Source organism: Anomaloglossus baeobatrachus, chromosome 3 (genome assembly GCF_048569485.1).
Source record: "Anomaloglossus baeobatrachus isolate aAnoBae1 chromosome 3, aAnoBae1.hap1, whole genome shotgun sequence".
Lineage (NCBI taxonomy): Eukaryota > Metazoa > Chordata > Amphibia > Anura > Aromobatidae > Anomaloglossus > Anomaloglossus baeobatrachus.
This window is the reverse complement of record NC_134355.1, coordinates 244,495,105-244,783,462: the sequence shown is the minus strand read 5'-3', so window position 1 is coordinate 244,783,462 and position 288,358 is coordinate 244,495,105.

Here is a 288,358-nt window from a genome sequence, read left to right as displayed (position 1 = left end):
AATCACAGCCGCCGGTGGGCGGTTCTATATTGTGCAGTACAATAAATAAATAATTTAAAAAAACGGCGTGTGGTCCCCCTCAATTTTGATACCAGCCAAGGTAAAGCCACACGGCTGAAGTCTGATATTCTCAGGATGGGGAGCCCAACTTTATGGGGAGCACCACAGCCTAAAAATATCAGTCAGCAGCCGCCCGGAATTGCCACATCCATTAGATGTGACAGTCCCGGGACTCTACCCAGCTCATCCCAAATTGTCCTGGTGTGGTGGTAATCGGGGTAATAAGGAGTTAATCATGGCAGGCGTCTCCATGATTAACCTGTAAGTGAAAGTAAATAAACACATAAACCGAAAAAATCCTTTATTTGGAATAAAAGACAAAAGAAACACCCTCTTTCACCACTTTATTAAAATCCCCAAATACTCCTCCAGGTCCGGCGTAATCCAGGAGGTCCCACGATGCATCCAGCTCTGCTACATGAAGCAGACAGGATCGGCAGTAGAACACCGCCGCTCCTGTGAGCTCCACGCAGCAACTGAAGTGAATCGTGCTGTCATTCTGAGGTAATGCCGGTGTGTATGCGGTGATGATGGGTGCGGTAGTGCCAGGGTGTGTGTGCGGTCATGATGAGGGCTGTAGTGTCGGGATGTGTGCGGGAATGATGAGGGCTGTAGTGTCGGGGTGTGTGCGGTGAAGATGAGGGCTGTAGTGTCTGGATGTGTGCAGTGAAGATGAGGGCTGTAGTGTCAGGATGTGTGCGAGGAAGATGAGGGCTGTAGTGTCGGGATGTGTGCGGTGAAGATGAGGGCTGTAGTGTCGGGATGTGTGCGGTGATGTCGGGGTGTGTGCGGTGATGTCGGGATGTGTGCGGTGAAGATGAGGGCGGTAATGTCGGGATGTGTGCGGGAATGATGAGGGCTGTAGTGTCGGGATGTGTGCGGTGAAGATGAGGGCGGTAATGTTGGGATGTGTGCGGTGATGTCGGAATGTGTGCGGTGATGTCGGGATGTGTGCGGTGATGTCAGGATGTGTGCGGGGATGTCGGGGTGTGTGCGGGGATGTCGGGGTGTGTGCGGTGATGTCGGGATATGTGCGGTGATGTCGGGATGTGTGCGGGGATATCGGGATGTGTGCGGTGATGTCGGGATGTGTGCGGTGAAGATGAGGGCTCTTTCTTTCGGCTAAAGAAAACTTAATGCAACGCGTTATTTCACTGGAATCCGTGGCCTTTATTATCCCACTTTTTGCAAGGCATCCGTCACATGCGTTACACAATGCATTGTGACGGATGCCGTTCAACGCAAGTGTGAAACTAGCCTTAGTCAAATAGCCCTTACACAGCCTGGAGGTGTTTGGGGTCATTGTCCTGTTGAAAAATAAATGATGGTCCAACTAAATGCAAACCGGATGGAATAGCATGCCGCTGCAAGATGCTGTGGTAGCCATGCTGGTTCAGTAGTTCAGTATGCCTTCAATTTTGAATAAATCCCCAACAGTGTCACAAGCAAAGCACCCCCACACCATCACACCTCCTCCTCCATCCTTCACGGTGGCAACCAGGCATGTAGAGTCCATCCGTTCACCTTTTCTGCATTGCACAAAGACACGGTGTTTGGATCCAAAGATCTCAAATTTGGACTCATCAGACCAAAGCACAGATTTCCACTGGTCTAATGTCCATTCCTTGTGTTCTGTAGCCCAAACAAGTCTCTTCTGCTTGTTGCCTGTCCTTAGCAGTGGTTTCCTGGCAGCTATGTTACCATGAAGGCCTACTGCACAAAGTCTCCTCTTAGCAGTTGTTCTAGAGATGTGTCTGCTGCTAGAACTGTGTGTGGCATTGACCTGGTCTCTAATCTGAGCTGCTGTTAGCCTTTTATTTCTGAGGCTGGTGACTCGGATAAACTTATCCTCCACAGCAGAGGTGACTCTTGGTCTTCCTTTCTCGGGGCGGTCCTCATGTGAGCCAGTTTCTTTGTAGCGTTTGATAGTTTTTGCCACTGCACTTGGAGACACTCAAAGTTTTCCCAATTTTTCGGACTGCCTGACTTTCATTTCTTAAAGTAATGATGGCCACTCGTTTTTCTTTACTTAGCTGCTTTTTTCTTGCGATAATACAAATTCAAACAGTCTATTCAGTAGGACTATCAGCTGTGTATCCACCAGACTTCTGCACAACACAACTGATGGTCCCAACCCCATTTAAAAGGCAAGAAATCCCACTTATTAAACCTGACAAGGCACACCTGTGAAGTGAAAACCATTTCCAGTGACTACCTCTTGAAGCTCATCAAGAGAATGCCAAGAGTGTGCAAAGCAGTAATCAAAGCAAAAGGTGGCTACTATGAAGAACCTAGAATATAAGACATATTTTCAGTTGTTTCACACTTTTTTGTTAAGTATTTCATTCCACGTGTGTTAATTCATAGTTTTGATGCCTTCAGTGTGAATCTACAATTTTCAGAGTCATGAAAATAAAGAAAACTCTTTGAATGAGGTGTGTCCAAACTTTTCGTCTGTACTGTATATGTCCCTCATTCTGGTATAGCCCCCATGCTGCTATATACTGCCATCCTGGAATGTGCTCCCATCCTGCTATATACCCCCATCCTGGCATATGGCCGCATCCTGCTATATACCACATCCTGGTGTATGGCCGCATCCTGCTAAATACCCCATCCTGCTCATATACCCCCATCCTGCTATATACTCCATCCTGGTATATGGCCGCATCCTGCTATATATCCTATCCTGGAATATGGCCGCATCCTGCTATATACCCCAGCCTGGTGTATGGCCTCATCCTGCTATATACCCCATCCTGGTGTATGGCCCCATCCCGTGGCACACAAAAAAAATAAACGTTCATACTCACCTTTCCTCGCTCCACGCAGCATCGCTCCTCCTCCTGTCTGTGCCAGCTGCACTGCTGACCTGTATGAAGCCGGCCACGATCCCTGCAGCATCACGATGTGCTGTCTGCCGGCCGCAGCTGTGTGTGGACACGTACGCACAGCGATGACGTCATCGCTGTGTGCACCGCTGGTCTCCACACACAGCCGCGGCTGGCAGACAGGAGGACGAACGATGCTTCAGGGATCGTGGCCAGTGAATATACCGATTCACTGCCCCTCGCGCTGATGATGATGCGTGTGGGGCAGTGAATACAGACGCACATGATCACTCCAGGCTGTTGTTGCCAGGGGTGATCATGGGGGCCGGCTGTTTAGTATGCGCGCATCCCCCGCCCATCATCCCGCCCACCGGTCAACGCCGGCTTCAGTGCGGAGAGATGGTGGGCGGGATGATGGGTGTGCATATGAAATTAGCGGGTCCATGTGGCCATGGCAGGCGCTTCCGCAGCCTGCTCATGCCCCCGATGACCCGCGCCACTGCAGCACCCTCATTCCCCGCAGCCATGCCCTACATTAAGACTATAAGACGCATCCCCCACTTTCCCCAAACATTTGGGGGAAAAAAGTGCGTCTTATAGTCTGAAAAATACGGTAGGTTCAAAAGTGAGCACGAACACTGATCAGTGTTCAGCGACTGCAGGACGCATGCAAAGATGTGGTGCAAAACATTTAAACAATAAGAATATAGCAATCAAGTACTAATCAGCGCTCATCAGCAGAAGGGGAGTTCAGAAATGATTAGGTAAGATTGGGAGAGTGGGGAAAAGGGAGCAGAATGATTGAGGTTGACTGGAAAAAAGAAGAGAACAGGAACAGCACAGGAAATAAAGATCTTCTTTCTTCTGCCTTCAATCAGCTTGACCAGCAACAGCAGCAGAAGGTGGCACATGCTAATTATGTTTGTAGCTCTACAAGGCTGAGCAGACAGAACAGCGGAGTGACTGCTCTCCTCTTGTCTTTAAGCAGGAATGAGGCAGAGTGGTCACTGTAAGGTTAAACCGCATCTCTGCTCACTGATTGGTGTGATTGGTGTCATCATTCAATTGCTCCAATCAACATTGGGGCTTATGACGCCACTGTTTCCTGGCTCTTACCTATGATCAATGCTGTTCTAGCACCGATCATAGCTGGACTTCAATGTTTCAGTCAATTTCATGAGCCTGAAATATTCAAATCAGAGTGATCGGCTATTCAGAATTGAACAGCCAATCACAGATGAGTTGCAAGGGGTGGTGTGCCCCCCATCTGGCGATAAGCACAAGTGCCCTGCTGTCAAAAATTACAGGTACCTTACCGTGATCACTGTGTCTAAAGACACAGTGACCGGAGATTCCCATGACATACATTGACGTCATTCTGTGGGAATACCTTCCCGACCATGACATAATTGTACGTCAAACATTGTGAAGGAGTTAAAGATTCATAATATAACAAACGGGAGAAATATCAACAAATTTCATGTTCTATAAGTAGCTACTTTTAATATTCACTGTGCAATTTGTTTATTTTTATTTTAGAATGCAGTAATATAGATTAGTCCTATATTGAATTTTTAAATGTATTTTTGCAAGTAAAATACTTGCATATTAAATATTGCAAATCATGAGATTAATTAAGATCTGGACATTTATCCTCAGTGAAATAAAAACTGATAATAATCAGAAGGAACAGACGACCTCCCTCTTTTAATGGCCTCTTTTATCATTGCTGTTTATACGTGCTGCTGTCTGCTATTGCCACCACCTTCCAGCATTGGGAATTAATGTATACAACATCTCCTAATTCTCTCTCATTATGTTTCTCTGTTTTCTTAGGAACAGCCAAATTCATCAAAGTTCATTTTAATGAATGTGAATCATTTCACGCAGCGAGCAGCTCAGAATAGGATAAGAAAAAAACAATCAAGACAATTCAGGACAGTGTTACAAGATAATGGAACAGTAAAGCTGTTTCTCTTGCTAATAATAACCCGATAAATTCTGATTGATGTCAGATTTTGGTTTCACAAAATTACAGGTAATGATAATCTTCTACCATTACTGCTACCTTAGGCATTGTTTATATAATACCTCATTCAGCCGGAGTTATACTCTTTGTGATTGTGTTTCTCTATCATTTACGTGTATGCTATTTTCATTTTTAGCAAATTTAGCCACTGGCAAATGATAACAACACCTGCTCAAAATTACATTAAGTTTATTTAAAAAAAATAATAATTGTATGTGTGGATGCCATATACCTACTTGTGTAACCCCTTAATGACTTGTGACGGACTATGCCCGTCATAAGTCAGATGCCTGCCTTTTATGCAGACTTGAATGCCAAGACTGCATCTTTCCCAACAGATGGTAGCTGTGATTTTCAGCAATCACCTGCCTCTAACAGATGTGGTTTAAGCAATAGCTGTTAATCTGCTAAATTCCGTTATTAATCTTTGACAATGGCATTTCATTTGCACCGAAAAAGAGGTACATCTTTCTATCCACTCATTGGCACTCCTGCAACACAATTGCGGGATGCTGATGTGTTGCCATGATTGCCAGCTGTCTAGCAAAGACCCATGTTTCTGTAAGTACAGGTGTGACGCCCCTGGACTAGTCAGGTCGTCACAGGGTACCGCACGCTCTTTATCTCTAGTGCAGGACTAAACCCCTCTTGGTTCTGGGTTCCCAACCTATAGTACTGCCTCCATCAGCATCCAAAATCCCAATGACACCTTGCATCACACCCTGTCAGACAAACCAGTGGTTTGCTGAGCTGGAATAGGGCCGCCACCTAGGGGGTCAATCAGACTGGTGGTAGTTAACAGAGTAGTCGGCTCCAGGGGAGCAAAGGGAGAGGTAGTAAAGAGAACAGAGTAGCCCTCGAGCAGTGAGGAGCTAGGGGGAGTGTGTGGCTCCAGGGGAGTTAAAGGTTGGGTCGCAGACGGTGGTCTGGGCCGGAGGAGTCAGAGACCCGGTCACGGGATATTGGGACTCGGTGCCTAGACCTAGTCTTGGAGGACGGTAAGCAGCTCAAGTTCAATGGCTGGTCAGGGACCAAAAGCACGGCAGGGTACTGAACCCTAGGTCGGGGAGTAGCTTCAAGCAACCCGGCAATTAACCTGCCGAGGATATTGACTTTATGGACTGTCCCCATGAAGCTCAGAGATCAGGGGCACTAGCGCAACGAGGAGGATAGGGCTTTCCAACCCAAGCAGCCCACTGAAATCCCAAGATTGAGCCCTTGAGAGCAAAGCTCCTCAACCAATTGTAGGGAGCGAGGCCCGGACAGCTTTATGCCTACGGGCCAACTGATCACTTCTAAATTTGTGCACAGAGGTAGGCTCCAGACCATCAAGCAGTACTGTAGGGGACGGATACCCAGACGGGCACCCCTCAAGAGGGCAGCGGTATCCAGAGACTTGGTTTATCTTGTTGTCAGAGTCTGCTTTTCATCACCAACACTGTCTGAGTGAATACATGGTCATCCCCTGCTACCACCTAGCCCTGCACTCCCCTGCATGCCACCATCCAGAGTCCCGGGGTTTCCCCTACCCGTGGAGGGAAACGTCATCTGGCTGCCCCCACTCCATCTCCCCCGGGTACTCTCATCGGCAGCGGCGGTACTCCCCTTACCACACACCACGGGTGGCATCATAAACTATTATCCCCTAGAAATAGCCCCCCTTTTACATTTGAGAGTGTCCACAAGCCCCCGGGTCCGGAGACCTTCGAGCCACAGTGGCAGCAACCCCCATATCCGAGCTATTCGACCGCTGCAGGGGCGGCACACAGGGATCCACTGAAAACCAACCTGTAGCTGGCGATCATAGGTGACCATGCTATCTGTTACATAAAGTGTTATATACAGTAATGCTGTGGTATTGCTATGTATAGAAAAAGCCATCAAATGATTGCAGGTTAAAGTTTTCCAAGGAAGCCAATAAATACAGTAAAAAGAAAATATTTTGGAAAAAAATAAATAAAAAATTCAAATCACATTATTTTCCCCATTAAAAATTAAGAAGTAAAAAAATATACATATTGTGTATCGCTGCTTTCATAAAAGACTGGTTTATTCCCAAGGGTAAATGGTGTAAGGAGAAAATAAAATGAAAACTGCAGAATACGAATTTTTCAGCCACTGCAACAACAGAAAAAAATGTAATAACATGCGATCAAAACAATGTATGTATAGCAAAACAATATCAATAAAATTGTCAGCTTAGGGCACAAATGAAGCCCTCTCAGAGCTTCATTTCCCAAAAATTGAAAATGTTATGGTTCTCACAAAGTGGCAACACCAGCATTTTTTTTTTTTTTACAAAATTCAGAATTTCTGATTTTTTTTTTGCCAGTTAAATAAAACTTAAACTATGCATATTTAGTATCTGTGTAATTGTATTGAATACACAGATCATTCTTACTGTAAAATCAACTCTGTAAATACATTTAAAAAAGCTATTGCAGTATTGCACTTTTTTCTAATATTTTGCCACACTTTAATTTTTTTACCACTTTCCAGTAGATCATATGTGTAGCACCCCTGAGGTATCAGGTGCCACAAAATGTGAACATGGAAACCCAAAACCCCAGAATATCTGTGCCAGTCAACACAGCAGCACCCTCAGGCCACATACAGAACCCCAATTCCAGACTGGGAGACTGTCTAGCAACAGGTAAAAGGGATGGGCACATATTGGCTAATTGCCACCCAATCTGTAGGGAGAGACCCAGCAAGGGGAGGGGCCAGTGGTCAGTTGGGAGGTTGGCGGGAGGAAGTGAGTATTGTAGTAGGAGAGTTGCTGGAAGTGAAGGAGTTGTGAGGAGAGTTGAGAGAGTGAAGTAAAGAAAGGAAAAGTGTAAAGACCTGAAGTAAAAACGGAATGCTGTAACTTGAGTGAGGGACTGTGGAGTAAGGAACCAAGACTCCAGGGACCGTGGGTTATCTGTGGAAGTGTAATACTCCAGGGACCGTGGGGTGCCTGCGGAAATCTGGAACCAAAGCTCACAGGACTCAGCACAAGGCGGGGTGCAGACCCTAAGACAGCAAGACACTTTATGGTCAACTGTTAGATCTTTCAGGTGAGGGGATCTCCATGGTCCCTCACCAACCAAAGAGTCTGAAGCATCAGCAGCAAAAAGGGGACCTGGGACAAGGGACAGAAGTCCACCCATTAAATAGTACAGGCTGCCTTCAATAGTACCAAGACTGAAACGGAGGGGTTCCCAAGAAGCTCTAAGCCAGGGAGCCCAATACAAACAAGTGTGCACAGAGGTTACAGCTGGCACGGAGAACAAGGGGAGTGGGAACACCTGAAACCGGCACCAGCGGGTCCAAGTAACAAGCCACAAGTAAAAAGGCAAGTTGAAACTGCAATACCGGTGTAGACTGTTTCCTTCTCACCTTCGTACATATACATTGACTGTCCCCTATTGTTTCCCCCTCATCATCCACTGCTGGGGCCTAGCCCTGCTTGCGGAGGGTGCAAAACACCTAAGCTGCATTACTCCACCAGCCCCAGCAGGACCCTGCAGTGACGGCTTCAATAACCTGGCCGCACACCGCAAGTTGCGTAGTTGAAAAACTCTTTTATTTTATTTTATTTTCTTCCATTTTTCACCCCCTTTTTATCAGACTGACCCCCAGGGTCACGGAATCGGGCATCGGCCGTGACCATGACTGTTCACTCTTGCACACCACACGCCCGAGACCGAGTACCCCACAACCCTGGGGCGTCACATATGTTAAAATGTATGATGTCATTCAAAAGTAAAACTTCACGCAAAAAACAAGCCCTCATGCAGCTATATCATTGGGGAAGAAAACATTCTGACTCTTGGAAATAGAGCTGAGTGAACTAGTTTGAAAAAGGTTTGCGAATCTCAAATTTGGCATGAGCCTTGCCTATTCCGATTCGTGTTCGGGAACTAGCACTTTTCTCTACAATCAGCAATGTTTGGCAACTGTCTGTGGTTGCTGTAATGCTTTTCTTCTACGTTATAATAATAATAATAATTTTATTCATTTATATTGCGCTATTAATTCCACAGCGCTTTACATACAATGGCAGTTCTGTCCCCATTGGGGCTCACAATCTAGAGTCCCTATCTGTATGTTTTTGGAGTGTGGGAGGAAACTGTAGACCCCAGAGGAAACCCACACAAACACAGGGAGAACATACAAACTCCTTGCAGATGGTGTCATGGGGGGATTTGAACCCAGGACCCCAGCGCTGCAAGACTGCAGTGCTAACCACTGAGCCACCGTGCTACATTATAATGGCTTTGGCTAAAATAGTGGTGCTGTATGATGAGCCTGGAAGGAGTTTGATGAGAAGAGGGTATGGGGAGAGGTCAGAAAAGCTGAGCACTGTTCATTTTCCCTTAACTTTAGGTGTGGATGCTCCGGCAGCCAATCAAGACACCGAAACCATCCACAACGTGCAAACAAAAGGGATTGCATAATTGGCTGCCTAAGTAACATATCACTCTGCATATAAGAAGCGGACATGTGGAGTTGGCACCATTTTGAGACTTCTACAGATTGGGAATGGTGCTGCTGCTGAAAACAAATGCAGATAAATACAAATTTATAATAACTCTTTGCTCCTGGCACCAATCAACATTTCAGCATTTAAATCCTGATTGCTAATTCTGTGGTCCTGCCAGCAATTTAAATTTCAGCCTCTAAATTCTGATAGCTAAATCTGTGGTCCTGTGGCCTGCCTCAAATTGCCATTTCAGCATCTAAATTCTGATTGCTAACTCTATGGTCCTGACACCAATATACATTTCAGCATCCAAATTCTGCTAGCTAAATCTAAATCTAAAAGCCTGCACAAAAATAGATATTTCAGGATATAAATCCTGAATGCTAATTTTGTGGTGCTGCCACAAATAGATATTTCAGCATATGTGGAGGAAAGCTGAAGGGAAAAGAGCGTCAATAGGGTCTTACCAAATATTATAGGGAAATGTACATAAAGAGACACTCACCTTAAGAGGTTGTGTAAGTCACAACCAGTATGCAAGCCTAAGGTAATGGCGGCTGCCGCAGCCTTACATGGGTTAACTTCAATGCTAGAGAGGAGAAACAGTGTTAATGCCGTGCTACTACCGAAGTAATAGACTGTTGATTTAATCAATTCTTCTTTATTTTACAGGTCTACGCGTTTCAGAGGTCAGAGCCTCCTTCATCAGAACAAAGGAAAATTCAACAATGTCAATGACCTCTGGAATGCGTAGACCTGTAAAATAAAGAAGAATTGATTAAATCAACAGTCTATTACTTCGGCAGCAGTGCGGCATTAACCCCGTTTCTCCTATTCAGCTTTGAAGCATAAGTAGAGGAGGAGGAAGAAGAGGAAGTTACTTTGCATTTCCACCTTAAACATTAATCATTAAGAGGTGCATGAGGGAGAGATTTAGGTATGGTGCTCTGAGAGCCCTGTCAAATTCAGGCAACAAAAAAAAAGGAGACTCGGCTTGGATGAACCACATCTCAAAAAATTTGGGACGGACATTGGTACAATGGCATTAATTACCCCAGAGTACAAATAGTATAATGGTGCAGGGTGCATCCATGGGATTTGGCCTCAGACAGGGCGTGACACAGCATCTCTACCTTAAACATTATCAGTAAGAGGCGGATGAGTGCCAGGTGTAGGCCTAATGCAGTGAGACCCCTGCCATTACAGGCAACACACCGCAAGAAGACTAAAGTTGGAGTCTCCATATTTCAAAAATGTAGGGGCCAACATCAAAGAAAACTGGCATCAATTGTCCCAGAGTACAAATAGTATGATGGCACAGCATGGATGCATGGGACAGGGAATGGAACAAGGGCTGCATTTCTAGAATAAACATTGACCGGTATAAGCCTAGTGCTCTGAGACCCCTGCCACTACAGATATTCCAGCATCTAAATTCTGATTGGTAATTCTTTGGTTTTGCCAGCGATTTAAATTTCAGCATCTAATTACTGATAATTAAATCTGTGTTCCAAGGAGACCCAAATAAGAGCCTCCATATACAAAAAATGTAGCTTGTTGTGAGTCAGGAGGAAGCAAAAGGAGGAGGAATAGGAGGAATATTAGGTTTTTCATACATGCAAAAAAGCCAAATTGTAAAAGTAACAACAATGAACATGACTCGCCCACCCCAGGGCTATGGGACACCCGGTGCTGGGCCGGGCTAGTCCGGGGGTCATCAGTGGTGGCTGGGCCCGACTCCGTGGCCCTGGTGGGGTCAATTAAGGAGGCTTCAGTTGGGGTGATTGTTAAAGTTTATAATTTTCATGACGCCACCTGTGGTTTGCGGCTATTAAGCCGCCGCTGCTGTATGAGGCCTCCGGGGTGATGGAACAGCAGCAATGGTGGTACTGCTCCCCACAGGTGGAGCGGTGCCCCGGGGCAACAGTTGGTGCTTGTGCGTGTCTATGGTGATGTTGGTGTGAATGATACGGTGCAGGGCCGAAAGGCAGTGAAAGAAACAGTCACAAATAGTAGTCTCTTTACCTTCTCCTCTTTTACTTTGAGAACAGTCCAGTCCTGGGAGACCGTTACAGGTGGTCGAGGGCTCCGGCCGGCCTGGAAGTAACTGAGGTATCTTTTTGGCCAGATGAGTATGAGGCCTACTCCTGTTCTTTCTTTGCTGTTATAGGACCCTGTACTCTGGATTAGCAATGGCCCTCTTGCTGCTGGGACCGATGACACGTCCCTCTCCCTGTGTGGTAGGCTGCGCAGGCCCTCTCTGGTGCTTCTCTGCTGGAGTCCACACCGGGCCCTGGTGATGCAGCTGTACCTTCAGGTTGTTTATGGGCCAGGTGCTTGCAGCTCTCCTGCTCTTCGGATTCAGCTACCAGGGAATATTTTAGGCCCTGGTGGCCACAGACTCCGATGTCCAAGTCTACTTCTTTGCCTCTCTGCAGCTCTGGCCTCCCTGGACTGAGCTAACCAGCTCCAGCCCCAGTTCACCAGACTGCACACTCTACGTCTGCTCTCTCTGCTCTCTCCTCACAGACTGAACACTAACCCCTCCTTCAGGTCAGACTTGAGGAATGCTCCCTGGAACTCCAGGTTCAGAGCTCCCCCTGCTGGCCTGAGGGAGAAACTGCGTTGGATGTTGAACTTACTGGCCAATGATTCCCCCAATTACCTCCAGGCTCAGCCTTAACCCTTTGGAGGGGCAATGCTGTTGTGGCGACCAGGTCCTGGGGCACCTCAAACACACATTTTGATTATTGAGCCACCAAGGCATTTGTTAGTAATATCAGCAGCAATAGCAACAAAAGCCACGACAAAGGTGTCACAGACTGTAATAATGCAATATCAATACAGCACACTGAAAATTAAACAATTGCCTCATCTGCACATTGTGCAAAGTCATTGAAGATCCACGACATTTTATTCTTGGTGAAAGTTAGGCAGTCTATACTTTCTGGGGACAGCTTGATATACTTATCCATCAGCATATCACCCCCAGCGCTAAAGACACGTTCCGAGCTGAGGCGTAGCTAGGGATTCAGCTCAGGGGGGGGGGGGGCAAAAAAATCTGAGTGGGCCCCTAACCAGTAATCCTATTAACAACTGCGGTGTCACATCCTAATTATGGGTATAGGGGACCCTCAGGAGATGACTGCACTGTTACTGACAATAAATCTCGACACAGAGGCCAACACTGATGTTATACACCATGTGCAGAATTATTAGGCAAGTTGTATTTTAGAGGATTTTTTTTATTATTGATCAACAACTATGTTCTCAATCAACCTAAAAGACTCATAAATATCAAAGCTTAATATTTTTGGAAGTTGGAGTGGTTTTTTTTAGATTTGGCTATCTTAGGAGGATATCTGTTTGTGCAGGTAACTATTACTGTGCAGAATTATTAGGCAACTTAAGAAAAAAAAACAAATATATTCCCATCTCACTTGTTTATTTTCACCAGGTAAACCAATATAACTGTACAAAATTTAGAAATAAACATTTGACATGCAAAAACAAAACCCCCAAAAATTAGTGACCAATATAGCCACCTTTCTTTATGATGAAACTCAACAGCCTACCATCCATAGATTCTGTCAGTTGCTGGATCTGTTTACGATCGACAATTCGTGCAGCAGCCACCACAGCCTCCCAGATACTGTTCCAAGAGATGTACTGTTTTCCCTCCCTGTAGATCTCACATTTTATGAGGGACCACAGGTTCTCTATGGGGTTCAGATCAGGTAAACAAGGGGGCCATGTCATTATTTTTTCATCTTCTAGATCTTTACTGGCCAGCCACACTATGGAGTAGTTGGATGCATGTGATGGAGCATTGTCCTGCATGAAAATCAAGTTTTTCTTGAACGATATCTACTCCTTCCTTTACCACTGCTTGAAGAAGTTGTCTTCCAGAAACTGGTAGAAGGTCTGTGTTACGAGGGGGACCCGGGGAAGCGTGCCAAGATGGTATAGGACAGCTTCCGCCAGTCAAGGTCCACTGTGCGGTGTAGGGAACCGCTGCTATGGTTGATGAAGAGTGAGCGGGTTGCTGCTGGTGATCGTCTGTTACGTCACAGACGATCTGCGTACACCGGCCCGCCCTAACCCTTGAGGGTTGTATGGCACGGGGCTCACGGCTCGGTGTACCTGTTGCGCGAGGAAGCACAGTGGTGCCCGCGCACGTGTGCCAGAGTAAAGTCAGGGAATTGTGGCATGAGGGTAGCACAGTGGTGCCCACGCACGTGTGCTTCAATAACCAGGTGAGTCCAAAGGAGTCTCGAGGAGCTCACCCAGAGCAGCGACACGGCCTGCAAACAAGATACTGCCGGAACAGAAAGGGCAGGAAAATGGCCTGCAAACAAGGCACTGCTGGGGCAGCAAGGGCAAAGCCCACAAGTATACAAAATGATTGCACAGCGGTGTAGCAGCACGCTGCCAGTCATCCAACAATAGAGGACGGTCGCCCGCCGCCATAGCGCCTGGTCCCACCAGACCCCGTGGGGGGGCGCGCTCCCTCACATGTGCCCAGTCCCAGCATGGCACCCACTAGCACTCCCAGTCATAGCCCCAGGCAGCGACGGCCTTCCTCTTACCGGTCCCATGGCTCTGCAGGCGCTGCTCCTGCTTCCAGGCATGCTGAAGCCTCTTCCTGCCTCCCTTCCTTACACAGAGCTGCAGTAAGTGACTCTAGGCTGCGCGCGAGGCCATGCCCCCTTTCTTAAAGCGGTATGCTCCATTTTCTGGAAGTGACCTCAGAGGTCACCTGTTACCTAATGGGTATTTAGGTTCACCTCCAACCAGCAGCAGGCGCCCGAGCAATGCTTCCATTAGAGCCTTGCCAGTGTCCAGACCCCTTGTGCTATTATCTGTTTTCTGTGCATTTATACCTAGTTCTAATCCCTTGTCTCACCGTAGTGCCATCCGTACCATTCCGGCTGGGGACGTCACCGCTCATACCGACAGTGGACGTCACCTTGCCCTACCTACCGTGGACATTATCTGTGCCATACCTGCTGTGGACGTCACCGCTCATACCGACAGTGGACGTCACCGTGCCCTACCTGCCGTGGACATTATCCGTGCCGTACCTGCGGTGGACGTCACCTGCTGTGAACATCTCCGGTGCAGTTTTCGTGTCCTGCCGGCTGTGGACGTCACAACCTTCTACACCTGGCCCTACAGAGACTCCTACTAACGGTTCCTGGCTGCCGTGCATTTAGGCCTTCTGGGGAGGCACCACACAGTCCCTGTATAGGGGTTCGCTGCTGGTCGCCTTCTCAGGGGAGTCCGGTGCACGGTCCAGTGGGTCCACCTCCGGATGCTCGCCTCTCCTCGGTGAGCGTAACAGTTTGCTCGGGCCATGGACTCCACCGGGATCAAGGTTAACCCGCTGACTGACCTGCAACAGCAGCTCTCCCGCCAATGCGAGACCCAAGCAAGATTAGTGGCTCACATGAACTCTGTGGAATCCCGTCTGGCATCCATGCAAACCTCCGGATCCTCCGACGGCTCCCAGTTAAGTGAACTACAGAAGGAACTGTCCCGCCAGCATGAGGCCCAGAGACGCATGGCCGAATATATGGCGTCCGTGGATTCCCGTCTATACACCCTGCAGAATCCGGCCTCCTCAACAACCCCCGACTCTGCGGGATTATCGACATGCATGTCTCCTTCCTGCCTGGCCTCCCCACCCATGTATGGAGGGGATCCCCGTCTGTGTCGCGGTTTCTTAAATCAGTGCTCCCTGCACTTTGAGCTGTCGCCGCTGCAGCGAGCGACTGATCGCTCGAAAATCGCATTTATCATGTCTCATCTGACTGGTCAGGCTCTGGCTTGGATGAATCCACTCTAAGAGAGGAATGACCCGACCGTTCAAGTCCTGGCCGTCTTTCTGACCACCTTCCGTAAGATGTTCGATGAGCCAGGCTGGCTCTCGTCTACTGCCTCTTCGCTCATGAGAATCCACCAGGGGAATCTCACCGTGGGACAGTATGCAATCGAATTCCACACTCTGTCCTCCGAACTCAAGTGGAACAATGACGCCTTGGTAGCTGCCTTCTGAGAAGGGTTATCCGGTAAAATCAAGAATGAACTGGCCGGCCGGGATGTACCTACCACCCTGGAAGAGCTGATCTCTCTGGCTACCCGTATTGATCTCCGTTTCCAAGAGCGTGCCAGAGAAGTCACCCGGGCGAGAAGAACCCCGCGCCTTGCACCCACCTTCCAAAGGCCGATGTCACCTCCCTCCACCCAGCCTACTGCTCCGCACGAGCCCATGGAGGTCAATCGCGTCAGGGAGTCCAGACTGCAACAGAGGAATCGGAGAATGGCAGGAGAGTGCTTCTACTGTGGAAGTGCTAAACATCTGATTCAGGACTGTCCAGTAATGCCGGGAAACTACAGAGCCTAGGGTCCATCGGAGAGGCCCTAGGTCATGCCAAGTCCTCTCCTTTTCTCCATGTACCTGTATCCCTGTCCTGTGGTTCCATCCAGTTGTCAGAGCATGCATTCCTGGATTCAGGCTCTGCCGGGAACTTTATCCAACAAGCCGTGGTGGACCTACACCAGATTCCCGTCCGATGTCTTGCCACCCCCATCAGTCTTTCTTCCGTGGATGGAAAACCGCTATCCGATCCCATCCGGTACATCACGGAGAACTGTACTATGCAAGTGGGGTTGCTACACTCTGAGACCATCGCCTTCCACGTACTCCCTGGCATGACGCATGCCCTACTACTGGGAATACCCTGGCTTCGGTCGCACAAGCCAGTACTGGACTGGGATTCTGGAGACATCCTGCAATGGGGTGCGTCTTGCCACAGCAACTGCCTGAAACCAGTGCATCCTCCGCACCGATCCGTTGAACCGGTCACCCTTCCCGGGTTACCCCCTGCCTATTGGGCCTATGCCGATGTCTTTGACAAGAAGGAGGCTGAGATGTTGCCGCCACACAGACCCTACGATTGTCCCATCGACCTGCTCCCCGGGGCAACCCCTCCGCGTGGGCGCATCTACCCTCTGTCCCGAGAAGAGACCCAAGCCATGTCTGACTATATAAAGGAGAATCTAGCATGAGGCTTCATCCAAAAATCCTCCTCTCCTGCCGGAGCGGGCTTCTTCTCTGTGGGGAAAAAGGGCGGGGGTCTACGGGCTTGCATTGACTACCGCGGATTGAATAAGATCACGGTGAAGAACAGATACCCGCTACCCCTGATACCGGAACTGTTTGACCGCTTTCAAGGTACCAAGATCTTCTCCAAATTAGATCTCCGGGGTGCGTACAATCTGGTCCGCATTCGGTCGGGAGACAAATGGAAGACTGCTTTCAACACTCGGGATGGGCATTATGAATATCGAGTGATGCCCTTTGGGCTCAGTAACGCTCCAGCTGTCTTCCAGGAGGTCATGAACGACGTCTTCCGTGACCTTCTATACACCTGTGTGGTTGTGTATTTAGACGACATCCTTATCTTCTCTCCGGACTTGCATACCCACCGAAGACATGTCCGTCTTGTCCTGCGGAGATTGAGAGAGAATCGCCTTTACGCCAAACTCGAGAAATGCCTGTTTGAGCAGACCTCGCTACCCTTCCTTGGCCACATAGTCTTTGATACTGGCCTGAAGATGGACCCCGATAAGGTATCAGCCGTACTGAATTGGTCCCGTCCGGAAGGGTTGAAGGCTATCCAGCGATTCCTGGGATTCGCCAACTATTACGGCAATTCATTCCACACTTCTCGTCTCTGGTGCATCCCATATCCTCTCTCACTCACAAAGGGGAGAACCCTAAGAAATGGACCCTGGAAGCTGAAGAATCGTTCATGTCCCTTAACCCCTTCACCCCCGGCCACTAAAACACCCTAATGACCGGGCCATTTTTTGCAATTCTGACCAGTGTCACTTTGACAAGTTATAACTCTGGAACGCTTCAACGGATTCTGGCGATTCTGAGATTGTTTTTTCATGACATATTGTACTTCATGTCAGTGGTAAATTTAGGCCGATATTTTTTGCGTTTATTTGTGAAAATTTAAGAAATTTTGCGAAAATTATGAAAATTTCGCAATTTTCAAACTTTGAAAATTTATGCCCAGAAATCTGAGAGATATGTCACACAAAATAGTTAATAAATAAACTTTCCCACTTGTCTACTTTCCATCAACGCAATTTTCGAAACAAATTTTTTTTTCGTTAGGAAGTTAGAAGGGGTCAAAGGTCATCAGCAATTTCTCATTTTTCCAACACAATTTACAAAAGAATTTTTTTTAGGGACCACGTCACATTTGAAGGGACTTTGAGAGGCCGAGGTGACAGAAAATACCCAAAAGTGACCCCATTCTTAAAACTGCACCCCTCACACTGCTCAAAACCACATCCAAGAAGTTTATTAACCCTTTAGGTGCTTCACAGGAACCAAAGCAATGTGGAAGGAAAAAATGAAAATTTTACTTTTTAACACAAAAATGTTACTTTAGCCATAAAATTTTCATTTTTGCAAGGGAGTAAAGAGAAAGTGCACATTATTGTGCATTTTCTCCTAAATACGCTGATACCCCATATGTGGTAAAAATAAATTGTTTGGGAGCATGGCAGAGGTCGAAAGGGAAGGAGCGCCATTTGAATTTTTGAACGCAAAATTAGCTGCACTCATTAGTGGACGCCATGTCGGGTTTGAAGACCCCCTGAGGTGCCTAAACAATGGAGCTCCCCTACAAGTGACCCCATTTTGGAAACTAGAGCCCTCAAATAATTTTTCTAGATGTTTGATGTGCACTTTGAACCCCTGGGGGCTTCACAGAAGTTTATAACGTTGAGCCGTGAAAAGAAAAACATTTTTTTTTACCACAAAACGGTTGCTTCAACTAGGTAGCTTTTTTTTCACAAGGGTATCAGGAAAAAAATCACCATGAAGCAGGGGACATCATTTGAAAGCTGTTGCTATGGCCACGGCAATCAAATGAAGTTTAGGCAGTAAAATTACGTCCCTGGTCGTTAAGTCACGTTAAAATAGGACGTAATTTTACTGCCCGCGGTCGTGAAGGGGTTAAACGAGCCTTCACTTCTGCTCCAGCCTTACACAGACCCAACACTAACAAGCCGTTTATCCTTGAGGTAGATGCCTCCTCATCCGGAGCCGGTGCGGTTCTTACACAGAAAACGTCAGAGGGTAAGACAGTAACCTGTGGCTTCTTTTCTAAGGCTTTCTCCCCAGCAGAACGAAACTACTCAATCGGAGACCGTGAGTTGCTGGCAATCAAGCTGGCCCTGGAAGAGTGGCGATACCTGCTGGAAGGGTCATTACATCCAGTTACCATCTATACTGACCACAAGAATCTGGCATATCTCCAGACAGCCCACAGGCTAAACCCCCGACAGGCCCGATGGTCATTATTCTTCGCCCGCTTTGATTTTGTTCTGCATTTCCGTCCAGCCGAGAAGAACCTGAAGGCCGATGCGCTGTCTCGATCATTCCTGTTAGAGGATCAGGAAGATGAACCTCGGCACATCATTGAACCTTCCAAGCTAATGGCGGCACCAGTTGACATGCACCACCTTCCTCCCGGTAAGACGTTTGTTGCTGAGGTCGATAGGGAATGTGTACTCCGGTGGGGACACTCTTCCCGAATAGCAGGTCATGTGGGTCAAAAGAAATCTCTGCAATTGATATCCCGATATTATTGGTGGCCAGGGCTACGTCAAGACGTCCAGGACTTTGTTTCATCCTGTTCCTCCTGTGCCCGGAACAAGATCCCGAAGACTCTTCCGGCGGGCCCTTTGCTTCCTTTACCCGTACCATCCGCTCCATGGCAACATATCGGCATGGATTTCATCACGGACCTGCCAAAATCATCTGGCTGCACAGTCATCTGGGTGGTGGTGGACCGGTTCTCCAAGATGGCCCACTTCACACCACTCTCCGGGCTACCGTCCGCTCCGGTTCTTGCTGACTTATTCATTCAACATATCTTCCGGCTTCATGGCTTGCCTCTCCATATCGTGTCCGATAGAGGAGTCCAGTTCACCGCTCGGTTTTGGAGAGCAGTCTGCAAAATGATGGAGGTACAATTGGACTTTTCTTCTGCCTACCACCCTCAGTCCAATGGGCAAGTGGAGCGCATTAACCACGTCTTGACTAACTATCTCCGCCACTTCGTGGACGAACACCATAGCAACTGGGTCAACCTGCTTCCATGGGCCGAGTTCTCCTACAACAATCATGACAGTGAGTCCTCTGCTAAATCCCCGTTCCAGGTGGTGTATGGAAAGCGACCCAAAGTGCCGTGCTCTATGACATGTTCTTCCGGCAACCCTGCAGCTGATGACCTTGTGAGGTCCTTCTCCGCCGTCTGGGCTGAGACCAAGTCGGCTCTGGAACATTCCTCTGTCCACATGAAGAAACACGCTGACAAGAAACGTCTGGATGTTCCTTTCTTTCAACCAGGAGATAAAGTCTGGCTCTCATCCAAGTATGTCCGCCTGAAGATGCCATCCTACAAACTGGGTCCCCGCTTTATTGGTCCCTTTGAAGTGCTCCGACGGATCAATGAGGTGTCCTACAAGTTGAAGCTGCCGTCTACACTTCGCATCCCAAACTCCTTCCATGTGTCCCTCCTCAAGCCGGTGGTCCTGAGCCGTTTCCACAGTGATCCTGGTAATACGCCTCCTCCTGTTGGTGATGACGACGTCTATGAGGTAAAATCCATCCTTGTGGCTAAGGAGGTCTGAGGTAGAACCTACTATCTGGTAGACTGGAAGGGGTTCGGTCCTGAGGAGAGGACGTGGGTACCTGCGGAGGACGTGGATGCTCCTCGTCTCCTCCGGAGCTTCCTGGGGAGGGGGGGTGTTCAGGGGGGGGTACTGTAGCGCCTGGTCCCACCAGACCCCGTGGGGGGCGCGCTCCCTCACATGTGCCCAGTCCCAGCATGGCACCCACTAGCACTCCCAGTCATAGCTCCAGGCAGCGACGGCCTTCCTCTTACCGGTCCCATAGCTCTGCAGGCGCTGCTCCTGCTTCCAGACATGCTGCAGCCTCTTCCTGTCTCCCTTCCTTACATAGAGCTGCAGTAAGTGACTCTAGGCTGCGCGCGAGGCCACGTCCCCTTTCTTAAAGCGATACGCCCCGTTTTCTGGAAGTGAACTCAGAGGTCACCTGTTACCTAATGGGTATTTAGGTTCACCTCCCCCAGCAGCAGGCGCCCGAGCAACGCTTCCATTAGAGCCTTGCCAGTGTCCAGATCCCTTGTGCTATTATCTGTTTTCTGTGCATTGATACCTGGTTCTAATCCCTTGTCTCACCGTAGTGCCATCCGTACCATTCCGGCTGGGGACGTCACCGCTCATACTGACAGTGGACGTCACCGTACCCTACCTACCTACCATGGACATTATCTGTGCCATACCTGCTGTGGACGTCACCGCTCATACCGACAGTGGACGTCACCGTGCCCTACCTGCCGTGGACATTATCCGTGCCGTTCCTGCGGCGGACGTCACCTGCTGTGAACATCTCCGGTGCAGTTTCCGTGTCCTGTGCAGTTTCCGTGTCCTGTGCAGTTTCTGTGTCCTGCCGGCTGTGGACGTCACAACCTTGCTACACCTGGCCCTACAGAGACTCCTACTACCGGTTCCTGGCTGCCGTGCATTTAGGCCTTCTGGGGAGGCGCCACACAGTCCCTGTATAGGGGTTCGCTGCTGGTCGCCTTCTCAGGGGAGTCCGGTGCACGGTCCAGTGGGTCCACCTCGGGACGCTCGCCGCTTCTCGGTGAGCGTAACAACATCACATAATTTTGGACTTTTCAGAGCCTGTTAAATCTCTCTTCTGATCCATTTTGCCAAAGGAAATGAAGATGCCTAATAATTAAGCACACCTTATATAGGGTGTTGATGTCATTACACCCCACCCCTCCTCATTACAGAGATGCATATCACCTGGTTAACTTAATCAGTAGTTAGCTCTCAAGCCTATACAGCTTGGAGTAGGACAACATGGATAAAAATTATCATGTGATTAAAATACTCATTTGCCTAATAATTCTGCACACAGTGTAATCTACAAGATCATCTAAAGAGTTGCAGTGAGTGCATGCCATATGGATGCTCTGTATGGGCTCCACTTTTTCTACACAGCCTTAGGGCTCATGTGCTGCCCTCGTGCCAGCAGCCGGGCTGCTCGGATCTGGATCCGCTGTGGCTCGAGGGGTCTCCGGACCCGGAGGTCGTGCGGCCACTCAGTGAAAAGGGGGATATTTACAGGGGGGGGATTGAAAAGTTTGTGACGCCACCCACGGTGCGTGGTAATGTGAGGGACCACCGCAGCCGTTGGGGAGCCCGGTGACGGTGGTATGGCAGCCTGATGTTTAACCCCTCCGCAGGTTGGGGGTTTGTGTCCCGGGGCCCGTCGGATGCTTGGTGATTGGGTGCCGTTGGAGTAGGTACATGGGGTTTCAGTGTACTCACTCAGTCCAGGAATAACAACACTGACAGCTTGTAAACCAGAATTCTGAGCACCACTGCAGCTTGTAGGGAGCACGCTTGGGTCCGTGTCCTTGGTGTTGCTATTAGCCTGTGGCCCTGTCCTTGGCACCTCTGTCCCTGTTAGAGCTGTGAGTATAAAACTCTTCGGGTCCCGCTCACCTGTATGGCGAATGGAGTGAGCCTGCTCTCAGGGTTCCCGCGTAGGATTTCTTTGGACTGTATTGGGAAAGTCCTATCCCATCGGTGCGCTAGTACCCCGATTTTGGAGCGGGTTGGGGATGACACTTGAAGTCTTCACCCCCGTCAGGTAAATTACCGGAACGCGTGAAGCTACTTTCCGGCCTGAGGTCCACGTACCCTGTAGTGCCCTGGCCCCTGCCCAGTGATAGCTCAAGGCCGCCAGCCGCCCTCCTCGGCAGTCCGTGCCCCCTGACACTGTCCCCTGTGACTGGGGTTCCAGCTCCTACCAGGCCCAGACCGTCTGCCACCTAGTACACAGGAGTTCTGCTCCGTGACCTCTCCTCACGAGGGTCACCAGTCCACCTTTCTCCTCTAGCTCAACTTCAGCTCAACTCCAAACTCAACCGTCACTTTCGTCACTTTCCTCTTACCAACCCCCCATGTGGGCGGCCCTATTCCCTTCAGGCCCCCAATGGTGGGTCTGGTAGGTTCAGTGTGAGGTGTTTCTAGGATTTTGATTGGCTAAGCTGTTAGCAACACCAAAGGACCAGGATCCGTAACCAAGGGGGGTGGATACTGTGCAGAAGGGCAGATTGCACAATACCCTGTGATGACCTGATAGGCCAGGGCGTCACACTCGCTTACATTAGAGTTTAAATCAGATGAAAGCAAAAATAAAATCTCGCATTGCACCAGGCCTGATGTTAGTCAGTGTTACAGGTCTCATCTGCGAGTTTTACCCCAGCTCTAAACAGAGTGAAGAAAATAATGGCAGCATACAGCAGAGCTTGAGCCGAGTGTCATCAGCATATCACATCTCATGCTATATGCTCGTGTGACCCCGGATTTAGACTTGCATGGGTGAGTCTGACCTGACATACAAAAGAAACAAGTGCATGCTGGGATTTTTTTTTTACACGCAAATTCGCTCAGTGAAAAAAAATTGCTTCTCTGCAGGGCTCCGTGTGCGGTCAGTGTGAGGTCGGCTTTTTCACATATAGCACTCAGCCAAAAATACACAGGTGTGAACTTGGCCTTAATGAAGGGCTTATTCACACATCACTGGTCAGTGACAATATTTGTTATCAGAGTTATGTCAGAGTTTCATCAGTTTTTGTTAGATGAAAAAAAAAAATGTAAGGAGGTGTCTCCTATCAAATACTCATTAAAAAAAAAATGGATAGCAGACAGCTGGCATCTGAGTGCTTCCAATTTCATCAGGTGTTCATAGACTTGCATTATTTGGATCAAAATCTGAAAAGCCTCTGTTATTTTGTGCGAACCACTAAAAGCCCCGTTACACGCAATGACATCGCTAACGAGATGTCGCTGGGGTCACGGAATACGTGACTAGAGATGAGCCACCCCCCTAGTGTTCGAGTTCGGTTCGACGAACGTTCGACGAACACCTTCGAACCCCATTGAAAACACTGGCAGGCAAACACAAACACATACAATCACATAGAAAACACCTTTTAAGGTGTCCAAAAGACAACAACTCAGAAGACACCACAAACACATGGAAAAGTGACAAGTACATATACTCAAGCTGAAACAAAAGAGCTGGACGAGTAAAAGGAGGAGAAGACATGTTATGTCCTTCTAAAATCATGTAAAACACAGCAAGGAGACTCCAACCAGAGTCTCCAATTTTTCCAAAAATTTGGCCGCAGACATCACTTAAGTGGCATCAATTGTCCCCCAGTTGCAAACTTAACATGTTGATTTGCATGAAGCACAATCAAAAATCCACAAGCCTTTACTCTCCACAGGATGACACAGGGGTAGAAAAGTCCTTGCAGATCCATGACTTATTCATCTTGATGAACGTTAGTCTGTCCACATTGTCACTGGACAGACGCGTGCGCTTATCTGTCAGCACACACCCAGCAGCCCTGAAGACACGTTCCGAGAGAACGCTGGCTGCGGGACACGACAAGATCTCCAAGGCGTAAGTGGAGAGCTCAGGCCATTTTTCCAGATTGGAAGCCAAAAATGAGCAAGGCTCCAGTTGCAGAGTCATGGCATCGATATTCACTTGGAGATACTCCTGTATCATCCTCTCCAGTCATTGACTATGTGTCAGACTTCTTGTGTCATGTGGCCTTGAAAAGGATGGTCTAAAATATTCATGAAATGATTCCATAAAATTTCTGTTACCACCAGATACGGTGTTAGGGGTACGATTGGAGTGATGATGACTCGACAGTCCCATTGTTGTCAAGTTAGAACTGTGAGATTCACTCTGTGCACCACTGGTATGTAGTGGAAAAGCCGAGCTAAGATTGCGTAACAGCTTCTGCTGATACTCCTGCATACGTGCGTCCCTTTCTATGGCAAGAATTATTTCGCCAAATTTTGACTTGTACCGGGGATCTAACAGTGTGTCAACCCAGTAGTCAGCATTACTTCTAATTCTGACAATCCAAGGGTCATGTTGTAGGTAGTGCAGCAAGAAAGCGCTCATGTGTCTTAGGCATCCAGGAGGACCAAGTCCTTGCTGTGTTGGTGGCGGCGAGGTGAGAATCAGGCTTCCTTCCTCTTCCCTCTTCCCCAAACCTCGCACAACAGAAATGTGGTCAAGGTCTCCCTCATCTGCTGAGTCTTCCATGCCCATCGCCAATTTGTCCTCCATTTCTTTCTGGGCTCCTGCACCTTCCTCAACAGTTTGGCTGCTACCATGCACCCTTGTTAATCCTTCTCCCCCACCGTCCCATGCCTGCTGCCTTGGTACTGCTTACTGTCTGGACCTTGTAGATCTTGCTATCTCTTCCGCATATGAATCCTACTGTACTTCCTCCAGTTCCTCTTGTCCCACCAACTGACTCCAAATACTGTTTAGAGTGTGCTCCAGCATGGAAATGACTGGAATTGTCATGCTGATAATGGCATTGTCAGCGCTATAAATCTTTGTTGCCATGTCGAAACTGTGCAGAAGGTTGCAAAGGTCCTTGATCTGAGACCACTCCAGCAGCATGATCTTCCCCACCTCTGGATCTCGTTGGCCCAGGCTATACGTCATAACATATTGCAGCAGGGCTCGGCTGTGCTGCCATAGTCGCTGCAAAATTTGGAGAGTCGAATTTCAGTGTGTCGGCACATCGCATTTCAGCCAGTGAACCGGCAGGCTGAAAGACTTCTGGAGCGATGCAAGTCTCTCAGCTACGGCGTGTGAATGGCGGAAGTGAGCACATAGTGACCGTGCCCTGTGCAGAAGCCCATCTGGGCCGGGATAGTAGATTAAAATTTGCTGAACAACAAGGTTCAACACGTGAGCCATACAAGGCACGTGTGTCACATTGCCCCGGCAAAGGGCAGCACCCAGGTTTTCAGCAATGTCGCACACGGCCTTCCCTGGCTGCAGGTTGAGTGGAGACAGCCATTGACAAAACTCGGTCTCCAGAGCTGACCACAACTGGTCAGCTGTGTGACTCACATTTCCCAGACATTTCAACTTAAAGACCGCCTGATGCCGTTGAGCTCTGCTGCCAGCATGGTAAGGAGGTGTGCGGGATTCCTACAACGCGGGTGGCCTGACCAGACGTGGAGGACCCAGACGAGGTGGAAGAGGCAAAAGCAGTTGAGGAACTTCTATATACAGAGGATTGACGCCCAACTCGTGGGGACGGCAAGACTTGTACAGCAGACCCTTCTCCATCTCTCACCATAGTTAGCCAGTGCCCAGTCAGCGACATGTAATGCCCCTGTCCATGCTTACTGGTCCAAGTATCTGTGGTGAAATGCACCCTGTCACAAACAGAGTTTCTCATGGAAGCGGTGATGTTGTGTGCGACATGCTGGTGTAGCGTAGGCACACCTTTCTTGGAGAAATAGTGGCGACTGGGCAGCTTGTACTGGAGCACTGTGACGGACATAAAGTCTCCATAATCCTGTGTGTCCACCAGGCAAAAAGGCAGCATTTCTGTAGCCAACAGCTTACAGATGATGAAAGTCAACTTCTTAGTTTTGTCATGGCTAGGAGGAAATGGTCTTTTATTTGTCCACATCTGAGGGACCGAGGGCTGGCTGCTGTGCTGAGACGGCGTTGAGTAGGGTGTGCCTGGAAAACTGCTGGTCTGTGAGGAAAGTGCAGGCAGAGACATAATGTTGCCTTCATCCAAAGTTGGTGCTCTCGATGTCTGAGAGAGCTCAACACCAGCAGCTGTTTCCACTTCCAAAACAACTGACGACGTGCCAATCACACTGCCTGTTGCGGGTAAAGAGTAGAGTTGAGCGCGGTTCGTGGTTCGTGGTTCTCTAACTCGTGGTTCGAGTGATTTTGGGGGCTGTTCTAGATCGAACTAGAACTTGAGCTTTTTGCTAAAGCTCGATAGTTCTAATTGCGTTCGAGAACTGTTCTAGCGACAAAAAGTCAAGCTAATTACTAGCTGGCTTTCCGCTGTAATAGTGTAAGTCACTCTGTGACTCACATTATTATGAAATTTCAGCGTATAGTGTGCGGGAACAGCGCGTTCAGATCACTGCTGCTGGGATAATGGCGATGGACATTTTTTTTTCTGTTCTTCCTTCCCACCCTTAGCGCGCGTGTAGTGGGGCGGGCCAGAATGTCAGCCAATCCCAGACAAACACACAGCTAAGTGGACTTTTAGCCAGAGAAGCAACGGCATGTGTGATAGGATGTCCATGTCACATGACCCTGCATTATAAAAATGGGTATCTGCCCATCCGGACGCCATTATCTCTTCTGCCTCTGGGTGTCAGTCACCGCTGGCGTAGCTCCTGTCTCCGATACTGCTGTGTACGCTCTACACACAGCGCTATACAGAATAGGGATAGAAGTTTCTATTAGCCCTTGTAAGGGCTAATAACAGCAGGCTCAGAGCCATAGGTGACAGTCAGGTCCGTGGAAACAGATTTTAACAGCTACAGAAGATAACAGCGTCTGTGTAGCTAAGGTCAGGGACTTCCTCGCTGCATTTCCCCATTAGGAGGGATAGAAAGTGAGGCTTACTTTCCTGTACACTGACCCTCAACCCTGCCACTGTACCCTCCTGCCCTTTGCACACTCAAGCTCATTGTTACTAAGCCATTATACTAGCAAACACTGAGTGAACTTAGTGGCATCCTAAAAGTGGCTGTTGGACTTCCATTAGTGTCCCACTGGTGCAAAGCTATTTGCAGCACCACTGCATTGCACACTCAAGCTCATTGTTACTTAGCCATTATACTAGCAAACACTGAGTTAACTTAGTGGCATCCTAAAAGTGGCTGTTGGACTTCCATTAGTGTCCCACTGGTGCAAAGCTATTTGCAGCACCTCTGCATTGCACACTCAAGCTCATTGTTACTAAGCCATTATACTAGCAAACACTGAGTAAACTTAGTGGCATACTAAAAGTGGCTGTTGGACATTCATTAGTGTCCCACTAGTGCAAATCTATTTGCAGCACCTCTGCATTGCACACTCAAGCTCATTGTTACGAAGCCATTATACTAGCAAACACTGAGTAAACTTAGTGGCATCCTAAAAGGGGCTGTTGGACTTCCATTAGTGTCCCACTGGTGCAAATCTATTTGCAGCACCTCTGCATTGCACAATCAAGCTCATTGTTACTAAGCCATTATACTAGCAAACACTGAGTAAACTTAGTGGCATCCTAAAAGTGGCTGTTGGACTTCCATTAGTGTCCCACTAGTGCAAATCTATTTGCAGCACCTCTGCATTGCACACTCAAGCTCATTGTTACGAAGCCATTATACTAGCAAACACTGAGTAAACTTAGTGGCATCCTAAAAGTGGCTGTTGGATTTCCATTAGTGTCCCACTAGTGCAAATCTACAGTGCCTACAAGTAGTATTCAACCCCCTGCAGATTTAGCAGGTTTACACATTCGGAATTAACTTGGCATTGTGACATTTGGACTGTAGATCAGCCTGGAAGTGTGAAATGCACTGCAGCAAAAAAGAATGTTATTTCTTTTTTTTTTTTTTTTTTAAATTGTGAAAAGTTTTATTCAGAGGGTCATTTATTATTCAACCCCCTCAAACCACCAGAATTCTGTTTGGTTTCCCTAAAGTATTAAGAAGTATTTCAGGCACAAAGAACAATGAGCTTCACATGTTTGGAATAATTATCTTTTTCCAGCCTTTTCTGACTAATTAAGACCCTCCCCAAACTTTTGAACAGCACTCATACTTGGTCAACATGGGAAAGACAAAGGTGCATTCCAAGGCCATCAGAGACAAGATCGTGGAGGGTCACAAGGCTGGCAAGGGGTACAAAAGCCTTTGCAAGGAGTTGAGCCTACCTGTTTCCACTGTTGGGAGCATCATCCGGAAGTGGAAGGCTTATGGAACTACTGTTAGCCTTCCACGGCCTGGACAGCCTTTGAAAGTTTCCACCCGTGCCGAGGCCAGGCTTGTCCGAAGAGTCAAGGCTAACCCAAGGACAACAAGGAAGGAGCTCCGGGAAGATCTCATGGCAGTGGGGACATTGGTTTCAGTCAATACCATAAGTAACGTACTCCACCGCAATGGTCTCCGTTCCAGACGAGCCCGTAAGGTACCTTTACTTTCAAAGCGTCATGTCAAGGCTCGTCTACAGTTTGCTCATGATCACTTGGAGGACTCTGAGACAGACTGGTTCAAGGTTCTCTGGTCTGATGAGACCAAGATCGAGATCTTTGGTGCCAACCACGCACGTGACGTTTGGAGACTGGATGGCACTGCATACGACCCCAAGAATACCATCTCTACAGTCAAGCATGGTGGTGGCAGCATCATGCTGTGGGGCTGTTTCTCAGCCAAGGGGCCTGGCCATCTGGTCCGCATCCATGGGAAGATGGATAGCACGGCCTACCTGGAGATTTTGGCCAAGAACCTCCGCTCCTCCATCAAGGATCTTAAGATGGGTCGTCATTTCATCTTCCAACAAGACAACGACCCAAAGCACACAGCCAAGAAAACCAAGGCCTGGTTCAAGAAGGAAAAAATCAAGGTGTTGCAGTGGCCTAGTCAGTCTCCTGACCTTAACCCAATTGAAAACTTGTGGAAGGAGCTCAAGATTAAAGTCCACATGAGACACCCCAAGAACCTAGATAACTTGGAGAAGATCTGCATGGAGGAGTGGGCCAAGATAACTCCAGAAACCTGTGCCGGCCTGATCAGGTCTTATAAAAGACGATTATTAGCTGTAATTGCAAACAAGGGTTATTCCACAAAATATTAAACCTAGGGGTTGAATAATAATTGACCCACACTTTTATGTTGAAAATTTATTAAAATTTAACTGAGCAACATAATTTGTTGGTTTGTAAGATTTATGCATCTGTTAATAAATCCTGCTCTTGTTTGAAGTTTGCAGGCTCTAAAGCTGGGTTCACACATAACGACAGCGACAACGTCACCATTTTCTGTGATGTAGCAACGACCTTGTAAGTCGCTGTTATGATCGCTGCTTAGCTGTCAAACACAGCAGAAGCAGCGATCATACCGTCGCTGTGCTACATGTGCAGGGAGCAGGGAGCCGTGCTTAGCGCTGGCTCCTTGCTCTCCTAGGTACAGTACACATCGGGTTAATTAACCCGATGTGTGCTGCAGCTACATGTCACAGTGCAGAGAGCAGGGAGCCGCGCACACTGCTTAGCGCTGGCTCCTTGCTCTCCTTGCTACAGTATACATCGGGTTAATTACCCGATGTGTACTGCAGCCACATGTGCACAGAGCAGGAGCCGGCACTGGCAGTGAGAGTGGCGGAGGCTGGTAACAAAGGTAAATATCGGGTAACCAGGGAAAGGTCTTCCCTTGGTTACCCGATGTTTACGCTGGTTACAGCTTACCGCAGCTGCCAGACACCGGCTCCGGCTCATGCTCGCTTCATTTTGTCGCTCTCTCGCTGTCACACACAGCGATGTGTGTGTCACAGCAGGAGAGTGACGACCAAAAAATGAAGCTGGACATTCAGCAACGACCGGCGACCTCACAGCAGGGGCCAGGTCGTTGCTGGATGTCACACACAGCGACAGCGACGGGACGTCGCTGCAACGTCACAGAAAATGGGGACGTAGCAGCGACGTCGTTGTCGTTGTCGCTGTGTGTGACACCAGCTTAACTTATTTGCATCTTATCAAACCTGCTAAATCTGCAGGGGGTTGAATACTACTTGTAGGCACTGTTTTTTCAGAACGTCTGCATTGCACACTCAAGCTCATTGTTACTAAGCCATTTTACTAGCAAACACTGAGTAAACTTAGTGGCATCCTAAAAGTGGCTGTTGGACTCCCATTACTATGCCACTGGTGCAAAGCTATTTGCAGCACCACTGCATTGCACACTCAAGCTCATTTTTACTAAGCCATTATACTAGCAAACTATGCTGCCAGTTTAAGGGCCGTAGTTGCATTGTCAGGGATAGTTATTGTTGTTTATTCTGCTGTTAATAACGATAGAACACCGCTGCAATCTACACCACCTCTCAATTTTTACTAATACATTTTAAGTGCACAATCTTGTCGCAATCAAAATGAGTGGCAAAATGACAGATGCTGGTGGAAAGGGGAAGAGGCGTGTTGGAAAAGGAAAAAAAGGGTTTGTCCGTGGGGAAGGTGGCAAAGCTCCATTAACATCTGCTGAAGATAGACCATCTTCCAGCAAAAGTAAGATGTCTACTACTTACCGTGGACAATCCGATGTGCTCCCTTTTTTACGGACACGAACAACTGGAACAAATGTAGATGATGGACAAAAAAGAAAATGCTTGAATGGATCTCAAGTGGTCCAACAATTGCCCTCTCCGCCACCTCAAAACTACCGCATCCAAAAAACACCAGTCCTCTGAGTTGTCATCCCAATCACACTTGCTTTCTGCCAGCTCTGAAGTCTCCATCCGCCCTGCACAATATGGTGGAACTGAGGTGGCTGAGTCTGCAGAGCTTTTCAGTCACACTATAGCCTGGGAATCAGAAGTGTGCTCCCTTGTTACAGTGAGTACAGACCAGGAAATGGTCTGCAGTGATGGCCAGAACCTTTGTGACTCTGATTGAAGCCGTGAGGACCAAGTTTCTGAGCATAATGTTGACCTTTATTCACAAACTGTAACACCTGTTGTTATAGACAATGAGGAGCATACTGATGACGATGGGACGCAGATACCAGATTGGGATGACAACTTAAATATTTGGTCAGGGCAAGAAGTGGCTCGGTCTGAGGGAAAGGGGAGTGCAAACTCAACAATCGATGAGGAAGTTCTAGATCCCACCTACTGTCAACCAACAGTCAGGCACTCGAGGAGGTCAACAAAGGCGGTGGAGGAGGATGCTATTGACGACGAAGTTACCTTTCTGTCTTCCTGGACAGAGGAGTAGTACTGGTAGCACGTCTACAACTGCATCCTCAGCCACCACTCTGCCTCTAAGCACTAGTCGGGAGGGCTCAGCCGGTCGCATGCCCTCTAAGCCTTGCCTAGCCTCGACCTTTTTTGACATAGAAAAAGATCGCCCATATCATGTGATATGTAAAATTTGTCGTGATTCTGTTAGTAGAGGGCAAAACCTCAGGAGTTTGACAACTTCTTCCATGAATCGTCACATGAATAAATATCATATGTCCCAGTGGGAAGCTCACCGTGCTGCAATGCAGTCTAGCGGAGCTACCCATCCACCGCCTGCCCCTTCAAGTGCATCTTCATCTTCTAGGACTGTGGGGACAGCTGTCACACCTGGTTTTCCACGCACAACTTCCACCACTGTAACCGCAACAGGCAGTTTGCTTGGTAGGTCGTCATTTGGTTTGGAAGGGGACACAAGTGCGTGTGACTTTATCCCTCTATAAGGTCTTGGCTACCGAAATGCTGCCTTTCCGCCTGGTGGGCACACAGGATTTTAGAGACCTTATGTCTGTCGCTGTGCCCCAGTACCAGATGCCCAGTTGCCACTACTTCTCTAAGAAAGGTGTGCCTGCGCTACACCAGCATGTCGCACACAACATCACCGCTTCCTTGAGAAACTCTGTGTGTGAACGGGTGCATTTCACCACCGATACTTGGACCAGTAAGCATGGACAGGGACGTTACATGTCGCTGACTGGGCACTGGGTAACTATGGTGATAGATGGTAAAGGGTCTGCTGCACAAGTCTTGCCGTTCCCACGACTTGTGTGTCAATCCTCTGTCTGTCCAAGTTTTGTCACTGCTTCTGCCTCCTCCACCTCATCTGGGTCCTCCACCTCCGCCCCAAGCCTGCCTGGTCTGGCCACCAGCGTTCTAACTGCGCAGAAGGAGTCACGCACCCCTCATTACTATGCTGGCAGCAGAGCGCAATGGCATCAGGCGGTCTATATCTTGAAATGTCTTGGAAATAAGAGTCACACAGCGGCTGAGTTGTGGGCAGCTCTGGAGACTGAGTTTAATAAATGGTTGTCTCCACTCAACCTGCAGCCTGGTAAGGCCGTGTGCGACAATGCTGCAAACCTGGGTGCGGCCCTTCGACTGGGCAAGGTGACACACGTGCCTTGTATGGCTCACGTGTTGAACCTTGTTGTCCAGCAATTTTAACACACTATCCTGGCCTAGATGGCCTTCTGAACAGGGCACGAAAACTGTCTGCTCACTTCCGCCGTTCAACCACCGCTGCTGAGCGACTTGCATCGCTGCAGAAGTCTTTCGTCCTGCCGGTTCATCGCCTGAAATGTGATGTGCCGACACGCTGGAATTCGACTCTCCACATGTTACAGCGACTGTGGCAGCACCGTCGAGCCCTGGTGCAATACGTCATGATGTATAGCCTGGCCCAACGAGATGCAGAGGTGGGGTGTGTCGCCCTGGGCAAGCCAGGGGACACAGGTCACAACACCACCACACCCCACACTCCAGGTAGGCACACCTGCTAACCAGAAATCCTTGTTGCCTTCCTCCAGAGGTTGATGATGCACACCAGGGGGTGGGCCAGGCGGTTGGCTCCGCCCACCAAGGAGCTCACAACTCTGGAGGCAGGAAGTAACCAGGCAGTTAGAGTCGAGTGAGAGAACAGTCAGGGAGGAGGAAGTGGAAGGAGTGAGGAGTAGCCCAGGCAGGGGCTAGAGTAAACAGAGAAGTGAAAGTGGTGAAAGTAAAGAAGCAAGCAAAGTGACAGAAGGAAAGACAGCCTGAGAGCCCAGCTTGGTGTAGGGCCAGAACAGCAAGGTCAGCGACGGCGGTGACTGTTTGGAGGGGGACCGTTTGGAAGTTCCTGGAAGGACCCCGTTGGCTGTGTGCCCGGTGGTCTGGAGCAGTGTTCCGAAGGACAGTCAGCACCAGGGCAGGGGCCTCTCGGACCCCGGCAAGGCTAGGAGTCGCCAAATTTGCCAAATCCGTCAGTGACGGGGACGCAGATCCCCCAGCAACCAAGTCCCGATTGACGGCAACAGCCCGACCATTACCGGGGAGACACCGCCACCGCCAGGGCACCAGTTTCCCCAGGGCCAGCGCCTGCGGGCAAAGTGTAGAGCTCCTCCGGCCCAGATTGCAGTCGGGGAGCGGGTAACCGGAGGGAATCCACCACTACCATCAGACAACATAGGTGCAAGGAAGAGAAACGTCACCGTCACCTACCGGGAGTGCAGGTGCAGCCGTCTGTGGGACCGTCCTACCAGCCGTTGGTTTACCGTACAGACTGTGTCCGTGTGTCAGGCTGAGTGAGTACCATAGTGCCGCAAGGCACAGCGCTGCCCCCGCGTCCCTGCGCCCTCCAGGCCCTACACTTCACATCTCATCACCGGGCCCCGGGATCACCAACCCCTACCCACGGAGGGGCAACACAACACCTGGCTGCTCCGCATCACCATCCCCGGGACCCCCACACTGAGCAGCGGTGGTGCAATCACCACAACCGTGGGTGGCGTCACGAACTATAACAATCCCCACATCAAACACCCCCCTTTCACTCACGGGCGAGGAGTGTCGCTCGAGAAACCCCGGGATCCGGCCCACAGCTCGAGCCACCAGGAGCAGCTGCCGGACCCGAGCAGAAGGGGTGAGCGCGGTGTGCTGACACCCTCCTCCCCGCCCGCGACAACTTGGCGTCACGAACAGGATCTTACCGCTCTGCCGTCAGGTGGAGGTGCGCCTTGTTACCGCCGGAGGCATCCGGCAGAAAAATTTCAGAAGCCGCCATCTTTGGCGCGAAAAGTTCCCGCTCGAGCGTCTTCTCGAGCAGTAGAAGCGCGAAGGCCAAAACCCCGCCCCGAGAGAGGAGGGGCCGGAAAGAGCTAAGAGGGACGCGATGGCGGCTGGCGGCATGTAGTCGCCGCTATAAAAGCAAGGACGCCAGGACCTTGCCAGAAAACCGTTCCTGGAAGCAAACAGCAAAGACACCATGTGGATGCCGTCCCGAAACACCGTGGCCCCCGCGCCGGGAACCGCAGCGTGGGTGGAGATCCGGACCGCGCAGCTCCATCTAAGGCTGCAGGTCAAAATGCAGCTCCTCCTGGAGGAGTGGGAGACCGACATGGCGGACGTTTTGGCAGCCGTGCGGAGACGCGAGGAGGAAGCGGAGGAAGGGAGGGTGAGTGACCCACGCCCCTATGTCCCGGAGGGACCGGTCGCTGCGGCTGAGGGACCCGGTCCAAGCCCTCTCCCCCCGTTGCCTCCCTCGCCACCCGTCTCGGAGGCCGTGACCCCGCCACTAGGCCCGCTACCACCGCAACCGGTAGCGATACCCAGCCCGTCCGCCCCAGCGGACCGACCTGTAGCCGGAGCCCGTAGCAAATCGGAGGCATTGCCTTGGAAGGCCCGAAGATTCTGCCAGAGACAGTCCCCGAGCAGCTTCCCGAGCCGGAGCCGATGACCCGCTCCGAGCCGAGGGCCCAGCTGCGGAAAGCCCCTGTGCCCATCCCCCACACCTCGGCTGAGGTGGCGCCGGGTTGTCGCTGCAAGGCGGCGCCCAAGGCCATGACACCGCGGGATACGCTACCCACCTTCCTGACAGTGGGTAACGTGCTGGATGTCCCGCGGGGCTCAACCCGTGCGCCGGAGCCATACTGGGACAGGGAGCCGACCAAGCTGGGCCTGGAGATCGCGGAGAGGGAGCGAAGGAAAGCCGAGCTGGTGGCCCGAGCCATAAGGGAGAAGGAAAACCTGCGGCAAGCGACCTTCCGTGTCCGGGGCCCGTTCTACGAGGGGCAGGTGAGGCGATTCGATATCCGCCGGGGCTACGGGTTCATATACGAACCGGGCCTGGAGGCCGAGGTGTTTGTAGCCCGACGGGATGTACATGCTCACCTGCCCGAAGAGCATCCTGGCCGCAATTTGATACCGGGAGACATGGTGCGGTATACTCGGCACTGCGGAGAGAGGGGGTGGTTTGCCCTGGATGTGAAGCTGAGGGGCAGCCCGGAGAGCAAGGTGAGCTCTGCACCCCCTCCCTCGGAAGAAGCCGCAGACGGACCGGAGTAGGGCAGCGGATGCCCGTTGCACCGTCCCCGTGGAGACCACCAGAAGTTTGCTGTGTGTTTGTTTGAAAAAGTTTGAAAGTTTGAGATGATGAAAATGAAAATGACCGAGTACTTCACCTGATTCACCGTGTGATTTGCAACCGGCTGGAGCCGGCACCGTTGTCCCCGTGGGGACCGTTTAAAATGCATGGGAACTATCGATGGACAAGCCCGTGAACTCTGCAGGGCAACCACAAACGTTAAGTGGCTTGTAAATATGTTGGGTACCGTTACCGTTTCCGCAATGCCGCCTCCGGAGAGGCAGGTTGGAGGGAGGGCCCTGAGCAGAGCAGGCCAGGGCCCAGCCACCAAAGGAACCGGTGGCTACCCTCTGGAGGGGAAGGACAGATCCCGCTCGGGTAACTTGTGCTGGACTGTGGGTCAAGGGGTGCTGCCTGGGTTTTAGGGGCAGCATCAGGGCCAGGTTGCTTGGGTGGGAGAGAGCGGAAACCGTGACCGTACACCGTTGCAACGTTTAAGAAAATGTGCCTCCCGTTTTGGGAAGAGTTATGATTAAAAATGTATTTATGTTTTGCTTAACCCTTGTTATCCCCTTTTACAGAAAAATAAAACCGGTGTAGGACGGCAGCCCGCGGACGGTCTGCATTTTGCTAAGGGGGAATGTGTCGCCCTGGGCAAGCCAGGGGACACAGGTCACAACACCACCACACCCCACACTCCAGGTAGGCACACCTGCTAACCAGAAATCCTTGTTGCCTTCCTCCAGAGGTTGATGATGCACACCAGGGGGTGGGCCAGGCGGTTGGCTCCGCCCACCAAGGAGCTCACAACTCTGGAGGCAGGAAGTAACCAGGCAGTTAGAGTCGAGTGAGAGAACAGTCAGGGAGGAGGAAGTGGAAGGAGTGAGGAGTAGCCCAGGCAGGGGCTAGAGTAAACAGAGAAGTGAAAGTGGTGAAAGTAAAGAAGCAAGCAAAGTGACAGAAGGAAAGACAGCCTGAGAGCCCAGCTTGGTGTAGGGCCAGAACAGCAAGGTCAGCGACGGCGGTGACTGTTTGGAGGGGGACCGTTTGGAAGTTCCTGGAAGGACCCCGTTGGCTGTGTGCCCGGTGGTCTGGAGCAGTGTTCCGAAGGACAGTCAGCACCAGGGCAGGGGCCTCTCGGACCCCGGCAAGGCTAGGAGTCGCCAAATTTGCCAAATCCGTCAGTGACGGGGACGCAGATCCCCCAGCAACCAAGTCCCGATTGACGGCAACAGCCCGACCATTACCGGGGAGACACCGCCACCGCCAGGGCACCAGTTTCCCCAGGGCCAGCGCCTGCGGGCAAAGTGTAGAGCTCCTCCGGCCCAGATTGCAGTCGGGGAGCGGGTAACCGGAGGGAATCCACCGCTACCATCAGACAACATAGGTGCAAGGAAGAGAAACGTCACCGTCACCTACCGGGAGTGCAGGTGCAGCCGTCTGTGGGACCCTCCTACCAGCCGTTGGTTTACCGTACAGACTGTGTCCGTGTGTCAGGCTGAGTGAGTACCATAGTGCCGCAAGGCACAGCGCTGCCCCCGCGTCCCTGCGCCCTCCAGGCCCTACACTTCACATCTCATCACCGGGCCCCGGGATCACCAACCCCTACCCACGGAGGGGCAACACAACACCTGGCTGCTCCGCATCACCATCCCCGGGACCCCCACACTGAGCAGCGGTGGTGCAATCACCACAACCGTGGGTGGCGTCACGAACTATAACAATCCCCACATCAAACACCCCCCTTTCACTCACGGGCGAGGAGTGTCGCTCGAGAAACCCCGGGATCCGGCCCACAGCTCGAGCCACCAGGAGCAGCTGCCGGACCCGAGCAGAAGGGGTGAGCGCGGTGTGCTGACACCCTCCTCCCCGCCCGCGACAGGGGCAGATCACCCTGATGGAGTGGTCTCAGATCAAGGACCTATGCACCCTTCTGCACAGTTTCGACATGGCGACGAATATGTTTAGCGCTGACAATGCCATTATCAGCATGACAATTCCAGTCATTTACATGCTGGAGCACACGCTAAACACTATTTGGAGTCAGGGGGTGGGGCAACAGGAAGGGGAGGAACTACAGGAGGATTCATATGCGCAAGACACAACAACATCACCAAGGTCCAGACGTTCATCAGATTCATCACCAACGCGGCAGGCATGGGACCAAGGGGGACACGGATCAACAAGGGCGCATAGTAGCAGGCGAAATGTTGAGGAAGGTGCAGGAGAACATGAAGAAATGGAAGACGAACTGTCCATGGACATGGAAGACTCAGCGGATGAGGGAGACCTTGGTCAAATTTCTGTTGAAAGAGGTTGGGGGGAGATGTCAGAGGAAGAAAGAATGGTTAGCACCTCTATGCCACAAACACAGCGTGGACTTGGTCCGCATGGCTGCGCAAGACCCATGAGCGCCTTCTTGCTGCACTACCTCCAACATGACCCTCGTATTGTCAAAATTAGAAGTGATGATGACTACTGGCTTGCCACACTATTAGATCCCCGGGACAAGTCCAAATTTTGTGACATAATTCCAGCCATAGAAAGGGACGCACGTATGCAGGAGTATCAGCAGAAGCTGTTACTGGATCTTAGCTCGGCTTTTCCACCAAACAACCGTGGTGCAGGGAGTGAATCTCCCAGTTGTAACTTGACAAACATGGGACGGTCTCGTCATCTTCAACAGTCTATCCATACCAGTAGCACCGTATCTGGTGCTGGTAACAGCAATTTTATTGAATCTTTTCATAATTTTTTTAGACCATCCTTTGCAAGGCCACCAGAGACAACAAGCCTGACACATAGTCAACGACTGGAGAGGATGATACAGGAGTATCTCCAAATGAACATCGATGCCATGACTTTGCAAATGGAGCCTTGCTCTATTTGGGCTTCAAATCTTGAAAAATGGCCAGAGCTCTCCACTTACGCCTTAGAGATTTTGTCGTGTCCAGCTGCCAGCGTTGTCTCTGAACGTGTCTTCAGTGCTGCTGAGTGTGTGCTGACAGATAAGCGCACGCGTCTGTCCAGTGACAATGTGGACAGAATAACGTTCATCAAAATGAACAAGTCATGCATCCACAAGGAATTTACTACCCCTGTGTCATCCTGGGGAGAGTAAATGCTTGTGGATTTTGAATGTGCTTTATGCAAATCTAGCTGTGAAGTGTACAACTGGGGCACAAGTGCTGCCACTGAAGGGGTGGGTGTGTGTGGGGCCCAATTTTTGAAAAAAAGGGAGACTCCACTTGGAGTAACCCTTGCTTGCAGTATTTCTAAAAATGATCCAAGATGAACAGATCTGGGATCAGCAAAGTCTTAGCTACCTACCCCGGTGTCATCCTGGGGACGGTTAAGGATGGCGTATTTTTAAATGTGCTTGATGCAAATCTACCTGTGAAGTGTTCAACTGGGGCACAAGTGCTGCCACTGAAGGGGTGGGTGTGTGTGGGGCCCAATTTTTGGAAAAAAGGGTGACTCCGCTTGGAGTAACCCTTGCTTACATTGTTTTTAAAAATGATACAAGATGAACCGAGCTGGGATCAGGAAAGACTTAGCTACCTACCCCGGCGTCATCCTGGGGACGGTTAAGGATGGCGTATTTTTGAATGTGCTTGATGCAAATCTACCTGTGAAGTGTACAACTCGGGCACAAGTGCTGCCACTGAAGGGGTGGGTGTGTGTGGGGCCCAATTTTTGGAAAAAAGGGAGACTTCACTTGGAGTAACCCTTGCTTACATTGTTTTTAAAAATGATCCAAGATGAACAGAGCTGGGATCAGCAAAGACTTAGCTACCTACCCCGGTGTCATCCTGAGGGCGGTTAGGGATGGCGTATTTTTGAATGTGCTTTATGCAAATCTACCTGTGAAGTGTACAACTGGGGCACAAGTGCTGCCACTGAAGGGGTGGGTGAGTGTGGGGCCCAATTTTTATAAAAAAGGGAGACTCCACTTGGAGTAACCCTTGCTTACATTGTTTTTAAAAATGATCCAAGATGAACAGAGCTGGGATCAGCAAAGACTTAGCTACCTACCCCGGTGTCATCCTGGGGACGGTTAAGGATGGCGTATTTTTGAATGTGCTTGATGCAAATCTACCTGTGAAGTGTAGAACTGGGGCACAAGTGCTGCCACTGAAGGGGTGGGTGTGTGTGGCCCAGTTTTTGGAAAAAAGGGAGACTCCGCTTGGAGTAACCTTGCGGTGTTTTACATGATTTTAGAAGGGCATGCCATGCCTATATCTGTGTTTCCTCCTCTTTTTCCTTGTCGAGCTCTTTTGTTTTCGCATGAGTATATGTCCTTGTCACTTTCCCATGTGTTTGTGTTGTGTTGTGAGTTGTTTGTCATTTTTTGGACACCTTTGAGGGTGTTTTCTTGGTGTTTTTATGTGTTTTTGATTGCCTCCTATTGTTTCCTATGCGGTTCGAGTGGTTCGCCGAACCGAACTCGAACAAGACCTCCGTTCGGCGAACCGAACTCGAGCCGAACCACGATCGCTTTGCTCCTCTCTAGTAAAGAGGCGGAAGGTTTGCTTTCAAATGCATATGTGACTGCTTTCCCCACAGTCAAAGAGGATGAAGAGCACACGGATGCACTTGAAGAGGCAGACGGTGGTTGGCCTGCTCCGCTAGGCCATATTGTAGCACAGCGAGCTTCCCACTGTGACTTATGCTTCATATCCATGTGACGGTTCATGGACGAAGTACTCAAACTACTGAGTTTTTGGCCTCTACTTCGACATTGGTGACAAATCTTACAGGTGACATGAGTTGGGTGATCCTTTGCGATGTCAAAAAAGGACCAGGTAGGCAAGGCTTAGAGCCCATGCAACCTGCAGAGCCTCCACGACTTGTGCTCAGAGGCAGAGTTGTGGCTGAGGATGCAGTTGTTGACGTGCTTCCAGTACTTCGTCTCTGTCCAGGAAGGCGCAACCTAACCTCATCGTCAGTAGCATCCTCCTCCACCTCCTCTGCTGACCTCATCGACTGCCTGACTGTGGGTTGACAGTAGAGTTGAGCACTGTTCGATTCAAACTGTTCGCCAATTTCAAATTCGAGTGATTTTGGGCGGTGTTCAAGTCGTTCGACGAACTCGAACGATTTGCTTCAAGTTCGGCTGTTCGAGTTACTGTTTGATAACGGTTCGATCACCAAAAGTGTAGCTAGTTACTAGCTGGCTTTTCACTGTAATAGTGTCAGTCACTGTTAATAATGCAATTATCAAAATTCAGCGTATAGTGTGCGGGGGGGACGAGGTTTAGATCAGTGCTGCTGAGTGCTGAAAGAATGGCGATCGCCATTTTTTTTTTCCTAACAACGTATACAGTGGGGCGGGCCAGGCTGTCAGCCAATCACAAAGACATACACAGCAAAGTTGATTTTTGACCAGACAAGCAAGGGCATGTGTCATAGGCTGTGCATGTCACATGTCCTTTCCCAATAAGACCCGGACATTTTTCCCTTCGCCGCCATTATCTGTCTGCTGCAGGTGTGTGACAGTCACAGCTCCCGCTGCTGCTGCTGCTGATGTGTGCGCTATAGATTTATACAGTGCAATCTACACATCGGTTCAGGGATTTGCTCTACCACCTGTGCATTGTACCCCACCTGTCCATTTTTGCCACGCAATTTTAATTGCAAAAGTGCTGCCAGTTTTAGGGCCATAAGAGTGCTTTACACGCTGCGACATCGCTAATGGTATATCGTCGGGGTCACGGTGTTTTTGACGCATATCCGGCGTTGTTAGCAACATCGCACCATGTAGCACCTCTGAGCGACCTAAAACAATCGCAAAAGAGGTAAAAATCATTGGTATTGGAGAGGTCGCTCCAATATCAAAAATCGTTGACAGGTCAGTAGCGAGGTTGTTTCTCGTTCCTGCAGAAGCACACATCGCTATGTGTGACACCGCAGGAACGAGGAAACTCACCGTACCTGCGTCCCACCAGCAATGAGGAAGGTGGGCAAGGTGTTTGGTCCGCTTATCTCTACCCCTCCTCTGCTATTGGGCGGCCACTTAGTGACATCGCTATGACGCCAAACGAACCGCCCCCCTAGAAAAGAGGCTGTTCGCCGGTCACAGCGACATCGCTAGGCAGGTAAGTAGTGTGACGGGTGTAACAGACGTTGTGCACCACGGGCAGCGATTTGCTCGTGGCGCACAACCGACGGGGCGGGTATGCTCGCTAGCAATATCGGTACTGATATCGCAGCGTGTAAAGTACCCTATAATTTCATTGTCAGGGATATTACTTGAGGGTTCCTCTGATAACAGTTTTGCTATACCACCTGTGCATTGTACCCCACCTGTCCATTTTTGCTAAGCAATTTTATTTGCAAAAAGTGCTGCCAGTTTTAGGGCCTTAAGGGTGCTTTACACGCTGCAACATCGCTAACGATATATCGTCGGGGTCACGGTGTTTGTGACGCACATCCGGCGTCGTTAGCAATATCGCAGCATGTAGCACCTCTGAGCGACCTAAAACGATCGCAAAAGAGGTAAAAATCGTTGGTATTGGAGAGGTGGCTCCAACACCAAAAATCGTTGACAGGTCAGTAGCAAGGTTGTTTCTCGTTCCTGCAGAAGCACACATCGCTATGTGTGATACCGCAGGAACGAGGAAACTCACCGTACCTGCGTCCCACCGGCAATGAGGAAGGTGGGCAGGGTGTTTGGCCAACTTATCCCCACCCCTCCTCTGCTATTGGGCGGCCACTTAGTGACGTCACTATGACGCCGAACGAATCGCCCCCCCTGGAAAGGAGGCTGTTCGCCGGTCACAGCGACATCGCTAGGCAGGTAAGTAGTGTGACAGGTGTATCCGACGTTGTGCGCCACGGGCAGCGATTGCCCGTGTCGCACAACCGACAGGGGCGGGTACACTCGCTAGCAATATCAATACTGATATTGCAGCGTGTAAAGTACCCTATAGTTTCATTGTCAGGGATATTACGTGAGGGTTCCTATGCTGCAATTTTGCTATACCACCTCTGCATTGTACCCCACCTGTCCATTTTTGCTACGCAATTTTAATTGCAAAAAGTGCTGCCAGTTTTAGGGCCATAGTTTCATTGTCAGGGATATTACAGGAGGGTTTCCCTGCAGACAATTTTGCTATGCCACCTTTGCATTGTACCCCACCTGTTTATTTTTGCTACACAATTTTAATTGCAAAAAATGCTTCCAGTTTTAGGGCCACAGTTTCATTGTCTGTGATAGTCAGTGTTGGTCCCTCAGCAGTCAATAAAGCTAGACCACCACTGCAATCTACACCACCTCTCCATTTTTGCTACGACATTTTAAGTGTACAATTTGTTCACAAACAAAATGAGTGGCAAAAGGACAGATGCTGGTGGAAAAGGGAACAGGCATGTTGGAAAGGAAAAAAAGTTAGTGTTCGTGGGGTAGGTGGTAAAGCAACGGTAACATCTGCTGAAGAAAGGCCATCTTCCAGCAAAAGTAAGATGTCTACTACTTTCCGTGGACAATCTGATGTGATCCCTTTTTTACGGAACCGATCAACTTGACCAAAGGTAGATGATGCACAAAAAAAGCACATGTTTGAATGGATCTCAAGTGCTCCATCAAGTGGCCTCTCCTCCACCTCAACTTCAACATCCCAAAGACTCCTGTCCTCTGAGTTGTCACCCCAATCGCACATGCTTTCTACCAGTTCTCAAGTCTCCACCCGCCCTGCAGAGTATGGGGTAAAAGAGATGGTTGAGTCTGCAGAGCTGTTTAGTCACACTATAGCCTGGGAGTCAGAGGTTTGCTCCAAAGCTACAGTGAGTCCAGACCAGGAAATGATCACAGTGATGGCCAGAAGCTTTGTGAGTCAGATTCAGGCCCTCAGTTTCTGAGCATAATGTAGACCCTCATTCCCAAACTGTAACTCCTCTTGGTGGAGACAATGAGGAACATGATGATGACGATGAGACTCAGATACCTGATTGGAATGACAACTTAACTATTTGATCAGGGCAAAAAGAGGTTAACTCTGAGGACAAGGGAAGTGCAAACACACAGGCTGATGATGAGATTGTAGATCCCACTTACTGTCAACCCACAGTCAGGCACTCCATGAGGTCAGCAGAGGCGGTGGAGGAGGATGTGACTGACGACGAGTTTAGGTTGCGCCTTCCTGGACATAACAGAGTACTGGAAGCACGTCAACAACTGCATCCTCAGCCACAACTCTGCCTCTGAGCACAAGTCGGGGTGGCTCTGATGGTCACATTGGCTCTAAGCCTTGCCTAGCCTGGTCCTTTTTTGACATCGCAAAGGATCTCCCAACTCATGTCATCTGTAAGATTTGTCAACAATCTCTAAGTAGAGGCCAAAAACTCCCTAGTTTGACTACTTCGTCCATGAACCGTCACATGTATATGAAGCATAAGTCCCAGTGGGGGGCTCAATGTGCTACAATGCGGCCTAGCGGAGCGGGCCAACCACCGTCTGCCCCTTCAAGTGCATCCGCGTGCTCTTCATCCTCTATGACTGTGGGGACAGCTGTCACACATGCTTTGCGACGCCGACCTTCCACCTATTTAACCGCAACAGGCAGTGTGATTGGCATGTCGTCAGTTGTTTTGGAAGTGGAAACAGCTGCTGGTGTTGAGCTCCCTCAGACATCGAGAGCACCAACTTTGGATGAAAGTAACATTATGTCTCCGCCTGCACTTTCCTCACAGATCAGCAGTTTTACAGGGACACTCTACTGTAAAAACATTAAAATTAATACATCTAGTTATCAAACATTTTATAGTAGGACATATTATATATGTTCACAGTTCTGTTTATGTTGGAGGGCATAGCTTATCGATAAAGTTCTTATAAGGAATAAATATTAAGATATCCATATTGAATATACATAAATGCTGACATAGTATGGTATATTTATCCATCTGGAAGCTTCTAGAGATTACACCATGTGACATGCGTCCAGCAATAATTTCCCTATATGGTTTGGACAGTTGTCATATAACATGACACGAGGGAGAGGGTCGTTCTCTCCTGCACATCGCCAACTGACCCAGGATCCTTCCAGCCCTTCCACCCGAGACAAAGCAAGATGAACACCTGCTGTAAAGCCTACAGTATATCACCTCTGAAATGATTTTCATAGACAAAAGGGGATATATATCACTGTAATTAAACATATTGAGCACATATCATCTGACCATAATAGTCCCCATAGTAGGATTTAAATACAATAGGAAAACTCCAGTTTAAACTCTAAAAAATGTGATACCACACAATGGAGTAGATGCTATCCAAAAAATTTTATTATTAAACAGTCACAAACATTTTTAAAAGGGGGTGCACAAAGTACACTCCTAATCCTGGTAACAGAAAGTAAGAGGACATAGAAAACCTCACAAACGTGGGGACCAAGACCAGACAATAAATATAGGGGTCTGTGTCTGGAGAATCATAAGGCAAATCGCCAATCTAGTAACACATAATATCTGTGTACCCAGATACAGAAGGTAAACTCCCTTCACCTAGCCTCACCAGCGAATGTGCATAGTATAGTCACCCAGAGTGCTTGAATGAGCAGAGCCGGAGACACCATTATCTCAAATACATACCGGAGGTTGAGGTAGGAAGGGAACCAGTCCAAGGTCCACGCCCGACGCGCGATTCGGGTACCTTTTTCAGGGGCACCACACGCTGTTATGGACCCCTTTCCCTCACCTTTAAATACCCAGTGGCCTCCAGCTGTTGTCCATCTGCCCGCCCATCACGCGCACGCGTACATCGCGTCTCGGGGATGTCAGTATACAAGCCGGCGGTAAGCGGCGACAAACTGCGCCTGCGTCGGAGCAAATTCTCCAATGACGTCTTTAGCGCATGCGCACAGTCACCTTAGATACCGCCGGGTGTATACACCCGAGACTCGCGTCTGGACGGCGCGCTTGGAAGGTCAGAGATGGACAAAAGCAAACGGGCCACTAAGGATATCATCTACATCACATGTTTATATCATGTTAGTGAATTCATGTACTAAAATGCCCCATCCATATAGATGGATGCAGCCTCCACCACACAGTAAAGGACACGTTAATTTAATATGAGTATATTACATCCATCTACATAGGCACAGGCTTCAGGAAGCAATGATAGTATGGTTGCACATTCAAATTGAGTATCTGGTCTGTGTCCAAAGATTGGACAGATGTATCCATTATCTCACATATAATATGACAACCCATCTCAATAAATTTGAATGTCCCACTCATACACCAAACACGTCCATATGGCTACAGCATAGCAGATCACAAACTTTACTATATGGACACATACGGTCTCAAATCAGGACATAAATACACATTAAAGAAAACAGTTATATCCAGTGATGCTTCATGAATCAGCCATCAGATCTTTCCTAGCATCCCTATGTTCAGCCCCGAATTCATATCCCATCGCTGGAAGGGCACACGGGAGAGGGGAGGGAAAACAGGAAATCCAAATACTCCTCAGATGGAAAAAGTTACTGGAATAAAACAACATGCAATTACAAAGCAGCACGATAACAGGAAAATATTGCAATATGGTCGTCCATAGGACAAAAAAACAGAAAACAACCCTTCTAACAGGTTAGAGATTAGAAACCCCCTCTTTAGAATATTTAGGTGTTAAGGAATGGGGAAAAGCTTAATTGTTCTTTCAGTCCTGCAGGAGCCAGGGTCCCTAAAGAGAAAATCCACCTACATTCAAGTCTAGAGAGGGCCGTTTTCAGATTACCCCCACGGATCCCACCGCTGATAAGGTCGTTCCCCATCACCTTCAGTCCAGTGGGGTTGCAATTATGATGGACTTTAAAGTGCCTGGGGAGAGTCCTCAACAGCGATAGGTCCGTCACGGTAGGTGCCTTCAAAATGTCGCGAACATGCTCGCGTATACGAACACGTAATTGTCTCGGGGTCAGTCCTACATAAACCAAATCACAGGGGCATCTGGCGTGATATATTACGTATGTGCTACTGCACGAGATATACTTCTTAATGCAGAAGCGTCGTTTACCATCAGCCGAAAAAAACTCCTTGCCCCTAATGATATTGCCTGATTTACACGTAACACATTCGCCACATGTAAAGCATCCTGTCCTGGGGGTACTGTGTCCAAAGAGGCCTCCAGGTGTCCTAGCCACATAGTGGCTGTCCACCAGGAGGTCTCGTAGACTTCTGCCTCTTCTTGATGTTAGTAACGGAGCATCTGGTAAATCACTGGCCAAAACTGCGTCCGTCTGTAAGACGGGCCAGTGCCTGGACAGTGCATCCCTGATCCGTCTCCACTGTCCATTGTACGTGGAGATGAACCGAGTGTGACTACCACCACCATCCGATGCCCTCACACTAGACCCATATAAGAGGTGTTCTCTGGATGTGTATTTAGCTCTCATATATCCTTGTTTGATCCCACGGGCGCCGTATCCCCTATCCCTGAATCTCATGCGGAGGTCATCAGCCTGATGTTCAAATTTCTGAGGGGTAGAGCATATCCTTTTTGCCCTCAGAAATTGGCCAGTAGGAATAGCTCGGATGGTTGATCTCTGGTGAGCTGATGAGGCATGTAATAATGCATTTACGGAGGTGATCTTTCTAAATAGATCCGTCTCGATCATGCCTCCTTCCCCAACCTCCACCATAATGTCCAAAAACTCAATTTTGTGCTGATCTGCCTTATATGTGAGTTTTACATTACAAGTATTCCGGTTTAGCTCGTCCATAAATACATCCAGCAGAGACCGTGTCCCCTGCCACAGGAGCAGCACGTGATCGATGTACCTGTACCAGCAGACTATATTCTGGGCAAGTGGCAGTTTATGTAAAACAGTCTGCTCCCACCTACCCAGAAACAGCCCCGCATACGATGGTGCACATGCCGCTCCCATGGTGGTACCACGTCTCTGCAGGAAGTACCGGTCTTTGAATGTAAAAACGTTATGGTGGAGGATGAAGTCCAGGAGAGCTAAGATAAATTCACACATAGATCTGTCCCACGAGCTACAAGATAAAAAATATCTAGATGCCTTTACACCCTGTTCGTGCGAGATACAAGTATATAGGGACTCGATGTCCGCCCTGACCAACCACATGTTGTCCTCCATGTGTACACCATCCAGCTTCTTCAATAAATCGTTTGTATCCCGTAAATATGATGGTAGATTCTGCACCAACGGTTTCAGATACAAATCCACATAGGTGCAGATTGGTTCACAAAGGCCACCAATCCCCGAGACGATGGGACGTCCCGGAGGGTTGGCGGCATCTTTGTGAACCTTCAATAACAGGTAAAAGGTCGGTAGTCGGGGATTTTTTACCAGGAGTCCATCTCTAATTTTGGACGTAATAATCCCCTCAAGTAGGGCCTCATCCAATATAGACATTAGTTCAATTTTATAGCCAGGGGTTGGGTTGGTGGTGAGTCTCAGATATGTCTCCTGGTTATTCAACTGCTTGAACGCCTCGCGTTCATATTTGGCTACAGGCCAGAGCACCACATTTCCCCCTTTATCCGCATTTTTTATTACAACATCAGTCATACTGCGAAGTTCTTGTATGGCAGTACGCTCATGTTGAGTCAAGTTGTCACCAGAGCTATATCTCAGGATCCTCTCAAGCTACTTGGTGACTAACCTGACAAAGATCTCAATTTGCGGGCAAATAGACAACGGGGGAAATGTGGTTGATCTTGGCAGGATTTCCCATGGGAAAATCGTAGACACACCACCATCACCCTCTCTCTCCAACTCTTCCAAGGTGGCAATGGCCTCCTTCTCCCTCTCTGTCAATGATTCCTCACCTTTATCAACCTTATGGTGGAGTTTATGCAGTACTAATTTCCGAGCAAACAGGTGGAGGTCCTTTACAGCGGTGAAGAGATCAAAGGTGCCAGTAGGCACAAATAACAAACCCAGCTGAAGGACCTGCACCTGAGCTTTAGTCAAGAAGTGAGTAGACAGATGAATTACCTCCAGTTGACTTTTTTTATTTTTCTGTTGTTCCTGTAGTGTTGTAGGAGAGACACCCTTTCTTTTCCCCTGAGTTGTTCCCCGGGTCTGTCTAGGGCCTCCATTGAATTTTTTATTATTAGTACTCAGGGACATGTGATTCTCCTCTTTCTCCTCCACTTCCGTGCTATCTCCCGAAGTACGGGATGATATGGAGACAAATCTCAGTCTGTTATAATTAGGTTGATTCACTCGACCTTTTCTACATCTATACATTTGTTTATTAGCACGGTCGTTCATGTCTCTTTGGAGTTTCTTAGTTTTGGTGGTCCTGATTTCATTCTCCCACTTCACAAATTCCCCGTCTACTTCTGTGTTAAATTTAGTTAGTTGTTCCTCTGTCAATTCTTTTTTGAGTTTTTCTTGAATTGACTCAATCTCAACCTCCAACTCTCCTACATTAGCCTCATTCAGTTTAATTAGTAGCTCCATAAACTGTTTGGAGCAAGTATCTGCACAACTCTCCCATGCGTTGACGAACCACTCTTCCTGAATGGGGAAGGAGGGGAACACCTGAATGCGCAGGCCGCGCGGTATCAGTCCCCTGGCAACATATTGCTCCAAAAAACCTTTATTCCACCAGAGTTTGGTTCTCTTATGTAATAGTTGTTTCAATCTTTGCATATCCGCCTGATTATCGGGCTTGCTACTAAAACCACAAGTGAGGTCCTCTTTGAATGCCTCATTAATGTGGGAACGCCAGGTATTATCGCGTGCCCTGAAATCCATTGATCCAGAAAACAAAACTGTGAATAACACAGAGATATTCAAATTGTCTCTCCAGTAAAGGAGACAAACTCTAGCACAGCGCCACCTATTGGAAGTAGCGATCCTAAAAGTCACAAGTGGATTTTCAACAATCCTTTGCAATATGACTCAGGATATATAAGCCAGATCAGAATCCCAATTTGCAGACACGGTGTTTCGGGGTGCTTGCCCCTCGTCAGTGCAAAGTATGGGGGTGTCTGATCTGGCTCATGAGAAAGCTATGTGGGGACCACGGGGGAACACTATTCTCCTTAAGGAGACTTTGCAAGCCAGTCTGGCTGCCAGGTAAGGGGACTTATAGCTGCAATGCCCCTCTGGGAAATATTCAAATTGTCTCTCCAGTAAAGGAGACAAACTCTAGCACAGCGCCACCTATTGGAAGTAGCGATCCTAAAAGTCACAAGTGGATTTTCAACAATCCTTTGCAATATGACTCAGGATATATAAGCCAGATCAGAATCCCAATTTGCAGACACGGTGTTTCGGGGTGCTTGCCCCTCGTCAGTGCAAAGTATAATAATTGAAATGATTTTCATAGACAAAAGGGGATATATATCACTGTAATTAAACATATTGAGCAGATATCATCTGACCATAATAGTCCCCATAGTAGGATTTAAATACAATAGGAAAACTCCAGTTTAAACTCTAAAAAATGTGATACCACACAATGGAGTAGATGCTATCCAAAATATTTTATTATTTTACAGTTTACAGTCTGTTTACAGTCACAAACATTTTTAAAAGGGGGTGCACAAAGTACACGCCTAATCCTGGTAACAGAAAGTAAGAGGACATAGAAAACCTCACAAATGTGGGGACCAAGACCAGACAATAAATATTTCTGAGGGCAAAATGGATATGCTCTACCCCTCAGAAATTTGAACATCAGGCTGATGACCTCCGCATGAGATTCAGGGATAGGGGATACGGCACCCGTGGGATCAAACAAGGATATATGAGAGCTAAATACACATCCAGAGAAAACCTCTTATATGGGTCTAGTGTGAGGGCATCGGATGGTGGTGGTAGTCACACTCGGTTCATCTCCACATACAATGGACAGTGGAGACGGATCAGGGATGCACTGTCCAGGCACTGGCCCGTCTTACAGACGGACGCAGTTTTGGCCAGTGATTTACCAGATGCTCCGTTACTAACCTCTAGAAGAGGCAGAAGTCTACGAGACCTCCTGGTGGACAGCCACTATGTGGCTAGGACACCTGGAGGCCTCTTTGGACACAGTACCCCCAGGACAGGATGCTTTACATGTGGCGAATGTGTTACGTGTAAATCAGGCAATATCATTAGGGGCAAGGAGTTTTTTTCGGCTGATGGTAAACGACGCTTCTGCATTAAGAAGTATATCTCGTGCAGTAGCACATACGTAATATATCACGCCAAATGCCCCTGTGATTCGGTTTATGTAGGCCTGACCACGAGACAATTACGTGTTCTTATACGCGAGCATGTTCGCGACATTTTGAAGGTACCTACCGTGACGGACCTATCGCTGTTGAGGACTCTCCCCAGGCACTTTAAAGTCCATCATAATTGCGACCCCACTGGACTGAAGGTGATGGGGATCGACCTTGTCAGCGGTGGGATCCATGGGGGTAATCTGAAAACGGGCCTCTCTAGACTTGAATGTAGGTGGATTTTCTCTTTAGGGACCCTGGCTCCTGCAGGACTGAACAAACATTTAAGCTTTGCCCCATTCCTTAACACCTAAATATTCTAAAGAGGGGGTTTCTAATCTCTAACCTGTTAGAAGGGTTGTTTTCTGTTTTTCTGTCCTATGGACGACCATATTGCAATATTTTCCTGTTATCGTGCTGCTTTGTAATTGCATGTTGTTTTATTCCAGTAACTTTTTCCATCTGAGGAATATTTGGATTTCCTGTTTTCCCTCCTCTCTCCCGTGTGCCCTTCCAGCGATGAGATATGAATTCGGGGCTGAACATAGGGATGCTATGAAAGATCTGATGGCTGATTCATGAAGCATCACTGGATATAACTGTTTTCTTTAATGTGTATTTATGTCCTGATTTGAGACCGTATGTGTCCATATAGTAAGGTTTGTGATCTGCTATGCTGTAGCCATATGGACGTGTTTGGTGTATGAGTGGGACATTCAAATTTATTGAGATGGGTTGTCATATTATATGTGAGATAATGGATACATCTGTCCAATCTTTGGACACAGACCAGATACTCAATTTGAATGTACAACCATACTACCATCACTTCTTGTAACCTGTGTCTATGTATATGGATGTAATATACTTATATTAAATTAACGTGTCCTTTACTGTTTGGTGGAGGCTGCATCCATCTATATGGACGGGGCATTTTGGTACATGAATTCACTAACATGATGGGTTCTATTTGATGGCTGATTCATGAAGCATCACTGGATATAACGGGTCTCTTTAATGTGTATTTATGTCCTAATTTGAGATCGTCTGTGTCCATATAGTAAAGTTTGTGATCTGCTATGTTGTAGGCAAATGGACGTGTCTGGTGTATGAGTGGGACATTCAAATTTATCGAGATGGGTTGTTATATTATATGTGAGTTAATGGATACATCTGTCCAATTATGGACACAGACCAGATACTCAATTTGAATGTGCAACCATACTATCATTGCTTCCTGTAGCCTGTGCCTATGTAGATGGATGTAATATACTCATATTAAATTAACGTGTCCTTTACTGTGTGGTGGAGGCTGCATCCATCTATATGGACGGGGCATTTTAGTACATGAATTCACTAACATGATATAAACATGTGATGTAGATGATATCCTTAGTGGCCCATTTGCTTTTGTCCATCTCTGACCTTCCCAGCGTGCCGTCCAGACGCGAGTCTCGGGTGTATACACCCGGCGGCATCTAAGGTGACTGTGCGCATGCGCTAAAGACGTCATTGGAGAATTTGCTCCGACGCATGCGCAGTTTGTCGCCGCTTACCGCCGGCTTGTATACTGACATCCCCGAGATGCGATGTACGCGTGCGCATGATGGGCGGGCAGATGGACAACAGCTGGAGGCCACTGGTTATTTAAAGGTGAGGGAAAGGGGTCCATAACAGCGTGTGGTGCCCCTGAAAAAGGTACCCGAAACGCGCGTCGGGCGTGGACCTTGGACCGGCTCCCTTCCTACCTCAACCTCCGGTATGTATTTCAGATAATGGTGTCTCCGACTCTGCTCATTCAAGCACTCTGGGTGACTATACTATGCACATTCACTGGTGAGGCTGTGTGAAGGGAGTTTACCTTCTGTATCTGGGTACACAGATATTATGTGTTGATAGATTGGCGATTTGCCTTATGATTCCCCAGACACAGACCCCTATATTTATTGTCTGGTCTTGGTCCCCACATTTGTGAGGTTTTCTATGTCCTCTTTCTGTTACCAGGATTAGGAGTGTACTTTGTGCACCCCCTTTTAAAAATGTTTATGACTGTTTAATAATAAAATATTTTGGATAGCATCTACTCCATTGTGTGGTATCACATTTTTTAGAGTATATCACCTCTGCCTTACCATTCAGGATCCAAGGAAAGATGGATGAAGGTTTTCTATTGATCAGTATGGACTGTGAGGTAGCACGGTCGGCTGCGCAGCAGAAGACACGGGATCCAGGCATTAAGGTTCACAGCACACGGTTTTAATGTCCAAACAAAAGTCCATAACAAAATACATGTGCCTCTCCAGCAGAGAGCTCAAGGAGTTCTGTTCACTCCCTCACACCTGGCACACCTGCCCTTGTTCCTGATTCTATTTAACCCTTCCTTCAGCCTGTAGGGAAACAGCATTAACCCTAGAGTAGATTTACTTTCTATCATGGAGTGAGCACAACCGGGGCGAGACATACCGGCCGTCATAGATAACCCCGGTCACAGTCTCACAGGACTCATTAAACTCTTTTACGTAAGCTAATGCAATATATTTTTTTCCTTTTCTGTAACTGAACTGCAACTTTATAATTTAACAATAATTTTTATCAGATATAAACATTTATTTTTTAGACATTTTGTAGTCCATTTTTCATGCATCTTATCGCGTATTTGAAGAAAAATATATTTAAGAGTATATTTTTAACATTTGGAGAGCCAGCCATTTGTGTTTTTTTAATTTTTTTTGTTGTTCCTTTACTTTTCACACCGGGGGAAAGCAGTAATAAACATCTCCTGCAAAGTGACAGGGAATTGACAATTTATAAAAATCACGCAGAACCTAGGAAATACGGATAAGTTCAAGTCGCATGAATGTTTTCTAAATGAACTTTAAAGAGTTTATAAAGCCACAGAAGTTAACTTTTGACGTGTGTTTGAGCAAGAAAGAATAAGTCAGTCCATAAGAAGTATTGGACGTGCTGAACAAGGTGAATCAAGTCTCAGAGGATCATCCATCAGATCATCTGATCATTTCAGGTAAGAAAATGGATTTTATGTCTTCTTTTTCTAAGCAAAGTAAACTTCAGTTCAAGTACTCAGATATTTCTAATGTAGAGGAACTTTGGGAATGCCTTTATGGTGAGTATGAACTTGAGAATTCACGTGTAGAAAGTGCAATGTCTTTTAATAGAGAGAAACAGTGCTGCCACTGAAGGGGTGGGTGTGTGTGGCCCAGTTTTTGGAAAAAAGGGAGACTCCGCTTGGAGTAACCTTGCGGTGTTTTACATGATTTTAGAAGGGCATGCCATGCCTATATCTGTGTCTCCTCCTCTTTTTCCTTGTCGAGCTCTTTTGTTTTCGCATGAGTATATGTCCTTGTCACTTTCCCATGTGTTTGTGTTGTGTTGTGAGTTGTTTGTCACCTTTTGGACACCTTTGATGGTGTTTTCTAGGTGTTTTATGTGTTTTTGATTGCCTCCCATTGTTTTCTATGCGGTTCGAGTGGTTCGCCGAACCGAACTCGAACGAGACCCCCGTTCGGCGAACCGAACTCGAGCTGAACCACGATCGCTTTGCTCCTCTCTAGTAAAGAGGCGGAAGGTTTGCGTCCAAATGCATATGTGACTGCTGTCCCCACAGTCAAAGAGGATGAAGAGCACACGGATGCACTTGAAGGGGCAGACGATGGTTGGCCTGCTCCGCTAGGCCATATTGTAGCACAGCGAGCTTCCCACTGCGACTTATGCTTCATATCCATGTGACGGTTCATGGACGAAGTACTCAAACTACTGAGTTTTTGGCCTCTACTTCGACATTGGTGACAAATCTTACAGGTGACATGAGTTGGGTGATCCTTTGCGATGTCAAAAAAGGACCAGGCTAGGCAAGGCTTAGAGCCCATGCGACCTGCAGAGCCTCCACGACTTGTGCTCAGAGGCAGAGTTGTGGCTGAGGATGCAGTTGATGACGTGCTTCCAGTTCTTCGTCTCTGTCCAGGAAGGCGCAACCTAACCTCATCGTCAGTAGCATCCTCCTCCACCTCCTTTGCTGACCTCATCGACTGCCTGACTGTGGGTTGACAGTAGCGTTGAGCAATGTTCGATTCAAACTGTTCGCCAATTTCAAATTCGAGTGATTTTGGGCGGTGTTCAAGTCGTTCGACGAACTCGAACGATTTGCTTCAAGTTCGGCTGTTCGAGTTACTGTTTGATAACGGTTCGATCACCAAAAGTGTAGCTAGTTACTAGCTGGCTTTTCACTGTAATAGTGTCAGTCACTGTTAATAATGCAATTATCAAAATTCAGCGTATAGTGTGCGGGGGGGACGGGGTTTAGATCAGTGCTGCTGAGTGCTGAAAAAATGGCGATCGCCATTTTTTTTTTCCTAACCACGCATACAGTGGGGCGGGCCAGGCTGTCAGCCAATCACAGAGACATACACATCAAAGTTGATTTTTGACCAGACAAGCAAGGGCATGTGTCATAGGCTGTGCATGTCACATGTCCTTTCCCAATAAGACCCGGACATTTTTCCCTTCGCCGCCATTATCTGTCTGCTGCGGGTGTGTGACAGTCACAGCTGCTGCTGCTGCTGCTGATGTGTGCGCTATAGATTTATACAGTGCAATCTACACATCGGTTTAGGGATTTGCTCTACCACCTGTGCATTGTACCCCACCTGTCCATTTTTGCCACGCAATTTTAATTGCAAAAGTGCTGCCAGTTTTAGGGCCATAAGAGTGCTTCAAATGCTGCAACATCGCTAATGGTATATCGTCGGGGTCACGGTGTTTTTGACGCATATCCGGCGTCGTTAGCAACATCGCAGCATGTAGCACCTCTGAGCGACCTAAAACGATCGCAAAAGAGGTAAAAATCTTTGGTATTGGAGAGGTCGCTCCAATACCAAAAATCGTTGACAGGTCAGTAGCGAGGTTGTTTCTCGTTCCTGCAGAAGCACACATCGCTATATGTGACACCGCAGGAACGAGGAAACTCACCGTACCTGCGTCCCACCAGCAATGAGGAAGATGGGCAGGGTGTTTGGTCCGCTTATCTCTACCCCTCCTCTGCTATTGGGCGGCCACTTAGTGATGACGCTATGTCGCCAAACGAACCGCCCCCCCTAGAAAGGAGGCTGTTCGCCGGTCACAGCGACATCGCTAGGCAGGTAAGTAGTGTGACGGGTGTAACGGACGTTGTGCGCCACGGGCAGCGATTTGCTCGTGGCGCACAACCGACGGGGCGGGTACGCTCGCTAGCAATATCGGTACTGATATCGCAGCGTGTAAAGTACCCTATAGTTTCATTGTCAGGGATATTACGTGAGGGTTCCTCTGATAACAGTTTTGCTATACCACCTGTGCATTGTACCCCACCTGTCCATTTTTGCTATGCAATTTTAATTGCAAAAAGTGCTGCCAGTTTTTGGGCCATAGTTTCATTGTCAGGGATATTATGTGAGGTTTCCTCTGCTGACAGTTTTGCTCTACCACCTGTGCATTGTATCCCACCTGCCCATTTTGCTAAGCAATTTTATTTGCAAAAAGTGCTGCCAGTTTTAGGGCCTTAAGGGTGCTTTACACGCTGCAACATCGCTAACGATATATTGTCGGGGTCACGGTGTTTGTGACGCACATCCGGCGTCATTAGCAACATCGCAGCATGTAGCACCTCTGAGCGACCTAAAACGATCGCCAAAGAGGTAAAAATCGTTGGTATTAAAGAGGTCGCTCCAACACCAAAAATCGTTGACAGGTCAGTAGCAAGGTTGTTTCTCGTTCCTGCAGAAGCACACATCGCTATGTGTGATACCGCAGGAACGAGGAAACTCACCGTACCTGCGTCCCACCGGCAATGAGGAAGGTGGGCAGGGTGTTTGGCCCGCTTATCCCCACCCCTCCTCTGCTATTGGGCGGCCACTTAGTGACGTCGCTATGACGCCGAACGAACCGCCCCTCCTAGAAAGGAGGCTGTTCGCCGGTCACAGCGACATCGTTAGGCAGGTAAGTAGTGTGACAGGTGTAACCGACGTTGCGCGCCACGGGCAGCGATTGCCCGTGTCGCACAACCGACAGGGGCGGGTACGCTCACTAGCAATATCAATACTGATATTGCAGCGTGTAAAGTACCCTATAGTTTCATTGTCAGGGATATTACAGGAGGGTTTCCCTGCAGACAATTTTGCTATACCACCTGTGCATTTTACCCCACCTGTTTATTTTTGCTATGCAATTTTAATTGCAAAAAATGCTTCCAGTTTTAGGGCCACAGTTTCATTGTCTGTGATAGTCAGTGTTGGTCCCTCAGCTGTCAATAAAGCTAGACCACCACTGCAATCTACACCACCTCTCCATTTTTGCTACGACATTTTAAGTGTCCAATTTGTTCACAAACAAAATGAGTGGCAAAAGGACAGATGCTGGTGGAAAGGGGAACAGGCATGTTGGAAAGGAAAAAAACGTTAGTGTTCGTGGGGTAGGTGGTAAAGCAACGGTAACATCTGCTGAAGAAAGGCCATCTTCCAGCAAAAGTAAGATGTCTACTACTTTCCGTGGACAATCTGATGTGATCCCTTTTTTACGGAAACAATCAACTCGACCAAAGGTAGATGATGCACAAAAAAAGCACATGTTTGAATGGATCTCAAGTGCTCCATCAAGTGGCCTCTCCTCCACCTCAACTTCAACATCCCAAAGACTCCTGTCCTCTGAGTTGTCACCCCAATCGCACATGCTTTCTACCAGTTCTCAAGTCTCCACCCGCCCTGCAGAGTATGGGGTAACAGAGATGGTTGAATCTGCAGAGCTGTTTAGTCACACTATAGCCTGGGAATCAGAGGTTTGCTCTAAAGCTACAGTGAGTCCAGACCAGGAAATGATCTGCAGTGATGGCCAGAAGCTTTGTGAGTCAGATTCAGGCCCTCAGTTTCTGAGCATAATGTAGACCCTCATTCCCAAACTGTAACTCCTCTTGGTGGAGACAATGAGGAACATGATGATGACGATGAGACTCAGATACCTGATTGGAATGACAACTTAACTATTCGGTCAGGGCAAAAAGAGGTTAACTCTGAGGACGAGGGAAGTGCAAACACACAGGCTGATGATGAGATTGTAGATCCCACTTACTGTCAACCCACAGTCAGGCACTCCATGAGGTCAGCAGAGGCAGTGGAGGAGGATGCGACTGACGACGAGGTTAGGTTGCGCCTTCCTGGACATAGACGGAGTACTGGAAGCACGTCAAAAACTGCATCCTCAACCACAACTCTGCCTCTGAGGACAAGTCTGGGTTACTCTGCAGGTCGCATTGGCCCTAAGCCTTGCCTAGCCTGGTCCTTTTTTGACATCGCAAAGGATCTCCCAACTCATGTCATCTGTAAGATTTGTCAACAATCTCTAAGTAGAGGCCAAAAACTCCCTAGTTTGACTACTTCGTCCATGAACCGTCACATGTATATGAAGCATAAGTCTCAGTGGGAGGCTCAATGTGCTACAATGCAGCCTAGCGGAGCGGGCCAACCACCGTCTGCCCCTTCAAGTGCATCCGCGTGCTCTTCATCCTCTATGACTGTGGGGACAGCAGTCACACATGCTTTGCGACGTCGACCTTCCACATATTTAACCGCAACAGGCAGTGTGATTGGCATGACGTCAGTTGTTTTGGAAGTGGAAACAGCTGCTGGTGTTGAGCTCCCTCAGACATCGAGAGCACCAACTTTGGATGAAAGTAACATTATGTCTCCGCCTGCACTTTCCTCACAGATCAGCAGTTTTACAGGGACACTCTACTGTAAAAACATTAAAATTAATACATCTAGTTATCAAACATTTTATAGTAGGACATATTATATATGTTCACAGTTCTGTTTATGTTGGAGGGCATAGCTTATCGATAAAGTTCTTATAAGGAATAAATATTAAGATATCCATATTGAATATATATAAGTGCTGACATAGTATGGTATATTTATCCATCTGGAAGCTTCTAGAGATTACACCATGTGACATGTGTCCAGCAGTAATTTCCCTATATGGTTTGGACAGTTGTCATATAACATGACACGAGGGAGGGGGTCGTTCTCTCCTGCACGTCACCAACTGACCCAGGATCCTTCCAGCCCTTCCACCCGAGACGAAGCAAGATGAACACATGCTGTAAAGCCTACAGTATATCACCTCTGCCTTACCATTCAGGATCCAAGGAGAGATGGATGAAGGTTTTCTATTGATCAGTATGGACTCATTGAACTCTTTTACGTAAGCTAATGCAGTATATTTTTTTTCCTTTTCTGTAACTGAACTGCAACTTTATAATTTAGCAATCATTTTTATCAGATATAAACATTTATTTTTTACACATTTTGTAGTCCATTTTTCATGCGTCTTATCGCCTATTTGAAGAAAAATATATTTAAGAGTATATTTTTAACATCTACTCAACGCCGTGTCAGCACAGCAGCCAGCCCTCGGTTCCTCAGATGTGGACAAATAAAAGACCATTTCTTCTTAGCTAATAGGTTGACTTTCACCCTCTGCAAGCTGTTGGCTACAAAAATGCTGCCTTTCCGACTGGTGGAGACAGAGTATTTTCGAGACCTTATGTCCGTCGCAGTGCCCCAGTACCAGATGCCCAGTCGCTACTACTTTTCCAAGAAAGGTGTGCCTGCGCTACACCAGCATGTCGCAAACAACATCACCGCTTCCTTGAGAAACTCTGTGTGCATTTCACCACCATACTTGGACCAGTAAGCATGGACAGGGGCAATACATGTCGCTGACTGGGCACTGGGTAACTATGGTGAGAGATGGAGAAGGGTCTGCTGTACAAGTCTTGCCATCCCCAAGAGTTGTGCGTCAATCCTCTGTATGTAGAAGTTCCTCCACTGCTTCTGCCTCCTCAACCTCATCTGGGTCTCCACCTCTGCCCAAAGCCTGTCTGGTCAGGCCACCTGCATTGTAACTGCACACAAGGAATCCCGCACACCTCCTTACTATACTGGCAGCAGATCTCAATGGCATCAGGCGGTCTTTACGTTGAAATGTCTGGGAAATAAGAGTCACACAGCTTACCAGTTGTGGTCAGCTCTGGAGAGCGAGTTTCGTAAATGGTTGTCTCCACTCAACCTGCAGCCAGAGAAGGCCATGTGCGACAATGCTGCAAACCTGGGTGTGGCCCTTCGCCGGGGCAAGGTGACACACGTGACTTGTATGGCTCACGTATTTAACCTTGTTGTCCAGCAATTTTAACCCACTATCCCGGCCTAGATGGGCTTCTGCACAGGGCACGGTCACTATCTGCTCACTTCCGCCGTTCAAACGGCACAGCTGACCGACTTGCATCGCTACAGAAGTCTTTTGGTCTGCTGGTTCATCGCCTAAAATGCGATGTGCCGACATGCTAGAATTCGACTCTCCACATGTTGCAGCAACTGGGGCAGCACCGCAGAGCCCTGGTGCAATACGTTATGACGTATAGCCTGGGCCAACGAGATGCAGAGGTGGGGCAGATCACGCTGATGGAGTGGTCTCAGATCAAGGACCTTTGCACCCTTCTGCACAGTTTCGACATGGTGACGAAGATGTTTAGCGCTGACAATGCCATTATTAGCATGACAATTCCAGTCATTTACATGCTGGAGCACACTCTAAACAGTATTCGGAGTCAGGTGGTGTGACAAGAGGAAGGGAGGAAGTACAAAAGGATTCATATGCGGAAGGGATACCAAGATCTGCAAGATCCAGACGTTCAGCATCACCAAGGCGGAAGGCATGGGATGGTGGGGGAGAGGGATTAACAAGGGTGCATAGTAGCAGCCAAACTTTTGAGGAAGGTGCAGGAGCCCAGGAAGAAATGGAGGACGAACTGGCGATGGGCATGGAAGACTCAGTACATGAGGGAGACCTTGATCAAATTTCGGTTCTTCGAGGTTGGGGGGAGATGTCAGAGGAAGGAAGCACGGTTTTTACCTCGCCGACACAAACACAGCAAGGACTTGGTCCGCATGGATGCGCAAGACACATGAGGGCCGTCTTGCTGCACTACCTACAACATGACCCCCGGATTGTCAAAATTAGAAGTAATGATGACTACTGGGTTGCCACATCCCTGGTACAAGTCAAAAGTTGGCGAAATACTTTAAGCCATAGAAAGGGACTCACGTATGCAGGAGTATCAGCAGAATCTGTTATGCAATCTTAGCTCGGCTTTTCCACTAAACACCAGTGGTGCACAGAGTGAATCTCACAGTAGTAACTTGCTAACCATGGGACTGTCGAGCCATCATCAGTGAAACCGCACCAGCAACACCGTATCTGGTGGTAACAGCAATTTTATGGAATTGTGGTGCCCTGGCCTAGCCAGGTCGTCACAGATAACATACAAACACCCCCCACCCCCATTAGTCAGGGACACCAGCCAAACAAAAATCCTTGTTGCCTCCCTCCAGTGTCTGATGTCCACACCAGGTGGGGCGGAGCCAAGCAGTTGGCCCCACCCACCGAGGAGTTCACAGGCCTGGAGGCGGGAAAAGTGACAGTTTAGTGTTGGAGTTTGAGGAGTGAGGAGCAAACACTTGGGTGTCTGGGTTTGTGGCCCAGGCACTAACAGCAAGGTTGGCCGACGGTGGTGGCCGTCTGCAGGAGTGGTGGAGCAACGCGGAACCGTAGGACCGTGGTCGGGCGACGGCCCGCCGGTACCGACCGGGGAGCGAAGTGAAGCCAGCACACACAGGCAGAGCCATCTGACCCCGACCAGGCTTGGAGCCACCGTCAATAGTCAGATCCGAATGTGACTGGAACCCTAGGGGTTTCCCAACAGCAAAAGTCCCGATTGAAGGCCACAGCCCACACCGTGAGGGTATACAGCTACCGCCTAAGGCTAGAGACCCAAGCAAACGGGCTCCTTCACAACCCATACACCGGGGAGCGGACTACCGTTGGGAATCCATAGTAGTCAGAAGGAGAACATCAAGGTGCAGGGAAAGACAGCCGCCATCACCTGTCCGGGGAGAAACACTGCAGCCGGCTGCGGGACCCGTCCATCCAGCCGTTTGGTTTACCGAGGACTTTGTACCTTTCTTGCTGAGTGAGTACACCCGTGCCATCTGGCACCGCGCCGCGCTGTCCCTGCAACCCTGCACCTCGCCAACCCTGCCTCCCCACAACATCACCGGGCCCCGGGACCACCGACTCCTACCCACGGAGGGTGAAAACAACATCCCAGCTGCTCCTTACCATCGCTCCCGGGATCCCCGTCATCATCAGCGGTGGTGCCTATCTTCACCACAACCCGTGGGTGGCGTTACGGACTAAATTCCCCAAACCAACCACCCCTTTCACTCACGGTCGAGGAGCGCCGCTCGAGTCCCCAGAACCGGCCCACCGCTCGAGCCACCGAGCAGCCATCGCAGCAGCGCCAGATCCGAGCGTTAGCGAGAGCGCAGCAGCGACGGCGTCCTCCCCGCCCGCGACAACTTGGTGCTGTGAGCAGGATTGAACCCCTCTACTTACCAGTAGAAGTGCGCCTTGTGATCTCCGCCGGTGGCGTCCCGGACGAAAATTTTGAAGCGCCGCCATCTTGGCGCGAAAATCTCCCGCTCGAGCGTCTTCTCCGAGCAGGGAAGGCGCGAAAGCGAAGCCCCGCCCCCAACAAACGGAAGTGCTGAAGAGTACCAAGGGGGGATGGGAAAAAGATGTCTGCACCAGACGGAGCTGTTGAAGGAGCAGCGGTCGCAGCCGCGGCGGCATGTAACTAGCGCTGCAGCGTGCAGGGACGCCAAGACTCTGCTGAAACACATTCCTGGATCCAGCCGCAAGATGTGCCAGGAGCTCCAGGCCCAAGTCCACTTCAGGCTGGTGAAGTGGACGTCGGAGATGAAGGGCCTAGCCGCAACCGTTTGGGCATCCGAAGTGGAGGTGGTCTCAGAGGAGCGGGTAAGCGACCCACGCCCCTATGTCCCCGAAGGATCGGTCGATACGGCTGAGGGGCCCGGCCTGCTGCCGTCCACCACGCTACCTCCCTTACTGCCCATGCCCGCGGCCAACGCCCCGACCGACCCGTTACCCCTGTCACCGGTAGCGGAGCCCGCAGCGTCTGAGAGAGAGGGCCCGGACCTGCGACCCCTGGGCCTTACCTTTGTCACCGCCCTGGCACCCGTCCTGGCTTCCATCCCAACTGCGACGGAGATGACGACGGCCCCGGCAGTCCGCCCGGCCGCAGCGGAGGTGATCCTCAACCAGAGGCCAGCACCGCAAGTCCCGTCAACCGCTCCCAGACTCCGGGCCTCAGCTGAGGCACGGCGGGGATGAAGCTGCCAGGAGGCAGAGCAGACCACGTCACAGCGGGGTCCCTCATTATCGAAGGTACAGGTCGTAGCCGACACGGAGGGACTCTGTCTGGGCCCATCCCCCACACCGCCTGAACCGGAGCAAGCAGAAGGTGCTCTACAACGGGAGCGACAGCTATGCCGCGGGATTGCTGTTTAAAGATGAGGAAAAGAGCAGTTGTCCCCGTTGGGACCCTCAGCAGTTTGAATGACAAAAATCAACCGAGTTTTTCATCTGATTATCTGTGTGATTATTCTGGCCGTTGCCAGCAAGTTTTCCCCGGAGGGACCCTGTGTGCTTTTACCCCCCCCCCCCCCCCACCTACTTGAGAGACTACTCATGGACATGGCCGAGAACTGGCAGGCCACCTACGAACTTGTGGGCTTGTAAATAAGTTACATAGTTACATAGTTACTTAGGTTGAAAAAAGACCTAGGTCCATCTAGTTCAACCTTCCTCCACCAGTTCTACATTTTGTCACAAAGTCATTTATAACCAACAATGTTTTGTGTACTGAGGAAATCATCCAGCCTTTTTTTAAAAGCTGTTATAGTATCTGCCATTACTACCTCTTGTGGTAGGGCATTCCACAGTCTGACTGCTCTAACTGTAAAGAACCCTTTAGTATTTAGCTGTCGGAATCGCTTTTCTCCCACTTGCAGTGAATGCTCTCTGGTCCTTAGTATTGTCTTCGGAAGAAATAAGTCATGTGCCAGTCCTTTATATTGACCACACATGTATTTATACATATAAATGAGATCTCCTCTGAGACGTCTTTTTTCTAGGCTAAACATAACTAACTTTTTCAACCTGTTATCATATGGGAGGTCTTCCATTCCTTGTCGTAGTCTAGTTGCCTGCCTTTGAACTGACTCTAACTTCTGAATGTCCTTTTTAAAATGTGGAGCCCAAAACTGAATCCCATATTCCAGATGTGGCCTTACAAGTGATTTATAGAGGGGTACCAATACGTAGGGATCACTGGATCTAATCTCTCTTTTTATACACCCTAAAATCTTGTTTGCTTTTGCAGATGCTGCTTGACATTGAGTGCTGCTGCTCAGCCTATTTGTAATGAGAATACCCAAGTCCTTCTCCTGTTCTGTAGTCCCGAGTTTACTTCCATTTAATGTATACGCAGTTATAGGATTACTCCATCCTAGGTGCATTACTTTACATTTATCAACATTAAATCTCATTTGCCAAGTATCTGCCCATTCTGACATCTTATCCAGATCTTTTTGTAATATTGTACTATCAAAGTCAGTTTTTAATATCCTACATAGTTTGGTGTCATCAGCAAAGACTGACACTTTACTATCAATCCCATCCACAAGGTCATTAATAAAGAGATTAAAAAGAATTGGTCCTAGCACAGATCCCTGTGGCACCCCACTGCTGACTATGGCCCATTTAGAGAATGTTCCATTTATGACTACTCTTTGTTTCCTATCTTTTAGCCAATTCCTTACCCAGTTGCATATAGTTTCCCCTAGTCCTTGCTTCTGGATCTTTAGTATAAGGCTATTATGTGGTACAGTATCAAATGCCTTTGCAAAGTCCAAATAAATCACATCAGCCGCCTCTGGAGAGGCAGATTGGAGGAAGGGCCTGCAGCAGAGCAGGCTGGGGCCCGGCCACCACCAGGACCGGTGGCCATCCTCCGGGGGGTCAGGGGTCCCCCAAGGATGTGGGGCCCCCTGAAATGACAGCTGGGTGCGAGTAACCGTACCCGTTCCCGCTCAGGCAGCCTGAACCTGGACTGGGGTCAAGGGGTGCTGCCCACTTCTTAGGGGCAGCATAAGGGCTAGGTTGCTTGGGTGGGAGAGCGGAAGACATCCGTCCGTCCGTTATTATTAAAAATGTTCTTGTTTTATATATGTGCAACGTTCAAGTGTCCTAACAAAAATGCATATGTTTGAAAATGTTTATATGTTATTTATATTTTACAGCTTTTGAAAAAAAAAAATAAAACCGGTGATGGACGGGCAGCCTGCGGACGGTTTGCATTTCACCAAGGGGGAATGTGGTGCCCTGGCCTAGCCAGGTCGTCACAGATAACATACAAACACCCCCCACCCCCATTAGACAGGGACACCAGCCAAACAAAAATCCTTGTTGCCTCCCTCTAGTGTCTGATGTCCACACCAGGTGGGGCGGAGCCAAGCGGTTGGCACCACCCACCAAGGAGTTCACAGGCCTGGAGGCGGGAAAAGTGACAGTTTAGTGTTGGAGTTTGAGGAGGGAGGAGCAAACACTTGGGTGTCTGGGTTTGTGGCCCAGGCACTAACAGCAAGGTTAGCAGACGGTAGTGGCCGTCTGCAGGAGTGGTGGAGTAACGCGGAACCATAGGACCGGGGTCAGGCGACGGCCCGCCGGTACCGACCGGGGAGTGAAGTGAAGCCAGCACACACAGGCAGAGCCATCTGACCCCGACCAGGCTTGGAGCCACCATCAATAGTCAGATCCGAATGTGACTGGAACCCCAGGGGTTTCCCAACAGCAAAAGTCCCGATTGAAGGCCACAGCCCACACCGTGAGGGTATACAGCTACCGCCTAAGGCTAGAGACCCAAGCAAATGGGCTCCTTCACAACCCATACACCGGGGAGCGGACTACCGTTGGGAATCCATAGTAGTCAGAAGGAGAACATCAAGGTGCAGGGAAAGACAGCCGCCATCACCTGTCCGGGGAGAAACACTGCAGCCGGCTGCGGGACCCATCCATCTAGCCGTTTGGTTTACCGAGGACTTTGTACCTTTCTTTCTGAGTGAGTACACCCGTGCCATCCGGCACCGTGCCGCGCTGTCCCTGCAACCCTGCACCTCGCCAACCCTGCCTCCCACAACATCACCGGGCCCCGGGACCACCGACTCCTACCCACGGAGGGTGAAAACAACATCCCAGCTGCTCCTTACCATCGCTCCCGGGATCCCCGTCATCAGCAGCGGTGGTGCCTATCTTCACCACGACCCATGGGTGTCGTCACGGACTAAATTCCCCAAACCAACCACCCCTTTCACTCACGGTCGAGGAGCGCCGCTCGAGTCCCCGGATCCGGCCCACCGCTCGAGCCACCGAGCAGCCATCGCAGCAGCGCCAGACCCGAGCGTTAGCAAGAGCGCAGCAGCAACGGCGTCCTCCCCGCCCACGACAGAATCGTTTCATGATTTTTTTAGACCATCCTTTGCAAGGCCACAAGAGACAAGAAGTCTGACACGTAGTCAACGGCTGGAGAGGATTATACAGGAGTATAGCGGGCTTTCTACGCTACGACATCGCTAGCATCGGCTAGCGATGTCGAGCGCGATAGCACACGCCCCCCTCGTACGTTCGATATTGTGTGATCTCTGCCGTAGCGAAGATTATCGCTACGGCAGCGTCACACACACATACCTGGTCAGCGACGTCGCTTTGGCCGCTGATCCGCCTCCTTTCCAAGGTGGAGGGTCGTGCGACGTCACAGCGACGTCACACGGCAGCCGTCCAATAGCAGAGGAGGGGTGGAGATGAGCGGCCGTAACATGCCGCCCACCTCCTTCCTTCCTCATTGCCGGTGGACGGAGATAAGGAGATGTTCGTCGCTCCTGCGGTTTCACACACAGCGATGTGTGATGCCGCAGGAATGAGGAACAACATCGCTAATAAACAGGCAACGATATTTGGTTTTAGGATGACCTCTCCAAAACTTACGATTTTTGCCTGTTTTGCAATCGTTTAAGATCGCTCGTACGTGTCACACGCTGCAATGTCACTAAGGACGCCAGATGTGCGTTACTAACGACGTGACCCTGACGATAAATCATTAGCGATATCGCAGTGTGTAAAGCCCCCTTTTCTCCAAGTGAATATAGATGCCATGACTCTGCAATTGGAGCCTTGCTTATTTTGGGCTTCCAATCTGGAAGAGAAGAGATCTTGTCGTGTTCTGCAGCCAGCGTTCTCTCGGAACGTGTCTTCAGTGCTGCTGGGTGTGTGCTGACAGATAAGCGCACGCGTCTGTCCAGTGACAATGTGGACAGACTAACGTTCATCAAGATGAATAAGTCATGGATCCGCAAGGACTTTTCTACCCCTGTGTCATCCTGGGGAGAGTAAAGGCTTGTGGATTTGGATTGTGCTTCATGCAAATCAACATGTCAAGTTTGCAACTGGGGGACAATTGATGCCACTTAAGTGGTGTCTGTGGCCCAATTTCTGGAAAAAAGGGAGACTCTGGTTGGAGTCCCCTTTTTGTTTTTTTAAAAATGTTCCAAGATGAACAAGTCATTGATCAGCAAGGACTTTTCTACCCCTGTGTCATCCTGGGTAGAGTAAATGCTTGTGGATTTTTGGGTGTGCTTCATGCAAATGAACCTGTCAAGTTTGCAACTGGGGGACAACTGATGCCACTTAAGTGGTGTCTGTGGCCCAATTTTTGTAAAAAAGGGAGACTCTGGTTGGAGTCCAATTTTTTTTTTTTTAAATGTTCCAAGATGAACAAGTCATGGATCAGCAAGGAATTTTCTACCCCTGTGTCATCCTGAGAGGGGAGGGGGGGTAAATGCTAGTGGATTTTTGAATGTGCTTCATGCAAATCAACCTGTCAAGTTTGCAACTGGGGGACAACTGACGCCACTTAAGTGGTGTCTGTGGCCCAATTTTTGGAAAAAAGGGAGACTCTGGTTGGAGTCCTCTTGCTGTTTTGTTAAAAATGTTCCAAGATGAACAAGTCATGGATCAGCAAGGACTTTTCTATCCCTGTGTCATCCTGAGGAGGGGGTAAATGCTTGTGGATTTTTGAATGTGCTTCATGCAAATCAACCTGTCAAGTTTACAACTGGGGGACAAGTGATACCACTTAAGTGGTGTCTTTGGCCCAATTTTTGGATGGTGTCTTTGGCCCAATTTTTGGAAAAATTGGAGACTCTGGTTGGAGTCCCCTTACTGTTTTTTTTAAAAATGTTCCAAGATGAACAAGTCATGGATCAGCAAGGTCTTTTCTACCCCAGTATCATCCTGGGGAGAGTAAATGCTTGTGGATTTTTGAATGTGCTTCATGCAAATCAACCTGTCAAGTTTGCAACTGGAGGACAACTGAAGCCACTTAAGTGGTGTCTGTGGCCCAATTTTTGGAAAAAGGGAGACTCTGCTTGGAGTCCGCTTGCGGTGTTTTACATGATTTTAGAAGGGCATGACATGCCTATATCTGTGTCTCCTCCTCCTTTTACTCATCCAGCTCTTTTGTTTTCGCATGAAAATATGTACTTGTCACTTTTCCATGTGTTTGTGGTGTCTTGTGAGTTGTTTGTCACCTTTTGGATACCTTAGAAGGTGTTTTCCATGTGTTTGTATGTGTTTGTGTTTGCCTCCCATTGTTTTCAATGGGGTTAGAAGGTGTTCGTCGAACGTTCGCCGAACTAAGCCGCCGTTCGCCGAACCGAACTCGAAGACTAGGGGGGGTGGCTTATCTCTAGTAATTAGTGATGAATCTAACCACCTCTTGTGGCTTGGACTCTTTGGGAGCATACAGTAAGGAATGACGGCAGGAATGTTTTGCCCTATTGTATAATTTTTTCACAATGCTTACTGTTCAGGTCAATAGCCCATGTTCGATTGCAATTCTTTCTTCCCTGGTTCACATTTGACTATACAGTACTGTTTGGCTGCACCCCAGCGCTCAGGAGGGAAGGAGTGGCATTTATTTATGTAACACAGATTTTCCTAGAATAGTTTTCAGACTCCATTTGCAGAGTCCCTAAATGCCAGAACAACAGAAACCCCCTCAAGCGACAACATTTTGGAAATTACACCTTTCTGGGAGCTCATCTACGGGTATAGTGACAATTTATTCTCTAAAAAACATCCATGGTGTCAAATGCAGTGAATGTTGCAAAATTAAAAATTGCAGATAAGCCCTTATAGTGTCCAGTACATTGTAGTGCATGTACATTGTCACTGGCTTGTGTAAGTTTAAACCTGCACCTCATAAATTAAGCGGGCTCTTCTCACTACAGTAATATCAAACATAACTGTGGTTTATGCACATTATGAGTCTCAGAAGGGAGGGGGACTTGGGTTTGGGAGTGCAGATTCCCATAACGTTTTTAGGTTGCCAGTAACGTGGAAGCCCCCTATATTTCCATTAACAGGTTACGTACAGTGCCTACAAGTAGTATTCAACCCCCTGCAGATTTAGCAGGTTTACACATTCGGAATTAACTTGGCATTGTGACATTTGGACTGTAGATCAGCCTGGAAGTGTGAAATGCACTGCAGCAAAAAAGAATGTTATTTCTTTTTTTTTTTTTTTTTTTTTTTAAATTATGAAAAGTTTATTCAGAGGGTCATTTATTATTCAACCCCTCAAACCACCAGAATTCTGTTTGGTTCCCCTAAACTATTAAGAAGTATTTCAGGCACAAAGAACAATGAGCTTCACATGTTTGGATTAATTATCTCTTTTTCCAGCCTTTTCTGACTAATTAAGACCCTCCCCAAACTTGTGAACAGCACTCATACTTGGTCAACATGGGAAAGACAAAGGAGCATTCAAAGGCCATCAGAGACAAGATCGTGGAGGGTCACAAGGCTGGCAAGGGGTACAAAACCCTTTCCAAGGAGTTGGGCCTACCTGTCTCCACTGTTGGGAGCATCATCCGGAAGTGGAAGGCATATGGAACTACTGTTAGCCTTCCACGGCCTGGCCAGCCTTTGAAAGTTTCCACCCATGCCGAGGCCAGGCTTGTCCGAAGAGTCAAGGCTAACCCAAGGACAACAAGTAAGGAGCTCCGGGAAGATCTCATGGCAGTGGGGACATTGGTTTCAGTCAATACCATAAGTAATGTACTCCACCGCAATGGTCTCCGTTCCAGACGAGCGTCATGCAAAGGCTCGTCTACAGTTTGCTCATGATCACTTGGAGGATTCTGAGACAGACTGGTTCAAGGTTCTCTGGTCTGATGAGACCAAGATCGAGATCTTTGGTGCCAACCACACACGTGACGTTTGGAGACTGGATGGCACTGCATACGAACCCAAGAATACCATCCCTACAGTCAAGCATGGTGGTGGCAGCATCATGCTGTGGGGCTGTTTCTCAGCCAAGGGGCCTGGCCATCTGGTCCGCATCCATGGGAAGATGAATAGCACGGCCTACCTGGAGATTTTGGCCAAGAACCTCCGCTCCTCCATCAAGGATCTTAAGATGGGTCATCATTTCATCTTCCAACAAGACAACGACCCAAAGCACACAGCCAAGAAAACCAAGGCCTGGTTCAAGAGGGAAAAAATCAAGGTGTTGCAGTGGCCTAGTCAGTCTCCTGACCTTAACCCAATTGAAAACTTGTGGAAGGAGCTCAAGATTAAAGTCCACATGAGACACCCAAAGAACCTAGATAACTTGGAGAAGATCTGCATGGAGGAGTGGGCCAAGATAACTCCAGAGACCTGTGCCGGCCTGATCAGGTCTTATAAAAGACGATTATTAGCTGTAATTGCAAACAAGGGTTATTCCACAAAATATTAAACCTAGGGGTTGAATAATAATTGACCCACACTTTTATGTTGAAAATTTATTAAAATTTAACTGAGCAACATAACTTGTTGGTTTGTAAGATTTATGCATCTGTTAATAAATCCTGCTCTTGTTTGAAGTTTGCAGGCTCTAACTTATTTGCATCTTATCAAACCTGCTAAATCTGCAGGGGGTTGAATACTACTTGTAGGCACTGTATCTCAGTGGGGCCTTGTAGTTTTGTGGGCTGAATTGAAAGCTATTTGATAGCGATTTGGGTTATGCATAATTGTGTTGTATAATAGAAGCAAGGGATATACTGTATTTTAAATGGCAGTTTAACACAGACACCTAAAAACCGAAATAAAACTAAAGTAGCATTTGCTCAGTATAAATTGCAACTCCATCAATGTTGACACAATTTAAAATCATGAAAATTGGCTTTTTGAACATATATAAACTCACTTTAAGAGGGAATTTTGTACAAAAATGGATGAATTGGGTTTCTCTGTATTTCGAAATATTCTCAAAAAATATAATTAATCAATTGTATATGTATATAAAATGATATTTAATTTGAGAATATTTAATCTTGGTTCCAATTTTATAAAATATAATAGAAATAGAAATGAAAAATAGAAATGAAAATCTATTAAAAAATATATATATATATTAACTTATTGTAACCAATATTATTGAATATACATTTAAACCCGGTCCAGCAATTTAAAGAAATTGACTATTTATCTGTATTACAAAAAATAATTTTTATGAAAGCAATACCATGTATGTCTGGTGCTCAAGTAATTTAAACACCTGTGATTTCAATCAGTCACTGTATATAAATCTTGTAGTGCCGGCTTCCCAACAACATGATTAACGGTGATTGTTTCACCTGAAACACGTAGTGCTCATCATGCTATCCGTTGTTTCTGCCTGCTAAAATAAAGACCATGGCTTTCCTCGCCTGAAGAGCTGGATTTTTCCTCTTTCTTCTCTTGCAAGTTTTTGCTACTACGAGTCCAGTAGCATGGTGGTCCTTTTTTTTAAAAAAAATATCAACACTTATCAAAACCAGGTTAAATCAACATTTTACATTACTATTTACAGCTTATATACATCAGGATACCTTTTTCTTTTCAACACTTACTCTCTGTACCTGAGTGGGGGCTGACCAAAGTTGCTACGATTTGACCTACATAACTCAAGTGTCTCATCTTGTCCCTGTTATACTCTGGTGTCTGTACCCTGTGTAGACCAATGTGTGCTAGGTAGACTGGGTAATTGTCTGTGACTCCTTAGTCTCTCTGCAGGATTAACAGGTTCACTGATTGCAGGTTCTTCTGGTTTTGCTACAATAGGTGGTTCTTCTGGAACTTGAACTGGTTCTTCTATTCTTTCCTGCTCTTCTGCTGATTGTGGGAAAGTAAATACTGGTACTATGAAAGCTCCATTCTACTGAGGCCAATTTTCAGGAAAGTCTCCAAGTACTGTATGTATCGCCTTTTATTTCTTTTCTGGTACTTGAGGTGTACAGGGAACTTCTTCTTTAGATTTCAACTGTTCTGGACATTTCTTTAGATGATCTCTTGAGACTGTTGCTGATGTTTTTCCTTCATCTTTACTGATCAAGCAAATCTTATTAGCAAAATTGGAGGATAGTACAGTGTGAGGTTCCCACTGATCATCAAGTTTATGAAATCTTCTTTTCCATTTTAGAATTTTTTCACCAGGTGTCAAAGAATCAGCCTGTGCATTCTTGTAGTCCTTTTCTTGTTTTTCTCTTCTTTTGCTTAGACTTTTTTCATTCTTGTACTTTTCTGTATTGTTCTTGGCGATTAGAGTCCCAACCAGCATCTTGTAAATTGACATCAGGAACTACAATTCCCATTTCTAAGTCCACTGGCAATCTTCCAGGTCTTGCTCACTTGAGATATGCTGGTGTACAGTTGGTGGAACTCACAGAAATGTTGTTGTACATGTCCACTAAGTCAGGTAACTTTTCTGGCCACATGTTTATTTCTTCCAATGGCAAGGCTTTTTTCAGGTCAATGACTTCCTGGTTCATTTTCTCACACATGCCGTTGGTCTGTGGATGATAAGGCGTGGTACGAATTTTCTTACATCCATACAAGTTACAAAACTCTTGGAAAATTTCAGCTTCAAATGCAGGACCTTGATCTGCTAATACCTGTTCTGGGTAGCCATGTGGTCTGCAAAAGTAGGTCTGGAAAGTTCTTGCTGCTATTTGAGCTGTCAAGTCCTTTACTGGAACTACCACTAGGAATCTGGAATAGTGGTCCACCACTATAAGAGCATATGTGTCGCCTTTCCTACTGGGTGTCAATTTTACATGATCCAGAGCTACGAGTTCTAATGGCTGTTTGGTGACAATTTATTGCAATGATGCCCTTTGGCTGTCACGGTCTTTTTTTCTTAGGTTGCAGAGACCACAATTTCTACACCATTTCTCTGTGGCGGTTCTCATGCCAACCCAATAGAATCTCTCACGTAACAGTACCTCCAGCTTCTTCCATTCAAAGTGTCCTTCTCTGTCATGATATACCTCCAGCCCCATCTGGACATCTCTCTTGGGCACAGCCACTTGCCACACCTTCTCATGGGTTTTAGGGTTGATAACACTTCTACACAGCTTGTCTTGATAGATGAACAGCCTACTCCTCTCTTTCCATAGATGTTGCGCTTCGAGTGGAGCATCTGGGCTCAGGTATGAGCCGGGTTGGGTTATCAGTTCTTTAATCAGTCTGACCGCTGGGTCATCATCTTGTGTTACCTTCCACTCATGGTGAGGTAATGGGTTCAGCACTGCTTCCTTATGGTTGGGGCAAGACTGTTGATATTGGGATGCACCGTGGTGGTGAAAAACTGGTAGCTCAATTTCTTCTAGCTCATCCACATCTTCTCCCGCATCTGGTAGGTGAGGCATCCTTGACAACGCATACGCAGTGGCATTCTTGCGACCAGCCCGATAATTGATGGTGAAGTCATAGTTTGACAATCGGGTCATCCAGCGTTGCTCTAAGGCACCCAGCTTCGCAGTATCCAGGTGGGTCAGAGGGTTATTGTTTGTGAAGATCATGAACTTGACAGCTGGTAGATAATGCTTAAACCATTCAGTGATAGCCAAGACCAAGGCCAGGAACTCTAGCTTGAATGAGCTGTAGTTTTATGGGTTCCTTTCAGTAGGACGGAGCTTCCTGCTTGCATAGGCAATCACCCGTTCTTTGCCCTTCTGCACTTGATATAGCACAGCTCCCAATCCCACATTGCAGTGTATAACACGAACGGTAAGTTGTAGTCAGGATAGGCCAGAATTTCTTCACTGGTCACGGCCCACTTCATCTGTCTAAAAGAGTTCTCTTCTCTTTCACCCCATTCAAATGGAGGACCAGAAGTCTTGCCCTTCTTTGCCTGGCCTACCAGGAGTTCTTGCAAAGGTGCTGCAATCTTTGTATAGCCCTTTTTGATTCTCCTGTAGTATCCTACCAGACCTAGGAACTGACATACCTCTTTGATGGTGGTTGGTCTGGGCCAGTTCTTGATGACGGTGTTTTTTTCTGGATCTGGTGCCACTACCTCTGTACTGACCACATGCCCGAGATACTGTACCTTTGGTTTCAGCAAATGGCATTTAGATTGTTTCAGCTTCATTCCATATTTGAACAATGCTTCAATAACCTCTGCCAGATGTTTCAGGTGCTCTTCATAGGTTTTTGAATACACGATGACATCATCTAAGCAGCACGGTCTCAAGGTTGCGGTGTCCTAAGCAGCACTCCATCAGTCTCTGGAATGTTCAAGGTAAATTGCAGAGTCCAAATGGTATGCTGTTGAACTCACACAGACCCGTAGGTGTTGCAAATGCAGTCTTCTCCCGGTCTTCTGCTACGGAGACCTGCCAATACCCACTAGTGAGATCCAGAGTAGAAAAGTAGTTAGCATATTTTAGTGCAGGTACTGAGTCCTCTATACGGGGTAATGGGTAAGCATCTTTATGTGTTGTGCGATTTATCTGCCTATAATTTACACACATACTCATGGTGCCATCCTTCTTTATGACTAGGACCAGTGGAGCTGCCCAGGGGCTACAACTGTCTCTTATAACCCCAGCCTCCTTCATGTTCCTCAACATTTCTTTGGCACACTGATAGTGACCTGGTGGTATAGGTCGATATCTCTCTTTAATGGTGGGATGATCTCCTGTGCGCATATGTCGTTGTACCCCTTTTATCCTCCTAAAATCTAATGGATGCTTACTGAAAACCTGCTCATACTCCTGTGCTACCCGATAAACTCCTTGTTTCTGGTGAGGAGGAGTGGAATCAGTACCTACATGGAGTTTCTGACACCAATCCTCTAACTGTTCTTGGGAATTGCCATCCTCTGCTGGTTCTGGTGAGATCGAAGGTTCCACTGCCTGGATGGAGTCATTGTTGACAGTAAACAATTTGGCAATGGTAGCGTACCTGGGCAATTTAGTTTCCTCCTCCCCACAATTTAGCACTCGTACGGGTACTCATCCCTTGCGTACATCAACCAACCCTGAGCTGTCAGGACTGTAGACCAGTTTTCTGAGTACATAGGCTCCACCACTGCCTGGTAATCTCACCCTTTGAGGCCTATTGCTGCACGACACCATATCACCATCTCACTTCTGGGTGGTATTACAATGGGACCGGAGTCTATTACCCGTACTTTAACAATTTCCCCACCAGATAGGTTTACCTGTTGCCTCTTCAGGAGAGCTCTGATTTCTTTCTGCAGGACCCTCTGCTGCCCGACGCCGGCAGTTTCAGTAATCTGTTGGAGTAAGAACAACACTTCTCTCAGGCAATTTTCAATTAGATTTGTACCCAAAATCATCTGTGGATTTTTCTCACTGGCATCAATTTCAACTACAATCAATCCTCGGCCCTTTAGCTCTACCCTCCGCACTTTTATGGTTACTTCTTTGAACCCTATCTGAGTCACTGGTAATCTATTAACAGCATAAATGGTGAGGTCTGAGTCAGGACGGGTGAGCTCCGCATCAGACCAGAACCGTTTGTAAAGTACATACGGGATGGTTGTTACCTGCAAACCGGTGTCCAATAAGGCAGATGTGGGAATTCCGTCCAGAGTGATGGACAGAACTAGTCGTCCTCCCACATACCTGTCACGCCAGTCAGATAGGTCTTCTTGTCTTATTCCTGGGGGTTGGCCCTTGGCCCCAGGGATTGCTGGTTTAAAGGACACACTCTTGCAATATGGACTACCTTGTTGCAATGACGGCAGATGGGTTGTCCAGATAAGTCGGAACGGTCGGTGGTCCGTCCTCGAGATGATGGAATCCTCCTTTCTTGCATCAATGGGACATCCTCAGGGCAGTCAGCTAGCTGGATCTTCTCCAATGACTTGGGTTCTGGCTTGGGCTGCATCACTTTTAGGATCCAGGCCACGTCCTTGCTTAGCTGTTGCACTTGGGAACACAGGTCATCATAAGCATCAGGTGTCGCAGCCTGCCTATTAGTCTATACAATGGTTAAGGAAGAGGGTTCCACTCTCAGAGGTGAGGTATTAGCTTGCCACGACTAAGGAACAGGATCTGTGGTTGCCAGGAACTGCAGTGCCTTTATTGCCCAGTCCTTTAAGACATCAAAGTCCACATCTGGATGTTCCAGGGCCCACAGGCGCAGCTGCTTATGGTCCTCAAGGGATTGCAACCCCTGTAAGAAATGTTCAATCATCATTTTATTACCTTCTTGGGTATTGATGAGATCTACATGCTTCAAGGTCCGCAGTGCTGCTTGTAATCTCAGAGTATAGTCTCTTATACTGTTATGCGGCATCTGCCTGCAATTGTAAAATCCCATTCTCAGCTCTGCCTCGGTATGGGTTTCAAAAGCAATTTTCAACTTTTCAAAGATGGTGTTCACTGATTCACGGTCGATATCTGACCAGGTCCCTACTTCCAGCTCTGCTGCACTCCTTAACTGTCCCAGCACCACAGACGCTCTTTGTTTGCCAGTCATTACATACATGTTTAATATGGTGCATACTTTCTTTTTGAACCCGATTAAGGCATCTGGTTTGCCATCATACTGAGGCAGTCACTCCGCTCTCGGAACATATGGCAGGGTAATTGACTTAATCGGTGCCACCGCTCCAGGCGCTGCCGCTTCCACACCAGGACCAGGCCCCACGGCATCCCCATTGCCTTACACCTCCTTTTTCTTCCCCCTTGGTTTTCTCTTACCACTCTCTCATGGGACTGGAGAACTTAAGGAGCTTCCAGGTTGGGCTACTACCCCTTACGCCTGGTCTGGACAGGGTCATAAGCGGAGCTTCTTTTTGCACCCTTTTCACCACCGTCCTTTGTGTGACACAGCTATTTTCTGTCACACAAAATGGCAGGCAAATGCACAAGTACAATCACAAACACAGTCCATAAGGCGCACATCACTCGGTGTTACCGGGTCTAGTCCAATCCTGTTCATGGTGCCAAAAGGGAAGTATATTTACTGGGACAGTTCACTGGATGGGTGTTGCCCGGTTCTGTAACCCAGGGGGTCGCTTAAAATGGGAACTTGTACAAGGGAAAAATAAAATAAATAGTTTTTCGTGACGCCACTTGCGGTGTGCGGTTATATGGAGAAAACCGCAGCTGCAAAGTCTCTCTCTACTGGGGCTGATGGTACTGGGCAGTTTAGGTGTGATGGCTCACCGTAAGTAGAGCTAGACCCGAGATGAGGATGATTGTGGTTGTAGTCTATGGGTGCGGACGTGTAGGAAGAACTCAGACAACACAGGTGCTGCAGGTTAACTTGTGCTTTACTCACTGTTTTGGAGTTGCTGCCACCCGGTTTGTGCTGGTCTTTACCAATCCGGTATTCCCTTTGTTCCAGTGCCAGTGTAGTGAACTGGTGAGCTTTACCTCCATGCTCCCTGTATTAGTAGTCGGTGGGTCCCCATAGCTTGGAGCATTTTTGGGGTCCCCTCCTGTTGTCTCCATCGTGGCCCGTACGGCAGGCAGCTTGAACCTCTTGTAGGTTGGACCTCTGTCCCCATTCCCAGGTTCCCTCTCTGCTGTTGATCCCCTGACACTAACGTCGGTGAGGTCCTTGATGGTCCCCTCCTCGGGCAGATTGTTATCAGGCGACCCTAAAGCGTCCTCCTGAACTAGGGTTCTGTACCCCGTCGGTGCTCAGTTGAGTGAGTACTTCACCGTACTCTCCCTGGCAACCATACTCTTTTTTTTCTCAGTAGGTCACTACACTCTTTCCCGTCAGCTCGTCAACTTCTGACTGACTTGGTGTCTGGTTACTTTCTCTCTCACTAACTGACAAGATACGTGTCGTCCGTCCACTTCACTAACTAGCCCCTCCTTTCCCCAGGTCTCTGAGTAGTGGATTGGATGCATCCCAGCCTATAGGTGACCACTCGTCAAGTCCATTTCTAGCCTGTTACCCAGTCTGAGGGCAAACAAGTGTGGTTTTGTATGTGTGTTGTGGTGTTTTACCAGCACTGCTCTTCCAGGAATCCGGGGTTGGATGTAGTACCCTGTGGCACCTGACAGTCAGGGGCGCCAAATCTCCACCACAGGCCAGAGGGGAATTCAAAGTGACTCTCTGTGCCTCATTACAGTGAATTTTCCATTGTGACTTTTGTTTGAATGACATTTTTCATAGATTGGGGTATGGGCTATGCGTAGAGCACAAAATAAAAATGAGCTGCAATCTTTTAGAGATAGAATGAGCAAACCTTCCATTTGACTTTATTTATTTTTTACGCCGTTCACCATGCGGTATAAGTGATTAGGCATCTTTATTCATTCTGTCAGTATGATTACAGTTATACCAGATTTATATAGTTTTTTTAGGTTTTGCTGCTATCACGCTAAAAACGCTTTTTTACAAAATAAAGTTTACTACTAGACATGAGCGAATGTATTCTCCACTATTCAGTATCTGACGGATAATGCGGTATTCGAGGTATTCACTATCCGACGGCTAATATGGTATTCGCTCCGATACTTTCATTTTCATTTCTGGACTTCCTGGCGCCTTTTTCCAAGAAATGAACACATCTGACGTTGCTTGCCCTCACAGTAACGCCGCAGCCATCTTTGTTGTAGTGTTACTGTGATTGGCTTTGCGGCACAACATCATAGGGGCTATATAATAGAGAATGTGGGCAAGATGTGACGTAAAATATTGCATTAGATGCAGACTACAACCTAATAGTCAGTATATAAATTGGAGAACAGAGGGAGTGGTAGTCAAAGGTCATACGCAAGACCACCTATTCATGAATAACGTCAATCACTACTTTTTTGCAAAAATATAACAAATATTTATTAAATTGAATAAATAGCAAAAAAGTGACATAAAGAAGTAAACAAGTACATTACACAAAGATCAGGCTCAAAAGGAGATGTCACTGAAGTACAATAAACCAGGGGTCCACTACCCATCAGGGGAGCAGTGTCGCAAAATAGTAAAGGGGGGCATGGTCTGATAAAGACTCCGGACAGTAGGTTAAATATAACTCCAATGTCCCACAACGTGCACACATATTCCAGTAAGCACTCAAGGAGACAAAATCCATAAGGAGTCTAGTGACCGGAGAATCAGACCATGAACCATATGTTAATCATATCGCAAAACAGGTAACAATCATTATATGCACAAAGTAAAATTAGTCCCTGTACTGCACTCACCCATGATGATGGAAGTGGAACCCGAGCAAAACGTGCCCCGACGCGCACGTGTCGATGTCTTCTTCGGGGGGCCGTGGTGTAATATGACATAATATAACCGCGTTTAAATATACCGCTACCATGCCTAGCCGGGCCGCGATTGGTCGCGTGCGGGGTGGGACTCCGGCAGTGGGCCGCGCCATAGGGCATTCCCGGAACCGACGCGAGCACTTCCTGTGTCGTCACTCAGGGTGCGCGCGTCACTCCTTACGGAAGTCGGCTGGCGCGAGCATGCCTGAATCGCTGGGAAAGATCCCTAGCCTGTGTATCAAAGGACTGATTGGATGAGCATATCCTCTTAATCCTTAAAAACTGTCCCACAGGAATCGCCCTGATGGTTGAGGGGAGGTGGGAAGATGATGCGTGTAGTAGACTATTCACTGACGTCTCCTTCCGGAATACGTCAGTATGAACAGACCTATCAGGTTGGCTAGAGATATTGATATCCAAAAAGTCCATGGTCTCCGAGTTACTCCTGAAGGTCATCCTGACATTTCGATCTTTGGAATTTAAGGCAGAAATAAAATGAGACACTGGTACACCCATTATCATAAGAGATACCATCTTCAGGGTGCACGGAATATATTTACATCTATGGATCCGGGTTATGGGCTGGCGACACATCCTGTCTCCAATTAATCTGTGGTGGGAGGATTGCAATGAGAGAGATGAAGGAGTTAAAAGGAAAAAAGAAAAAGGCATTGAAGAAGGAATTGTGCATGTTCCCATATACCCCCTTTTTTTGCATAGAATGGGTAGATGTACTTGGACTTTATCTACACCATTATGCAGTGATTATGCCCATAGTCACCTGACTGGGACGGCTACTTATTGGGCATTTGTATGGAGATGATAATATAAAATATTAAATATATACATGTCTTTTTTCAGCTTCCTTCTATTATATTATATATATTTGCTCCCACTGAGATTGTTTCCATATCTATGTGTAGGCTTATAATTGTAACCGGTATTATTAATGGATGTTATTTCCGGTGTCCCGGATTTATGCTTTGCTCACTTTGGGCAATATTAGATGGGATGATTCCCTTATATGCAGTCTTCTAAGATTCAATATTGGGCTGCATGAATTTTTACATATTTGCCCTGTTTTCCACTTGCTTTTTACTTGCCCTCTTTTCTGCCCATTTCTCTAATGGCCGTGGCTGTGGAGCGCGTGCGCGCTGGGACTCCAGGCATGCTCGCGCCAGCCGGCTTCCATACGGAGTGACGCGCGCACCCTGTGTGACGACACAGGAAGTGCTCGCGTCGGTTCCGGGAATGCCCTATGGCGCGGCCCACTGCCGGAGTCCCACCCCGCACGCGACCAATCGCGGCCCGGCTAGGCATGGTAGCGGTATATTTAAACGCGGTTATATTATGTCATATTACACCACAGCCCCCCGAAGAAGACATCGAAACGTGCGCGTCGGGGCACGTTTTGCTCGGGTTCCACTTCCATCATCATGGGTGAGTGCAGTACAGGGACTAATTTTACTTTGTGCATATAATGATTGTTACCTGTTTTGCGATATGATTAACATATGGTTCATGGTCTGATTCTCCGGTCACTAGACTCCTTATGGATTTTGTCTCCTTGAGTGCTTACTGGAATATGTGTGCACGTTGTGGGACATTGGAGTTATATTTAACCTACTGTCCGGAGTCTTTATCAGACCATGCCCCCCTTTACTATTTTGCGACACTGCTCCCCTGATGGGTAGTGGACCCCTGGTTTATTGTACTTCAGTGACATCTCCTTTTGAGCCTGATCTTTGTGTAATGTACTTGTTTACTTCTTTATGTCACTTTTTTGCTATTTATTCAATTTAATAAATATTTGTTATATTTTTGCAAAAAAGTAGTGATTGACGTTATTCATGAATAGCTGGTCTTGCGTATGACCTTTGACTACCACTTCCTCTGTTCTCCCATTTATATACTGACTATTAGGGTGTAGTCTGCATCTAATGCAATATTTTACGTCACATCTTGCCCACATTCTCTATTATATGTCTCTTATCTGTGTTCTTTCACAGCCGCCTCTAGTGGGCAGATGGACTTAGGAGCACATGAACTTGCATGGCTCCAAAAAATTGACCAGGTTTTCAAGGAGAGTCCTGTTGTTGGTTTTAAATCAGACACTGAGGCAACTATTTCACTAACGAGCAAATTGAAATCTTTATTGAACCAAAAGACTAGGGTCTGGTGGAACAAAACCTTTATGGAGCGCTATGTGGAGAAAGGCCTTATCCCTCGGGGATTACGTATCCAACTTTGCCCCTCTTTTGTGGTTGAGGAGACAACCTTCAAAGAAAGATGGGAAGCGGCCTCTAATGTATGCTCCGTTACATACATGAATTTACTCATCGAGCATAATACGAATACTCTGAGTGAGTTAGAGACCGAGATCAATCAAATTTATGAGAAACTCACTTCGGCTCTATCTAGCGAGGGACTCTCCTCGTTAAATATGGATTTGGAGAGAGATTTCGCCAAGTGGGAAAAAGAGATAATTGGTGTTAAGACGAAAAAATATCAGAGAGATGCGTCTGATTACAGCAACGGCTATGTGTATAGGTGGAGACACAATCGTTCCTCCAAGAAACAAGGCACACGCTCCCGCTCCGGCTCTTTTTCCTCAATTTCCTCAACAGAAGATGTGCAGCCGGTGGGAAACAAGGCTAACAAATTCCTTGAAAGATTTCACTTACCAGTAAGAACGGAAAATTCGGGGGGAAGAGGCCCCAATCAGAAACGGAAATTGACCCCTCCACAATCACTTGACAAGAAAAGTAAAAATGATCTTCAGGTGATTAATTTATCCAATATTTCTTTGAGTGAAGATCAGGTGGAGGTTCTTAAATTGGGGCTTACCTTCTCTCCCGATTCTAATTTTGATTCTTTCACAGTGATCAAAGATCTTCACTTGTTTTCAAGGAAGCTAGTTCTCCACAAGCTGCACTCTCGAGGCAATACTGATTCCCAACAGTTTTCATCTAGAGAATTGGAGGCAATTGCTACTTTGGAGGAATTGGAGGAAGAGTCTATGGGTACTCCCACAGGTAAATTTCCACCCAAGGTGCACCCGAAATCAACCACGTTCCCTCCTGTGGCCCTTTGCCCGCAGGTAGAGATTTTTAACAAACTAGTGATGGAAGATCTGAAAAAACTTGATAGATCAAGTCACCATCACAACCTCTCCATTAAACAGAGAAATGCCTTGAGCGAACTGAGATCAATGGAGAGGATTGTAATCAAACCAGCGGACAAAGGTGGGAACGTGGTCATCTGGCCAGTCCAGATGTACTAGCGTGAAGCCTTTAAACAGCTTAGAGTTCAGGAGGCATATACTCCATTATCTTACAACCCCACTGGTGAATTTATGGTTGAATTGGTTGGTGTTCTGGACATGGCTTTGTCCCAGGGAATCATCACTAAGAAAGTTTATGAGGGTCTCCATACCAAATTTCCGGTTACTCCGACCTTCTATCTGCTGCCCAAGATACATAAGAACCCACGTTGTCCCCCAGGGCGTCCCATTGTCTCTGGCATAGGAGGGCTATGCGACCCAATTTGTAAATTTATAGAATACTATCTACATCCATTGGTTGAAACGCTCCCCTCCTATGTCAGAGATACTTCAGACGTCCTGAGGCGGATTGATGGACTGTATTTGGATCATGGTTCTATCTTGGTGGCAGCAGATGTGGAGTCCCTCTATTCCTGTATCCAGCATAAGGATGGGCTGTTGGCAGCCAAGTTCTTTTTGCGAATGAGTCGCTGGGAGACATCGATGCAGGATTTGGTCCTTGAACTCCTGGAGTTCATCCTGACACGGAATTTTTTTATTTTCAAGGATCGGTTCTTCCTCCAGAAGCGTGGCACTGCAATGGGCGCGGCATGCGCGCCGTCGTACGCAAATCTCTTTCTCGGCTTTTGGGAGAGGGAGATTTTCGGCGACGGCGCCTGCGCCGCTTCCCATTTGCAGTGCTGGCTAAGATACATCGATGACGTGTTCATCATCTGGGGGGGAACCGACCTTGAATTATCATCTTTTATTTCTGCCTTAAATTCCAATGATCGAAATGTCAGGATGACCTTCAGGAGTAACTCGGAGACCATGGACTTTTTGGATATCAATATCTCTATCCAACCTGATAGGTCTGTTCATACTGACGTATTCCGGAAGGAGACGTCAGTGAATAGTCTACTACACGCATCATCTTCCCACCTACCCTCAACCATCAGGGCGATTCCTGTGGGACAGTTTTTAAGGATTAAGAGGATATGCTCATCCAATCAGTCCTTTGATACACAGGCTAGGGATCTTTCCCAGCGATTCAGAAATAGAGGATACAGTGCACGGAATATTAAACGAGCCCATTCCAGGGCCATGGCCACCTCCAGACACCAACTGTTATCTATACCCAATAAAACCGAGTCTGCCATTGGACCAATACGGTTTATATCTACCTTTAACAACCAGTGGGGGGAGATAAGACGTATTCTTGACAAACATTGGCCTGTGCTAAAAACGGAACCTACATTGGCGAGTGCTCTCTCTGACCATCCCCTTATGACAGCAAGGAGGGGTAAGAATTTGCGAGACATCTTGGTGCACAGCCACTATGTACATCGAGATGTCCTCCCCTTTAACATCGGGAAACCAAGATGGGGATGTTTCCCCTGTGGTTCGTGTGTGGCCTGTAAGAACATTGATAGGGCCTCCTCGTTTACATCAGTGGATGGTGCAAGAGAGTTCGTAATCAGGCAGTACATCTCTTGCAGTACAGACCACATAATTTATTTGGCAAAATGCGGATGTAATCTGCTGTATCTCGGTCTGACAATTCGACAGTTTCGTGTGCGTACACGCGAACATGTCAGAGACATTATAGCGGCGAGAGATGTTGAGGATTTGAGCTCCCTTCGAACCATCCCCCGACATTATAGGATGCACCATGACTGTAATCCTGCATCTTTCAGAGTGAAGGCCATTGACAAATTACATCTGGGTTCGAGGGGCGGCAATTACCAGCAGGCATTGTCGCGTCTCGAATGCAGATGGATTGTCATTTTGGGCACCATGACACCTGGGGGACTTAACGAGAAGTTGTCCTTCGCTCCATTTTTATGATGTTTTGCTCCAACTTTGTGATTTCCACCTGACTCAGTTCTGGTTGATTCAGGTCAATTTGTAATTCTTTTAGTCACTTGCCTCATTGTCCTGTTTTTAAAACTTTTTACTAATGTTGGTGTGTTTGCTATTGTTTTGGTTTGTCCTTATTTATAGGCTCTACCTGCTGCGTTTGAATTCTCACCGCTTCATTATTCTCTTCCGATGAGACACTGGTACACCCATTATCATAAGAGATACCATCTTCAGGGTGCACGGAATATATTTACATCTATGTATTCCAGGTTATGGGCTGGCGACACATCCTGTCTCCAATTAATCTGTGGTGGGAGGATTGCAATGAGAGAGATGAAGGAGTTAAAAGGAAAAAAGAAAAAGGCATTGAAGAAGGAATTGTGCATGTTCCCATATACCCCCTTTTTTTGCATAGAATGGGTAGATGTACTTGGACTTTATCTACACCATTATGCAGTGATTATGCCCATAGTCACCTGACTGGGACGGCAACTTATTGGGCATTTGTATGGAGATGATAATATAAAATATAAAATATATACATGTCTTTTTTCAGCTTCCTTCTATTATATTATATATATATTTGCTCCCACTGAGATTGTTTCCATATCTGTGTGTAGGCTTATAATTGTAACCGGTATTATTGATGGATGTTATTTCCGGTGTCCCGGATTTATGCTTTGCTTACTTTGGGCAATATTAGATGGGATGATTCCCTTATATGCAGTCTTCTAAGATTCAATATTGGGCTGCATGAATTTTTACATATTTGCCCTGTTTTCCACTTGCTTTTTACTTGCCCTCTTTTCTGCCCATTTCTCTAATGGCCGTGGCTGTGGAGCGCGTGCGCGCTGGGACTCCAGGCATGCTCGCGCCAGCCGGCTTCCGTACGGAGTGACGCGCGCACCCTGTGTGACGACACAGGAAGTGCTCGCGTCGGTTCCGGGAATGCCCTATGGCGCGGCCCACTGCCGGAGTCCCACCCCGCACGCGACCAATTGTGGCCCGGCTAGGCATGGTAGCGGTATATTTAAACGCGGTTATATTATGTCATATTACACCACGGCCCCCCGAAGAAGACATCGACACGTGCGCGTCGGGGCACGTTTTGCTCGGGTTCCACTTCCATCATCATGGGTGAGTGCAGTACAGGGACTAATTTTACTTTGTGCATATAATGATTGTTACCTGTTTTGCGATATGATTAACATATGGTTCATGGTGTGATTCTCCGGTCACTAGACTCCTTATGGATTTTGTCTCCTTGAGTGCTTACTGGAATATGTGTGTACGTTGTGGGACATTGGAGTTATATTTAACCTACTGTCCGGAGTCTTTATCAGACCATGCCCCCCTTTATTATTTTGCGACACTGCTCCCCTGATGGGTAGTGGACCCCTGGTTTATTGTACTTCAGTGACATCTCCTTTTGAGCCTGATCTTTGTGTAATGTACTTGTTTACTTCTTTATGTCACTTTTTTGCTATTTATTCAATTTAATAAATATTTGTTATATTTTTGCAAAAAAGTAGTGATTGACGTTATTCATGAATAGCTGGTCTTGCGTATGACCTTTGACTACCACTCCCTCTGTTCTCCCATTTATATAGGGGCTATATAAGGCTGCCGCCATTTTGTGAACAGGCATTAATTCCTGAGCTGCCGGTTTAGCTAGACTGTACTTTGTGCAGGACAACGTTTATACAGCGAACTAATAATAGTCCTTGTAAGGGCTGAACTCAGTGTCCACTAGCTGCTACCAGCTGTGTAAATTGTAGAACCAGGTATAGGGACAGTGTTAGTGCATTGCTTAGTTAAGTGAGAGCCGTTCCTTTTTTAAACCGCCCCCAAAAAAAAAAATCCTCTTATTAGTGGTGCATAGGGTCTGTTACTGCAGTGTGTGATATAGGGAGAGCTTATTCAGAGGCAGGGAGAGATTTAAAGCTATCCTAACATCTACAACTAATAATCAACAATCCTAGGACTCCTACATCCCTTGTGTCTGTTATACTAGCAATAAGTATTATGCACCGCCCCGCGGCCTCGGCTGCGACTGCTGAGCCGCTCGGGTCCGGGCTCGTGTGTCGGTGGCTCGAGCGCCTCCGGACCCGGGGGTCACGTCGCTCTGTAAGGGTGTAGTGGCGGTACACGCAGGTTGGTAGTGGGGTAGTTGTGTTGTAAAGTTCGTGACGTCACCCACGGGTTGTGGTGATGGTGGACCCCACCGCTGCGGTGAAGGTACGGGGACTCCCAGGAACGGTGTAGGGGCGCAGCTAGGTGTTGACCCCTCCGTGGGTAGGGGATGTTGGTCCCGGGGCCCGGTTGGCGAGGGGCCGGGGTTCAGGGCGCAAGGTGGCGGTGCAGCGCGGTGCAGTGCCTGAGGGCACTGGTGTACTCACTCTAATACAAGACACTGGAGGCCTGGTAAACCAAACGGGGTGACAAATAGGGCCCGCAGTCGGCTGCAGTTTCTCCAGATAGGTTGGTAATGTCCGCCTTTCTCCTGCACCTTTATGTAATCTTGGCTACTGTGCCTGGGCACTGGTAGCCCGCTCCCCGGCGTATATGTGTCGTAGGAGCCCGTTTGCCCGCAAACGCTGTCCCCTTGGATCTCTGGCCTCTGGCGGTGGCTCCTATCCGGACGGGTTGCGCTGTTGCCTTCAATCGGGACTTAGGTGGGAATGAACCCCTGAGGTCCAGACCCCAATCAGTTGATTTGACTATGGTGGTAGCTTATAGCCTAGTTCGGGGTCTTACGGTTCCACCGGTCGTATTCCCAGTCTCCTGCAGGCTGTCACGCTGCCCGGTCCCCGTGCTGCGATCCCCGGTCCCCGTGCTGCAATCCCCGGTCCCTGTGCTGCGCCCCCCAGTCCCCGTGCTGCGATCCCCGGTTCCTGTGGCACGCTCCCCAGTTCCCGACTCCCGCTCCCAGTCCTCCTGCTCCCTCTCTCCCGCCGGTATCCTCCAGGCGTCCCCGCTCTAGGCGTCCCTCCGCATCGCAGGACACCCTGTCCGGCACTCCTGCTTCCTCGGCGCCGCTTCCTTCCCTGGTCTCAGGCACTCAGGCCTCGCGCATGCGCGTTATGGTGCGCGCGCGGTCATTGACCCTTTCTTAAAGGGCCAGTGTCCAGAAACAGGATATTGGCTTGCAGGTACAGGGTATAAGAGGAGTCTTCTTCCAGGTGGGCGGGGCCTGTTCTATGTGTTTAGTGAGCTAAGAGTTCAGGTCCCTCTTTGCCTTGTCCGGTATTGACCCTTTTCTGTCTCGCAGAGCCCGTCCTGCCACGCCATCCGGTCCTAACCACGACTGCTGCGTAATTCCTGTCGGGGGCTGTCGGCTGAGGTGACCACCATCTTCTTCAGTCCGGACCCAGCTCCGATCCCCAATGCCACGTGGTGACCTCCGTCCTCTCGTCCAGCTGAATCCGGTTCCACCTGTCATCTCCACCTGGCACCGGAACCAGAGCTTTGTTATTGGGACTACCATCTGGACCCTTGTGACATCAGGGACATCTTCCTTCCTCCTTCTGGAACAGACTGTGACCACACAGCTAGTGCTTCGGCTACCGTGCATCAAGGCCCTCTGACGGGGTGACCGGACAGTCTCTGTATAGGGGTTAGCTCCGAGTTGCTCCGCTGGAGGAGTCCGGTGCACGGCCCAGCGTTTTCACCACCAGGACCTTACACAGGTGGCCACTACCGTCTGCCTGCCTGACTGATCTGGGGTCCTAGGCTCCAACCCAGGCCCCAAGCAGAACTGTGCTCCTCTCACTCCTCTCTCCTAACTCAATCTCGATCTATCTCTGCTTGTGTTTTCCTGCCTCAGGCCAGCAGACTCCTTGGAGGGCGTGTCTATCCGCCTGACTCCGCCCACCTGGTGTGCCTGGCTGACTCTGAAGGAGGCAATCAGGTCTTTTGGTTGACTGGTGGTACCTTACTGAGATGGGGGTGTATGTGGTGTGTGTAATGACCTGTGACCTCTGGGGTGTCCAGGGCATCACATTCCCCGTTGGTTTAATGCAGACCGTCCGCGGGCTGCCCGTCCATCACCGGTTTTATTTTCTGTAAAGATATAAACAATTGAAAACATTCAAAAAGCATTTTTTTTTTCATTTCTTCCCTTACGGGATTCACATTGCTTGAACTGTTGCAAACGGGAACATTTTTATTAAACATATGGGAATGGGTCCATGTCCTTCCGCTTTCCCACCCAAGCAACCTAGACCTTGATGCTGCCCCTAAGAAATGGGCAGCACCCTTTTTTACCCAGTCCGGAAACAGGAACCTGGCCAGGCTACCCAAGCGGGAACGGGTATGGTATTTCGCACCCGGCAGTCATTCAGAGGCCCCACGTCCAAGGGGACCCCTGACCCGGAGGATGGTCACCGGTTCTGATGGTGACCGGACCACAGCCTGCTCTGCTGCGGGTCCCTCCTCCAACCAGCCTCTCCGGAGACTGGCAGTTGCGGGAAGGGCAGTTGGGCAATATTTACAAGCCCAATAGTTATTGGGTGGCTTGCTAGTTCTCAGCCTTGTCTTAAGGGAAAAGGGGAGAACATCAGTCCCAACCGGGACGGGCACTTCAGTAGCCAACGGGCTACCACAAAACACTGTTGGTCCCAACGGGGACTGTCCTTTTTCAACTTTCTCCATCAGGGTAAAACTTCGCTGCCAGCACAGCCTCTGTGAAGGCCTAGGCTATGAATCGTTTGTCCAGTATGATATTATATTATAATAAGATTAATCTGTATTTTCTATGTTTTATGTATTGCTTTTTACATATACCTGAATGAAATGTTGCAAGGATTGTAAACGTAAACCAACTATGCTTAGGGCTAAGTAATGAGTTTGCAGTCTCATAAATAAGTAAAGTGACATTCTTCAATGTCTTCTTCCAGTCTTGGAAAACCGGTTAGACTCATGATTAAGCAATATTCTTGAATAGACTTTCCTCTCTTCCCAAACACACCTGAATGCCTTAAAGGAATGTTGTTTTACAGGACTGTCCAAAAAGCTGTATAAAATGTTATGCTTTTGAATACACGGGCAGAAGACCCTCACTTCTCCCAAATAGAGACACGTTTCTCTGTGTGGTCATTTTCCTGATTCATATACATCTGCGCAGTTCTGATTTGAAATCCAAATCCGTGACCCTGAGAGACCCGGAGGTCTCCCCCAACAGTTTGGCGCCCAACGTGGGGCCCCCATAAGGACACCCCGATACCTGGACACCCCGATACCTTGGACGTCACGGACCAGGACCTCCCTCCGCTCCAACAGGCCTGATCAACCTACAACCCCGGTGAGTGTTTGCATATTGTGTATTCACTGCCGATACGGTTGTTCTTGGAGAGGAGGGGGTGACAGGCCTTGTGTCCCCATCGGAGTTAAAGGTACCCGATAGTGACTCGGCGGTGGTGCCCGCTGGGGGCCCAGTAGCTCGAATCCTACCCTGTGGTGTGGATTTCAATTGTCACAAGGGATCCGGAGGATGGATTGTAGGGAGTAAGAGGGCAGCAGTTGGATATAGCTGGATAGACTGACCCGATCCGTAGTTTGAGGATACGGGGGGGATACCCGTGATCGAAGATAGGGATTAGGACAATAAATTGGTACAGCTGACCAAGTCCGGAGGGCGGGACATTCTTGTATGTGACATTTTTGTACGTCCTCCTCCTTTCACGGGACACCTTTGTTTTTACTTAGCTGAGGGAGCTAGAGTAAGGGTGGAACGCCCAGTGCCGGCCGGACTGTAGCGTGCACCATATAGTCTTGAATTAGTGTAATCCAACTGCCGCCAAGACAGCAACAATGTTTAGGTGGAGAAAGAAGAAAGTTGAGAAGCCGGAAGGATCACAGAATGTTATAGAATTAGTGACAGACAGAGAGGGAAAGAAAGTTGTGCGCCATGCCTTAGAGATTTTTAAGGTGTTAGGTTTGCCTAGGAGCGGACGGCTACAGCCGTCACAATGGAATGCGGCGCTGAAGGGAAAGAAAGGAAAGTTGAAAGATAAAGGATTATGGGAGGATGCACAGGTGTTTGGTAAAGTAGCGCAGATGTTGCAGTCAGAAGGATATGTTGAAATAGAAGAAGAAGGTGAAGGAGGAGAAGCTGTGTTTTATTATATGTTACCTAAATCCGAGAGCAGGGTAAATGAACATGTGGGGTGTTTTGTTGCCACTGCTGCCCCGCTACGCCAGTCAACCTTAGGGTTGTTATTGGACATGGCTGTGCCCCAAGCAGGTCAAGACCCCATGAAACCTGCCACATCGACACCCCATATCCCAGCTCCTATATCTCCAGTAGCGCCCTCCATAGCTGGCCATGCCTCCCAGTTAGAGTCACTGCCCCATGCCTCCCCACCGGTAAACCCTCCCCCTGTTCTACCTCCCATAATAACCCCAACACCAGCCCCCACATATCCGTCAGTCCCGGTCGGAAAACCGCCCCCATATGACCCGGCTGGTTGGACATGTTTTCAATGTGGCTGTCAGAACCCAGGTTGGAGAGACCTTTGTTATAGTTGTGGGGCACACCGTCCACACCCTGGCCACAAACAGGTTCCTACATTCCCAGTTTTAACAGCAGAAGGCGGATATTATGTGCCCCCCCCACAACAGAGGATGGTCGAGCAGACTCAGGAGTTGCGGCCCCTACCTCTGCCCTCGGCCCCTCCCGTCCCTGTAATGCCGTCACTCCCCCCACCAGCCAGTCTCACGCCACGCACCCCGCCCCCGGCTCCTTCCTCCTCAGCCACCATATACCTTCCCCCAGGTGCCCCTTCTTCCCCCGGGACACATAGTGAACACTACTCCGAGCGATCCCGGACCCGTCTAGAGGTCTTCAATTCACGATATGCCCAGATACTCACTACGCCCTCGGGGGCTCAGGTTTTGTTCAGGATAGGCACAGGAGATTTGTTGTCACAGGAGACAGGAGTGTATGTTAACCCAGCTAATTCAAATTTGCATCATGTTGAGGGACTGGCCCGGCAAATGGTTTTACAGGGTGGTCAGACTATTCAGGAAGAATCAGAGGATTATGTCGGACAATATGGTCGTGTTGAGCCTGGTCACATTGGGGTAACTCGAGGAGGTGCCCTCCCGGCAGATTATATTATTCATGCTGTAGGCTCCCGATTTGATCCTTTGCACCCCCAGAATTCTGACAATATTCTCAGGGATTGTATATACCGTTCAATTGTGTATGCCTCTGAGTTAAGTCCGACTATCTTGTTCAGACGAAGTGTCTCCTTCCCTTTGATATCTGATGGTTTGTTTGGGTTTCCTGTGGAAAGAGCTGTGAGGACTATTGTTGACAGTATAATGTTCACGGTCAAAAGCTCAAATGTACACCTTGAAGAAATAAGGTTGGTTTTGGATGGTGAACTTGCGGCACATCATGCAGTGGCAGCTGCCCAGCGTGAGGGCCCTGTATTCTTGCCTGCTGCTCCACAACTCCCGCTTACAACAGAATCAGAAGCTCACTCTGAGTTTGATTCCGATCATGAATCAGATGATGAGCAGCCCTCCCCACCTCCTAAGTATGTTCCCTTCAACCCCACCCAGTCAGCAGCATTGGTCCATCGTCTGCCCGACCCAGAGACTAATCCAATGCATTTCTATAGGGAAATGCTCCAAATCTTCCAACTATACTCTGCGGCCCAGAAAGATCTAGTCAATCTTACTAAAGTTAAGGCGGGAGACAGCTTCTGGCCATTGATGGAACCCCACCTAGTGTTGCCCACGGGAACTGATGATACTACATACCAGAGCGGCCAGCAGTACTGCGCCGTGCTTAAAAGGTGGGCCCAGGACCAACTTGCAGATCAGGCCACCAGTTTGAAAGATGTAGTGCAAGAAACAGGTGAATCTGCAGAAAAATATTATGCTAGACTACAGCGTGTCTTTCAAGACCTGGGATTCACGGCCACTAATAAGTCCCAGGCGTCCCTTCTCACTAATGCATTTATAGAAGGTCTCCAGTTAGATCTCAGAGACACTGTTATGACCACTAGACCAGAGATAGTGAACCTTCCAGCAAAAGATGCTATATTGGTGGTAAAAAGTTTCCAAAAACGTCTGGCCAAACAGGCCCCTGCCCCAAAGTCAAAACGGAATGCCCCGGTTTTAGTGTAAGCGGAGAAAAAGAGGTAGGCAAAAAGCACTCAGCTCACTGGATAATATACAAATATAACAAGAGTTTTTATTAATAAATCAATCAGTGCAAAAAATTTTTAAAAACATTTAAAAGCATGACACTCACTCCAGGGACCTAATGTGATAACGCTGGAATAAATGCAAGGCCGGCTCATCAATACAAAAGACAAATCACAAATACTGAATACAGCAATATAAGTCTATACAAAGCCCAGGAATGTCAGCCTGAGTGAAACCAGCAACCTGTAGGAAACCAAATAATGTGGCATCAATACAGTATAAATCACAGAGCTGGTCACCACGGCAGGAGCAAAGCATAAAGACAATGTCTAGCACTGTGCATCCGCCCAAGACCCAAAGTGATAGGCCTAAGCAGAACAGAAGGATACACACATACCAGCAAGGGACTAATAATCCAAAAAGGTCCGAGGAAAAAAATCACCTAAATAAAGGCAAAGTTAAAGGCCATATAGGAGTGTCAGAGAAAAGGCACCACCCGACGCGTGTCGCTCAAGGGAGCTTCATCAGGGGAGGGTAGTAAAACAGGAGAATAGCACACATATATATACAAGCACATGTGATCATAAATCAAATACCGGTGTGGCAGTGATCGGAACTGTGTGTTCGGCGTCCGGAAGTGGAAGGTGACAGGAAGTAAGCCGTGGTGCAATCACAAGATTCTTCCCCACCATCTACGAATTTACAGACGCAAATGCGCGTGCGCGGACATCCAGGCAGAGCGCAACCATCTAAAAAGTCCTCCTGGGACTCAAGAACATAGGACGCAAATGCGCATGCGCGGCGGCCGCCATGTACTCGGCGAAATATCACAATGCGCATGCGTCCCAATCACACAGCGCGATCTGCTTAAGGAGGACGTCCAAGTGTTAGCATACAGGGTTGCTGGAGGCATTTATAGTAAAGTGCATAGGCAGTCATGGCTAGTTACTCGCAACCATTTGGAAGGCTAAAAATAGTCATATCAAATTTCAGTTCAATATAAATAGAAAGTGTAGAAGTATATATTGATGAAGCACTAATAGACATAAGGAACAAAGACCAGGGATAAGCACAAGGTTGCATCATATACCAAAAGGGGTCAATAGAGAATGGAGGCATCAGAAGATCAGAGGACAATTGGTCAAACATAACAAATCACATATTTTTTCTCAGAGGGCAGATACTTATACATTAAGCGCAACATGATAGTGGCTAAGGTTAGTCACTACCCTCCCCTAAATGCATAGGCAAGCAGAGAGACGCATGAAGAAGGACCAATAATACAGCTGTCATAACAAAGAGTATAGATGTAAATATAAAATCCTCTAATAAATATTCAAGGAGAATGATAAACAGATGATATGCCAAGTAAACTCAGAAGGGCAAAAAAGAAAAAGTCATATGGTTAGTATGACTAAAAAAGTCATAAAGGCCAAAAACAAGTCCCTAGTGTCCAGCAGTAATCCAGATGTAGAAGGACCAACACTTGTCAATAATCAGCAATCCGAGTGTTCAGTTGAAGCCAGAGAACGGAGGCGGCAAAGGGTACTTCGTTTCATATTCACATGGGGGACGCCAAGGAACTCAGGCAAAGGATAGTACAAGTCCAAAGACCTGGGGACAAACATGTAAGATATAAAAAACAATGCACAAACCAAAGGATGGCCATCGGGGTGAATAGGAAAAACCATATTCACCCAAGGAACCCAGTAAAGAGCAACTCTTCATTTAGGCCTGCTGGGGAGACCGAGTTTAGACACCAAATCCACCGTGATTCCAGTTGTAAGAGCCGTTTGGTAAGATCACCACCCCTGATGTTAGGTTTAAGGCGTTCCAAGCCCGCCACCCGCAGGCCTCTAGGGTTACCCCCATGATGAGATAAAAAGTGAGATGCCACCGAGGTGAGCTTCTTACCTTTTCGTTGGTCGCCAGCAGCCAAGTTGATAGTTGATACATGCTTCTGTATCCTTTTCCTGAGCTCCTGGGTAGTTTCCCCTACGTAGAGCCTGTTGCAGGGGCAAATGATTACATAAATGACACAGGAGGTTTTACAGTTGATAAACCCCTTCAATCTATGCTGACTACCCTCCGTGGGGTGTGCAAAACTGTCACGTATCGGCCGCATAAAAGGGCAAATGTTGCAGTCCCCACAGGGGTAGGAGCCATTACCAATGGAGCCATGTCCCAGGCGGTACGTAGGCCTAACAAAATGGCTACTCACCAATTTGTCACTGAGACTTGGCGCCCTTTTGGCTGTAATAAGGGGTTTGTCACCAATCAAATCGGAGATCCTTGGATCCATTTTTAGAATCTTCCAATGGCCCGATATGATCCTGCCGAATCCCTCCCACTGATTGTGGAAATTGGTAGTCAACCGAATCTGATGATCCTCAGAACGCGTTTTCCGTGCCAGCAGGGAGTCTTGAGTCTGCAAACTGGCTCGCTTAAATGCTTTAGATAAGGGTTTTTTTGGGTACCCCCTTTGTGTAAACCGCCTAGTGAGATCCTCGGCCTGTGTCTGGAAGTCAACATCATCCGTACAGTTTCTTCTGACCCTAAGATACTGACCAACAGGTATTCCAAGTTTAAGGTGATGAGGATGAAAACTGGAAAATTGTAAAAGCCCATTGATGGCAGTGGGCTTACGGTAAAGGTTGGTATGCAGGTGATGATCTACCACAGATAAGGACAAATCCAAGAAGACACCGCCTGTGCTGGAAATACAAGAGGTCAAAAAGATATTCAAAGAGTTATCATTCAGAAAGGCAATGAAGTTCTTGCAATCCAATTCAGATCCTTTCCAAAGAAACATAATATCATCAATGAACCTGAACCAGCCAAGGACATTGGTGTTAAAGAAGTCAGACGGATAGACAATCCTCTCCTCCCACCACCCAAGAAAGAGATTCGCCACCGAAGGTGCACAACGGGCACCCATGGCCACACCAGAGACTTGCCGAAAAAAAGCCCCATCAAAGGTGAAGTAGTTGTGTGAGAGCACAAATTTCAAAAGGTCAATAAGAAAAGAATCATGAAACCTATCCGTGACATCCCTTTTGCATAGAAAATACCCCACTGCCTCAAGACAGTCTTGATGAGAAATATTAGAATAAAGGGATTCCACATCACAAGTGACAATTAAAGTACCCTCAGGGAGGAAAATGTCCCTGATGTTAGTAATGAAGTGAGTGGAATCCCTTATGTAAGAAGACACAGACTGAACTAGGGGTTGCAAAAAGAATTCAAGATAAGAACACGCCTTCTCACACAAACTACCCATACCTGCGACAATTGGGCGACCCGGTGGCTGGTGCAGATTCTTATGAACCTTGGGCAATAGATAGAATGTTGCCACAATAGGTTTCGGCACCCAAATGAAATTCTTCTCCTTTTTCGTAATGATGTTCAGGTCCAGGGCCGATCCAAGTAGATTGTCCAATTTGTTCAGAAAGATGGACGTGGGATCCGAAGGCAGCCCTCCCCACCTCCTAAGTATGTTCCCTTCAACCCCACCCAGTCAGCAGCATTGGTCCATCGTCTGCCCGACCCAGAGACTAATCCAATGCATTTCTATAGGGAAATGCTCCAAATCTTCCAACTATACTCTGCGGCCCAGAAAGATCTAGTCAATCTTACTAAAGTTAAGGCGGGAGACAGCTTCTGGCCATTGATGGAACCCCACCTAGTGTTGCCCACGGGAACTGATGATACTACATACCAGAGCGGCCAGCAGTACTGCGCCGTGCTTAAAAGGTGGGCCCAGGACCAACTTGCAGATCAGGCCACCAGTTTGAAAGATGTAGTGCAAGAAACAGGTGAATCTGCAGAAAAATATTATGCTAGACTACAGCGTGTCTTTCAAGACCTGGGATTCACGGCCACTAATAAGTCCCAGGCGTCCCTTCTCACTAATGCATTTATAGAAGGTCTCCAGTTAGATCTCAGAGACACTGTTATGACCACTAGACCAGAGATAGTGAACCTTCCAGCAAAAGATGCTATATTGGTGGTAAAAAGTTTCCAAAAACGTCTGGCCAAACAGGCCCCTGCCCCAAAGTCAAAACGGAATGCCCCGGTTTTAGTGTACACGAACCCACCGGCCCAGACCATGCCACCCCATCAATCTCAATACCTTAATCAGCCCTACCCAAATTTTGGGTGGCAACCCGAATATTGTCCGCCAGCTCAGTATCCACACCGACAGCCCTACCTTCAAAACAGCCAGACCCAGTATAATCATAGACCAAATCCACGCCAGAACAGAGGCCAGCAGCGACAGGCCAACCAACAGTTGATCTGCTGGCGTTGTGGTCAGACCGGTCACTTCCAACGGGAATGTCATACCCCGCAGCCACAATGTCCCACGAGACACCCCCAGAATCAGCGCCAACATCCCGGAAATCCCCAATGAAGGCATGGTCAACCAGAGTCCACAGCAATGGTCAATGCAAACCAGGGATACTCTACATCTGTAATTTTAGAAGTAGCAGGGAACCCGGTCAAATTTATGGTGGACACTGGGGCGGCCAACTCTATTGTCAAAATCTCTGATATCCCTGCAGACCATGCCCTACCACTTTCAGGAGACATCCTCACCCTGGTAGGGGTAGATGGGGCTCCCACCGCCCATACCCTCACAATTCCCCTTCCAGTGGGCCCTTTTCCAGAAATATATAATCAGTTTGTCCTTTCAAACACTTGTCCGGTTAATCTCCTGGGGTCAGATCTTCTCAATAAGATGAGAGCTGCCATTAACTATGATGGGGAAGGAGGTATTACCCTTACCCTGAATAAACCAAATTCTCCCGAAGGTTGTGAAGAAGTATGTTTATTACGGGCACTACCCACACTAATGCTTTCAGCTCCTTGTAACGTTGAAACTGAATACCCTGAACTCTCATCAGTCCCTGACATACTATGGTCAAAACGACCGGATGATGTGGGCAAACTCCCGGTTGATCCAGTTATGGTTTATTTAAAGCCAGGAGTCCCCCTCCCCGGAGTCCCACAATATCCCCTTAAATCAGCCCAAGAAGCTGGACTACAGGACCAGATTGACAGTTTATTACAGAGTGGGGCTCTTAAACAGTGTGTCTCCCCTTGTAATTCACCCCTCTACCCGGTTAAAAAGAAAGCGGTCCCAGGTGAACCCCAAAAATATCGGTTAGTACAGGACCTTAGAGCAGTCAATGCGGCCACGGAGCTGGAAACTCCTATTGTTCCAAACCCTCACACTTTGTTGTCAAATATCCCCAGTGATTCTGAATGGTTTACTGTGATTGATCTAGCAAATGCCTTTTTCAGTGTTCCCTTGCACCCAGATTGTCAGTATCTATTTGCTTTCACGTTCAGGGGTATGCAGTATGTCTGGACTGTTATGCCCCAAGGTGCCCAGAATAGCCCCAATCAGTTTACTCGTTGTTTGACGCAATGTTTGTTACCTTGGATTGTTGCAAATCCTGAAATTGCTCTGCTTCAATATGTTGATGACTTGTTGTTATGTGCCCCTACTCAGGATTTGTGCCATTCCCACTCCGTGTCGCTCCTCAAGCATCTTGCAGAATTGGACTGCAGAGTTTCACGCTCTAAATTACAATTCTGCCAGTCTCAGGTCATATTTCTTGGCCACTGTATCTCTAAGGGTGCCAAACATCTCACAGAAGACAGGAAGACCACAATACAGCGATTACCGTTCCCCCAGACGTTCACGGATCTCCAGAAGTTTCTTGGATTAATCACTTACTGCAGACAGTGGATTCCAGATGCTTCAAGAACAATGCAGCCTCTTTACGATGGACTCAAGAGTGGTACTTCTTTCAATCATTGTGACAACCCTGACCAGTATAAAACTATGAGACTTTCTTTCCAGATGTTGAAGGATCAGATTGCCTCCGCCCCAGCTCTCGGATTACCAGATTACCAATTACCATTTCATCTATATGTCTCTGAAAACGTCGGACATGCAGCAGGTGTTCTTACTCAACGTCATGGCACCAGACAACGCCCGGTTGGCTATTACTCTGCAAAGCTGGATCCTGTTGCCCGAGCCTCACCCACATGCCTCAGAGCCGTGCATGCCACCCAACTTCTTCTTGACAAGACAGCAGATATTGTCCTGGGACATGAAACCAAGGTCTATGCTCCTCATGATATAGCAGCTATTCTCAAGCTTACCCAACCAAAACACCTGTCACATCAACGTCATCTTCGTCTACAGTGCTCCCTATTGATGCCTGACAATGTATCTCTTCATCGCTGCACTACCCTCAATCCAGCCACGCTTCTTCCACTTTCAAGGGGGGATAGTAGTGAGGAAAATGAAGCTGAACCACATGATTGCTTCCAGGAGATGGAGAAGGAAACTGTCACGCCCGACAACGTCTCTGAACATCCAGTTGAAAATCCAGACTACATCCTGTTTACAGACGGCTCAAGATTTGCTGATGAAAAGGGCACCTTTCATACAGGCTATGCTGTAACCACCTCAGTGACAGTGATCAAAGTTGCAGCACTCCCAGCCCGAATGTCCGCCCAGGAAGCAGAACTTGTGGCCCTGGCTGAAGCCTGCACCTATGCTGAGGATGCTACTGCCAATATTTATACAGACTCTCGATATGCTTTCGGCATAGCACATGATTTTGGTGTCATATGGGCAAATAGAGGGTTCATCACCGCAGCAGGAACTCCAGTCAAAAATGCAGAATGTGTCCGTAGACTGATGTTTGCCCTGTCCAGGCCAAGACAAGTTGCCATCTTGAAGGTCCAAGCCCATGGACCCCAAACCACAGAAGTTGCCAGAGGAAATGCCTACGCTGACAAGAAAGCTAAAGAAGCTGCTTTAATGAAAGTGGAAGAATCTGAATGCTATATGGCCATGGTTACGACCAGAGCACAAAAGAAGAGGATTCTACAAGACCTATCTTTAGCTGAACCAGAAGATCCCAGAGACCGCATAAATGTTGGTAGAACACCAATGGATCGGCTCAAGGCAGAACAAAGACTAGTCACAAGAGAAGAACTGCAGACATGGAAGAAAGAAGGAGCCAAGCTAGAAGGTGACATCTGGAAGGTCAACAGTCTACCCTGCCTTCCTAGAAGAATGTATGCTGCCATAGCTGCCTGGGGACATGGTCCCAGCCACAGAGGGAAAAACCAGAGCTTAGAAGTGATACGCAAGTTCTTCTATGCCCCTGGGATATCTACCATGCTTGCTGCCTATAATAAGAGCTGCCATGTTTGTCAAACTTGTAACACCGGAAAGACAGAAGAAGTCCCACCCAAACACCTAGCAAAGCCTATGTACCCGTTCCAGAGGATCCAAGTCGACCACATCCAGTTGCCCAAGTGTGGGAGATATGAATACTGCCTAGTAGTAGTGGATGTTTTCTCCAGTTGGCCTGAAGCCTTCCCAGTGACCAATATGACAGCCAGAACAACAGTAAAGAAATTAATCAGTGAAGTTGTATGCAGATATGGAGTACCTGAAGTAATTGAAAGCGACCAAGGACCTGCCTTTGTAGCAACCGTCTATCAAGAACTATTGACCATGGTTGGATCACACGTTGCCCTGCATACTCCATATCATCCTCAATCCAATGCGAAGGTGGAAAGAATGAATGGCACCCTTAAGAGAAAACTGACTAAAATGATGCAGGAGTCGGCCGAGGGATGGCCGGATCTACTCCCGGTTGCTCTGTATCATGTGAGAACGACACCATTGGCTAGACACAGGTTGTCCCCTTATGAGATTTTGTTTGGGTCAAATCCCCTGATTGCAGGGTTCAGCCCCCAGGAATTGTCAGAATCAAATGATAAGGTTGTGCAGTTTGTGGTTAATCTTGCTAAAGAACTAACTAACACACATGCTATAGTTTCTTCCTCTCTCCCAGACTCAACAGGAGATGACATTTGCCACCGTTTGAAGCCAGGAGACTCAGTGTTGGTCAAGAGACACGTCAAGAGACATTGCCTTGAACCATTGTATGACGGTCCATACCAAGTGCTGTTGGTGACCCCCACATCTGTAAAGCTTGAAGGAAGAAACTCTTGGATCCACGCTTCCCATTGCAAACTTGATCCAGCCCAAGGATGAAGGCCCTTATTTTCATCATGAACTGTGTCCTGCTAACCGAAGGACTGGAGATCAAAAACCCCAGTGGTAAACTCAAGGACGCAGCCACCAAACCTAAAAAGCCTCCAACCAACCCCCTAATTCCTGGAAAACTCTTGGGAGAACCCATCCCGGCAGGAGCAGCCGTCCAATTATCCACCAGTGAATCCTTTGTTGTAAAAACTGGATTCACAGACACAAATATATGGCTTCAATGGACTCAGTATACTGCAAAGTCCAGTAATATGTCTGATTGCTATGTGTGTGCTTCTGCCCGCCCCCATCTTGGATCAGTGCCTCTCCATATTGAAGATGAGGTACTAAATTGTTTCCTCAGTTTGTATTCTAATACCACTGAGGGGGGAGATGAATGCCAGGCATGGAAAAATAAATATCCCATTGTAACTAAAGCCCCCCAGCCCGGACAAGGAATCACTGTTTATCTTGGTAATTACACTTGTATAACCATAGAGAATAACAGAGCCCAGAGAAAATATGGGTACTTTCCCCCTGGTTATTGTTCCCAAAATATAACCGAAGCTAGTGATGCTAATATAACCATGCTTGTTCAAAATCATACTCAGTCTGTAGCAGATGTTTTTTGGTTGTGTGCTGACCTCAAGATAAGATCTAGACTTGAACTTCCTTGGTCAGGACAATGTGCCCTAATGAAGGCGATAATGCCAATCCTGATAGCCCCTGTAAATCATGGAGTTACCCTTGAGCAGATAAGAACAAGTACTCAAGGTAGAGCCAGAACCCGTAGAGCTGTGTCAAATAATGACCTATTGGAAGACCCCCATGTATATATTGATGTAATTGGAGTCCCAAGGGGGGTCCCAGATGAGTATAAGGCCAGGGAAGAAGTAGCAGCAGGATTTGAGTCCTTACTTCCCATTATTACTGTGAATAAGAATGTTGCATGGATCAATTATCTCTATTATAATCAACAGAGATTTGTTAATTACTCCAGGAACGCCTTAACTGGGTTAGCTACTCAGTTGGGTCAGACTACTCTGCTGGCCAACGAGAACCGGATGGCTTTGGATATGTTATTAGCAGAAAAAGGAGGTGTTTGTGCAATGATAGGAGAGGCCTGTTGTACTTATGTGCCAGATGAAACAGGCCCAAATGGTAAGGTCACCCAGGCCCTGAAACAATTAAATTCCCTATCCAAAGAATTGAAAGAAAATTCAGGGGTAACCAATCCTTGGGGTGACTGGTTTAGTTGGATGACTTCTCTGAAAGGGATACTAATTCAGATAGGGATTATAACCCTTCTAGTGTTGGTTTTTGCTATAATTATTGTTTACTGTATTTTGCCTTGCTGTAAGAAGATTTGTAATAAGGCGACAAACGAGGCTATAGCCATGGCAATCTTCCCTTCAGTATTATATACAACAGCAGCCCCCTCCAAAACTGACACAATACTTACCATCAAAGTTCAACGACCCAAAGTCAAACTTAGGAGGTTGTTATAGAAGGGCACCACGGGGCTTGGATCCCCTCTGTGGGAACTGAGGTGAAGATGTTAGGAAAGACCCGAGGGCGTGATTAGCACGCACCTATATATTATAGCTGTGGGATACTGTAGTCTCTGGGTAGCCCTCACGGAGTAAGTAGACAGATAATCTTATTAAGGGGGGACTGTGAAGGCCTAGGCTATGAATCGTTTGTCCAGTATGATATTATATTATAATAAGATTAATCTGTATTTTCTATGTTTTATGTATTGCTTTTTACATATACCTGAATGAAATGTTGCAAGGATTGTAAACGTAAACCAACTATGCTTAGGGCTAAGTAATGAGTTTGCAGTCTCATAAATAAGTAAAGTGACATTCTTCAATGTCTTCTTCCAGTCTTGGAAAACCGGTTAGACTCATGATTAAGCAATATTCTTGAATAGACTTTCCTCTCTTCCCAGACACACCTGAATGCCTTAAAGGAATGTTGTTTTACAGGACTGTCCAAAAAGCTGTATAAAATGTTATGCTTTTGAATACACGGGCAGAAGACCCTCACTTCTCCCAAATAGAGACACGTTTCTCTGTGTGGTCATTTTCCTGATTCATATACATCTGCGCAGTTCTGATTTGAAATCCAAATCCGTGACCCTGAGAGACCCGGAGGTCTCCCCCAACACCTCCTCCTGCAGCTTTCCCACAGTCCACCACCGGGCAGCACGAGCCCCCAATGCCACCTGCACTCATGGGCGACACTGTCCCACAGGACTCAATTTTCAGCCGCCGGCGGTGCGGGTACGACTGTTCCTCCGACTGGATTCCTTAACTTTGGTGGTTAACGGGAACATCAACAGGGTCCCAACGGGGACTTTAACATGGTAGCCGGGAACCGCTACCTTTCACCACTCTTCTCTTTAAACAGCGATCTCGTGGCGCGGCTTCCATAGCTGCCGCTCCCAGTATGGAGCATCTTCAACCTGCTCCGGGTCAGCTTGTGTGGGGGACGGGCCCAGCTGGAATCCCTCCGTGCCGGCTACAACCGGCACCTTCGGTAACAAGGGACCATGCTGTGACGTGGCCTGTTCTGCTGCTTGGCAGCCACATCCCCGCCATGCCTCAGCCGAGGCCGGGTGTCTGGGAGCGGTCATCGGGACTTGCGGTGCTGGCTTCGGGTCGAAGATTGCCTCCGTTGAGGCCGGGCGGACTGCCGGGGCTGTCGTCATCTCCGTCGCAGCCGGGATAGAAGCCGGGACGGGTGCCAGGACGGTGACAAAGGTAAGGCCTGGGGGCCCCAGGTCTGGGCCCTCTCCTACAGACACTGCGGGCTCCATTACCAGTGACAGGGGTAACGGGTCGGTCGGGGCGGTGGCCGCGAGCATGGGCAGTGAGGAAGGTGATTTACCACAAAAAGAACTGGAGATTTTAATTGGCTGGAGTAAAAATGTGTATATTTTATTAATCAATTATTATACAAAATATAGAAAGAATTGTAAAGACAAAGAATACCACACAGTTAAAAACAAGGTGCCATTGATGTTAGCAAGGGAAGAAAGGGGGGAGAGGGAAAAAGTCCCACTCAATCCTGATCCCACAAGAGGCCGGAACACCAATGTGTATTAAGGGGTGTATCAGGGGAGTACAAGATATAACCATAAAGTTATGATGGTATCCAAAGGGTAATGAATAATATATAAAGGGGACAGGGTTATTGCACTTGCCAATGTATTTAATTTGCTATATTTAAAATGTATAGAATCCAATCATATTCACTATGTTCAGATGATGGACAGTACAATAAGAATGGACCTGCAACAATCATAAAGGGCAGAAGGAGAAGATTTTGTTTAGAAACAATGAATTTAACATATGAAAACATTTATCAGCACCATATAAATATATTGAGAATAAAAAACACATTAAAAACTGATGGTAGCTATAGAATGAATATATTACATAATGGAATTAGATTACAGAAAACAGGAGAAGCTCAGAGACTCATTAAGCCCTTTAGGGGACACAGTATCCAACACAGTAATCCACCTCGCCTCCCTTTGGGCCAGACGTTTCTTAACGTCACCACCCCGTATGCCCATGTGGACCACATCAATCCCCCTGACACTGAAAGATTTAGGATTACACTCATAAAAAAGGCCTTAAAGTGTCTGGGGATGGTCTTAAGTTCTGCCTCATTTGTCGTCATTCTAGCTGCGCCAATATCCCTCACATGTTCCCGTACTCTCACCCTTAATTCTCTAGAGGTGAGACCTACATAAATTTTCCCACATCCACACGTGGCATAATAAATAACATTAGTAGTGCCACAAGTAATGTACTCTCTAATGTCAAAACACCTCTGACCATCACTTGTTTTGAAGGTGGAGCTGCGAGGGATATTGGCACATGAGACACAACGGCCACAAGAGAAACAACCTTTAGTTGGACCTCTAGAGCCAAACGGGTTAATGGGTTTTGGCGGGATGTAATGACTCTTAACCAGGTAGTCTTTCAAATTCTTGCCCCTTTTGGCTACCATCAAAGGATTCACAGGAAGGAGAGATTTCAGGGAGGGGTCCGATTGTAATACTGGCCAATGTTTCGAGAGTATGCCTCTCATTTCATCCCACCTCTCATTGTAGGTTGAGATAAACCTTAACTGTCCAAGATTATCATCTTCAACATTATTCTTTTTATATAAAAAAAATTGTTTAAAAGAACTGACTCCTCGGAGGGCGTATCTATCTGCCTGACCTGGTGTGCCTGTCTAACTCTGAAGGAGGCAATCAGGTCTTTTGGTTGACTGGTGGTATGGGGGTGTATGTGGTGTGTGTAATGACCTGTGACCCCTGGGGTGTCCAGGGTGTCACAATTACAACTTGCAATAAAAGGTCCCAAAATTGTCAAAACAACGGGTTCAGGTGTAGTGTAGTGCCTGTCAGAACATAAACTCCATAGTACACTACTTCTAAAAAAAACAGTGTAAGTTTTTTTAAAAAAAAAAATAAATAAATAAAATTGCTGTCACAGCCTGTAGTTCTGTCTGAAGCCAAGTACCATAATATATAGAATCCTGGTGGTAGCTTACACAACTTACACAACTTAGATAGTTGCCTGCTGCAAGTAACACACAGTGTCAGCGTTCCAAAAATTGTATTAATACTCGGTGTCAGTGGCACTATTTCTACCTCAAGTCCAGTACCTTCCTATCAGCAACCTAGCATAATTTTTGGGGCTTCATATCTTACAGAACTTAGATAGTGGCTTGCTCATATTAAAACACAGTCTCAGTGTTACCAAATTTTTATTAATACTCGGTGTCAGTGGCACTATTTCTGCCTCAAGGCCAGTACCTTCCTATCAGCAATCTAGCATGATTTTGTAGGCTTCATATCTTACAGAACTTAGATAGTGGCTTGATCATATTAAAACACAGTGTCAGTGTTACCAAATTTTTATTAATACTTGGTGTCAGTGGCACTACTTCTGCCTGAAGCAAAATACCTTCATAGCACCAAACTAGCATCCTGGTGGTGGCGTCTTCCTATCTTACAGAACCTACATAGTATCCTGCTCTTACTCAAACACAGTCTGAGTGCCAAAAACCATAACTAAAATAAAAGCGTTGTCAAACCCTGTTTTCTTTTGGGGCTGAAAGACATTCACAACATCTTTGTTGATTCCTCCAAGTTGTACTTTGTCCAATAAAGGTACCTTGCGGTTTTTAGACTTACACAAACAGCTATCGTGGGAAACTGTTAACACAAGTTTAACAACACGGCATCAATGTTGTTCCACTGCCTGTAGAAAAGGTCATGTTACAGCATTCACCTTCAAATAATCAAACCAAAAAAAAAAATGGGAAAAAGAGGGGGTAAGGGCCGTGGACGAAGTAGTAGTGACAGTGGTGGTCGCCCAAGCAGTGTGATTGAGCCAAAGAAAAAGATTCCTGCTTTATCTACCTCTGCCTTCCTATCCCAATTTTCTTGTCCACATGGGAAAGCACTCTTGCGCCCTGAACAGTGCGAACAGGTAACGAGTTGGCTAGCAAAAAATACCTCCAGTTGCTTGTTGAGTAGCAAATCCCAAGGGTCCACACAGACAGACTTGAGTAGCCCAGAAGCTGGCCCATCGAATCCTCAGCCTAGTGCTCCTTCCTCACAACATCAGTATTCTAAGGAAATATATGACACCAAAGGATGTTACTCTGAGGAACTGTTTACGAGACCCTTTGACCTATCTTGCCTCTCACTGCGCAACACCACCAACACAGGTGAGGCCGTGGTGTGCAGTGATGCACAGATCTTTGAGCACCCAAGGCCAGAAGAAAGCCATGTTGTTGGCCGTGACATGCTGGGCAATCACATGGAAGTGTTGGAGGATGATGAGACACAGTTGCCCTCAGGTCAGCCTGAACCCTCAATTCCCAAAGATGTTGACTTTCAGGAATTTGAAGACGACCTGGTCGATGATGAGGTGACTGATCAAACATCGTCGGGTGGCATGGATTGCGAGAGCAGCAGTGCAGAGGAGCATGTGCCCATAGTCCGCAAAAAGGCAGTAAGACAAAGGGTTTCGACCACTGCCAGAAGTCAATCAACTGTGCACATGACACACCCACCTGTGGCATCTCAGAGTCCAAGGGTCCGTGCACCACCTCAGCCATCTCAGAGTTCAAAAGTCCGTGGTGCGATTGTGTGGGAGTCTTTTTCCAAGAGTCCTTCAGACCAAACGGTTGCCATTTGTCAAATCTGTCAGACCAAGCTTAGCAGAGGCAGAAATACTTCCAGCTTGGTTGACAGCTCTAGGTGAAAAAGACGATTTCCAGACTCTAAACTTTGCCACTTCCCTTGAGCTGCCTGCTTCCCAAACTGGTGTGCAAGAAGGTGGCGCTGATGCCTCCTTCTCCCAACCTGATGTTGGCCAAACTCAATCATCAACGACCACATCCGCTTTGATGTACCAGCGTTCCGTTCAGTTGTCCATACCAGAGACCTTCAAAAAGAAGCGAAAATACCCCATTATGCACCCAAGGGCAGAAACCATAACTGCACACATTGCACAATTGAAAGCCCTTGATATGTTACCATATTGGCTTGTGGGAACAGAGGCTTTCCACGACCTTTTGGCGGTGTTAGAACATCGGTACTCTGTGCCTAGCCGCCAATATTTTTCTCGTTGTGCCATCCCCGCGCTCCACAATCACGTGTCCGTAAACATCAAACGGGTTCTCACCAACGCCATAACAGGGAATGTCCACTTAACCACAGAGATGTGGACAAGCGGAAGTGGACAGGGACGCTACATCTTACTGATAGCACACTGGGTGAACCTGGTGGCGGCTGGTACAGAGTCTGAGTTGGCAACATCCCATATAGTTCCCACACCCAGAATAGCGGGGCCCACTTCAATCACAGTTTCAGTAGCCTCCTACACAGCAACAACTCCCTCCTCCTCCTACTCTTCATCTGGCTCCTGTGCATCCTCCTCAACATATGCCGGTGTGAAACCGTCAACATCATTCCCCAGCTGGGATCTCTGGAGCACTGCCTCGACTAAGCGGCAACACGCTCTACTGAAGCTCATCTGAATGCGTGACAAATCACACACAGCACCTGAGCTTTTGAAAGCAATAACTGAGCAGACAGATGAGTGGCTTGAGCCGTTGGACCTCCGTCCAGAGATGGTAGTGTGCGATAATGGTCGTAATCTGGTGGCGGCTTTAAAGCTTGGAAAGCTTGTACAAGTTCCTTGTATGGCTCATGCTGTAAATTTAGTAGTTCAGCCCTTTCTGAAGAAATACCCTGGGATACCAGACCTACTTACCAGAGTACGACGTATTAGCGCCCATTTACGCAAGTCATCTCCCTCTTTTGCTGGCCTGGCAGTGCTGCAGCAGTGCTTACACTTGCCTCGTCACAGACTAATATGTGACCTCCCTACGAGATGGAATTCAACCTATCATATGTTGGCCAGGATCTATGAGCAACAGAGGGCAGTATCCCAATTCCAGCGTGAACATGCCCGTCAGACACAGCTGCCAATAATTCAGAAAACCCCAGCACACAGATTGAGAAAAAGAGAATATCCAGTCAAAGGTTACTTTTAATATGCTGGTGTTTAATTCGTGAAAAATTCCATAACAGTCAGTGTGTGGCATAAAAAGCAATGCAAGGTCCAACGTTTTGGCTCATATGAGAGCCTTCACCAGGGACATGAAATACCGTATTGTGTAAAGGAAGAGTCCTGTACACACAGTATAAAGTGGAAATAGAGACAATGTAGGTTATAGGAGAAGCACAAGGCTACTAATAGAATCCATGGTTCTGGATGGAGTCAGGGTAGAGGAATGTCCGGACAGTATTACGACCGTATTTATGTGACATGTGGGGGCTCTCATGTGGAGGATACAATAAGGGCTGAACTCAGTATGAGATGATGCTATGAGAAGGTAAAATATATAGTGAGGTCAGAATAGGTATGAGTCCGATGTGGGCAGAGGTGGAATCAACATACCAATAGATTATGAAGATTAGTCACATCAAGAGAGGGGAGCCTAAGGATTATATTCCGTTGCCAGGTAATAGGGGTAATTGTCCCACGAGTATAGCAAGGCTAATCAGAAATGGTGCAACCACCAAGGGGTAATCTGGAATGCCTATTGCAGCATGTAGTCAGAATGAGGGGGCTCCCTCATTCTGACTAAATGCTGCAATAGGCATTCCAGATTACCCCTTGGTCCTTGCACCATTTCTGATTAGCCTTGCTATACTGATCGGATGGAGGAGCAAGAGGAGGAGAGAGAGACTGAGGAGGAGAGGAGATTTAGGGAGACAGAATGTATTCTTAGCAGTGACACACCAAAGGTTTCCAGTTCGAAGTCTGGGACACATGGCACAGTTCATGTCACACTGCCTTTTTTCATGACTGTCGGCTAGTCCAAATTTTGGCAGACAACAAATACTGGTTATGTACCTTACTTGACCCATGCTACAAAGACAAATTCGCTTCGCTACTTGTCGAGGCAAATAAGGATTGTACTATGGAAACATTCAAGAGGGCTGTAGTGGAGCAGTTGATGAAACGATTACCCTCATATCATGCTGGCGTCAGAGGTAGCATTTCATCTCACGCAACAGGATTACAAGAGAGAGCTACACATAGTAGGAACAACACAGGCAGGGGACTAATGTGCCAAAACTGGTCCATTTTCTACAAACCATCAACTCAGAACCAGATACTGGTTGGGGGAACTATGACAAGGAGGGAAGAGTTAAGTAAGATTGTGAGGGACTATGTAGGTGACCATATCATAGTGCTTTCAGAGTCTACTGTTCCCTTTAACTATTGGGTTTCCTTCCAAGCTCAACACTTGTCCAGACCTCGCGTTATATGCTTTGGAAGTGATAGCTTGCCCTGCTGCGAGTGTGTTGTCTGAGCATGTTTTCAGCTCAGTGGGGTCAATAATAACAGATAGTCGCAAACGACTATTCACGAAAAGTGCAAACAGTTTGATGATGATTAAAATGAACGATAGATGGATTGCCCCAGAGTATCTCAGGCCGCCTGTTAACAAGACCCAATAATACATTATGCACTGGCACAATCACTGTCGAGGCTACACTGTCTAGAACAATTGGTCAGGCAGTTTCTATTTGTTTTCTGTATTGATGCTGTGCTCCACGGTGTGTTACACATGGCCCCCCTGGGAAAACTGAATTTATTAAACTCCTTGGCATGTTACTCCCTGTTGCTTATCCTACCATTTTTTTTAAAAAAAAGCTGTTGGGAGCTGTTGGGAGTACCTTGTGATGCTGTGTTACATGGTGTTTGAACCATTTTTCCCTGGGGAATCCTAATTTATTAAAACCCCTTGGCATTTTATGCCCTGTTGCTTATCCTACCAATATTTTAAGAAAAGCTGTTGAAAGTGAAACAACTGCCACTTCCACGGTGCTACATGCTTCACAAACTGCTGTCTAGGAAGGAGGCAATGATGCCTCCTGCTCCCAACCTGCTTTCAGTCAGATGCAATCATCATCAACGAGATCAGCTTTGATGTCCCAGTGTAGCGTTCATTTGTCCATAAAACATACATTACAGAATCATTTGAATAGATTTTGAATAGAGGGCCACTGGAGCCGGTGGTATTGGTGATGGTGGAGGAGGAGGAGGAGGAGGGCAAGGCCAACACCCAAATGACCACATTGGCAATAGCACTGTAAGGTGTTATGGAGTACGTATTCCAACTTTCACACTAATGATATAGAAAACTACAAATGACTGCCATCCCTCCCCAATGTATGCTACAGGGCCCACCTGAGAGCCCTAAGAAGTCTGAGATTTGATAACAGCCAGTGGCCCTTCCTACATTTGAGTAGAGGGCCACTGGAGCTGCTGATGCTGGTGGAGGAGGAGGAGGGTAAGGTCAACATCCCAATGGGCACATTGTAGCTGACCTTTTAGAGTGCTGTCAAATATGTCCCAAAAAAGGAGGTGCGAGACAAACACCAATATAATGTATGTTACAGCCCTTTCTAATCGAAAAAGAAGGAAAAATGTAAAAAAATGAAGCGTGTGAACATATGCTGAAGTGTTTTTTTTTGGGAGGTCGGGGCTTGATTTGACGTTTTATTACAGTGATTAGGCGCTAGAAACTGTTTCTTAGCAATTTCTCCTCTTTGGTTTGAGAGCTGTTCTGGCGTCTACGTAAACGCCGCGTGCTGCTCTGACCACGTTATTCAAAGACACCAGAAATGCAGTAAGCCTTTTCCTCAATCACCATAGGTCACCGTTAGGGCCGACGTAAAATTATTCTGGTTTCTCATAGACTTACATTGGGGATCGAATATTCACGAATACTCGAAGAGCGGCAAGGTATTCGTCGGATATTCATCGAATAATAGGGTATTTGATCATCCCTATTTATTACATCACCGAATTCTGAAGGCTATAATTTTTTTATTTTTCTGCCGACAGTCATGTGAGGGCTCTTTTTTTGCAGAATGAGTTGGAGTTTTTATTGGCACCATTTTCTGCCACATAATGTTTTTGATCAATTTTTATTCTGCTTTTGGTGAAGCTGACTGTAGCGGCCACAGACCATGACCGCTCTCTGTAATCTCCATGCAGCAACTGAAGAGAGTCACGCTGATAGCGATGACGTCACTCAGGTTACCCGCGGCCACTGCTCTCATGGGGAGTACTCCAACTGTCCACGGGTAACCTGAGTGATGGCACTGCTGATCGCATGGCTCACTTCAGTCACTCAAGGGAAATGCGGTCACCGGTGAATCCTTCACCTGTTATTGCAAATCAGGCCGCGGCAAACAGACAGAGCCGTGCGATGACAATGAAGTCGGGTGAAGTTCATCCGAGTTCATTCTGTTTACGCGGCTCTGTCTCGCAGCCAGCCATGCTCTATGGGGATGTAACAGAGCCGAGTGGGACTGCACTGTCAAAAATGCATCCAAAATGCATTCAAAATGCATCCAAACCGCAGCGTTTTGGATGCTTTTTGAAATGCACATGCAGAGATAAAACACTGCTTTTTATTTGTCACGCCAGAATGCAACGTGCGCACATACCCTTAAAGTGATTAAGCACAAACTGTTTCTTATAAATTTCCCCTCTTTTACTTTGGTTTGAGATCTGTTCTGGCGACTAAGTAAAAGCCGCGTGCTACTCTGAGCATGTTATTACAAGACACCAGAAATGAAGTCACGCACCTTCTACAGGCTGTGCCCATACTGTGTCTGCCTTTTCCCATCCATTTAAGCCTTTTCCTCAGTCACCACAGGTCACCGACAGGTCCGACGTGAAATTATTCAGGTTTCCCATAGACTTACATTGCGCATCGAATATTCGCAGATAGTTGAATAGTGGCGACCTATTCGTCGGATATTCGCGAAGTCGCATATTTTGCTATTCGATCATCCCTAATAGGGATCCAATTATAATTTTTTTTAACTCCCTTCAAATGCTTTCCCCCCACTTTATATGTAAACTTAAACCAACAAATCTCCTCTGTAAACTCCTCTTAAACAAAACAATATGGAGGTTTTGGACTTTCTGAAATTCAATCCTACTACTAATGCATACAATTAATAATAATAATAATAATAATAATAATAATAATAAAAAAGTTTATTTAAATAGTGCCAACATATTTCGCAGCACTTTACAATCTGGTGGGGGATTGTATAGACATATACAAAACAAAATAGTACATAATTCAACAGCTACAGTAGGAATGAGGGCCCTGCTCGAAAGCTTATAATCTATGGGGAAAAAAGGGGGACACAAAAGGTGAAGCACACTTGTATATCTGGCCGGCCGTCGTTATGCTAGTTTATTGGTTACATATAAAGATGAATAATCTGGTCTTTAGACAGTAACCTTTAGGGTGTCTTTACGTGCTGTTAGTTGTATGTAGCATGTAAGAGTAGCATCTAAAAGGTGGGACAGGAGAGTTAGGTTAGTAAGTTATTATGATAAGCTTGTTTGAAGAAGTGTGTTTTTAATGTACGCTTAGAAACTTGGGGGCTGGATATTAGTCGCATTCTTTGGGGAAGTGCATTCCAGAAAACTGACACGGCACGAGAAAAGTCTTGGAGACGGAGGTGTGAGGTTTGTATTATGGAGGATGTTAGTCTAAGATCATTTGCGGAACCAAAGGGGGCGGATAGGATGATAGACAGAAATGAGGGATGAGATATATGGTGGTTCAGAGCTGTGGAGAGCTTTGTGGGTGAGGGATATGAGTTTGTATTGTATTCTGTAGCTGATAGGTAGTCAGTGTAGTGACAGGCACAAGGTGGAGGCATCTGTGAAGCGGCTGGACAGGAATATGATCCTGGCTGCTGCATTCAAGATGGATTGAAGCGGGGAGAGTTTGGTTCGAGGGAGGCCAATCAATAAAGAGTTGCAGTAATCCAGGCGGGAATGAATAAGAGCGACAGTAAGGGTTTTTGCAGTTTCGAAAGTAAGAAATGGTCGGATTCTGGAGATGTTTTTGAGATGTAGGTGACGTGCGAGTGAGTGATTGTATATGGGGAATGAAGGAGAGTTCTGAGTCAAATATGACCCCAAGACAGCGAGCATGCTGCTTGGGAATAATGATTAAATCATCAAAAGTAATTGAGATGTCAGGTGTAGGTTGGTTGGTAGAGGGAGGAAACACAAGGAACTCAGTTTTGGAGAGATTCAGTTTCAGATAGAGGGAGGACATGATTTGAGAGACAGCAGACAGACAATCCCTGGTATTTTGTAACAAAGCAGGGGTGATGATTGGAGATGATGTATATAATTGGGTGTCATCAGCATAGAAATAGTATTGGAAACCGAATCTGCTGATGGTTTGTCCAATAGGGGCTGTGTATAGAGAGAAGAGGAGAGGGCCCAAGACTGAGCCTTGAGGAACCCCGAAGCTGAGGGGGAGAGGAGTGGAGTAAGAGCCATCAAAGGAAACAGTGAAGGAGCGGTCAGAGAGATAGGAGGCGAACCAGGCGAGAGCGGTGTCCTTGAGGCCAATAGAGCGGAGCATAGTGAGGAGAAGTTGGTGGTCCACAGTGTCAAAAGCAGCTGAGAGATCCAAGAGAAACAATAGGGAATAGTGGCCTTTAGATTTTGCTGTTAATAGATCATTTGAGACTTTGGTGAGGGCCGTTTCGGTTGAGTGTAAACAGCGGAAACCAGATTGAGAGGGATCAAGAAGTGAGTTTTCAGATAATTAGCGGATTAGTCGAGAGTGGACCAAGCGATCCAGGATCTTAGAGATAAAGGGAAGGTTAGAGACTGGTCTGTAGTTAGTGGCACAGTTCTGATTGAGGGAAGGTTTTTTAAGTAGAGAGGTTATGATGGCATGTTTAAATGATGAAGGAAAGATACCTGATGATAGAGAGAGGTTAAAAATTTTGGTTAGATAGGTAGTGACAGCTGGGAAGAGAGCCTGAAGGAGATGTGAGGGAAAAGGCTCTCTGGTGCATGTTGTTGGGCGGGAAGAGGAAAGGAGATGCGTCACTTCTTCTTCTCTGACAGGCTCGAATATTGATAGTGAGCTTGGGAGAGGGAGAGTAGCAAATCCAGGCTCTGAGGAGATTTTTCAAAGATTTCTTTGCGGATGTCATTGATCTTTTGTAAAAACAAAGTGGCCATATCATCAGAGCTTATTTTGGTGACCGGGGTCTGTGCTTTAGTGCTCAGAAGGGAGTGGAAGGTTTCAAAGAGTCGTTTAGGATTGTTGGCTAGTGAAGTGATGAGAGTGGTAAAGTATACTTGTTTAGCCAGATGGAGAGCAGAGTTATAGGTTTTTAGCATGAACTTATAGTGGATGAAGTCTTCAGCTGTAAAGGATTTTCTCCACAGATGCTCAGCACACCTAGTATAGCGCTGTAGGAAGCGTGTTTGAAGCGTGTGCCAGGGCTGCCGCTGCCTGTGTGGTTTTTTTCTGCATGTAGCTGATGGAGCTTCATCCAGGGCACTCTGCAATGTCTTATTACAATGTAACACTGCAGAGTCTGCACAGGAGAGAGAGGAGATGGTAGCCAAGGATGACTGCAAATTGTTCATTAGCAGCTGGGTATTGATGGCGCTTAGATTTCTGTATGGGCGATAAGTGGGGGCATCCCGGGTTTGAAGACAGTTTGTGATGGAAAAGGTGAGAAGGTTGTGGTCAGAGAGCGGGAGAGGGGAATTGGTGAAGTCATGAAGAGTGCAGAGGCGGGAGAAGACCAGGTCCAGCGTATTCCCATCCTCATGTGTAGGAGACTTAGTGAGCTGTGAGAGGCCGAAAGATGAGGTTATAGAAAGAAAATGGGTGGCACATGGGGAGAGTGGGTCATCAATAGGGATGTTGAAATCCCCCATGATGAGAGTGGGAATGTCACAGGATAAGAAGTGTGGAAGCCAAGTGGCAAAATGATCAAGGAACTGATGGGAGGAGCCTGGAGGGCGATACACAACTGCCACTCGCAGGGAGAATGGTTTGAAGAGTCTAATGGTGTGGACTTCAAAAGAAGGAAACATAAGTGAGGGTACTGAGGGGATGACCTGGAAGGCACACTGGGATGAGAGGAGCAGTCCAACACCTCCTCCTGATCGGTTCTCAGGTCTTGGAGTATGTGAGAATTGGAGACCACCATGAGAGAGAGCAGTAGCAATGGTGGTGTCGGAGTGCTGGATCCAAGTTTCTGTAATTCTGTAATTAAGCAGATGACTGTGACTTGCACACCACTCAAAACAAAACTCTACAATACATGTAGGACTCATCCTATTGGGACGTAATGCCTACCAATACCTCTAGACTAATTCTCCTATTATGCTAGATAACTGTATTAGTGCCCTTTCCTTGGGAGAGTTGCTTTTCTCCAAACCTAACAAAAAGTGCAACCATTTAAACATGGCCTACTACCCTTTCTTTTATCTTATTGTAAACACCTTATTCCTTTACATAGAAAAACAACATAATCCTCTAACTCTTTCTGAATACTCTTTCTCGTACCTTACTAAATTTTTCATCTGGAAGAACTTTTCAATGGGAAAACTCATACGCAGTCCTGGTCTAAAAATGCTCTCAGTCTACTGACTAGAAGTAATCATCTATCATGTTAGTAATAAGGTTTATAGTCCTCCTTCAATTAACATCACATTACCTGTCAGTTATGTCACGGCACGTGACGGTATAGGGAGAGATGACAAGATGGGGGTTAGCCCCTGTGATTACCCTCAAGCTAATGGGGTGCCCTAGGCTTTCTCTCTACCCAGAATTATTCTTGAAGATAGCAACATCTGAGTCACCAGTCTCTCCCTGTCTCCTGTCCTGGCTCTGATGACTTTGTCTCCACCACACAGGGGACAGACCTGGGTGGAGACCCCCAACACCCCACCAACCAAAAAACAACAGAAAGGGGGTATAAACAGAAATGCATGTACACCAAGGAGCCACACAAGGGAATTAATAGACTGCACAGACAAAAACAAAGAACCATTGCATCCAAATAAAGGCCCGTCCTAATGAAATAAAGACAGACACCATTTTGTTGGCAGATATCGGTCACAGCTTTACTGATATATTATTATTTTACAAACTTTTCCAAACTCATTAAAACTTGTAAAACATATTTTATAAACTTTTTTCAAACTCTTTAGAACTTGTAAAACATAACTTGACTCCAGGTGAGAAGGGACACTCTACCACAGGACCAAGGACTTCCGCTCTCTCACCAGAATGCTGTTGACACATGCTGCTGTGACTTCACTGTACAAACATTTAGAAACTGTTACCAAAAAAGAAAAACAAGTAAAAAACAAGCATTAACAATAGGGAGGGAGGGAGGGAGAGCTGCTCCGGATCCTGGGATACCAGGGGAAGAGGCCGGACACCGGCCCAGACCCCAATATATAGGTAGAAATTACATCCTATAGGTGGGATTGGGAATTCGGGAGGGGCCAGGACGGAGTCCCCTCCCAAACAAAGGAAGAGCAGGGCCTGGACAGGAGAGGGGGCTGGACAAAAACAGAATTGGAGGTTAACCCCTTGCTGCACAGTCTGGGGCAGTTTCATTATGCACTACACTGCCCACCAGAAGGTGCACAGCGAGTGGAAACAAAGTAACTGATAAAGTAACTACTTCGGGTACTTTCATACTACACAGCAGCAGCAGCAGACAACTAAAGCAGCAGCAATCACCTCCACACCTCTCCAGGCCAAGCTCCAGTGAGAACTGAATAACCGACAACCCCCTGCAGGAAGCAGAGGGTATTTATCAAGGCTGGAAGTAGAAAAAGAGCAAACACCTGGGACATGGTAATGAGCTACCAGCAGGCAAAAGCAAAGCAAGCAAAACTGATATTAACCCCTAAGCTGCCAACGGAAAAGAACACGTTTAAAATGTATGGTCTCAGATGGAACTAGCATAAACAAAAAAACAAAATAGTAATCAAAAGGGGTATTACTGACTGCAAAAATCAAAGGAAAACCCCAAACCCTTAAAATCAATTTTATTCATTCATAATGGTCAAAATAGAAATCCCATGACATACAAACACATAAATGGATAACAAATCTTGATTACCCTTCAAATGACCCTACCTTGTGCAGTGCAGGGACAGTGAGGGATAGTCGTCGTGGAGCAAGTACGCCAGTATGTTTATCTAGGGTGCAAACCTCTGCGGCAAGGCAGGGTCATTTGAAGGGTAATTTGGCTCCTCATTCAGCGTCAATCAAGATTTGCTATCCATGTATGTGTTTGTATATCATAAGATTTCTATCTTAACCATTATGAATGAATAAAATTGATTTTAGGGATTTTTGGGTCTCAGATGGAACTAGCCCTGAGCCTGTCATTATTCACAAGGCATTCAGTGACAACCGTGACAGCACCTCCCCTTCAACGAGTGGATTCAAGGGTCTCTAGACCATACACTAAGGCAAAGAAGAAAAAACTCCTAAAGAAGGGGTCAAACCAACGGCAATCACCAACAATGGGAATGACACCCAGCGGATACCCGGGAAAACATGCCAAAGATGAAGGCCGATATGTTGGCTCAAAAATATGTGCGCCTCCGAAGCGCCGACCTGGGTTTGATGTTGTTAGTGTTAAGCACCGTGGGTGACCAGCCAAACATCCTTGGGACCCACAAAGTCCATAATTCTATAAGGACCGAGGAACCCAGAACCCCCAACGTACCCCTCCACTTAATGTTCCTCGAGGACACCCATACAAGGTCATTCGCTTGCAGGTCTACACCTGATTGTTTATAAGCAGGTGCACAATTGCCACCAGGTAACCACTCAGAATGACCAGCAACAGATGACTCCTTACCATGAGACCAAACCTGGCCCTCAGGAATCACAGCACTCCCCCTCTGACCACCTCTCCAGGGGGGACACCGAGGCCTAAGATTCTCCTGAGTGGCACAATAACCTGAGGAAGTCAGTACCCCTGGACCGTTAGCCTGAACACGATACAGGGGAGTGTTTTTTTAGATGGAGCAGAGCATTTATTAAAACACGAAAAAAAGCTGCATAGTCCATATACCTGGGTAAAACTTGAGGAGAGGGAAGAATATCCCTCTGAGGTACCACAGATGGTGTAGCCAGCACGGAAGGAAAGAGGAAATCCTCATACCCTCATACAAGCGACCACAGCTTTTTAGGAGGGGAGACCTATTTGAGGTGAGATGGACATACCTCTATAAAATGGCCTATGTGCCATCCCGGTAGATCTCTGATATCACTGTGGTGGGTCTGAGTGGCGATGTGGCCGTATCAGGCGCAAGCAACAGACTCAAATTTTATTTTTTTTTGTGCTGTTCCCTGGAGTTGTCCAGTTGAACAGGTAGGGGGTCTCTAGACCAGGGTCCGTGTAGGAGACAAGGACAGGTTGGAGGGTCACTCCTCGCTACCTTCAAGTATACCTGTGGCAGGAGCGCAAGTCAGGGTTCTCTAGCTTACAGGGTCAAAGAAGCCCCTGTCCCTGGGTAGCGATCCTTACGCGTTACATAATAACCAGCCCACGATTTAATTTTTCTCGGTTCCATTATGGATCCTGCTGCACCTGCTTTTCCTGACCTTGTGCGAGTGGTGATCTCCCTGTGTACAGCAGTTGTGCAGCAAATGCAGGTCATCTAGGGGCTCTTAGTAGTCTAGCCCCAGGTGGCACTCCCTGACAGGTTTTCGGAGGGTCAGGACAAATTTTTCGTGTTCCGGGAGTCTTGTAAATTGTATTTTAGACTCCGTCCCCGATCGTAAGGGAGTGAAGCCCAGCAAGGGGTTCCCTGTTGCAAGGGGATCCCCAAACCTGGGCTTTCTCTCTGCCGGCCGATTCCCCGGAGGAGTTTTTCACGACTCTGGGGTTGGTGTATAGTGATTCGGATGGCGTATCTTTGGCGGAGTCCAAGCTCCGCCAACTCCACCAGGAAACGCGACCAGCGGAGGCGTACTGCTCGGAGTTCCGGATATGGGCCATAGACACCCACTGAAATGACCCAGCGTTGAGGAGTCGTTTCTGCCATGGGTTCTCTGGCAGGCTCCAGGATTCCATACCACAGTACTCTGTCCCAGAGTTAATGGAGGCCGCCATGTCGCTTGCCATCCAGATCGACAGGCGCTTTAGGGAGCGTCGGACCCATTCCCTGCTCCCCGTACTCAGTATGAAGGAGGCCCCGCAGGTGGAGGAGGATGAAACCATGCTGTTGGGAGGATGTCCTCTCATTGTACTCCACCTGCAGTCCAGCGTGGGTCAGGAGCTTGTTTCTTTTGTGGGAGCAGTGGGCATTACATCGGGCCCTGTCCTGCTATCACCGCCCTGTTACCATCTAGAAAGCCATGTCCCCCTGGTCCTGTGGGAGGTAGCGACCAGGGCATCCATTTGTCCTTCGTGCTCCCCTCTCTCCTGGTTCATTCTCCACCGAGGCAGAGTAAGGTTGGTGGTACCACTGTTCAAGGTAAGGTCTGCCTCCCCGAAAGTGTGGTTCCCAGGCCGGTTTTGCCCAGCGTTCCCTTGGCTGGCAGACCGCCCCCTCCTGGTCATATGGAGGATTACGTCCAAGGACTGTGTTTGCCCTCCATCTTTCCCTCTCTCCCGGCTGCTTCCCCTCCGGGATGCAGAGGGGGAAAGCTTCCCACTCCTTAGGCTCCTGTCCGCCTGCTTGAGTGTAAGGTCCCTATAGCGCGTTTCCCCGGTGCGCTTTGCTCCTTTGTGTCTCCGGTGGATTTGTCTCCCCAAGGTCCCAGGGAGGAGGGTGGCCTGAGAATAACTGTCTCCTCTGGTGCTCCTGCATTTCCGGCTAATGAGTTTGTGGGGATACCTGTGAGTACCGTGTCTGTGAGTTGCATGTGCCGTCGCAGACACCGTGCCTGTACTATTAAACGGACAGGTCCAGACCTGGTTGTGGGTGACTGTGTGTGGGTGCCCACTAGTGCCATCCAGTGGCGTGGTCAGGTTGGGGAAGTTGTCTCGGGGTTTCTGGGTTCGTATTGTGTGGCTGAAGTGTTGTGCACCTCAACGGTCCAGTTGCAGTTGCCCCCCATGCTTGGTTCCCATGCAGTTTTTCCGGTCTCCCGACTCCGGAGGTTTGTTGTTTCTTCGGAGTCTCCATTTTCTTCCGGTCTTCTCTAGTCTTCCCCTTCTCGGTCGGGTGGTTGGGCCTAATCTTGAGTGTCCAGTGACCGATGGTTCTAGGGGCGGTACTGTATGCTGGTTTCTTTCCAGCGAGACTCGTCCTCATTTAATTGTATGTTTTTTCCTTTTAGCACATGAGGGGTTAATGCTTCTGTTGCAAGTCTGCTTAGAGGCATTCCCTTAGGTGCTCTAAGTTATATATTAGGCTGTACCTTTAAAAGGTTCCAGCATCCTTCACACAATGCTGGTTATTTTCTCTCCATAGTTGATAGAGACAGCCTGTGTGTTTGGTCGAGTTCTATCCTTATTCCTGTAGCCTTCTAAAAACAAGGTGAAGTTTGCAGAAGCGACGTTATTTTGTTGTTTTTCTTTATTTTATTTTTTTTGTGCTGTTCCCTGAAGTTGTCCCGTAGAACAGTTAGGGGTCTCTAGACCAGGGTCCGTGCAGGAAACAAGGACAAGTCGGAGGGTCACGCCTCACAAACCTTTAAGCATACCCATGGCTTGAGGGCAAGTCAGGGTTCTCTAGCTTACAGGGTCAGAGAAGACTTGGTGGCACTCTCTCTGAGGCATCTATCCACCCTTATGGCAAGAGACATGATGGCCTCCAGCAATGTGGGCACAGAGTACTGCAGTAGGGAGTAGAGATGAGCGAACCGGTCGTGGTTCGACTCGAGTTCGGTTCGTCGAACGGAGGTCTCGTTCGAGTTCAGTTCGGCGAACGTTCGACGAACCGAACTCGAACCGCATAGGAAACAATGGCAGGCAATCACGAACACAGAAAAACACCTATAAAACACCCACAAAGATGTCCAAAAGGTGACAAACAACTCACAACACAACACAAACACATGGGAAAGTGACAAGGACATATACTCATGCGAAAACAAAAGAGCTGGACAAGGAAAAAGAGGAGGAGACACAGATATATGAGTATATGCAAGGAAACATCGATGACATTACTGTGCAACTTGAGCCCTGCTCATTTTAGACTTCCAATCTGGATAAATTGCCTGAGCTTTCCACGTACTCCTTTGGGATCTTGGCGTGTCCTGCAGCCAGCGTTCTCTCGGAACCTTTCTTCAGTGCTGCTGGGGTCTGCTGGCAGATAAGCACACGCGTCTGTCCACTGACAATGTGGACATGGCTCTCAGAGGACTTTTCTTCCCCTGGGTCAGCCAGGGGACGCGAAAGGCACACGTATTTTTGAGAGTGCTTCATGCAAAGCATCTATTTCATTTTGAAAAGGGGGATCAACTGATGCCAGTCAAGTGGGGTGTGTGTGGCCCAATTAGTGGCAACGAGGGAGACTGTGGTTGGAGTCCCCTCGCTGTGTTTCTAAAAGAACCAAGATGAATAAGTCATGGCTCTCAGAGGACTTTTCTTCCCCTGGGTCATCCAGGGGAGGTGAAAGGCATGCGTATTTTTGAGAGTGCTTCATGCAAAGCATCTTTTTCATTTTGAAAAGGGGGGTCAACTGATGCCAGTCAAGTGGGGTGTGTGTGGCCCAATTAGAGTGTAAGGGGCGGGCAGACCCCTTACAAGGAGGTGCAGTTTCCCCCTGAAGATACCTCACTCTGGGGTAGTTACTGTTGATGTTATTAATAAACATGTTTTTACTGTGCAGTGGGTTTTCCCCTAGAGCCCGGGTGGGACGGCTGTCCCCATAGAAACAGGGCAGGAGAGAGGAGGAGCCGGCAGCTTAGAGAGAGAAGTGTGTGTGTGTTGAAGTCAGTTGTGTCCGGGACGGGAGAGAAGAAACAGCCAGGGGCAGAGTGTGGAGCTGAGTGGGCAGAAAGAAAGAAAGAAGGGAGCTGGAAGAACAGGGAAGCCGGAGAGAAAAGGAGCGGGCGGAACCTCATAGTGCGAAGCAGTCCCGGTGTGGGTCCGGGCTGTGGGTAGCCATAAGTGGGAGCCAGGTGAAGTAGAGTAGCCGGGCACATCCCCACTGGAGGAGACGTCAGGGCAGGCTTTCCCCAGCTAAGAAAAGAACGTGAAGTCATCTGTAACTGCCGGTTTTTGGAAAGAGTTGTGAAATAAAGAATGTCTTTTATTTGCATCGAACCATGCCTGGAGAGTGTTTATACGTCGGACGACATCTGCACCACCACACTCTGCCCCACCAAGACATCTCCCGTCCCGATAGTGACGGCGGAGCCAGGGGTAAGCCTGACAGAAGGGGCCACGACTACAAGCCCAGAGGCGCCCCTGGCACCCCGTTACATGTGGCGTAGTCGGCAGGATACGGATCATATGCAAGGGGACCCGTTCCAAGAAAAAGGAGACCAAGTGGTGCCTAGGGCCCTGGATCCGGATTATTGGAAAAGAGTTCCGATCCCATGGTGGGAAGAAGAAACAGTGCCTAAGGCGTTGGACCGGGCACAAGATGGCGGCAAGATGGCCGTCGTCTTTGAGAACACAGAAAGCGCGCGAAGAATTGGCGCCAAAAGAAGAGCCTGGGGCTGGCCGGTGCCGAAAAAGAAGTTCGGAGTACTCCGCCCAAAGAGGGGAGGTGCCGGTCCCAGGGCACGAAGGAAGATATGTGAAGTGGGCGGTGTTCCAGAGAAAAAGAAGAACCGCCGCGTAGGGGTCGACCTGATGTGTGAGACTGGGGGTGGAGTATACCCAAGAGCGGGAAAAGTAGGCCCGCCTCCACTTTCTCCAGCATCTCCACTGACCCCGACGCCTTTACCAAAAACGCTAACTCCGAGCAAGATGGAGACCCCGAGAAAACAGCATGCTGCAGTGGGCGCGCTGGTAGAAATCAGCCGGGGGAGAGGACGGCCGAAGCAGACTGCGGCCGCAGAAGGACTTACCCTTATTTTACCAGCTGTGCCAGAAGGACCGGAGCGGCCCACCAAAGTAACCTGGGTCACTACCTGGGATGCCGCGACCGGCGAGACCTCGACTGAAGTCCGCGCCACCTATAGGGCACAGCTGCGGCCGGGAAGCAAAGTCCTGGGAACTACATATCAGTGTCCGGAGGTGTCCCCGCCAGTCGAGGTGGGACCTCCAACTCACACAGCAGTTCCGGCCCTGGAAGAGCAACCTACCCGGGAGCTAGAAGAAGACGAGTGGGGATTCTTCTGGGACCCAGTGAAACCGTCACCCCTGACTCAGCGGAAGTCCCCATCACCCCGTCGGGGGTTGAAGATACAAAACCGGAGGTTATGGACATGTTTGTGTTGAATACCGGCATTGTTACGGAGCCGGCAAAGTTTCACAGTTGCAACCTTTGTTCAAGCTACGGAGCCCGGAAGGAGCCTGATGCTGGACTGAGCCAGGGGCTCCCTCCGTGTTGTTAAGGAAGACTTTAGTGTCCGTGTGCCTGCCTTCAAAGACCGGGAGCGCTTGTTATAGTCTCCGGGCAGAAGATCAGCAAAGACCGGGAGTGCCTGCTGACGGCCTCCGGGCACATTGTCTACAAAGACCGGGAGCTCCCAGGAGGGACTCCGGGCGCTGGACTGGTGTGCCCCTTGCGGGTGCCCTAAGGTGAACATGTTTGAAGTTTTATTAAAATGACTTTGTTTGTTTTTACATGTGGTTTTAGATTTATGCCTTGCCGGGAGGCTTAGGCTTAAAGAGGGGAGGAATGTAAGGGGCGGGCAGACCCCTTACAAGGAGGTGCAGTTTCCCCCTGAAGATACCTCACTCTGGGGTAGTTACTGTTGATGTTATTAATAAACATGTTTTTACTGTGCAGTGGGTTTTCCCCTAGAGCCCGGGTGGGACGGCTGTCCCCATAGAAACAGGGCAGGAGAGAGGAGGAGCCGGCAGCTTAGAGAGAGAAGTGTGTGTGTGTTGAAGTCAGTTGTGTCCGGGACGGGAGAGAAGAAACAGCCAGGGGCAGAGTGTGGAGCTGAGTGGGCAGAAAGAAAGAAAGAAGGGAGCTGGAAGAACAGGGAAGCCGGAGAGAAAAGGAGCGGGCGGAACCTCATAGTGCGAAGCAGTCCCGGTGTGGGTCCGGGCTGTGGGTAGCCATAAGTGGGAGCCAGGTGAAGTAGAGTAGCCGGGCACATCCCCACTGGAGGAGACGTCAGGGCAGGCTTTCCCCAGCTAAGAAAAGAACGTGAAGTCATCTGTAACTGCCGGTTTTTGGAAAGAGTTGTGAAATAAAGAATGTCTTTTATTTGCATCGAACCATGCCTGGAGAGTGTTTATACGTCGGACGACATCTGCACCACCACACTCTGCCCCACCAAGACATCTCCCGTCCCGATAGTGACGGCGGAGCCAGGGGTAAGCCTGACAGAAGGGGCCACGACTACAAGCCCAGAGGCGCCCCTGGCACCCCGTTACATGTGGCGTAGTCGGCAGGATACGGATCATATGCAAGGGGACCCGTTCCAAGAAAAAGGAGACCAAGTGGTGCCTAGGGCCCTGGATCCGGATTATTGGAAAAGAGTTCCGATCCCATGGTGGGAAGAAGAAACAGTGCCTAAGGCGTTGGACCGGGCACAAGATGGCGGCAAGATGGCCGTCGTCTTTGAGAACACAGAAAGCGCGCGAAGAATTGGCGCCAAAAGAAGAGCCTGGGGCTGGCCGGTGCCGAAAAAGAAGTTCGGAGTACTCCGCCCAAAGAGGGGAGGTGCCGGTCCCAGGGCACGAAGGAAGATATGTGAAGTGGGCGGTGTTCCAGAGAAAAAGAAGAACCGCCGCGTAGGGGTCGACCTGATGTGTGAGACTGGGGGTGGAGTATACCCAAGAGCGGGAAAAGTAGGCCCGCCTCCACTTTCTCCAGCATCTCCACTGACCCCGACGCCTTTACCAAAAACGCTAACTCCGAGCAAGATGGAGACCCCGAGAAAACAGCATGCTGCAGTGGGCGCGCTGGTAGAAATCAGCCGGGGGAGAGGACGGCCGAAGCAGACTGCGGCCGCAGAAGGACTTACCCTTATTTTACCGGCTGTGCCAGAAGGACCGGAGCGGCCCACCAAAGTAACCTGGGTCACTACCTGGGATGCCGCGACCGGCGAGACCTCGACTGAAGTCCGTGCCACCTATAGGGCACAGCTGCGGCCGGGAAGCAAAGTCCTGGGAACTACATATCAGTGTCCGGAGGTGTCCCCGCCAGTCGAGGTGGGACCTCCAACTCACACAGCAGTTCCGGCCCTGGAAGAGCAACCTACCCGGGAGCTAGAAGAAGACGAGTGGGGATTCTTCTGGGACCCAGTGAAACCGTCACCCCTGACTCAGCGGAAGTCCCCATCACCCCGTCGGGGGTTGAAGATACAAAACCGGAGGTTATGGACATGTTTGTGTTGAATACCGGCATTGTTACGGAGCCGGCAAAGTTTCACAGTTGCAACCTTTGTTCAAGCTACGGAGCCCGGAAGGAGCCTGATGCTGGACTGAGCCAGGGGCTCCCTCCGTGTTGTTAAGGAAGACTTTAGTGTCCGTGTGCCTGCCTTCAAAGACCGGGAGCGCTTGTTATAGTCTCCGGGCAGAAGATCAGCAAAGACCGGGAGTGCCTGCTGACGGCCTCCGGGCACATTGTCTACAAAGACCGGGAGCTCCCAGGAGGGACTCCGGGCGCTGGACTGGTGTGCCCCTTGCGGGTGCCCTAAGGTGAACATGTTTGAAGTTTTATTAAAATGACTTTGTTTGTTTTTACATGTGGTTTTAGATTTATGCCTTGCCGGGAGGCTTAGGCTTAAAGAGGGGAGGAATGTAAGGGGCGGGCAGACCCCTTACAAGGAGGTGCAGTTTCCCCCTGAAGATACCTCACTCTGGGGTAGTTACTGTTGATGTTATTAATAAACATGTTTTTACTGTGCAGTGGGTTTTCCCCTAGAGCCCGGGTGGGACGGCTGTCCCCATAGAAACAGGGCAGGAGAGAGGAGGAGCCGGCAGCTTAGAGAGAGAAGTGTGTGTGTGTTGAAGTCAGTTGTGTCCGGGACGGGAGAGAAGAAACAGCCAGGGGCAGAGTGTGGAGCTGAGTGGGCAGAAAGAAAGAAAGAAGGGAGCTGGAAGAACAGGGAAGCCGGAGAGAAAAGGAGCGGGCGGAACCTCATAGTGCGAAGCAGTCCCGGTGTGGGTCCGGGCTGTGGGTAGCCATAAGTGGGAGCCAGGTGAAGTAGAGTAGCCGGGCACATCCCCACTGGAGGAGACGTCAGGGCAGGCTTTCCCCAGCTAAGAAAAGAACGTGAAGTCATCTGTAACTGCCGGTTTTTGGAAAGAGTTGTGAAATAAAGAATGTCTTTTATTTGCATCGAACCATGCCTGGAGAGTGTTTATACGTCGGACGACATCTGCACCACCACACTCTGCCCCACCAAGACATCTCCCGTCCCGATAGTGACGGCGGAGCCAGGGGTAAGCCTGACAGAAGGGGCCACGACTACAAGCCCAGAGGCGCCCCTGGCACCCCGTTACATGTGGCGTAGTCGGCAGGATACGGATCATATGCAAGGGGACCCGTTCCAAGAAAAAGGAGACCAAGTGGTGCCTAGGGCCCTGGATCCGGATTATTGGAAAAGAGTTCCGATCCCATGGTGGGAAGAAGAAACAGTGCCTAAGGCGTTGGACCGGGCACAAGATGGCGGCAAGATGGCCGTCGTCTTTGAGAACACAGAAAGCGCGCGAAGAATTGGCGCCAAAAGAAGAGCCTGGGGCTGGCCGGTGCCGAAAAAGAAGTTCGGAGTACTCCGCCCAAAGAGGGGAGGTGCCGGTCCCAGGGCACGAAGGAAGATATGTGAAGTGGGCGGTGTTCCAGAGAAAAAGAAGAACCGCCGCGTAGGGGTCGACCTGATGTGTGAGACTGGGGGTGGAGTATACCCAAGAGCGGGAAAAGTAGGCCCGCCTCCACTTTCTCCAGCATCTCCACTGACCCCGACGCCTTTACCAAAAACGCTAACTCCGAGCAAGATGGAGACCCCGAGAAAACAGCATGCTGCAGTGGGCGCGCTGGTAGAAATCAGCCGGGGGAGAGGACGGCCGAAGCAGACTGCGGCCGCAGAAGGACTTACCCTTATTTTACCAGCTGTGCCAGAAGGACCGGAGCGGCCCACCAAAGTAACCTGGGTCACTACCTGGGATGCCGCGACCGGCGAGACCTCGACTGAAGTCCGCGCCACCTATAGGGCACAGCTGCGGCCGGGAAGCAAAGTCCTGGGAACTACATATCAGTGTCCGGAGGTGTCCCCGCCAGTCGAGGTGGGACCTCCAACTCACACAGCAGTTCCGGCCCTGGAAGAGCAACCTACCCGGGAGCTAGAAGAAGACGAGTGGGGATTCTTCTGGGACCCAGTGAAACCGTCACCCCTGACTCAGCGGAAGTCCCCATCACCCCGTCGGGGGTTGAAGATACAAAACCGGAGGTTATGGACATGTTTGTGTTGAATACCGGCATTGTTACGGAGCCGGCAAAGTTTCACAGTTGCAACCTTTGTTCAAGCTACGGAGCCCGGAAGGAGCCTGATGCTGGACTGAGCCAGGGGCTCCCTCCGTGTTGTTAAGGAAGACTTTAGTGTCCGTGTGCCTGCCTTCAAAGACCGGGAGCGCTTGTTATAGTCTCCGGGCAGAAGATCAGCAAAGACCGGGAGTGCCTGCTGACGGCCTCCGGGCACATTGTCTACAAAGACCGGGAGCTCCCAGGAGGGACTCCGGGCGCTGGACTGGTGTGCCCCTTGCGGGTGCCCTAAGGTGAACATGTTTGAAGTTTTATTAAAATGACTTTGTTTGTTTTTACATGTGGTTTTAGATTTATGCCTTGCCGGGAGGCTTAGGCTTAAAGAGGGGAGGAATGTAAGGGGCGGGCAGACCCCTTACAAGGAGGTGCAGTTTCCCCCTGAAGATACCTCACTCTGGGGTAGTTACTGTTGATGTTATTAATAAACATGTTTTTACTGTGCAGTGGGTTTTCCCCTAGAGCCCGGGTGGGACGGCTGTCCCCATAGAAACAGGGCAGGAGAGAGGAGGAGCAGGCAGCTTAGAGAGAGAAGTGTGTGTGTGTTGAAGTCAGTTGTGTCCGGGACGGGAGAGAAGAAACAGCCAGGGGCAGAGTGTGGAGCTGAGTGGGCAGAAAGAAAGAAAGAAGGGAGCTGGAAGAACAGGGAAGCCGGAGAGAAAAGGAGCGGGCGGAACCTCATAGTGCGAAGCAGTCCCGGTGTGGGTCCGGGCTGTGGGTAGCCATAAGTGGGAGCCAGGTGAAGTAGAGTAGCCGGGCACATCCCCACTGGAGGAGACGTCAGGGCAGGCTTTCCCCAGCTAAGAAAAGAACGTGAAGTCATCTGTAACTGCCGGTTTTTGGAAAGAGTTGTGAAATAAAGAATGTCTTTTATTTGCATCGAACCATGCCTGGAGAATGTTTATACGTCGGACGACATCTGCACCACCACACTCTGCCCCACCAAGACATCTCCCGTCCCGATAGTGACAGCGGAGCCAGGGGTAAGCCTGACAGAAGGGGCCACGACTACAAGCCCAGAGGCGCCCCTGGCACCCCGTTACAAGAGCAACGAGGGAGACTGTGGTTGGAGTCCCCTCGCTGTGTTTTACATGATTTTCGAAGGGCATTACATGCCTAAGAGGTTGAGTTTCAGCATCTGCAACTTGTTGGCTACAGAAAGGCTGCCTTTACACCCTTTTGAGACCGAGTATTTTCGAAACCTTATGCCCATTGCAGTGCCCCAAGAGCCGATGGCCAGTCGCCACTCCTTCTCCAAGAAAGGCGTGCCCGCGCTACCACAGCAGGTCGCACACAACATCACCGATTCCTTGAGAAACTCTGTGTGTGACAGGGTGCATTTCACCACAGATACTTGGACCAGTAAGCATGGACAGGGGAGTTACATGTTGCTGACTGGGCACTGGGTAACTATGGTGAGAGATGGAGAAGGGTTTGCTGTACAAGTCTTGCCGTCCCCACGAGTTGTGTGTTAATCCTTCCTCTGTATGTACAAGTTCCTCCACTGCTTCTTCCTCCTCAACCTGGTGTGGGTCCTCCACCTCGGCCCAAACCCTGTGTGGTCAGGCCACCCGTCCTTGTAACTGCGCCCAAGGAATCCCACACACCTCCTTACTATGCTGGCAGCAGAGCTCAACAGCATGATGCGGTTGACTCTTTACTTAGAAATGTCTGGGAAATGTGAGTCACACCGCTGATGAGTTGTGGACGGTAAGCTCTGGAGAGTGAGACCGAGTTTCATCAATGGTTGTCTCCACTCAACCAGCAGCCAGGGAAGGCCGGGTACGACAATGATGCAAACCAGTCTGCGACCCTTCTTCAGGGCATTGTGACACACGTGCCTTGTATGGCTCACGTGTTGAACCTGGTTGTCCAGCAATTTTTAAAACACTATCCCGGCCTACATGGCCTTCTGCAGAGGGCACGGTGTAATGCCTGCCTGGATCGACACACTCAGATGGGCTGTAAAGGATAGGCTAGAGGGAAGCCACTCACCAAGCTGGACCCCCAGAACCATGAAACCCTTTAACCCCTATACAGTGATTTGGAATTACACAGGGCCCAAGTTGATCAATACATGTGGAAGGCTGCAGTTCCAGAGAATAGTAGTCATGCAGGGTCAAAACATTAATTGAGGAAGAGGAACAGAATGGGATGGCCAGGAATTAATCAGAAAACAAGCAGAGGTGAAATGCGGATCGCCCAACGAGGTACATAAACAGCAAGCAGGAAAAGTAGTCAGGTAACAAGCACACAAACTCATAAAACTGAACTGGGGGTAACAGTAACAAGAGGTTCATAGCTTTGTCTGGCAGTGGTCTGCAGACAGGAAAGGCCTAAAAAAGGGTGTGGTGTATTCCCATTGGTTGTAGCTGAATGATGGTACTTCATCTGTGAGATACCCACCACCTACATTCAGCCTGTGGTTCTGCATCTGTCAAGGTAACGCAGCCCAGTGGGTGAGCATAACCTGCGTCCACCTGCGCCGCTGGCATCGACTCCTTTCCCATCATCAGCACTATGCACGAAAGGAACACGTTGTCACCTGGCGACCGGAGTTCAAATTGATTGAGTGGACTACGTTGGTGACTTAACAGCCGTGTGCGGCAATGATGCAAACCTGTCTGCGGCCCTTCGTCAGGGCAATGTGACACACGTGCCTTATATGGCTCACGTGTTGAATCTGATTCTCCAGCAATTTTTAAAATACCATCTCAGCCTACATGGCCTTGTGCAGCAGGCACGCTGCTATGTGCTCACTTTCATCCTTCGCACCCAGCAGCTCAACAACTTTCATCGCTCCGGAAGTCTTAGGGTCTGGCGGTTAAACGCCTGAAATGAGATGTTACGACACGCAGGAATTGGAATCTGCACATGTTGCAGCGTCTGTGGCAGCACCGCAGAGCCCTGCTGAAATACGGTATGACGTATACCCTGGGCTAACTTGATCCAGAGGTGGTGCAGATCACGCTGCTGGAGTGGTGTCAGATCAAGGACCTATGCACCCTTCTACACAGTTTACAAATGTCGACGAAGATGTTTAGCACTGGCGATGCCATTCTCAGCGTGACAATTCTGGTCATCTACAAGATGGAGCACACTGTAAGCATTATTCGGAGTCAGATGTTGGTCCAAGAGGAAGGGGAGGAAGTACAGGAGAAGTCATATGCAGAAGGGATAATAAGATCTACAAGGTCCAGACGGTGAGCGGCACCTAGGCGGAAGTCAAGGGACGGTGGGGGAGAGGGATTAACAAGGGCGCATAGTATCAGCAAAAATTGTTGAGGAAGGTGCAGGAGCCCATGAAGAAATGGAGGATGAACTGGCAATGGGCATGGAAGTCTCAGCAGATGAGTGAGAGCTTGCTCACATTTCGGTTGTGCGAGGTTGGGGGGAGAGGGCAGAGGAAGGAGGCACGATTCTCACCTCTCTGCCACCAACACACCAAGGACTTGGTCCTCCTGGATGCACAAGACACATGAGCGCCTTCTTGCTGCACTATCTACAACATGACCCTCTGATTGTACGAATTTGAAGTAATGCTAACTACTGGGTTGCCACACTGTTAGATCCCCGGTACAAGACAAAATTTGGCGAAATAATTCCTGCCATAGAAAGGGACGCACATATACAGGAGTATCTGCAGAAGATGGTACGCAATCTTCGATCTGCTTTTCCACTAAAGACCAGTGCTGCACAGAGTGAATCTGAACGCTTTGTCATGGATAGGAGGAAATGGTCTTTTACTTGTCCACATCAGAGGGACCGAGGGCTGTCTGCTGTGCTGAGATGGCATTGAGTACGGTGTCCCTGCAGAGTTGCACTTTTGGTCATATACAAAATGAGTTGAAAAAAGGACACCTGCTGGTGGAAAGGGGAACAGGTGTGTTGGAAAGGGGAAAAAAGTTTTTGTCCGTGGGTTTGTTGGTTAAGCAAAAGTAACATTTGCTGAAGAAACACCATCTGTTACGGTGGGACTGGCAGATTTGGATAAGGTGGTAGATACTATGTTACCGCTATATAACGAAAATTAATAAGAAAAGAAAGAGAAAGGTATATATCCCCATCAGCAGTCAGTGTCCACCTTGCTCCCAGATGGAAAAGGAGAGGTTGGCAACTGGAAGGTTAGGTGGAGGATACAGAGCTGTGTGGCTATGAAACTAATAGTAGCCTGAACCGAGTTAGACGCCACTCAGATCTGGAGACTGGGAGCCCTGTTAGCGTCACAGGGTCAACACGCCCACCCAACCCAGGAACTCCCTGTTAACATCACAGGGGCCATTGAGTACGCTGAGCGTGTGCATTGGGGCCACACCTGTGGACAGCAGGCGCATCAGCAGCAGCAGGCCTGTTAATGCCACTGGGCTGCACAAGCAGGACTGGTAGGACAGGAGCTGGTCTTAACCGTTCTGCATTACCAACTGTGGTGGCGGCCTGCATCGACGCCCTATCCCTGCCTACCTCTGGTCTAAAGCCGCAATGGGTTCAAAACATGGAGGTGTGCTCTTTCAGAGCATAATAGAAGACTGCGCACCTCCTTGTTGGCTCCAGCCCGTTTTATAACCTGGGTCCGCCCCAAACCAGGGTGGACCACAATGCACCTCCTGGAGACAAAAGCAGAGTGACACGTCATGAGTGGCATAACTAGCGTCCTATTTGGAACCGCAACTTCAATAATGACCTCATGGCTGCCACGACACAAACACCTCACCAGTCATCGTCTGACCATCAATAATGAGGTGACAAGTCATAGGGGCGGGCCTCTGCAAGCCATTTGGGAGTGGCCTGGCCACATCGTCAGAACACTTGATGCCCTGTGGTGTATATGGGCCACCCACATCAGGGGCAGGGCCAAAGAGTTCATTACCGGACCTAGTCTCTGATGCAGTAAGTGTCTGAGCATGCTCAGTAGCATGAAATACAGTCTCTGAAAAAAGACTATCAGCTTTAGCATGGTGTCTAGGCACAACACAGGACTTAGACCCGGCACGGAGTGCAAGTACCTGTGTAAAGAGGCTTTTCGCACTAAGTGTGGGAGCATGCGCTGTATCCCGAAATGAAGACTTAGCCTCAGGAATGGCACAGTCAGGCTGAGCATACTCACTAGGCGAAACACTGTAGTTAGGCTGCGGCTGGGTTAAATCGGCACACGCAAGCGCACTAGCTGCCTCTCCACACTTAGACGTGGAGAAGAAATTGCTCTTCGGGTGTGGACTTGGAGATGCTGTCTATGAACAGAAGGAAAAGCTAAAGGTGTGTGTTACAGCAAGAAGCCACCGCGGAAACACTTCGTTCAATTGTGAGGGAAGTCATTTTGGTGAGGAGTACCATAACGCCAGTGATCAGCATCCTGTGCCACAGACCAACATTCTTACGGTGATGTCTATACTGCTTACCGTGAGAGAAGCGTAAAGTCTGTATTTCTGGCAACTGGACATCACAGTACCCGGGTACGGTAGGCTGTGACCAGACAATAATGCGGGCACTCAACACTTTGTTTTATTAGCAAAACACATATCTGTTCTGGGTAGGCTGACTATTTATAGACAATAAGACTTGCTGCCTCTGCACTGTCAAATTGTCACGTACAGTTTAAATCATAGAGGGACATGACACATGTTTGCATTGACTGTTGATTTTCAAGATTTCCATGACTGTGTTGCAGAGCTGTGTGGTTTGCATTCACACTGTTATCATCTGCCTTATCTGTGAGGCTTTAGCTAACAAGGTTATTCAGGGGGGGTAATGTGTTTTGTCTATGTTTACGTAGATAACGGGGAAGCTCTTGTGATGTGCCACTGGTAAAGGCCCCGTCACACTAAGCAACATCGCTAGCAACATCGCTGCTAACGAACAACTTTTGTGACGTTGCTAGCGATGTTGCTGTGTGTGACATCCAGCAACAACCTGGCCCCTACTGTGAGGTCGTTGGTTGTTGCTGAATGTCCTGGGCCATTTTTTAGTTGTTGCTGTCCCGCTGTGAAGCACAGATCGCTGTGTGTGACAGCGAGACAGCAACAACTAAATGTGCAGGCAGCAGGAGCCGGCTTCTGCGGAGGCTGGTAACCAATGTAAACATCGGGTAACCAAGAAGCCCTGTCCTTGGTTACCCGATATTTACCTTTGTTACCAGCCTCCGCCGCTCTCACTGTCAGTGCCGGCTCCTGCTCTGTGCACATGTAGCTAGCTGCAGGACACATCGGGTTAATTAACCCGATGTGTGCTGTAGCTAGGAGAGCAGGGAGCCAGCGCTAAGCAGTATGCACTGCTCCCTGCTCTGTGCACATTTAGCTGCAGTACACATCGGGTAATTAACCCGATGTGTGCTGTAACTAGGAGAGCAAGGAGCCAGCGCTAAGCGGTGTGCGCTGCTCCCTGCTCTGTGCACATTTAGCTGCAGCATACATCGGGTAATTAACCCGATGTGTGCTGTAACTAGGAGAGCAGGGAGCCAGCGCTAAGCATTGTGCACTGCTCCCTGCTCTGTGCACATTTAGCTGCAGCATACATCGGGTAATTAACCCGATGTGTGCTGTAGCTAGGAGAGCAAGGAGCCAGCGCTCAGTGTGCGCTGCTCCCTGCTCTCTGCACGTGTAGCTCCGTGCGGTGGTAACCAAGGTAAATATCGGGTTGGTTACCGATATTTACCTTAGTTACCAAGCGCAGCATCTTCCACGCTGCGCTGAGGGCTGGTCACTGGTGAGCTCACCAGCAACTCGTGTAGCCACGCTCCAGCGATCCCTGCCAGGTCAGGTTGCTGGTGGGATCGCTGGAGCGTCGCAGTGTGACATCTCACCAGCAACCTCCTAGCAACTTACCAGCGATCCCTATCGTTGTTGGGATCGTTGGTAAGTTGCTTAGTGTGACGGTACCTTAAGTTGTGTTCGCACACACACACACACACAAGCACAAACACACAATTACTGCTACGCAGAAGGATTAGCAGGTAGTAGGCAACAGAATAGATTGTTCAATTATTTAAATTGTATGCATGGTTCTTATTGTTTGTTTTGGTAAAGTTAAACAATCATTTATCAACCCAACTGACTCGAGTCCTTTTCCTGTTGCCTGGTTTTGCTGCATACTGTGGAGCCCACCATGTACACGACTTAAAATGAAGCATAAGTCGCAATGTGAATTTCACTGTACTACAATGCGGCCTAGCGTGCCTGTGCAACCACCGCCTGCCCCATCAAGTGTATCTACGTGCTCTTCATCCTCTGTGACTGGGGACAGCAGTCTCACATGGTTTTTCACACTGAACTTCCACCCCTTTACACGCAACAGGGAGTGTGAATGGCCGGTCGTCACTTGTTTTGGAAGTGGAAACAGATGGTATTGTTGAGCTGTCAGACATCGAGAAAACCAACATTGGATGCAGGCTACATTATATCCACACCTGCACCTTCGTCACAGATTGGCTGGACTACCTGCATTTAATAATTGCATTCCAGAAATGGAAAGGAGTGTAGAATGCATATGTGTTGTACCTTGCTTGGCAGCAAAGGAACACTAACTTAGTATTACAGACAATTTTAAGAAGGCAGAAAAAGAGTCAGCTCTTTGGGCAAATTAAATAGCGTGGCAAAAGTGGACAGGTGGGTACAGTGGCTGTGTTCTGTGGGTACCAGGACAGTAAAGGAAGCCTCACTTTCTATCCCTCCGAATGATCAAATGCAGCAAGGAATTCCCTGAGTTTGCTATAAAATTAGCGTAGCAAAATGTGCATGAGGGTGTCATGCAGAGGTGCTGCAAATAGATTTGCACCAGTGGGACACTAATGAAATACAACAGCCAGTTCTTGTATGCCACTAAATGGCAGCATTTTTTGCTATCATTATAGCTTATTAAAAACAGAGCAGGAGGGTGTCATGCAGAGGTGCTGCACATAGATTTGCACCAGTGGGGCACTAATGGAGTACAACAGCCAGTTCTTGTATGCCACTAAATGGCAGCATTTTTTGCTATTATAGCTTATTAAAAACAGAGCAGGAGGGTGTCATGCAGAGGTGCTAGAAATAGCTTGGCACCAGTGGGACAATAGTGAAATACAACAGCCAGTTCTTGTATGCCACTATATGGCAGCTTTTTTTGCTATCATTACAGCTTATTAAAAACAGAGCAGGAGGGTGTCATGCAGAGGTGCTAGAAATAGCTTGGCACCAGTGGGGCACTAATGGAGTCCAACAGCCAGTTCTTGTATGCCACTAAATGGCAGCATTTTTTGCTATCATTGTAGCTTATTATAAAAACGGAGCAGGAGGGTGTCATGCAGAGGTGCTGCACATAGATTTGCACCAGTGGGGCACTAATGGAAAACAACAGCCACTTTTAGGATGCCACTAAGTTTACTCAGTGTTTGCTAGTATAATGGCTTAGTAACAATGAGTTTGAGTGTGCAATGCAAGCAGACGTGCTGCAAATTTCTTTGCACAAGTGGGACAATACAGAAGTCCAACAGCCACTTTTAGGGTGCCACTAAGTTCACTCAATTTTTGCTAGTATAATGGCTTAGTAACAATGAGTTTGAGTGTGCAATGCAGGCAGATGTGCTGCAAATATCTTTGCACTAGTGGGATAATACAGAAGTCCAACAGTCACGTTTAGGATGCCACTAAGTTCACTCAGTGTTTGCTAGTATAATGGCTTAGTAACAATGAGTTTAATTGTGCAATGCAGGCAGACGTGCTGCAAATATCTTTGCACTAGTGGGACAATACAGAAATCCAACAGCCACTTTTAGGATGCCACTAAGTTCACTCAGTGTTTGCTAGTATAATGGCTTAGTAACAATGAGTTTGAGTGTGCAATGCAGGCAGACGTGCTGCAAATATCTTTGCACTAGTGGGACAATACAGAAGTCCAACAGCCACGTTTAGGATGCCACTAAGTTCACTCAGTGTTTGCTAGTATAATGGCTTAGTAACAATGAGTTTGAGTGTGCAATGCAGGCAGACGTGCTGCAAATATCTTTGCACTAGTGGGACAATACAGAAGTCCAACAGCCACGTTTAGGATGCCACTAAGTTCACTCAGTGTTTGCTAGTATAATGGCTTAGTAACAATGAGTTTGAGTGTGCAATGCAGGCAGAAGTGCTGCAAATATCTTTGCACTAGTGGGACAATACAGAAGTCGAACAGCCACGTTTAGGATGCCACTAAGTTCACTCAGTGTTTGCTAGTATAATGGCTGAGTAACAATGAGTTTGAGTGTGCAATGCAGGCAGACGTGCTGCAAATATCTTTGCACTAGTGGGACAATACAGAAGTCCAACAGCCACGTTTAGGACGCCACTAAGTTCACTCAGTGTTTGCTAGTATAATGGATTAGTAACAATGAGCTTGAGTGTGCAAAGGGCAGGAGGGTACAGTGGCAGGGTTGTGGGTCTGGGTAGAGGAAAGGAAGCCTGCCTTTCTATCCCTCCTAATGGGGAAATGCAGCGAGGAAATCCCTGACCTTAGCTACACAGACGCTGTCATCTTGTGTAGCTGTTAAACTCTGTTTTCTCGGCCCTGACTGTCACCTATGGCTCTGACCTTGCCGGTATTAACCCTTCAAAGGACTGATAGAAACTTCTATCCCTATTCTGTACAGCGCTGTGTATAGAGCGTACACAGCAGTATCGGAGATAGGAGCTGCACCAGTGATGTCTGACACCAAGGACGCAGAAGGCAGATAATGGCGTGCTGGAGGAAAATGTCCGGTTTTATAATGCAGGGACATGTGACATGGACATCCTATCACACATGCCGTTGCTTCTCTGGCTAAAAGTCCACTTAGCTGTGTGTGTGTCTGGGATTCGCTGACATGCTGGCCCTCCCCACTACACGCGCGCGCTTAGGGAAGGGAGACAAGGAAAAAAAAAAAATGGCGATCGCCATTATCCATACAGCAGTGATCTGAATGCAGAAAAAACAAAAAGCCAACACTAAATGTGCACTTCAGCACTAACAATTCCAAACTGTACTTATTATAAAAATTTTGAGATTTTTGGCAAAAAATTGCAATTTCTTGAGCTGCCTCGCCACGTCACGGCAAATCTCATTAGAGGCAGTCCTACACTAAAATATTTTTATAAAATGTGCCATACGGCCTCACATATGAATAGTAGTGATGAGCGAGCATGCTTGTAACTACTCGGTACTCGCACGAGTATCACTGTACTCGGGCTGCTCGGCGGGTACCGAGTAATTTTGCAATACTCGTGCTTTACTCGTGGTCTTCATCCCTGCATGTTGGCGCTCTTTTGAGAGCCAGCCCTCATGCAGGGATTGGCTGGCAGACCACTGCAATGCCACAGCCCTGTTAGTTGTGGAATTGCAGTGATTGGCCGGCCTGCACAGCGTGACCGAGCCTTTATACCGGCCGGCGCGCTGTGCTCTGTACACAGCCATCTCATATTCCCTGCTTTCCACGCCCACAGGCGCCTATGATTGGTTGCAGTGAGACACGCCCCCACGCTGAGTGACAGGTGTCACACTGCACCCAATCACAGCAGCCGGTGGGCGTGTCTATACTGTGCAGTAAAATAAATAAATAAATAATTAAAAAAACGGCGTGCGGTTCCCCCCAATTTTAATACCAGCCAGATAAAGCCATACAGCTGAAGGCTGGTATTCTCAGGATGGGGAGCCCCACGTTATGGGGAGCCCCCCACCCTAACAATATCAGTCAGCAGCTGGCCAGAATTGCCGCATACATTATATGCGACAATTCTGGGGCTGTACCCGGCTCTTCCCGATTGGCCCTGGTGCGTTGGCAAATCGGGGTAATAAGGAGTTATTGGAAGCCCATAGCTGCCAATAAGTCCTAGATTAATCATGTCATGCGTCTATGAGACACCCTCCATGATTAATCTGTAAGTTACAGTAAATAAACACACACACCAGAAAAAATCCTTTATTAGAAATAAAAACACACACATATACCCTGGTTCACCACTTTAATCAGCCCGAAAAAGCCCTCCATGTCCGGCGTAATCCAGGATGATCCAGCGTCGCATCCAGCGCTGCTGCATGGAGGTGACCGGAGCCGCAGCAGACACAGCCGCTCCGGTCACCTCCACACAGCAAATGAACACAGCCGCGCGATCAGCTGCTGTCACTGAGGTTACCCGCTGTCACCGCTGCATCCACCGGTGGCCGCGGGTAACCTCAGTGACAGCAGCTGATCGCGCGGCTGTGTTCATTTGCTGTGTGGAGGTGACCGGAGCGGCTGTGTGTGCTGCGGCTCCGGTCACCTCCATGCAGCAGCGCTGGATGCGACGCTGGATCATCCTGGATTACGCCGGACATGGAGGGCTTTTTCGGGCTGATTAAAGTGGTGAACCAGGGTATATGTGTGTGTTTTTATTTCTAATAAAGGATTTTTTCTGGTGTGTGTGTGTGTGTTTATTTACTGTAACTTACAGATTAATCATGGAGGGTGTCTCATAGACGCCTGACATGATTAATCTAGGACTTATTGGCAGCTATGGGCTGCCAATAACTCCTTATTACCCCGATTTGCCAACGCACCAGGGCAAATCGGGAAGAGCCGGGTACAGCCCCAGAACTGTCGCATATAATGTATGCGGCAATTCTGGGCGGCTGTTGGCTGATATTGTTAGGGTGGGGGGCTCCCCATAACGTGGAGCTCCCCATCCTGAGAATACCAGCCTTCAGCCGTATGGCTTTATCTGGCTGGTTTTAAAAATGGGGGGAACCGCATGCCGTTTTTTTTAATTATTTATTAATTTTAATTATTAATTTTAATTATTTATTAAATAATTAAAAAAAACGGCGTGCGGTTCCCCCCATTTTTAAAACCAGCCAGATAAAGCCATACGGCTGAAGGCTGGTATTCTCAGGATGGGGAGCTCCACGTTATGGGGAGCCCCCCACCCTAACAATATCAGCCAACAGCTGCCCAGAATTGCCGCATACATTATATGCGACAGTTCTGGGACTGTACCCGGCTCTTCCCGATTTACCCTGGTGCGTTGGCAAATCGGGGTAATAAGGAGTTAATGGCAGCCCATAGCTGCCACTAAATCCTAGATTAATCATGTCAGGCGTCTCCCCGAGATTCCTTCCATGATTAATCTGTAAATTACAGTTAAAAAACACACACACCCGAAAAATCCTTTATTAGAAATAAAAAACACTAACAAAGTCCCTCATTACCAATTTATTAACCCCGACAAACCCTCCATGTCCGGCGTACTCCACGGACTCCGGCGTCGCGTCCAGCTCTGCTGCATGGAAGTGACAGGAGCTGCAGAAGACACCGCCGCTCCGGTCACCTCCACGCAGCTAATGAAGGGAATAGCGCGATCAGCTGAGCTGTCACTGAGGTTACCCGCTGTCACTGGATCCAGTGACGGCGGGTAACCTCAGTGACAGCTCAGCTGATCGCGCTACTCACCTCATTTGCTGCGTGGAAGTGACCGGAGCGGCGGTGTCTTCTGCAGCTCCGGTCACCTCCATGCAGCAGCGCAGGATGCGACGCTGGAACATCCTGGATTACGCCGGACAAGGAGGGCTTTTTGGGGCTGATTAAAGTGGTGAACCAGGGAATGTGTGTGTGTTTTTTATTTCTAATAAAGGATTTTTTCGGGTGTGTGTGTTTATTTATTGTAACTTACAGATTAATCATGGAGGGTGTCTCATAGACGCCTGACATGATTAATCTAGGATTTAGTGGCAGCTATGGGCTGCCATTAACTCCTTATTACCCCGATTTGCCAAAGCACCAGGGCAAATCGGGAAGAGCCGGGTACAGTCCCAGAACTGTCGCATCTAATGTATGCGGCAATTCTGGGCGGCTGCTGACTGATATTGTTAGGCTGGGGGGCTCCCCATAACGTGGAGCTCCCCATCCTGAGAATACCAGCCTTCAGCCGTATGGCTTTATCTGGCTGGCATTAAAATGGGGGGGACCGCACGCCGTTTTTTTTTAATTATTTATTAATTTATTTTACTGCACAGTATAGACACGCCCACCGGCTGCTGTGATTGGGTGCAGTGTGACACCTGTCACTCAGCGTGGGGGCGTGTCTCACTGCAACCAATCATAGGCACCGGTGGGCGGGGAAAGCAGGGAATAGGAGATTGTTTAATGAGCGGCCGGCTTTTTCAAAATAGTAAAAGCCGCCGGTCACCTCCACGCAGCTAATGAAGGGAATAGCGCGATCAGCTGCTGTCAGTCAGGTAACTCCCGGCCACTGCTGGATCCAGCGGTGCCGCGATTAACCTCAGTGACAGCAGCTGATCGCTCTACTCACCTCAGTTGGTGCATGGAGCTGACTGGAGCGGCGGTGAGTAGCGCGATCAGCTGAGCTGTCACTGAGGTTACCCGCGGCCACCGCTGCATCCACCGCTGGATCCAGGTAACCTCAGTGACAGCTCAGCTGATCGCGCTACTCATCTCATTAGCTGCGTGGAGGTGACCGGAGCGGCGGTGTCTTCTGCAGCTCCTGTCACTTCCATGCAGCAGAGCTGGACGCGACGCTGGAGGACTGTGGAGTACGCCGGACATGGAGGGTTTGTCGGGGTTAATAAATTGGTAATGAGGGACTTTGTTAGTGTTTTTTATTTCTAATAAAGGATTTTTCGGGTGTGTGTGTTTTTTAACTGTAATTTACAGATTAATCATGGAAGGAATCTCGGGGAGACGCCTGACATGATTAATCTAGGATTTAGTGGCAGCTATGGGCTGCCATTAACTCCTTATTACCCCGATTTGCCAACGCACCAGGGTAAATCGGGAAGAGCCGGGTACAGCCCCAGAACTGTCGCATCTAATGTATGCGGCAATTCTGGGCGGCTGCTGACTGATATTGTTAGGGTGGGGGGCTCCCCATAACGTGGAGCTCCCCATCCTGAGAATACCAGCCTTCAGCCGTATGGCTTTATCTGGCTGGTATTAAAATTGGGGGGACCGCATGCCGTTTTTTTTAATTATTTAATTATTTATTTCACTGCACAGTATACACACACCGGCTGCTGTGATTGGTTGCAGTGAGACAGCTGTCACTCAGTGTGGGAGCGTGTCTCACTGCAACCAATCATAGGCGCCGAAAAGCAGGACAGCAGGGAATAGGAGATTGATTAATGAGCGGCCGGCTTTTTCAAAAGAGGAAAAGCCACCGGAGTTTGAACAGCTGTGCAGCGCCGCGGCAGTGATCGGGGAACGGTAAGTAAGAGAGAGGGGGGGGAACTGACCGACAGACTGTGAGAGGGGGACAGACAAGACAGAGAGAGACAGACCGACGGACTGAGGGAGATAGAATAAAAAAAAAAAAATGACCGACATCGCTAGTAAAAAGCACAAAACGTGCGTTTTGGACATCGGAGTGCCACACAAGGTTTTCATGTAAAATCTTTCATGTATTAATCTCAAAAAGTAACATACACCAGCTCTATCTCACTATTGAGTATGTGCCCTTAACATTTCCGCCATGAAAATTCATTTTGGTGTCATTTTGGAAGGTTTTCTGGTGAGTCCGTAAAAATGGCGTAAAACTCGGACAAAATTGTTCACATCTGTGACTTTTGAGTGATAAATGCTTCAAGGGGTCTTCCCCATGCTGATGCCATGTCATTTGAGCACTCTTCTGAGACTTTTGTGACATTTTTAGGGTTTCTCCATGCTGCCGGGGGGTCATTTCACAAAAATACTCGGGTCTCCCATAGGATAACATTGGGCTCGGTGCTCGGGCCGAGTACACGAGTATCTTGGGAGGCTCGGCCCGAGCTTCGAGCACCCGAGCTTTTTAGTACTCGCTCATCACTAATGAATAGTAGAACTGATCTTAGCAGCACTCACCTGTTCTATTTCAATCCCGTACCCATGACTGAGTCATGGCTGTGGGCGGGACAGGTCCAAGCAAATGCTGCATGAAGTAAATAGCCTGTGGACAAGGCCTGATGACTTAATGTGAACAGTCACCAACCGCCAAAATCTAGACAGATGGAATACATCCCAAATTGGGGTGCATAGCAAGGTGGAGGTCAACCACCGACCAATTCAATGAAGAAAAAACAAAAAGCCAGCACTAAATGTGCACTTCAGCACTAACAATTCCAAACTGTACTTATTATAAAAATTTTGAGATTTTTGGCAAAAAATTGCAATTTCTTGAGCTGCCTCGCCACGTCACGTCAAATCTCATTTGAGGCAGTCCTACACTAAAACATTTTTATAAAATGTGCCATACGGCCTCACATATGAATAGTAGAACTGCTCTTAGCAGCACTCACCTGGTCTATTTCAATCCCGTACCCATGACTGAGTCATGGCTGTGGGCGGGACAGGTCCAAGCAAATGCTGCATGAAGTAAATAGCCTCTGGACAAGGCCTGATGACTTAATGTGAACAGTCACCAACCGCCAAAATCTAGACAGATGGAATACATCCCAAATTGGGGTGCATAGCAAGGTGGAGGTCAACCACCGACCAATTCAATGAAGAAAAAACAAAAAGCCAGCACTAAATGTGCACTTCAGCACTAACAATTTTAAACTGTACTTATTATAAAAATTTTGAGATTTTTGGCAAAAAATTGCAATTTCTTGAGCTGCCTCGCCACATCACGGCAAATCTCATTTGAGGCAGTCCTACACTAAAATATTTTTATAAAATGTGCCATACGCAGCCCAGGAAGTGACTAATGTCGACTTCCGGATCCGGTCCTGGCTGAGGTGGAGGCATAGAGGAGAAGCTCCTGCCACCCCCTGGAAAAAGCAGTCTGATAGAAGCCCCCCCACATCAGAGATCGGGACGAGAGTGGCGCAGCTGGGAAGCGGAGGTCGGCAGCAATGGACCGGTACCTGCTGAGGAGCGCCAGCGGCGGTGAGGGGCCCGGGAGAAGCGGCGACGCTGCAGACATGAGAGGAGTGGAGGAGATGAATATGGCGCCGGCGAGCCTGCCGGGGGCGGAGCCAGAGGTGCAGGGGAAGGACGCGATGGAGCTGTGTCGGAGTGGGAGAATAACGGAGGATACGGCTGAGGAGTCAGAGGAATGCGGAGCTGGAGACAGGTGGACGCAGGGGTCGGAGGAGGGTAGCTCACAGTGGGAGGACGAGGGGGAGGTGGGGGGAGAGATGAGAGAGGAAGATGCTGGCGTTATGGAGGGGGGATATGGAGGCACAGGAGGGCTGGAGAAAAATGTAAACCAGCGGAGCAGAGGGAACAGAGGGGGACAACCTCACCACAGGAGGAGCTCAATCTATGGCACCCCTAGTAAAGTAGGCAAAAAGCAACAAGATCCACTGCCATCTCAATTCTACAAGACACCAGAGGAAGGCTGAGGCTCAACGCAAACAAGAAGATCTAAGAAAACAGCATCATCTGCTGGCCAAAATAAGCAAGTACAAGAGCTCCATGTGGACTATAAAAAATTGGCAATAGAAGTAGCATCTCACCTGTCCAAAGACATAAAAATAGCCATTGAGGCCGCCGTACAAACTTCACTAGCCGTCATGCAGAAGCAATTGAGTGACCATTCAAATAGACTTACAGAAACAGAACAGAGAATTTCTAATTCTGAGGAGGCAATATTGACCATGCAAAAACAGATAGCAACTCTTGTAAAATCTAATGAATACCTGAAAGACAAGGCAGAGGACCTAGAAAACAGATCGAGACGAAACAATCTTCGTATTGTGGGGCTGCCAGAATCGGTATCACTGGGTCAGCTAGACAGCATTTGTGAGGCGAAACTACAACAGGCGGGTATAAAAGCAAAATTTAGAGTGGAAAGGGCCCACAGAGTGAGACCATTGAGACAGCAAGAGGCAAACAAAGGAGAAGGACAAAATTCAAACAATAAACCCCCTCCAAGAGCCAGACAGGTGATAGTCAAATACCTTGACTACAAGCACAAAGAAGAAATTCTGAAAGCCTTTAGAGAACGAAAATGGCCTTTACAATACCAAGGAAATAGACTGCTGATCTTTGGGGATTATTCTGTTGATGTGTCCAAACGGAGGAAGGACTTCAGCAAACTGTGCACATTTCTGTACAATAAAAGAGTAAAATGCCAACTACTTTACCCGGCAATATTAAAGGTCAGGAACTCCAATGGTTCGTTCTCATACTACAAAGACCACAAGGAAGCGGAAAATATCCTCATGTCAGAATATAACGGGAGCCAGACGGAGGGACAGGAGAGGAGACCTAATGGAGGAGGAAACTACAGAAAAGGTTCCCGTACAGGTTCGGGAGGAGAAGGTGATCAACGCGGCAAGCAAACACAACCCGAGACCAGCGGAGAAGGGAATTGCAGCCCAGCCCAACAGCCTAGCCCTGGACGGACTCTAGGGAGCAGCACTCTTGAGAGCCACCGAGACACATGATGACTCTTGAATTGACCTCTACTGGCCCTTATCTACTCTCCTTGATTAAAGAAGGTGGCCGAACCGAGAGGGATGAGCCAGCGTGAAGGGGACAGAGGGGGAACTATATTCTCCCTTCTCCCTCTTCTTCTCCCTTCTCTCCCCTGCTTTATTCCTTCTCTCTTCTGTGTTGTCTCTGGTGTGTTCTCTCTTCTCTCCTCTTTTTTCTCTCCTATCTCTTCTCTCCTCGATGTTTCTCTTCTCTCTCTCTCTTTTCTGCTCTTCCCGGCTCTCCCTCTCTTTTCCTCTTCTCAGCTCGGCTCTTCGTCTCTCTCTTCTTTTCTCTTCTCTTTCTTTCTCTCTCTCGCTTCTCGGCTGTGTTCTTCTCTCTCTCTCTGCTCGGCTCTTTTCTCTCTTTTTCTCTGCTCTTCTCTTCTTCTCTCTCTGTGGTTTGCTTTACAGATTCAAATACAGTGGATACGACCAGGTTGGCAGGAAGCTCCCACAAAACCAGGACTAATTCAGTAGATGAACTCTCTTTAAGGTCCTACTACTTATGACATAATGTTTTAATCCTTGCATATTACTTCAGGCTGTTGCGTTTTACGCGGGGAATAGAACACAGAGCTTGTTTATCAGGGGGGTGACTAGGGAGCTTCATATTTTGGCCAGGAAGAAGGGAAGTCACTAGCATGGCAAAAAGTGCCGAAAGTCCCTTCAAAGGGATAACTTGTTCTATTGTTGTAGGATATATATTTTACATATGTTGTTTAAGAGTTTACAAACAAGTTGGGGAAAAGAAATACCATTCTGGCGGAATCACGTGTGAAGGCAATAATGATAGTCGTGTCTCTCCTACAGCCGGGGACCTGAAGGGCGGTATTGACAAGAGAAAATTATCTAGACAAACATGGTGCAACTAACAACGTGGAATGTTAAGGGCCTAAGATCACCTAACAAACGGGCAATGATACTAAGACACTTGAAAAGATTAAAAACAGATATTGCTCTACTACAAGAAACCCACTTGGGGAGGGAAGATTTATTTCGCATGAAAAAATATTGGGTGGATTCAGTATATGGGGCAGCGGCACAAGGAAGGAAGGCGGGCACAATGATTTTGATAAACAAACAGCTTAGACATGAAGTAGTGGCTCAGGAAGCGGATGATCAGGGAAGATGGCAACATTTAATAATCAATAGCCCAGCGGGAACACTCAGCATATATAATATCTATGGCCCAAACTCGAAGCAGAATCAGTTTCATGACACCATAAAAGCCATAATCCTCTCGGACAAGGAACCTAACATCATAGTGGCGGGGGATTTCAATGCAGTGCCAAACACGGTGGAGGATAGAAGTAAGGGAGAGGGTGAGTCAGGATCCGGGGATAAAGGTTCAAACCACAGAGATGTCTCACTGGAGGATGTAGACTTAAAAGACATCTGGAGACTAAATCACCCGCACGATAGAGAGTATATGCACTTCTCTCACCCGCACAACAGTTGGTCTCGTATAGACCAGATTTGGTTGTCTATGGAACTTGCGAATGGTGTACAAAATTGCGCGATTGAGAGTATGGTGATCTCAGATCATAGTCCGGTGAGAGTGGACCTTAGAGAAAAATTCAAAAGAGGATCAGACATTATTTGGAGATTCCCGTCGTTCCTCATTAGACAGGACAATTTTCGCAAGATAATACAAGAATGGTGGGAGGAGTTCTCAGAGGATAACAAGGATCACAGGGTGACCCCGATATTATTTTGGGAAACTGCGAAAGCGGTCTTGAGAGGACGCTTGGTGGGGTATGCGGCCATGGTCAAACGGAAGACGAATGTGAACTACAACTTCCACAGCGAGGCAGTGCGACTAGCGTATACTAATTATCTGACAGACATATCTAGCATGGCAAAAGACAGGTGGTTGGCAGCCAAAAGAGATTTTGACGAGTGGGCAAAAAAAAAGGAGCAACTATTTTGGTCACATAAAGAGGCGGAGCTTCATAGATTTGGTAATAAGGCAGGGAGGATGTTGGCAAATTTAGCAAGGGGTAACAGAAAAATGACGGTAATCTCTACGTTGAAAACAAAAGGTGGGGGGGTGACTTCGGATCCCAAGGAAATTAATAAGGTGCTGGGAGAATATTACAGAAAGTTGTACGGGCCAGGACAGAACGACATGACTGACGAGTCGGAGTGGTTACGACAAGCCCAATTACCTAGCTTAACAGTAGAGGAACGGGAAGTCTTAAACGCAGACATTACAGAGGAGGAGGTTTCAAAAGCAATTGGGGAACTTAGCACTAACAAGGCACCAGGGCCCGATGGTTTCAATAGCGAGTTCTATAAAGCTCTCAAGGATCAGATTTCACCAGATTTAACTTCAGTCTTTAATGCGATCCTGGGAGGAGCAGAAATACCTAAAATTGCTAATATAGCATACATTAAATTAATACCTAAGGGAACTAAGGACCTGGACGACCCTTCGAGTTATCGGCCCATCTCGCTCATCAACCAGGACTTAAAAATAATGTCTAAAATTATGGCTGACAGATTGGCCACAGTCTTACCTAGGATAATTTCAGAACACCAGGTAGGGTTTATAAAAGGGAGAAATGCAGTGACCAACATTAGGAAGACAATTTTAGTGGTTGATGCGGTTAGATTGGGGTGTACGGAGGGAAAGGCAAGCCCTGCGTTAGTCACACTCGACGCTGAGAAAGCATTCGATAATGTTAACTGGAGCTGGTTGGACAAGGTGATGGAGGCCGCAGGGATCTTAGGTAGGATGAGACTCTACATTAACAATCTATATGCCAACTCGGGAGCAAGGATCCACACCCCGGGATTTTTGTCTGACGTGTTTCCCCTGATGAAAGGGACGAGACAGGGATGCCCGCTATCCCCCTTACTATTTAACCTGGCAATTGAACCCCTATCAAGAGTGCTGCAGGGTAACAATAGTTTCAAAGGGATCAACATAAGGGGAATAGAGATGAAGTTAGCGCTTTTCGCCGATGACGTGATTTTATATATGGGGGACCCTGTTGCGGACCTGCCCTGGACACTTGACATGATTGAAAAATTTGGTGCCTTTTCAGGCTTTAAGTTAAACAAAAAGAAATGCGAGCTCTTATTTCTGAGCGGAGGTAAAGGGCCAACTGGGGGAAACCCAAGTGAGGGTCATGTAAATGGGATCCCTATAGCGCACTCATCGGTAAAGTACCTGGTAGTGTATATAGGGAGGACGGCGGAATCAATTTATAAACTGAACTATGGTCCACTGATCAGAAAAATCATTAATCAGTTGAGGTGCTGGAAGGGACTACCCCTGCCATTACTGGCAAGATGCCATCTCATAAAAATGATGAGCTTTCCTAGGCTGCTGTACCCCTTCCAAACGATCCCTCTATTGATAACATTAAAGGACGTTAACAGACTCAATTCAGCGTATGCAGATTTTGTTTGGAGGGGAAGGAAACCCAGAATAAAACTGCGCACGCTGATGAAGTCAGTGGAGGAGGGAGGAATAAATTTCCCGGATGTCAGAGGGTATAACATTGTGTGCATCATGAGACACGTAATTTACTGGTTGAGAGGAACGAGCAGGCACTCAGATTATGAAACGGAACTCAAGTATGCAGAACCATGGGACCTGAAGTCCATTCTACACTCCCCACTGTCCAAGGTTGAAGGTCATATAAGAAACTCGGTTATACTCCGAGACAAAATGTTGGCCTGGAGATTGGTTAGACGGAAATTGGGACTTTCATGGAAGGTATCAAAATACCTAAATCCCTGGGCGTCACCAAACTTTCCCCAGGGGAGAGAGAATAAACTATTCCTCAAATGGAAAGAGAAGGGCATTAGGAGAATGATAGATGTCATGAATGTGGAAGAGAGAAGATGGATGACAGGTCGGGAAGTGCTTCATAAATACAATCTCAACGGCCTCCACATCATTCAGTACGAACAATTGAAGCATGGAATAATGAGAGAGCTTGGTGAGATTGGAAGGGAACTGAACAAGAGCATGATTGATGAGCTTATGGGATGTAGTGTAGCAAATGTAAATGTTTCTCGAATATACCAGACATTTAGAGGTGTGCTAATATCCAGGGAAGATAGTCATACACTTCTAGCATGGGAAAAACAACTGAAAGGGCAAGAAGTGGTGGAGGTCATAGTGAAAGGATGGGTTCAGATGAGGAAACAAGTCACTAACGAGAGCTGGAGAGACACCCAATTTAGGATATTACACAGGGCTGTTTTGGGCTTCAACATACCGGGCAGAGTGGCACGGTGTCCTAAGTGCCACAAAGAAAAACAAACACGCTGCATGGTTTGTGGGAATGCAGGTCAATAAAGAGGTTTTGGAATCAAGTCAGAGCTTTAGTTCAGACAACATGGAGAATTTCCTGCAAACCAGAGTTAATGGTGTGGATCTTCCATTTTTTTGAGGGTGGAGTCAGAGGGGGATTGAACACTCAGGACAAAAAGACATTTGCAATCATACATGACATAGCCATGATAGCTAAAAGATGCATTGACTCGCCCACCCCAGGGCTATGGGACACCCGGTGCCGGGCCGGACTAGTCCGGTGGTAGTCAGTGGTGGCTGGGCCCGGCTCCGTGGCCCTGGTGGGTGTCAGTAGAGTATGTGGCTTGGTGAATAAAGTTGTGTTCGTGCCGCCACCTGTGGTATGCGGCTATTAAGCCGCCGCTGCTGTGTGAGGCCTCCGGGATGATGTTATGGCAGCAATGGTGGTACTGCTCCCCACAGGTGGAGCAATGCCCGGGGCACAGTTGGTGCTTGTGAATGTCTATGCAGCTGAAATAACAGAGACCACTTCAAGGGTGCAGTTCAAGTTCTTTACTCACAGTTCTTGTTAAGGCCGGCAGGAACCCTTGGACTGCTGGGACCACTGTCAGGGACCTCCGCCGTTTCTGAGTGATTCAGAGAGTAAAAGCCGGTACCCTTCTCTTAGTATCTCTATCTTCTGCTGTCTTCCTTAGCCTTGCCTTTGATAGGATAAACCTGGCTTGGTCTCCACTACAGCCTCCAGGCTGGGGGGTCACCTGTCGGCTGATTACCCCTTTTCTGGAAGTCTGCTATGGGTTCTAGCCCTGGGAGTCTACAACCTTCCCTGGGCCTCGGTTTTTACTGTTTGGAGATGATTTTGCACTCCTCCAGTCTCTAGGGACCGTCCCCTGTCGCAGCTTGATCCCTCCACCGATGTTATGGTGGAACAGGCCACCGTAGCTCTAAACTGCCCCGACAGCTATACAGACTGCCCGTGGCCCTGCGACACCTTCTGTCTCCTACGTGGTGTCACCTGGACCTCTGGGTCCCAGGATCTTCACCAGGAAGCGTCTCCTTCTGTTTCTCTGCTCCTGTCTGACTTGGAGCTTTCTTTCCTTCTTTCTTTCTTTCTTTTCTCCTCCTTGCCTGCCTCCAGCAGGCCTCCTCCTCCCTCCTTTCTCTCGTTCTTCTTCTCCAACTACATGCTCACTCTCTCACTCCCTGAGGTAGACTAACTAAACTTGACCTTCCTCTCTGTGTCTGCTCTCAGATGGCTCCTCCCACCTCCCCAGTTGCCCTGTTCTACCCTATAGGAGCAGGGATGGGTCTTACGGCCCCTCCCAGCATGCAGCATGGGGGGGGTAACTGCCACTTACCCTGGTCCCAGTATGTACCTAACAATGGGTGTAGTGTGGATTTACCAGGGGACCGGAGTTCACTCTCTTCCTCTCCCAGAATGGGGCATCACACCGCTGGATGGGGTGCAATGACCTGTGGCGACGGAAGCCTCAGGGGCGCCACACTCCCCCACAGCAAATCCCAGCACGTCCTCGGGCTGAAAAACAACAAAAACATGTGGAGAAACTGCAAAATTTTTTTGTTATGCAAAACATAAAACAATAAAACATTTCTTCCCTTTATGGGAGGCACAAATACTTTAACGTTCCAACTTCTTATAAAGAAACTATGTGTGCACTTCCAGTTCATTGCACGGTTTGGGCACTTCCCCCATAATTCTGGTAGGGGGCACAATGGGTGCAACTATATACATTTTCGGCTACAACAAGTCCAGTAGCCTGGCAGTTCGTTTCCTTTCAAACAACAATGGGACATAATCAACCAGCCACTAAGTCCAATGGCCTGGTTACATAAGACACATAAGACATCACATTTACCGGGACCCACATTCCAGTTCAGTGGCCCGGTACACATAAACATGGGGGGGGGGGGGTGACGTCTTCACAAAGCATGAGGGGCAGTACAGCAGGAAAGGGTGTCATCTTCGAAAAGAACATTGGGGCAGAACACAAGGGACATCTTCAAAAAGAATGAGGGGCAGACAGGGGCTATATACAGTTCAGCTGCTTCTTACTTCTTTACTCTTCATTGCTGGGGTCCCTCTTTGGCAGGGCCCTGAGCAGCATGTAGGCCATAGAGATTCTGGTCTGCGTTTCTTGCGTGGCTGTCGCAGGACCTCTGCTCAGTTCTGTGGCCTGGGTCTGCCTTGAGGTAGTGCTGCTGCTAGGGGAGAGGCTGCGTGCTTGCATTGTGCGGCGCCACACTGGTTCTTCTGGGGCCGCTTCTTCCTTCAGGATTCGCACATGCAGCGCATACCACCCACGGTTCCCCATCAGCCGTGTGTACTCCACCACATCACCCAGCTTCGCATCTCTCCCTGGGTGGCCTCTGGGCAGGTGCTCCTCGATGTCTCTTCGGGCCACAAACACGTCCTTGCCCAGGCCAGGCTCCCTGATGAAGCCCCAGCCACCAGCTTGTCGGAAGTCCACTACTAGGCCCCGTCGCACTGGGCCCTCGGATCCCTTCAGGGCCTTCCTGACCTCTTCTTTGGAGGCCAGATTAGCGGCTTCTCTAGCCCTCCGTTTCTCCTCCCAGAGTTCCCGCTCCCTCTGGTACTCTACTACCAGCCTCCGGCACGTCAGCTCGTTGGCCAGGGGAGTTTCCTTGGGGAGCAGCGGCCGCTGCAGTCCCCCGCTTTCAATGGGCGCTGCGTCCCAATTCACTCCCGGGGATGCCATTCCCAGGAGGCTCACAGGGGGACTCGGTAGGGGGCCCGCTAGCTGTTCGGGGTCCACCCCTCCCCAGGCTCCGTCTGTGGGGGTCTCAGGCAGGCCTCCGGTGCCCCACCGGGCGTCCGCGCGGTAGGCTGGGAAGGCCAGGGGGTCAGTGAAGGGGCTAAGCGGGGGCGCGTGGCGGGACCCTGGGTCCGGACTGGTTGGGGTTTCTGGTTGCTCACCCTGCTTCCGCTCCGCGGCATCCATCCACCGCTCCAGATCCTCCGGCACCCTCGGCATTCCTTTCTGCCGGTCCGCTTCCACTTCCACGCTGCTCAGCCTCCGGGCCAGGACTCGCATTTCCTCCCGGAGCAAGTTCAGCTCAGGATCCATTCTTCCGGTCCCTGGTGCACTTTGCTGCAGCTCCTCCGCCATGCTGCCGACCTGGGGAATGCTGACTGGAACACTGCTCGGGTGCTCGACCACGCCACTCGGCTGCTCCCTTTCCCTTCTCGGAGGCGGGGCCGGGGGCTGCACTAGCATCTGGCGCCAGACTGGCGCCCAGCCCATCATGACCGGCATCACTCCATTTGCGATAAGGTACATTTTCTTTATCTGCTGGTCTGGCATTTAGACTCTTTCTGCCAGCCGGCCAGCTTATCTGGTCGCCATTTCTTCCTCTTCCGCCTTCTATGGCGGGCACCGCTTCGCGCTCTTTTCTTGGACAAGGGGGCGGGGCTTCTCTTTGCGCCCTTTCTTCTTGCACACCCCCCTTCTTCCCGCGCTCAGTGTCTTCAATGGCGGCAGTTTCTCACAGTAAACACAGGCTATTTCACGATTCTTCAGGCGCACAGTACCCGGTGTGACCGGGCACGAAATCCTGTTCGTGACGCCAAAGTTGACTCGCCCACCCCAGGGCTATGGGACACCCGGTGCCGGGCCGGACTAGTCCTGTGGTAGTCAGTGGTGGCTGGGCCCGGCTCCGTGGCCCTGGTGGGTGTCAGTAGAGTATGTGGCTTGGTGAATAAAGTTGTGTTCGTGACGCCACCTGTGGTATGCGGCTATTAAGCCGCCGCTGCTGTGTGAGGCCTCCGGGATGATGTTATGGCAGCAATGGTGGTACTGCTCCCCACAGGTGGAGCAATGCCCGGGGCACAGTTGGTGCTTGTGAATGTCTATGCAGCTGAAATAACAGAGACCACTTCAAGGGTGAAGTTCAAGTTCTTTACTCACAGTTCTTGTTAAGGCCGGCAGGAACCCTTGGACTGCTGGGACCACTGTCAGGGACCTCCGCCGTTTCTGAGTGATTCAGAGAGTAAAAGCCGGTACCCTTCTCTTAGTGTCTCTATCTTCTGCTGTCTTCCTTAGCCTTGCCTTTGATAGGATAAACCTGGCTTGGCCTCCACTACAGCCTCCAGGCTGGGGGGTCACCTGTCGGCTGATTACCCCTTTTCTGGAAGTCTGCTATGGGTTCTGGCCCTGGGAGTCTACAACCTTCCCTGGGCCTCGGTTTTTACTGTTTGGAGATGATTTTGCACTCCTCCAGTCTCTAGGGACCGTCCCCTGTCGCAGCTTGATCCCTCCACCGATGTTATTGTGGAACAGGCCACCGTAGCTCTAAACTGCCCCGACAGCTACACAGACTACCCGTGGCCCTGCGACTCCTTCTGTCTCCTACGTGGTGTCACCTGGACCTCTGGGTCCCAGGATCTTCACCAGGAAGCGTCTCCTTCTGTTTCTCTGCTCCTGTCTGACTTGGAGCTTTCTTTCCTTCTTTCTTTCTTTCTTTTCTCCTCCTTGCCTGCCTCCAGCAGGCCTCCTCCTCCCTCCTTTCTCTCGTTCTTCTTCTCCAACTACATGCTCACTCTCTCACTCCCTGAGGTAGACTAACTAAACTTGACCTTCCTCTCTGTGTCTGCTCTCAGATGGCTCCTCCCACCTCCCCAGTTGCCCTGTTCTACCCTATAGGAGCAGGGATGGGTCTTACAGCCCCTCCCAGCATGCAGCATGGGGGGGTAACTGCCACTTTCCCTGGTCCGAGTATGTACCTAACAATGGGTGTAGTGTGGATTTACCAGGGGACCGGAGTTCACTCTCTTCCTCTCCCAGAATGGGGCATCACACCGCTGGATGGGGTGCAATGACCTGTGGCGACGGAAGCCTCAGGGGCGCCACAGCATCCTAAGGCACTGGATACAGGAGGAGGCACCATCCACTGGGGAAGTCATTGGTGAACTACATAATCTTTTGAGGCTGGAGAAATTAGAAACAGAAAGGGACAAGGATAATATGACAACCAAGTTTTTTGGGAGGTGGAAAGCTTTTATAGAAGTTTATTTCAAACAGGAAGACATAAATCATTTAGTGACACCTTTCAGGCATACGGAGTGATACCTCCTAAATGAAATCCAGGATAGCTTGGGAAAGCTGAGGATTATCTAGTGGGGACCCAGGTGAAGGGCAAAGGTGAGATGGTATGGCATCATCAAGGCACGGCATCGACATTAGAAATATTAAAGAATGGCACAGGGGTTCAAGGGTTTGTTTTATGTATGTTACGTTCGGATTTTCTAATTTTAATTTACTATTTGTCAATGTAATCTGAAATGTGATTTGAGATAGAGAGGGGATTTTACCCCTTTCTTTGGTGCATATTGACAGCAGAATTCTTGTCTTTTGTAAATCATACTACTTTTGATACGATATTGAATAGAATCTGTAAAATCAATAAAAATTGTTTGGAAAAAAAAAAATGTGCCATACGGCCTCACATATGAATAGTAGAACTGCTCTTATAAAAATTTTGAGATTTTTGGCAAAAAATTGCAATTTCTTGAGCTGCCTCGCCACGTCACGGCAAATCTCATTTGAGGCAGTCCTACACTAAAATATTTTTATAAAATGTGCCATACGGCCTCACATATGAATAGTAGAACTGCTCTTAGCAGCACTCACCTGGTCTATTTCAATCCCGTACCCATGACTGAGTCATGGCTGTGGGCGGGACAGGTCCAAGCAAATGACCAATTCAATGAAGAAAAAACAAAAAGCCATCACTAAATGTGCACTTCAGCACTAACAATTCCAAACTGTACTTATTATAAAAATTTTGAGATTTTTGGCAAAAATTGCAATTTCTTGAGCTGCCTCGCCACGTCACGGCAATTCTCATTTGAGGCAGTCCTACACTACGTGGCGAGGCAGCTCAAGAAATTGCAATTTTTTGCCAAAAATCTCAAAATTTTTATAATAACTACAGTTTGGAATTGTTAGTGCTGAAGTGCACATTTAGTGCTGGCTTTTTTTTTTTTCTTCATTGAATTGGTCGGTGGTTGACCTCCACCTTGCTATGCACCCCAATTTGGGATGTATTCCATCTGTCTAGATTTTGGCGGTTGGTGACTGTTCACATTAAGTCATCAGGCCTTGTCCACAGGCTATTTACTTCATGCAGCATTTGCTTGGACTTGTCCCGCCCACAGCCATGACTCAGTCATGGGTACGGGATTGAAATAGACCAGGTGAGTGCTGCTAAGAGCAGTTCTACTATTCATATGTGAGGCCGTATGGCACATTTTATAAAAATATTTTAGTGTAGGACTGCCTCAAATGAGATTTGCCGTGACGTGGCGAGGCAGCTCAAGAAATTGCAATTTTTTGCCAAAAATCTCAAAATTTTTATAATAAGTACAGTTTGAAATTGTTAGTGCTGAAGTGCACATTTAGTGCTGGCTTTTTGTTTTTTCTTCAGTGATCTGAATGCGCTGTTCCCGCACACTATACACTGAAATTTCATAATAGTGTGAGTCACAGAGTGACTTACACTATTACAGCGGAAAGCCAGCTAGTAATTAGCTGGTCTTTTTGCTGCTAGAACCGTTCTCGAACGTATCTAGAACTATCGAGCTTTAGCAAAAAGCTCGAGTTCTAGTTCGATCTAGAACAGCCCCCAAAATCACCCGAGCCGCGAACTGGAGAACCTCGAACCGCGCTCAACTCTAGTAGGGAGTCCCTAAGCCAGCAGACAACCCCTAGATGAACTGATTCATGAGAGCCGATTGTTCCATAGGGTGTCTGTGGCCCATCTCTGAAACTCCGAGCAGTGCTCCTCAGTTGGCCTTGCCTCTTGCTGGAAGTTACAGAGCTGGGATTCAGCCAGGGAGACGCCATCAGGCTCACCGTAGACCAGAGCCAGAGCTGTGAGAAACTCATCTACCAATCGCATAGCCTGAGAATCGGCCCAGGACTTGTGACCTCCCGCAATAGAGAGCTGATTATGATCCCCACTCACAGCAGCAAAAGACAATCTAAGCAGCAGCGATCACCTCCACACCTCCATACCTCTCCAGGCCAAGCTCCAGTGAGAACTGAATAACCTGCAACCCCCTGCAGGAAGCACAGAATATTTATCAAGGCCGGAAATGGAAATCAGAGCAAACACCTGGGTCAGGGTAATGAGCTACCAGCAGGCAAAGCAAAACTGATGCTGCCAGAAAAGAATACATTTAAAACGTATAGTCTAAGATGGAATTAGCCCTGAGCCTTTTCACTAGCCATAAGGCATGTAGTGAGAGCCGTGGCAAGTTATCACCATTTCATGGTGTTTTTTCCTGCTATTCCTTGCCAAAATACAAATAACTTAGTAAATCTCATATTTTCAGCATTTATTTTCTTTAATGTACATCAGTTTACTTTCGCTAGTTGTGCAATAAGTTTTTTTTTTTCATTTCTTGACCCCACTTTATTATAATAAATTTGAAAATTCTCCATTCTTACCATGCGTCAAGCAGCCTCAATATATTTATTTGATTTGAAATGATCACATTTATAAATGAAGAAAGAATTAAAAATAATAACTAAAAAAAAATATTATGGCACATGGTCAAACAACCAGAAATTACTTAGCAGGTCATAGGCAAAAAACACATGCTAAGCAGATCAGCAGAGATTATAACTGGGGAGCAGAAATTTACGAACTTGCCAGAAACCCCACCCGAGCCTAACAGCAGAGGACCCAACACAAACAAAAAGTTTAGCCCCAAGCTCTCAGCCTAAACACCATGAAAAGTTACAGAGATTTACACAGGACCATCATGTTGTTTCCTGCGTCACCAGCAAGGAAGGTGCATCACAGCCATGCAAGAAGAAGAAACAAAGGGGGTTTGTATCGACACAGCTCTCACACCACATAAAATCATTTTACAAAAAATTATTCTTTACTTTCATAATTTTTCCCATAATGTAAATAAATATTAATAAACGTCATATATCTAATAAAATTATGGCTTAAAATCTGACGGCTTTACCAGTTACAATAATGTATAATAAAGAAAATCTATTCAATATATAACTGCTGAAATGTGGTGGAAGGATTATCATGCCCTGTCTGTCATCAATCCCAAAATTTTAGTTTTCATTTTCAATTTTTAGCTTCACAGTGTATCTGTTAAGCACTAAGCAGTAACATACAGCTATTTCTAATATTAACATGCTACCCTGGAGTCTGAAAGAGGTTTTGATCCCAATGCCCATTTAAATAATTACTTCAAGTGGCACAGATAATTACTTCAAGTGATGCTTAATGTAACCTCTGTGAGTAAAGAGGTTAATGAATCAAGCTCCGAGATTTCTAGCAGCATGGATTTTAATGGCACGGTGCACGGAAATTCTCAATGATATTGTAAGACTTAATGAAGCGATTCTGTGCAGGTCTTTTAGGCAATAAAGACAACATTTTGCAAGTCAGTGGGACTGTAAAACATATTTTAAATAGATCTTTGCCTAGGGGTAAGCTTTGAACTATTAATGAGCTTAGCTGTTTTTTATGAATAGCAACATGGTCATTAATATGATATAGCATTTTTCACCAAAAATTTCAGTAATGGTGCATTGTTCAATACTATATGCCTACTGGAAAATTGGAATCATTATATGACCCTTATAAACATTTAGGTACTCATTTTACTTTTCTAATTTATTTAGTAAAACAAAATTCTAATGTGTTACGGTATGATCGCACAGTTATTTTTACATAGCCTTTATAATAGACTCTTCAAGAGTTTTTGCCATTAAAGCATGTACCATAAAAGTACTAACAGAATGATTGTTATCATGGTGCACATTGGCACAAAGTCCATAAGAGATACAAAATGTTAGCCTTCCATATTGGCTGTAGAAACACATTTAAGGTTGGTAATAAATATAACAATTTTTTCAGCATGAGAGTGTATTCGTTTTTTATCACCTATTGCATCGACTATTTTGAAATATAGCATTATGTTTACAAATGTTTTACAAACATACCACCAAGTAATTTATTTCGTTAAGACCTAAGGGTCCTAGCAGGAGCACAGAGAGCACCACTACGAAGGGAAGCCTGTCAATGACAGGACCACTTTCAGCTTATGTGGACACACAATTATATAAAGTGTATTAGCACATAGTGACAGCAGTTCCCTATGCCTCCATAGCAATAACTTATAGTCACCTCCAGACTAACAGAGGCCTGCAGCTGGCTTTAGTGTCCACGTAACGAGCGTCACGTGATGTCACTTTTATGTGCCACCCAACCCCCTGCTTTAGCTATGGAGGAGGAAAAGGATGCTGCTCGCCGCAGGAGCACAAAGCAAGAAGAATCATTTATGTTTCTGTGTTTAGAAATGTTTGAGGAGAGCATAAGATCAGGTCAGGATGTGGAACATTCTTACAGGTTACTGACGAGGACTGTGGACATTGTTACATGAAGGGTCCAGGTTAGGGGACATTATTATAGGACCGGGCCCAGGATGAAGGACATTATTCAATGATTTGGCCGGGAAGGGGGATATTATTAAAGAAAGGGGCTCATGAAAGGGGATATTATTACAAGACATAAGACATTACTACAGGAAGGGACCAGAATGGGGAACATTATTACAAGACAGAACACATTACTACAGGAAGGTACCAGAATGGAGAACATTATAAGAGACATTGTTAGGGGATGGGAAATAATATTAAAGGACAGGGACATTACTATAAAATGGAGGACATCTTCACAGGGGCTGATAAATCTGACCAATATGCTGGTTTGGGTCCCCTGCTCATGTTTTAAACCCTGGCTCATAGCGCACTTTTCATGCCACTGGGTCCTAGTGCTTGTGTTTTATTGATAAATCCAGATTCATATTGCAAAAAAACTGAAGTGTCTATTCCCACCATTTTCTGCTATGTTTTCTAAGCCTATAAATGAAAGGGACAATAGACTACCTTTATGTGAATTATATGATTTATTAAACCCTTGCATCATCATCAATATTCTTTAGATCTGATAAATAAGTGGCAGATTGTTCTCCTTATGTCACCCAGGCACAAACCAATGTATATACAATAAAGTCTGAATGACAAGTTATAAAATCATGAATGGTGTGAGTATAACTTCCAAGCCAAACAGTCTTGTTTTAAGGAAGTTAAGTGCAATATGTACAGTATCCGCATTTGTAGTTACCAACTGGAGTGGATTTATTAAGCCAATTAATTTTTGTATTCAGGAACTGTCCTTTCACTTAATGATCTTGTAAGTTTTTGCATCTGTGAAATGTCGCTATTGAAATTTTTTGGCCATTTATTCCTAAATATACATCTGATTCTGTAAGTTGCCAGTGTCTTCTAATAGAGTTTTTTTTATACATTCTGCTAATGGTCTACATTGAAACGAAAAAAAAAAAACCATGCATATCATTTTCATATTTCGAGTTCTGAACAGGTAAAATATATCTTTGCACCGTGTTATCCAGTAGATATAAAAAAAATAGTTTAAAAGAACTGAGAATCCTCAGTGGTTGATACCTTTTAATGGCTAACTGAAAAGATGGTAATCAGGCTCCGTATAACACAAAACCTGAAGAATCTCATATATATACACAACAGGACATAGAATGGAGCACTTTAATCAACACTTTAATTAACACTTCACTTTAATGAATACTTTAATCAGTTTCATCCCACCATCAACTTAACACTTAACTACTCCTGCACTGAAATCAACTTTTTGTACACCATCATCAAACTACAGAACAATGAAATAGAGACATCCCTTTGCAAGAAGCCAATTGACCATCCAACATACTTGAATTTAACCCCTGGTAAGAGGTACAACCAGCTACATTCAGGACACAACTGACCTATTGAAAAAACTATCAGCCATAAGTCCTCTACCAGAAGAAACCATCCTTAACACCATGGATGTGGAATGTTTGTACTGGAATATTCCACACCAGGATGGATTAAATGCTTGCAAAGTCTTCCTGGAAAATACAGGAATTGATGCCGATTCTGTGATGAAGTTAAAAAATTAATCTTCACCCATAATTACTTTGCATTTGATAATAACACATCTACAGGAAACTGGAACAGCAATGGGAAGCAAAATGACACCACAATATGCAAATGTTTTCATGGCCAAGCTTGAAAGTGACTTTTTATCCTCTTGTTCTTTCTGGCCTCTGGCCTACTACCGTTACATCGACGATATTTTAATCATCTGGACAGAGTCTGAGCAGCAGCTGAAGACCTTCCATGAACACTTTAATCAGTTTCATCCCATCAACTTAACACTCAATTACTCCTGCACTGAAATCAATTTTTTGGATACTATCATTAAAATAAGAAACAATGAAATAGAGACATCCCTGTATCAGAAACCATTTGACCGTCCAAGATACCTGAGCTCCATTCTATGTCCTGTTATGTATAAATATGTGACTCTTCAGATTTTGTGTTATACTGAGTAGAGATGAGCGAACCGGTCGTGGTTTGGCTCGAGTTCGGTTCACCGAACGCAGGTCTCGTTCGAGTTCGGTTCGGCGAACCACTCGAACCACATAGGAAACAATGGGAGGTAATCACAAACACATAAAAACAACTAGAAAACACCCTCAAAAGTGTCCAAAAGGTGACAAACAACTCACAACACAACACAAACACATGGGATCCCACTTACCTACAAGCATGAGCTCAACCAGTAAGGACTGTAAGTCCCGAGTGGCAGCCACTCTATACACACTGGGATCTCATGGTTAGAAGGATTCCAGACCGGCCGTAGCGTCCTCTCTTTACTAAACTGTCTGGATCGCTAGGCAGAAAGGTCTGTTGGGCTTTATGAGGTGCGCTGATGCGGAAGTGAAAATTCCCGGTCACAGGCCGGATGTGTCCTGTTGGCCGGATATGACGTATCGGTGTATATCACCGCATACATCACAACCCGCATCATGTGACCTGCGCTGGGCAGTAACTCTGGGTAAATCCACACCCCTGTTGTGACGTACAGTGGAACGCACTGTGCGTTCCACACAGAGACAGTGCTACCAGCATATGGGGGCGGAGTAAGTAATCAAGGACGCACGTCATGTGGAACGCACTATGCGAATGCTGGTACTAGGAAAAAACAGACACTTACCTACAAGCATGAGCTCAACCAGTAAGGACTGAAAGTCCCGAGTGGCAGCCACTCTATACACACTGGGATCTCATGGTTAGAAGGATTCCAGACCGGCCGTAGCGTCATCTCTTTACTAAACTGTCTGGATCGCTAGGCAGAAAGGTCTGTTGGGCTTTATGAGGTGCGCTGATGCGGAAGTGAAAATTCCCGGTCACAGGCCAGATGTGTCCTGTTGGCCGGATATGACGTATCGGTGTATATCACCGCATACATCACAACCCGCATCATGTGACCTGTGCTGGGCAGTAACTCATGGAATTTTCACTTCCGCATCAGCGCACCTCATAAAGCCCAACAGACCTTTCTGCCTAGCGATCCAGACAGTTTAGTAAAGAGAGGACGCTACGGCCGGTCTGGAATCCTTCTAACCATGAGATCCCAGTGTGTATAGAGTGGCTGCCACTCGGGACTTACAGTCCTTACTGGTTGAGCTCATGCTTGTAGGTAAGTGTCTGTTTTTTCCTAGTACCAGCATTACAAATACAGCAGCATGTTCAGTGCTTTTGCTGACAATGGAATTACCTCTAATACTGTGATACTCCTGCATTCAACCTATAGGGGTTTCTCTGATCTGATAACCCGCATAATGTGCTCACAGGTGACCCCCCTGTTTTGGAATGACTCATTACTAGAGCCCTCTGTTTTAGAGCCTTTTTGTCCCATGTATATTGTGAACAGTTTTTGCAAAATATTAATTACTGCTCCTCAATAAGTTTTTTGTCCTTAATGCTGGCTGATACCATATCAGATAACCTTATACACCACTATGCGTGATTATTGTAAATAGACAGAGGCGGACTACTCAAGATTGAAAAACGAGATTTTGGCTCTCTACCACGTCCGTATAGAATGAACCCTATGATCCTATAGTTACTTTAGTTGCGTATAGATATCCTTATACATAGACGCAATGGCATACCACTATATATATTATATATATTTTTTTCTTACAGGATACGTATATACCTGGAATCATACATCTCTACACCTTCATGATAGTCCTCTGCCTGCCTCTTTTCTCCTACAGGTATTACACCCGCATTACCGGTAGCATGGGATACCTTGGTCATTTTCTGAATATAATGCATGTGTATGCCTCACTATCTATCTAGCTGTCCAACTGATACATTACCATGCCTTTTCTTACAGAATATATACTTCTGGGGCATATCTAGTCAATACATCGTGGGTCAGTGAGCATTCCTCCCTTCACCTAGCTCTCCCACTCCTATTTTTCCTTACAGGTAAAACATTATACTACCCGTGTGGGTATTTTTTGCACAGTTTTGCATTAGTGGCGGTCGTCTAAAGTCCTGGTTAGGTCGTTGGTACAACACTGTACTCTCTCTTACAGGATATACCAGAGGTCAGCCAACCCTGAGGAATTACCTCATCAATACCCCTCTAGGATAGGAACATATTTCTCTCTCGGCCTCCACTAACAGGTAACACTAATTTCGAATGTGCGCTGACGATAGCTAAATAGCAGAGGAGAGAGCTATATCGTTGAGTGTCATTTTCTAACATAACCCTTATACATCCTCTAGCCTGAATACCTGAGTGGACACTGATACCCTGCCTACACAGTTCACAACTCGTGAATATACAACCTTATTCAATCCAGGTATATCACTAATAGTATGGACCGACGAGATATATTCTTCCAACGGTCAAGTATAATTATTTTGAGTGTCCTTTATGATATGTAGGAAATAACCAATGAAAACCCGAACAATTATCCGGACTGAGAAAGTCGTCTAACTATATAATATATATCAACAAGGGAACAAGTATTACGATCCTAACTGCAAGGATCAACCCCCTTGTAAGTTACCCATTTGTCCCAGATCTTTATGAATGCAGACTCGCTCTAAAAAATCCTATACATTGTATTATTTCTCATTCTGTTTCAGGTGTCCTTATCTCTAAGGAGTGATTCTGATTATATCCCCTGATGATCCCCTGTATTGCGTTAGGGGGGGAGAAACGCGTCGGGAGAGCTGGGGGCCCATAAGCTAAGTGGTGCTCCAAAGCTCTTACCTAACTAATCCAGTATTTCTTAACTAGGGAAACTATACCAAACAGAAGAACCCTGGACATCTAACGCAAATTGTCTTTGTTGTCTATGGTTCTATTTCTATGTTTACACTCTTAAATCACTATGTTTCTGGTGGTGGTACCCCCGCTAGAGGGTAGCTAGGATGGTGAGGCTGACGTATACCCTGAGCGGAGACAGGTTCATTGAAAGTGTAGATATCTAACCACTACGAAGGAAGGTAGATACAGTAGTTACATTAACGAGTATCACCCTGACAGTGACCAACTAACGTCTCTACTCTATCCTCATCATATAACCACGGTCTGAGGCTGTCCTCAGGCGAGGGTATAACACTTGGTTGACACCTGCACCCTATATTTGTGTTTATTGTGTTTTTAATATGCCTGATGAGAACAATACTACTGTTCTGTTTTAATATTTATGAAATAAAAGAGTATTTTATGAGAGTAGACTTTATAGTGGTGTCTTTAGAGCTGTACACACGCACTTGTTTCCCCTTCCAAACCAACTGACGACCTACCAAGCAAACTGCCTGTTGCGGTTACAGTGGTGGAAGTTGTGCGTGGAAAACCAGGTGTGTCAGCTGTCCCCACAGTCCTAGAAGATGAAGAGCGTGCGGATGCAATGGAAGGGGCAGGCGGTGGATGGTTCGCTCCGCTAGGCCGCATTGCAGCACGGTGAGCTTCTCACTGGGACATATGATATTTATTCATGTGACGATTCATGGAAGTTGTCAAACTGCTGAGGTTTTGCCCTCTACTAACAGAATCACGACAAATTTTACAGATCACATAATTTGGGCGATCTTTTGCTATGTCAAAAAAGGACCAGGCTAGGCAAGGCTTAGAGGGCATGCGACCTGCTGCTCCACCACGACTAGTGCTCAGAGGCACAGTGGTGGCTGAGGATGCAGTTGTAGACGTGCTACCAGTACTCCGACTCTGTCTAGGAAGGCGCAACATAACTTCGTCATCAGTTGCATCCTCCTCCACCGCCTCTGTTGACCTCCTCGAGTGCCTGACTGTGGGTTCACAGTAGGTAGGATCTAGAACTTCCTCATCAATTGTTGTGTTTGCACTCCCCTCACCCTCAGACCGAGCCTTTTCTTGCCCTGACAGAAAATTTAAGTTGTCATCCCAATCTTTTATCTGCGTCTCATCGTCATCAGTATGTTCCTCATTGTCTATTACAACAGGTGTTTCAGTTTGTGAATAAGGGTCAACATTATGCTCTGAAACTTGCTCATCAGGGCCTGAATCTGAGTCACAAAGGTTCTGGGCATCACTGTAGACCATTTCCTGGTCTGTACTCACTGTAGCTTGGGAGCAGACCTCTGATTCCCAGGCTATAGTGTGACTGAACAGCTCTGCAGACTCAGCCATCTCAGTTCCACCATATTGTGCAAGGCGGATGGAGACTTCAGAGCTGGGAGAAAGCATGTGTGATTGGGATGACAACTCAGAGGACTGGTGTTTTTTGGATGCGGTAGTTGAGGTGGCGGAGAGGGCACTTGTTGGACCACTTGAGATCCATTCAAGTATTTTCTATTTTTGGCCATCATCTACCTTTGTTCCAGTTGTTCGTGTCCATAAAAAAGGGAGCACATCGGATTGTCCACGGTAAGAAGTAGACATCTTACTTTTGCTGGAAGATGGTCTATCTTCAGCAGATGTTAATGGAGATTTGCCACCTTCCCCATGGACAAACCCTTTTTTTCCTTTTCCAACACGCCTCTTCCCCTTTCCACCAGCATCTGTCATTTTGCCACTCATTTTGATTGCGACAAGATTGTGCACTTAAAATGTGGTAGTAAAAATTGAGAGGTGGTGTAAATTGCAGCGGTGGTCTATCTTTATTAACAGCAGAATAAACAACAATAACTATTCCTGACAATTCAACTACGGCCCTTAAACTGGCAGCATAGTTTGCTAGTATAATAGCTTAGTAACAATGAGCTTGAGTGTGCAATGCAGTGGTGCTGCAAATAGATTTGCACAACTGGGACAATAATGGAAGTCCAACAGCCACTTTTAGGATGCCACTAAGTTTACTAAGTGTTTGCTAGTATAATCGCTTAGTAACAATGAGTTTGAGTGTGCAATGCAGAGATGCTGCAAATAGATTTGCACTAGTGGGACACTAATGGAAGTCCAACAGCCACTTTTAGGATGCCACTAAGTTTACTCAGTGTTTGCTAGTATAATGGCTTAGTAACAATGAGCTTGAGTGTGCAATGCAGAGGTGCTGCAAATAGATTTGCACTAGTGGGACACTAATGGAAGTCCAACAGCCACTTTTAGGATGCCACTAAGTTTACTCAGTGTTTGCTAGTATAATGGCTTAGTAACAATGAGCTTGAGTGTGCTATGCAGAGGTGCTGCAAATAGATTTGCACTAGTGGGACACTAATGGAAGTCCAACAGCCACTTTTAGGATGCCACTAAGTTTACTCAGTGTTTGCTAGTATAATGGCTTAGTAACAATGAGCTTGAGTGTGCTATGCAGAGGTGCTGCAAATAGATTTGCACTAGTGGGACACTAATGGAAGTCCAACAGCCACTTTTAGGATGCCACTAAGTTTCCTCAGTGTTTGCTAGTATAATGGCTTAGTAACAATGTGTTTGAGTGTGCAATGCAGAGATGCTGCAAATAGATTTGCACTAGTGGGACACTAATGGAAGTCCAACAGCCACTTTTAGGATGCCACTAAGTTTACTCAGTGTTTGCTAGTATAATGGCTTAGTAACAATGAGCTTGAGTGTGCAATGCAGAGGTGCTGCAAATAGATTTGCACTAGTGGTACACTAATGGAAGTCCAACAGCCACTTTTAGGATGCCACTAAGTTTACTCAGTGTTTGCTAGTATAATGGCTTAGTGACAATGAGCTTGATTGTGCAATGCAGAGGTGCTGCAAATAGATTTGCAGTAGTGGGACACTAATGGAAGTCCAACAGCCACTTTTAGGATGCCACTAAGTTTACTCAGTGTTTGCTAGTATAATGGCTTAGTAACAATGAGCTTGAGTGTGCAATGCAGAGGTGCTGCAAATAGATTTGCACTAGTGGGACACTAATGGAAGTCCAACAGCCACTTTTAGGATGCCACTAAGTTTACTCAGTGTTTGCTAGTATAATGGCTTAGTAACAATGAGTTTGAGTGTGCAATGCAGAGATGCTGCAAATAGATTTTGTCACGCTCCCCGTGTCCCAGCACCACTCCTTACCCACTGATCCACTCCACGTGTCCACCGGTCATGGCTGCCGCTCCCGCTCGTGCTCTCCTGTGTCCTGCTCCTGGTCTTATGAGTCTGACTCTGAGTCCTAGCCACATGGTTCTGTATAGGACCAGGCCGCGCCCACTCTCCTAGTCTTATAGGCCCAGCACACCTGCAGCAGGAAATGACATGAGGCTGTGCTGGGTATATAAGACTGGCCTTTCCATGTGGGCGGGGCCTGATCAACGTGTCCTTAAGCTTGTCTTTAGAGCTAGGTGCTCAGGTTCCCTTGTGCTGTGTCCTGTTACTGTTTGTCTTTTGCTACCGGGTACCTGTGCCTGTTTCCTGTATTATCCTAAAGAACTCCGTGACCCTGGTGACCTGGTTATACCCGTCCCGGCCACGCCAGTGCTCCGGCTGCCGTGTACCCTGCCCCCCGGTGGGGTACTCGGTCCAGTGGATCCACCTCCTGGGCCCATCAGTCCTCCCGGCCCTGACAGATTGATCAGGCCATGGATCCCGCTGGAGCACAAACATCTGAGCTGGCCGAACTACGCCAGGAACTGGTGCAACAGCGTGACACCTTACACCGCATTCTGAAGTTCCTGACGTCTGTGGACCACCGGTTGTACACGTTACAGACTGCCGCCTCGTCTCAGTCCACGCAGCAATCTGTGTCTGGATCTGAACCTGTTGTCTCCGCAGCCTCGCAACTTCGCCTCGCTGCTCCGCCTCGGTATGCCGGGGACCCCAAGAACTGCCGGGGGTTTTTGAACCAGTGCTCGCTGCACTTCAAATTACTCCCGCACCTCTTCGCTTCCGACCAAGCCAAGATAGCCTTTGTGATGTCCCACCTGGAAGGCGAGGCATTGGCCTGGATAAATCCGTTGTGGGAGAACGAGGATCCGGTGACGACCGACATCCGGGAATTCCTTCAGGCTTTTCGAAGTACCTTTGATGAACCGGGACGCACTACTGCGGTTACCTCCTCGCTCCTCTAGCTACGCCAAGGAACCCTGACGGTGGGCCAGTACGCCATCCAGTTTCGCACGCTTGCCTCCGAGCTAGGCTGGAACAACGAGGCATTGACGGCAGCCTTTTGGGAGGGCCTGTCAGGCCGCATTAAGGACGAGTTAGCCGGTCGTGATGTTCCCCGTACCTTGGATGCTTTGGTATCACTAGCCACCCGGATTGATCTCCGTTTTCAGGAACGGTCCAAGGAGGTATCCCGGGAAAAGCGACCAGTCCGTCACGCCTTTGTCCCGCAGAGGTCTACCGTTCCCCCGCCACTGCCGTTCTGCGATTCCACTCCTGAACCAATGCAAATCGACCGACTGAGTCAAGCTGAACAACACAGAGCAGAGCGACTTGCCCGGGGCCTGTGTTTCTATTGTGGAAGCGGTACACATCTGCTTCGTTCTTGCCCGGAGAGACCAGGTAGACCCCAAGTCCAAGGGATGGTGGGAACCGCCACTCTTGGTACCGGAATCCCTTCAGTCCCGGTTACACAGACTGTCCAGGTCACGACCGAGAAGACCCAGTTCACGGCAGAGGCTCACATTGATTCGGGAGCAGCGGGTAATTTCATCCTACAAGCTACCGTGGACCGTTATCGGATACCGGTCATCCCGCTTGCAAAACCCCTCTGGTTCGCCTCCGTGGACGGAAAACCACTATACAAACCTGTCCGGTACACCACCGAACCCGTGAGACTCTGTATTGGTGCCCTGCACACTGAGACTATTGCGTTATACGTCATCCCGAGAATGACTCCTGTGCTCCTGCTGGGTCTGCCCTGGTTACAACTCCATGACCCTGACATCAGTTGGCGCTCTGGCGCAATCTCTCGCTGGAGTCCCTCGTGCCATGAAAACTGTCTACAGCCCATTCCTCAGCCCCTGGCACCTGACCCTATCATGTTACAAGAAGAGGAGAATATGACGCAGTCCAGCGTTGTACCACAGCTCCTGGCACTTGTGCCTGTGGTGCCACCAGAACCAGAAGTGACGACGCACTCCAGCGTCGTTCCACCGTCCCTGACGATTGAGACTCTAATGCCACCGGCTACCGGGGATGAGTCACTGTCCTGTGCCCGGTCCGAGACGCCCGATCCGGTCGTCCACGATGCCAGTCCTGTTTCTGACGGTCCTCCTCTTCCCGTTGCCCCCGTTGCCACTGCTGGGAGATCGGCTAAGCGCCGTGCGGCTAAGAAGGCGGTACGGGGTCAGCGGTCCTTCCCCGCCTTTGCGTTGGGTCCCGGTCCGGTGTCTCGATCCGGGGTGCCCCTGGGGTTCTGTGCTCGGAGGGGGGGGCTTAGAGGGGGGGTACTGTCACGCTCCCCGTGTCCCAGCACCACTCCTTACCCACTGATCCACTCCACGTGTCCACCGGTCATGGCTGCCGCTCCCGCTCGTGCTCTCCTGTGTCTTGCTCCTGGTCTTATGAGTCTGACTCTGAGTCCTAGCCACATGGTTCTGTATAGGACCAGGCCGCGCCCACTCTCCTAGTCTTATAGGCCCAGCACACCTGCAGCAGGAAATGACATGAGGCTGTGCTGGGTATATAAGACTGGCCTTTCCATGTGAGCGGGGCCTGATCAACGTGTCCTTAAGCTTGTCTTTAGAGCTAGGTGCTCAGGTTCCCTTGTGCTGTGTCCTGTTACTGTTTGTCTTTTGCTACCGGGTACCTGTGCCTGTTTCCTGTATTATCCTAAAGAACTCCGTGACCCTGGTGACCTGGTTATACCCGTCCCGGCCACGCCAGTGCTCCGGCTGCCGTGTACCCTGCCCCCCGGTGGGGTACTCGGTCCAGTGGATCCACCTCCTGGGCCCATCAGTCCTCCCGGCCCTGACAGATTTGCACTAGTTGGACACTAATGGAAGTCCAACAGCCACTTTTAGCACTTTTATGGTTTTTTACAAAGGATATATATATATATATATATATATATATACATATATATATATATATATATATATATATATATATATAAAAGTATTTAAGGTAAAAATGTGCATTTATAGCTTTTTCTGGAGTGTTTAACTTGAGGACAATCACGTTTGATGCTCCAGCAATAGTCAGCCATCATATGTACATCCCATCTACCCTGGTAATGGTCTTCCATAACCTTCAAATCTTGGTGAAACCTTGCTCATCGCTAACAGCACCAAGATTTTCCGGAAAGTTGGCAAGATGGCAATGCAGGAAATGTAGTTTAATACTCATGTTGCAACAAAGCGCTTTGTAGCTCTACAATAGTTTCTGAACAATTTCTTTGTAATTACTTGCACGTGTATTTCCAAGAAAGTTCTTGACGACGTCTTTGAATGATAACCAAGCCTTCTTCTCAAGATCTGACATAGTCCCGGTGAAATGTTCATCTTTGATGAGCTGTCGAATTTGTGGACCATCAAACACACCAGCCTTGATTTTTTCAATGGACAGTCCAGGAAGTAGCAACATGATGTACTTAAAACAGTCGCCGTCAGTTGGCAATGCTTTTACAAATTGCTTCATGAGACCTAGTCTTATGTGCAGAGGTGGGAATAGTATATTCTTCCTGTCAACAAGTGGCTGATGTAGAATGTTAGGATCTCCAGGTTTAAGACCAGATCTTGGAGGCCAATTCGACTCAACCCAATGCTTTTCTCGAGCTCTGCTATCCCACATACAGAGAAAGCAGGGAGACTTTGTGTACCCACGTTGCTGACCAAGAAGTAAACAAACCATTTTAAGGTCAACACAGATGATCCAATTGTGTGTGTCATATTTCAATAACTCAATAACTCTCTTTACATCTCCATGTTCTTCACGAAGAGAGACAGAATGCCCAATAGGGACTGCACCAAATAAATTGCCATTGTGTAGAAGGACACACTTAAGACTCCGCTTTGAACTATCAATAAACAGTCACCATTAATTTGGATTGTACATTGAAACCCCTAATTCTTGTAGTAAACCAGGAATATTATGGCAAAACACAAAACCGCTGTCACACCGAAAGTACTGCAAAAATGTACTTTCTCTAGTACGAAAGTATGATACCTTCGCTCCTTGTTCAAGTAACTGTTTCTCATTCAGCCTTGATGCTAGTAATTCTGAAGCTTTTTTTGATAAGCCCAATTCACGTGCTAAATAATTTAACTCATGCTGATCAAATTCCTTACGAACTGAATCCTTGTGAATTTCAAATTCTGCATCATTGCTGTCACTGTGTTCGTCAACATCACTCAACTTCTAGAGATGGTAGCTGTTCGAAAACTGGCACTGGAATTTCAGCTGAATGAGGCATTGGTCTGATAGCTGACGGTAGATTTGGATATTCTATTTTACTTTTATTTTTCCTGTTAAATCCTGATGTTTTCACTAAACAGGAGTAACAGTCTGTGGAATGACTTTTTTGCTCTATCCACACCATGGGGATACCAAATGCCAACTTTTCACGTGTTCCTTTGGTCCACATCCGTAAACTCTCGACACACTGCTTGCACACTATGTGAGGGGCCCATGGCTTATCTTGATCACCGAGTTTTACTTTAAAATATGCAAAATATGCTTGTTTGACAAATGCACTGATGTTTGCCCTTTGAACTGGAATGGTGAAAACACCACAAATATAGCAGAAGGAGTCAGGGTTGTTTAGGCATTTACGACGAGAGGAAGAAGGAGCAGACATGATCTGAAACAAAGGAAATATGTACATAAGTAAATAAAACACTGAGATGGAAAGTTACAAGCTTTGAAAACTAACAAAGAAAAAAATCATAAAAGATATATAAATTACAACTAAGCGCCCAATGTAAAGAGAAAAGCTATCACAAATCCTATTTATTCCTACTATGATACATTTTTTGTGTAAAGATATTGATAATTATGACGTATTGGGAGCTGCACACACCTCTCACCACACTGTCTCAGTTGTGACTACTCTTACAAGTTGCCACGTAGCACTATATGAGTCGAATTGTACTCAGATAACAAGTCTTATTACAGAAATCAGTGCAATTGTGCTTCTATGGCTACATTTTTGGAATCAGCATGCCAATTTTAGTATAAATCAGCTCAAAAACCTAACTCAACAGAAATTTTTTTTCAAATTGTTCCCCTGTGTTATTATCGGAGGTTTATTAAGGGGTTTTCCCAGATTGCCGAGCCCTTAACCGACCTTACTCGGAAACGGGCAGATCTGCAGAACTGGTCGCAGACAGCCATCCAGGCCTTTCTTGAATTGAAGGATCGGTTTATGTCCGCCCTGGTCCTTGTACAGCCCAACATCAAGGTGCCATTTATTGTGGAGGTGGATGCCTCAGAGGTGGGGGTGGGAGCAGTTCTCTCTCAGGGTCCTGCTACTCTAACTAATCTGTGACCTTGTGCATTCTTTTCCAAGAAATTAAATCCGGCTGAGCGGAATTATGATGTGGGTAACCGCAAATTATTAGCAGTAAAGTTGGCATTCGAAGAATGGAGGCATTTTTTGGAGGGTGCTATTCATCGTATTACAGTCATCATTGATCATAAAAATCTTGCATATATGGAGTCGGCCAAGAGAGTAACGCCTTGGCAGGCGAGGTGGACCCTTTTTTTTCTCGATTCCATTTTTCCATTACTTTTTTGGCCTGGGTACAAAAACGAGTGGGCGGATGCCCTATCCCGTAGTTAGGACCCGGTGTCCCCTCCAGAGTCTCCTTCCTCCATTCGTCCACGAGGGGTGGTGGTCGCTGCCTTGTCATCCGAGTTGGAGGTTGAGGTTCAGGAAGCCCAGTCCTTAGCGCCATCTTCCGCTCCAGACACTAAATTGTTTGTCCCTTTGCACCTTCGGTTACGGGTATTACAAGAGGTCCATGAGTCCGTACTTAGTGGCCACCCAGGCATTACAGCCACTTGCAGGTATGTTGCTTGACTGTTTTGGTGATCATCTCGTCACTTGGATGTTGCTCGGTTTGTTTCTGCCTGTGCTATATGTGCCCGTGCTAAGGTACTGTATGTCGTAACTGGCCGGCCGGGGAACTGGTTCCATTGCCTGCTCCTGAAAGGCCATGGACCCACTTGTCCATGGATTTCATTACGGACTTTCCTGTCTCTAATGGCATGACTGTGATCTGGGTGGTGGTGGATCGTTTTAGTAAACAGGCACACTTCGTTCCCCTCTCGGGTCTACCTAATGCAGCGACCCTTGCCAACCACTTTATCAACCAGGTGGTTCGGTTACATGGGTTGCCCCTGAATATTGTGTCTGACAGGGGGGTACAATTTGTTTATCGGTTTTTGAGGGCCTTGTGCAGGCGGTTGGGGATTGAGTTGTCAATCTCGTCTGCTTATCATCCTGAGGGGCACTTTGCACACTACGACATCGCATGCCGATGTAGCGATGCCAAGCGTGATAGTCCCCGCCCCCGTCGCAGCTGCGATATCTTGTGATAGCTGCCGAAGCGAATATTATCGCTACGGCAGCTTCACATGCACTTACCTGCCCTGCGACGTCGCTCTGGCCGGCAACCCGCCTCCTTCCTAAGGGGCAGGTCGTGCGGCGTCACAGCATCACAGCGTCACACGGCAGGCGGCCAATAGAAGCAGAGGGGCGGAGATGAGCGGGACGTAAACATCCCACCCACCTCCTTCCTTCCGTAAAGCCGGTGGAGGCAGGTAAGGAGATGTTCCACGCTCCTGCGGCTTCATACACAGCGATGTGTGCTGCCGCAGGAACGAGAAACAACATTGTACCTGTCGCTGCAGCGAAATACTGAAAATGCCCTACACTACACCAATGATAGGATTACGATGCTTTTGCGCTCATTAATCGTATCAAAAACGATTTACACACTCCGATGTCAATAGCGACGCCGGATGTGCATCACTTTCGATTTGACCCCACCGACATTGCACCTGCGATGTCGTAGTGTGCAAAGTGCCCCTGAGTCCAATGGGCAGACGGAAATGACGAATCAGACCCTTGAGCAAATCCTGCGATGCTTGGCTTCTGCTCAGCAGGAGGATTGGTGTACGTTTTTGCCCTTTGCGGAGTTTGCATTTAATAGCAGAGTCCACCAGTCTACGGGAATGTCTCCCTTTTTCTGTAATTATGGGTTTCACCCTCACTTCGGGTCCTTCTCCAGAATGGATTTGGGGTGTCCAGGGGCCAACTCAGTCGTTCAGCATCTGAAGGAGGTGTGGAAGGAGGTACGATGGTGCATCGAGACGGCTCAGTGGTCCCAGAAACACTAGACAGACAAATGGCATTCTCCGGGGCCCATCTTTCAAGTGGGGGACAAAGTGTGGCTGTCCACTCGGAATATTAGGCTTAGGGGTCCGTCTGCAAAGTTAGGTCCTAAGTTTATAGGACCCTATGAGTTCATCGAGGTGGTCAACCCAGTAGGCTTTCAATTGCAACTGCCCCAGACCTTGCATATTCCTAACGTATTTCATACCTCCTTGCTTAAACCATTTGTTCCATCGGTGGTGGATTCTCAGACCCCCAACTCCGATATTGGTGGACAGTGAGGAAGAGTACGAGATCCAGTGTATTATTGATTCTCGTTGGTTTTGTAATTCCCTCCAGTATTTGTTCCATTGGAAGGGTTACGGTCCAAAGGACAGGTCCTGGGTGGCGGCATGATCCATGCGAGCTGATCGGTTGATTGCGACTTTCCACCGGAAGTTTCCTGGGAAGCCAGGGGGTCCGGTGGCCCCCCCTTGAGAAGGGGTACTGTCACTGTTCCTCCACCCCATCCACATGGCTAGGGGGCGGAGCCTTCTCCCAGGCCTCACTTCTGGAGCTTGGATGCTTTAAAACCTGACATCTCCAGTGAACCAGCAACGGCTATAAGCTTAGCGCTGCTTTGCCTGTGATTGCTGGTCCTGTAAGTGTTATCCTGATCCGTCTGTGCCTGTGCCCCCGTGCCCTGTCTGTGTTCCATCCCCTAGTCTTCCCCCCATTCCTCTGTTCCCTCTCCTAACTCCCCACTCAGTTGCTTCCTCTAGTACTGACCTCGGCCTGACCTCAACTTCTCTTCTGCTCTTTCCTCCGGTCCTCCTTCTGCCCATACTGTGCTTGACCCGGCCCGCCTTACCATTCCTTGCATGCCCCGCAGCTCTGCTACCCAGTTGTGTAGTGAGGCAGTGTACGAGCACACATTGTGTATCTACTTCCTGGTTCTTGTTGCTCCGTGTAGTGTCTTCTGCTACAGAGCTCTGGCTCCCCCTCGTAGCAGCTTGACAGAGACAAAGTCAATCATCTCAGAACCAGTGATAAAAACACAGGAACCAACAATCATGAATCAAAAAAACCTCTGATAGTGTTTAGGCAAGCTGCAGCAAAGGCAGAAATTTAGTATAAGAATCATATAATCCCTTATTGTTCATGTACACAGGATTTCCCAAGCCCCGCCTTCCATCAAAACGACGTTACCCAGGATATTGTCAAGAGCAAAAACACATTAGTATAGAATGATAATGATAAAAAACGAGAACAAAAATGAGTAATCATATCACATATATATGTAAATCTACGATATAAATTAAGCTCCGTCCACAAATGAGATATCAAGCCACATATCCACAGCAAAACAAGGCAGGACAGACAAAGTGTTAGTTCTAAAGGAGGGGGTTTATTTGCCCAACAAAGGTAAGTGGTCCATAAAACATCCCATGTAAGGCCAGATTGGGCATTGGATAATAAAATTAGAACAGGACCATAGTGAAGCAACTCTCCACAAAAAAAAACAACTAGTAAATCCCTAAATCCCTAGCTCTATAAAAAATACTGACCCTATCTAACAAGCGGAGGTCGGCACCCTAAAAATCAAACCCCGCCCATGGGGTATAGTCCACGTATAGTGGTATCTTGCTATTTAGTTTATATTCTCTTTATAAGAGCAAAAATGGCCGTCTTTTTGTCAGCAGAATTTGATACAAACCAGTGGGTGAGTGAGGCTAAGGATGTCTTCTCGGACCTTGATTCTGCCTTAAAAAAATATACACCCTCTATGAGTGGGGCATTTAGAGAGCTGACTAAGACCTTTAAAGATAAAATGTCATCCTGGTGGGTGATTCAGTCTCTTGAGTGCTATCTAAAGGAGAATATAGTGCATAGACATCTGAGAATATCTTTATTACCCAGTTTTAGATATAAGAACTCTGAGTTATTGAGTAAATTGGAAAAGGAAGCCACTGAGAGCTTATTGCGCTTTATGCGGCTACTATTAGATGAGTAAAAGAAAAATCTCTCTGTTCTTGAGGAGTCCTTGAAACGACAAATTGATATGATAAAGAAATTCTCTAATGAGACTGACTTTAAGAGTAAAGCGATGAAACTACAATATGAGGTACAGAAATATCAATACCGTCTTAAAGTGAAAAAACATTGTTTCTACGTGCGTGATCTACAGGACTTTAAAGACAACAGGGTCTATGTTTTTTTACTGCCTAAAGAAACAGTGTCACTGATGTGTCATCTTCAGAGAATGAAGCCTCTGACACTGAAGGCAGTGCTAAAAAGCAGCATGGGAGACACCACCACCTAAAGGTGTTTTTTTTTAGACCACAATTACTTCCTAAGGAGTCGTACGAACCAGCACCAGCCTCCATATCTGCCTCTCAAGGTACCTCTAAAGGAACTCAGGTGATTCATTTTTCTTCCCGAGTCCTTGATGAGACTGAACTGTTGGTCCTTGGAAGGGGTCTTACTTTTACCCCTACAATGGACTTTGATGAGTTCGGCTGCATCAAGGACTTGCACTTATATGCAAAAAAACTGAAATGGAAAAAACATTTAAAAAAAGAACAGAGGAAGAAATGTCTGCAAATGGGTATAACGGATGATTTGCTTAGTGATGTGAGGCTACTGTATAATCTGAGTGAAACAAATCCTAATGATAGTGGTGGGGGTCCTTTTACAGATTTGAAATGTAAAAGTAATAGGATGCCTCCCACAACAAATGATTTTGATTCTATTGACATTTTTGTCAATTTGGTAACTGAAGAGAAATTAGATTAAACATAATAGGCACTACAATCTGAGTAAGGTGGAAATGGCTAGTCTGAGGGGTCTTGAGACAGACACTAGCACAACAGTGAAGCCATCCGATAAAGGTGGCAACATTGTCGTGATGGATTACATTAAATATAAGAAGATGTGTCTTGATATTCTTGATGATGCAGATAGCTACTGCAAATGGATGTTTAACCCAATACAGGATTATTGAAGGGAATTGAGGACCTTGGTGGACCAGGCACTGGTGCAGAATGTGATTGACAAAAATGAATATGATTTTGTACTTCCCAAGTTTCCCATGATGGCAACGTTCTATTGTCTTCCAAAAGTCCATAAATGACTGGAAAATTTGAAGGGGAGTCCGATCATGTCAGGAGTAGGGAGTCTCATGCAAAATCTAGGTATCTATATTGACAGGATTTTGAGGCCCTTTGTGACTTCTTTAAATTCTTATCTAAGGGATACTACAGACCTGTTGAGTACAATTTGGGGTATCTGCATTGAGGAAGACGTGCTCTTGTGCAGTATAGATGTTGAGTCCTTATACTCCTCTATTCCACATGACAAGGAACTAGAGGCTACAAGGTATTACCTTAGATCCCGAGGTATTCATCAGGAGAAACACAATGGCTTCGTATTGAGAGCTTTGGAGTTTTGTCTGACAACACCTTTGCATTCGATGAGCAGTACTTTAACCAGCTTAGGGGCACCGCGATGGGGAGTTCTTCTGCCTCATTGTATGCAAACTTTCTCCTAGGCTGGTGGGAGGAAACCGTGGTCTTTGGCAGTTCCCCCGAATGTGAGAATGTGGTGTTGTGGGTCCAATTTATAGGCAATGTCTTTATAATATGTAAATGGGACTCTTTGGGCTTCAGAAACTTTGTTGCTGACTTAAATAATAACACGATTGGTCTCCAATTCACATGTGAATTCAGTAATGAGCGTCTGCCATTTCTTTACATTTTGAGTGAGAAAGATAATGAGGGAAGGTTGGTGACCAGTACTTATTGGAAAAAAACATCTACAAAAGCCCTGTTACATTGGGATAGCGCACACCCCTATAGCCAAAAGAAGGGAAGACCAAACAAATGAGGAGGAACTGCTCGGATGATAGTCAGGTTTTGGTACAGACTGAGGACCTAAAAACCAGACTGAAAGAGAGGGGCTACTCCAGCAAAATAACCAAAGAGGCATGGGAACAGATGAAGGATTTAAATCGTAATGCCACCCTTATCCCTAACAAGGACAGGACAGACAACTACATTAAACAATGGTGCTGGTGCAGTAAGGAAAGTTCTATTTAAATATTGGTTGATACTCAAGATGGATCCTAATATAAGTGATTTTGTCCCTGACCACCCACACTTAACTTTCAAAAGATCCAGGTCGCTGCATGTGTGAAGCCCCGCAAGTATTGTGTCGGTGCATTACCTTCAGGGACTCCACGCAGCTGGATCCTGTCACAGGTAGGAAATCTTCTATCTAGGATTGTCGTGACGCCACTCTCAGAATTGCGGTCAGTGAGGACCGCCACTGCAGATTAAGGGACGCCTGGGGCTGATGGTGGGTGCAGTCGGTTGTAATCGCCTCCTGAGAGTGAGGCAAGCCCCAGGGCCCTGTGTAAGTGTGTGGAACCACAAGGCGCAGAATAACTCAACACAAGCAGAATGTCTTTCAGGGGTTTTACTCACTGTTGATGGCAGGGTGAGTAACCCGGGCGTAGCTGGGATGAACCAGGCTGGAACCAGGTATCCTTCAGGCTGACTGATGAGGGTGGCTACCAACTCGCCTTCCTTAGCCCTTTGTGTTTTGGGGTAACCCCTGCTTGAAGCCCTGCTGGGGTCGCCCAGGGAAGTTGCTGGTGCCTCTCTCCCCTTCTTTTGGCCCGTTTGCTTGTAGCCTGGACCAGGTCACTCCGGCTGCTTGCCTCCTGTGAGCTATGGGCCCTAACTTTGGCTACGTGGCTGCGGACTCTGTGGTGTTGTCTTGGGGGTGTAAAGTGCCCCCTCATGCAGGTTTGGCAAAGGAAAGGTGAATCTATCCCTGCACTGGGACCTGCTACCCGTTTGGGCCTGGTTCTCCCTGACAGTCTCCTTACTTTCCACTCCGTTGCTCTCTCTTTAGCTGTGTGTGGATTTCGGGCAGCACTCCCAGGTGACCGTTCTCCCCCGTTGGTAGTCACTGCGCGGACGCTGTTAGACTGCCACAGCCCCAGGGTCTGCTTCTCACGTCTGCTTTCCCTGAGCTGCACACTAAACCGGCTCACTCGTGGGACCTGCACTGCTGCTCCTGTCTGAGCTCCACTTCCATGCTCCTCACTCCTCCACACTCTGCTTCAGACTGCTCTTCTCCTCCTCCTTCCTCTTTTTCCTTTTGTGCCTGCCTACGCCACCTAGCAACCAGGCTCTCTACCACACCCCTTGAGTGGAGATGGAGGCTTCGCCCCCTCCACCCCTCGGGTGGAGGTGGAGGCTTCGCCCCCTCCTGGGATCCCCAGGGGTCCTCTCAAAGGTACATGTGTGAGACCTGATCACTATGCGCCTGTGTAGTCACACCTCGGTCAGCCTTCTGGATTACCTGTATTGTACTGTCCCCAGCATGGGTGCAGTACTCAGTGGTGCCTGACCAGGTCAGGGGCGCCACATTCCCCCTTAGTTATCACCAGCACATCCTCGGGCTGCAAGACAACATTTTAAAATGCATAAAACAGTAAAACATGGTAAAACGTTTTAAAAACCACCAGGTACCATACATCACCACCCTCCACCCACAAGTCCGTTAACCCACCCTAAACCCTCTCTCGTTGGCCGCGCCTTCAGCCACTTCTGGCAGGATGTAGAGGCGGCTTTCATGGTCTGGTGGTTTCAGGGTATACCTGGCCTGGTGGAGCCACGCCTTCAGCCTCTTCTGGCAGGATGTAGAGGCGGCCTCCACAGTTGGTGCTGACCAGGTACCCTCTTTGTGGTGGAGAGCCAGGCCCCATAAACAGGCGTGCTCCCTGGTTGCAGGCGAGCCAGGCCCCTAAACAGGCTGGCTCTGGTGGTGGTACCTCTGGGGTAACTATTTACACTGCGAGAGTTTGTGGCTATAGCCAGTTCATAGCCTTAAGGTTCATGGGTTTCTCACATTAGTTCATGTGGGCACATTTCTTGAACATTAACGTTGCAAAACTTCAAACTTTAACTTCTGTACTTTACTTTACATGCTTTACACAGATTCCTCCTTACCAGGGCTTGGGCCTGTAGGGCTGCGGCACCTGTTGCTTTCTCCATCTCTGTCATCATCTGTAGTGGTCTCATCAATGGGTTCTTTGTCTTTTCTTTCCTCTTCTTCTGTATCTGTTTCTTTTTCTGTTGAGACAGTAGGGTTTCTGTAGGGATTTCTGGGACATGGTGTAACATCTAGTGCATACCATCCGCGTTCTCCTTGGTGCATGGTGAATTCCACTGAGTCTCCCATCTGTAAGTTTCTTCCTGGATGTCCTCTAGGCAAATGGGCTCTAACGTCCCTTCTGTTTACAAAGATACCTTCTTTCATGCCAGGTGCAACTATGAAACCATATCCACTCTTCAAGCTGAAGTCTTCCACAACTCCACGACAAAGTGGGCCTCTGACCTGTGATTTGGCTCTTCTTAAAGACCGTTTCTCTTCCAAGTCTCTGGCTGTTACTTCATCCTTCCTATCTGGAGATTGCTGTACAGGGGAAAACTTTGTTCTGCTGCGGCGCCGTGTCTTGCGGGCTGGATTCTGCTGGGTTGCTACTTCACTGCTTGCAGGCTCCCAGGTGAGGTTTCTGGACAAATCTTCCTCTTCATCCCAGCGGGAATATGGCAACATCTCTGGCTCTGGGCATGGATCCACTGCTGATGGCTCCGGGGTCAGCTCCTCAGCCTTCTGTTCTCCTCTCCCCCTTAGTTCTTCTGAGCACTCCTGTTGTGGCAGCGCTGGGGATGGGTGTTCATCAGCCGGCCAGGGCAATGGACTTTTTGGCGTGGATATTGCCGGAATCCTCCTGGGGGTGTGCGGAGGGAGCATATACCGGTCCACCATCTCCTGTGGGAACTGGGCCTCTAGGTCAGCCTTCAGCTTCCAGTATTCGGGGTCCTCTCCTATCAGGGACTTCCTAGACTGGGGAGCGGTGTCTGCTCTGGCCTTGCAGGCCGGGGTAAACAGTGGTACAGTCTTGTCTTGGCGGGCCGCGCCTGACATGGCGGCGGCCTGGTCTTGGCGGGCCGCGCCCTGCATGGCGGCGGCCTGGATCAGCGTCGCTGTCGCAGTCTCAATCAGGGTCGCAGCTGGAGTCTTAGCGGGCATCGCTACTGTGGCCGGTTCTTGGCGGGCCGGGCAGGGCATCGCTGCGGCGGCCTGAATTGGCGTCGCAGCTGCGATGGGATCTGTGCAGGCTGGACTGGGCGTCACTGCAGCGATCTGGGCTTGGCGGGCCGCACCTGACGTGGCTGCGGCCTGGTTCAGCGTCGCCGCGCCGGGCGCCTCTTCAGGGACCGCGGGCGTGGCAGCAGGGGTCGGGGCACTCGCGCTGGCAGGGGCAACACTGGACTCACCCATCGGTGGCATCATCGGGGTCTGAGTCGTCGCCGCTCGGTCTGGCACTCGTCGCGTGGCTCTCCCCTCATAGGCCCGAACCGCCGCAGCCATCTCCAGAAGCTCCGTGCGTCCCTCTCTGATCTGCTGCACGATCCTCGCCTCCAGTCGGTCACTGAACTGGGCAAGCTCCCGGGCCCACCAGGCAGCGGAACCCGGCTCTGGGCTCCTATCTTCAGACGCCATCTTCACCGCGTCGTCGCTGCTCTCCAGGTCTTCTCTCAGCAGCAGACTTCTGACTTCTTCTTGCAGCCGAAGTGCCAATTCCTTCACTTCCTGCAACTCCTTTCCCAGCAGCAGGCTTATGGCTCCCTTTCTGTCCCGACGTCTCTGAACGCCTCCGCTCTCATCACTTGCGAGGTCAGGACTCTGCAGGGGATCTCTGGGTAGCCACACCTCTTCGTGGGCGGTAACTTCTCCCAGCGCGGGCTGCTGTTGTTTTTCAGCGCGCTTTTCATGGTGGCAATATGGCGGCGCTTCCAATTTTCCAAGCGGACCGCCCAGGCACATGGTCACCTGTCTGAACAGGTCTAGTCCTTATCCTGTTCGTGACGCCAGATGTGAAGCCCCGCAAGTATTGTGTCGGTGCATTACCTTCAGGGACTCCACGCAGCTGGATCCTGTCACAGGTAGGAAATCTTCTATCTAGGATTGTCGTGACGCCACTCTCAGAATTGCGGTCAGTGAGGACCGCCACTGCAGATTAAGGGACGCCTGGGGCTGATGGTGGGTGCAGTCGGTTGTAATCGCCTCCTGAGAGTTAGGCAAGCCCCAGGGCCCTGTGTAAGTGTGTGGAACCACAAGGCGCAGAATAACTCAACACAAGCAGAATGTCTTTCAGGGGTTTTACTCACTGTTGATGGCAGGGTGAGTAACCCGGGCGTAGCTGGGATGAACCAGGCTGGACCCAGGTATCCTTCAGGCTGACTGATGAGGGTGGCTACCAACTCGCCTTCCTTAGCCCTTTGTGTTTTGGGGTAACCCCTGCTTGAAGCCCTGCTGGGGTCGCCCAGGGAAGTTGCTGGTGCCTCTCTCCCCTTCTTTTGGCCCGTTTGCTTGTAGCCTGGACCAGGTCACTCCGGCTGCTTGCCTCCTGTGAGCTATGGGCCCTAACTTTGGCTACGTGGCTGCGGACTCTGTGGTGTTGTCTTGGGGGTGTAAAGTGCCCCCTCATGCAGGTTTGGCAAAGGAAAGGTGAATCTATCCCTGCACTGGGACCTGCTACCCGTTTGGGCCTGGTTCTCCCTGACAGTCTCCTTACTTTCCACTCCGTTGCTCTCTCTTTAGCTGTGTGTGGATTTCGGGCAGCACTCCCAGGTGACCGTTCTCCCCCGTTGGTAGTCACTGCGCGGACGCTGTTAGACTGCCACAGCCCCAGGGTCTGCTTCTCACGTCTGCTTTCCCTGAGCTGCACACTAAACCGGCTCACTCGTGGGACCTGCACTGCTGCTCCTGTCTGAGCTCCACTTCCATGCTCCTCACTCCTCCACACTCTGCTTCAGACTGCTCTTCTCCTCCTCCTTCCTCTTTTTCCTTTTGTGCCTGCCTACGCCACCTAGCAACCAGGCTCTCTACCACACCCCTTGAGTGGAGATGGAGGCTTCGCCCCCTCCACCCCTCGGGTGGAGGTGGAGGCTTCGCCCCCTCCTGGGATCCCCAGGGGTCCTCTCAAAGGTACATGTGTGAGACCTGATCACTATGCGCCTGTGTAGTCACACCTCGGTCAGCCTTCTGGATTACCTGTATTGTACTGTCCCCAGCATGGGTGCAGTACTCAGTGGTGCCTGACCAGGTCAGGGGCGCCACACATGATAGACTTGTCCATAGTCACTTTCAGGGTGAGAGAACTTGGTTATCAAGTACCCTGAAAGGGTGTTTCAAGTGTGGCAATTGTGTCGCCTGCAATGTGGTGAAAGTAGGAAAGGAATTCTATGGAGGAGGAAGGCACTTTGAAATTAGATCTTTCTTTAACTGTAGAACCAATTGAATTGTGTATTTGGTGAGCTGTTCCTGTGGACCCCAATACGTAGGTAAGACCATTCATGAATTCCGGAAAAGGATAGGCGAACACAGAAGAGACATCCGTAATGGGATAATTAACTCCCATCCCGGCCCTCTCTTGGGTGGAGGGAAGGAGGACATTAGACCAGGGTTGTTCAGAAGCTAGGGCAAGGAAGGCAGCCCAAACATCCTCACCTTCATTTGTATCTTTAGCCTTAGAGTAAGCCAGAGTTCCCCTAGCCTGAGGGCCAGATTAGGCTCCCCTGTTCCTAGTGATCCCATAACACTCCATGATAAAACCCTTTAATCCACTTTGTTACTGTTTCAAGAATAACAGTCAATGCAGCAGTGAGGTAAACACATTTATATTAGCATATTTCTCTTGCTGTTGTACTACAATAAATAGAGTATAGAAGTGAAAAAGAATTTGAATAAGTAAATGATTTCTTGGTGACATTATTATTTTTAAAGCATTACATTCAAAAGAAAACAGTCCTGTCCTCCCTGTTCCTTTATATATGTAATGAACTATCACAAAAGCAATGAGATTAAGCACCCTGGTGAGCTGTTGAAAGCTGCATTTCGATGCATATTTCATTACTTATTCTATTGGCTTTTACCCAGTGTCTCAAGATAGGTATAGCCTTTCTCACATCTTTTGAATATAGTTTAGTTATTTGAAATGAATTACACCCTAATACAAAGACAAATTTCTATGCCAAGAACATTTCTATAAATAACGTACATTTTATTTGCTGCACTAGAATACACCTGGATGAAATTCGCTAAGCTTCAAGCCTGAATTTACTTGTCTATAAAGCTACTGTGTGGGTGAACCTTGCAGTAGCATTTAATAGATACAGGTATAATAAAACTGACAAGCTATTTTTTCGTCTCCTTTTCTCATCTGCTTCCCTGGCTGTTCATAACTAAATTGAACTACGAACTGTAAAATCTTGTCAGCAGAAAGTTTGCATAGAATCTGTAGACAGAAGAAATTTCCATTAAGGCTGATATGACAGGAGGAAACATTACTGGGAAATGCATGAAGAGCAAAAATTTAAACATAGTGATCGTATATTTATCACAATTTGCAGAAAAATGTTTTATGTAGAAACATTTTGCAATTGCATTTTTGAGCATGTCATTGCATTGGGAATTTGTTGTTACACATAGTTTACTTATTAACCAATAACAGAATAAAGCTGGCTAACATTTATTATCAAGTTCAATCTATTATTTCTTTTTTAATGTATAACACAGAATATCACCAAATGTAATAGATGTTTTTGAAGGATTAATTTTTCTTTAATGAAAACCATGTTCCATATTAGCATCACTATATTCCTTATTACAGTTATGGAAACAAAATATTTGAATCCATACCATGTTTACAACAATAAAATTATAAATATTTGGAGACCATCCCCATTTAGCCAAGGGACTAAAGTATACAAACCATTGCATCTAGATGGTATAACTGTCAGCTGCAACCTAAGCTGCAATCATGATGGGTCACTAGATGCCATGGTACTGTGATGCCTACAAAAGACCCCTTTGTCTGCACTGTTAGGCCATGTGTGCACATTGTGTTCTGCCATGACAAATATTCTGCAGCACTTTGTCACTGCATATGCATTTCAAAACGCAGCCGAAAAAGCGGCATTTTGGATGTATTTTGAATGCAGAATGGATGCAGAATTCATGCATTCTGGATGCTTGCTCCATAGACAGAATGGGAAAAGCATCTAAAACGCACAAAAGAAGTGCCATGTTGCTTTTTAGAACGCATCGATTTTGTCAAGAAATTGTCATGCAAAATGCTGTGTTTTATAATGCAATGTGCGCATGGAATTTGCTAAATTCTCATAGACTTTCCTGGGGACGCAGAACACATGCATTTACGCTGCAATTTAAAACGCTGCATAAGCGCATGAAAAAACGCAACGTGCGCACAAAGCCTTACTAGTCCTATGAAGCTCAGCTTGTGGCTGGACTTCAAAGAAGATCAGTTATTGTACAACACCCTGAAATACCACAGTTTTTCAGTGTGTTGTAGTGGCAATTAGCATTTTCAGCATATATATATATATATATATATATACAGTAGAAAGCTTAAAGTTTACATGCCCCTTCTAAAAAAACACATATGATGTTTTTCTCAATATCTGCCATGAAATCAGAATACATCTCAAGCATGAGGAAGCAATGCAAATAACGTTCAAATGTGTAGTCGTGCCAAAGGATAGAATTAATTCCTTGCTCTACCAAAAAATTTATTGGAATGGAATTTTTAAAAGATTTGTAATAAAAAGAAAAAAAAATGAAAAATATTTTTTGAGTCCAAAATCCGCTGGATTTTGCCTTGCTGACTTTCTATTTCATTTAAAAATTGATTCAAAACTGGAATCAGAGTGTCTTCTGTATGTCTGTTGCTGGCTGCATTGTCATGGCTCCTATAATAATAGATTCACTGCACTCAATATGTAAATTTGCAAGAAGGTGAAAAATCATTTATTTTAAACAGGTGATCAAGCAACATCCAACGACGTTTCGACCCACCAGGGTCTTAGTCAAGTTGAGTGCAGTGAATCTATTATTATATGACTTTAGGGCATCGCCCTCTTTTCACGTGCACCGCCATCTTCTTTAAATTGAGTGCAGACCATTGTTATATCATCATTGTCATGGCTCCTGTTTGACTAATTGGGCCAAACGCCTGGTTTCACAATCTTTTTCTGGTAGTGTCCACACTGCCTCTTCCCCTGTGCTTTGTAATTCTCAATACCCTTTCAAGGACACAGGTACAGATGCCTCCGACCATGAAATTGCATTTGCATATTTGCAAACATCACCAGCAACGCACATCCACTTACTTGTCACAGCACAGTGTCCAGAAGTCTGTACTCCAGGCCTTAGAGTGAAAACGTTAACACGCAGCCACCGACCACAGGCCAATACAAGAAACAGTAACATTTGCAGATTGCTTTCCCTGCAAATGTTGACGTTTAGGCTTGTGAACTCTAAAGATTTCCGCTAACTGATTGTGGCAGCTGTTGCTTGGTACCTGATCCCCAGCCTTCACTATTTCTCACTGTATGGCGTCCACAGAAGAGATGAGTGAACCCAATGTTCAGTGTTCAGTTTTCAGGCTGAACACCGACTTTACAAAAAAACAAAGTTTGGGTTTGGAGTTAGGCTGCACCCACCGAACTGAACTTCCACAGGTTCACTCACCTGTATTCCCCACCTTACACAAACTCAAGTTCCATAATATCATCCATGCCTCTTAGTTATGTTGGCTAAGCTTAGCACTGACTGCAGATCCGTTCCCAGTTTACCTATTAATTTTGCTGTTAGCTACCTCTGTAATTTAATATGGTTTGACCGAGCGATAAAGGATGAGGAAGTGGACGTGCTGCTGATAGCGCACGCACAGTTGACGATAATCAGGCAGGTGAAACTGTACCTGCTGCATGAGCACAACAAAAATGCTTAAACACCAGACCAACATTACTGTTCTACTAAGCAGGCATGGAAAACTATCTTGAAGGCCGAACAGTGTCTAATGGTTTTCGTTTGGATGGTAGATATTTTTTTTTAAATTATCCCAAAATTTTATCAGACTCTCTCCTTTCAATCTGTTGCTGCATATACAATTCCTCCTTTGAGTTCTAAACAATTCTTCCAATAGCTGCATAGGCTGTACCAGATTAGTAGGCTGAATCTTTTTAGAATTGACACACAATTGTTATGATCCAGTAACCATGGGAGATTACAAAACAAATCTCATTAGTAGAAAAACACGAAGAAAAACAAGAGTAGTTGGAACCTTAGCTGACTGCAATCCCCTAACTATTGGACAAGAAGTAGCCGTGGAGCATTCCTAAACACTTAGACGTCACGTCACAGATAGAGAAACTAGATACACCTCACAGATAAAAATGAGGAAATCTACCTTGCCTCAGAGAAGTCCCCAAAGGAATAGTCAGCCCCCGACATATAGAGATTACGGTGATGTAGGAAAACACGATACACAGATAGGAAAAATAGATTTAGCAAAGGTGAAGGCCGACTACCTAGATACAAAGGAAAGAAAAGGATACTGATTGCGGTCAATGCAAACCCTGCAGAAAAATACCAATCTCCTGATAGTAAAAATGGCCCTGGAGGTCACACGACTAGAGTTGAGCGCGGTTCGTGGTTCGTGGTTCTCCAGTTCTAGGCTCGAGTGATTTTGGGGCATGTTCTAGATCGAACTAGAACTCGAGCTTTTTGCAAAAGCTCGATAGTTCTAGAAACGTTCGAGAACGGTTCTAGCAGCAAAAAAACAGCTAAATCCTAGCTTGGTTTCTGCTGTAATAGTGTAAGTCACTCTGTGAATCACACTATTATGACATTTCAGTGTATAGTGTGTGTGAACAGCGCCTTCAGATCACTGCTGTTTCTATAATGTCGATCGCCATTTTTTTTTTTTTTTCTTGTCTTCCTTCCCTAAGCGCGCGCGTGTAGTGGGGAGGGCCAGCATGTCAGCCAATCCCAGACACACACACAGCTAAGTGGACTTTTAGCCAGAAAAGCAACGGCATGTGTGATAGGATGTCCATGTCACATGTCCCTGCATTATAAAAACGGACATTTTCCTCCCAGGACGCCATTATCTGCCTTCTGCGTCTTTGGTGTCAGACATCACTGTCGCAGCTCCGTCCTCCTGAGTCCTATCGCCGATACAGCTGTATGCGCTGCATACACAGCGTTAGACAGCTTAGGGAGAGCACTTTCTAGCAGTCCTTTTAAGGGCTCAAACCGGCAGGGTCAGAGAGCCATAGGTGACAGGTCCTGAAAACAGCAACAGCGTCTGTGTAGCCAAGGTCAGGGATTTCCTCCCTGCATTTCACCATTAGGAGGGAATAGAAAGGCAGGCTTCCATTCCTCTACCCAGAGCCCCACAATCCTGCCACTGTACCCTCTTGTCCTCTGCACACTCCAACTCATTATAACTAAGCCATTATACTAGCAAACACTCAGTGTACCTAGTGGCATCCTATCTGTGGCTATTGGACTTTGCTATAGTCCCACTAGTGCAAAGACATTTGCAGAGCGCGTCTGCCTGCATTGCACACTCCAACTCATGATAACTAAGCCATTATACTAGCAAACACTCAGTGTACCTAGTGGCATCCTATCTGTGGCTATTGGACTTTGCTATAGTCCCACTAGTGCAAAGACATTTGCAGAGCGCGTCTGCCTGCATTGCACACTCCAACTCATGATAACTAAGCCATTATACTAGTAAACACTCAGTGTACCTAGTGGCATCCTATACGTGGCTATTGGACTTTGCTATAGTCCCACTAGTGCAAAGACATTTGCAGAGCGCGTCTGCCTGCATTGCACACTCCAACTCATTATAACTAAGCCATTATACTAGCAAACACTCAGTGTACCTAGTGGCATCCTATCTGTGGCTATTGGACTTTGCTATAGTCCCACTAAAGCAAAGACATTTGCAGAGCGCGTCTGCCTGCATTGCACACTCCAACTCATTATAACTAAGCCATTATACTAGCAAACACTCAGTGTACCTAGCGGCATCCTAAACGTGGCTATTGGACTTTGCTATAGTCCCACTAGTGCAAAGACATTTGCAGAGCGCGTCTGCCTGCATTGCACACTCCAACTCATTATAACTAAGCCATTATACTAGCAAACACTCAGTGTACCTAGTGGCATCCTAAACGTGGCTATTGGACTTTGCTATAGTCCCACTAGTGCAAAGACATTTGCAGAGCGCGTCTGCCTGCATTGCACACTCCAACTCATTATAACTAAGCCATTATACTAGCAAACACTCAGTGTACCTAGTGGCATCCTATCTGTGGCTATTGGACTTTGCTATAGTCCCACTAGTGCAAAGACATTTGCAGAGCGCGTCTGCCTGCATTGCACACTCCAACTCATTATAACTAAGAACGAAGAGAACACACAGGAGAAAAGGTTGCATGATTGTTATAATATATACAAAAGGAAATCCTCTATATAGTGCAACCATAGGCTACATATCCATGCTGGACAAATCGCATGAGAATTAGGAAGAGAGAAAGGAGAAAAAACGATCAAGCGTCCATAAGGTGAAAAAAGTTTTTTTATTGATCAGTGCAGAAGGTGGACACACAGATAAAATTATCATTAAAACACCAAAAGGGACCAACCGGCAAAGAATATTCACAGAATTTGGTAAATGCCAGACTTGCACAAGCACCAAAGAATCACAATGGTAATAAGTGCATAATTATGCATATGAATTCATAGTATGCATAACCACATATGTTATTAATAATACTGCACTAGATACCTATGTCAAAAGTATCAATGCTGTCTAGGAATTATATATTGCATAATATACAGTCAGATAAGTCATAGGTATAATGCTGCACTATAGAGCTATATCATAGACACCAGTGCAATTGATGTAATACTGCTCTATAGGGATATGTCCCAGAGCTATATCACAAGACTGTATCCCATCAGTGCAGTCGAATATAATGTTGCACTATAAGACTATATCACAGACATCGATGTAATTGATGTAATGCTGCTCCATAGGGCAATATCACAGGACTATATCACAGGACTATATTGAGTGTAATGTTGCACTATAAGGCATTACCACAGGCATTGGTGCAGTCAAGAAGGGCATGGATCACAAAGGGATGTATCTGAACACACATACAATCCGCTGCACAGGAGGCAGAGGTACACCGCAAGGTGAGGATAGAGTGATAAGCCCCAGTAAAAACCACGGGCATGACATTGATTATAGAAGCGGCGATGAAGCTTACTACATGTGCAGCAGGATAGGAAGTGACCAGGCCGGAAGATCCGCCTACCCGACGGCCGTTTCGGCTACCGCCTTCGTCAGGGGAGGTGGAGCTATGCTGCCAGGCCAGTTCTAATAAAGGGGGCATACACCAATCACAATCTGTCATCACTTACGTGATGCATGCGTTGCCGCGGCAACCCGCGACGCCAGCCGAACCCCGCGTCAAGAGCCGGTGACGTCAGATCACATCATGTGATCCGACGAAACCCGCCCCTATAGACACAATAATTCGGGAGACGCCGCGTGCAGAGAGGCACGCATGCGTACAAGTGATACACATAGAGATGGGTGATAATGCAATTGGAATTCGCATTGAATACTAATGAAAGACTCTCATAGAATCTCAATCTATATAGTTACATGGCATTACACCGTATACAATAGGTCACAGCTTAGATTTAATTGCAATACCTTAAAACACAATTCAAGGTATACAACCACCACACTAGTTGGAAAAAGCCTATATACATATACATAACGAACATATGAGGCTATAATATTATCAAAGATATATATAGCAATAAAGGAATAACAATATGGTCACAAAGAAAGAGACCCGTATGCATATAGCACATATACTAGTTATGTACAACCACAGATTTCAAATATATACGTATAAGGAGTCATGATATCAAGTAAGTGGTAGGGGGGGAAGGACAGGGGAGAGGAGAGGAAAGGGGGAGAGGGAGGGAAGGGAGGGGGAAGGGGGGGGGGAGGGGAAAGGGAGGGAAGGTGGCGGGAACAGAAAGTATTGAAAATATTGGTATGATCAAAAATCATAATTATATATATATATATATATATATATATATATATACATACACATACATATATATACATATACATACTCCCTCATATAAGTATCACAGGAAAGGGAAGAGAAGGATAGGGCCACGTGGGCTTATATGCTAATAATACATAGTACCATTTATATAGTATATATCCATAATTAGAATTAAATTGAGCCATACATAGGCAAGGGTATGTTGCTGATAATATCAATTATATACAGCTATCTAATAACCGCCCACATAATCCCTAAACCCATCACAACCCGGACCTATGACACCAACACAGGAGAGAATGATTGTCAAGATAAATCACAATCAAAAAATCTTGGTATAATAAAAAGTAAGCGGTTAGAATATCAGAGAGAACAGAAGAACAAAAATAATCCAGTCGTGAAGAAAGGCCAATAATCGGTGTGTAGTCCTTAGAATCACGTTTTCTTTGGAATCCATAGGGTAGCTGTGTCTGAGAGTCACAATCAAGGAGTAATGCCCATAGTAATAATCAACGAGCCTACGAAAAGCAGCATAGAAAAGGGTGCAATTAAAACAGGTTAAAACCAAAACCTAAAAATAAAAGCTAAAATAGATGGAGGAGACCACATGAGAAACAATATATAAACAGAAGGGGTAAGGTTATAAGAACGGGGCAAAACTGATATTCTCATTCAAACCCGATGGATGTAAAGTGGAGAGTATCCAAATCCATCGGGTTTCCATTTGTGCCAACCGTTTACTTATTGGCCCACCCCTAATGGAGATGTCAATACAGTCGATGCCTTTGACTCTAAGCAAGGAAGCATCGCAATTATGATACTCATAGAAATGCTTCGGTAGTGTCTTTAGAGAGGATATGTCAGTTTGACCAGAGGCTGCTGTTATACCTAGTACATGTTCACGGACACGTGTCTTAAATTGGCGAGTGGTCAGTCCAATATAGATTTTAGGGCACGGGCACATGGCATAGTAAATAACTGCTTTTGTATTGCATGTTATAAACTTTTTTATCTGATAGTTTTTAAGTCCTGATGAATCTGTAAATGACTTGCTGTTCTCAATATTGGGACATGCGACACACCTACCACAAGGTACACATCCCTGTCTAGGAGCAATTCTATCAGCATTGATGAGGGTTCGTTGTGAGTCAGCTTGATGATGACTGTGAATCAGAGTGTCGTATAAATTCCTCGCCCGTCGAAAGGTGACTTTAGGACGAGACGGGAGGATTTTATTCAAAACGGGATCAGCCTGCAAAATAGGCCAGGCTTCTTGTAGACATCTAATCATAGATCTTGATTGAGCATGAAAATTGGTAATAAAACGGATAGTGTCTGAGTTGGATTTTTCAGCATGTTTATATAACGTAGATGCCCGAGTAGAGTATTTAGCCCGATGGTAGGCACGTTTTATCACCCTGTTGCTATAGCCTCTCTCTTTGAAGCGTAGCTTCATATCGATGGCTTGTTTTTCAAAGTCAACTTCGGTCGAACACACTCTTCTCAGCCGTAAAAATTGCCCAATAGGAATGGCATGAATCATATGTCTAGGATGAGCAGAAGATGCATGTAAGAGTGCATTCGTGGAAGTAGGCTTTCTATATAAATCAGTCTGAATATGATTAGTGCTGTCTTTCTTCAGGGTAACATCCAGAAACTCAACTTGGGTATTGGACCACTGATATGTGATTTTGATGTTATAATTGTTTTTATTTAAGCGGGACATAAATTGATGAAGGTTGTCGATGGGTCCCTGCCAGATCAGGAAGATGTCGTCGATGCAGAGCGCGTCTGCCTGCATTGCACACTCCAACTCATTATAACTAAGCCATTATACTAGCAAACACTCAGTGTACCTAGTGGCATCCTATCAGTGGCTATTGGACTTTGCTATAGTCCCACTAGTGCAAAGACATTTGCAGAGCGCGTCTGCCTGCATTGCACACTCCAACTCATGATAACTAAGCCATTATACTAGCAAACACTCAGTGTACCTAGTGGCATCCTATCTGTGGCTATTGGACTTTGCTATAGTCCCACTAAAGCAAAGACATTTGCAGAGCGCGTCTGCCTGCATTGCACACTCCAACTCATTATAACTAAGCCATTATACTAGCAAACACTCAGTGTACCTAGTGGCATCCTATCTGTGGCTATTGGACTTTGCTATAGTCCCACTAGTGCAAAGACATTTGCAGAGCGCGTCTGCCTGCATTGCACACTTCAACTCATGGTAACTAAGCCATTATACTAGCAAACACTCAGTGTACCTAGTGGCATCCTATCTGTGGCTATTGGACTTTGCTATAGTCCCACTAGTGCAAAGACATTTGCAGAGCGCGTCTGCCTGCATTGCACACTCCAACTCATTATAACTAAGCCATTATACTAGCAAACACTCAGTGTACCTAGTGGCATCCTATCTGTGGCTATTGGACTTTGCTATAGTCCCACCAGTGCAAAGACATTTGCAGAGCGCGTCTGCCTGCATTGCACACTCCAACTCATGATAACTAAGCCATTATACTAGCAAACACTCAGTGTACCTAGTGGCATCCTATACGTGGCTATTGGACTTTGCTATAGTCCCACTAGTGCAAAGACATTTGCAGAGCGTGTCTGCCTGCATTGCACACTCCAACTCATTATAACTAAGCCATTATACTAGCAAACACTCAGTGTACCTAGTGGCATCCTATCTGTGGCTATTGGACTTTGCTATAGTCCCACTAGTGCAAAGACATTTGCAGAGCGCGTCTGCCTGCATTGCACACTCCAACTCATGATAACTAAGCCATTATACTAGCAAACACTCAGTGTACCTAGTGGCATCCTATCTGTGGCTATTGGACTTTGCTATAGTCCCACTAGTGCAAAGACATTTGCAGAGCGTGTCTGCCTGCATTGCACACTCCAACTCATTATAACTAAGCCATTATACTAGCAAACACTCAGTGTACCTAGTGGCATCCTATCTGTGGCTATTGGACTTTGCTATAGTCCCACTAGTGCAAAGACATTTGCAGAGCGCGTCTGCCTGCATTGCACACTCCAACTCATGATAACTAAGCCATTATACTAGCAAACACTCAGTGTACCTAGTGGCATCCTATCTGTGGCTATAGGACTTTGCTATAGTCCCACTAGTGCAAAGACATTTGCAGAGCGCGTCTGCCTGCATTGCACACTCCAACTCATTATAACTAAGCCATTATACTAGCAAACACTCAGTGTACCTAGTGGCATCCTAAACGTGGCTATTGGACTTTGCTATAGTCCCACTAGTGCAAAGACATTTGCAGAGCGCGTCTGCCTGCATTGCACACTTCAACTCATGATAACTAAGCCATTATACTAGCAAACACTCAGTGTACCTAGTGGCATCCTATCTGTGGCTATTGGACTTTGCTATAGTCCCACTAGTGCAAAGACATTTGCAGAGCGCGTCTGCCTGCATTGCACACTCCAACTCATGATAACTAAGCCATTATACTGGCAAACACTCAGTGTACCTAGTGGCATCCTATCTGTGGCTATTGGACTTTGCTATAGTCCCACTAGTGCAAAGACATTTGCAGAGCGCGTCTGCCTGCATTGCACACTCCAACTCATGATAACTAAGCCATTATACTAGCAAACACTCAGTGTACCTAGTGGCATCCTATCTGTGGCTATTGGACTTTGCTATAGTCCCACTAAAGCAAAGACATTTGCAGAGCGCGTCTGCCTGCATTGCACACTCCAACTCATTATAACTAAGCCATTATACTAGCAAACACTCAGTGTACCTAGTGGCATCCTAAACGTGGCTATTGGACTTTGCTATAGTCCCACTAGTGCAAAGACATTTGCAGAGCGCGTCTGCCTGCATTGCACACTCCAACTCATTATAACTAAGCCATTATACTAGCAAACACTCAGTGTACCTAGTGGCATCCTAAACGTGGCTATTGGACTTTGCTATAGTCCCACTAGTGCAAAGACATTTGCAGAGCGCGTCTGCCTGCATTGCACACTCCAACTCATGATAACTAAGCCATTATACTAGCAAACACTCAGTGTACCTAGTGGCATCCTATATGTGGCTATAGGACTTTGCTATAGTCCCACTACTGCAAAGACATTTGCAGAGCGCGTCTGCCTGCATTGCACACTCCAACTCATTATAACTAAGCCATTATACTAGCAAACACTCAGTGTACCTAGTGGCATCCTATACGTGGCTATTGGACTTTGCTATAGTCCCACTAGTGCAAAGACATTTGCAGAGCGCGTCTGCCTGCATTGCACACTCCAACTCATGATAACTAAGCCATTATACTAGCAAACACTCAGTGTACCTAGTGGCATCCTATCTGTGGCTATTGGACTTTGCTATAGTCCCACTAGTGCAAAGACATTTGCAGAGCGTGTCTGCCTGCATTGCACACTCCAACTCATTATAACTAAGCCATTATACTAGCAAACACTCAGTGTACCTAGTGGCATCCTATCTGTGGCTATTGGACTTTGCTATAGTCCCACTAGTGCAAAGACATTTGCAGAGCGCGTCTGCCTGCATTGCACACTCCAACTCATGATAACTAAGCCATTATACTAGCAAACACTCAGTGTACCTAGTGGCATCCTATCTGTGGCTATTGGACTTTGCTATAGTCCCACTAAAGCAAAGACATTTGCAGAGCGCGTCTGCCTGCATTGCACACTCCAACTCATTATAACTAAGCCATTATACTAGCAAACACTCAGTGTACCTAGTGGCATCCTATCTGTGGCTATTGGACTTTGCTATAGTCCCACTAGTGCAAAGACATTTGCAGAGCGCGTCTGCCTGCATTGCACACTTAAACTCATGATAACTAAGCCATTATACTAGCAAACACTCAGTGTACCTAGTGGCATCCTATACGTGGCTATTGGACTTTGCTATAGTCCCACTAGTGCAAAGACATTTGCAGAGCGCGTCTGCCTGCATTGCACACTCCAACTCATGATAACTAAGCCATTATACTAGCAAACACTCAGTGTACCTAGTGGCATCCTATCTGTGGCTATTGGACTTTGCTATAGTCCCACTAGTGCAAAGACATTTGCAGAGCGCGTCTGCCTGCATTGCACACTCCAACTCATGATAACTAAGCCATTATACTAGCAAACACTCAGTGTACCTAGTGGCATCCTATCTGTGGCTATTGGACTTTGCTATAGTCCCACTAGTGCAAAGACATTTGCAGAGCGCGTCTGCCTGCATTGCACACTCCAACTCATTATAACTAAGCCATTATACTAGCAAACACTCAGTGTACCTAGTGGCATCCTATCTGTGGCTATTGGACTTTGCTATAGTCCCACCAGTGCAAAGACATTTGCAGAGCGCGTCTGCCTGCATTGCACACTCCAACTCATGATAACTAAGCCATTATACTAGCAAACACTCAGTGTACCTAGTGGCATCCTATACGTGGCTATTGGACTTTGCTATAGTCCCACTAGTGCAAAGACATTTGCAGAGCGTGTCTGCCTGCATTGCACACTCCAACTCATTATAACTAAGCCATTATACTAGCAAACACTCAGTGTACCTAGTGGCATCCTATCTGTGGCTATTGGACTTTGCTATAGTCCCACTAGTGCAAAGACATTTGCAGAGCGCGTCTGCCTGCATTGCACACTCCAACTCATGATAACTAAGCTATTATACTAGCAAACACTCAGTGTACCTAGTGGCATCCTATCTGTGGCTATTGGACTTTGCTATAGTCCCACTAGTGCAAAGACATTTGCAGAGCGTGTCTGCCTGCATTGCACACTCCAACTCATTATAACTAAGCCATTATACTAGCAAACACTCAGTGTACCTAGTGGCATCCTATCTGTGGCTATTGGACTTTGCTATAGTCCCACTAGTGCAAAGACATTTGCAGAGCGCGTCTGCCTGCATTGCACACTCCAACTCATGATAACTAAGCCATTATACTAGCAAACACTCAGTGTACCTAGTGGCATCCTATCTGTGGCTATAGGACTTTGCTATAGTCCCACTAGTGCAAAGACATTTGCAGAGCGCGTCTGCCTGCATTGCACACTCCAACTCATTATAACTAAGCCATTATACTAGCAAACACTCAGTGTACCTAGTGGCATCCTAAACGTGGCTATTGGACTTTGCTATAGTCCCACTAGTGCAAAGACATTTGCAGAGCGCGTCTGCCTGCATTGCACACTTCAACTCATGATAACTAAGCCATTATACTAGCAAACACTCAGTGTACCTAGTGGCATCCTATACGTGGCTATTGGACTTTGCTATAGTCCCACTAGTGCAAAGACATTTGCAGAGCGCGTCTGCCTGCATTGCACACTCCAACTCATGATAACTAAGCCATTATACTAGCAAACACTCAGTGTACCTAGTGGCATCCTATCTGTGGCTATTGGACTTTGCTATAGTCCCACTAGTGCAAAGACATTTGCAGAGCGCGTCTGCCTGCATTGCACACTCCAACTCATGATAACTAAGCCATTATACTGGCAAACACTCAGTGTACCTAGTGGCATCCTATCTGTGGCTATTGGACTTTGCTATAGTCCCACTAGTGCAAAGACATTTGCAGAGCGCGTCTGCCTGCATTGCACACTCCAACTCATGATAACTAAGCCATTATACTAGCAAACACTCAGTGTACCTAGTGGCATCCTATCTGTGGCTATTGGACTTTGCTATAGTCCCACTAAAGCAAAGACATTTGCAGAGCGCGTCTGCCTGCATTGCACACTCCAACTCATTATAACTAAGCCATTATACTAGCAAACACTCAGTGTACCTAGTGGCATCCTAAACGTGGCTATTGGACTTTGCTATAGTCCCACTAGTGCAAAGACATTTGCAGAGCGCGTCTGCCTGCATTGCACACTCCAACTCATTATAACTAAGCCATTATACTAGCAAACACTCAGTGTACCTAGTGGCATCCTAAACGTGGCTATTGGACTTTGCTATAGTCCCACTAGTGCAAAGACATTTGCAGAGCGCGTCTGCCTGCATTGCACACTCCAACTCATGATAACTAAGCCATTATACTAGCAAACACTCAGTGTACCTAGTGGCATCCTATCTGTGGCTATAGGACTTTGCTATAGTCCCACTACTGCAAAGACATTTGCAGAGCGCGTCTGCCTGCATTGCACACTCCAACTCATTATAACTAAGCCATTATACTAGCAAACACTCAGTGTACCTAGTGGCATCCTATACGTGGCTATTGGACTTTGCTATAGTCCCACTAGTGCAAAGACATTTGCAGAGCGCGTCTGCCTGCATTGCACACTCCAACTCATGATAACTAAGCCATTATACTAGCAAACACTCAGTGTACCTAGTGGCATCCTATCTGTGGCTATTGGACTTTGCTATAGTCCCACTAGTGCAAAGACATTTGCAGAGCGTGTCTGCCTGCATTGCACACTCCAACTCATTATAACTAAGCCATTATACTAGCAAACACTCAGTGTACCTAGTGGCATCCTATCTGTGGCTATTGGACTTTGCTATAGTCCCACTAGTGCAAAGACATTTGCAGAGCGCGTCTGCCTGCATTGCACACTCCAACTCATGATAACTAAGCCATTATACTAGCAAACACTCAGTGTACCTAGTGGCATCCTATCTGTGGCTATAGGACTTTGCTATAGTCCCACTAGTGCAAAGACATTTGCAGAGCGCGTCTGCCTGCATTGCACACTCCAACTCATTATAACTAAGCCATTATACTAGCAAACACTCAGTGTACCTAGTGGCATCCTAAACGTGGCTATTGGACTTTGCTATAGTCCCACTAGTGCAAAGACATTTGCAGAGCGCGTCTGCCTGCATTGCACACTTCAACTCATGATAACTAAGCCATTATACTAGCAAACACTCAGTGTACCTAGTGGCATCCTATACGTGGCTATTGGACTTTGCTATAGTCCCACTAGTGCAAAGACATTTGCAGAGCGCGTCTGCCTGCATTGCACACTCCAACTCATGATAACTAAGCCATTATACTAGCAAACACTCAGTGTACCTAGTGGCATCCTATCTGTGGCTATTGGACTTTGCTATAGTCCCACTAGTGCAAAGACATTTGCAGAGCGCGTCTGCCTGCATTGCACACTCCAACTCATGATAACTAAGCCATTATACTGGCAAACACTCAGTGTACCTAGTGGCATCCTATCTGTGGCTATTGGACTTTGCTATAGTCCCACTAGTGCAAAGACATTTGCAGAGCGCGTCTGCCTGCATTGCACACTCCAACTCATGATAACTAAGCCATTATACTAGCAAACTCTCAGTGTACCTAGTGGCATCCTATCTGTGGCTATTGGACTTTGCTATAGTCCCACTAAAGCAAAGACATTTGCAGAGCGCGTCTGCCTGCATTGCACACTCCAACTCATTATAACTAAGCCATTATACTAGCAAACACTCAGTGTACCTAGTGGCATCCTAAACGTGGCTATTGGACTTTGCTATAGTCCCACTAGTGCAAAGACATTTGCAGAGCGCGTCTGCCTGCATTGCACACTCCAACTCATTATAACTAAGCCATTATACTAGCAAACACTCAGTGTACCTAGTGGCATCCTATACGTGGCTATTGGACTTTGCTATAGTCCCACTAGTGCAAAGACATTTGCAGAGCGCGTCTGCCTGCATTGCACACTCCAACTCATGATAACTAAGCCATTATACTAGCAAACACTCAGTGTACCTAGTGGCATCCTATCTGTGGCTATTGGACTTTGCTATAGTCCCACTAGTGCAAAGACATTTGCAGAGCGCGTCTGCCTGCATTGCACACTCCAACTCATGATAACTAAGCCATTATACTAGCAAACACTCAGTGTACCTAGTGGCATCCTATCTGTGGCTATTGGACTTTGCTATAGTCCCACTAGTGCAAAGACATTTGCAGAGCGCGTCTGCCTGCATTGCACACTCCAACTCATTATAACTAAGCCATTATACTAGCAAACACTCAGTGTACCTAGTGGCATCCTATCTGTGGCTATTGGACTTTGCTATAGTCCCACCAGTGCAAAGACATTTGCAGAGCGCGTCTGCCTGCATTGCACACTCCAACTCATGATAACTAAGCCATTATACTAGCAAACACTCAGTGTACCTAGTGGCATCCTATACGTGGCTATTGGACTTTGCTATAGTCCCACTAGTGCAAAGACATTTGCAGAGCGTGTCTGCCTGCATTGCACACTCCAACTCATTATAACTAAGCCATTATACTAGCAAACACTCAGTGTACCTAGTGGCATCCTATCTGTGGCTATTGGACTTTGCTATAGTCCCACTAGTGCAAAGACATTTGCAGAGCGCGTCTGCCTGCATTGCACACTCCAACTCATTATAACTAAGCCATTATACTAGCAAACACTCAGTGTACCAAGTGGCATCCTATCTGTGGCTTTTGGACTTTGCTATAGTCCCACTAGTGCAAAGACATTTGCAGAGCGCGTCTGCCTGCATTGCACACTCCAACTCATGATAACTAATAGTGATGAGCGAGCATGCTTGTCACTACTCGGTACTCGCACGAGTATCACTGTACTCGGGCTGCTCGGCGGGGACCGAGTAATCTCGCGATACTCGTGCTTTACTCGTGGTCTTCATTTCTGCATGTTGGCGCTCTTTTGAGAGCCAGCCCTCATGCAGGGATTGGCTGGCAGACCACTGCAATGCCACAGCCCTGTTAGTTGTGGAATTGCAGTGATTGGCCGGCCTGCACAGCGTCACCGAGCCTTTATATCGGCCGGCGCGCTGTGCTCTGCTCACAGCTATTCTGACAGTGAGTGTAGGGAGAGTGTCGCTGATTCAGGGAAAGCTTTGCGGCCCTTTATAGCTTTTTCAGTTGCAGGGCTGCAAACAGTGTGACCAAAAGTCCTTCTCAGGACTATTCTAGTTGTATACAGGCAGGCAGGGTATAGCCAGGTCGGAGTACAGTAGCAGAGTCCTTCTCAGGACTATTGTTGCTATATACAGGCAGGGTATAGCCAGGTCTGAATACAGGCTAGTGACCAAAAGAGTCCTTGTCAGGACTATTGTAGCAGTATACAGGCAGGCAGGCAGGCAGGGTAGTGGTGACCGTATACCAGCCTTCATATCTGGGGCTGGTGTACACAGTGTAAAACAGTCCAGATAGTGTCTGACTTGTCTGTACTGTAATTGTCGCTCCCCAAAAAAACCTGTTAGTAGGTTATTATTGCGTCCGTGCTTGGTTTTTAAAACCGCACGTGTGTGCCTGTTGGTGGCAGCGTACAGGTGCACTGGTGTGCGTTTACCAAACTATTATATAACGCACAAGTGTAGTGTATAATACACGTCAGTCAGCAGTGGCTGATAGTGTCAGAGTTCTTAATTTTTGCTCCTAAAACCTGTGTTAGGTTATTATTGCGTCCGTGCTTGGTTTTTAAAACCGCACGTGTGTGCCTGTTGGTGGCAGCGTACAGGTGCACTGGTGTGCGTTTACCAAACTATTATATAACGCACAAGTGTAGTGTATAATACACGTCAGTCAGCAGTGGCTGATAGTGTCAGAGTTCTTAATTTTTGCTCCTAAAACCTGTGTTAGGTTATTATTGCGTCCGTGCTTGGTTTTTAAAACCGCACGTGTGTGCCTGTTGGTGGCAGCGTACAGGTGCACTGGTGTGCGTTTACCAAACTATTATATAACGCACAAGTGTAGTGTATAATACACGTCAGTCAGCAGTGGCTGATAGTGTCAGAGTTCTTAATTTTTGCTCCTAAAACCTGTGTTAGGTTATTATTGCGTCCGTGCTTGGTTTTTAAAACCGCACGTGTGTGCCTGTTGGTGGCAGCGTACAGGTGCACTGGTGTGCGTTTACCAAACTATTATATAACGCACAAGTGTAGTGTATAATACACGTCAGTCAGCAGTGGCTGATAGTGTCAGAGTTCTTAATTTTTGCTCCTAAAACCTGTGTTAGGTTATTATTGCGTCCGTGCTTGGTTTTTAAAACCGCACGTGTGTGCCTGTTGGTGGCAGCGTACAGGTGCACTGGTGTGCAATTTCCAGAAACTTTGATATAACGCACAAGTAGTGAATATACACGTCAGCAGTGCACAGCATTGCAAAATGCGCAAGGGCATTGGCAAGGAACAAGGAAGTGGACGTGATGGTGGTGCAGGCAGAGGCCGAGGTCGTGGGCAAGCTCTAATTTCGCCACAACAAAGGGCCACATCTAGTCGCTCGCACGTCCTGTCCCAAATTCTTGGGGACCGCAGCAGTACACCGCTCTTGAACCAAGACCAGTGTCAACAGGTTGTTAGTTGGATAGCGGATAATGCTTCCAGTCAGATTGGCACCACCACAAACACTCTGTCTTCCACACGGTCAAGTGTCAGTAGCCGTGATACTGCACCGCACATTTCTGAACCTGATCCTCCTTCCTACCACCAGGCTGAGTACACGTCCTCCTCGGACATTAATGATCCCACACTTGGACACTCGGAAGAGCTGTTCACGTTTCCATTCACACATTCTGGCCTCTCGCCAGCTCATATTGAAGTGGGTCATGAGGAGATCGTCTGTACAGATAGCCAAATATTTGAGCAGCCACGTTCTCACGAAGTTGGCAACGTGTCTCAACAAGTGGTGGACGATGATGAGACACAATTGTCAGCAAGTCAGGAGGAGGAGCAGGGTGCGGAAGAGGAAGACGACGTGGTGGATGATCCAGTAACTGACCCAACCTGGCAGGAGGATATGCAGAGCGAGGACAGCAGTGCACAGGGGGAGGGAGGCGTAGCATCACAACAGGCAGTAAGAAGCAGGGTGGTGGTCCCAGGCAGAAGTCAGGCAACCGTTCCCCGTAACAACACGACGACACAAGGTGCCTGTACAAATGTTAGGTCTTCACGAGTCTGGCAGTTTTTTAAGTTGGATCCAGATGATTCAAAAAAGGCCATTTGCAACACCTGCCGTGCCAGCATCAGCAGGGGTACCAAAACTAGCAGCCTGACCACCACCAGCATGATCAGGCACATGTCAGCCAAGCACCCGACTTTGTGGGAAGTACAACAGAGTCGAGGAGCAGTGCTTGCTGATGTCACTGCTACGTCTTCGCTGGTTGTGCATGCGAGCCAATCCTCTGTCCATGCTGCCTGCGAACAAGCCTCCTCCACTCCTGCACCTGCAGTTGCCTACGCAGAAAGAACACCATCATCAAGCACGTCCTTGTCCCAGCGCAGCGTTCAGTTATCCATTCAGCAAACCTTTGAACGCAGGCGCAAATACACTGCCAACACCCCACATGCCACAGTTCTAAATGCTAACATTTCGCGACTGCTTGCGCTGGAAATGTTGCCTTTTAGGCTGGTGGAGACAGAAGCATTCCGTGACCTGATGGCGGCAGCTGTCCCACGTTACTCGGTCCCCAGCCGCCACTATTTCTCCCGGTGTGCCGTCCCCGCGTTGCATAACCACGTGTCACAAAACATCACACGTGCCCTGAACAACGCTGTTTCACCCAAAGTCCACCTAACCACAGACACGTGGACAAGTGCTTGTGGGCAAGGCCGCTACATCTCGTTGACGGCACACTGGGTTAATATTGTGGAAGCTGGGACCCAGTCTGAGCGAGGGACGGAACACGTCCTTCCCACACCAAGGTTTGCAGGCCCTACCTCAGTCAGTGTTTCACCCACACTCTACAGCTCCGGAATGTCATGCTCTTCAGCCTCCTCCTCCTCCTGCGCATCCTCATCCACTGTGCCCTCCACACCAGTCACAAGCTGGAAGCACTGCAGCACTGCCTCGGCGAAGCGGCAACAGGCTGTGCTGAAGCTAATCTGCATAGGTGACAAACCCCACAATGCAGAAGAGCTGTGGACAGCTCTGAAACAGCAGGCAGATCACTGGCTCACACCTCTGAACCTAAAGCCAGGAAAGGTCGTTTGTGACAATGGCCGGAACCTGGTGGCGGCTTTGAGGCGAGGCCAGCTGACACATGTTCCATGCGTGGCCCATGTGCTCAACCTCGTGGTTCAGCGGTTTATAAAGTCATACCCAGAGCTGTCTGATCTGCTGGTAAAAGTTCGCCGCCTGTCTGCACATTTTCGAAAGTCACCTACTGCTTCAGCCGGCCTTGCCGGCTTTCAGCGCCGTTTGCATCTTCCGGCTCACAGACTGGTGTGTGATGTCCCCACGCGTTGGAATTCAACTCTGCACATGTTGGTCAGGATATGTGAGCAGAAGAGGGCAGTTGTTGAGTACCTGCATCACCTAAGCCGTCGGGAAATGGGTCAAACTCCACACATAACACCTGAGGAGTGGAGATGGATGTCAGACCTATGTACCATCCTCCAAAACTTTGAGGACTCCACCAAGATGGTGAGTGGTGATGACGCCATTATTAGCGTCACCATACCGCTACTCTGCCTTCTAAAACGGTCCCTTTTGAAAAACAAACATGATGCATTGCAGGCGGAGCGCGATGAGTTGCAGCAAGAAACAGTAGTGGGTGTGGGTGATAACACACAGCCCAGCCTCGTCTCATCACAACGTGCAGTGGAGGACTATGACGAGGAGGAGGATGAAGACATGGAGCAACTCTCCGGCCAAATTGAGGATATGACATGCACACCAGTCATATCCTCGATTCAGCGTGGCTGGCCAGAGGACAGGGTAGATGAGGAGGAGGAGGAGGAGGAGGAGGAGGACAGCATGTTCAGTCATCTTGTTGGTCAGGCTACTGAAGTCCTGGCTGTTAAGAGTCTGGCGCACATGGCTGACTTTATGGTAAGCTGCCTGTCTCGTGACCCTCGCGTTAAGAACATCTTGGCCGACAATCATTACTGGTTGGTAACACTGTTAGACCCACGCTACAAGGAGAACTTTTTGTCTCTTATTCCCGTGGATGAGAGGTCAACCAAAATGCAGCAGTTTCGGAAGGCCATACTCACGGAAGTAGGCAAAGCATTCCCCTCACAAAACGCTAGCGGCATAGGTCAGGAATCAGTGGACAACCGAGGCGTACAGCCGAGAGAGGCACAAGTCCAATCCGCCAGAGGTAGGGGAACAGTCTTTAAGATGTGGGACAGTTTTCTCAGCCCCTCACGTACCACAGCCCCTGAGGTGCGGGGTAGTGCCACAAGAAATCCTAAGTTTGCCCAGATGCTGAAGGAGTACCTTGCAGATCGAACAACTGTACTCCGACATTCCTCTGTGCCTTACAATTATTGGGTATCCAAGCTGGACACGTGGCATGAATTGGCTCTCTACGCCTTGGAAGTCCTGGCCTGCCCTGCTGCTAGCGTTTTGTCAGAGCGTGTTTTTAGTGCCGCAGGTGGAATCATTACAGATAAACGCACCCGCCTGTCAACTGAAAATGCTGACAGGCTGACTCTGATAAAGATGAACAAGGGTTGGATTGGGCCAGACTTCACCACACCACCAGCAAATGAGAGCGGAATTTAAAGTTTGCCATGTACCTCCACTCACCCATGGGTACACTTCTCGACTTTGGATAATCGCTGGACTGCTCCTCCTTCTCCTCATGCGCCATCATGATGACCGTTACAATAGTTAGGTCTTTGTTTCAGGTATACCCCCAGTGGTAAATTTTTTCGCCCATTCTTTGCAGAATGGACATTACAACGACAGGAGACCCGCTCCTTTGCAATGGGAACAATGTTTTGAGGCCCTCATGCACGTCTCTACCCAGGGACAACGTGTAGCCTCCCAATTTTTGGCTGCCCTGCCTAAGGGCTATACTGAAATACACCCACTTCCTTAAAATGGACACTTAATGTTTTGAGGCCCTCATGCACGTCTCTACCCAGGGACAATGTGGAGCCTCCCAATTTTTGGCTGCCCTGGCAAAGGGCTATACTGAAATAGACCCACTTCCTTACAATGGGCACTTCAGGTTTAAAGGCCATCATGCACGTCTCTACCCAGGGACAATGTGGAGCCTCCCAATTTTTGGCTGCCCTGCCTAAGGGCTATACTGAAATACACCCACTTCCTTAAAATGGACACTTAATGTTTTGAGGCCCTCATGCACGTCTCTACCCAGGGACAATGTGGAGCCTCCCAATTTTTGGCTGCCCTGGCAAAGGGCTATACTGAAATAGACCCACTTCCTTACAATGGGCACTTCAGGTTTAAAGGCCATCATGCACGTCTCTATCCAGGGACAATGTGGAGCCTCCCAATTTTTGGCTGCCCTGCCTAAGGGCTATACTGAAATACACCCACTTCCTTAAAATGGACACTTAATGTTTTGAGGCCCTCATGCACGTCTCTACCCAGGGACAATGTGGAGCCTCCCAATTTTTGGCTGCCCTGGCAAAGGGCTATACTGAAATAGACCCACTTCCTTACAATGGGCACTTCAGGTTTAAAGGCCATCATGCACGTCTCTACCCAGGGACAATGTGGAGCCTCCCAATTTTTGGCTGCCCTGCCTAAGGGCTATACTATAATACACCCACTTCCTGACAATGGACACTTAATGTTTTGAGGCCCTCATGCACGTCTCTACCCAGGGACAATGTGGAGCCTCCCAATTTTTGGCTGCCCTGGCAAAGGGCTATACTGAAATAGACCCACTTCCTTACAATGGGCACTTCAGGTTTAAAGGCCATCATGCACGTCTCTACCCAGGGACAATGTGGAGCCTCCCAATTTTTGGCTGCCCTGCCTAAGGGCTATACTATAATACACCCACTTCCTGACAATGGACACTTAATGTTTTGAGGCCCTCATGCACGTCTCTACCCAGGGACAATGTGGAGCCTCCCAATTTTTGGCTGCCCTGGCAAAGGGCTATACTGAAATAGACCCACTTCCTTACAATGGGCACTTCAGGTTTAAAGGCCATCATGCACGTCTCTACCCAGGGACAATGTGGAGCCTCCCAATTTTTGGCTGCCCTGCCTAAGGGCTATACTGAAATACACCCACTTCCTTAAAATGGACACTTAATGTTTTGAGGCCCTCATGCACGTCTCTACCCAGGGACAACGTGTAGCCTCCCAATTTTTGGCTGCCCTGCCTAAGGGCTATACTGAAATACACCCACTTCCTTAAAATGGACACTTAATGTTTTGAGGCCCTCATGCACGTCTCTACCCAGGGACAATGTGGAGCCTCCCAATTTTTGGCTGCCCTGGCAAAGGGCTATACTGAAATAGACCCACTTCCTTACAATGGGCACTTCAGGTTTAAAGGCCATCATGCACGTCTCTACCCAGGGACAATGTGGAGCCTCCCAATTTTTGGCTGCCCTGCCTAAGGGCTATACTATAATACACCCACTTCCTGACAATGGACACTTAATGTTTTGAGGCCCTCATGCACGTCTCTACCCAGGGACAATGTGGAGCCTCCCAATTTTTGGCTGCCCTGGCAAAGGGCTATACTGAAATAGACCCACTTCCTTACAATGGGCACTTCAGGTTTAAAGGCCATCATGCACGTCTCTATCCAGGGACAATGTGGAGCCTCCCAATTTTTGGCTGCCCTGCCTAAGGGCTATACTGAAATACACCCACTTCCTTAAAATGGACACTTAATGTTTTGAGGCCCTCATGCACGTCTCTACCCAGGGACAATGTGGAGCCTCCCAATTTTTGGCTGCCCTGGCAAAGGGCTATACTGAAATAGACCCACTTCCTTACAATGGGCACTTCAGGTTTAAAGGCCATCATGCACGTCTCTACCCAGGGACAATGTGGAGCCTCCCAATTTTTGGCTGCCCTGCCTAAGGGCTATACTATAATACACCCACTTCCTGACAATGGACACTTAATGTTTTGAGGCCCTCATGCACGTCTCTACCCAGGGACAATGTGGAGCCTCCCAATTTTTGGCTGCCCTGGCAAAGGGCTATACTGAAATAGACCCACTTCCTTACAATGGGCACTTCAGGTTTAAAGGCCATCATGCACGTCTCTACCCAGGGACAATGTGGAGCCTCCCAATTTTTGGCTGCCCTGCCTAAGGGCTATACTATAATACACCCACTTCCTGACAATGGACACTTAATGTTTTGAGGCCCTCATGCACGTCTCTACCCAGGGACAATGTGGAGCCTCCCAATTTTTGGCTGCCCTGGCAAAGGGCTATACTGAAATAGACCCACTTCCTTACAATGGGCACTTCAGGTTTAAAGGCCATCATGCACGTCTCTACCCAGGGACAATGTGGAGCCTCCCAATTTTTGGCTGCCCTGCCTAAGGGCTATACTGAAATACACCCACTTCCTTAAAATGGACACTTAATGTTTTGAGGCCCTCATGCACGTCTCTACCCAGGGACAACGTGTAGCCTCCCAATTTTTGGCTGCCCTGCCTAAGGGCTATACTGAAATACACCCACTTCCTTAAAATGGACACTTAATGTTTTGAGGCCCTCATGCACGTCTCTACCCAGGGACAATGTGGAGCCTCCCAATTTTTGGCTGCCCTGGCAAAGGGCTATACTGAAATAGACCCACTTCCTTACAATGGGCACTTCAGGTTTAAAGGCCATCATGCACGTCTCTACCCAGGGACAATGTGGAGCCTCCCAATTTTTGGCTGCCCTGCCTAAGGGCTATACTATAATACACCCACTTCCTGACAATGGACACTTAATGTTTTGAGGCCCTCATGCACGTCTCTACCCAGGGACAATGTGGAGCCTCCCAATTTTTGGCTGCCCTGGCAAAGGGCTATACTGAAATAGACCCACTTCCTTACAATGGGCACTTCAGGTTTAAAGGCCATCATGCACGTCTCTATCCAGGGACAATGTGGAGCCTCCCAATTTTTGGCTGCCCTGCCTAAGGGCTATACTGAAATACACCCACTTCCTTAAAATGGACACTTAATGTTTTGAGGCCCTCATGCACGTCTCTACCCAGGGACAATGTGGAGCCTCCCAATTTTTGGCTGCCCTGGCAAAGGGCTATACTGAAATAGACCCACTTCCTTACAATGGGCACTTCAGGTTTAAAGGCCATCATGCACGTCTCTACCCAGGGACAATGTGGAGCCTCCCAATTTTTGGCTGCCCTGCCTAAGGGCTATACTATAATACACCCACTTCCTGACAATGGACACTTAATGTTTTGAGGCCCTCATGCACGTCTGTATGCAGGGGCATTGGTGAACCTCACAATTTAGGACTGCCCTGGCAAAGGAAAATACTACAAAGACTCACTTCCTCAAAATGGGCACATTAGACTCAAGAGGCCTTCATGTACGTCTCTTCTCAGGGACATCGGAGTGCCACACAATGTTTTCACGTAAAATCTTTCATGTATTGATCTCAAAAAGTAACATACACCAGATCTATCTCACTATTGGGTATGTGCCCTTAACATTTCCGCCATGAAAAATCATTTTGGGGTCATTTTGGAAGGTTTTCTGGTGAGTCCGTAAAAATGGCGTAAAACGCGGACAAAATTGTTCACAGCTGTGACTTTTGAGTGATAAATGCTTCAAGGGGTCTTCCCCATGCTGTTGCCATGTCATTTGAGCACTCTTCTGAGACTTTTGTGACATTTTTAGGGTTTCTCCATGCTGCCGGGAGGTCATTTCACAAAAATACTCGGGTCTCCCATAGGATAACATTGGGCTCGTTGCTCGGGCCGAGTACACGAGTATCTTGGGAGGCTCGGCCCGAGCTTCGAGCACCCGAGCTTTTTAGTACTCGCTCATCACTAATAACTAAGCCATTATACTAGCAAACACTCAGTGTACCTAGTGGCATCCTATCTGTGGCTATTGGACTTTACTATAGTCCCACTAGTGCAAAGACATTTGCAGAGCGCGTCTTCCTGCATTGCACACTCCAACTCATTATAAATAAGCCATTATACTAGCAAACACTCAGTGTACCTAGTGGCATCCTATCTGTGGCTATTGGACTTTGCTATAGTCCCACTAGTGCAAAGACATTTGCAGAGCGCGTCTGCCTGCATTGCACACTCCAACTCATGATAACTAAGCCATTATACTAGCAAACACTCAGTGTACCTAGTGGCATCCTATCTGTGGCTATTGGACTTTGCTATAGTCCCACTAGTGCAAATACATTTGCAGAGCGCGTCTGCCTGCATTGCACACTCCAACTCATGATAACTAAGCCATTATACTAGCAAACACTCAGTGTACCTAATGGCATCCTATCTGTGGCTATTGGACTTTGCTATAGTCCCACTAAAGCAAAGACATTTGCAGAGCGCGTCTGCCTGCATTGCACACTCCAACTCATGATAACTAAGCCATTATACTAGCAAACACTCAGTGTACCTAGTGGCATCCTATACGTGGCTATTGGACTTTGCTATAGTCCCACTAGTGCAAAGACATTTGCAGAGCGCGTCTGCCTGCATTGCACACTCCAACTCATGATAACTAAGCCATTATACTAGCAAACACTCAGTGTACCTAGTGGCATCCTATCTGTGGCTATTGGACTTTGCTATAGTCCCACTAGTGCAAAGACATTTGCAGAGCGCGTCTGCCTGCATTGCACACTCCAACTCATGATAACTAAGCCATTATACTAGCAAACACTCAGTGTACCTAGTGGCATCCTATCTGTGGCTATTGGACTTTGCTATAGTCCCACTAGTGCAAAGACATTTGCAGAGCGCGTCTGCCTGCATTGCACACTCCAACTCATTATAACTAAGCCATTATACTAGCAAACACTCAGTGTACCTAGTGGCATCCTATCTGTGGCTATTGGACTTTGCTATAGTCCCACTAGTGCAAAGACATTTGCAGAGCACGTCTGCCTGCATTGCACACTCCAACTCATTATAACTAAGCCATTATACTAGCAAACACTCAGTGTACCTAGTGGCATCCTATACGTGGCTATTGGACTTTGCTATAGTCCCACCAGTGCAAAGACATTTGCAGAGCGCGTCTGCCTGCATTGCACACTCCAACTCATGATAACTAAGCCATTATACTAGCAAACACTCAGTGTACCTAGTGGCATCCTATCTGTGGCTATTGGACTTTGCTATAGTCCCACTAGTGCAAATACATTTGCAGAGCGCGTCTGCCTGCATTGCACACTCCAACTCATGATAACTAAGCCATTATACTAGCAAACACTCAGTGTACCTAATGGCATCCTATCTGTGGCTATTGGACTTTGCTATAGTCCCACTAAAGCAAAGACATTTGCAGAGCGCGTCTGCCTGCATTGCACACTCCAACTCATGATAACTAAGCCATTATACTAGCAAACACTCAGTGTACCTAGTGGCATCCTATACGTGGCTATTGGACTTTGCTATAGTCCCACTAGTGCAAAGACATTTGCAGAGCGCGTCTGCCTGCATTGCACACTCCAACTCATGATAACTAAGCCATTATACTAGCAAACACTCAGTGTACCTAGTGGCATCCTATCTGTGGCTATTGGACTTTGCTATAGTCCCACTAGTGCAAAGACATTTGCAGAGCGCGTCTGCCTGCATTGCACACTCCAACTCATGATAACTAAGCCATTATACTAGCAAACACTCAGTGTACCTAGTGGCATCCTATCTGTGGCTATTGGACTTTGCTATAGTCCCACTAGTGCAAAGACATTTGCAGAGCGCGTCTGCCTGCATTGCACACTCCAACTCATTATAACTAAGCCATTATACTAGCAAACACTCAGTGTACCTAGTGGCATCCTATCTGTGGCTATTGGACTTTGCTATAGTCCCACTAGTGCAAAGACATTTGCAGAGCACGTCTGCCTGCATTGCACACTCCAACTCATTATAACTAAGCCATTATACTAGCAAACACTCAGTGTACCTAGTGGCATCCTATACGTGGCTATTGGACTTTGCTATAGTCCCACCAGTGCAAAGACATTTGCAGAGCGCGTCTGCCTGCATTGCACACTCCAACTCATGATAACTAAGCCATTATACTAGCAAACACTCAGTGTACCTAGTGGCATCCTATCTGTGGCTATTGGACTTTGCTATAGTCCCACTAGTGCAAAGACATTTGCAGAGCGCGTCTGCCTGCATTGCACACTCCAACTCATTATAACTAAGCCATTATACTAGCAAACACTCAGTGTACCTAGTGGCATCCTAAACGTGGCTATTGGACTTTGCTATAGTCCCACTAGTGCAAAGACATTTGCAGAGCGCGTCTGCCTGCATTGCACACTCCAACTCATTATAACTAAGCCATTATACAAGCAAACACTCAGTGTACCTAGTGGCATCCTATCTGTGGCTATTGGACTTTGCTATAGTCCCACTAGTGCAAAGACATTTGCAGAGCGCGTCTGCCTGCATTGCACACTCCAACTCATTATAACTAAGCCATTATACAAGCAAACACTCAGTGTACCTAGTGGCATCCTATCTGTGGCTATTGGACTTTGCTATAGTCCCACTAGTGCAAAGACATTTGCAGAGCGCGTCTGCCTGCATTGCACACTCCAACTCATGATAACTAAGCCATTATACTAGCAAACACTCAGTGTACCTAGTGGCATCCTATCTGTGGCTATTGGACTTTGCTATAGTCCCACTAAAGCAAAGACATTTGCAGAGCGCGTCTGCCTGCATTGCACACTCCAACTCATTATAACTAAGCCATTATACTAGCAAACACTCAGTGTACCTAGTGGCATCCTATCTGTGGCTATTGGACTTTGCTATAGTCCCACTAGTGCAAAGACATTTGCAGAGCGCGTCTGCCTGCATTGCAAACTCCAACTCATGATAACTAAGCCATTATACTAGCAAACACTCAGTGTACCTAGTGGCATCCTATCTGTGGCTATTGGACTTTGCTATAGTGCCACTAGTGCAAAGACATTTGCAGCACCTCTGCCTGCATTGCACACTCCAACTAATTATAACTAAGCCATTATACTAGCAAACACTCAGTGTACCTAGTGGCATCCTATCTGTGGCTATTGGACTTTGCTATAGTCCCACTAGTGCAAAGACATTTGCAGAGCGCGTCTGCCTGCATTGCACACTCCAACTCATTATAACTAAGCCATTATACTAGCAAACACTCAGTGTACCTAGTGGCATCCTATCTGTGGCTATTGGACTTTGCTATAGTCCCACCAGTGCAAAGACATTTGCAGAGCGCGTCTGCCTGCATTGCACACTCCAACTCATGATAACTAAGCCATTATACTAGCAAACACTCAGTGTACCTAGTGGCATCCTATACGTGGCTATTGGACTTTGCTATAGTCCCACTAGTGCAAAGACATTTGCAGAGCACGTCTGCCTGCATTGCACACTCCAACTCATTATAACTAAGCCATTATACTAGCAAACACTCAGTGTACCTAGTGACATCCTATCTGTGGCTATTGGACTTTGCTATAGTCCCACTAGTGCAAAGACATTTGCAGAGCGCGTCTGCCTGCATTGCACACTCCAACTCATGATAACTAAGCCATTATACTAGCAAACACTCAGTGTACCTAGTGGCATCCTATACGTGGCTATTGGACTTTGCTATAGTCCCACTAGTGCAAAGACATTTGCAGAGCGCGTCTGCCTGCATTGCACACTCCAACTCAATATAACTAAGCCATTATACTAGCAAACACTCAGTGTACCTAGTGGCATCCTATCTGTGGCTATTGGACTTTGCTATAGTCCCACTAGTGCAAAGACATTTGCAGAGCGCGTCTGCCTGCATTGCACACTCCAACTCATTATAACTAAGCCATTATACTAGCAAACACTCAGTGTACCTAGTGGCATCCTATCTGTGGCTATTGGACTTTGCTATAGTGCCACTAGTGCAAAGACATTTGCAGCACCTCTGCCTGCATTGCACACTCCAACTAATTATAACTAAGCCATTATACTAGCAAACACTCAGTGTACCTAGTGGCATCCTATCTGTGGCTATTGGACTTTGCTATAGTCCCACTAGTGCAAAGACATTTGCAGAGCGCGTCTGCCTGCATTGCACACTCCAACTCATTATAACTAAGCCATTATACCAGCAAACACTCAGTGTACCTAGTGGCATCCTATCTGTGGCTATTGGACTTTGCTATAGTCCCACTAGTGCAAAGACATTTGCAGAGCACGTCTGCCTGCATTGCACACTCCAACTCATTATAACTAAGCCATTATACTAGCAAACACTCAGTGTACCTAGTGGCATCCTATACGTGGCTATTGGACTTTGCTATAGTCCCACCAGTGCAAAGACATTTGCAGAGCGCGTCTGCCTGCATTGCACACTCCAACTCATGATAACTAAGCCATTATACTAGCAAACACTCAGTGTACCTAGTGGCATCCTATACGTGGCTATTGGACTTTGCTATAGTCCCACTAGTGCAAAGACATTTGCAGAGCGCGTCTGCCTGCATTGCACACTCCAACTCATTATAACTAAGCCATTATACTAGCAAACACTCAGTGTACCTAGTGGCATCCTATCTGTGGCTATTGGACTTTGCTATAGTCCCACTAGTGCAAAGACATTTGCAGAGCGCGTCTGCCTGCATTGCACACTCCAACTCATTATAACTAAGCCATTATACTAGCAAACACTCAGTGTACCTAGTGGCATCCTATACGTGGCTATTGGACTTTGCTATAGTCCCACCAGTGCAAAGACATTTGCAGAGCGCGTCTGCCTGCATTGCACACTCCAACTCATTATAACTAAGCCATTATACTAGCAAACACTCAGTGTACCTAGTGGCATCCTAAACGTGGCTATTGGACTTTGCTATAGTCCCACTAGTGCAAAGACATTTGCAGAGCGCGTCTGCCTGCATTGCACACTCCAACTCATTATAACTAAGCCATTATACAAGCAAACACTCAGTGTACCTAGTGGCATCCTATCTGTGGCTATTGGACTTTGCTATAGTCCCACTAGTGCAAAGACATTTGCAGAGCGCGTCTGCCTGCATTGCACACTCCAACTCATGATAACTAAGCCATTATACTAGCAAACACTCAGTGTACCTAGTGGCATCCTATCTGTGGCTATTGGACTTTGCTATAGTCCCACTAAAGCAAAGACATTTGCAGAGCGCGTCTGCCTGCATTGCACACTCCAACTCATTATAACTAAGCCATTATACTAGCAAACACTCAGTGTACCTAGTGGCATCCTAAACGTGGCTATTGGACTTTGCTATAGTCCCACTACTGCAAAGACATTTGCAGAGCGCGTCTGCCTGCATTGCACACTCCAACTCATGATAACTAAGCCATTATACTAGCAAACACTCAGTGTACCTAGTGGCATCCTATACGTGGCTATTGGACTTTGCTATAGTCCCACTAGTGCAAAGACATTTGCAGAGCGCGTCTGCCTGCATTGCACACTCCAACTCATGATAACTAAGCCATTATACTAGCAAACACTCAGTGTACCTAGTGGCATCCTATCTGTGGCTATTGGACTTTGCTATAGTCCCACTAGTGCAAAGACATTTGCAGAGCGCGTCTGCCTGCATTGCACACTCCAACTCATGATAACTAAGCCATTATACTAGCAAACACTCAGTGTACCTAGTGGCATCCTATCTGTGGCTATTGGACTTTGCTATAGTCCCACTAGTGCAAAGACATTTGCAGAGCGCGTCTGCCTGCATTGCACACTCCAACTCATTATAACTAAGCCATTATACTAGCAAACACTCAGTGTACCTAGTGGCATCCTATCTGTGGCTATTGGACTTTGCTATAGTCCCACCAGTGAAAAGACATTTGCAGAGCGCGTCTGCCTGCATTGCACACTCCAACTCATGATAACTAAGCCATTATACTAGCAAACACTCAGTGTACCTAGTGGCATCCTATACGTGGCTATTGGACTTTGCTATAGTCCCACTAGTGCAAAGACATTTGCAGAGCGTGTCTGCCTGCATTGCACACTCCAACTCATTATAACTAAGCCATTATACTAGCAAACACTCAGTGTACCTAGTGGCATCCTATCTGTGGCTATTGGACTTTGCTATAGTCCCACTAGTGCAAAGACATTTGCAGAGCACGTCTGCCTGCATTGCACACTCCAACTCATTATAACTAAGCCATTATACTAGCAAACACTCAGTGTACCTAGTGGCATCCTATACGTGGCTATTGGACTTTGCTATAGTCCCACCAGTGCAAAGACATTTGCAGAGCGCGTCTGCCTGCATTGCACACTCCAACTCATGATAACTAAGCCATTATACTAGCAAACACTCAGTGTACCTAGTGGCATCCTATACGTGGCTATTGGACTTTGCTATAGTCCCACTAGTGCAAAGACATTTGCAGAGCGCGTCTGCCTGCATTGCACACTCCAACTCATTATAACTAAGCCATTATACTAGCAAACACTCAGTGTACCTAGTGGCATCCTATCTGTGGCTATTGGACTTTGCTATAGTCCCACTAGTGCAAAGACATTTGCAGAGCGCGTCTGCCTGCATTGCACACTCCAACTCATTATAACTAAGCCATTATACTAGCAAACACTCAGTGTACCTAGTGGCATCCTATCTGTGGCTATTGGACTTTGCTATAGTCCCACCAGTGAAAAGACATTTGCAGAGCGCGTCTGCCTGCATTGCACACTCCAACTCATGATAACTAAGCCATTATACTAGCAAACACTCAGTGTACCTAGTGGCATCCTATACGTGGCTATTGGACTTTGCTATAGTCCCACTAGTGCAAAGACATTTGCAGAGCGTGTCTGCCTGCATTGCACACTCCAACTCATTATAACTAAGCCATTATACTAGCAAACACTCAGTGTACCTAGTGGCATCCTATCTGTGGCTATTGGACTTTGCTATAGTCCCACTAGTGCAAAGACATTTGCAGAGCACGTCTGCCTGCATTGCACACTCCAACTCATTATAACTAAGCCATTATACTAGCAAACACTCAGTGTACCTAGTGGCATCCTATACGTGGCTATTGGACTTTGCTATAGTCCCACCAGTGCAAAGACATTTGCAGAGCGCGTCTGCCTGCATTGCACACTCCAACTCATGATAACTAAGCCATTATACTAGCAAACACTCAGTGTACCTAGTGGCATCCTATACGTGGCTATTGGACTTTGCTATAGTCCCACTAGTGCAAAGACATTTGCAGAGCGCGTCTGCCTGCATTGCACACTCCAACTCATTATAACTAAGCCATTATACTAGCAAACACTCAGTGTACCTAGTGGCATCCTATCTGTGGCTATTGGACTTTGCTATAGTCCCACTAGTGCAAAGACATTTGCAGAGCGCGTCTGCCTGCATTGCACACTCCAACTCATTATAACTAAGCCATTATACTAGCAAACACTCAGTGTACCTAGTGGCATCCTATACGTGGCTATTGGACTTTGCTATAGTCCCACCAGTGCAAAGACATTTGCAGAGCGCGTCTGCCTGCATTGCACACTCCAACTCATTATAACTAAGCCATTATACTAGCAAACACTCAGTGTACCTAGTGGCATCCTAAACGTGGCTATTGGACTTTGCTATAGTCCCACTAGTGCAAAGACATTTGCAGAGCGCGTCTGCCTGCATTGCACACTCCAACTCATGATAACTAAGCCATTATACTAGCAAACACTCAGTGTACCTAGTGGCATCCTATCTGTGGCTATTGGACTTTGCTATAGTCCCACTAAAGCAAAGACATTTGCAGAGCGCGTCTGCCTGCATTGCACACTCCAACTCATTATAACTAAGCCATTATACTAGCAAACACTCAGTGTACCTAGTGGCATCCTATCTGTGGCTATTGGACTTTGCTATAGTCCCACTAGTGCAAAGACATTTGCAGAGCGCGTCTGCCTGCATTGCACACTCCAACTCATGATAACTAAGCCATTATACTAGCAAACACTCAGTGTACCTAGTGGCATCCTATCTGTGGCTATTGGACTTTGCTATAGTCCCACTAGTGCAAAGACATTTGCAGAGCGCGTCTGCCTGCATTGCACACTCAAACTCATGATAACTAAGCCATTATACTAGCAAACACTCAGTGTACCTAGTGGCATCCTAAACGTGGCTATTGGACTTTGCTATAGTCCCACTACTGCAAAGACATTTGCAGAGCGCGTCTGCCTGCATTGCACACTCCAACTCATGATAACTAAGCCATTATACTAGCAAACACTCAGTGTACCTAGTGGCATCCTATACGTGGCTATTGGACTTTGCTATAGTCCCACTAGTGCAAAGACATTTGCAGAGCGCGTCTGCCTGCATTGCACACTCCAACTCATGATAACTAAGCCATTATACTAGCAAACACTCAGTGTACCTAGTGGCATCCTATCTGTGGCTATTGGACTTTGCTATAGTCCCACTAGTGCAAAGACATTTGCAGAGCGCGTCTGCCTGCATTGCACACTCCAACTCATTATAACTAAGCCATTATACTAGCAAACACTCAGTGTACCTAGTGGCATCCTATCTGTGGCTATTGGACTTTGCTATAGTCCCACTAGTGCAAAGACATTTGCAGAGCACGTCTGCCTGCATTGCACACTCCAACTCATTATAACTAAGCCATTATACTAGCAAACACTCAGTGTACCTAGTGGCATCCTATACGTGGCTATTGGACTTTGCTATAGTCCCACCAGTGCAAAGACATTTGCAGAGCGCGTCTGCCTGCATTGCACACTCCAACTCATGATAACTAAGCCATTATACTAGCAAACACTCAGTGTACCTAGTGGCATCCTATACGTGGTTATTGGACTTTGCTATAGTCCCACTAGTGCAAAGACATTTGCAGAGCGCGTCTGCCTGCATTGCACACTCCAACTCATTATAACTAAGCCATTATACTAGCAAACACTCAGTGTACCTAGTGGCATCCTATCTGTGGCTATTGGACTTTGCTATAGTCCCACTAGTGCAAAGACATTTGCAGAGCGCGTCTGCCTGCATTGCACACTCCAACTCATTATAACTAAGCCATTATACTAGCAAACACTCAGTGTACCTAGTGGCATCCTATACGTGGCTATTGGACTTTGCTATAGTCCCACCAGTGCAAAGACATTTGCAGAGCGCGTCTGCCTGCATTGCACACTCCAACTCATTATAACTAAGCCATTATACTAGCAAACACTCAGTGTACCTAGTGGCATCCTAAACGTGGCTATTGGACTTTGCTATAGTCCCACTACTGCAAAGACATTTGCAGAGCGCGTCTGCCTGCATTGCACACTCCAACTCATGATAACTAAGCCATTATACTAGCAAACACTCAGTGTACCTAGTGGCATCCTATACGTGGCTATTGGACTTTGCTATAGTCCCACTAGTGCAAAGACATTTGCAGAGCGCGTCTGCCTGCATTGCACACTCCAACTCATGATAACTAAGCCATTATACTAGCAAACACTCAGTGTACCTAGTGGCATCCTATCTGTGGCTATTGGACTTTGCTATAGTCCCACTAGTGCAAAGACATTTGCAGAGCGCGTCTGCCTGCATTGCACACTCCAACTCATTATAACTAAGCCATTATACTAGCAAACACTCAGTGTACCTAGTGGCATCCTATCTGTGGCTATTGGACTTTGCTATAGTCCCACTAGTGCAAAGACATTTGCAGAGCACGTCTGCCTGCATTGCACACTCCAACTCATTATAACTAAGCCATTATACTAGCAAACACTCAGTGTACCTAGTGGCATCCTATACGTGGCTATTGGACTTTGCTATAGTCCCACCAGTGCAAAGACATTTGCAGAGCGCGTCTGCCTGCATTGCACACTCCAACTCATGATAACTAAGCCATTATACTAGCAAACACTCAGTGTACCTAGTGGCATCCTATACGTGGCTATTGGACTTTGCTATAGTCCCACTAGTGCAAAGACATTTGCAGAGCGCGTCTGCCTGCATTGCACACTCCAACTCATTATAACTAAGCCATTATACTAGCAAACACTCAGTGTACCTAGTGGCATCCTATCTGTGGCTATTGGACTTTGCTATAGTCCCACTAGTGCAAAGACATTTGCAGAGCGCGTCTGCCTGCATTGCACACTCCAACTCATTATAACTAAGCCATTATACTAGCAAACACTCAGTGTACCTAGTGGCATCCTATACGTGGCTATTGGACTTTGCTATAGTCCCACCAGTGCAAAGACATTTGCAGAGCGCGTCTGCCTGCATTGCACACTCCAACTCATTATAACTAAGCCATTATACTAGCAAACACTCAGTGTACCTAGTGGCATCCTAAACGTGGCTATTGGACTTTGCTATAGTCCCACTAGTGCAAAGACATTTGCAGAGCGCGTCTGCCTGCATTGCACACTCCAACTCATTATAACTAAGCCATTATACAAGCAAACACTCAGTGTACCTAGTGGCATCCTATCTGTGGCTATTGGACTTTGCTATAGTCCCACTAGTGCAAAGACATTTGCAGAGCGCGTCTGCCTGCATTGCACACTCCAACTCATGATAACTAAGCCATTATACTAGCAAACACTCAGTGTACCTAGTGGCATCCTATCTGTGGCTATTGGACTTTGCTATAGTCCCACTAAAGCAAAGACATTTGCAGAGCGCGTCTGCCTGCATTGCACACTCCAACTCATTATAACTAAGCCATTATACTAGCAAACACTCAGTGTACCTAGTGGCATCCTATCTGTGGCTATTGGACTTTGCTATAGTCCCACTAGTGCAAAGACATTTGCAGAGCGCGTCTGCCTGCATTGCACACTCCAACTCATAATAACTAAGCCATTATACTAGCAAACACTCAGTGTACCTAGTGGCATCCTATCTGTGGCTATTGGACTTTGCTATAGTCCCACTAGTGCAAAGACATTTGCAGAGCGCGTCTGCCTGCATTGCACACTCCAACTCATGATAACTAAGCCATTATACTAGCAAACACTCAGTGTACCTAGTGGCATCCTAAACGTGGCTATTGGACTTTGCTATAGTCCCACTACTGCAAAGACATTTGCAGAGCGCGTCTGCCTGCATTGCACACTCCAACTCATGATAACTAAGCCATTATACTAGCAAACACTCAGTGTACCTAGTGGCATCCTATACGTGGCTATTGGACTTTGCTATAGTCCCACTAGTGCAAAGACATTTGCAGAGCGCGTCTGCCTGCATTGCACACTCCAACTCATGATAACTAAGCCATTATACTAGCAAACACTCAGTGTACCTAGTGGCATCCTATCTGTGGCTATTGGACTTTGCTATAGTCCCACTAGTGCAAAGACATTTGCAGAGCGCGTCTGCCTGCATTGCACACTCCAACTCATGATAACTAAGCCATTATACTAGCAAACACTCAGTGTACCTAGTGGCATCCTATCTGTGGCTATTGGACTTTGCTATAGTCCCACTAGTGCAAAGACATTTGCAGAGCGCGTCTGCCTGCATTGCACACTCCAACTCATTATAACTAAGCCATTATACTAGCAAACACTCAGTGTACCTAGTGGCATCCTATCTGTGGCTATTGGACTTTGCTATAGTCCCACCAGTGCAAAGACATTTGCAGAGCGCGTCTGCCTGCATTGCACACTCCAACTCATGATAACTAAGCCATTATACTAGCAAACACTCAGTGTACCTAGTGGCATCCTATACGTGGCTATTGGACTTTGCTATAGTCCCACTAGTGCAAAGACATTTGCAGAGCGCGTCTGCCTGCATTGCACACTCCAACTCATTATAACTAAGCCATTATACTAGCAAACACTCAGTGTACCTAGTGGCATCCTATCTGTGGCTATTGGACTTTGCTATAGTCCCACTAGTGCAAAGACATTTGCAGAGCGCGTCTGCCTGCATTGCACACTCCAACTCATTATAACTAAGCCATTATACTAGCAAACACTCAGTGTACCTAGTGGCATCCTATACGTGGCTATTGGACTTTGCTATAGTCCCACTAAAGCAAAGACATTTGCAGAGCGCGTCTGCCTGCATTGCACACTCCAACTCATGATAACTAAGCCATTATACTAGCAAACACTCAGTGTACCTAGTGGCATCCTATACGTGGCTATTGGACTTTGCTATAGTCCCACTAGTGCAAAGACATTTGCAGAGCGCGTCTGCCTGCATTGCACACTCCAACTCATTATAACTAAGCCATTATACTAGCAAACACTCAGTGTACCTAGTGGCATCCTATACGTGGCTATTGGACTTTGCTATAGTCCCACTAGTGCAAAGACATTTGCAGAGCGCGTCTGCCTGCATTGCACACTTCAACTCATTATAACTAAGCCATTATACTAGCAAACACTCAGTGTACCTAGTGGCATCCTAAACGTGGCTATTGGACTTTGCTATAGTCCCACTAAAGCAAAGACATTTGCAGAGCGCGTCTGCCTGCATTGCACACTCCAACTCATTATAACTAAGCCATTATACTAGCAAACACTCAGTGTACCTAGTGGCATCCTATCTGTGGCTATTGGACTTTGCTATAGTCCCACTAGTGCAAAGACATTTGCAGAGCGCGTCTGCCTGCATTGCACACTCCAACTCATTATAACTAAGCCATTATACTAGCAAACACTCAGTGTACCTAGTGGCATCCTATACGTGGCTATTGGACTTTGCTATAGTCCCACTAGTGCAAAGACATTTGCAGAGCGCGTCTGCCTGCATTGCACACTCCAACTCAATATAACTAAGCCATTATACTAGCAAACACTCAGTGTACCTAGTGGCATCCTATCTGTGGCTATTGGACTTTGCTATAGTCCCACTAAAGCAAAGACATTTGCAGAGCGCGTCTGCCTGCATTGCACACTCCAACTCATGATAACTAAGCCATTATACTAGCAAACACTCAGTGTACCTAGTGGCATCCTATACGTGGCTATTGGACTTTGCTATAGTCCCACTAGTGCAAAGACATTTGCAGAGCGCGTCTGCCTGCATTGCACACTCCAACTCATGATAACTAAGCCATTATACTAGCAAACACTCAGTGTACCTAGTGGCATCCTATCTGTGGCTATTGGACTTTGCTATAGTCCCACTAGTGCAAAGACATTTGCAGAGCGCGTCTGCCTGCATTGCACACTCCAACTCATGATAACTAAGCCATTATACTAGCAAACACTCAGTGTACCTAGTGGCATCCTATCTGTGGCTATTGGACTTTGCTATAGTCCCACTAGTGCAAAGACATTTGCAGAGCGCGTCTGCCTGCATTGCACACTCCAACTCATTATAACTAAGCCATTATACTAGCAAACACTCAGTGTACCTAGTGGCATCCTATCTGTGGCTATTGGACTTTGCTATAGTCCCACTAGTGCAAAGACATTTGCAGAGCACGTCTGCCTGCATTGCACACTCCAACTCATTATAACTAAGCCATTATACTAGCAAACACTCAGTGTACCTAGTGGCATCCTATACGTGGCTATTGGACTTTGCTATAGTCCCACCAGTGCAAAGACATTTGCAGAGCGCGTCTGCCTGCATTGCACACTCCAACTCATGATAACTAAGCCATTATACTAGCAAACACTCAGTGTACCTAGTGGCATCCTATCTGTGGCTATTGGACTTTGCTATAGTCCCACTAGTGCAAATACATTTGCAGAGCGCGTCTGCCTGCATTGCACACTCCAACTCATGATAACTAAGCCATTATACTAGCAAACACTCAGTGTACCTAATGGCATCCTATCTGTGGCTATTGGACTTTGCTATAGTCCCACTAAAGCAAAGACATTTGCAGAGCGCGTCTGCCTGCATTGCACACTCCAACTCATGATAACTAAGCCATTATACTAGCAAACACTCAGTGTACCTAGTGGCATCCTATACGTGGCTATTGGACTTTGCTATAGTCCCACTAGTGCAAAGACATTTGCAGAGCGCGTCTGCCTGCATTGCACACTCCAACTCATGATAACTAAGCCATTATACTAGCAAACACTCAGTGTACCTAGTGGCATCCTATCTGTGGCTATTGGACTTTGCTATAGTCCCACTAGTGCAAAGACATTTGCAGAGCGCGTCTGCCTGCATTGCACACTCCAACTCATGATAACTAAGCCATTATACTAGCAAACACTCAGTGTACCTAGTGGCATCCTATCTGTGGCTATTGGACTTTGCTATAGTCCCACTAGTGCAAAGACATTTGCAGAGCGCGTCTGCCTGCATTGCACACTCCAACTCATTATAACTAAGCCATTATACTAGCAAACACTCAGTGTACCTAGTGGCATCCTATCTGTGGCTATTGGACTTTGCTATAGTCCCACTAGTGCAAAGACATTTGCAGAGCACGTCTGCCTGCATTGCACACTCCAACTCATTATAACTAAGCCATTATACTAGCAAACACTCAGTGTACCTAGTGGCATCCTATACGTGGCTATTGGACTTTGCTATAGTCCCACCAGTGCAAAGACATTTGCAGAGCGCGTCTGCCTGCATTGCACACTCCAACTCATGATAACTAAGCCATTATACTAGCAAACACTCAGTGTACCTAGTGGCATCCTATCTGTGGCTATTGGACTTTGCTATAGTCCCACTAGTGCAAAGACATTTGCAGAGCGCGTCTGCCTGCATTGCACACTCCAACTCATTATAACTAAGCCATTATACTAGCAAACACTCCGTGTACCTAGTGGCATCCTAAACGTGGCTATTGGACTTTGCTATAGTCCCACTAGTGCAAAGACATTTGCAGAGCGCGTCTGCCTGCATTGCACACTCCAACTCATTATAACTAAGCCATTATACAAGCAAACACTCAGTGTACCTAGTGGCATCCTATCTGTGGCTATTGGACTTTGCTATAGTCCCACTAGTGCAAAGACATTTGCAGAGCGCGTCTGCCTGCATTGCACACTCCAACTCATTATAACTAAGCCATTATACAAGCAAACACTCAGTGTACCTAGTGGCATCCTATCTGTGGCTATTGGACTTTGCTATAGTCCCACTAGTGCAAAGACATTTGCAGAGCGCGTCTGCCTGCATTGCACACTCCAACTCATGATAACTAAGCCATTATACTAGCAAACACTCAGTGTACCTAGTGGCATCCTATCTGTGGCTATTGGACTTTGCTATAGTCCCACTAAAGCAAAGACATTTGCAGAGCGCGTCTGCCTGCATTGCACACTCCAACTCATTATAACTAAGCCATTATACTAGCAAACACTCAGTGTACCTAGTGGCATCCTATCTGTGGCTATTGGACTTTGCTATAGTCCCACTAGTGCAAAGACATTTGCAGAGCGCGTCTGCCTGCATTGCAAACTCCAACTCATGATAACTAAGCCATTATACTAGCAAACACTCAGTGTACCTAGTGGCATCCTATCTGTGGCTATTGGACTTTGCTATAGTGCCACTAGTGCAAAGACATTTGCAGCACCTCTGCCTGCATTGCACACTCCAACTAATTATAACTAAGCCATTATACTAGCAAACACTCAGTGTACCTAGTGGCATCCTATCTGTGGCTATTGGACTTTGCTATAGTCCCACTAGTGCAAAGACATTTGCAGAGCGCGTCTGCCTGCATTGCACACTCCAACTCATTATAACTAAGCCATTATACTAGCAAACACTCAGTGTACCTAGTGGCATCCTATCTGTGGCTATTGGACTTTGCTATAGTCCCACCAGTGCAAAGACATTTGCAGAGCGCGTCTGCCTGCATTGCACACTCCAACTCATGATAACTAAGCCATTATACTAGCAAACACTCAGTGTACCTAGTGGCATCCTATACGTGGCTATTGGACTTTGCTATAGTCCCACTAGTGCAAAGACATTTGCAGAGCGCGTCTGCCTGCATTGCACACTCCAACTCATGATAACTAAGCCATTATACTAGCAAACACTCAGTGTACCTAGTGGCATCCTATACGTGGCTATTGGACTTTGCTATAGTCCCACTAGTGCAAAGACATTTGCAGAGCGCGTCTGCCTGCATTGCACACTCCAACTCAATATAACTAAGCCATTATACTAGCAAACACTCAGTGTACCTAGTGGCATCCTATCTGTGGCTATTGGACTTTGCTATAGTCCCACTAGTGCAAAGACATTTGCAGAGCGCGTCTGCCTGCATTGCACACTCCAACTCATTATAACTAAGCCATTATACTAGCAAACACTCAGTGTACCTAGTGGCATCCTATCTGTGGCTATTGGACTTTGCTATAGTCCCACTAGTGCAAAGACATTTGCAGAGCACGTCTGCCTGCATTGCACACTCCAACTCATTATAACTAAGCCATTATACTAGCAAACACTCAGTGTACCTAGTGGCATCCTATCTGTGGCTATTGGACTTTGCTATAGTCCCACTAGTGCAAAGACATTTGCAGAGCGCGTCTGCCTGCATTGCACACTCCAACTCCTGATAACTAAGCCATTATACTAGCAAACACTCAGTGTACCTAGTGGCATCCTATACGTGGCTATTGGACTTTGCTATAGTCCCACTAGTGCAAAGACATTTGCAGAGCGCGTCTGCCTGCATTGCACACTCCAACTCATTATAACTAAGCCATTATACTAGCAAACACTCAGTGTACCTAGTGGCATCCTATCTGTGGCTATTGGACTTTGCTATAGTCCCACTAGAGCAAAGACATTTGCAGAGCGCGTCTGCCTGCATTGCACACTCCAACTCATGATAACTAAGCCATTATACTAGCAAACACTCAGTGTACCTAGTGGCATCCTATCTGTGGCTATTGGACTTTGCTATAGTCCCACTAGTGCAAAGACATTTGCAGAGCGCGTCTGCCTGCATTGCACACTCCAACTCATTATAACTAAGCCATTATACTAGCAAACACTCAGTGTACCTAGTGGCATCCTATCTGTGGCTATTGGACTTTGCTATAGTCCCACTAGTGCAAAGACATTTGCAGAGCACGTCTGCCTGCATTGCACACTCCAACTCATTATAACTAAGCCATTATACTAGCAAACACTCAGTGTACCTAGTGGCATCCTATACGTGGCTATTGGACTTTGCTATAGTCCCACCAGTGCAAAGACATTTGCAGAGCGCGTCTGCCTGCATTGCACACTCCAACTCATGATAACTAAGCCATTATACTAGCAAACACTCAGTGTACCTAGTGGCATCCTATACGTGGCTATTGGACTTTGCTATAGTCCCACTAGTGCAAAGACATTTGCAGAGCGCGTCTGCCTGCATTGCACACTCCAACTCATTATAACTAAGCCATTATACTAGCAAACACTCAGTGTACCTAGTGGCATCCTATCTGTGGCTATTGGACTTTGCTATAGTCCCACTAGTGCAAAGACATTTGCAGAGCGCGTCTGCCTGCATTGCACACTCCAACTCATTATAACTAAGCCATTATACTAGCAAACACTCAGTGTACCTAGTGGCATCCTATACGTGGCTATTGGACTTTGCTATAGTCCCACCAGTGCAAAGACATTTGCAGAGCGCGTCTGCCTGCATTGCACACTCCAACTCATTATAACTAAGCCATTATACTAGCAAACACTCAGTGTACCTAGTGGCATCCTAAACGTGGCTATTGGACTTTGCTATAGTCCCACTAGTGCAAAGACATTTGCAGAGCGCGTCTGCCTGCATTGCACACTCCAACTCATTATAACTAAGCCATTATACAAGCAAACACTCAGTGTACCTAGTGGCATCCTATCTGTGGCTATTGGACTTTGCTATAGTCCCACTAGTGCAAAGACATTTGCAGAGCGCGTCTGCCTGCATTGCACACTCCAACTCATGATAACTAAGCCATTATACTAGCAAACACTCAGTGTACCTAGTGGCATCCTATCTGTGGCTATTGGACTTTGCTATAGTCCCACTAAAGCAAAGACATTTGCAGAGCGCGTCTGCCTGCATTGCACACTCCAACTCATTATAACTAAGCCATTATACTAGCAAACACTCAGTGTACCTAGTGGCATCCTATCTGTGGCTATTGGACTTTGCTATAGTCCCACTAGTGCAAAGACATTTGCAGAGCGCGTCTGCCTGCATTGCACACTCCAACTCATGATAACTAAGCCATTATACTAGCAAACACTCAGTGTACCTAGTGGCATCCTATCTGTGGCTATTGGACTTTGCTATAGTCCCACTAGTGCAAAGACATTTGCAGAGCGCGTCTGCCTGCATTGCACACTCCAACTCATGATAACTAAGCCATTATACTAGCAAACACTCAGTGTACCTAGTGGCATCCTAAACGTGGCTATTGGACTTTGCTATAGTCCCACTACTGCAAAGACATTTGCAGAGCGCGTCTGCCTGCATTGCACACTCCAACTCATGATAACTAAGCCATTATACTAGCAAACACTCAGTGTACCTAGTGGCATCCTATACGTGGCTATTGGACTTTGCTATAGTCCCACTAGTGCAAAGACATTTGCAGAGCGCGTCTGCCTGCATTGCACACTCCAACTCATGATAACTAAGCCATTATACTAGCAAACACTCAGTGTACCTAGTGGCATCCTATCTGTGGCTATTGGACTTTGCTATAGTCCCACTAGTGCAAAGACATTTGCAGAGCGCGTCTGCCTGCATTGCACACTCCAACTCATTATAACTAAGCCATTATACCAGCAAACACTCAGTGTACCTAGTGGCATCCTATCTGTGGCTATTGGACTTTGCTATAGTCCCACTAGTGCAAAGACATTTGCAGAGCACGTCTGCCTGCATTGCACACTCCAACTCATTATAACTAAGCCATTATACTAGCAAACACTCAGTGTACCTAGTGGCATCCTATACGTGGCTATTGGACTTTGCTATAGTCCCACCAGTGCAAAGACATTTGCAGAGCGCGTCTGCCTGCATTGCACACTCCAACTCATGATAACTAAGCCATTATACTAGCAAACACTCAGTGTACCTAGTGGCATCCTATACGTGGCTATTGGACTTTGCTATAGTCCCACTAGTGCAAAGACATTTGCAGAGCGCGTCTGCCTGCATTGCACACTCCAACTCATTATAACTAAGCCATTATACTAGCAAACACTCAGTGTACCTAGTGGCATCCTATCTGTGGCTATTGGACTTTGCTATAGTCCCACTAGTGCAAAGACATTTGCAGAGCGCGTCTGCCTGCATTGCACACTCCAACTCATTATAACTAAGCCATTATACTAGCAAACACTCAGTGTACCTAGTGGCATCCTATACGTGGCTATTGGACTTTGCTATAGTCCCACCAGTGCAAAGACATTTGCAGAGCGCGTCTGCCTGCATTGCACACTCCAACTCATTATAACTAAGCCATTATACTAGCAAACACTCAGTGTACCTAGTGGCATCCTAAACGTGGCTATTGGACTTTGCTATAGTCCCACTAGTGCAAAGACATTTGCAGAGCGCGTCTGCCTGCATTGCACACTCCAACTCATTATAACTAAGCCATTATACAAGCAAACACTCAGTGTACCTAGTGGCATCCTATCTGTGGCTATTGGACTTTGCTATAGTCCCACTAGTGCAAAGACATTTGCAGAGCGCGTCTGCCTGCATTGCACACTCCAACTCATGATAACTAAGCCATTATACTAGCAAACACTCAGTGTACCTAGTGGCATCCTATCTGTGGCTATTGGACTTTGCTATAGTCCCACTAAAGCAAAGACATTTGCAGAGCGCGTCTGCCTGCATTGCACACTCCAACTCATTATAACTAAGCCATTATACTAGCAAACACTCAGTGTACCTAGTGGCATCCTAAACGTGGCTATTGGACTTTGCTATAGTCCCACTACTGCAAAGACATTTGCAGAGCGCGTCTGCCTGCATTGCACACTCCAACTCATGATAACTAAGCCATTATACTAGCAAACACTCAGTGTACCTAGTGGCATCCTATACGTGGCTATTGGACTTTGCTATAGTCCCACTAGTGCAAAGACATTTGCAGAGCGCGTCTGCCTGCATTGCACACTCCAACTCATGATAACTAAGCCATTATACTAGCAAACACTCAGTGTACCTAGTGGCATCCTATCTGTGGCTATTGGACTTTGCTATAGTCCCACTAGTGCAAAGACATTTGCAGAGCGCGTCTGCCTGCATTGCACACTCCAACTCATGATAACTAAGCCATTATACTAGCAAACACTCAGTGTACCTAGTGGCATCCTATCTGTGGCTATTGGACTTTGCTATAGTCCCACTAGTGCAAAGACATTTGCAGAGCGCGTCTGCCTGCATTGCACACTCCAACTCATTATAACTAAGCCATTATACTAGCAAACACTCAGTGTACCTAGTGGCATCCTATCTGTGGCTATTGGACTTTGCTATAGTCCCACCAGTGAAAAGACATTTGCAGAGCGCGTCTGCCTGCATTGCACACTCCAACTCATGATAACTAAGCCATTATACTAGCAAACACTCAGTGTACCTAGTGGCATCCTATACGTGGCTATTGGACTTTGCTATAGTCCCACTAGTGCAAAGACATTTGCAGAGCGTGTCTGCCTGCATTGCACACTCCAACTCATTATAACTAAGCCATTATACTAGCAAACACTCAGTGTACCTAGTGGCATCCTATCTGTGGCTATTGGACTTTGCTATAGTCCCACTAGAGCAAAGACATTTGCAGAGCGCGTCTGCCTGCATTGCACACTCCAACTCATGATAACTAAGCCATTATACTAGCAAACACTCAGTGTACCTAGTGGCATCCTATCTGTGGCTATTGGACTTTGCTATAGTCCCACTAGTGCAAAGACATTTGCAGAGCGCGTCTGCCTGCATTGCACACTCCAACTCATTATAACTAAGCCATTATACTAGCAAACACTCAGTGTACCTAGTGGCATCCTATCTGTGGCTATTGGACTTTGCTATAGTCCCACTAGTGCAAAGACATTTGCAGAGCACGTCTGCCTGCATTGCACACTCCAACTCATTATAACTAAGCCATTATACTAGCAAACACTCAGTGTACCTAGTGGCATCCTATACGTGGCTATTGGACTTTGCTATAGTCCCACCAGTGCAAAGACATTTGCAGAGCGCGTCTGCCTGCATTGCACACTCCAACTCATGATAACTAAGCCATTATACTAGCAAACACTCAGTGTACCTAGTGGCATCCTATACGTGGCTATTGGACTTTGCTATAGTCCCACTAGTGCAAAGACATTTGCAGAGCGCGTCTGCCTGCATTGCACACTCCAACTCATTATAACTAAGCCATTATACTAGCAAACACTCAGTGTACCTAGTGGCATCCTATCTGTGGCTATTGGACTTTGCTATAGTCCCACTAGTGCAAAGACATTTGCAGAGCGCGTCTGCCTGCATTGCACACTCCAACTCATTATAACTAAGCCATTATACTAGCAAACACTCAGTGTACCTAGTGGCATCCTATACGTGGCTATTGGACTTTGCTATAGTCCCACCAGTGCAAAGACATTTGCAGAGCGCGTCTGCCTGCATTGCACACTCCAACTCATTATAACTAAGCCATTATACTAGCAAACACTCAGTGTACCTAGTGGCATCCTAAACGTGGCTATTGGACTTTGCTATAGTCCCACTAGTGCAAAGACATTTGCAGAGCGCGTCTGCCTGCATTGCACACTCCAACTCATGATAACTAAGCCATTATACTAGCAAACACTCAGTGTACCTAGTGGCATCCTATCTGTGGCTATTGGACTTTGCTATAGTCCCACTAAAGCAAAGACATTTGCAGAGCGCGTCTGCCTGCATTGCACACTCCAACTCATTATAACTAAGCCATTATACTAGCAAACACTCAGTGTACCTAGTGGCATCCTATCTGTGGCTATTGGACTTTGCTATAGTCCCACTAGTGCAAAGACATTTGCAGAGCGCGTCTGCCTGCATTGCACACTCCAACTCATGATAACTAAGCCATTATACTAGCAAACACTCAGTGTACCTAGTGGCATCCTATCTGTGGCTATTGGACTTTGCTATAGTCCCACTAGTGCAAAGACATTTGCAGAGCGCGTCTGCCTGCATTGCACACTCAAACTCATGATAACTAAGCCATTATACTAGCAAACACTCAGTGTACCTAGTGGCATCCTAAACGTGGCTATTGGACTTTGCTATAGTCCCACTACTGCAAAGACATTTGCAGAGCGCGTCTGCCTGCATTGCACACTCCAACTCATGATAACTAAGCCATTATACTAGCAAACACTCAGTGTACCTAGTGGCATCCTATACGTGGCTATTGGACTTTGCTATAGTCCCACTAGTGCAAAGACATTTGCAGAGCGCGTCTGCCTGCATTGCACACTCCAACTCATGATAACTAAGCCATTATACTAGCAAACACTCAGTGTACCTAGTGGCATCCTATCTGTGGCTATTGGACTTTGCTATAGTCCCACTAGTGCAAAGACATTTGCAGAGCGCGTCTGCCTGCATTGCACACTCCAACTCATTATAACTAAGCCATTATACTAGCAAACACTCAGTGTACCTAGTGGCATCCTATCTGTGGCTATTGGACTTTGCTATAGTCCCACTAGTGCAAAGACATTTGCAGAGCACGTCTGCCTGCATTGCACACTCCAACTCATTATAACTAAGCCATTATACTAGCAAACACTCAGTGTACCTAGTGGCATCCTATACGTGGCTATTGGACTTTGCTATAGTCCCACCAGTGCAAAGACATTTGCAGAGCGCGTCTGCCTGCATTGCACACTCCAACTCATGATAACTAAGCCATTATACTAGCAAACACTCAGTGTACCTAGTGGCATCCTATACGTGGTTATTGGACTTTGCTATAGTCCCACTAGTGCAAAGACATTTGCAGAGCGCGTCTGCCTGCATTGCACACTCCAACTCATTATAACTAAGCCATTATACTAGCAAACACTCAGTGTACCTAGTGGCATCCTATCTGTGGCTATTGGACTTTGCTATAGTCCCACTAGTGCAAAGACATTTGCAGAGCGCGTCTGCCTGCATTGCACACTCCAACTCATTATAACTAAGCCATTATACTAGCAAACACTCAGTGTACCTAGTGGCATCCTATACGTGGCTATTGGACTTTGCTATAGTCCCACCAGTGCAAAGACATTTGCAGAGCGCGTCTGCCTGCATTGCACACTCCAACTCATTATAACTAAGCCATTATACTAGCAAACACTCAGTGTACCTAGTGGCATCCTAAACGTGGCTATTGGACTTTGCTATAGTCCCACTACTGCAAAGACATTTGCAGAGCGCGTCTGCCTGCATTGCACACTCCAACTCATGATAACTAAGCCATTATACTAGCAAACACTCAGTGTACCTAGTGGCATCCTATACGTGGCTATTGGACTTTGCTATAGTCCCACTAGTGCAAAGACATTTGCAGAGCGCGTCTGCCTGCATTGCACACTCCAACTCATGATAACTAAGCCATTATACTAGCAAACACTCAGTGTACCTAGTGGCATCCTATCTGTGGCTATTGGACTTTGCTATAGTCCCACTAGTGCAAAGACATTTGCAGAGCGCGTCTGCCTGCATTGCACACTCCAACTCATTATAACTAAGCCATTATACTAGCAAACACTCAGTGTACCTAGTGGCATCCTATCTGTGGCTATTGGACTTTGCTATAGTCCCACTAGTGCAAAGACATTTGCAGAGCACGTCTGCCTGCATTGCACACTCCAACTCATTATAACTAAGCCATTATACTAGCAAACACTCAGTGTACCTAGTGGCATCCTATACGTGGCTATTGGACTTTGCTATAGTCCCACCAGTGCAAAGACATTTGCAGAGCGCGTCTGCCTGCATTGCACACTCCAACTCATGATAACTAAGCCATTATACTAGCAAACACTCAGTGTACCTAGTGGCATCCTATACGTGGCTATTGGACTTTGCTATAGTCCCACTAGTGCAAAGACATTTGCAGAGCGCGTCTGCCTGCATTGCACACTCCAACTCATTATAACTAAGCCATTATACTAGCAAACACTCAGTGTACCTAGTGGCATCCTATCTGTGGCTATTGGACTTTGCTATAGTCCCACTAGTGCAAAGACATTTGCAGAGCGCGTCTGCCTGCATTGCACACTCCAACTCATTATAACTAAGCCATTATACTAGCAAACACTCAGTGTACCTAGTGGCATCCTATACGTGGCTATTGGACTTTGCTATAGTCCCACCAGTGCAAAGACATTTGCAGAGCGCGTCTGCCTGCATTGCACACTCCAACTCATTATAACTAAGCCATTATACTAGCAAACACTCAGTGTACCTAGTGGCATCCTAAACGTGGCTATTGGACTTTGCTATAGTCCCACTAGTGCAAAGACATTTGCAGAGCGCGTCTGCCTGCATTGCACACTCCAACTCATTATAACTAAGCCATTATACAAGCAAACACTCAGTGTACCTAGTGGCATCCTATCTGTGGCTATTGGACTTTGCTATAGTCCCACTAGTGCAAAGACATTTGCAGAGCGCGTCTGCCTGCATTGCACACTCCAACTCATGATAACTAAGCCATTATACTAGCAAACACTCAGTGTACCTAGTGGCATCCTATCTGTGGCTATTGGACTTTGCTATAGTCCCACTAAAGCAAAGACATTTGCAGAGCGCGTCTGCCTGCATTGCACACTCCAACTCATTATAACTAAGCCATTATACTAGCAAACACTCAGTGTACCTAGTGGCATCCTATCTGTGGCTATTGGACTTTGCTATAGTCCCACTAGTGCAAAGACATTTGCAGAGCGCGTCTGCCTGCATTGCACACTCCAACTCATAATAACTAAGCCATTATACTAGCAAACACTCAGTGTACCTAGTGGCATCCTATCTGTGGCTATTGGACTTTGCTATAGTCCCACTAGTGCAAAGACATTTGCAGAGCGCGTCTGCCTGCATTGCACACTCCAACTCATGATAACTAAGCCATTATACTAGCAAACACTCAGTGTACCTAGTGGCATCCTAAACGTGGCTATTGGACTTTGCTATAGTCCCACTACTGCAAAGACATTTGCAGAGCGCGTCTGCCTGCATTGCACACTCCAACTCATGATAACTAAGCCATTATACTAGCAAACACTCAGTGTACCTAGTGGCATCCTATACGTGGCTATTGGACTTTGCTATAGTCCCACTAGTGCAAAGACATTTGCAGAGCGCGTCTGCCTGCATTGCACACTCCAACTCATGATAACTAAGCCATTATACTAGCAAACACTCAGTGTACCTAGTGGCATCCTATCTGTGGCTATTGGACTTTGCTATAGTCCCACTAGTGCAAAGACATTTGCAGAGCGCGTCTGCCTGCATTGCACACTCCAACTCATGATAACTAAGCCATTATACTAGCAAACACTCAGTGTACCTAGTGGCATCCTATCTGTGGCTATTGGACTTTGCTATAGTCCCACTAGTGCAAAGACATTTGCAGAGCGCGTCTGCCTGCATTGCACACTCCAACTCATTATAACTAAGCCATTATACTAGCAAACACTCAGTGTACCTAGTGGCATCCTATCTGTGGCTATTGGACTTTGCTATAGTCCCACCAGTGCAAAGACATTTGCAGAGCGCGTCTGCCTGCATTGCACACTCCAACTCATGATAACTAAGCCATTATACTAGCAAACACTCAGTGTACCTAGTGGCATCCTATACGTGGCTATTGGACTTTGCTATAGTCCCACTAGTGCAAAGACATTTGCAGAGCGCGTCTGCCTGCATTGCACACTCCAACTCATTATAACTAAGCCATTATACTAGCAAACACTCAGTGTACCTAGTGGCATCCTATCTGTGGCTATTGGACTTTGCTATAGTCCCACTAGTGCAAAGACATTTGCAGAGCGCGTCTGCCTGCATTGCACACTCCAACTCATTATAACTAAGCCATTATACTAGCAAACACTCAGTGTACCTAGTGGCATCCTATACGTGGCTATTGGACTTTGCTATAGTCCCACTAAAGCAAAGACATTTGCAGAGCGCGTCTGCCTGCATTGCACACTCCAACTCATGATAACTAAGCCATTATACTAGCAAACACTCAGTGTACCTAGTGGCATCCTATACGTGGCTATTGGACTTTGCTATAGTCCCACTAGTGCAAAGACATTTGCAGAGCGCGTCTGCCTGCATTGCACACTCCAACTCATTATAACTAAGCCATTATACTAGCAAACACTCAGTGTACCTAGTGGCATCCTATACGTGGCTATTGGACTTTGCTATAGTCCCACTAGTGCAAAGACATTTGCAGAGCGCGTCTGCCTGCATTGCACACTTCAACTCATTATAACTAAGCCATTATACTAGCAAACACTCAGTGTACCTAGTGGCATCCTAAACGTGGCTATTGGACTTTGCTATAGTCCCACTAAAGCAAAGACATTTGCAGAGCGCGTCTGCCTGCATTGCACACTCCAACTCATTATAACTAAGCCATTATACTAGCAAACACTCAGTGTACCTAGTGGCATCCTATCTGTGGCTATTGGACTTTGCTATAGTCCCACTAGTGCAAAGACATTTGCAGAGCGCGTCTGCCTGCATTGCACACTCCAACTCATTATAACTAAGCCATTATACTAGCAAACACTCAGTGTACCTAGTGGCATCCTATCTGTGGCTATTGGACTTTGCTATAGTCCCACTAGTGCAAAGACATTTGCAGAGCGCGTCTGCCTGCATTGCACACTCCAACTCATGATAACTAAGCCATTATACTAGCAAACACTCAGTGTACCTAGTGGCATCCTATACGTGGCTATTGGACTTTGCTATAGTCCCACTAGTGCAAAGACATTTGCAGAGCGCGTCTGCCTGCATTGCACACTCCAACTCAATATAACTAAGCCATTATACTAGCAAACACTCAGTGTACCTAGTGGCATCCTATCTGTGGCTATTGGACTTTGCTATAGTCCCACTAGTGCAAAGTCATTTGCAGAGCGCGTCTGCCTGCATTGCACACTCCAACTCATTATAACTAAGCCATTATACTAGCAAACACTCAGTGTACCTAGTGGCATCCTATCTGTGGCTATTGGACTTTGCTATAGTCCCACTAGTGCAAAGACATTTGCAGAGCACGTCTGCCTGCATTGCACACTCCAACTCATTATAACTAAGCCATTATACTAGCAAACACTCAGTGTACCTAGTGGCATCCTATCTGTGGCTATTGGACTTTGCTATAGTCCCACTAGTGCAAAGACATTTGCAGAGCGCGTCTGCCTGCATTGCACATTCCAACTCCTGATAACTAAGCCATTATACTAGCAAACACTCAGTGTACCTAGTGGCATCCTATACGTGGCTATTGGACTTTGCTATAGTCCCACTAGTGCAAAGACATTTGCAGAGCGCGTCTGCCTGCATTGCACACTCCAACTCATTATAACTAAGCCATTATACTAGCAAACACTCAGTGTACCTAGTGGCATCCTATCTGTGGCTATTGGACTTTGCTATAGTCCCACTAGAGCAAAGACATTTGCAGAGCGCGTCTGCCTGCATTGCACACTCCAACTCATGATAACTAAGCCATTATACTAGCAAACACTCAGTGTACCTAGTGGCATCCTATCTGTGGCTATTGGACTTTGCTATAGTCCCACTAGTGCAAAGACATTTGCAGAGCGCGTCTGCCTGCATTGCACACTCCAACTCATTATAACTAAGCCATTATACTAGCAAACACTCAGTGTACCTAGTGGCATCCTATCTGTGGCTATTGGACTTTGCTATAGTCCCACTAGTGCAAAGACATTTGCAGAGCACGTCTGCCTGCATTGCACACTCCAACTCATTATAACTAAGCCATTATACTAGCAAACACTCAGTGTACCTAGTGGCATCCTATCTGTGGCTATTGGACTTTGCTATAGTCCCACTAGTGCAAAGACATTTGCAGAGCGCGTCTGCCTGCATTGCACACTCCAACTCATTATAACTAAGCCATTATACTAGCAAACACTCAGTGTACCTAGTGGCATCCTATCTGTGGCTATTGGACTTTGCTATAGTCCCACTAGTGCAAAGACATTTGCAGAGCACGTCTGCCTGCATTGCACACTCCAACTCATTATAACTAAGCCATTATACTAGCAAACACTCAGTGTACCTAGTGGCATCCTATCTGTGGCTATTGGACTTTGCTATAGTCCCACTAGTGCAAAGACATTTGCAGAGCGCGTCTGCCTGCATTGCACAATCCAACTCCTGATAACTAAGCCATTATACTAGCAAACACTCAGTGTACCTAGTGGCATCCTATACGTGGCTATTGGACTTTGCTATAGTCCCACTAGTGCAAAGACATTTGCAGAGCGCGTCTGCCTGCATTGCACACTCCAACTCATTATAACTAAGCCATTATACTAGCAAACACTCAGTGTACCTAGTGGCATCCTATCTGTGGCTATTGGACTTTGCTATAGTCCCACTAGAGCAAAGACATTTGCAGAGCGCGTCTGCCTGCATTGCACACTCCAACTCATGATAACTAAGCCATTATACTAGCAAACACTCAGTGTACCTAGTGGCATCCTATCTGTGGCTATTGGACTTTGCTATAGTCCCACTAGTGCAAAGACATTTGCAGAGCACGTCTGCCTGCATTGCACACTCCAACTCATTATAACTAAGCCATTATACTAGCAAACACTCAGTGTACCTAGTGGCATCCTATACGTGGCTATTGGACTTTGCTATAGTCCCACCAGTGCAAAGACATTTGCAGAGCGCGTCTGCCTGCATTGCACACTCCAACTCATGATAACTAAGCCATTATACTAGCAAACACTCAGTGTACCTAGTGGCATCCTATACGTGGCTATTGGACTTTGCTATAGTCCCACTAGTGCAAAGACATTTGCAGAGCGCGTCTGCCTGCATTGCACACTCCAACTCATTATAACTAAGCCATTATACTAGCAAACACTCAGTGTACCTAGTGGCATCCTATCTGTGGCTATTGGACTTTGCTATAGTCCCACTAGTGCAAAGACATTTGCAGAGCGCGTCTGCCTGCATTGCACACTCCAACTCATTATAACTAAGCCATTATACTAGCAAACACTCAGTGTACCTAGTGGCATCCTATACGTGGCTATTGGACTTTGCTATAGTCCCACTAGTGCAAAGACATTTGCAGAGCGCGTCTGCCTGCATTGCACACTCCAACTCATTATAACTAAGCCATTATACTAGCAAACACTCAGTGTACCTAGTGGCATCCTAAACGTGGCTATTGGACTTTGCTATAGTCCCACTAGTGCAAAGACATTTGCAGAGCGCGTCTGCCTGCATTGCACACTCCAACTCATTATAACTAAGCCATTATACAAGCAAACACTCAGTGTACCTAGTGGCATCCTATCTGTGGCTATTGGACTTTGCTATAGTCCCACTAGTGCAAAGACATTTGCAGAGCGCGTCTGCCTGCATTGCACACTCCAACTCATGATAACTAAGCCATTATACTAGCAAACACTCAGTGTACCTAGTGGCATCCTATCTGTGGCTATTGGACTTTGCTATAGTCCCACTAAAGCAAAGACATTTGCAGAGCGCGTCTGCCTGCATTGCACACTCCAACTCATTATAACTAAGCCATTATACTAGCAAACACTCAGTGTACCTAGTGGCATCCTATACGTGGCTATTGGACTTTGCTATAGTCCCACTAGTGCAAAGACATTTGCAGAGCGTGTCTGCCTGCATTGCACACTCCAACTCATTATAACTAAGCCATTATACTAGCAAACACTCAGTGTACCTAGTGGCATCCTATCTGTGGCTATTGGACTTTGCTATAGTCCCACTAGTGCAAAAACATTTGCAGAGCACGTCTGCCTGCATTGCACACTCCAACTCATTATAACTAAGCCATTATACTAGCAAACACTCAGTGTACCTAGTGGCATCCTATCTGTGGCTATTGGACTTTGCTATAGTCCCACTAGTGCAAAGACATTTGCAGAGCGCGTCTGCCTGCATTGCACACTCCAACTCATGATAACTAAGCCATTATACTAGCAAACACTCAGTGTACCTAGTGGCATCCTATACGTGGCTATTGGACTTTGCTATAGTCCCACTAGTGCAAAGACATTTGCAGAGCGCGTCTGCCTGCATTGCACACTCCAACTCAATATAACTAAGCCATTATACTAGCAAACACTCAGTGTACCTAGTGGCATCCTATCTGTGGCTATTGGACTTTGCTATAGTCCAACTAGTGCAAAGACATTTGCAGAGCACGTCTGCCTGCATTGCACACTCCAACTCATTATAACTAAGCCATTATACTAGCAAACACTCAGTGTACCTAGTGGCATCCTATACGTGGCTATTGGACTTTGCTATAGTCCCACTAGTGCAAAGACATTTGCAGAGCGCGTCTGCCTGCATTGCACACTCCAACTCAATATAACTAAGCCATTATACTAGCAAACACTCAGTGTACCTAGTGGCATCCTATCTGTGGCTATTGGACTTTGCTATAGTCCAACTAGTGCAAAGACATTTGCAGAGCGCGTCTGCCTGCATTGCACACTCCAACTCATGATAACTAAGCCATTATACTAGCAAACACTCAGTGTACCTAGTGGCATCCTATCTGTGGCTATTGGACTTTGCTATAGTCCCACTAGTGCAAAGACATTTGCAGAGCGCGTCTGCCTGCATTGCACACTCCAACTCATTATAACTAAGCCATTATACTAGCAAACACTCAGTGTACCTAGTGGCATCCTATCTGTGGCTATTGGACTTTGCTATAGTCCCACTAGTGCAAAGACATTTGCAGAGCGCGTCTGCCTGCATTGCACACTCCAACTCATGATAACTAAGCCATTATACTAGCAAACACTCAGTGTACCTAGTGGCATCCTATCTGTGGCTATTGGACTTTGCTATAGTCCCACTAGTGCAAAGACATTTGCAGAGCGCGTCTGCCTGCATTGCACACTCCAACTCATTATAACTAAGCCATTATACTAGCAAACACTCAGTGTACCTAGTGGCATCCTATCTGTGGCTATTGGACTTTGCTATAGTCCCACTAGTGCAAAGACATTTGCAGAGCGCGTCTGCCTGCATTGCACACTCCAACTCATGATAACTAAGCCATTATACTAGCAAACACTCAGTGTACCTAGTGGCATCCTATCTGTGGCTATTGGACTTTGCTATAGTCCCACTAGTGCAAAGACATTTGCAGAGCACGTCTGCCTGCATTGCACACTCCAACTCATTATAACTAAGCCATTATACTAGCAAACACTCAGTGTACCTAGTGGCATCCTATCTGTGGCTATTGGACTTTGCTATAGTCACACTAGTGCAAAGACATTTGCAGAGCACGTCTGCCTGCATTGCACACTCCAACTCATGATAACTAAGCCATTATACTAGCAAACACTCAGTGTACCTAGTGGCATCCTATCTGTGGCTATTGGACTTTGCTATAGTCACACTAGTGCAAAGACATTTGCAGAGCGCGTCTGCCTGCATTGCACACTCCAACTCATGATAACTAAGCCATTATACTAGCAAACACTCAGTGTACCTAGTGGCATCCTATCTGTGGCTATTGGACTTTGCTATAGTCCCACTAGTGCAAAGACATTTGCAGAGCGCGTCTGCCTGCATTGCACACTCCAACTCATGATAACTAAGCCATTATACTAGCAAACACTCAGTGTACCTAGTGGCATCCTATCTGTGGCTATTGGACTTTGCTATAGTCCCACTAGTGCAAAGCCATTTGCAGAGCACGTCTGCCTGCATTGCACACTCCAACTCATTATAACTAAGCCATTATACTAGCAAACACTCAGTGTACCTAGTGGCATCCTATACGTGGCTATTGGACTTTGCTATAGTCCCACTAGTGCAAAGACATTTGCAGAGCGCGTCTGCCTGCATTGCACACTCCAACTCATTATAACTAAGCCATTATACTAGCAAACACTCAGTGTACCTAGTGGCATCCTATCTGTGGCTATTGGACTTTGCTATAGTCCCACTAGTGCAAAGACATTTGCAGAGCACGTCTGCCTGCATTGCACGCTCCAACTCATTATAACTAAGCTATTATACTAGCAAACACTCAGTGTACCTAGTGGCATCCTATACGTGGCTATTGGACTTTGCTATAGTCCCACTAGTGCAAAGACATTTGCAGAGCGCGTATGCCTGCATTGCACACTCCAACTCATTATAACTAAGCCATTATACTAGCAAACACTCAGTGTACCTAGTGGCATCCTATCTGTGGCTATTGGACTTTGCTATAGTCCCACTAGAGCAAAGACATTTGCAGAGCGCGTCTGCCTGCATTGCACACTCCAACTCATGATAACTAAGCCATTATACTAGCAAACACTCAGTGTACCTAGTGGCATCCTATCTGTGGCTATTGGACTTTGCTATAGTCCCACTAGTGCAAAGACATTTGCAGAGCGCGTCTGCCTGCATTGCACACTCCAACTCATTATAACTAAGCCATTATACTAGCAAACACTCAGTGTACCTAGTGGCATCCTATCTGTGGCTATTGGACTTTGCTATAGTCCCACTAGTGCAAAGACATTTGCAGAGCACGTCTGCCTGCATTGCACACTCCAACTCATTATAACTAAGCCATTATACTAGCAAACACTCAGTGTACCTAGTGGCATCCTATACGTGGCTATTGGACTTTGCTATAGTCCCACTAGTGCAAAGACATTTGCAGAGCGCGTCTGCCTGCATTGCACACTCCAACTCATGATAACTAAGCCATTATACTAGCAAACACTCAGTGTACCTAGTGGCATCCTATCTGTGGCTATTGGACTTTGCTATAGTCCCACTAGTGCAAAGACATTTGCAGAGCGCGTCTGCCTGCATTGCACACTCCAACTCATTATAACTAAGACATTAGACTAGCAATTTTTGCTGCCAGTTTAAGGCCTGTAGTTGCATTGTCAGGGATATTTATTCTTTATTATTCTGCTGTTAATAAAGCTAGACCACCACTGCAATCTACACCACCTCTCAATTTTTACTACCACATTTTCAGTCCACAATCTTGTCGCAATCAACATGAGTGGCAAAAGGACAGATGCTGGTGGAAAGGGGAAGAGGCGTGGTGGAAAAGGCAAAAAAGGTTTTGTCCGTGGGTAAGGTGGCAAAGCTCCATTATCATCTGCTGAAGATAGACCCTCTACCAGCAAAAGTAAGATGTCTACTACTTACCATGGACAATCCGATGTGCTCCCTTTTTTACGGACACGAACAACAGGAAGAAAGGTAGATGATGGGCAAAAAAGGAAAATGCTTGAATGGATCTCAAGTGGCCCAACAAGTGCCCTCTCAGCCACTTCAAGTACCGCATCCAAAAAACACCAGTCCTCTGAGTTGTCATCCCAATCACACTTGATTTCTCCCAGCTCTGAAGTCTCCATCAGCCCTGCACAGTATGGTGGAACTGAGATGGCTGAGTCTGCAGAGCTGTTCAGTCACACTATAGCCTGGGAATCAGAGGTCTGCTCCCAAGCTACAGTGAGTACAGAACAGGAAATGGTCTTCAGTGATGCCCAGAACCTTTGTGACTCGGATTCAGGCCGTGAGGAACAAGTTTCTGAGCATAATGTTGACCCTTTGTCACAAACTGTAACACCTGTGGTTATAGACAATGAGGAACATTCTGATGAAGATGAGACGCAGATACCCGATTGGGATGACAACTTAAATATTCGGTCAGGGCAAGAAGAGGCTCGGTCTGAGGGGGAGGGGAGTGCAAACACAACAATTGATGATGAAGTTCTAGATCCCACCTACTGTCAACCCCCAGTCAGGCACTCGAGGAGGTCAACAGAGGCGGTGGAGGAGGATTCAACCGACGACGAAGTTACCTTGCGCCTTCCTGGACAGAGTCGGAGCACTGGTAGCACGTCTACAACTGCATCCTCAGCCACCACTCTGCCTCTGAGCATTATTCGTGGTGGATCAACAGGTCGCATGGCCTCTAAGCCTTGCCTAGCCTGGTCCTTTTTTGACATAGAAAAAGATCGCCCAAATTATGTGATATGTAAACTTTGTCATGATTCTCTTAGTAGAGGTCAAAACCTCAGCAGTTTGACAACTTCTTCCATGAATCGTCACATGAATAAATATCATAGGTCCCGGTGGGAAGCTCACCGTGCTGCAATGCGGCCTAGTGGAGCGAACCATCCACCGCCTGCCCCTTCCAGTGCATCCGCGCGCTCTTTATCTTCTGAGACTGTGGGGACAGCTGTCACACCTGTTTTTCCACGCACAACTTCCCCCACTGTAACCGCAACAGGCAGTTTGCTTGGTAGGTCGTCAGTTGGTGTGGAAGGGGAAACAAGTGAGTGTGTACAGCTCTCTCAGACATCGATAGCACCAACGTTGGATGAAGGCAACATCATGTCTCCGCCTGCACTTTCCTCACAAACCTGCATTTTTCCAGGGACACCCTACTCAACACCGTCTACACACAGCAGCCAGATCTCTGTCCCTCAGATGTGGTCAAATAAAAGGCCACTTCCTCCGACCCATGACAAAGCTAAGAGGTTGACTCTATCCCTCTGTAAGCTGTTGGCTACCGAAATGCTGCCTTTCCGCCTAGTGGACACACAGGATATTAGAGACCTTATGTCTGTCGCTGTACCAGATGCCTAGTCGCCACTACTTCTCTAAGAAAGATGTGCCCGCGCTACACCAGCATGTCGCACACAACATCACCGCTTCCTTGAGAAACTCTGTGTGTGAACGGGTGCATTTCACCACCGATACTTGGACCAGTAAGCATGGACAGGGACGTTACATGTCGCTGACTGGGCACTGGGTAACTATGGTGATAGATGGTGAAGGGTCTGCTGCACAAGTCTTGCCGTCCCCACGACTTGTGTGTCAATCCTCTGTCTGTCCAAGTTCCGCCACTGCTTCTGCATCCTCCACCTCATCTGGGTCCTCCACCTCCGCCCCAAGCCTGCCTGGTCAGGCCACCAGCGTTCTCACTGCGCAGAAGGAATCACGCACCCCTCATTACTATGCTGGCAGCAGAGCGCAACGGCATCAGGCGGTCTTTAGCTTGACATGTCTTGGGAATAAGAGTCACACAGCTGAGGAGTTGTGGTCAGCTCTGCGGTCCGAGTTTAATAAATGGTTGTCTCCACTCAACCTGCAGCCTGGTAAGGCCGTGTGCGACAATGCTGCAAACCTGGGTGCGGCCCTTCGCCTGGGCAAGGTGACACATGTACCTTGTATGGCTCACGTGTTGAACCTTGTCGTCCAGCAATTATTAACACACTATCCCGGCCTAGATGGCCTTCTGAACAGGGCACGAAAACTGTCTGCTCACTTCCGCCGTTCAAGCGCCGCAGCTGAGCGACTTGCATCGCTCCAGAAGTCTTTCGGCCTGCCGGTTCATCGCCTGAAATGCGATGTGGCGACACGCTGGAATTCAACTCTCCACATGTTACAGCGACTGTGGCAGCACCGCAGAGCCCTGGTGCAATACGTCATGACGTATAGCCTGGGCCAACGAGATGCAGAGGTGGGGAAGATCACCCTGATGGAGTGGTCTCAGATCAAGGACCTATGCACCCTTCTGCACAGTTTCGACATGGCGACGAATATGTTTAGCGCTGACAATGCCATTATCAGCATGACGATTCCAGTCATTTACATGCTGGAGCACACACTAAACACTATTCGGAGTCAGGGGGTGGGACAACATGAAGGGGAGGAACTACAGGAGGATTCATATGCGCAAGGGACAACAACATCACCAAGGTCCAGACGTTCATCATCACAACGCAGCAGGCATGGGACCATGGGGGACAGGGATCGACAAGGGCGCATAGTAGCAGGCGAAATGTTGAGCAAGGTGCAGGAGAACATGAAGAAATGGAGGACGAACTGTCCATGGACATGGAAGACTCAGCGGATGAGGGAGACCTTGGTCAAATTTCAGTTGAAAGAGGTTGGGGGGAGATGTTAGAGGAAGAAAGAACGAGTAGCACATCTATGCCACAAACACAGCGTGGACTTGGTCCGCATGGCTGCGCAAGACACATGAGTGCCTTTTTGTTGCACTACCTCCAACATGACAGTCGTATTGTCAAAATTAGAAGTGATGATGACTACTGGATTGCCACACTATTAGATCTCCGGTACAAGTCCAAATTTTGTGACATAATTCCAGCCATAGAAAGGGACGCACTTATGCAGGAGTATCAGCAGAAGCTGTTACTCGATCTTAGCTCGGCTTTTCCACCAAACAACCGTGCAGGTGCAGGGAGGGAATCTCCCAGTTGTAACTTGACAAACATGGGACGGTCTCGTCATCTTCAACAGTCTACCCGTACCAGTAGGACCGTATCTGGTGCTGGTAACAGCAATTTTATGGAATCTTTTCATAATTTTTTTAGACCCTCTTTTGCAAGGCCACCAGAGACAACAAGTCTGACACATAGTCAACGGCTGGAGAGGATGATACAGAAGTATCTCCAAATGAACATCGATGCCATGACTTTGCAAATGGAGCCTTGCTCCTTTTGGGCTTCAAATCTAGAAAAATGGCCAGAGCTCTCCAGTTACGCCTTGGAGATTTTGTCGTGTCCAGCTGCCAGCGTTGTCTCTGAACGTGTCTTCAGTGCTGCTGGGTGTGTGCTGACAGATAAGCGCACGCGTCTGTCCAGTGACAATGTGGACAGACTGACGTTCATCAAAATGAACAAGTCATGGATCCAGAAGGAATTTACTACCCCTGTGTCATCCTGGGGAGAGTAAATGCTTGTGTGTCGCCAGGGGTTAAGGAGATACCCAGAACCGGGCCAAGGGGTTGCTTCTGGAAAGGGGATCACGGTGTCGTGACCCGGTCCGTGCTCCCTGGTTCCACAGTAAAAAGGGGGGTTATGTTCGTGACGCCACCCGTGGAATGTGATCAGAGATGACCACCGCTGCTGCAGAACCTCCGGGGTGATGGAAGGCAGCTTGAGATGGGACGGCTCCCCACGGGTAGAGCCTTTTCCCCGGGGCAGTATGTTAGTCTATGGGGGGGAGTGCAGGACACGAGCACAATAAACAGGCAGACTCACGGTTTTGCAGTTTCTTTGTCCTTTACTGATGATGGTATTCAGCAGAGTACTGTCCACGGAGTCTGTGAGGGGTTCAGGGTTTCTCCCACCCAGCCGGGCCGTTTTGGCTTCCTTGCCTGCACTGTGTGTCTGTGGCCCTGCTGATGTGTGAACTATGCAGCCGGCTCTGCTTCTGCTCTGCTCCTAGGTACCGACCTGACAGGCAACTCGAGTCCTTACTTGTATGTTCCTGAACTCTGCGTTTGTTGCTTGTGTCTGTGGTACAGATAGAGAATGTGGAATCCTCACTTCTCTGGTGTTCACTGTGCAGTATGTAACCTGCAGTCTCGGATCCAGCATCCGTTCTGTGTGCTCCACTGGGATGAACTCAGCAATGCTCTGCCTCCCAGGAATGTTCCTCTGTGTACTCTTTCTCCTTTCCTCAGATCCTCAGCTAGGCCTGGAATTGGTCAGTGGATCCTGAGGTGAGCTAAAGCCAGCTTCCAACCTGCAGACCCTTTCTCCTCAGTGCTCTGCACTGAACTTCCAAACTGAAACTACTGACCATTTCCTCCCCCCCAGCAGAATGTACAGGGAAGCATCTTGGTCTCCCCCTTCTGGCCAGGAGGTCTTGGTGTTGTGTGTGGGGAGTTAACCCTTTGTGTTGTTACTGTGGCAACCCCTGGGGTGCCACATTCCCCCTTAGTGAAGAACAGTACTCCGGGACTGTGAAACAAACAAACAAGTTATCACAACAATTATATATATACAGAGTCTCAAAAGGAAAAAATACAAAAACCTTAAAGTTCAAAAAGAGTCCAAAATGTTCAAGAATATGTAAGTGTGTTGGGCTCACCTGAGTACTGCGGCAGCCACACTGCACCCGGGGTGTACGGCATCAGGAACGGCATGATAGGTGCCGCTGCACCGCCGGGTACAACAGCGTCTCCCTGCTGCGACATCTTTGCGCCCCCTTAGTTAATTTCACCAGTCTTCTTGACAGCAAGCCTGGGACACTTTTCTGCGTTTTCGTTCGGGTCGCAGCACCGAGCGCACCTCCTCTGCAAGCCGTGGGCGGAGTCTTAGTTTAGGCGCGATGTTTTCCCGCGCGTAGCAGCTAATGGCGCGATTAAAGATGGCGCCTGGAAAATTTTACCAATGATGTTTTTGGATTTTTCCAGGTATCTTTGCAAAGTTTAAAGTCCGTTCTTTGTTGCAACAATTCACACTGCAAGTCTTTTATGCGATGCAATAAGTCTTTACAGGCACACGTCACCCGGGTTGCAGCCGAGTCCAGTCCGCATCCTGTTCGTGACGCCAAAGTTGTGTCGCCAGGGGTTAAGGAGATACCCAGAACCGGGCCAAGGGGTTGCTTCTGGAAAGGGGATCACGGTGTCGTGACCCGGTCCGTGCTCCCTGGTTACACAATAAAAAGGGGGGTTATGTTCGTGACGCCACCCGTGGAATGTGATCAGAGATGACCACCGCTGCTGCAGAACCTCCGGGGTGATGGAAGGCAGCTTGAGATGGGACGGCTCCCCACGGGTAGAGCCTTTTCCCCGGGGCAGTATGTTAGTCTATGGGGGGGAGTGCAGGACACGAGCACAATAAACAGGCAGACTCACGGTTTTGCAGTTTCTTTGTCCTTTACTGATGATGGTATTCAGCAGAGTACTGTCCACGGAGTCTGTGAGGGGTTCAGGGTTTCTCCCACCCAGCCGGGCCGTTTTGGCTTCCTTGCCTGCACTGTGTGTCTGTGGCCCTGCTGATGTGTGAACTATGCAGCCGGCTCTGCTTCTGCTCTGCTCCTAGGTACCGACCTGACAGGCAACTCGAGTCCTTACTTGTGTGTTCCTGAACTCTGCGTTTGTTGCTTGTGTCTGTGGTACAGATAGAGAATGTGGAATCCTCACTTCTCTGGTGTTCACTGTGCAGTATGTAACCTGCAGTCTCGGATCCAGCATCCGTTCTGTGTGCTCCACTGGGATGAACTCAGCAATGCTCTGCCTCCCAGGAATGTTCCTCTGTGTACTCTTTCTCCTTTCCTCAGACCCTCAGCTAGGCCTGGAATTGGTCAGTGGATCCTGAGGTGAGCTAAAGCCAGCTTCCAACCTGCAGACCCTTTCTCCTCAGTGCTCAGCACTGAACTTCCAAACTGAAACTACTGACCATTTCCTCCCCCCCAGCAGAATGTACAGGGAAGCATCTTGGTCTCCCCCTTCTGGCCAGGAGGTCTTGGTGTTGTGTGTGGGGAGTTAACCCTTTGTGTTGTTACTGTGGCAACCCTGGGGTGCCACACTTGTGGATTTGGAATGTGCTTGATGCAAATCAAAACATCCTGTTTGCAACTAGGGCACAAGTGCTGCCACTGATGGGGTGTCTGTGTGGCCCAATTTTTGGAAAAAAGGGAGACTCCGCTTGGAGTAACCCTTGCTTGATGTGTTTTTAAAAGAAGCCAAGATGAACAGAGCTGGGATCAGGAAAGACTTTGCTACCTACCCCGGTGTCATCCTGGGGACGGATAAGAATGGCGTATTTTTGAATGTGCTTGATGCAAATCTAGCTGTGAAGTGTACAACTGGGGCACAACTGCTGCCACTGAAGGGGTGGGTGTGTGTGGGGCCCAATTTTTGGAAAAAAGGGAGACTCCGCTTGGAGTAACCCTTGCTTGCTGTGTTTTTAAAAGAAGCCAAGATGAACAGAGCTGGGATCAGGAAAGACTTTGCTACCTACCCCGGTGTCATCCTGGGGACGTATAAGAATGGCGTATTTTTGAATGTGCTTGATGCAAATCTAGCTGTGAAGTGTACAACTGGGGCACAACTGCTGCCACTGAAGGGGTGGGTGTGTGTGGGGCCCAATTTTTGGAAAAAAGGGAGACTCCGCTTGGAGTCACCTTGCGGTGTTTTACATGACTTTAGAAGGGCGTGCCATGCCTATATCTGTGTGTCCTCCTCTTTTTCCTTGTCCAGCTGTTTTGTTTTCCCATGAGTATATGTCCTTGTCACTTTCCCATGTGTTTGAGTTGTTTGTCACCTTTTGGACACCTTTGAGGGTGTTTTCTAGGTGTTTTTCTGTGTTTGTGATTGCCTGCCATTGTTTCCTATGCAGTTCGAGTTCGGTTCGTCGAACGTTCGACGAGCCGAACTCAAACGGGACCTCCGTTCGGCGAACCGACCTCGAGCCGAACCGGGACCGGTTCGCTCATCTCTACACACGACCTCACCTCCACTATATCAGGTACACTTGTAAATAATGGGAGAAACAAAATACCAAAAAAACCCACAAAAATACAAAAGTGCAAATAATCAAGTTTGACAGGGAGAATCTCCCTTTTCTTGCAGAAGAGCTAGGGAAGCGGGAATCCCCATGCTCACCAAACTAGAAAAGCAAATCTTCAACTGCAAGAAAACAAATTCCAAACAAAACAAAAAGAAAAACAAACACCCCTAGGTGTAAACCAAAAAGCAAAGCAAAAGCTTGCAAACTTATCTGTAAAGGTCTTGCACTGGAAGACAGGGAAGACAGATCTCCAAGCCAGGTTTAGAAACTGAGGAAAATTTAACTATCACCGGCACCATCAAGGCAAAAAGTTCTCTCCTATATACGCCCGGCTTATCTGCAATAGGGCTTCCTTAATTCTCAATTAACACCGACACCTGTCTGAGTCACAAACTCAGACTCAGCTTCACTACCATTCCTGGCCACTAGAGGGAGCTTGAAAACAGCACCTACACAGACGACATTCACAACACACAATATAGTCACAAGCACAACTCCCCTTCTCTTGCCGCTTGCACAATCCTTTCATGGAATTCTAAATAGTCCTTGCAATAAGTAAATAGGCTTTACCAAAGTAAGAGGCTGAAACTTTTTTAAAATTGATTAGTGATGAGTAGAGTTGAGCGCGGTTCGCGGTTCGAAGTTCTCCAGTTCTAGGCTCGAGTGATTTTGGGGCCTGTTCTAGATCGAACTAGAACTCGAGCTTTTTGCAAAAGCTCGATAGTTCTAGAACCGTTCGAGAACGGTTCTAGCAGCAAAAAAACAGCTAATTCCTAGCTGGCTTTCCGCTGTAATAGTGTAAGTCACTCTGTGACTCACACTATTATGACATTTCAGTGTATAGTGTGCGTGAACAGCGCCTTCAGATCACTGCTGTTTGTATAATGGCGATCGCCATTTTTTTTTTTTTTTCCCTTGTCTTCCTTCCCTAAGCGCGCGTGTCTTGTGGGGCGGGCCAGCATGTCAGCCAATCCCAGACATACACACAGCTAAGTGGACTTTTAGCCGGAGAAGCAACGGCATGTGTGATAGGATGTCCATGTCACATGTCCCTGCATTATAAAACCGGACATTTTCCTCCAGGACGCCATTATCTCTTCTGCATCTTTGGTGTCAGACATCACTGTCGCAGCTCCGTCCTTTGTCCTATCGCTGCAGCTGTATGCGCTCCATACACAGCGCTGGACAGCTTAGGGAGAGCACTTTCTATCAGTCCTTTTAAGGGCTCAAACCGGCAGGGTCAGAGCCATAGGTGACAGGTCCTGAAAACAGCGACAGCGTCTGTGTAGCAAAGGTCAGGGATTTCCTCCCTGCATTTCCCTATTAGGAGGGAATAGAAAGGCAGGCTTCCATTCCTCTACCCAGAGCCCCACAATCCTGGCACTGTACCCTCCTGTCCTCTGCATACTCCAACTCATTATAAGTAAGCCATTATACTAGCAAACACTCAGTGTACCTAGTGGCATCCTAAACGTGGCTATTGGACTTTGCTATAGTCCCACTAGTGCAAAGACATTTGCAGCACCTCTGCCTGCATTGCACACTCCAACTCATTATAACTAAGCCATTATACTAGCAAACACTCAGTGTACCTAGTCGCATCCTAAACGTGGCAATTGAACTTTGCTATAGTCCCACTAGTGCAAAGACATTTGCAGCACCTCTGCCTGCATTGCACACTCCAACTCATTATAACTAAGCCATTATACTAGCAAACACTCAGTGTACCTAGTGGCATCCTAAACGTGGCTATTGGACATTTGTCTAGTTACACTAGTGCAAAGACATTTGCAGCACCTCTGCCTGCATTGCACACTCCAACTCATTATAACTAAGCCATTATACTAGCAAACACTCAGTGTACCTAGTGGCATCCTAAACGTGGCTATTGGACTTTGCTATAGTCCCACTAGTGCAAAGACATTTGCAGCACCTCTGCCTGCATTGCACACTCCAACTCATTATAACTAAGCCATTATACTAGCAAACACTCAGTGTACCTAGTGGCATCCTAAACGTGGCTATTGGACTTTGCTATAGTCCCACTAGTGCAAAGACATTTGCAGCACCTCTGCCTGCATTGCACACTCCAACTCATTATAACTAAGCCATTATACTAGCAAACACTCAGTGTACCTAGTGGCATCCTAAACGTGGCTATTGGACATTTGTATAGTCACACTAGTGCAAAGACATTTGCAGCACCTCTGCCTGCATTGCACACTCCAACTCATTATAACTAAGCCATTATACTAGCAAACACTCATTGTACCTAGTGGCATCCTAAATGTGGCTATTGGACTTTGCTATAGTCCCACTAGTGCAAAGACATTTGCAGCACCTCTGCCTGCATTGCACACTCCAACTCATTATAACTAAGCCATTATACTAGCAAACACTCAGTGTACCTAGTGGCATCCTAAACGTGGCTATTGGACATTTGTCTAGTCACACTAGTGCAAAGACATTTGCAGCACCTCTGCCTGCATTGCACACTCCAACTCATTATAACTAAGCCATTATACTAGCAAACACTCAGTGTTTCTAGTGGCATCCTAAATGTGGCTATTGGACTTTGCTATAGTCCCACTAGTGCAAAGACATTTGCAGCACCTCTGCCTGCATTGCACACTCCAACTCATTATAACTAAGCCATTATACTAGCAAACACTCAGTGTACCTAGTGGCATCCTAAACGTGGCAATTGGACTTTGCTATAGTCCCACTAGTGCAAAGACATTTGCAGCACCTCTGCCTGCATTGCACACTCCAACTCATTATAACTAAGCCATTATACTAGCAAACACTCAGTGTACCTAGTGGCATCCTAAACGTGTCAATTGGACTTTGCTATAGTCCCACTAGTGCAAAGACATTTGCAGCACCTCTGCCTGCATTGCACACTCCAACTCATTATAACTAAGCCATTATACTAGCAAACACTCAGTGTACCTAGTGGCATCCTAAACAATGCTATTGGACATTTGTCTAGTCACACTAGTGCAAAGACATTTGCAGCACCTCTGCCTGCATTGCACACTCCAACTCATTATAACTAAGCCATTATACTAGCAAGCACTCAGTGTACGTAGTGGCATCCTAAACGTGGCTATTGGACTTTGCTATAGTCCCACTAGTGCAAAGACATTTGCAGCACCTCTGCCTGCATTGCACACTCCAACTCATTATAACTAAGCCATTATACTAGCAAACACTCAGTGTACCTAGTGGCATCCTAAACGTGGCTATTGGACATTTGTCTAGTCCCACTAGTGCAAAGACATTTGCAGCACCTCTGCCTGCATTGCACACTCCAACTCATTATAACTAAGCCATTATACTAGCAAACACTCAGTGTACCTAGTGGCATCCTAAACGTGGCTATTGGACATTTGTCTAGTCACACTAGTGCAAAGACATTTGCAGCACCTCTGCCTGCATTGCACACTCCAACTCATTATAACTAAGCCATTATACTAGCAAACACTCAGTGTACCTAATGGCATCCTAAACGTGGCTATTGGACTTTGCTATAGTCCCACTAGTGCAAAGACATTTGCAGCACCTCTGCCTGCATTGCACACTCCAACTCATTATAACTAAGCCATTATACTAGCAAACACTCAGTGTACCTAGTGGCATCCGAAACGTGGCTATTGGACATTTGTCTAGTCACACTAGTGCAAAGACATTTGCAGCACCTCTGCCTGCATTGCACACTCCAACTCATTATAACTAAGCTATTATACTAGCAAACTGTTACGAGGGGGACCCGGGGAAGCGTGCCAAGATGGGAAATGGACTGCTTCCGCCGGTCAAGGTCCACTGTGCGGTGTAAGGGACCGCCGCTATGGTGGGTGAAGAATGAGCGGGTTGCTGCTAGCGATCGTCTGGAATGTCACAGACGATCTATGTACACCGATCTGCCCTAACCCGTGAGGGTTGTATGGCACAGATCTCACGGCTCGGTGTACCTGTTGCACGGGGAAGCACAGAGGTGCCCACGCATGTGTGCCAGTGGAAGTCACGAGAATATGGCACGAGGGTAGCACAGAGGTGCCCACGCACGTGTGCTTTCAATAACCAGGTGAGTCCAATGGAGACTTGAGGAGCTCACCTGGGACAGGAACACGGCCTGTTGACGGGGGTACTGCCGGAGCAGCAAGGCAGGAACACGGCCTGCAAACGAGGTACTGCCGGAGCAGCAAGGGCCAAGCCCACAAGAGACAGTAATGCCTGAGCAGTGGCGTGGCAGCACGCTGCCAGACATCCAAACATAGAAGGACGGTCGCGCACCGCCATGATGGCAGGGGGAGCTTTTAAGGAGGTGCAGCTCCACCCGAGGGCGGGCGCGAGGCGGAGATGACGGACTTGACCCAATCAGGGTCCACGACGTCCCAGCCTGGCCAGTCAGGAGTCACCACGTCACCAGCCTTGTCATCAAGCCGTGTGACGTCAGTGAGCGAATCAGGACCCACCACGCATTGCACATGCTCACCCTCCTGCCTCTGGGAAATAGAGGCGGGATCCTCGGGCTCACAATGTGGAGAGATAACGGGAATCTCACTGCTTCCCTGAGCAGTAAACCTCTGCACATTGCGCAGCCTCGCAGACCTTCGGGGCCGCTGAGCAGGAGAGTCTGCGGCAGGCCAGGAATGGGAGACCGCTTCACTCCTTGTAACAGGAGAACCACTAGGTGTCACCCTTCTGCTGCCTCTCTGAGAATGTATCTCCTGCACACTGCGCAGTCTGGCAGACCTTCGGCGCTGCTGAGCAGGAGTGCTCGTGGCAGGCAAGGAATGGGAGACTGCCTCAGTCCTTGCCTCAGGAGAGCCACGAGATGTAACATTACCCCCCCGTCTAGGCCCCCCCCCTGTCCGTGCTCGAAGGCCGCTATCAAACCCGGGGCGCGGATATGATCCTCCAACTCCCAGGATCTATGCTCCGGACCACGGCCGGCCCACTCCACGAGGTAGTACCTCTTGCCCTGTATGACTTTTGTCTCCACAAGTTTTGCCTCCTCAGGGTCGTCGGACGGGGAGTCGGTTTGAGCTGGCAGGGACCCCGAGAATTTATTAAGTCGTACGGGTTTCAGGAGGGACACGTGAAAGGTGTTGGCTATAGCCCAGCGTGGAGGGAGCTGGAGTCGATATGCCACTGGGTTTACCTGCTGTAGTACTTTAAATGGACCCAGATACCTAGGGGCGAATTTGGCTGCCTGTACCCGTAGGTTAACATTCTTAGAGGACAGCCATACTAGGTCACCAGGGGCGAAGGATGGTGCAGGGCGGCGGTGAACATCAGCCGTTGTCACCATCCGGTCTTTAGCCCTTTTAAGAGCCTCTTGGGTGTCATCCCAGATCTCCCGGGCCTTGGTCGCCCAATCCTCCACTCTAGTATCGGGTGACGTAATGGGCATCGGAACCGGGATTCTGGGATGTTGTCCGTTATTGAGTAGGAACGGAGTCTGGCCAGAGGATTCATGGACCGAATTGTTAATGGCAAATTCGGCCCAAGGAAGGAGGTTAGCCCAGTTGTCGTGGTGCGCGGATATAAAATGGCGGAGGTAAGTTACCAAGGTCTGATTAGTCCTCTCCACTAGTCCATTGGTCTCGGGATGGTATGCGGAGGAGATGTTCAGCTCTATCTGCAGGAGCTTACAGAGCTCTCTCCAGAAGCGAGACGCGAACTGGGGACCCCGGTCGCTCACCACCTTGTCAGGCACGCCATGCAACCTAAATACATGCCGAATGAACAAGGTGGCGAGAGCACGTGACGTCGGGAGTCGTGGGAGAGGCACCAAGTGGACCATTTTAGAGAAGTGGTCCGTGATGACCCATACGACCCTGTGCCCTGCTGACTTGGGCAGATCTCCCAGGAAGTCCATCCCCACCACTTCCCAGGGACGATCCGGCACTGGCAGTGGGTGAAGACCTGCCGGTCTCTGCCGGGACGGCTTATTCCGAGCACACGACATACAGGCTCCCACATATTCCTGTATGTCCTGGGGTAGTCTCGGCCACCAATAATGCCTGGTCACCAGGTCTCTGGTCCTTTTGACCCCGAAGTGACCCCCGACCTTGGAGGCATGGGCCCACGATAGCACCTCGTTCCGTAGTTCAGGGGGAACGAGGGTTTTGCCAGGTGGCACCTGGTCCAAAGAAGTGGGACTGACCATCCTCAAGCTGTCCGGGGGTAGTATAAGACGAGGCTCCTCCTCGTCCTCCTCCAACACAACCATACAACGTGACAAGGCATCGGCCCGTACGTTCTTCTCACCGGCCAGGTGGCGGATAATAAAGCGGAACCGGGAGAAGAATAAAGACCAACGGGCCTGCCTTGGGTTCAGGCGTTGTGCTGTCTGGAGGTATGTGAGGTTTTTGTGGTCAGAAAAAACCTCAAATGGATGCTTCGCACCCTCCAGGAGATGCAGCCATTCCTGGAATGCTAGTTTCATCGCCAGTAACTCCCTATCCCCTATGGAGTAGTTCCTCTCGGCCGGAGAAAAGGTCTTGGAGAAAAAGAAACACGGATGTTTCCTTCCTCGTTCGGTTTTCTGGTACAGGACTGCACCTGCACCGACCGAAGAGGCGTCTACCTCCAGTAGGAAGGGTTTGGAGATGTCTGGACGATGAAGGATGGGAGCTCTGGAGAAGTGAGTTTTGAGAGTGTGAAATGCCTCTACCGTTTCCCGTGTCCATGCTTTGGGATTAGCGCCCTTGCGGGTAAGGGCAATGATGGGTGCTGCCACCGTCGAGAAGTTGGGAATGAACTGGCGATAATAATTGATAAACCCCAAGAATCGCTGGATCGCCTTCAGCGAGCGGGGCTCAGGCCAGTTCATCACTGTCTCCAACTTCCCCGGATCCATTGCTAACCCCTGACTGGACACTATGTACCCCAGGAACGGCAAGGATTCCTGTTCAAAAACGCACTTTTCCAGCTTAGCATATAACGAATGGGTGCGGAGCCTCTTAAGTACTCGGATGACATCCCTCCGATGGGTGGTAAGATCGGGGGAGAAGATAAGAATGTCATCCAGGTATGCAACCACGGAAAGATACAAATCCCGGAAAATGTCATTCACAAAGTCTTGAAATACGGCGGGGGCATTGCAGAGTCCGAAGGGCATTACTAGATACTCGTAGTGACCGTCCCTGGTGTTAAAGGCGGTCTTCCACTCATCGCCCTTTCGGACTCGCACTAGATTATACGCCCCGCGTAGATCCAGCTTTGTGAAGACTTTTGCCCCGCGGAATCGATCAAATAGCTCAGTAATGAGGGGCAAAGGGTATATGTTCTTGATTGTGATTGCATTTAATCCCCTGTAATCGATACAGGGGCGCAGATCCCCTTCCTTCTTCTGCACAAAAAAGAACCCTGCACCAGCCGGTGAAATAGACTTGCGAATGAACCCCTTCGCCAGGCTGTCCTGAATATATTTGGACATAGCCTCCGTCTCTGGAGCAGAGAGTGGATACACTCTGCCCCTAGGGGGCTCGGAGCCTGGCTTCAGGTCTATTCGGCAATCATATGGCCGGTGGGGAGGAAGAGTATCTGCGGCCCTTTTGGAAAAGAAATCCCTGTAGGCCTCATAAGGTGTCGGTAAACCCGGCCCCTCAGTATTCCCTGAGGACCCAACCGACCTAATGGTAGCGGGTGGTTCGGTAGTCACGAGGTGCTCTCTACAGGATCCTGCCCAGGATGAGATCTCCCCTGTTGCCCAGTTGAGTATAGGAGCATGCTGTCTCAACCAGGGAAGGCCCAGTAGGATCTCATCCGTCCCCCCTGGAAGCACCAGGAAGGACACCTGCTCATGGTGTCCCGGTGGTACATCCATCTTGAGAGGGATGGTGATCTGGGTGATAGGATCGAGTAGTATGGACCCGTCGACTACCCGGACCCTGAGTGGCTTGGGCAACAGAACCAGGGGAACTGAGTATCGGGTTGCCAGGGAGGTCGAGATGAAATTGCCTTCAGCGCCTGAGTCCAAGCAAGCCAGGGCAGAGAAGAGAGTAGTGCCGAACTGCAACTGGGCGCTGATAGTCAACCTAGAGGGAGAAGTAGCGTCTAGAGTCCCCCCTCTGATAGAAACTAGACGCTGTCTTTTCCCGACGGTTTGGGACATAGGGTAGCTCTGTGTCCCCTCTGCCCACAGGAAAAGCAGATGACACAAGACCGAGAACCTGGGGCAGAGGAGACCACCTTGGACACCTCCATTGACTCCACGGAGTCGCCTACAGGACTGGCTGGGGGACCTGTCTGATGGAAGACGGGAGTCAGACGCTTTTTAGGCCGAGAAGACGTGGGTGCTGAAGAGACCTCGAGCCTTCGCTCCGCCTGGCGGATGTCTATGCGAGAGGCAACCTGAATCAAGGACTCTAAAGTGGCAGGCACCTCACGTGTGGCCAGTGCGTCTTTGACAAACCCTGCCAGGCCCTCCCAAAACACAGGGACAAGGACCTTATCCGGCCAGTCCAGCTCTGCGGCCAGTGTCCTAAAGTGTACAGCAAAGTCCCCGACTGAAGCAGACCCTTGCCGAAGTCGTAGGAGGCGCAGCGCGGAATCGTGGGTGACTTGAGGCCCGAGGAACACCATTCTCATGGCCCCAAGATAAGCTGCTAAGTTATTCACCACACGATCTCCGCGCTCCCACAACGGCGTGGACCACTTCAGCGCTCTCCCTGTGAGCAGGGACTGGACGAAGGCTACCTTCGCCTTCTCGGTAGCGTAAAGAGTCGCGGACAGCTCTAAGTAGGTGGTAACCTGGTTTATAAAACCACGGCACTCAGAGCTGTTGCCGCTAAAGCGCTCTGGAAGCGCAAGGCGAGGAGACCTTCCGCCCAATAGCACAGCCTGGGTAGCCGCCTGGGTGGCGACTGTCGTCAGAGTAGTCTTATCGGAGGAAGACTGCTCCACTGCTGCCAATCGTGACTCCAACTGCTGCACATAACGCAGCAACTGCTGCTGCTCTTCAGCCATAGCCAGACCTTTGGCGCGACCGTAATGTTACGAGGGGGACCCCGGGAAGCGTGCCAAGATGGGAAATTGACTGCTTCCGCCGGTCAAGGTCCACTGTGCGGTGTAAGGGACCGCCGCTATGGTGGGTGAAGAGTGAGCGGGTTGCTGCTAGCGATCGTCTGGAATGTCACAGACGATCTATGTACACCGATCTGCCCTAACCCGTGAGGGTTGTATGGCACAGATCTCACGGCTCGGTGTACCTGTTGCACGGGGAAGCACAGAGGTGCCCACACACGTGTGCCAGTGGAAGTCACGAGAATATGGCACGAGGGTAGCACAGAGGTGCCCACGCACGTGTGCTTTCAATAACCAGGTGAGTCCAATGGAGACTTGAGGAGCTCACCTGGGACAGGAACACAGCCTGTTGACGGGGGTACTGCCGGAGCAGAAAGGCAGGAACACGGCCTGCAAACGAGGTACTGCCAAGCCCACAAGAGACAGTAATGCTTGAGCAGTGGCGTGGCAGCACGCTGCCAGACATCCAAACATAGAAGGACGGTCGCGCGCCGCCATGATGGCAGGGGGAGCTTTTAAGGAGGTGCAGCTCCACCCGAGGGCGGGCGCGAGGCGGAGATGACGGACTTGACCCAATCAGGGTCCACGACGTCCCAGCCTGGCCAGTCAGGATTCACCACGTCACAAGCCTTGTCATCAAGCCGTGTGACGTCAGTGAGCGAATCAGGACCCACCACGCATTGCACATGCTCACCCTCCTGCCTCTGGGAAATAGAGGCGGGATCCTCGGTCTCACAATGTGGAGAGATAACGGGAATCTCACTGCTTCCCTGAGCAGTAAACCTCTGCACATTGCGCAGCCTCGCAGACCTTCGGGGCCGCTGAGCAGGAGAGTCTGCGGCAGGCCAGGAATGGGAGACCGCTTCACTCCTTGTAACAGGAGAACCACTAGGTGTCACCCTTCTGCTGCCTCTCTTAGAAGGTATCTCCTGCACACTGCGCAGTCTGGCAGACCTTCGGCGCTGCTGAGCAGGAGTGCTCGTGGCAGGCAAGGAATGGGAGACTGCCTCAGTCCTTGCCTCAGGAGAGCCACGAGATGTAACAGCAAACACTCAGTGTACCTAGTGGCATCCTAAACATGGCTATTGGACATTTGTCTAGTCCCACTAGTGCAAAGACATTTGCAGCACCTCTGCCTGCATTGCACACTCCAACTCATTATAACTAAGCCATTATACTAGCAAACACTCAGTGTACCTAGTGGAATCCTAAACGTGGCTATTGGACTTTGCTATAGTCCCACTAGTGCAAAGACATTTGCAGCACCTCTGCCTGCATTGCACACTCCAACTCATTATAACTAAGCCATTATACTAGCAATTTTTGCTGCCAGTTTAAGGGCCGTAGTTGCATTGTCAGGGATATTTATTCTTTATTATTCTGCTGTTAATAAAGTTAGACCACCACTGCAATCTACACCACCTCTCAATTTTTACTACCACATTTTCAGTGCACAATCTTGTCGCAATCAACATGAGTGGCAAAATGACAGATGCTGGTGGAAAGGGGAAGAGGCGTGGTGGAAAAGGCAAAAAAGGTTTTGTCCGTGGGGAAGGTGGCAAAGCTCCATTATCATCTGCTGAAGATAGACCATCTACCAGCAAAAGTAAGATGTCTACTACTTACCGTGGACAATCCGATGTGCTCCCTTTTTTACGGACACGAACAACAGGAACAAAGGTAGATGATGGCCAAAAAAGGAAAATGCTTGAATGGATCTCAAGTGGTCCAACAAGTGCCCTCTCAGCCACTTCAAGTACCGCATCCAAAAAACACCAGTCCTCTGAGTTGTCATCCCAATCAAACTTGCTTTCTCCCAGCTCTGAAGTCTCCATCAGTCCTGCACAGTATGGTGGAACTGAGATGGCTGAGTCTGCAGAGCTGTTCAGTCACACTATAGCCTGGGAATCAGAGGTCTGCTCCCAAGCTACAGTGAGTACAGAACAGGAAATGGTCTGCAGTGATGACCAGAACCTTTGTGACTCTGATTCAGGCCGTGAGGACCAAGTTTCTGAGCATAATGTTGACCCTTTGTCACAAACTGTAACACCTGTGGTTATAGACAATGAGGAACATACTGATGAAGATGAGACGCAGATACCCGATTGGGATGACAACTTAAATATTCGGTCAGGGCAAGAAGAGGCTCGGTCTGAGGGTGAGGGGAGTGCAAACACAACAATTGATGATGAAGTTCTAGATCCCACCTACTGTCAACCCACAGTCAGGCACTCGAGGAGGTCAACAGAGGTGGTGGAGGAGGATGCAACTGATGACGAAGTTACCTTGCGCCTTCCTGGACAGAGTCGGAGTACTGGTAGCACGTCTACAACTGCATCCTCAGCCACCACTCTGCCTCTGAGCATTATTCGGGGTGGATCAACAGGTCGCATGGCCTCTAAGCCTTGCCTAGCCTGGTCCTTTTTTGACATAGAAAAAGATCGCCCAAATTATGTGATCTGTAAAATTTGTCATGGTTCTCTTAGTAGAGGTCAAAACCTCAGCAGTTTGACAACTTCTTCCATGAATCGTCACATGAATAAATATCATATGGCCCGGTGGGAAGCTCACCGTGCTGCAATGCGGCCTAGCGGAGCGAACCATCCACCGCCTGCCCCTTCCAGTGCATCCGCGCGCTCGTCATCTTCTAGGACTGTGGGGACAGCTGTCACACCTGTTTTTCCACCCACAACTTCCACCACTGTAACCGCAACAGGCAGTTTGCTTGGTAGGTCGTCAGTTGGTTTGGAAGGGGAAACAAGTGAGTGTGTACAGCTCTCTCAGACATCGATAGCACCAACGTTGGATGAAGGCAACATCATGTCTCCGCCTGCACTTTCCTCACAAACCTGCATTTTTCCAGGGACACCCTACTCAACACCGTCTACACACAGCAGCCAGATCTCTGTCCCTCAGATGTGGTCAAATAAAAGGCCACTTCCTGCGACCCATGACAAAGCTAAGAGGTTGACTCTATCCCTCTGTAAGCTCTTGGCTACCGAAATGCTGCCTTTCCGCCTAGTGGACACACAGGATTTTAGAGACCTTATGTCTGTCGCTGTGGCCCAGTACCAGATGCCTAGTCGCCACTACTTCTCTAAGAAAGGTGTGCCCGCGCTACACCAGCATGTCGCACACAACATCACCGCTTCATTGAGAAACTCTGTGTGTGAACGGGTGCATTTCACCACCGATACTTGGACCAGTAAGCATGGACAGGGACGTTACATGTCGCTCACTGGGCACTGGGTAACTATGGTGATAGATGGTGAAGGGTCTGCTGCACATGTCTTGCCGTCCCCACGACTTGTGTGTCAATCCTCTGTCTGTCCAAGTTCCGCCACTGCTTCTGCATCCTCCACCTCATCTGGGTCCTCCACCTACGCCACAAGCCTGCCTGGTCAGGCCACCAGCGTTCTCACTGCGCAGAAGGAATCACGCACCCCTCATTACTATGCTGGCAGCAGAGCGCAACGGCATCAGGCGGTCTTTAGCTTGACATGTCTTGGAAATAGGAGTCACACAGCTGAGGAATTGTGGTCAGCTCTGCGGTCCGAGTTTAATAAATGGTTGTCTCCACTCAACCTGCAGCCTGGTAAGGCCGTGTGCGACAATGCTGCAAACCTGGGTGCGGCCCTTCGCCTGGGCAAGGTGACACACGTACCTTGTATGGCTCACGTGTTGAACCTTGTCGTGCAGCAATTTTTAACACACTATCCCGGCCTAGATGGCCTTCTGAACAGGGCACGAAAACTGTCTGCTCACTTCCGCCGTTCAGGCGCCGCAGCTGAGCGACTTGCATCGCTCCAGAAGTCTTTCGGCCTGCCGGTTCATCGCATGAAATGCGATGTGGCGACACGCTGGAATTCAACTCTCCACATGTTACAGCGACTGTGGCAGCACCGCCGTGCCCTGGTGCAATACGTCATGACGTATAGCCTGGGCCAACGAGATGCAGAGGTGGGGCAGATCACCCTGATGGAGTGGTCTCAGATCAAGGACCTATGCACCCTTCTGCACAGTTTCGACATGGCGACGAATATGTTTAGCGCTGACAATGCTATTATCAGCATGACGATTCCAGTCATTTACATGCTGGAGCACACGCTAAACACTATTCGGAGTCAAGGGGTGGGACAACAGGAAGGGGATGAACTACAGGAGGATTCATATGCGCAAGACACAACAACATCACCAAGGTCCAGATGTTCATCATCACCAAGGCGCCAGGCATGGGACCATGGGGGACAGGGATCAACAAGGGCGCATGGTAGCAGGCGAGATGTTGAGGAAGGTGCAGGAGGAGATGAAGAAATGGAGGACGAACTGTCCATGGACATGGAAGACTCAGCAGATGAGGGAGACCTTGGTCAAATTTCAGTTGAAAGAGGTTGGGGGGAGATGTCAGAGGAAGAAAGAACGGTTAGCACCTCTATGCCACAAACACAGTGTGGACTTGGTCCGCATGGCTGCGCAAGACACATGAGTGCCTTCTTGTTGCACTACCTCCAACATGACCCTCGTATTGTCAAAATTAGAAGTGATGATTACTACTGGCTTGCCACACTATTAGATCCCCGGTACAAGTCCAAATTTTAAGACATAATTCCAGCCATAGAAAGGGACGCACGTATGCAGGAGTATCAGCAGAAGCTGTTACTCGATCTTAGATCCGCTTTTCCACCAAACAACCGTGCAGGTGCAGGGAGTGAATCTCCCAGTTGTAACTTGACAAACATGGGACGGTCTCGTCATCTTCAACAGTCTACACGTACCAGTAGGACCGTATCTGGTGCTGGTAACAGCAATTTTATGGAATATTTTCATAATTTTTTTAGACCCTCCTTTGCAAGGCCACCAGAGACAACAAGTCTGACACATAGTCAACGGCTGGAGAGGATGATACAGGAGTATCTACAAATGAACATCGATGCCATGACTTTGCAAATGGAGCCTTGCTCATTTTGGGCTTCAAATCTAGAAAAATAACCAGAGCTATCCAGTTATGCCTTGGAGATTTTGTCGTGTCCAGCTGCCAGCGTTGTCTCTGAACATGTCTTCAGTGCTGCTGGGTGTGTGCTGACAGATAAGCGCACGCGTCTGTCCAGTGACAATGTGGACAGACTGACGTTCATCAAAATGAACAAGTCATGGATCCAGAAGGAATTTACAACCCCTGTGTCATCCTGGGGAGAGTAAATGCTTGTGGATTTGGAATGTGCTTGATGCAAATCTAGCTGTGAAGTGTACAACTAGGGCACAAGTGCTGCCACTGAATGGGTGGGTGTGTGTGGGGCACAATTTTTGGAAAAAAGGGAGGCTCCGCTTGGAGTAACCCTTGCTTGATGTGTTTTTAAAAGAAGCCAAGATGAACAGAGCTGGGATCAGGAAAGACTTTGCTACCTACCCCGGTGTCATCCTGGGGACGGATAAGAATGGCGTATTTTGGAATGTGCTTGATGCAAATCTAGCTGTGAAGTGTACAACTAGGGCACAAGTGCTGCCACTGAATGGGTGGGTGTGTGTGGGGCACAATTTTTGGAAAAAAGGGAGACTCCGCTTGGAGTAACCCTTGCTTGATGTGTTTTTAAAAGAAGCCAAGATGAACAGAGCTGGAATCAGGAAAGACTTTGCTACCTACCCCGGTGTCATCCTGGGGACGGTTAAGTATGGCGTATTTTTGAATGTGCTTGATGCAAATCTAGCTGTGAAGTGTACAACTAGGGCACAAGTGCTGCCACTGAATGGGTGGGTGTGTGTGGGGCCCAATTTTTGGAAAAAAAGGGAGACTACGCTTTGAGTCACCTTGCGGTGTTTTACATGATTTTAGAAGGGCGTGCCATGCCTATATCTGTGTGTCCTCCTCTTTTTCCTTGTCCAGCTGTTTTGTTTTCGCATGAGTATATGTCCTTGTCACTTTCCCATGTGTTTGTGTTGTGTTGTGAGTTGTTTGTCACCTTTTGGACACCTTTGAGGGTGTTTTCTAGGTGTTTTTATGTGTTTGTGATTGCCTGCCATTGTTTCCTATGCAGTTCGAGTTCGGTTCGTCTAACGTTCGACGAGCCGAACTCGAACGGGACCTCCGTTCGTCGAACCGACCTCGAGCCGAACCGGGACCGGTTCGCTCATCTCTAGTGATTCCGTGGTTCCGTGGTTCCGTGGATATTCAGGTTTGCTAAACCAACATGGTAGGAGAAAAAAATCAGGTTCGGCTAGGGAGCTGCAAACGAAAGTTAAATGGTAGTTATAGCATGATAGTTATACATACCATGTTTGCCAGTGGATCACACTGCAGTCAAACTCTCATTCAGGCCCACTTCTTAAGGTTCATCAATATTCATTTCTTCCCCTGTCCATCCTCTGTGCCAGTGTCTTTGATTGGTTGCAAACTGTTATACACGACCCCCACCATGTGTCCGCGTCTATGATTGGTTGCAGTCATGCAGTTTGCTTTATAGTAGTGTAAAAGAAGTAAATATATAACATAAAAAATGACGTAGGCTTAAGTCATAATTTGATAGCCATCACGGGTAAAACAACAGCTGCATGTTGCAACTTCCACCTGTAAACTTTACCATGACTGAATACCAAAATAGAAAAATAAAAGAAAACATAGGGTCTCACCATTTTTGATATCCAGCCATGGTAAAACAGACTGATGGAGGCTGGTATTATCAAGATGGGAGGAGCCATGGATATTGGCCCACTCAGCCTAAAAATACCAGTTCACAGCTGCCCAGAATTGTTGCATCCAATAGATGTGACAATTCCAGCGCTTATCGCTTATCTTTAATCGTGGTAATATAACGAGTTAATGACAGCTTTGATTTGTCAGCTGCCATAAAGCCTTGAATTAGCAATAGGGAGTTGTCTATGAGACCCCACCATAACTAATTCTGTAAGTGAAAAGAAATAAAACACAAACAAAGAAAAAATCCTTTATTTGAAATAAAATACAAATACCCTCTTTCACTACTTTATTAACCCCCAAAATACCCTTGCAGATCCGATGTAATCCATTTGAAATCCCCCAATGACCCGGCACAGCTACATACTGAAGTTGCAGTGAGCAGGCACATTAGAAACCGTGACTAGCAGCTGCAGCCTCAAGCAGACACTGACAGCCACAGCTGTTTACCTGCGGTCCCAGCTGGAGGTTTCTATGGTACCCCTCTAGTGACCCCAGGTAAACTCACCTCAGGTGAACTAATTGAACTCAGTGACCTCATCTCAGATGAACTCATTGAATTCAATGAGACCTGCATCTTGTGGGAGAAAACCGCAGGTTTTTTTTGCCAAGAGATGCTCATTTGGTGGTGGAATTCATACTCCAAATTCCTGCACCAAATATACATCTTCTGGGAAAACAATGCATCTAAACGCAATGCAATATGGATGCATTTTTTTGTCAGGAGATGCAGGTTTTGTGTATAAATTCAAGTACCAAATCTGCATCTCCTGGCAGGAAATCACACAAAAACTGTGGGTTTTTTGCCAGGAGATGCAGACTAGGTGCTGAAATGTATACATCATGTTCCTGTTCCAAATGTGTATCTTGTGCAAAAAATGCATCTAAATGTAAAGCGGTTTCATGAGCTATTGAGCTTTTTTTTGCCAGGAGTTGGAATTTATACACCAAATTTCTGCACTACATCTGCATCTCCTGGCAATAAACCACCTCAAAATCTCATCAAACCACAGCGTGCTTAGATGCATTTTTTTTGCCACAAGATGCAGATTTGGAGCAGGAATTTGATGTATAAATTTCAGCACCAAATCCGCATCTCATGGCAAAAAACTCATATAAACGTGATGCGGTTTGATGAGGTATTTAGTCAATTTTTTGGCAGAAGATGCAGATTTGGTGCAGAAATTTGGTGTAGGAATTCCGCCACTATTTTTTGCATCTCCTGTCAGCAAATCACACAAAAATCACGGTTTTGATGCCATTTCAGTCCAGTTCTCTGCCTGGAGATATAAATTTTATGCAGACATTTTTGCACCAAATCTGCATCTTCTGACAGAAAAACACATCTAAATGCAATGCTGATTTGATGTGATTTTGATGCATTTTTACCAGAAATGTCTGCAACCAAATACTCAACATGAACACATTGCCTAATCCGATAATCTCGCATTAAATTCAGTGACTTCACCTGAGTTAAGGTCACTGAGTTCATTTCAGGTCAAGTCACCTGAGGTCCCAGCTGCGGTACCATGAGAACCTTCAGCTGGGACCTTAGATGACCTCAGTGATTACACCGCTCACAGCTGTGGCACAGTCAGTGTGCTCTTGACAAGTCACAGTGAGCGGTGACATTTTCTAATGGGATTGTGCACTGCAACTTCAAAAGTAGAAGAGCCAGGATATTTGTGGGATCTCTTGGGGATTACGTCGGACCTGCAGTGGTGTTTTTGGGGACAATAAAAAAAAATTAAGCAAAGGATTGTACTCTGTCAGTTTGTGTTTATTTCTTTTAACTTACAGGATTACCTCATCTATTACTAATTCAAGGCTTGATGACAAAAGACAAATCACAGCTATCATTAACCCCTTATTGCCAAAGCAACAGGGCAATCGGGTGAGTCGGGTAAAGTGTTGGAATTGTTGCATCTAATTGATGCGACAATTTTGCAAGGCTGCGAGCTGCTATTTTTAGGCTGGAGAGGGCCCAATAACCATGGGCCTCCCCAAGCTGAGAATACCAGCCCTCAGCTGTCAGCTTTATTTTGGCTGTATATCAAGATTGGGGGGAACCACACATTATTTTTTAAAATTATATAATGAAATAATTTAAAAAAGCCTTATCGGGTCCCTTTTATTTTGATACACAGCCAATTGGGGGCTTCAGCCTGTAGCCATCTGTTTTATCTGCACTAGGTATCTATATACAGAGCACACTACTTCATTTTTTTTATTTATTTTTACACTTTACTCGGGCAGACAAACAGACTCTGTAAGGGCAATCGATCAGATGTGCCAGCATGCTGGCAGTCTGACTGCAGCCAATCACAGATGCTGTCACAGATGGGGAAGCAGTGAATATGTGTGAGATGTAATGAGAGGACCCGGAAACAGTGATACAACTGCACCACGTAGACTGGTAAGCATATCCTGATTTACCCATTTTGTTTCCTTTTTTTTCAGTGATTTCCCTGGCTAATCACATCCATGCCAATACTCGACATGGCTGTGATGAGGCTGGAAATGCCTGCATCAGAAAAGCTTACTTGTTGGCTGCTCTGAAACCTTTCAACAAGATTTATTTGGGTGACAAATCCAACCAGGATTGGCCGTACAGACAAATGTCTCTATTTGGTGTTTAGCACTGAAGACAAGCTTTTTGGTAAGGACACCAAACTTTACAGTTTGGGTTTGCTCATCTCTACAATTGACAAAAAATGTTGTAACAGGTCCTCCTCTGCATCTTTTTCTGTGTGTACAATCCTTCCTTTGAATTCTAGATAGTCCTTGCATAGTGCATAGGCTGTACCAGGGTAGGATGTTGAATCTTTTTACATTGGACACAAAATGTAGTTACAGGTCCTTCTCAACATCTTTTGCTGTTAGAACAAATCTTTCTTTGAATTCTAGATAGTTCTTGCAATAAGTGCACAGCCTGTACTTGGGTATCAGGCCGAATCGTTTTACAATTGACACAAAATGTAGTCACTCACAGGCCCTTCCCTGTGTCTCTGTGTCTCTGTATATACAGACATTACCTATAGGAACTTGGACATGCTTTTCTGCTAAGGAAATAAACAAAAAAAAGGAGGCATTTATCATCTATTAAAAGGCCAGTATTATGCAAATCCAATAGCCAGCATCAAGGGATATCTCATATACTAGGTTTCTATCTTGTAATGCCTCTATCTGGGCTGTATAGCCTACAAATTTATGGCTGGTAGGAACCTGCTAATAGTAAATTAAAATCAATTGATGGGTAGTAGTGCTCAGTCCTTTATTATACTTTGAGTCTCAATTTTTCATTTATTTCCATAGCAGAAATGTGTGTTGAAGTTCCTATGTTCAATGTATAGTATACCTTAGTGTCTCAAAGTGCAGGTGTTTATTTGTTAGTTTACGTCATGTTCAGCATGAATCTGTTTACACTTGTCTGTTAGTAAGTGCTGTCAGTTTTCTTACATTAGATTATGGGGTCATGCCTTCTGACTGAGCACTCCTACCAATCAGCATAAGGAGATTTTTAATTTCCTACTAGTAGGTTCCTACAAACCCATAAAATTGTAGGCTATTCTGCCCAGATAGACTCATCACTAGTTAGGGATCTAGCATACGAGCTACGCCTTGATGCTGGCTGCTAGGCTTGCATAAAACTTACCTTTTTTTATACTCTGAGTGTCTCAATTTTTAAATTTATTTCCTTAGCAGAAATACATAACCAAGTTCCCATAAAAAAATCTCTGTATAGCCTAGCATCTTGGAGTGCATCTGTTTGTTAGTTTATTTCATATTCAAAATGCACCTTTTCACAATTGTCTGTAAGGAAGTGCTGTCAGTTTTCTTATTTTGGGTTAAGGGGTCATGCCGTCTGACTGAGCACTCCTACTCATGAGCTTAAGGTGATTTTTAATTTCCTAGTAGCAGGTTTCTACATGCCCATAAAATTTGACTGTAGTTATGCTACAATTTCTGGTGACTGACCATCACCATACCATGCACGCCTGATTTTGGTTTGCAATGTATTCCTCCTGTTGGTAGCTGTTCAGATTCAGTTACCTCACCCCTTTCCACAGGCAATGCTAATTAAGCACCATTCTTGGATCTGGTCCGCCTTTATCAATGGTTGCAGTCTGGCACTGGGAGGGTCAGTTCTGATATAGTCCTGGTATGTGTAGAGCTTGCTCCACATGCTTGGACCTGGGCTGGTCTCTATCCACAATTGCCTTTTTTGCAACATGGAAGCGGCTATATACAGGTTACAGGTATGTGTGCTCCATTATGGTTCTGCTTTTAACTTTATCTAGGAGGCCGCATGGCACATGAAATACAGAATATAGAGTAGGACCCCCCTATTGAGATTTGCCGTGACGTTGGCAGGGGTGGCTCAAAAAATCGATCAATTATTTGCTAAAAATCTCATTTTTTTTATTATAGTACAGTTGGAATAAATCTGTGAATTTTCACTTTTTATATGATGCATGCCAATTTCAGATCATGCTGGCTCCTTTTTCTATGCCCATAAAATTGTAGGCTGTTCAGCCCAGATAGAGACATCACTAGATAGGGACCCAGCATACGAGATATGCCTTGGTGCTGGCTGCTGGGCTCACATAAAACTGCCCTTTCTATGCACTAATTGTCTCAATTTTTAAATTTACTTTCTTAGCAGAAATGTATGTCCAAGTTCCTATATTCAATACCTGTAAACCTTAGTTTCGCCGAGTGCAGATATTTATTTGCTAGTATATTTAATGTTCAACATGCACCTATTCATACTTTTCTGTTAGGAAGTGCTGTAAGTTTTCTTATTTTGAATTCTGGATAGTCCTAGCAATATCTACATAGGAGCCTGGGTAGGAGGCTGAATCTTTTTACAATTGACATAAAATGTATTCACAGGCCCTCCTTTGTGTCTCTTACTGCGTGTACATTCCTTCCTTTGAATTCTAGATAGTCCTTGCAAAAACTGCATAGGCTATACCATGGAAAGCGGCTGAATCTTATTACAATTTACACAAAATGTTATCACAGGCCCTCCTCTATGTCTCTTGCTCTGTGTACAATCCTTCCTTTGAATTCCTCTGATGAATTCAAACTCTTATCAACAAGACGTAGATTCGATAATCTCAACCATGCACAGAGGAGAGCACTTCGTGATTTGCAAAATCTGGATGATGTCCAGATAAAACCGGCGGACAAGGGAGGCAACATTGTGGTCTGGCCCAATAGTCTATATGAGAAAGAGGTATATCGCCAGTTACGCGACAGACAAACCTATTCGAGATTGGAGTCGAGCCCTCTGGTCCCCTATTCCGATTTACTCCACCGGATACTGCTTGGAGCTTTCGAGGACGGTATTATTACCAAAAAAGTCTTTGATGGCTTAGTTGTAACCTTTCCCAAGATTCCGACATTTTATCTTCTGCCCAAAATCCACAAAAATCCCGAAAACCCGCCGGGGCGTCCGATCGTGTCTGGCATTGATGATCTCTGTGATCCAGTGTGTCGATTTATAGACTATTACTTAAAGCCACTTGTTGAGACCTTACCATCTTATGCCAAAGACACGACGGACGTCCTGAATAGGGTTGACGGGATTTTTGTGGATACTGATACCCTTTTGGTGACAGCAGACATCGAGGCCTTGTATACGAGCATCAATCATGAGGATGGCTTGGAAGCGGTCCGCTTCTTTCTGGGCAACACCAACCGGGATGGCCATTTCTGTGAACTTATACTTGAGCTGCTCCGCTTCATTCTCACACATAACTTTTTTATTTTTAAAGATCGTTTTTATTTACAGACACGCGGCACTGCGATGGGCGCGGCCTGTGCGCCTTCGTACGCCAATCTGTTCCTCGGCTACTGGGAGAGGGGCATTTTTGGCGACGAGGGCGTCCAGGCGGCTGCCCATGCGCAGTGCTGGATTAGATACATCGATGATGTGTTTATTCTTTGGCAGGGTACAGCGGAGCAGCTCACCACATTTATGGATACACTTAATCACAATTCCATTAATCTCAAACTTACATTTAAATTTGATTTACAGCAGATTGATTTTTTAGATATTTCCATTGGAGTTGACCCATGTCGGCAACTACAGACTGATGTCTTTAGGAAACCGACATCGGTCAACTCCCTTCTACACGCTTCATCTTCCCACACTTCTAGTACTATTCAGGCTATCCCGGTTGGTCAGTTTCTCAGGATGAGGCGGATCTGTTCTACCTCTGACAACTTTAAGGCCCAGGCTGAAGATCTCAGCTCTAGATTGGTTGCTAGGGGCTATAGTCACCGCTCCATCAAAAAGGGTTACAATCGGGCTCGGAATACCCAGAGGCGGGAGCTCCTACAGTCTTCTGGTCGAGGGGATAGGGGGTTCGGAGAGGTTCGTTTCATTTCAACATTCAATCATGAGTGGCAAACTATGCGCGGTATTCTTAACAAATACTGGCCAATCCTGAAGAGCGACCCGAGCCTGAGTTCTCACTTATCTGACCATCCACTTATGACGGCACGACGTTCCAGGAACTTGAAGGATTATCTTGTGCGCAGTCACTACGTTCCAGCTGTGTCCCATCCTTTTGGCCAAATTGCCCCTTTACATGGTTGTTTTCCATGTGGCCACTGTCTTGCATGCACCAATGTCCCCCGCAGCAAGACCTTTACAACTGTAGATGACAGCCGCACTTTTGACATCAGGTGTTACGTTTCTTGTGCAACCTCGAATGTGGTTTACTATGCCACCTGCGGCTGTCCGAAGGTCTACATAGGTCTGACTTCACGGGAACTCCGAATTAGGGTCCGTGAACATGTGAGGGACATTGGTGCGGCCAAGACGGTGGTGGATATCTCTACCCTTAAAACCCTGCCCCGACATTTTCGTAGCCATCATGACTGTAACAGCAAGTCACTTATGATTAAGGGCATAGATGTAATTCATGCTGGCAGCAGTGGTGGCAATATTAGGAAAATTCTTGCCCAGAAGGAAACAAAGTGGATTACCATCTTGGGTTCTATGACCCCAGCTGGCCTGAATGAGTCCCTTAGCTTTGCCCCTTTCTTGTAGTCCCTCCCTCCCCCCCCCCTTTTTCTTTCTGGAGCATTTGCCTGTTCTTTTTTCTCTGGCACTTGTTCCAGAATTTTATGTTTTTATATTGTTTTTAATTTTTTCTTATTCTTTCATTTTTTCATAGTTCTTTTTCTCCGTTCTGTGTGACCAGCATGCAACCACCACTGTCGGTTTGAAGAATCTACTTTGGAGTTTTTTGGCCTCTGCATGTGTACTCGCCATGGACATCTAACATCATGCCCATTATTGTATGCATTATTCTTACTCTTGGATTGGACCAACTCTTACATGTTTTTATGTGGCCTACTGTTGGTGCCTGGCGGGCATCATCTGTGTTTATATACTGAGTACATTATTTCCAGTTGTTACATTTCCGACGTGGATGGTGTGTTTGTGCGCATGCGTGGTCCGCGCTTGGCGTCCTGGCTTGCCCGACGGCGTCTCCTTGGTAACGGCGTGCAGGACTGGGAGCTACGCCCCCTCTCGTGCACGCCCTGCCTGACGCTGTGCGCGCATCCCCGGCCGCCTGCGCCAACCGCGCATGCGCCGACTTCTTCACCATTCATTGGCTAATAAGGATCATGTGACTGGTCACCTGGCCTATTTAGCATTTCCGGTAACGGAGAAAACCATATCCCTCACGGTCTGATGAAGCGTGTCACTCTTTTCACGCGAAACGCGCGTTACCCTTCCTAGGGGGGTATCCAGACCTCTGTCCTCTGCACTACTGGCACTTTATCTTTCTACTCCTGGTTAAACTGGCTGCACTGGGTATGTTCTTTAGATTGACTATGTACTTACGTTGTTACTGTATTGCATTTTACTACTCTAGCCTTTTGTGCAGCTTTCAGTATTAACTGTTATATCATCTATTGTGCCAGTTTGTTGTCATGCCTTTTCATCTTCTCCACGACATTTTTTGTAATGAATTGTTTACTATTTAATAAATACTTGTTATCTTTTGCATATTAGCCACATTTTGTCCTCCTGTTTTTGAATATCTACATAGGAGCCTGGGTAGGAGGCTGAATCTTTTTACAATTGACATAAAATGTATTCACAGGCCCTCCTTTGTGTCTCTTACTGCGTGTACATTCCTTCCTTTGAATTCTAGATAGTCCTTGCAAAAACTGCATAGGCTATACCATGGAAAGCGGCTGAATCTTATTACAATTTACACAAAATGTTATCACAGGCCCTCCTCTATGTCTCTTGCTCTGTGTACAATCCTTCCTTTGAATTCCAGATTGTCCTTACAATAACTGTATAGGCTCTACCAGGGTAGGAGGCTGAATCTTTTTAAATTGACACAAAATGTAGTCACAGGCCTGTCCCTCCATCTTTTGCTGCATGTATTACAATCCTTTCTTGGAATTATAGCTAAGCCTTGCACTGAGTGCATAGCCTTTACCAGTTTTGGTGTCAATTTTTTTGTAATAGTGTACCATAATTGGATGCGAGTCTCTCTTCTATGACTTTTGCAGGTTATATTCCAGTCATTCCTACTACTTTTTGGCAGCCATTGAACTTGTATCATAAACTTTACCAGTCTAGGCGTCCCACTTTTTTAGAATGGAAAAAAAAATGTTGTCTGAGGTCCTCCTCTACGTGTCTTCCATGAGATATTGCAGTTCCTCCTTCTAATTTTTGGCAGCCCTTGCACTTAGTGCATAGACTTCATGAGTATAACTGTTCCAGCAGCTAACCATTTTAACGGAATGTGTATGACATCCTCCTTTATGTCTAATACAGGTATATCGGAGTCCCTCTTGCTTCTAATTTTTGCCTGTTCTTGCATTGTCCACATAGGATTTGAGAATTTCAGAGTCCTTTCTTTATGAATTAAACAGGATGTGTCTGACCATGTCACATACAGTACATGCAAAAATAAGGCAGTACAATATTAAAATTATATTTACCAGTGACTATCTGAAGGTGTAGTTTTATTTCCCCTATACCAAAAATATCTAAAAATATATCCCGTAGGACAAATCTGGCATGCAGGCAGACATAATTTGGCCTGTAATGATATTCTCTATGAGGGGCTATGTGGGGCCTATTATTCTGTTTGGAGGACTATGTAGGGCACATTATTCTGTATGGAGGGTTATATGGGGCATATTATTCTTTATGGAGAAGAATGTGTGGTCATTATTCTGTATGGATGTATGGAGGGCTATATGGAGTCAATTATTCTGTATGGAGGACTATATGGGGCACATTTTACTGTATGGAGGACAATTTAGAGCACATTAATCTGTATAGATGGATATGTAGCACACTTTATTTTGTATGGAGGACTATTTGGAGCCCATTACTCTATTTGTAAGATTATGTGGGTCCTATTTTTCTGTAAGGATGACTATGTGGGGCATATTATTCAGTACGAAAGACTATGTGGGGCACAATATGATGTATGGAGGACTATTTGGAGCCCATTAATCTGTTTGGAGTACTATGTGAGGACCAGCATTCTGAATGTAAGACTATGTGGTACCCATTATTTTGTATGGAGGGCTATGTCTGGTCCATTATTCTGTATGGAGGACTATGTGGGGCCTGCGACTAGGTTGGCCCTCGACTTTGTCAAAGATTTTAATTTTGACCCTCTGTGCATTACAGTTTTACATCGCTGCCCTATACAACGTCATCTACTGTAGCAAAGGCGACTGGTAAATATGGTGAGTGTTACGGGGGGCTGTCTGATAATAAAACCTAAAGGAATGTTAGACAGTCAGGGTCCACCGTGCAAAGACTCTGCTGCAGACTATGGCAGGGGATAAGGGGTATATAAGTGTGCCACTGTAAATAATGATAGCACAAGTGCAGAGTGCAATACCTCTGTTATATTCAGAGAGGAATATAATTAGAAAATAAAGCAATTCCTCCCTTACTTGGAAAGTGTGTGGAATGGTCTCTGCTAAAGATCACAGAGACAAAAGCAGTGAGTGTGAAATGGCACCTACCTAGTAGAGATGAGCGAACCGGTCGCGGTTCGGCTCGAGTTCGGTTCGCCGAACGGGTGTCTGGTTCGAGTTCGGTTCGGCGAACGTTCGACGATCCGAACTCGAACCGCATAGGAAACAATAAGAGGCAATCACAAACACATAAAAACACATTATAAATGTACACATACAGTTAATAAACATTGCCATAACACTTACTGGTCTCCGCGATCCCTCCTGCACTCTGTCTCCTGCCGCTATTCCATCCGATGATCGCTGAATCCTCCCGGTAACCAGCACTGCCAGCAGTGATGCAGGACCTATCGTGATGTGAAAAATAGCCATGTGACCAGTCACGTGCCTGTTATCTCATTGGCTACAGACTGGTCACATGACTATGACGCATCATGTAGGACCTTTCATTGCATCTCTCTGTTACACGGTGCACGTTTGTGTATCGCCGTGTACCGGCGACATGCTCTAGCTCGACTCCCCGCTCTTCTTCCCCATTCCCTCAAGGTACCGTCACGCTAAGCGACGCTCCAGCGATCCCACCAGCAACCTGACCTGGCAGGGATCACTGGAGCGTCGCTGCACGGGTTGCTGGTGAGCTGTCACACAGGCAGATCTCACCAGCAACCAGTGACCACAGCCCCCAGCCAGCAGCACACGTGGAAGCGATGCTGCGCTTGGTAACTAAGGTAAATATCGGGTAACCAACCCGATATTTACCTTGGTTACCAGCGCACACCGCTTAGCGCTGGCTCCCTGCACTCCTAGTTACAGTACACAGCAGGTTAATTTAACCCGATGTGTAGTCTGGCTATGTGTGCAGGGGGCTGGCACTGGCAGCGTGAGAGTGGCGGATGCTGGTAACTACGGTAAACATCGGGTAACCAAGGAAAGGGCTTCTTGGTTACCCGATGTTTACCGTAGTTACCAGTGTCCGCAGAAGCTGGCTCCTCACCGGCTGACACAGCCGGTCAATCACGGAGATCACCGTTGCCATAGCAACGCGCTTGGTAGTGGTGACGTCCCGCTACCAGCACGCAGCGGCACCGGAATCACGTGATCGGAGCAGCGTTGCTATGGCAACCCGTGCCACCGCTTACAGCCGGGAGCCTGTGGTCACTCTCACAGAGTGATTTCTGCACGGAGCACAGCGTCTTCCCCCATGCAGCAGTGCTGTCTGATGGAGCAGAGCTGCATGTGTTGAAGGGGAAAGAAGACAGAAGAGCAGGATTGTGGAGGGGTGAAAGGGGGTAATAAAGATGGAGTCTCTAATGTGTCTGTGTATTTATTTCTATTAAAGTATTTTTTCTCTGTGTGGTGTTTTTTGTTAACCCTTTATTGGAGATTCTTAATGGCCGGGTCAAACGTGCCTGACATTAAGAATCTCTGGCTTAATACTGGCTAGTAAAACAAAGCCAGTATTAACTCATGATTACCCAACAAGCCACCCGGCTTCAGGGCTGTTGGAAGAGTTGGATACAGCGCCAGAAGATGGCGCTTCTATGAGAGCGCCATTTTCTGGGGCGGCTGCGGACTGCAATTCGCAGCAGAGGGGCCCACCCAGAAACCTCGGGCTAACCTGTGCTGTGGATTGGATTCCAATCCCCAGCTGCTTAGTTGTACCCAGCTGGACACAAGAATGGGGCGAAGCCTACGTCGTTTTTTTTTTTTTTTTTTTTAATTATTTCATAAAATTCATGAATTAATTAAAAAAGGGCTTCCCTATATTTTTAGTTCCCAGCCGGGTACAAATAGGCAGCTGGGGGTTGGGGGCAGCCCGTACCTGCCTGCTGTACCTGGCTAGCATACAAAAATATGGCGAAGCGCACGTCATTTTTTTTGGAGTTTTTTGGCAAAAAGAATAAAAAATGCTTCCCTTTATTTTCCATTGCCAGTGAAGGTAACACCAAGCAGTGGGGGTTAGCAGCCAGTAGCTGCTTGGATTACCCTTAGCTAGCAATACAAAAAATGCAGCGGGAGCCCATATATATTTTTTTTAATTATTTATTTAAATAACTAAAAACAAAAAGGGCTTCCCTGTATTTTGATTGCCTGACATGACAGTGCTGTAAAAATAAATCTTTAAAAAAAATGACGTAGCGCTCCGCGGTATTTTTGATTCTCAGTGCATATAAAGCAGAAAGCTACGGGTTGCCACCCCCATCTGCCTGGCGTTACCTTGGCTGGCAATCAAAATACAGTGAAGCCCATTAATTTTTTTTATTTAAAAAATAGTTAAAAAAAAAATGATGTTGGGTCCCCCCATTTTTGATAGCCAGCTAGGGTAAAGCAGACGGCTGTAGCCTGAAAACCACAGCTGGCAGCTTTACCGTGGTTGGGGATCCAATGTGGAGGTCACCCCAGGCTCTTTTTTTATAATTATTTTATAAATAATAATAATTACAAAAAAAAGTAGGGTCCCCCCCAAATTGGATCACCAGCCAAGGTAAAGCGGACAGCTGTGGTCTGGTATTCTCAGGGTGGGAAGGTCCATAGTTATTGGGCCTTCACAGCCTAAAAATAGTAGGCCGCAGGCGCCCCAGAAGTGGCGCATGCACTAGATGCGCCACTCCTGGCGCTTCACCCCAGCTCATCCCGTGCCCTGGTGCAGTGGCAAACGGGGTAATAAATGGGGTTGATACTAGTTGTAAAGTCACCTGACATCAAGCCCAGCAATTTGTGATGTCATGGCGTCTATCAGATACCCGACATCATAAACTGTCAGTACTAACAAAAAAAATCGACAAAAAAAAATGTATTTGAAAGAAAACTCCCCAAAACATTCCCTCTTTCACAAATTTATTGTAAGGAAAAAATGGGAACGTATCCCCCATTTTCTAGGAGTGTAGACCCTCCATGTCAGGAGTGTGGGTGCAATGAATCTGAACCCACTCTCCCCGGGTCCACAGCAGCAGAGTCCATGTCGTAACGGTTGCTACCAAAGCTGCAATGTCCTGCTCATGAGGTAAGGGCATGCCTAATCAGGAGAACTATTCTACATTTCCAAATATTGGTATTAGCTGATATTATTGCTATTCCACCTACTATATATTGGGGATAGGATCTTGGAGATGGAATACCCCTTTAAGGTCAGTTATCCAGCTGAATGAATACTAAACAACAGAGCTCGCTATTTAGATGTGTTTTCTTGTGGTGTATAACGGACTCTCATGTTTGGTAGTCGTTCAGCAGGGCAACTATAAAATCAAATGCCTCCATTTGGAAATGTAGTATATAGCTCTCCTGATCAACTATGTTCCTTACCTCATGAGCAGGGCATTGCAGTAATAATAATAATGTATTCATTTATTTAGCGCTATTAATTCCATAGCGCTTTGCATACATTGGGAACACTGTCCCCATTGGGGCTCACAATCTAAATTCCCTATCTGTATGTCTTTGGAGTGTGGAAGGAAACCGGAGAACCCGGAGGAAACCCACGCAAACACGGGGAGAACATACAAACTCCTTGCAGATGGTGTCCTTGGTGGGAATTGAAGCCGGGACTTCAGCGCTGCAAGACTGCAGTGCTAACAACTGAGCCACCGTGCCACCCATTTAGCTTACAGATGCATAACCACCACTCACTGTGACTGAACACAGGAACTTGAGCTGACAGCCGCTCTGTGCAAGCGGCAGCGTCTATTGTGAAGGAGAGTGCCGCGGGAGATCAACGCTGCACAGGTACCGTGGGACACCGGGGAACATATAGAGGGTGACCTGGCAGGGGGAGGAGTTTTCTGTCGCATGTGTCATGGCACATGCGACAGAAATCAGAGGAGTAGGGTGAATGCGGCCGGCGCGCTGCTGTGCGCGCGGCCATCTTGGATTTCTGGGAGGGCATCAGGGGGGGCACTTTGGCGACACCGGGGGACCGGAGGGGACTGGGTGAGAGATTTATCATGTTTGTTCATGCCAGATGGGAGATAAATAATTTTTTACCGACACTGTCATTTACTGTAACGTGATCATCGGTGTACGGTGAATACCTGTGATCACGTGAGCGGCGACCGGAAAAACCGTCCTGAATCAGGATCTCCTAGGGTCTCAGCTACGCCTGAAACCCCAGAGATTTTCTGACGCTGGGGGGCGCTATTCACTTATTTCTGCCTGCTGTTTATAAACGGCAGATCAGAATAAGGCTACATTAACACGACCGATCCACTTTTGCAGTCTGCAAAAAACAATCCGTTTTTTTTCACGGGTGCATCCGTGTGGCATCCGTTTCCGTTCCGTAGACGGTCCGTATGTCATCTGTTTGTCATCCGTGTGCCTTCCGTTTTTTTTGCGTACTGCAAAAAAACTGAAGGAGGGAAAATACATAAATTTACCCAGGATCCATAGCTTCAACCTACATGAGGCGGTCACATGTTCACTCCAGTGCCATTTTCTACTGCTTTTCATAGCGTAGAGCGCTCTGGTGATTTTCCTGTGCTTGTGCACTTCATATCAGTCTTTTCTGTCATTATAATGGCAGAAAGACACATAATGTCCCACTCTCCTGCATTTTGTAATTTTGCACCCTTTGGTGCCTTTCATGTGGCACTAAGCGGTGCTTAGCTTTGTATTTAGCCAAAAAAATGAAAAAAAAAAATGACGTAGGGTTCCCCCTATTTTTGTAGCCAGCTAGGGTAAAGCAGACGGCTGCAGCCTGCAGACCACAGCTGGCAGCTTCACCTTGGCTGGTAATCCAAAACTGAGGCACCCCACGCTGTTATTTTAAATTAAATAAATAATTTAAAAAAAAAAAACACGTGGGAGTCCCCCCAAAATTGGATCACCAGCCAAGGTAAAGCAGACAGCTGGGGTCTGATATTCTCAGACTAGGGAGGTCCATGGTTATTGGACTCTCCCCAGCCTAAAAATAGCAGGCCGCAGCCGCCCCAGAATCCATTAGATGCGTCAATCCGGGTGCTTCGCCCCAGCTCATCCCGTGCCCTGGTGCGGTGGCAAACGGGGTAATATATGGGGTTAATACCAGATGTGTAATGTCACCTGGCACCAAGCCCTGGGGTTGGTGAGGTCAGGCATCTATCAGATACCCGACATCACCAACCCAGTCAGTAATAAAAAAAAATAGACGACAAACACATTTTTATTTGAAAAAACACTCCCCAATACATTCCCTCTTTAACCAATTTATTAGAAAGAAAAACAAATCCAGGTCTGGTGTAATCCAGGCGGTTACCATGACGATCCACACTGTCCCAGTCAATGAAGAGCAGGATGTTCCCCATTGGCTGGGAGAGCAGTGCAGTGACCTGAGCTAACATCAATAGGTCAGCCCAGGTCACTGCAGGGGATGACAAGTGCTGCTGTCAGCGAGGTACATTACCTGCGCTGATCTCCTGCACACTGACTTCAATCATCTTCACAGCCAAGTATCGCGAGCTGCCCGTGACATCACCACTAGTCAGTCTCGGGTTGGAAGCAAGAGAAGGTGATATGACAAGCGGCGGCCATGGAGGACAGTGACAGCGCAGAGGTCAGGACTTCATCACCGCAGGTAGGTCGAGCGGCACCATGTGCGCAGAGTGCCAGGTGGGCGGAGCCTAGCGGGGTAATGTGTGCAGAGTGCCAGGTGGGCAGAGCCTAGCGGGGTAATGTGTGCAGAGTGCCAGGTGGGCGGAGCCTAGCAGTGCCATGTGTGCAGAGTGCTAGGTGGGCGGAGCCTAGCAGTGCCATGTGTGCAGACTGCCAGGTGGGTGGAGCCTAGTGGGGTAATGTTTGCAGAGTTCCAGGTGGGCGGAGCCTAGCGGGAGCATGTGTGCAGTGTCAGGTGGGCGGAGCCTAGCGGGACCATGTGTGCAGAGTGCCAGGTGGGCGGAGCCATGTGTGCTGGCGGCAGAGTGCGAAGTGGGTGGAGCCTAGCGGGGTCATGTGGCGCTGAGGACGTCAGTGTCGTGGACTGCATGGCTGGGGACAGGTAAGTGTGAGTGTGTGTGTGTGTGTGTATATGTGTACATGCCGCGTGCAGGAGGTAGCGGAGCGAGCTGAGCGGGGAAGTGTCGGCTTCCTGCACACGTAACTAGGGTAAATATCGGGTTACTAACCAAAGCGCTTTGCTTGGATACCCGATGTTTATCTTGGTTACCAGCTTCTGGCACGCTGCCAGCAATGGCTCCTGCACACTGTAGCTGTAAAAAGCCCTGATTTGTGCTGCTAGAACCGTTCTCGAACGTAACTAGAACTATAGAACTTTAGCAAAAAGCTCAAGTTCTAGTTCGATTTAGAACAACCCCCAAAATCACTCGAACCGCGAACTGGAGAACCTCGAACCGCGAACTGCGCTCAACTCTACTACCTAGGTCCGTTCCTCTAGTGGTGCCAGAAGACGGACAGCAGCGTAAGCCGCACAAAGCTCCTACCTGCGTTCGCTCCCCTAGTGTGCGAGGACACGAACCACTAGATATGGCACCTGCCTAGGTCCGCTCTTCTAGTGGTGCAAAAGAGACGGACAGCAGCATAAGCTGCACAAAGCTCCTACCTCTGTTCGCTCCCCTAGTGTGCGAGGATATGAACAACTGTCAGACGCAGTATAAGGAATGTTACCCTAGCGGCAACATCCACCTACGAGTAGAATCACAAGTCCCAGCCGGACCATGTGCCTCAGGCACCTGCCTATATCCGCTCCACTAAGAGGTAAGGATACGGACTGCAGCCGAAGCTGTAAGGTATAAGAACGCTACCATGCCGGTAGCGCTCACCTAACATAGACAGAGAGATGCCTAGAGGAACGTGCACAGAGCGTCTACTCGCATGCATGAACCAAGAGGACTGAGCTGCAGGCGGCGTGCGTCAGGGTCTTATATAAACTCTATGCCTCATCCAAGATGGAGGACACCAGAGCCAATCCGCTGCCAGAATGACAGCAATGACATCACGCTCGCCTATCACCGAGCAAAGCGACATAAGCACATGACCAGCGACCAATCGGCATAGAAGGTGTCAGAGACATGTGACCACGTGTCACAAGCACATGACCAGTGGCCAATCAGCTTAGAAGGTGTCAGAGACATGTGACCTCGTGTCAGTGATGATGTCACCCGCACATGTGCAATGGCTCCAAGATAGGACTTAGTCTCCAGCGCTTGCACATGTGCAGTAGGAAGAAATCCGGACATAATCTCCAGAGCCACAGCAACCATAACAGTACCTCCCCCTCAAGGGCCCCCCTCCCGGCGGCGCAGGTAATCGGCAACTAAGTCGGGAGCATGGACAGCCTCCTCAGGCTCCCGAGAGCGATGTTCTGGGCCATAGCCCTCCCAAACTATCAAGAAGAACCTGCGCCCTCTAACCATCTTAGAACCAACTATGGCTCGTACCTCATAGCTAGAGCGAAAGGAATCAGAGGCAGGAGAGTGCACCTCACGAGCGTGAGGTAAAATAGCCGGCTTTAGCAGTGAAACATGGAGTTTTTCATGGATCCTAAGATGGACGGGTAACTTCAATTGGTAGACTACAGGATTTACCTGTCGAAGAACCTCATAAGGACCCAGGAAGCGAGGAGCAAATTTGACAGAGCTCACTCTAAGTTTCACGTGTTTTGCAGAGAGCCACACAAAATCCCCTGGAGAAAAGACAGGAGCCCGGCGACGAAACCGATCGGACACCGTCTTCATACGGTCCTTAGCTGTTTGGATCGACTCTTGAATCCGATCCCAGACCTCTCTGGCATTGGTTGCCCAGTCGGCCACAAGAGGAGAAGGTGCAGCAGCGGGAAACGGTACCGGTACCCTAGGGTGTTGCCCATTATTGAGTACGAATGGTGTCTGCCCAGTGGCCTCAGCCAGCGAATTGTTAAGGGCAAATTCTGCCCAGGGTAGGAGGGAGGACCAGTTATCGTGGTTCTCAGCAACAAAGTGTCGAAGGTATATAATCATGGATTGATTGGTACGCTCAACCAAACCATTGGTCTCCGGATGGTATGCCGAAGAGAGATTCAACTCAATTTGCAGAAGGCTACAAAGATCTCGCCAGAAACGGGAAGCAAATTGCGGGCCTCTATCACAAATGATATGATCTGGCATCCCGTGAAGCCTAAAGACATGCTTGAGGAATAGTCTGGCTAGTACCCTGGAAGACGGGATTCTCGATAACAGTATGAGATTAACCATCCGGAAGAAATGGTCCGTAATGACCCACACAAATCCATGTCCCTGTGAACACGGAAGATCACCCACAAAGTCCATGCCTACCACCTCCCATGGTCTATCAGGCACTGGTAAAGGATGCAAGAGCCCAGCCGGTCTCTGCCGTAATGGACGGTTGCGAGCACACGAGTAGCAGGAACCGACATATCTCTTGACGTGGCTGGCTAAGTGTGGCCACCAATACCACCTCTCCAGTAACTCTCGTGTCCGCCTAATACCAAAATGCCCACCCACCTTTGAGGTGTGGGCCCACGACAGTATATCATTCTGTCGATCAGGCGGCACAAAAGTCTTGCCCGGTGGGATTTGGTCTAACGTCACAGGGGAGAGCATATGAAAAACCCTGGAGGGAAGGATAAGACGAGGTTCATCAATCTCGTCCTGGGTAGAAACCATAGAGCGAGACAGGGCGTCTGCCTTGTTATTCTTACTCCCAGACAGATAGTATCATAGTATCATAGTTTATAAGGTTGAAGGGAGACTCTAAGTCCATCTAGTTCAACCCGTAGCCTAACATGTTGATCCAGAGGAAGGCAAAAAAAACCCCAATGTGGCAAACAAGTTCCAATGGGGAAAAAATTTCCTTCCTGACTCCACATCCGGCAATCAGACTAGTTCCCTGGATCAATACCCTGTCATAAAATCTAATATACATAACTGGTAATATTAAATTTTTCAAGAAAGGCATCCAGGCTCTGCTTAAATGTTAGTAGTGAATCACTCATTACAACATCATGCTGCAGAGAGTTCCATAGTCTCACTGCTCGTACAGTAAAGAATCCTCGTCTGTGATTATGATTAAACCTTCTTTCCTCAAGACGTAGCAGATGCCCCCGTGTTCCAGTCGCAGGCCTAGGTGTAAAAAGATCTTTGGAAAGGTCTCTGTACTGTCCCCTCATATATTTATACATTGTGATTAGATCCCCCGTAACCCTTCTTTTTTCCAAACTAAATAACCCCAAGTTTAATAACCTGTCTTCGTATTGCAGCCCACCCATTCCTCTAATAATCTTGGTCGCTCTTCTCTGCACACTCTCCAGTTCAGCTATGTCCTTCTTATATATCGGTGACCAGAATTGTACACAGTATTCTATGTGCGGTCGCACTAGTGACTTGTACAGAGGTAGAACTATATTTTTTTTATGAACACTTATACCTCTTTTAATACATCCCATTATTTTATTAGCCCTGGCAGCAGCTGCCTGACACTGTCCACTAAAGTGAAGTTTACCATCCACCCATACACCCAAGTCTTTTTCTGTGTCTGTTTTACCCAGTGTTCTACAATTAAGTACATAATCATAAATGTTATTTCCTCTACCCAAGTGCATGACCTTACATTTATCTACATTAAACTTCAATTGCCACTTCTCAGCCCAATCCTCCAATTTACATAAATCTCCCTGTAATATAAAATTATCCTCCTCTGTATTGATTACCCTGCAGAGTTTAGTATCATCTGCAAATATTGAAATTCTACTCCGCATGCCCCCAACAAGGTCATTTATAAATATGTTGAAAAGAAGCGGGCCCAATACTGACCCCTGTGGTACCCCACTATGAACTGAGACCCAGTCCGAGTACGTATCATTAATAACCACCCTTTGTTTCCTATGACTGAGCCAGTTTTTAACCCAGTTACACATATTTTCCCCTATCCCCATTATTCTCATTTTATGTACCAACCTTTTGTGTGGCACCGTATCAAAAGCTTTTGAAAAGTCCATATACACAACATCCATTGCATTTCCCTGGTCCAGGCTTGAACTTACCTCTTCATAGAAGCTGATCAAATTAGTTTGACAGGATCGATCCCTCATAAACCCATGTTGATACTCTGTCATAAGGTTATTTTTCTTGAAATACTCCAGTATAGCATCTCTCAAGAAACCCTCAAGGATTTTACCAACCGTAGAGGTTAAACTTACCGGCCTATAATTTCCCGGCTCAGTTTTTGTCCCTTTTTTGAATATTGGCACCACATTTGCTATGCGCCAGTCCTGCGGTACCGACCCTGTTATTAAGGAATCTGAGAAGATTAAAAATAATGGTCTATCTATCACAGAACTCAATTCCTGTAGTACTCTGGGGTGTATGCCATCCGGGCCCGGAGATTTGTCAACCTTAGTGATTTCGAGGCGGCGGCGTACTTCCTGCTGGGTTAAGCAGGTAATATTCAAGGGTGAATTTATGGTATCACTGGTCATGTCATCTGCCATGGCATTTTCTTGTATAAAAACCGTAGAAAAAAAGTCATTAAGCAGGTTGGCTTTACCCTCATCCCCTTCCACCATTTCACCAAGACTATTTTTAAGGGGGCCAACACTATCGCTTTTCAGTTTTTTACTGTTTATGTAGGTAAAGAATATTTTAGGATTATTTTTACTTTCTCTCGCAATGAGTCTCTCTGTCTCAAACTTAGCTAACTTAATTTGCTTTTTACATATTTTATTTAATTTTCTATAATTATATAATGCCTCATCACTACCTACCCTCTTTAATTCTTTTAAGGCTTTCTGTTTTTCTTTTATTGCTTCCCTTACAGCTCTATTTAGCCATAGGGGTTTCCTCCTATTTCTAGCATGTTTGTTCCCATAGGGTATATTTTCTGCACAAGCCCTATTCAGGATGCTCATAAAAGTCTCCCATTTGCTTTGTGTACTTTTATTACTTAGTACATCATCCCAGTTTATTGCACTAAGATCATCTCTCAACCGTTTAAAATTTGCTTTCCTGAAGTTTAGTGTCCTTGTAGCCCCTCTATTAGACATCTTACTAAAGAATACATGAAAACTTATTATTTTGTGATCACTATTCCCCAAGTAACCCCCAACTTGTATATTTGATATGCGGTCTGGCCTATTGGTTAGTACAAGGTCTAGTAGTGCTCCCCCTCTTGTGGGGTCCTGTACCGTTTGTGAAAGGTAATTATCTTTCATTGTTATCAAAAATCTATTTCCTTTGCTGGAACTGCAAGTTTCTGTTCCCCAATTTATATCAGGATAGTCAAAGTCCCCCATAAAGTCCCCCAGATAGTTGATGGAGAAGTGAAAGCGGGAGAAAAACAAGGACCAGCGGGCTTGGCAAGGATTCAGACGCTGAGCAGTTTGTAAGTACGTCAGATTCTTATGGTCTGTATAGACCTGGAAAGGATGTTTCGCTCCTTCCAGCAAGTGACGCCACTCCTCCAAGGCTAATCTCAGGCCGAGCAGTTCCCTATCCCCAATGGTATAATTTCTCTCTGCCAGTGAAAAGGTTTTAGCAAAGAAGAAACACGGACTTTTTCTACTTGCACCGTTCTTTTGATACAAGACCGCACCAGCACCCACTGAAGAGGCATCAACCTCCAAGAGGAAGGGCTTATTCTCATCGGGTCTTTGAAGAACGGGAGCAGTTGAAAAGTGTGTTTTTACTGCCTCAAAAGCCTGAGATGTCTCAGTAGACCAGACTTTTGGATTAGCATCTTTCTTAGTCAAGGCCACCAAAGGGGCCACCAAAGTAGAGAAATGGGGTATGAACTGCCTGTAATAATTTATGAATCCTAAGAAGCATTGCACCGCCTTCAAGGAATGAGGTTCGGACCATTCCAGGACAGCAGAGAGCTTCGCAGGATCCATACCCAGACCCTCTTGTGAGATAATGTAGCCCAAAAAAGGCAAGGATGACTGCTCGAATACACATTTTTCGACTTTAGCAAACAATGAGTGCTCACTTAAACGGGAAAGACATGAATGACATCCTGACGATGAGTCTCCAGATCAGGAGAAAAAATCAGGATGTCGTCCAGATACACCACGACGGAGGATAACAGTAAATCCCTGAACACATCGTTTACGAAGTCCTGAAATACTGTGGGTGCATTACATAACCCAAAAGGCATGACGAGGTATTCATAGTGACCGTCTCGGGTGTTAAAAGCGGTCTTCCATTCGTCACCCTCTCGAATTCGTACCAAGTTATACGCACCCCGCAGATCCAACTTCGAGGATCATGTGCAGAGCAAGT